We start from the raw sequence: 243,793 nt of genomic DNA, 5'->3' as shown, positions 1-243,793 counted from the left end.
CAACTAGGAGGAAAGAGAAACGCATACGGACACTCAGAGGAGGCGCAGTGCTGAAGTCAAATTCTGAGGTGCGGAGTGCGCGAGCGGGCTGGCGGCGGCGGAGGGCGCGGTTGGCGTTTTCAATCGGGAGGGAGTCGCAGACTCTGAGCTCCAGATCCGGGCGAGTCTCTAGGGACCCAGACTCAAACGGGAGAAGCGGGACTGTCTGGCTTCGGTCAGAGCGAGTGCAGCTTTCTCTCTGAGCTTTGCAGCGGGTGCTGGGACTCAGAGAGGCAGAGCCCCTGGGGACAGGACTGAGAGCCGCCATAACTGCTCTCTCTGGCCCACCCTGTTGATCCTGTGCGACCCGCCCCGCCCAAGCCCTGCACACAGGCATTTGCTGGATAGCCTCAGGCAAACGCCAGATTAGCACCTCCCTAGAGGACAGAAGTTCTCTCACTGCTGACACAGCTGATTCTCATAGCCACTTGGCCTAGAGGTCAAACCCTCCCTGGAATTAGCTACAACAATCAAGATTTAACTATAAGACTGCGAACAAAGACCACTAGGGGGTGCACCAAGGAAGCATAACAAAATGCGGAGACAAAGAAACAGGACAAAATTGTCAATGGAAGATATAGAGTTCAGAACCACACTTTTAAGGTCTCTCAAGAACTGTTTAGAAGCCGCCGATAAACTTAATGAGATCTACAAGAAAACTAATAAGACCCTCGATCTTATATTGGGGAACCAACTAGAAATTAAGCATACACGGACTGAAATAACGAATATTATACAGACTCCCGACAGCAGACCAGAGGAGCGCAAGAATCAAGTCAATGATTTGAAATGCGAGGAAGCAAAAAACACCCAACCGGAAAAGCAAAATGAAAAAAGAATCCAAAAATGCGAGGATAGTGTAGGGAGCCTCTGGGACAGCTTCAAGCGTACCAACATCAGAATTATAGGGGTGCCAGAAGATGAGAGAGAGCAAGATATTGAAAACCTATTTGAAGAAATAATGACAGAAAACTTCCCCCACCTGGTGAAAGAAATGGACTTACAGGTCCAAGAAGCGCGGAGAACCCCAAACAAAAGGAATCCAAAGAGGACCACACCAAGACACATCATCATTAAAATGCCAAGAGCAAAAGATAAAGAGAAAATCTTAAAAACAGCAAGAGAAAGAAACTCAGTTACCTACAAGGGAATACCCATACGACTGTCAGCTGATTTCTCAACAGAAACTTTGCAGGCCAGAAGGGAGTGGCAAGAAATATTCAAAGTGATGAATGCCAAGAACCTACAACCAAGATTACTTTATCCAGCAAAGCTATCATTCAGAATTGAAGGTCAGATAAAGAGCTTCACAGATAAGGAAAAGCTAAAGGAGTTCATCACCACCAAACCAGGATTATATGAAATGCTGAAAGGTATCCTTTAAGAAGAGGAAGAGGAAGAAAAAGGTAAAGATACAACTTATGAACAACAAATATGCATCTATCAACAAGTGAATCTAAGAATCAAGTGAATAAATAATCTGATGAACAGAATGAACTGGTGATTATAATAGAATCAGGGACATAGAAAGGGAATGGACTGACTATTCCTGGGGGGGAAAGGGGTGTGGGAGATGCGGGAAGAGACTGGACAAAAATCGTGCACCTATGGATGAGGACAGTGGGTGGGGAGTGAGGGCGGAGGGTGGGGTGGGAACTGGGAGGAGGGGAGTTATGGGGGAAAAAAAAAGAGGAACAAATGTAATAATCTGAACAATAAAGATTTAATTAAAGATTCAAAAAAAAAACAAAAAAAAAAAATAAAATAAAATAAAATAAAATAAAATTGTACAGCTCAAATTCTAAAGAGCACTGCACCATCTATCATCTATGCAGTTACATACCCTTTATCCCCCACATTTGAACATAATTTATTTGGAAACACTAAGCCATATAAAAATTAGAAAGTCAACCATGTACATATATGTAACTAATTTTTTCTTTTTTTTAAACAGGTGAAAGTGCCATGCTATAAACCTGAAGAATATATTAGACTGCATAGCTAAACATAGTCATGGATAACTACTAACTACCCTGTTCTTGCCTAATAACCAGTTTCTTTTCATCCCGTCCACTAACACCTTAGTTTTGTATTCACCGACTTTACACAAAGATAACACATCAAGACTATCTATAAAAATTTATTACCTGTTTACAGAAAAGCATGCATATCAAACAAAACAAATAAAATGCTTTTTTGCACAATGTAACACATATTTGTTATTTTTAAAAGCCATATCATAAAAATAAGACACAAAAGGCATTGATAAGTGTCTTGTTGAGAATCTTTTAAAAGAGCTAAACACTCATCATTCGAGGTGCAATACTCATAGACATAAGCTCTTGAAACAACAGTTTGCACGCATAAGGCATTCGCACCAAAGAAATCTGAAAGAAAGAAAAAGAAAGTAATTAGCAAAGTTATACTGAAATGAGCCTACTTCCCTAGCCCAGAAAAAGGTAAAGACTTGGTGCTGAAGGCAAACAAAAGGATAGGCTGATACAACTCATTCTACTAACTTGGCCCAAGGTGATTCTGTCTCCTAATAGGCTTTGGTATTTGACCCTTTCTGCCAGACATTAGCACCCTCCTGAAGCAAAAGGCTTTTTAAAAACCCACTTTTAAAAATTTCTTGTACAAGGCCTTTTTGAAAAAAATGAACAGCCTAGTGATATTAGCACAATAAAGTTTAAACTGATTTTTAGAGAAAAATCAAATTTTGTTTTTCTCATTTAAAACTAGGAATCTTACAGAGGCATGCTATTCAAAATTGTGAAAATGCCAATCTGTTCCATCACACTAAATCTGCCTGGGTAATTAGCCCAACATGGTTATATCCTAAACACTTATCAACTAGCCAGAAAATCTATACACACCTGGGTTTTATTCCGACAGCCCCTGCATTCATATGTATGGGTCCTGGTGTTAGCAATCGCCATTATTCCACAAAGATTGCAAACATGAACCTGATATGGATCTGATGCCTCAAACAGTCTTTCCCTTAAAAACTGGGCTGCCCCATGGGCAATCTGACAGTCTCGTTCCATTTCACCAAAACGCAGGCCACCATCCCTGTTAAGACAAAAATAGATTATTTTGTATTATTTTCTACTAGAGGCCTGGTGCACAAAATTCTTGCACAGGTAGGGTACCTAGGCCTGGCCAGCGATCATGGCCAATCTGGTTCCCCGCCTCCCTGCCTCCTCTTTCCCTAGCTACCCGCGCACCTCCACCACACAGTTCCCCCAGCCTCCCCACCGCCTCCTTCCCTCACTCCCTCAGCATCCTGCAGCCACCACTGGTCAACCGCCATGTTCTGCACCACCCCCTGGTGGTCAGCAAACATCATAGCAAGCGATCAAGCTCCCATTCTCCCAGTGAAACTCCCAAAGGGACACTTTGCATATCAGCCTTTTATATATATAGATATCAACAGCACCTTGACTAATGGCATAGGTAAAGAATAACATTAGTAAAGGAGAACTAGACTCTAATTTGTATATCCTAGCATCTTCTCTACATGGGGGGAAGGGGAGAAGTCTATCAACTACTTAATGTGCATTAGAAGGTCCCCACATAGAGTAAACACATTAGATTCACACATATAGCATACTAGTGGCCCAGGGCACGAATTCATGCACATTGAAATTAATTAGAAGAAATATTTTAACATCACTATCCGCCCTCTCTCTGTAATAGAATTGTCAACCAAATTCATGATCGACAATGACAGATCGAAACACACACGTGACTGGCATGAGAGCTTTATAAGTATCACGTATGCGCAAGTCAACTTAGCCTTTTATATATATACTAGAGGCCCAGTGCACGAAATTCGTGCATGGGAGGGGGTGTCCCTAAGCCCGGCCTACACCCTCTCCAATCTAGGATCCCTCTCACAATCCAAAACCACTGGCTCCTAACCACCTCTGCCTGATGCCCCTAACTGCGCCCTTGCCAGCCTGATCCCCCTAACTGCTCTCCTCTGCTGGCCTGTTCCCCCTAACTGCTCTCCCCTGCCAGCCTGATCCCCCTAACTGCCTAACTGCTCTTCCCTTGTGGCCTGATCCCCTAACTGCCAACTTTTTCCTTCTCCTGCAGCGCCGGCCTTCTCCCTTCTGCCTTCTCCTGCGGCACCTTCTCCCACAGCCTCTGCAAAAGGGACCACAGTGCTAGACCGGCCCTCACAACCACGGCTGCAGGCCCTCAGCCCTTGTAGCTGCTGTGGCTTTGTCTGGAAAGCACGTCCAGAAGACATCAGTCTAATTAGCATATTACTCTTTTCTTAGTATAGATATAGAATAAACTTGCTTAATTAGACCTTCTTTATGATGTAGCTAAACTTTTTCCAGTCCAGTGAAGGACCCCAACTTCTCTTACAGGTAATTGGCAGCAACACAGCAGTAAATATCAACACAACGCAGATTATTATTGTAGATCATGCAGGGAGAACAAAGGGTAAAATATTTAACTGCAGCAGTGTTTGACTATATTCTGCACAGTGAGAAAACCTGAAGTCATTTTCAAGATCCACCATTTTTTACTTTTCAGTTGGGTCAAGTTTCTAAGCTTTCTAAATCTCCGTTTTCTGGCTAATGAGAAGAAAATAGGATTCTACTGAGTCTCCTATCTGCCTACTCCAGGACTTCTGTGAGGATCAAATGAGATGAGGCACGGGAAAATGCTTCACAGACATTTGGTTAAAGTGTAAAATGCTTGCACCTGGCTATAAAGCGAGTCATCTTCCTGGGCTGAAGAAACTCTGAGGCTAGTCATTAGGGAGAGAAAGCCAGGCGTTGCTACGTGACATCATTACCTGGCGCCCACAGCCACCGTTTCAGGGCTGGGCTGGGGGCCACATTTTGTGCCACGGGGTCTCGGCAGTGTCAGCAGCGATTTGGTGGGCTGTCACTCTGGGGTGACAGCAGGGCCTGTGTCCCACTTGAGGGAAGCCAAGTGTTGCTTTATGGACACCAGGTCCGTGGTGCTGTTTCCCTGTAAATGGCCAGTGCGCGTCACAGCAGCTCCTGCAATAAGCGTCTGCCCCCTGGTGATCAGTGTGCGTCATAGTGACCAGTCAGACACTTAGCATATTAGCCTTTTATATATATAATTTTCCTCATAAAATACAGTGAAGTACAGAGTCAAGTCTCATCATGCTATTATTTAACTTACTGGAATTCAACTCTGTACTCAAAAATGAATACCAAATTTGATCTCAATAAAGTAGCTTTTCCATGAATGAGTTTCCTGGGCAATCAAGCCTGAAATGATAAACTGCTGCTGGCAAAGGTAGTGGAAAGCATGAGTGAATGAGAGGTTTTCCCAGCATGGGGGTAAAGTAAAATGCATTGTTCAGATCACCACACAGGTGGATGGTGATGGCTTCCTTAGTACTCTTAATATACAAAAACATGAAATCAGTTGAGTTTCTAATGTTATTACTGAAAAACAAATCACTGGTCAACTTTGAAGGATGCTAGATAACCAACTCATTAACTGGTTAATAAAGGGAAAGAAACAAACATTTATCTTGCCTTTACTATGTGAATTATGTCACTGACAATGATGCAGCTCTCTTACCGGGATCTACCCTCCATGGGCTGTCTGTTGAGGATCTGAATAGGCCCCCTAGCACGAGAATGAATCTTGTCATCCACCATATGCTTCAAACGCTGGTAATAAGTGGGGCCGATGAAAATTTGTGATGTGATTTTTCTACCAGTGAATCCATTATACAAGACCTGAAACAGAGTTTGAAGCACAGACTTAAAAATATTAAATAAGTTCAAAGAATATATGTACATATACTGTCTGATTCCATCTATAAAAAAATCAAAACACAAGAACCAAGATGGTGGCATAAGGTATAGACCTGTGCGTGTTGCCTCCCACAACCACATTGAAACTACCAACTGTAAGACAAAACAGCTATCATCCAGAACCATGGGAAAGCTGGCCCAGTGGAAGTTCTACAACTGGAAGAAAGAAAGAAGCGCATTGAGACTGAGTAGGAGGTGCAGAGGCGCCAAGAACAGAGGTATGGAGTTGCGCCCCAGGCAGGCTGCAACTGGATGCGCGTTTTTTTTCAATCAGAAGGGGATACAAGCTCTCAAATCCACTGAGCTTGTTTGGGGCGGGATTCTGAGGTCCCAGACTCTTATGGGGAGAGGTGGGACTGCCTTGCAGCGGGTCCCGGGAGAGCGAGGGTGGCTTTCTCGCGGAGCTGCTCACCGGCACTCAGGGACGCAGAGACGGGGAGTCGCGGAGACGCTGACGACAACCATTGCTGTTTGCTCCACCTGGTGATTCTCTGAGAACCCGCCTTACTCAGTTTACATCCCCATCCAAGCTGTGCCAGTGGCACAAAAGGAACCACCTGAACTTTTGCAGCCTAACCCACCAAACTGCAGATTTCAACTCCTCGCATCCATAAGGGACACACTCAAGAAGCAGAATCAGGTTCGGAGGAAGCCGGAGCCAGACCCGCCTGGGCCGGTGAGATGGAGCCGCTGTACCAGCAAACGCACAAGCAGGTCCACCAGATCCAGTCTCACATGAGACGCTGGGAGACAGCAGGCAAGCAGTCTGTGCACTTAGTAGAAAACAAAATCCAAGCAAGCATACCAGATATTCAGCCAGCTAGAATGCCTGGAGATTTTGTCCAGCAAGGAGCCTCCCAACAAAAGACAGAATGCCAAACTTCGTGTTGACCAGTTAAAGTATGATGTCCAGCACCTGCAGACTGCTCTCAGAAACTTACAGCATCAGCGATACGCAAGGGAGCAGCAGGAGAGACAGCGAGAGGAGCTTCTGTCTCGCACCTTCACCCCCAACGTGGGATGCGGTGCCCCCTGTGAGGCTGCGTGAGGCTGCGACGGCCCCTGCGAGGCTGTGACGGCCCCTGCGAGGCTGCGACGGCCCCTGTGAGGCTGCGTGAGGCTGTGACGGCCCCTGTGAGGCTGCGACTGCCCCTGTGAGGCTGCGTGAGGCTGTGACGGCCCCTGCAAGGCTGCGACAGCCCCTGGGAAGCCGGCGGAACCGCGCGAGCCGCCCAGATGGCTTCATCGACGGCCCGCGAACCAGCTCGCAGCCCCACACACAACTATCACCTGAAGGGCAAGAGGGGCAAGAGCAGCTGTAGTGTCGCTTTTTCCTCACTTTTGGTAGTGAAATCCTCATTTTAAACATAAGAGGACACATTATTTTAAAAAGTCGTTACGTGGCTCCGTACCCTTTCCGAGTAGAGCGTGAACAAGTCGTGAGAGACCTTTCTGAACACAGGGACACATTGCGGATGGAAATAGCTACATTTTCCATGTGTATGACTTTTGACCCGGCAAAAAGACCTTTCTGAACACAGGGACACATTGCGGATGGAAATAGCTACATTTTCCATGTGTATGACTTTTCACCCGACAAAAAGCGAACACATATGGATGAGGACAGTGGGGGGGTAAGGGCAGAGGGTGGGGTGGGAACTGGGTGGAGGAGAGCTATGGGGGGAAAAAGGGGAACAACTATAATAATCTGAACAATAAAGATTTATTTTAAAAAATTCAAAACAGACAAAATAATCTATACTGTTAGATGTCAATAGAGTGGAGCAGGGGAGGTAGTTACTGGAGGGAGACACAAGAGGGGGCATCTATGCATAAAAGACTTCTGGCAATTTAATTTTCAGGATGTGGAGGCCAGTCACATGGGTATGTTCACTTTGTGAAAATTCACCAAGCTATACATTTATATTTTGTAACATATTTAAAGTATATACTTCAATAAAAGGTTTAAATTCTTTAAGAATGAAACTACATTGATATAGCCATTCAATGGAATAAAATGTAAGCATAGAAAAGAATAAGGGCCTGACCAGTGTGGCTCACTGGTTGAGTGTCGACCTATGAACCCGGAGGTCAGGATTTTATGCCAGGGTTACAGGCCTGATCCCCAGTAAGGTGAGTGCAGGAGGCAGTCGATCAATGATGTTTCATCACTGATGTTTCTATCTCTCTCTCTCTCCTCTCCCTTCCTCTCTGAAATCAATAAAAATATGATTTAAAAAAAAGAAAAAGAAAAAAAAGAATGAAACTACACACATATAAAAAAATACATAAGCGCAAACATACCTCATTTCCTCTGAGATGGTAGCCATAATCAGACAAAAGGTTAGAAATCTTCTGCACATTAACAGCATCATTAAATGGAGTGGCATCACCAATTTCACCCTTGTTAGCTGAAACCTTTATCAAAAAAAGTAATCTTTAAAAGACTGCTTCCTTTTATTTCTCCTTAGAAATCTGTAAAAATCCTTTCTAGAAAATAAAGGATTCTGAACTTTAAAAAATCTGTTATGGAAAGCTATAATATCATAGGTTCATTTTATTAACATAGTATTTATAACTAATTTACCTAAAAAATAAAAACTCAATTATAACTCTTCAAATAGGAAGCTATCCATGAGAACAGTTACAAAAAGAGAGACTCCCAAACACTTCCTATGGCTCAAGGAAAATACATTTTAAAGCCCTAAAACCAAGTCCTCTACTTGTTAGGCTGCAGCCATTCTACTCTAACAAGATACTTAAAAACAGAAAAACCTCCACCGAAAGACACACACACAGCTAATAATATAGCTATAAATTTAAGTTCTCGATGAACTAACCACCAATGAATTAACTCTTATCTATAGAAAAGAACCAATAAAAAAGGTAACCAACATACATATGTGTGTGTGTGTGTGTGTGTGTGTGTACTGCTTTGATACAGTAAATTTTATAAAAATTCCGACTTAGCCATAACTGCAAATTTTTGCAAAAAGAAAAAAGGCATAATTAATCATAAACAATTTGTGACTGGTTATGATTATGCCACATTAGCTTCTTCCAAAGTACCCTGAGTCAAATATAAGAGAAATCACCTATCATCATTTTGGAAAGAACAACAGTTTGGAACTCATATTGTTAAAGAAAACCTCTTACCTTCCCTTGAAGACATTCAATCAAGTGACCAATTGTCATACGAGAGGGGATGGCATGGGGATTTATGATGATATCAGGGGTGATTCCTTCGCAGGTGAAAGGCATATCCTATAAATGAATTTTTAAAAAGAATCTTAAACTTAAATCTCTCAGCTATGGAACAAGAACTGATTCCTCTCATCTGAACTTTTCTGTGTCCTAAATTCTCTTTAATACAGTATGTTCATATACTTAGTCAACACTAAAATTAAAAGTCAAGCCTTTACCACCTTTGGGCTCTTAAGTTAAGTCATTTGATTTAATAAAATGTTCAACAAAACTCTGGGTTAGGAGTGAGGCAGATAAAAAATACCTACCTCTTGTCTATACTGAATACCACAAGTACCCTTTTGACCATGTCGACTGGCAAATTTGTCTCCAATCTGTGGAATTCTAACGGAGCGTACCTGAATTCATATAAAAATAGGTTAGTTAAGTCCATCTGGTTTACTTTCCATAAAAAGCAATATGACAAAGCTATACTCACCCTTATTTTACAAAATTTATATCCTTCCTGGTTGAGAGTTACCATAACCTGGTCCACAATGCCTGTCTCACTAGTCCTGAGAAAAGTGCTACAGTCTCTCTTGGTATAGCGTCTATTAGTGCTCTCCAGCTCATCTTCATTTTCAGGCAGGGTGACTGTTTTGCCTATAATAACATCATCTCCCGATACACGGACCCCAGGAGCTATCAGGCCATCATCATCCAGCTTGTCATATATGGCATGCCTCATACCTACAAAGAAACAGATATGGCATTTCTAGAATGGTACTGCCACATAGAAAAGTATTTAAAATGTCACATAATCCTCTCCACAAAGATTAAGAACCAAATACATAAATCAATTCTAAGTCTGAGAAGTTCACAGGAATCTCTAACACACCATGACCATCCTATATAATAAAACGCTAATATGCAAAAAGACTAAACAGCGGAACAACCAATTGCTATGATGTGTGCTGACTACCAGGGGGCGTGCACAGGACATGGCAAGAGTTGGCAGCAGGAAGCAGAGCGCAGAACATGGTGGGCATAGGCCGCAGCGGGATGGTGGAGGCAAACAGGGTCACCAGACCAAGGCAGGGCACCAGTTGCTGTCATTGGGGCGAGCCTCTGGTGGTTACTGAAAATTCTATGCTCCCACATGCCACGGTCCCACCTGGCACTCACACCTCCTGGCCCCAACTGCCTCTCAGGGCTTCTTCATCCCTCCAATCCCCGATTCTAAGGGGCTATTGGAGCCAGCAGCCACCTCTCACACCCGCTGATAGCACCGGAGCTGCCACTGGCCCCCCCTGCTGGCACCCGGCCCATCCTCAATCACTTGGTGCTGGCAGAGGGTGAGAGTGGCAGCTCTAGCACCGGCAGTGGGTGCAAGCGGCGGCTGCTGGCCCTGATAGTCCCTGAGAGCTTCTCCACGTCCCCCTACTTCTAAGGGGCGATCAGGGCAGCAGCCACCACTCACACCCATGATGGTGCCGGCCCCACTCGTACCCGCTGCTGGCACCGGCCCCAATTGCTCTGTGCCATCAGCAAGCGTGAGTGAGGCCAGTGCCATCATCGTGTGGGAGCAGCCGCGGCAGGAGTGGGGCTGCCAGTAGACAGGGTACCGAGGGCTGTGGAGGGAGGGGCCAGGTGAGGTGCAAGTGTTGGGCCAAGACTCACCTGTGCCCACTGCAGCCTCATGGCCCACAGTTCCTTTCAAGGTGCACAAATTCGTGCACTGGGCCCCTAGACTAATACTCTTACCCTATATAATAAAAGGCTAATATGCTAAGTGTCCAGTTGTCCGTTCAATCAAAGCATAATATTCTAATGATATGCTAAGGCCACTCAACCACTTGCCATGACGTGCACTGACCACCAGGGGGCAGACTGTCGACTAGCTGAACAGTCGCTATGACATGCACTGACCACCAGGGGGCAGCTGCTCCAACCAGTAGGTTAGCTTGCTGCTGGGGTCTGGCCAATTGGGACTGAGCAAGACAGGCCAGACATGCTCTGGAGCCCTCCCGCGGTCCCTCCCTGGCTGGCCAACCTCCTGCGTCCATCCCTGGCTCCAATTGTGCACCAGTGGGGTCCCTTGGCCTGGCCTGCGCCCTCTCGCAATCCAGGAACCCTCGGGGGACGTCGGAGAGCTGGTTTCGGCCCGATCCCGCAGGCCAGGCACCAGGCCCTCTAGTTCCAAATATTACAAACTATTCTGAACTTTAAAAAGCACTAGAATGAGCACTGAGAAATTAAATTCTCCATCCACTGGGTGACTTTGGATAAGTGTGTGGCCGTCTTCTGACCTCTATATTACATGAGAAAATATCAAAGGCCTCTACACACATCCTCCCACAGAAATTCTGAATGTTATCTTATGTAAATCGGGACACCAATTCACTGTTATATAGAACCATCCCAGGGAATGGAGTAATAGGAAGATGCCTAGGGAAACAAAACCCACTTTACTTCATGCAATACTATTAGAAGTCAAAATTGAAGCAAGATACCCCATTTCCCTAGACCTTCTATCCATAATACCGTATACATATTTTTTAGGTGTCGTGAAAATAGTGACAACTACAAAAAAGAAGTTTGAGTTTTTAGGAAAAAAAAAAAGCTAGGTATCCTCTCATTTATTTGGTAAATGTATACAAATACTGTGACTAGACAAATATGGTCACACCACAATGTGAAGAGAGGAGGGAGTTCCCATGCCAATACATAAAATGAGGGACAGGACATACACAGTACCAGTGAAAATGAAGCTGAGGTGTGTCCCATGATATCACACAACCTCTGATTTCCAAATACCCTCCTCAAAGCAGGATCTACCAGGACAGAAGAACTTGTACCAAGCCCACTCTAGGTTCAAAATATTTTGGCAAACACACTTATTCTCTTAAATATGAGTTCTAAGAATGACATAAAAATATACTCCCATGCGGCAAAAAATTAAGAGGGGGGACAAACCCCGGAAAAAGTAATTAGGAAAACCATGCTAAGTTAACTTTGAATTCCATAATTTAAATGCCAGTATCACTTACCCTGGCATGTTTCACGTGTAGGCTTCTCAAAAACTTCTTCTTGGTCAAATCCTTTTTGAGACTCCTGTTCTTTGTATGAGCGATAGAAAACAGACCTAAAAAACAAATAGTTCTGAAGGTAACTTCTATTTTCCTCTAATAATAGGACTAAGAATATACCAATAATTTTCACTTAATTGATAGTATTTGGGAAATGGTCTAAATCATGAAAAGAGGGTGAGAGTTATTTAACTATATTAAGGGTCAAAGTTAAGTCCTAAATGCTATCACATGGGTCATACATGTAGTACTTGACCCATAACGTGATCACAGCCGGAATTATATGTGAGAACAGGAAGGTCCTAATGTCACTGAGCCCAACCTCCTACCCAAAATAAGAATCCTTCCATAGGACCTCAAGAGATGGTCACCCAGGATTTGTTCCAGTAGTGCAAATGAGAAGTTTGTGATATATTAAGCTATAATTTCCACTCTCTGGTCCTAGTGCTATCTCTGAAACCACACACACACACACACATCCATCCTCTTCTAAATTCCCAGTTTTTTAACCAATCTTCATATGCCGTGGATTTGAAATTGCTTGTTAATAAAATAACAGCATAACAGAAAAGAAGATTGAAAAGAAAATAGATAGTAATTTTAAGTTATTTATGGTCCTAAGATTATAGGTTTATTTTTACTTCTTAGATGTTCCTATATTATCTAAATGCAAACATGTGATTTGCTTACAAAAGGGGTGGGGGTGGGGTCAAAATATTAGCATCTGAAAATCCTGAGCTACAGGAAGCAGTGTCTTCAGTTGTTCATGACCATCAACCAGGCCTTCTGCTTTCTGGAGTAAGGCACTGCTTTCACCACACAAAACTCTATACGGGCATCCACACAACAGCATGTGCCTGCCAGACTGCCACTAAGCTTCATGAATTGAGGCAAAAGGTTAGCTATCTTAACAGAAAAATTTATCTGCTGTCAGATCAAAATTTCTTCCAGCCTGACCTTCAAAATCACAAAAAAGTTTGAACATATAAAAGTCAAACCTATTTTTAGAGAAGTTTTTTTATTAAAATATTAGTACTTCCACTGTATATGTGTTTGACAACTTTTATAAATAGCTGACCTGAAAAAGCCTCGGTCTACAGCTGAACGATTCATGATAACAGAGTCTTCTTGATTATACCCAGTGTATGATGCAATGGCCACAATTGAGTTGATACCTGTGGTGCATTAAAGAACAAACATTAAAGCATCATCTAGGAAACAAAGAAAAATTGCATCAATTTTATTTCACCATATTTGCCACAGATGTTTTCACCATGGTACAGTGGGGCCTTGACTTACGAGTTTAATTCGTTCCGTGAAGGACCTCCTAACTCAAATTACTCGTATGTCAAATCACTGTGACATTCGCTGCGCTAACTAGTGGTGGGGTATCTAAAGCTGGCTCGTAACCCGAATTTTTTTGAGCTTGCAACTCAAAGCAAAAAATCGGCCTCGAGACGGCTCGTATCTCAAAAAAAACTCGTTAGTTGGGACACTCGTAAGTCAAGGCCCCACTGTAATTGTCAAAGTTCACTCCTCATGGAATAGCAATCTGTGAGCAACCACTCTGATGGCTTAACATTTAATACAAGCAAATCCTAAGAGCATTCATTCCCAATGTATCCTTTCTGATAATTAGTGATTATACATACAAGTTACCTCAGGATTTATAAAGTATCTCCCCAAATCAAGTTACATGATTCTCACAGTAACCCTGTGCCATAAATAAGGTCTTGTTGTTATTCTCATTATCAGAAAGTACAAATTAAGTAATTTATGGGTGATCCAAGTTATAAAGCAATAAGCTGATTTCTGGTTTTCGGTCTAACCTGGTACTACCTCTTTCCAGTGTTACACTGCTCCTAGATCCTCTCCCTGTACCACCAAAAAAGTGGTATTGGATCTTAGCCACCACAATCTTACTCTTAGTTGCTTTTGCCAAAACTACTTTTGATGAGACTGTAAAAAACAAGTATTCAAGAAGGAAAAAAGTTGAAAACACACTAGATTACAATATAAGGAATGATTATTCAATGTGAGTGGGGTTTCAATTAACATAATCCACATATTTGTGAATCATCAGATTTTCCAAAAATGAAAAGCTATAGTGAACATAATATCGTGACTTAAACATTTCAAATATGGAATAGAAACTATGACCACAGAATATAAAAAACCCCAAATCTGGATGACCGGATGTTCTGCTTATCTGAATTCTGAATAATAAATCTTTTATATTTGCTTCCTTAAAGCTAAATTCAATTTTCAAACAACCCACCCTTCATAGAATGACATACCATTCATTTACTCCTTTATGTGTACAGCAGGAATGTTAAGTTTAAACAAGTGGAGTGCAGGTGAGGGGTGGCAGTGCTGCTGGTCTGGGTCTGGGACTTTAGACACTCCTCCAAGTCTACTTCCCAACCCAAACTAGAAACGGATTTAGAGAAAGAGATGTATGCCAAGGGCACGTCCTCCTCCCTGGAAACTACAGTTGCTCCTCAAGAGCTCTGGCTGCTATGCCATAGAAAGCTTTCCACCGGCTGTTTTACACACTGGCCCAAGGTAGCTGATTCCAGTTTGTTTTTAACCTGAATTCCTTCATAACATTTTAAAAAGTAGATTCACACAAAAGCTGATTTCTTGAAAGATCAGATCTGATCGGATCACTGGGTCTGCACATACACAGTACAACCACAGCTAAAACTTAATAGGGCTAAACCCAATAGAAAGGCAAACCTCTCTCCACTCACCCACTACTCACCAATCTGGCCTAACCTGTTACAAATTTGAGATTGCAAACCCATTTAACAGATAACACTAAATACTTGTGCTAAATATAATCTTGTCTGCTCTCCAAGGAAAAGGGATCATAGAAACAAGAGCACATTTGTTATTCTGAGCGCCTCAATAGCTTGGTGTATTTACACTGGGAGCAGAAAAATATAGACTCCTCTGCTGAAGGAGGAAGGAGGCACTGAAATTCTCCAATGGAAGGGTAGTGTCAGGGAAGCTGAGCCTTTCCTGGGAAAGGCCAGAGATAAAGCTCCCAGTAGCAGGCAGTCAAGAAAAGATCAGAAAAGTCAAATAGTCACTTCTCAGGTATGCAGTAAAAACTCCTCTTGAAATCTAAGTTATTTCCTCCTCTAAGAACTATTTAGTAACATCCACGTTAGTCGTCATCCTTTTGTACGCATTCTTTGGGAGAACTAGAATAATTTTAAGTTTCACACCGTCAAGCAGCATGATGTAGGATTCTGGAGGCAAGGGTTCCTGAAAAGAACTGAGACTTTTCAGGAATCTCAGGGTCTGGGTAGAAATGATGTGATCCTATGAGACATGTGACACCTGTGAAACGTGGCGTGAGAAGACTTCCCCAGCAAGTCCCCACGTTACCATGGAGCAATGCTATGGCCACTCTTCTCCAGGTGTGCAGCCTGTGGTGCTCACTGTCTTGGCCCTTGGGAGGCTTTTCTGCCTCTTGTGTGACAATCCCTGGATTGCCTGCACAGGCTACATCTACTACAGGCCAGGAGGCAACATCCTCCATCCTACAACCTTTATCCACGGTATTTAGGCAGGTATGAGATCAGCTAAATTTAGCTAAAAAACAGTGAGCTTCTGAATTATGTATCAAATAATTTTTCTTCACTCAAAAGTCCAAAATCAAGAAGCAATGTAGTGAAGAGAAAAGAGCGTAAGAAAGGGAGATGGCAGGGGTGGGGGTTTCAAGTCAAGGCCACATTTGGTCAAAAATGAAAAAAATAAGCCAGAGTTTAAATTCTGGATTTATATATTTAAGTGATGTAATTTTAGGCAAATAACCTTTCTGATCCTGTCTCCACATTTGTAAAACAGAGATGACATAACCACTACTATTACTGATCAACTAACATTTATTGCTCCCTCACTGCTAGGCACTAAGCTACGAGTTTCAAGTGGATTTAACTATTAAGTCATCCCCAAAGCTTTATAATGTAGGTACTATTATCATTTTCATTTTGCAGGTGAAGAAACACCACAAAGCTTTTATGATGCTTAGAAATAACATGTGTAAAAGCACCCTGGATGGTGTTTCACACAAACTGAATGCTCAATAAATATTAATAACTTTGTTAAAAATATCTGTCAGCTCAAAGACTATATACATTTGAAATCTGGGATTGCAACCCACCTGCCAACCAAGTTCAAACACTTCCTGCCACGTTGTTCTCACCCACTTCAAGCCTTAGCTCTGAATCCCAACCCACTTTAAGTCAAGGTGAACTTTTGTCACAAGGATCTCTGCTCCCAGAAGGTATATTAGTAAATCAGGATAACAGTACTCTACAGGAATAGGAATGATACTAATCAAAAAGACATTGCTGCCCTAGCCGGTTTGGCTCAGTGGATAGAGCATCGGCCTGTGGGTTCGATCCCCAGTAGGGGGCATGCAGGTGACAACCAATCAATGATTCATTGTTGATGTTTCTATCTCTCTCTCCCTCTGAAATCAATAAAAATATGTATTTTTTTAAAAAGACATTCCTTATGATAAACAGATTAGCCTATTCCCATTGGTCAAGGCTCAGAATTTAGACACTGCCAGCTGGTGTGTTAGGCAAGGGCCAGATCCAATAATTCAGCCAGGATGGTCAGGAGATTGGATCCATCAGTACATTGAGCACAAAAGTAAATACACTGAGGACAATAGGAGCCAGGCTTTTCACTGTCGGAGAATGCAGTCTAAAATAAACACTATGGTGTTGGATTGAGATGGGAGATACTAGTGTGAACTCACGACTCTTTGATATATCTTCCTATCTAATAATAGACAAACATGGTAATTAACCGTAACTTCGCTACCCTTCCCATTGGCTAATCAGGGCGATATGCAAATTAACTGCCAACAAAGATGGCGGTTAATTTGCATACTCGCAATGATGGGAGGCAAAAAGGGAAGGATGGAAGACAGTGATCAGAAACCCAGGCGCAGGGAAGAGCCAGGGAGCAGGGCAAAGGTCGGCCCTGGAGGCCACCTTTGCCCTGCCACCAGTGGGTGATCGGAGAAGCCTGGGGGGTGGGGCAGGGAAGCAGACACAGACAGCAATGGAGACTGCAGAAGCCGGGTGCAGGGGCGATCACAGAAGCCGGGTGCAGGTCAGGGAAGCAGCCTCCACCAGTGACCCGGCCGTGGCTTCCCTGCCCCCCACCTGGCTTCTGCAATTGGTGACCGCAGAAGCCGGGTGCGGGGGTGATCGCAGAAGCCAGGTGCGTTTGCAGGGAAGCAGCCTCCGCCAGCGCCCCGACCGCGGCTTCCCTGCCCCGCACCCGGCTTCTGCGATTGGTGATGCCTATTTTTGCATGACACTTAACTGACTACCCTCCCTGGAAACACAGAAGAAGAAGAAGAAGCCCCCAGAAGAAGAAGCCGCCCACCTTTGGTCCAAGCGCCAGCGCCTGGGGCTGGCTGCAGCCCAGGAGATGGACAAGCTACAGGCCAGAGGTCCCAGGCTGCAGCCACCTGGAGAAGCTGCCAACCCTGTGGTCCAGGGCGCCAGCGCCTGTGGCCAGGAAAACAGGTTCCCTCTCCTCCTACTGTAGTCATTACTTCAATATTCCCCTTCTGAATTTCTCTCCTGTGCTGCAACCCAACTCCACTTTTCATCGAAAGGATACAGAACAGATAGAGCAATGTTAAAAGCTTACATTTTTAAGCCGGTAAGGTTGGTACTTAAACATATAAATGGAAAACTAGAGTCCTTAAGGTAACAAAGGCTACAAAGGACAGGGACAGCGCATGACCTATTATATCCAGCAATCCATATGGGGACTGAAAACTTTGTAATGATGACAATTACTGAAGATATGAATCAACTAAAATAGTTGACAGGGACAATTCTTCCATCTTTGAAAATATCTACATCAAATCTGTTTAAGAAGGAACCAAGATGGCGGCATAGGTAAACACCGGAGATTGCTGCCTCGCACAACCACTTCAAAAATACAACTAAAAGACGGAACAGACATCACCCAGAACCACAGGAAGGCTGTCTGAGGGGAAATTCTACAACTATTAGGAAAGAGAAAAGCATACCGAGACTCAGAGGAGGCACAGTACGGAAGTAAAATACTAAGGTGCGGAGGTGCACGCGGAGCGGGCTGGCGGCTGAGGGCGCGGTTGTCATTTCCAATCGGGAGGGAGTCTCAGGCTCTGAGCTCCAGATCCGGGCGAGTCTCTAGGGACCCAGACTCAAACGGGAGAAGCGGGACTGTCTGGCATCGGTCGGAACTCGGGGGCAGCTTTCTCTTCAAGGTTTGCAGCAGTTGCTGGGACTCTGAGAGGCAGAGCCCCTGGGGACGGGACTGAGAGCAGCCATAACTGCTCGCTCCACCCACCCTGCTGATCCCCTGGGACCCGCCCCGCCCAAGCCCTGCACAGAGGCATTTGCCGGATAGTCTCAGGCAAAGGCTAGATTAGCACCTCCCCAGAGGGCAGAAGTTCTCCCACTGCAGACACAGCTGATTCTCACAGCCACTTGGCCTGTAGGTCAAATCCCCCCTAGTATTACCTACAACAATCAAGGCTTAACTACAACAAGACTGTGCACAAAGACCACTAGGGGGTGCACCAAGAAAGCATAAAAAATGCGGAGACAAAGAAACAGGACACAAATGTCAGAAATGGAGGATAGAGAGCTCAAAACCACACTTTTAAGGTCTTTCAGTAATTTTCTAGAAACTGCCGATAAACTTAATGAGATCTACAAGAAATCTAATGAGACCCTCGATGTTGTGATAACCAACTAGAAATTAAGCATACACTGACTGAAATAAAGAATATTATACAGACTCCCAACAGCAGACCAGAGGAGCGCAAGAATCAAGTCAAAGATTTGAAATGCGAAGAAGCAAAAAACACCCAACCGGAAAAGCAAAATGAAAAAAGAATCCGAAAATACGAAGATAGTGTAAGGAGCCTCTGGGACAGCTTCAAGTGTACCAACATCAGAATTATAGGGGTGCCAGAAGATGAGAGAGAGCAAGATCTTGAAAACCTATTTGAAGAAATAATGACAGAAAACTTCCCCTACCTGGTGAAAGAAAGAGACTTACAGGTCCAGGAAGTGCAGAGAACCCCAAACAAAAGGAATCCAAAGAGGACCACACCAAGACACATCATAATTAAAATGCCAAGAGCAAAAGACAAAGAGAGAATCTTAAAAGCAGCAAGAGAAAGAAACTCAGTTACCTACAAGGGAGTACCCATAGGACTGTCAGCGGATTTCTCAACAGAAACTTTGCAGGCCAGAAGGGAGTGGCAAGAAATATTCAAAGTGATGAATGCCAAGAACCTACAACCAAGATTACTTTATCCAGCAAAGCTATCATTCAGAATTGAAGGTCAGATAAAGAGCTTCACAGATAAGGAAAAGCTAAAGGAGTTCATCACCACCAAACCAGGATTATATGAAATGCTGAAAGGTATCCTTTAAGAAGAGGAAGAAGAAGAAAAAGGTAAAGATACAAATTATGAACAACAAATATGCATCTATCAACAAGTGAATCTAAGAATCAAGTGAATAAATAACCTGATGAACAGAATGAACTGGTGATTATAACAGAATCAGGGACATAGAAAGAGAATGGACTGACTATTCTTGGGGGGGGAAAGGGTGTGGGAGATGCGGGAAGAGACTGGACAAAAATCGTGCACCTATGGATGAGGACAATGGGTGGGGAGTGAGGGCGGAGGGTGGGGTGGGAACTGGGAGGAGGGGAGTTATGAGGGGAAAAAAGAGAAACAAATGTAGTAATCTGAACAAAAAAGATTTAATTTTAAAAAAGAAATCTGTTTAAATAGATTTTCATCTGCATAATATAACACATTCTGACAAGACCACCACCACCACCAATGTGGTCAGTGTTGTGCCAATAAATGTTTAATAACTGAGGGACCACCCCACCAAGTGCACAAATTTTGTGCACTGGGCTACTAGTATATAATAAAAGGGTAACATGCAAATAAACCAAACTGCAGAACAACCAGTTGCTATGACACACACTGACCACCAGGGGGCAGATGCTCAATGCAGGAGCTGCTCCCTGGTGGTCAGTGAGCTCCCATAGGGGGCGCGCCACTTAGCCAGAAGCCGGGCTCACAGCTGGCAAGTGCAGCAGTGGTGGTGGGACCCTCTCCTGCCTCTGCAGCAGCATTCAAGATGTCCGACCAACAGCTCCCAGAAAGAAAATGGCGCAGGCTGGGCTAAGGGACCCCCCACACCCCTCTCTGCCTGCCCCCTGGGCACAAATGTTGTGCCCCAGGCCTCTAGTAAAGTTAAAAAATGAGAGAAGGCCCAGCCAGCATGGCTCAGTGGTTGAGCATTGACCTATGAACCAGGAGGTCACGGTTCAATTCCCAGCGAGTTCAATTCCCAGTCAGGACACATGCCAGTGTTGCAGGCTTGATCCCCAGTAGGGGGTGTATAGGAGGCAGCCGATGGATGATTCTCTCTCATCATTAATGTTTCTATCCCTCTTTCTCCCCTCCCTTCCTTTCTCTGAAATCAATAAAAACATTTTTTTAAAAAATACAAAACAGGGTGTGTATGGGCATATGCATCTATATTTTTTCCTAGTTCTTTCAGCTGAGAGAACCTAGATGACATTCTAATAACATGGAGCATACCTCACACCCAAATTCTGGTTTCTACATACTATCCTTACTAAAAGGAGAAATAGCTGTGTCCATATTTAGGGAAAGGAAAGCACAAGCTGAGGCAAAATGTAAGGAAGTAAGTACTTAGAGAATAATGAGAAAAAGAATAATGAGGGAGTCATCTTGAAGATGCTCCCACTGGAAAGTCTGGAACAATTTCAGCCTCCAAATGGGAGAAATGATGGAATTAGAAAATCGCCATTTGGTAGCAATCATGGTAAGCTAACAGCTGAAAGTTGGACAAGGAACAGGATATTTACATTGCCTCAAAGTATATCCTCACAAAAGACTTATTACATACTAAAAATATAAAATACTTTATTTAACAAAAAGTGGAGAAACCTGACAGATACCATCTTGACCACATGATAAAAGTTAAAATCACTATGGGGCCTTCTGATATGATGCACTAAGAATACAGCATCGCTCCCATGCTAATTCTGCCAAAAATTCATAACCTGAATATAATTATGAGGGCAAAAAACAGTCAAACCCAATTTGAGAGAGAATGTACAAAGTAACTTGCCTCAACTCTTCAAAAACATCAAGGTCATGAGACAAGGAAAGACTAAGAAACTGTTCCAGATTAAGCAGACAGAAGAGACATGCAACTATTGCAACGCACAGTCCTAAATGAGATCCTAGACCCAAACAGGACATTAAGAGCACAATTGGCAACATTTGCATTAGGGACTGCTGACTAGATGGGTATCGTTGTTAACCACCTGATTTTGAAGACTGCATTATGGAGTCGTCCTTGTTTTAAGAAACATACACTGAAGAGTTAAAGAGTGATGTGGCTTCATGTCTACAACTCATCTTCAAATGGTTCAGAAGGAGAGGGAAGGGGAAGAACACGGCAAATGTGGTAAATGTGAACTCGGACATCTGGATGAAGAGTATGTAGGGGCTATTTGTACTAGTCTTACAACTTTTCTTTAAGTTTGAAATTATCTCAAAATAAAGGCTTTTAAAATAGATAACATGATTAAAGCATGAAATAATAACAGAACTGAAAGGCATATAGTTCCTACCAGCCATGCCCTCAACACTTCATCTCAGTACCAAAGGAACATTTTATTTCAAATCCAACCCTTTAGTTATATTTCTTTTCTTCTCTAGTTATAGAGAAACTAGTTATCTAAATGTTGAAGAAAACACAGCACTGTAAGCCCAACGATATGAGTGTACTGTAGGAAACCTATCATTTTGTTTTTCTAGACAAGAGTAACCCCTTGTGGAGGACTTTAAAAATAAATCATTCTCCAACTTGTGAGAATCTGTTATCAAAATGTTAGATCCTTTATTGTAGTTAATCATTTAAAGTCACTACTTACAAGGCACACTTTATTAAATGAATGTTACCCCCAAAGACAAAATTCTGTTCATAATACTAACAAGACAACTGTGCCAAAGAACTACGTATGCTGTCTCCTTTGATGTTCAGCACTCTCATAGCCCTAAGCTTCTCTGCACACTTTTGCCTGTTGTCCAGTCTCCTTGAGAATCTCCTCCGGCAAACTCCTGATTCTCCTCTTTATCAGCTACATCTCAAGCCTCTCTCCCCATTTCCTTTCCTGGTGCCTAACGTTCTGTCTGTCTCTGGCTGTATTCTAACTCTGAATTTAACCTCAGCAATTTCATAGTAATCTGTAGTTACCATTAATAGATCAAAAACTTAACAGCTCTAGATTTGACTTTCTTTAAAACCATATTTGCAACTCACTACTGGAAGATCATTTCTTAGATACTCTGGTAGCAACTCAAAATCAACATGTCAAAAACTGAATTTATATTACCTCTACAACTTCTTCCTTCTTCTACTGTGCTCCAATTTTATTAATAGTACCTCTCTCTCCTTGCTCACCCAAGCCAGGAACCACCTCTTCATTGTTCCATATCCACCCAGTCAACAAGTCCTATCAAGTGTATTCTAACATGTATCACCCCTTAGTCTTTTTCATTTCTTTAGGACCTTACCATTTCTCACTTAGACCGAGGCAAACACCTCTAAATTACCTCTGTGCTAATACTGTATCTGATTCTGATCTACTCTCAGACGAGTGCCACATGATATTCCTAATATAAAATTCTAATTGTATTACTTCCTTGCTCAAAAAGGTCTTCATTCTCCAAATGAAATTCAACCTGCTCTCCTGCACACTGTGAGACCAAGCTTTACTCACATGCACTTACACTTCAGTCATATTAAAAGGACACGACTACTGACTGTCCCCAGATCTCATGTGTTCCTGGATCTAGGCCCTGCTGAAACCTTCTCTCAAATTCAAATATCCTTTCATCAACTTTAGTCTAAAATGCTACCGTCCCCATGAAATTGGCTCTAGACCAGGGGTGGGCAAACTTTTTGACTCGAGGGCCACAATGGGATCTTAAACTGGACCGGAGGGCCGGAACAAAAGCATGGATGGAGTGTTTTTGTGAACTAATATAAATTCAAAGTAAACATCATTACAGAAAAGGGTACGGTCTTTTTTTTTTTTAGTTTTATTCATTTCAAACGGGCCCAGCCCGTGGGCCGTAGTTTGCCCACGGCTACTCTAGACTTTCAACAAGAATACACCATTTGCTTCCTCTGTGCTACCAAAGGACCCTATACTTCCGTCATAACACTTCTGACATGTTTACATTTTTATTTAATTGTGTTCATGTTTCCCACCACATTATAAATTCTATGAAAAAGAGACTGTGTCATATGTATTTTATTAACCTTCCCAAGCACCTTAAGCATGACAGTACCTTAAAAGATGTAGAAAAGAACCGAACATACCTGCTGGCAGCTCTCTAAATCGCAGATATTCCATAGACCGTGTAGTCACAAGCGGTTTTTGAGGATAATAGAGAACATGGGCCAATGTATCCATACGGACGTGAAAGTTGGTGATATAAACTCCCATGGCCTGCTTACCCATAGCTGACTGGTAGGTGTTTCTAGGAGACTAAAGGTAGAAATGACAACAGAATCAATAAAAATGTAATTACTCCTAAAGGAATAGACTCTACAGGTTATGACATAAATCAGAAGGATTGGTAAAGTTTCTGGTGGTGGGGGGGAGGGGTTCTGAAAGATAAGTGATGACCCTTTGGAATAGTTAATTATGGCTTCTAACAGTGAAACACAAGAATAAGCAAATTAAGTGCTGATTCTATAGGAGTTCACAGCCTCTCATTAAAAGGCTTTTCTTTAAGAACTACAGACTAATCTCTAACTTTTATTCTACTTCCCCCAATTCCTCACAAATAAGAAGTTAAAAATGGCTACCAACCTGGTTATGATCAGGAAATGGAATAATAGATGCACAGACACCAAGAATCATTGATGGGTGAATTTCACAGTGTGTATATGTGGAACAGTAAGCTACTTCTTTCTCTTGTAAATCATCTGGAGTCATTGCCAGCATCACTGTTTCTTCCTCTAGAGTATCAATATATTCCACTACCCCACTGGCCACAAGATCCTGCCAACTAAAAAAGAATTCTCTTAATTTTCTTAATTCCTGAACTCTTTTAACTAACTAGGCATTCTACCTAATAATGAGTATTCCAAAAGCATAGAACAGGCTGTGGTTTCATATTTTACGCTTGTTGTGCTTTGTTCTAAAGAAATTATTTGTGGGGGTTAGGGATTTAGTATATAAATACACTGATTAAGGTCCAGAGGAATATACACCCAATTGTTAACAAGTACAGGAGAGTATCAAGTGGGGCTTTTATTGCACATAGTTTGAATTTTTTTATAATAAAAATGTATCAGTCACCCAGCTGGCTTGGCTCAGTGGTTGAGTGTTGGTCTATGAACCAGGAGGTCAGGATTCAATTCCTGGTCAGGGGACATGCCCGGGTTTCAGGCTCAATCCCCAGTGTGGGGCACGCAGGAGGCAGCCAATCAATGATTCACTCTCATCATTGATATTTCTCTCTCTCTCTCCCTCTCCCTTCCTCTCTGAAAAAAAAAATATGTATTTTTTTTATTATTAAATAAAAGGTGAGTGATATATTTTTATTATTAAATATCACTGCTAATGAATAGTTTCTTTTTGGGTCAATGAAAATATTCTGGAATTAGATAGTGGTGATGGTTGCACAATCTTGTGAATATACTAAAAACCACTGAACTATATACTTGAAAATCATTAATTTTATGGTATGTGAATTATATCTCAACTTTTTTCTCACTGAATGTACTTACCTGTAGTTGTTATATTCTCTCTCTTTCAATTGATCAATATGTCTCTTCTTCAACAGAAGCTTTTGTTTTTCCACAATCAGAAGTGGTCTACAAATACGACCTGCATCTGTATAGATCCGAATCTCCCTCTCTCGAATATCTCTGATCATAGAAACCTAGATGTAAAAAAACAAAAATCGCACGGACTATTATTTTCTCTATTAAGCCTTAGCTAAAAATGCAATAAAGCTCCTAATGTGCTGAAACCGGTTTGGCTCAGTGGATAGAGCGTCGGCCTGCGGACTGAAAGGTCCCAGGTTCGATTCCGGTCAAGGGCATGTGCCTGGGTTGCGGGCACATCTCCAGTGGGAGATTTGCAGGAGGCAGCTGATCGATGTTTCTCTCTCATCGATGTTTCTGGCTCTCTATCTCTCTCCCTTCCTCTCTGTAAAAAATCAATAAAATATATTTAAAAAAAAAAAAAAAAAAAAAAAAAAAGCTCCTAATGAATTCCTGGAGTACCCATTGTCCAAAATAGGACAAATCTTAATAGATTACCATTGTTTAATACATTAAACGTCTAGCTATAACATAAAAGTTTATAAAGGATAAATATCTAACCTTGGCAATTATAGACCTGAACAACATCTGGTAATAATGTCATGCAAGATAAAGTAAAATAAAAAACTGTTTCAGGTATCACAAACACTAGTAAATGACAAGTTTTATTTTGCCTCTTTGATAATCACATATACTTCGCTCTGTAACCTTTCAATAACCAGCCTCATATCACTTTGCCTTGACAATACTTTCCCAGGAATAAGCTTGACCCCTCCAGTCACCTATTAGACAAATTTTGGCTTACAATCTAGCCGTCCAATGCAGGAGTCAATTGCGAGCCACATGTCACTACTGAGCTCCTGAAATGTGACCAGTGGGGAATGAGATATGCTATAAGAATAAACCACACACTGGATTTCAAAGGCAGTACCAGAAAAAAAATGTAAAAACTTCTATTAATAATGTTCATTTTCAATATATGTTGAAATTTTAATGTCTTAGATGTATCGGGTCAAATAATATTCTATTTAAATTATTTTCACTTGTTTTTTACTTTTATAATATGGCAACTAAAAACGTTGTAAATGAATATGTAGCTCACATTATATTTCTACTGGATAGTGCTAAAAATATATTCCTAAACAATATCAAAAATTTTCAATAAAGAACATAATAATTATTAAAAGCAATGCAGAACTTGAAGTACACATACATATATTAAAAAATAAGTCAAAAGATTTAAGTGAATTGCCTAAATCAAATATATAATCTTGTAAGTCAACTATGAAATAAATTGCCAATGAATTTAAAAATAGAAAAATAGATTGCTATTTCTCCATAAAAGTACTTTTAAAAAGTGAAATCACATCTGGATACTTTTATTAAAGAAAAGATTGGGTCTATTTAAGAAAGGAAAAGATCTGGATTACTCAGTTTAAAAACAATAGTAAAAATAATAAAAGCTTTATCAAAAACATCAAGTTCCTCAAAACTAGAGTCAAAGCCAATAAAGAGAAAATGTTCCAAGCTCTTAGCCCACTTCCTGTCCTTAGAAAACAATCTGAGGAGAAACATTGTGTCTATGAGCAAAACATCATGAGTGGCATTCTCAAGTCCCAGAGAAAACCTTGCTTTCAATGCACTGCCTTGAATCCTTAGAGAATTCCTAGAATATAGCTCTATTAGCTTACCAGGAGGACATAAATTGAGCGTGTCCTCCCAAAGGCCAAGCAGTAGCTTACATTCCAAAGGAAACAGGTGTTCTTTAGTAGTATACAGAGGACTACTGACAGGAAAGCCCAACAAGCCCAATAGATGATTCAAGTTAGAAATGGGTAAAATGAGAACTTCTGGTTATCAGAAAATATGAAGGAAAAGAAAAAGTACCAGACAACTTCTAAAGTGCCTACTCCAAGGACACAGGTCCATTTATAATGTTCAACAAACTTTCAAGGTCTACTATATGCCCTAGCTGGTTTGGCTCAGTGGACAGAGTGTCAGCCTGCAGACTGAAGGGTCCCGGGTTTGATTCCAGTCAAGGGCACGTGCCTGGGTTTCGGGCTCGATCCCCAGTAGGGGGTGTGCGGGAGGCAACCAATCAATGATTCTCTCTCACCATTGATATTTCTATCTCTCTTTCCCTCTCCCTTCATCTCTGAAATAAAAACTAAAAAAAAAGATCTACTATTATGTCAGACCCCATGCTCGGAGCGGAAAATAACAGTCACAGTAAGACATGTTTCCTGTCTCTGAGGAGTTAATAGTGTATTGAGTGAGTCAGACATCTTAATGTTGGGGTCAGGAAACAGCCTACAGGCCAAATCTGCCCTCACCTGCCATCTGTTTTTGTAAATAAAGTTTTATTCGTTCCCATTTTATCTGTGGCTGCTTTGTACTACAACAGCGGGGTTGAATACACAACAGACACTGTACGGTAAACAAAGCCTGAAATATTTAATATCTGGCCCTTTATAGAAAATGTCTGTCTTGATCTATGTCAAACTGGGAAGTCAGGTAAGGTATCCTGAAAGAGATGAGTGTTAATATATGATTTGAAGAATAAGTGAGATTTACCTGAAAAAAATAATAAGCAACCCTCCTCCCTTCAGCCTGTTTTTGAGGAGCCATTGGGAGAAAGGGAGCAGAAATACTCTAGGTTGAAGGAATGGGCCCACTGAAAATAAGAAGGCCTAAAACAGCATGAAGAATTTAATTTTACCTCAGAGAATACAGAAAGTAATGGAGGCCCTCCCCCCCCCCCCAGAAAAATATGGCATTAACAAAATTCTCAATCATAAAAATACAACCAATTTTGGTTCCTAGGTTTTCTCTTAGCCCTGCCTGCCCTCAAATGAAACATGCTCTTCCTGTCTTCAAGCTGTGAAATGCCTGGGTCAAAACCTAGAGCAGTGATGGCGAACCTATGACACGAGTGTCAGAGGGGACACATGAACTCATTTTTTTGGTTGATTTTTCTTTGTGAAATGGCATTTAAATATATAAAATACATATCAAAAATATAAGTTTTTGTTTTACTATGGTTGCAAATATCAAAAAATTTCTATATGTGACACGGCACCAGAGTTAAGTTAGGGTTTTTCAAAATGCTGGCACGCCGAACTCAAAAGGTTCGCCATCACTGACTGACCTAGGGTGTCTGCTTTCTAGAGGAAAGTCTGGAGCAACCAAACTCCCTTTGCTTTGCTAGTTAGAAAGATGGCCAGCTATTGCCTTAAGTTTATTATAGTTTCCCTTCAAATCCACTTTCACCTAGACCAGTGGTCGGCAAACTGCAGCCCCTTGAGAATGGCTCTTCCACAAAATACCACGTGCGGGCGTGCACGTACAGTGCGATTGAAACTTCGTGGTCACACTCAAGGGGCCAAAGAGCCGCATGTGGCTCGCGAGCTGCGGTTTGCCAACCACGGACCTAGACAGAGCCCAAGGGTAGATTTGGGAGATTCAAATGACTGAGCCATATCCCTAATACAGTACACTAAAATCAAAAGTCCTATTTTGGAGAGTAATAAAGTACACATACTATATTTTAATGATTTTTTTTTTAAATCCATCCTTATCCCAAAACATTTCAATACCCACCTAAATATGAGAATCTATTAGAGGTGTATCACTCTTTATGAATGAATTTCTGGATTCAAAGAATCAGATGTGATTATCCTTTTAAAAGCATTGTTGTCGGCCTTACAAAAAGATCCTCAAAAAAAAGTCATTTACTTTAAAATATAATTTGAGTTCTAAAATATAATTTAATAACTTAAATTTACACGTCAAATTTTTAGAAGCATATATCTAAAGCCTGAGAGCAAGCAATACCTGCTACCTATTGAGTTAAGATCAAAACGTTACCTACACTTTTGACAATGTAGTTTACAATGCAAGAGAAACCAGTTAAAGAAAGATGCCAACACAAAAATAATTTCTGTCTAGCCTTATGCCCTGTTTAGAAATCCCACAGACCCAGGCCTCTTAATTAAAGACCCTTACTTCAGACACAATGATGTCCATCTGACGCCGCAATTTCCTTAGAGTGTTCATAAGTTGTTCAGGATCTTTATGTATTCCAACCCAGCAGCCATTAACAAAAATCTTGGTTGCACTGAAATACAAAACCAAAAGCGTTTTGCGTTTAGTCACTCTATATTAAGATATAACCAAAGATTAATAATAGCTTTTTTAAAAATTACATCTATACATACTCAGCAATAGCTGCAGGAGAAATTTCTTCTAAATTTTCCATACTCCATTCTTCTAAAAATTCCAGAATTGGAGAAGGTTGAGATCCAACTGAAATATAAGCCATCAGGGCTAAATTCTTCACAAGTCCTACAGCATGGCCCTTAAAATGACAAACGAAGTATGAGTCACACTGCTTTAGCGTAAGTACCAAAATTATTTTCCATAGACACTTTTCCTTCAATTTGATTTCAGGATTTACTCCTACTTTCGAAGAACAAAATTATCTTAGTTCTAAGCCACACTACATGATACATAAAAACTCACTCTGAAAGTAATTACATCCTACATAATTATTGGCAGACTCTTTGTTCTGAACACAAATTTTAATCCATTACCTCTGGAGTCTCAGCAGGACACACCATTCCCCACAACGTATTATGCAACTGTCTTGGTTTTGCCAGCTTGCCATCTCTACCGATTGGAGAATTTAAACGACGCAGGTGAGAAAGAGTAGATGCAAACGTCAGGCGGTTTAACACCTACAACACAATGGCAAATCTTTAAAGTTGGGGCATTTCTGTAAAACTATCACATTTTTGGCAAATACTGGAATGAGGAAAAGTCATATTTTTACAGATAATCCACTGAGCGGCAAACTGACCCCATCCCTCCTTTCTCCACCTTTCCCTGGATAATCTTGTTTACCCCATAACTTTCGTAACTTAAACAGGAATGGTAAATATTTAATATACAGTTCAACATACCACCATACCACATAAATGTTTTCTTTATGGTCTGTCTCCAACCACTAGGTCATTAGTTCCACAAGGGTAGGGATTTTTTGTTTTATTCTCTGTTGCATCCCAATACCTAAAACAGTACTTGGCATACATCATGCACTCAGTAAGTGTTAAATGCTATCAACTCACATTCCTTTGACCATAGCAGATATCCCTAATCCAACCTGAGACCCCCAAATCCAATACGGAGATTCAAAATTTACACGATATTAAGCAAGGTAATGCTTAGCAGTGATGGCGAACCTTTTGAGGTCGGCATGCCAGCATTTTGAAAATCCCTAACTTAACTCTGGTGCTGTGTTACATATAGAAATTTTTTGATATTTGCAACCATAGTAAAACAAAGATTTATATTTTTGATATTTCTCTTATATACTTAAATGCCATTTAAGAAAGAAAAATCAACCAAAAAAATGAGTTTGCGTGTCACCTCTGACACACGTGTCATAGGTTCGCCATCACTATTATAAGGTAACATTTAGATGCATACAGAGTAAGTAATAGAAGCTCAATATACCCAATAACAAATCACCATCTTCCCTAGCCCTACAACAACCCAAACCTCCTTCTTCTTCCTAAGTCTCCCCTCATGGTTGATGGCATCATCCTTCCCTTAATCTTCCAATCCAGAAATCTCAAAATAGTCTTCCCTCTGACTTCCTGGCATCACACACCAATAAACATATCCTGACAATTCTATTTTCAAATTTTCTCAGAAACCAAATCCCTCCAGTCCCAATGTCTCAGAAACACACTGGCCCCTTACCTCTTACCTATACTACTGCCAACACCTCACAAGTCCCTGCAATGTCCCCTCCGAACTATCCTCCTCAGTTACAGATTAAAACACAGACATGTTCACATCTCTCACCCATTTACACAATTTTAAAACAGCTCCCCACCTACTAGAGAGGAGCATAACATTAAAGTTCTTCTCAACAAAGTTCCAAACGACCTTCTCCTACCAGTCTCCCAAACTCCTAAACTCATCAATATTGCCAAAAACCCTCTTACGTCCACACCTTTGTCCATGCTATTGCCACAGAATGAAATGCACTTCCCCATTCTACTGTGCTGGCTGAAATGTTACCACCTCTACAAAAGCCACCTGACCCATTTCCAGGAAGAACTGTTCTCTTTTCTGTACTTTATGGACTTCTCTTTTTTCAATATATTTGTTATTGATTTCAGAGAGGAAGAGAGACTGAAACATCAATGATAAGAGAGAATCACTGACCAGTCACCCCCTACACTGGGGACCGACCTGCAACCCTGGCACACACCCTGACCTGGAACTGAACCATGACCCCCTGGTTCATAGGTTGACATCCAACCACCAAGCCACACTTAGCTAATCAATCACAAATCTTACAAAATGCACTTCCTAAACATTTCTCACATTTGTCTCCATCTACAAGATAGTCTAGTCAAGGCCCTAGTTATTTCTCACTAAGCCTGTTGCAACAATCTTCCTGCCACCAAGGGTAACCTTCTCAAATCTTTTCTCCACACTGCCAATTACTGGGACTCTACCTAAAAATCAAAAATTAAACATATCAACTATCCCTTCAATGAGCTATTCCCAGCTCCCCTCTCCAACACCATCTTCCTAATTCTCCCACTTTGAGTTGAAAGTCTTAGACTGCTCTAGCTCCTCCTACATACACTCTTTCCTTTCTCCATCCCTTTCTTCAGGGTATCAAGAAATTTTCTCCCAGTTTCTTGTGAGCCACTGGTTCTCCACTCCTCCCAGGCTTGGACTATTTCCCAATTACCCTCCAAGATTCAGCTGGGTGTTACTTGCCAGAGAAAGACTTTTCACCCTCTCAAGCTGCATTAAGTGCTTTTCTGCAGCATTCCCAGAGTGGTTGTGCACATCCTTCATTAAAATACTTACTGTACCATGTTGTAACTATCTGTTTACATCTATCTATGAGTACAGATGGTAAATTGCTGCAGATCAGAAATCATGTTTTACTCATCTGTGCAACTTCCGTGTGTTGCACAGTGCCTGGCTCATCAACAGTTCCAATAACCATCCACTGAACTGAACTGCAACTCACTAGTGCAGCCCCCAGCCTAGTGAGCTGTGTACAGATGACTCTGTCTCCTCTGATAGATGGTGAGCTCCTTGAGAGCTAGAATAGCATCTCATTCATGGTTGTGAATCCAGCATCACAAACACCAAGTATACTCAATAAATCCTCACTAAATTAAAAGGAACTAGAAATTTAACGTTGCTATTGGAAAGCTTCCCAGAATTTCTCAGAGCCTCTGGGTTTCTAGGAATCAAGCACTTGAAGTTGGTGTTTGAATGCCAAATTAACCAGGTGATACAGGCTAGTTAAAAAAAAAAAAAAAAAAAAAAAAAAAAAAAAAAAAAAAAGGCAGAGGCCAAGATCCAAAAGAAAAAGTTCCATAAAGCTAGACATATATAGATTTTCAATCTTCTATGAAAAATAAATAGAAAAAAATTAAAGTGCCTTGTGAAACATTCCCCCATAATTCCATCTAAGAGTAGCTATTGCAGTCCCTGTACATATGACCCGCCAACAAAGAAATCAGTGTTAGAAATCAGTGTTATATTTTCCTCAACTTCTAATATGAAACTTTTAAGACATAAAAATTTCACTAACATAGACTATCTCACCTTCCAACTGGCTACTCTAATTAACTATTTTGATGCATGCCAAAACTTTAAGTCTCTATTAGTAATAGTAGAAGCTAATTTAAGAAAAATTTCTGGGGGAATAAAGGTGGGCTAGAAGGGGTCAATGGGAAAAAGGGGGACATATGTAATACTTTTAACAATAAAGGCTTAAAGAAAAAGAAAAATTTCATTTTCATAATTCAAGTTTCCAATGCTCTTACATCTGACCAAGTGTGGGGGAAAAAGCAAAATAATTTATATTCAATGAATAAAAGACTCTGCTAGTCCCATAACATTTTGCAATCAGACCTGTAATCATAGTCGACATCTTTACCTGAGATACTCCAGCTCTGGCTTGATGAGCTTTCTTTTGGTCACCCCAGTTTCCAGTAGCTAAAGAGTATTTTAGGCCATCAGATATAATCCTTGTTTTAATTGCCAACTCCAAGTTAAAATCCTTTCCTCGATCAATAAACTTCTGTGCATAGATCCGTACTTCTTTAAGCAAATTCTTAAACATGCTGCCAAATAAAATGGTACTGTTTTAAACATGTGAAGGTCTACAGCATACATTCTCAACAGGGACAATATTGCCCATAAGGAGACAAAAAGTGGTTGGTCTAGAGCAGTGGTTCTCAACCTTCCTAATGCAGCGACCTTTTAATACAGTTCCTCATGTTGAGGTGACCCCCAATTTCATTGTTACAAATTGAACATAATTAAAGCATAGTGATTAATCACAAAAACAATATGTAATTATATGTGTTTTCCGATGATCTTAGGCGACCCCTATAAAAGGGTCGTTCGACCCAAAAAGGGGTCGCAACCCACAGGTTGAGAACCGCTGATCTAGAAAGAGAGAGAGAGAGAGAGAGAGAGGTTATTACTCTTTTTATGTATAAACCAGAGGCCTGCTGCATGAAGATTCGTGCAATAGGCCTTCTTTCTCCTGGCTGCCAGCACCAGTTTTCCTCTTGCACCCGGGACCCAGACCTTCACTCTGGCCACTGCCTTCCATCTTCACTCTGGACACAGTCTTCGCTGCGGCTGGAGACTTCAGTCTTTGCTCCTTGCTACTGCGGGAGTCTTCAGTCTCCAGCCAGAGCTGCTCCTATAGCTCCTTCCTCCCCCTCATAGCTTGATCGCTGCTTCGCCTGCAGACCTTACCGGCCCGCTCCTGGGTTCCAGGGGGCCACCTTGCTTGCGGCCGACTTTCCAATCACAATCACGATCACGGGCCGCAGGCAAGGCGGCTCCTGGGTCCCGGGATGCCGGGACCCTGCAAATGCCTTGCAAAACTACCAGAGGAATAGAGAAAATGTAATAAGCGAGGACTATAATAAATTGTCCTCACAAACTTAAAATTCTTAGCCACAGTCAGGACGGCTCCTGGGTCCCGGGGTGCCACCTTGCCTGTGGCCTGGCTTTCCAATCACGGCCACAGTGTCCTGCCGCCGGGGCCGCACACAGGGGTCCCCACTGGGGGCGGGGCTTAGGCGGCACAGGGGAGCCCGGATGGCGGCTCACGCTGGCCCGCCCTGCCTGCAATATGCAAATTAGCCATCTTTGTTGGCAGTTAATTTGCATATCGCGCTGATTAGCCAATGGACGGCATACCGAAGGTGTGGTCAATTACCATGTTTCTCTATTATTAGATAGGATCATAGGTGTACATACAGAACATAAGCATATATGGGGAGAGCCATTGGGGGGGCAGAGTGTCAAGAGGTTCTTTAGTGGGATGATAACAAATACTAATCTGCAACACACTAAATAACAGAACATATATAAAACATTGCTAACATCTTATTTTTATTAAATTGTCTACATATTTTATTTTTAAAATAACTTGTTTCTAATTATAGAAGGAGGCTTTCAATCTGTAACAGACTGTGTACAGTTGTTTGTGATAACTCACTACATTCGGACCAGTTCTAATTATAAAAATGTATGTTCATTATGGCAAGTATAAAAACATTTACAATAAAATAGAAATCACATATGACCCCAATACTGTGAGACAACCACTGCTAATTATTTTGATAGAGTTCCCTGTAGCCTTTGTGTTTTTATAAAATACAAAACAGGAATAACAAAAGTTCTAATATCAGCCTTCAAAAATTGAAAGCAGTAATTAAGCTTTTTCAAATGCCTTGCAAAACTATCAGAGGAACAGAGAAAATGTAATAAGCGAGGACTATAATAAATTGTCCTCACAAACTTAAAATTCTTAGACATGAAGAAAAACTAAATCTGGGCAAGGGGCAAAGAGAACATACTTAACTTCACATGCACCCAATATGAATGATAGTTTAGCACTTCCACGTACAATGCCAATCTCAAGTGAAATCTCTCTACTTTTAATAATGTCATCTTATAATTCCTTACCCTCTAAATAAGAATGCAAGTAGTGGTCCAGCAAGATCCAATCTTTTGTTTCCATAGTGATCTCTGTCATCTAATTCTCTTCTACCCAAAGCTGCTAGAAGTAACCTATGCACCATATACCTTTAAGAAAACAAAATAAAACAAAAATAAAAGTGAGAAAAAGAAAACACATGGTTTTGGGATTTTTAAAAAATTTATTTATTAAAAACATCATGTTTGACATTTTGGGCTTTAGGGAAAGCTTCATCTCAAATACATATTTTGCAAAGAACTTAAAACAATGAAATTTAACATACCCCAAGAAATAAGCTTTTTTGGTCTCACAAAAATCACTGACACCAACGTGAGGGAGCATTTCTTTCTGTAAGACTTCTTTTGCATATTTAATTCTTTTCTCTTTAGTGACACCAGGCTTTGCCCCTCTTGAGCCAATGAAATTTAGTGCAACATTCTGTTCTTGGATGACAAAAGCTTCATCGAGAGAAGGTTTAACCTATCAGATAATTTAAATAAGTTACTTTAAAATTCACACTTTCACCTCAAAAATAAGTTATCTGTCAATTTATAAGATGTTAACTATCCCGATGAACCTAATTGATTATGCAAATATTTTTAGAAAATCAAGGAATAAAAAAATCTTAGACCTTGAAGACACTTTAGATATCTAGATCTCTAACAAAATCCATTAATCAGCACTTTCCAGAAAAATACAAATAATTCCATTATAAAAATAGTGTTTATTTTTAATATTTTAATAAGTAATGGCAAAACAAGCCCCTTCCAAATATCTAAAATTAATTTAGAGTAGTTTAATAGTCAAATCAAAATTTACTACCCTAAAAATAAATGGGCCAGATTGGTTTTAAACCTTGGTTTATAAGGGCCCAGCCAGTATGTTTCAGACGTTGAGTACAGACCCATAAACCAAGAGGAAACCAATTTGATTCCTGGTCAGGGCACATGCCTGGGCTGGGGGCTCAGTCCCCAGTAGGGGGCATGCAGGCAGAGTCAATTGAAGATGTTTCTCTTTCATCAATGTTTCTCTCTCTCTATCCCCCTCCCTATCTCTCTGAAATCAATAAAAATATGTTTAAAAACAAAACAAAAAAATTGGTTTAAGAGGTCTTTATCCTACAAATAAAACCACTCAGTTTTTTGTAAAAGATAATAAAGACACATTCTTAGGGAGACCTACATTCCACACCTCTGGTATCTGAGCAGCCAAGTAATAAGTTTCCTCATCTACAAAGAGACTAGATAAAATAACATCTAAATTTCACTCTAGTTCTAACATTCTTAAGTTCCAATTTTACACAACAATGAGCATGAGAAATGAGGGGTAACATTTCATAACTTTGACCCCTGTAAATACATTTTAAATCCTATCACATATACTGACAAGTCTTTCCCACCTTTGACTCCCTATGTCTAATTATCACTGATTCACAAATTTAAGCATCCAAATTCCAATTACAGAATCAAAGAACAGAAAAAAGGTCAGGTAAACCAGTCAAAGTGAGGCCACAGTATGATAAACGAAAATAACCTTTTTAAAGTAAATTGTTGTTCTTATGAAACTGTTTTCTTAAGGTTAATATGGATTTGGAAAAAGGTATTAATGATAATAATGTGTTTTCAGAAGAAAAAATTAAACACTTTGGCACAGTGCATGCTTGACTCACAGACTTGTAAAATTTGACTTATACTTCATAGGAGCTATAGGAACAAACAGTTTTTTCAAAACGACAATATACATAAAGCAAATCAGGTCTCTCACTTTACTAAGAAAATTCCAGTTTGAATACTGTCTTAATCCAATTTGAATCATTTGGGATGCCTTTTGGATAAAAGATAACATGTAATATCTTTTCTTTTAAACACTTAAATACTTATAAGTTAAGTATTTAAATTTTTAAAAAGCAGCCCTGGCCAGTGTTTCTCAGTGGTTAGAATGTGGGTTGCAGGTTCTATCTTGGCCTAGTAGGGGTGCATGCAATTGATGTCTCTCCCTCCCACCCTCCGTCTTCCCTTCCCTTCCTTTCACGCTCTTGGAAAAAAAAAAAACACAAAAAAAAACCCGAAAAAATATCCTCAAATAAAGATTAACGTAATAAACAAATAAATAATAAAATAAAATTTAAAGCATACTACTGGTGAAAGCTTAAAGTCAAATCTAACCAGAACTCATTTTTCTCATGTAACTTATCAATAAATAAATACTCTAGTAATTACAATGTAATCCTACTCCACTTTCTAACTTTGTGACCAATGCTTAGTCTGTATTTTACCTTATTTCTCTGTGTCTTAAAGTCTCTGAAAAATTCAGGACAATTTTAAGACCATCAACTACTATTTATTAAGACAAAGATCATTAATGAAAGAGAAAAAAACTGAGGGAAATTCTACAAAATAAATGGCCTACCATCTCCAAAAATTTCAATGTTATGAAACACTGAGAAAAAGATGAGAAGAGACATAAAAACATGGATTACATGATCCTATACTGAATTCAGAACCAGAAAAATAAAATGCCATTAAGAACATTATCAGAACAGCCCTGATCAGTTTGGCTCAGTGGATAGAACGTCGGCCTGCGGACTCAAGGGTCCCGGGTTCGATTCCGGTCAGGGGCATGTGCCTTGGTTGCGGGCGCATCCCCAGTGGGGAGTGTGCAGGAGGCAGGTGATCGATGTTTCTCTCACATCGATGTTTCTAACTCTCTATCCCTCTCCCTTCCTCTCTGTAAAAATAAAAGATATTTAAAAAAAAAAAAAAAAAAGAACATTATCAGAACAACTGGCAAACACCTGAAGAAGGTCTGTGGGTTACTAGAACTGTGCCTATGTTAAATTCCTGATTTAATAATCGTACTTTGATCATGTAAGTGAATGTCTTGGTTCTTAGGACATATACACTGAAGCATTAAGAGTAAAAGAGCATGATCCATGAAATAAGTCTAGTATGTTTTAGAAAAAAATAATATGTATAAAAAGAGAATGCTAAAGCAAATATGCCAAAGGTAACAACTGGTGAATCTGTGGGTTAAGAGAATATAGGAGTTATTTGTAACTTTCTGTAAGTTTGAAATTACTTCAAAATAAAAAGTTAAAATTTAACAGTAAATAGCATGAGATCTGTGACAAGTAAACTGCTCTTCAGAGTGGCTTTCTGCTTGTTTTAAGATTAGCAACAGCCCTGGCCAATGTGGCTCAGTTGGCTGGAGAGTCATCCTGTACATCAAAAGGTCTCGGGTTCCATCCCTGGTCGGGGTGCGTGCAGGAGACAACCAATCAACGTTTCACTGTCACAAGGGTGTTTCTCACTCTCTGTCCTCTCTCTTGGGTGAGGATTAAAAAAAAAGATTAGCAACAGTCAGTAACTTTAAACCTCTTATAAAACACTATGAATATATTTTGCTTATACATTACCATTTCCATCATCTCTGGATCTTCAAAATCATAAATAATATGCTCTAAAATATCTCTGTCAGACACAAAACCTAATGCTCTGAACACAATAATAATGGGAACTTCTTGCTTGATATATGGTAGAGTTGCCACAATGCGCTGACCAATAGCACTCTTTTTTGCACCCTAGAAAAAATAACATTAGAGAATGAGTATACAGAGATCACAGCCATAGAAAAGTATCTGTGAGAACCATTTTACATATATGCTCATCACTGTATGTATTTCAAAAGAAGCATGCTTCTTATACTCTGAGGAATGGCACCTTTTCAAAGACACTGAAACAGATTCACTAATTTTATGGACAGGTTGGTCATTTAGACCTGAAAAAACTTCCATTCTCTGCTATCGGCCTGCCAAGATTTCCTCAGAATTACCCAATACTGTGTCTGGAAATGACTTTTGGCTGCAAAAGAACATGAACCTTGACCCCTCACCCTCTCCATCCACCAAGAAAACAAATAAAAACAAAACGTATCTGGAAGAAACAAAGAAGGGCTCAAAGAGAGAGAATATGGCCCTGACCGGTTTGGTTAAGTGGACAGAGCATCTGCCTGTGGACTGAAAGGTCCCAGGTTCGATTCCAGTCAAGGGCATGTACCTTGGTTGCGGGCACATCCCCAGTAGGGGATGTGCAAGAGGCAGCTGATCGATATTTCCCTCTCATCGATGTTTCTAACTCTCTTTACCTCCCCTTCCTCTCTTTAAAAAATCAATAAAATATATTTTTTAAAAAAGAGAGAGAATATGAAAAAAAGAGAGGGAGAGAGAGAGAAGATGGACAGGCAAATTTTGAAAAAGCTAAGCACAGAATGAAAAATAAGTATTAGCTCAGAGCTGGTCTGTGTGGTATTATCTTGTTTGAATAAATAAACAGCCTCTTTCACAAGCTTTATTTTTCCCCATTTCTTTCTCACTTTAATTGCACACACACACAGTAATGAAATAAAAGTTACTGGCCTACACTGGTATACAATCATGTGGCTTCTCAATTTTAATCATATTTCCTTCCTTCAGTATCAAATTCAGCCCTCCCTTGGCCTCAAAACCCTATATTATCATATCCCTCTAATGACAGTTTCTATTGTCTTCCTCCTACTTCAGGCCTCCTTCCTTAGAAACCTTATCCCTTCTCATGGGTGTCCAGTAACAATTTTTCATAAATGATACCCAAATCTTCATCTTGATCTTTTTCCTGTACCCTCAGTCCTCATATCTACAACTAACATTTGGCTATTTCTATCAATTATTAACATTTAGTCCATTATTTGTTTCATCATAGATTTTTTTCAAAACAAGCAAAACATTAAGAAATAATGCCTACATCATGCACCCCAACCCCCAAAAATATTCTGTCTAAAAATGAACTCAATAAGGTCTCTCTAAAGATCAATTCTTGAAAGTTATTCTATTCAGAACCTCAGGATAGAAATCGCAGAATCTTAAGTAATCTATCCTCATTCTATAGCAAACCTGTCACTAAATCCAGGTGATTTTCCTTTCTCTGCCTCTAATTAATTCATTGTGCCCATAGCTAACATGATAACCTCCCTAATATGTTGAATTTATCTTTGCCCTCCATAACCAAGGCCAGTGCTTCTCAAAAATAAATGCACATCACAACCACCTGGGGATCTTTTTTGGGCCCCATTCCACCACCATTTAATCAAAACCTTTTTCATTAACACATTCTATTTAACTTCAGGCAGTTAAAACTCTCTAATCTTCAAGTTTTTAATCTTTGTAAGACTTACAAAAAGTGAAATTAGACTCAGCAAAACTATTTGTAAGAGCACAGGGCTGGACACCTAAATGTCTACCATAAGATAGTTTTAAAATTTGCATATGGAATATCACAGCTCAAAAAGAATGATCAAGCACTGATCTAAACATGTTTTTTTCAAAGGATAACAGCAAAGTGTATGTGGTACGCTCCCACTCGTATTTTTTGCATTAAGACTGTTGCTGAACTGACTCATAAAAAATCATCAAAAGCAGCTACCTCTGAGGAAGAGATCTGGGGGGTCAAAGATTTCTTTTATAGTATATCCTTTCTTGTGCTTCTGGAACTATTTGAACATGCATGTATGACTTATTCAAAAAAACTTTAATAAAAAATGCTCATTGCATATTAGCATAACCAATAGACACAGACACTGGGGCTGTGGGGGCTTACCCAAGGTGGGAATGGCTGGGGTCAACTGGGGAAAAAGGAGACATATGTAAAACTTTAGACAAAAAATAAAATAAATTTTTTTAAATGCACATGAGCCCCAGACAGCTTGGCTCATTGAATAGGGCGTCCGCCTGCGGACCGAAGGGTCCCAGGTTCGATTTCAGTAAAGGGCGCATGCCCAGTTTGCAGTCTCATCCCCAATAGGGGGCGTGCAGGACGCAGCCGATCAATGATTCTCTCTCATCACGGATGTTCTCTCTCTCTCTCCCTCTCCCTTCCTCTCTGAAATCAATAAAAATATATATTTTTAAATGTACATGAAATTAAATAGAGGTAATTACAACTACTTTCCAAGATAGTCGTAAAGATTAAATCAAGCAATCTGGAAAACATAATTGACACAGCAAATATTCAAGAAATGCTAGCTATTATTAGATTACATTATTTTAAGTAACATGCCTATGATAGGCAGCTTCTAAGATAGTGCCTGACGATCCCTGCCCACTACTAGTATTGCCTGTGCAATTCCCTCCCATTCAGTATGAGGCTGAGGGTACTGACTTGCATCCAACACAACGAGGATATTGCTTCCAAGATTATTTTATAAAAGACTGTGATTTTCCCCTTGTTTGTACACTCTATGGCTCTTCTCAATTACTCTCTCTGATGAAACAAGCTGCCATGCTGTCAGCTGCTGCATAGAGAGCACCCATGTGGCAAGAAACTGAGACAGGCTTCCAACCAAAAGCCAGCAAGGACTGAGACTCTCAGTTCAAAAGCCCATGGTGAACTGAATGCTGTCACCAACCACGTGACTGAACCTTAAGATGACTGCAGTCCAGGAAAACACAATGATTGCAGCCTTGTGAGAGATGTTCAACTAGAGGACCCAGCTAAGCCACACCAAGTCTGGACTTATAGAAACTATGAAATGATATATGTTGCTATTGGAGTAATCTTACAGAGCAACCTACACTAATAAAATAGAAACATGCAAATTGGTGTCACTCTGCTACGCCCACCAGCCAATCAGGATGAGTATGCAAATTAATCCAACAAAGATGGTGGTTAATTTGCACATGCAGACGCAGAGGGAAGACTGAAGACGACTGAGGACTGAAGCGGCTTGGATTCTCTGCTGCAGCTGGAGCGGAAAAGCCAAGCCTCGCTGCTGCAGCCCGAGCAGAGAAGCCTTGGCTTATCTGCTGCGGTCGGACCAAAGGCCTGGGTCCGGGTGCCAGAGGAAAACCAGTGCCGGCAGCCAGAGGAAGGTAGGTGCCGGAAGCCGGTCCATCCTTGCTGCTTGACACAGTCGCTGCAGGAAAGAAACATCTGCACAGCATATGTTTCAAGGGACCTGGCGTATATAGCATACTGTTCTTAATATGTTTGCTCCCCTTAGCGCTGTGTGTTTTAACCAAGGTCACCTCTCCGAGAAAGGTTGTTTCCCCAGGTAGGAATTTTTCCCTGAAGTCAGGGAGGGGATGCCTCTCCTAGAAAGGTTGTTTCCCCAGGTAGGAATTTTTCCCTGAAGTCAGGGAGGGGATGAAACTCCTTAACTAAGTGCCAGGCGGGTAGTTAATCACTACAAACAATCATGCTTAAGCTACATAATCTTTACTCCCTGGAATGGAGATAAGAAACGCCCTAACCTTTGTAATAGAAATTGACAGGATTAAAATCAACTGGTATAAATACGGATGTAACAAGACAATAAACAGCAGAACTTCGCTGGAGATCCAGACCAGAACTTGGCTGGAGATCCTGGCTGGAGATCCTGGCTAGGCTGCTGATCAACTGAACACTGTCTCCCTGTCCTTCCTTCTTCGCCGACTCCGTCTACACCTTTGGGGACCCCTGGACCCGCTGGGGTTGGACCCCGGCATCTGGCGCCCGAACAGGGTTCCCTTAGGTAAGTCCCCCCGTACTTGGGACCGATAGGACTGCACCGTAGGGTGCTGCAGACCCCCCCCCCCCCCATAGAGAATAAGTAGGGTAAGCGGGTAGTTAGTACAGAACTTAGATTGACAAGATGGGTCATACTGAGTCTAAAGAAAAAAGACTCTGTATTAATCTTTTAACGCATATGCTTACTAGCAGAATTGGAGTTGAGGTTTTTCCCAGTGAAACAGAAAGTTTTATAGAAGAAGTATGTCAATGGCTTCCAGAGGATGGAACTGTTAATTTAAAAACTTGGGTTGAAGTAGGAAAGCAATTAAAGAAACACCATGAATCTGAGAAGGTCCTGCCATGTTTCTTTTCCCTCTGGGATTCAATCTGTGACACCTTGGCACCAGAGGCAAAAACGGTTGAACTTTCTCAAAATTTAAATAGTCCCTCGGCTCCACCCAGAGAGGACACATCATCATTGTCTTCAGCTCAATCTAAAAGCAATTTAGCTATGCCTACTGATCGGGAGGAGAATAAATATCATAAACATGACCATTGTTCCTTTCCAGTCAGTAGAGAGGAGAATGGCCCTCCCATTCAAAACAGGCTCCCCAAATTAGAAAGGAAGCCTAAACCAGGTCCTGTGGCTCCTATGAGCTCCATGTCTAAATTTCAAAGGGCAATAAGAGAAGCTGAAGCTAATGGAGATCTTGAATTCTCACTCTGCTTCCCAGTTACATATGAGAATGAGTCTGGTGGGAATAGAAACCCCACCTTGGAGCCTATACCTTACAAAGTACTTAAAGAATTAAAATTGGCCTGCTCTGAATATGGACCTCTAGCTCCTTACACACAAACCTTGGTAGAAACCCTAGCCAGTAAATGGATGACTCCTTATGATTGGTCACAGGTTTGTAAATCCTGTCTCTCAGGAGGCGATTACTTATTATGGAAAACTGAATATGAAGATCTTGCTAAGAAAGCTGTAGCCACTAGCGAAAAAACCAGAAAAGGAATAACCCTAGACATGATATTAGGAGAAGGTGATTTTAACACGGCTGAGGAGCAAATGAATATGCCCACAGAGGCACTCACCAAAGTAACCAGTTGTGCAGTAAGTGCCTGGAAATCATTACCTTATACAGCAGGAAAAACAACCACTCTTACAGAGGTTAAACAGAAGGTCGAGGAACCATATCAGGATTTCCTTTCTCGCCTCATGCAGGCAGTCAAGAGAGTAATCAATAACAAAGAGGCAGCCGATATCCTAATCAAACAACTGGCTTTTGAAAATGCTAATAATACCCGTCAGGCTTTATTAAGGCCGATTCGCAGAACAGGAACTATAAATGATTTTATAAAACAGTGTGCTGATGTAAGTCCAGCATTTATACAGGGTGTAGCTATAGCTGCAGCTCTCAAAGGGGAGACATACCCTCAATATGTACAGGCTATAGGACAAGCCAGCAATACTACAGGTAATAAAAGAAATATGAACTGCTACTCTTGTGGCTTATCTGGGCACTTTAGCAGAGAATGCCCAAATAAAAATAATAATACTCAGGCCAGATGGCAAGCTCCTCGACAGCCTGGAAATACATTAGGGAATAATATTAATCCTCCAAAAACCGTTTGTCCCCGATGTCAGAAAGGATTCCATTGGGCAAAGGAATGTAGATCAAAATACCATAAAAATGGTCGGCCTTTAAACTCTACAAATAGCTCCCAAGGAGGTTATATCCCATCACCTCAATCGGGAAACTTGAGAAGGGGCCAGCCCCAGGCCCCTGCAATAATAGGGGCATCAACCTTCAACCCCTTTGCAAATTTCGATCAGTCAGTGACCTCTTCAGGGCAACCCCAGGCAGTGCAGGATTGGACCTCCACTCAACCACCCATGCAGTACTAACCCCAGACTCGCCAGTAGCAGCCATTCCTACAGGAGTGTCTGGGCCACTGCCTGAGGGAACTGTAGGTTTAATATTAGGACGGAGCTCCACCTCGTTACAGGGGATCTTAGTCATCCCAGGAGTTGTTGATGCAGACTACACAGGAGAAATACAGATTTTACTTTCCCCACCCACCACAACTATACAGATTCAGCCCAACCAGAGAATTGCCCAATTAATCCTGTTACCAATACATAAAATAGGGACAGCTGTTACCCAGGAAGCTAGAGGGGCCGGAGGCTTTGGATCTAGTGATGCAGCATTTTGGATACAAGAAATCCATGCTACTAGACCTACAAAAATTTTACAAATTCAGGGAAAACCAATTGAAGGTCTATTGGATACAGGAGCAGATGTTTCCTGCATAGCAGAGAAGGATTGGCCCTCTTCATGGCCCACGCACACCACCTCCACTTCCCTAGTAGGACTAGGCAAGGCATCTAATGTAAAAAAGAGTTCTCAGATTCTAACTTGGACTGATGAAGATCAACATTCAGGAACATTCTGTCCCTATGTAATTACGACTATCCCCTTTACATTATGGGGAAGAGATATCTTGTCTCAAATGGGAGTTGTATTATATAGCCCCAGTGATAGAGTAACATCACAGATGCTAGACATGAGATTTAATCCAGGAAAGGGATTAGGAAAGGAAAGTAATACCTCACACTCCTCGACAGGATCTGTAATTGGGGCCATTGCCCTTAGGACTGCTGATCCCATAGTCTGGAAATCGTCACAACCAGTATGGGTTGAGCAATGGCCCTTAACATCTGAGAAAATATCAGCAGCCCGACAATTAATTGATCAGCAATTAGCAGAGGGACATATAGAGCCATCAAATAGTCCCTGGAACACACCCATATTTGTAATAAGAAAGAAATCAGGCAAGTGGAGACTTTTGCAAGATCTAAGAGCCATAAATGCCACCATGGAAGATATGGGCTCCTTACAACCTGGATTGCCCTCCCCTGTGGCAATTCCACAGGAGTATTGTGTTGTTGTTATTGACTTACAGGATTGTTTTTTCACTATACCTCTTCACCCAGCTGATTGTCAAAGATTCGCATTCAGCATACCATCAGAAAACTTTAAACAGCCTTATCAGAGATACCAATGGAAGGTTCTCCCACAAGGGATGAAAAATAGTCCTACATTATGTCAAAAGTTTGTAGATCAGGCATTGCAAGTTATTAGAAAGAAATTTTCAGATCTATATCTTATTCATTATATGGATGATATTTTACTAGCTCATAAAGATCGGGCTACTTTACAGGAAATTCTTACTCAGACCATCCTTGCTTTAGAAGAACATGGTCTAAAAATAGCCCCAGAAAAGATTCAGACTGAACCTTCTTTTTCATACTTAGGCAGAATATTACATACCTCTACTATCACCCATCAGCCTCTACAATTAAGAAAAGATCATTTAAACACATTGAATGATTATCAGAAACTATTAGGTGATATCAACTGGGTCAGGCCATATCTAAAAATAACCACTCTTGACTTAAAACCTCTATTTGACATTTTAAAGGGAGATTCTAACCCTAAGTCTCCCCGACAATTAACTGTAGAAGGAGAAAAGGCTATAGCAAAAATAGAACAGGCCATCAATAAACAGCAACTACAGTATCTAGATTATTCCAAATCTTGGGCCTTAATTATTCTAGCCACTAAATATACTCCTACAGGATGCTTGTGGCAGGAAGGACCATTAGAATGGATACATTTACCTGTCACTCCTAGGAAGATTGTACCACCCTATCCCTCCCTAGTGGCCACTCTCATTATCAAAGGTAGACGACGCAGTATCGAACTCTTTGGAAGAGAAGTTACTGAGATAATAATACCTTATAAAAGAGAACAATTAGACACACTATTACAATTTGAAGAAGAGTGGCAAATAGCTATAGGTAACTTCCCAGGACAAATTTTACATCATTTGCCAAGATCACCTATATTGCAATTTCTCTCCCTACATCCGTTTATATTTCCTATTAAATGTTCAAAAGAACCATTATCACCTCCTGCCTCCTTAGTATTCACAGATGGTTCCTCTAATGGTAGGGCAGTAACAATCATTGACTCAATAACCCATGTTCAACAAACCCTAGAGACGTCAGCCCAGAGAACAGAGCTTTTGGCAGTCATTTATGCTTTTGAACAATTGCAACAGGTTCCCTTTAACTTGTACACTGACTCTCAATATATAGTTAAATTATTTCCTCATATTGAGACCGCCTCTCTCCCACAAGGAAGAACAGCCATTTTCTCTTTGTTAACTCAGCTACAAACTTGCATTCACAAACGAGAAAAGGCTTTCTATATTGGACATATTAGAGCTCATTCCTGCCTACCAGGACCCTTAAGCGAAGGAAATTATCAGGCGGATTTACTAACTCGCCCAGTAGTTTGTACAGCTCTAGAAGAAGCCCGGCGGTCTCATGCCATTCACCATCAAAATGCTTCTGCTCTCCGTCTATATTATCGCATATCTAGAGAAGCTGCTCGAAGTATTGTGCGTGACTGCGGCCATTGTCCTACTCATTTTCCTAGCCCTGCTACTGGAGTTAATCCAAGAGGACTTAGACCCTGTGACTTATGGCAGATGGATATTACTCATGTCCCATCTTTTGGCAAACTTTGCTATGTGCATGTTTGTATTGATACCTTTTCTCATGTTATCCTTGCTTCTGCACGTACAGGAGAAGCCTTTAAAGATGTAAGTCAACATCTATTCCAATGCTTTTCCTACCTAGGAATACCAAGGGCACTTAAAACAGACAATGGGCCTGCCTATTCCTCTAGAGCTTTTAAAAACTTATGCTCTACATTCGGCATCGCACATACTACAGGAATACCCTACAATCCTCAAGGCCAAGCAATAGTAGAAAGGGCTCACCAAACTTTAAAAACACAAATTAAAAAATTACAAGAAAATGAGTTTAAATATTCCTCTCCTCATCATGTTCTACAACATACTCTATTTGTAATTAATATACTAAATGTAGATTCTGAGGGAAATTCCCCGATGTACAGGCATTGGAACCCTGATCTAACTAAACCTAAAGCCCTCGTCAAATGGAGAGACTTGCTTACAGGAGCCTGGAAGGGACCTGATGTACTTTTAACCCAGGGGAGAGGATATGCTTGTATATTTCCACAGGATGCAGACTCACCTGTGTGGATTCCAGACCGTCTAGGCCGACCTTATGTCTCACCGCCCGCCATCTCTGCCTCATCATAGCACACCTGACCAGTGCCCATCTGCAGCAGATGTGCAGACCTGAGCTGGAACAATCTGTCCATTGGGAGGATCACATGTGCCTCCGTTTTGTCTTTCCACATGTCCCAGCTTTGCCCCATATCTCCTTTCCTTTTTCCTTTTTTTAAAATCTAACTACTTGTTTGCTGGTTCTTTGGCCTTTCTCCTTCTTTCCTGAACACAGCCTTTTCTAGAATCTCCCTACCCTACTGTTCCAGGAAGGGCATCTCCCTTTTATGCCGTGACTAGGGGTGTTTGGTATATGCCCCATACATGGAGTTGTCTTGGGCCAAGAGCCTGACATCCTGGGCTGAGAAAGCCCTGTTCCAGGACTCTCCTTTGTCCTGTATTGGCCCCTCTTACCCTTGTGTCAAGAGGGACCCTCTTCTTACAATCCAATTGCCCATAGCTGTTGCCTGAGCTCTCTGTTCATGCTGAGGTTGAAGCCGCATGGTGGCTGGTACCATGGATCTGTCTCTGGCCCAATGGCGTAAGCTGGGCCCTCTCTAGAGAAGAAACCTGAGTTCCCTATGATCAATGCCAGAGCCCCGCCAGCAGGCAAGGGGATCCCAAGGCAGTTGCTGGGCATGGAGGCCAGAGGGACATAGGCTATCAAGGAGACAAAACTGAACCTCACATCACCCTACTTGGCCCAGAGATGGCTGGTAGTCAACGACGGGTAAGACTCCACAGGGTGGGGCAACCTAAGACAGGCACAGTCGGGGGCCAGTAGGAGAAAACTTGGGGTGCAACAAAGGTGGGGCACAGACCCCCCTCCCCAATGGTGCAGGGGCTTGAACACTCGGCCCTTCTGAGGAAGGTCTCCTGTCCCCATGGCTGCTTCCTGCTTCCCATGCCCAGCTCAGATCGGGACCCAGGTAAAGACAGAGACTGGCTGACAGCAGCTGCCCTCTCACTGCAACAGGACTTGTTTCCCATTTCTACCTTGGACCACAGGGAAAGGGGCAGCTGAAGGAAAGGGCTGTGTCAGGATGCTGCATTCTTCCCTTTCTTCTCCCTCTTTTTTCTAAACACTTCCATGCCTTGTAGTTCTTTTGCTTTCTCTTCTTTTTCTACTACCCTCCATTTTCCATATCAGCTGGATCCAGAGGGCACAGCTTACTCCTCCTTGGACATCGACACCACCATCAACCACGGCCCTGATGGACCCTTTGATGCAGCCCTTCAACTTGCTGACGCTTCGGGAAGCCCGTTGCCAGTGATGCCGTCCGCTAGCCAGACCAACAAAGACAATCAAACCAACAACTTGAGGACAGCTGAAATCCCTTGACTGAAGAGGCTGGCAACCTTCTACAGGAATGGGGCTCCTTCTGCGCTCCATCCACTATGTTTATAGCTATGCTCACTATCATTGCTTGCCACTCTTCTTCCGAGACTTAAATGGCCCAATCTGAGAGGTGGCCACTGATTTGCATGCGCTATCATTTAAAAAATAAAAAAGGGGGAATTTGCCGGAAGCCGGTCCATCCTTGCTGCTTGACACAGTCGCTGCAGGAAAGAAACATCTGCACAGCATATGTTTCAAGGGACCTGGCGTATATAGCATACTGTTCTTAATATGTTTGCTCCCCTTAGCGCTGTGTGTTTTAACCAAGGTCACCTCTCCGAGAAAGGTTGTTTCCCCAGGTAGGAATTTTTCCCTGAAGTCAGGGAGGGGATGCCTCTCCTAGAAAGGTTGTTTCCCCAGGTAGGAATTTTTCCCTGAAGTCAGGGAGGGGATGAAACTCCTTAACTAAGTGCCAGGCGGGTAGTTAATCACTACAAACAATCATGCTTAAGCTACATAATCTTTACTCCCTGGAATGGAGATAAGAAACGCCCTAACCTTTGTAATAGAAATTGACAGGATTAAAATCAACTGGTATAAATACGGATGTAACAAGACAATAAACAGCAGAACTTCGCTGGAGATCCAGACCAGAACTTGGCTGGAGATCCTGGCTGGAGATCCTGGCTAGGCTGCTGATCAACTGAACACTGTCTCCCTGTCCTTCCTTCTTCGCCGACTCCGTCTACACCTTTGGGGACCCCTGGACCCGCTGGGGTTGGACCCCGGCAGGTAGGCCTTTTGTGCAAATCTTTGTGCAACAGGCCTCAAGTAAGTAAATAAAACAATGCCTATCATGTAACACTTATAATATGTTCAGGAAAAACTTTCTGACTAAGAATGCAGTCTGATAAAACTACAAAAAGGAATTAACTCAAACATCATATCCCAGTTCATACCTGTCCTCCTCTTGCCAGCATGCTAACCCAAATAGTACTGGTGGGTCGGGAAGAATTCTCCAAACATGATCTGCACTCTCCTGTGTAGGCATATTTAGAATCCTTTTTGGCAAAAACATAGACTGTGTTCGTTGCCATTTTTTCTTGCGCAATTAGAACCTATATAGACAATAAAAAAAGTTACAGCCATAAAACGCACAAGGTCCTTGAAAAAGAATGAAGAGTGAAATCAGTATATTAATTTAATTTGATAATATAGGCTCACTGAAACATCAATTCTTAAACTTTACAAATTCCATTTTGTATAAATGCTTCATAGAAACCTGCAAGCCCAAACAACAGACCATATAGGACATGTTATGTAATACAGCTAAATAAAATTTTGCTTCGCCCAGTCGGTGTGTCTCAGTGGTTGAGCGTCAGCCCATGAACTAGGAGGTCAGGGTTCGATTCCCGGTCAGGGTACATGCCCAGTTTGTGGGCTCAATTGCCAGTAGGGAGTGTGCAGGAGAGCACTAATCAATGATTCTCTCTCATCATTGATGTTTCTGTCTCCCCCTCTCTCTTCCTCTCTCTCTGAAATTAATAAAAAAATATATATTTTAAATAAAGTAAATGTTTGGTTTACATAAGTTTAACTGTCACCCACCCTAAATATTTCAACTACCACTTCCAAATTATTCTGTATAAAAGTTTACTTTTTAATTCCAACTTTCAAATTTTAATCATCGTTTTATAAATTTTTTTAAAATAATGTGACTAGCCCTGGCTGGATAGTTCAATTGGTTGGAGCATCATTCCAATACGCCAAGGTTGCGGATTCAATCCTGCTCAGTCAGGGGATATACAAGAATCAATCAATGAATTTGTTGGAACAACAAATCGGTGTTTCTCTCTCCTTCCCTCCCTCCCTCACTGCCTCTCTCTCTCTCTCTCAAATCAATTTTTAAAAAAATAATGCCACAATACCTTTTCTGATCCATTAATAATGAAATAGCCACCAGGATCCAAGGGGCATTCATTTAACTCACAAAGATCACGATCTGTTAAGCCATTCAATAGGCAATAAGTTGAACGCAACATAATTGGAATTTTTCCTATAAAAGTTTTCTGATGCTGAGTCTGCTGTTGTTCTTCACCTTCTTTAATGACTGTTTTTGTTATATCAACATAAAGTGGAGCAGAATACCTTTAAAAATAAAAGGAGAACACAATTTAGTAATAGTGGGTATTTGCTAAAACTCTCAACTAGTTAAAATTACATTTTCTGAATTGTATTTCACTACCAGTTGCTGGAAAAAAATCTTACGTGAGATTTCTTAATCTGGCCTCATTTGGCATCATTGGTGAAGGAGCACCATCTCTTTCCCAGTGAGTAGGCTTGGACAGATAGATTTGTTCAAACTTCAGCAAATACCTTGGCTGAAATAAAACCAAAGAAACCACATAGAGGATAATCTTTTTCCATAAAAGTTTTAATGATTCTTTTTCCATTGACGTTAACATTTTGAGTAGAAAAGGCTCCAGAAACTGGCAAAATTAACCCACTGTACTAATAATTAGTACTAATATTGTACTAATACAGGGACTCTCTAAAGTCAACATCCATATTCCAAAGATGTCACATTTTATATTTAACCACTTTCTTAAGGCAGAAAACAAAATGAGCCTTAATATATCATAAGTAAATAAAGACTATGGACATATCATGTGCTCTTAAGTTTATATCAAACAACGAAAATGTATTTGTATTAAAGATACATATAGTCTCATGTGCCCTGTCCTTAGGGTCAGAAGTACAAAGTTACCAGAAAACAAAGAAAAGGTAAATTCATACAGTTAGAGCTGTCCTCCAATCAACTGAACACCAGAAAAAAGAATGCACCTAATTTAATTCTTAAACTTCCAAAAAATTCTAATTATTCTATGTGAAGGACCAGAACTAACTCTAGTTGACTGTAGCTCATTCTACAGCAGAAAAAAAAAAAAAAAAGCTTTTCAATTAATTATATCCTTGCTCCCCAATAAAACAAGATCCATAAGAACTTCCAGAGATAAATGGATAATAAATTTCTCTCTCAATCAAATCTCAGAGGAGAAGATGGGACTAAAGAAACTACTTAAGGTAAATTATTGACATTCAAGTTTCCTAAAATGGAGTAGGTAAAGGGCAAAGAGAAACAGTGATGATAATGAACCAAAGGGAAGCCATCCATCTACTCCTTATTTCCACCATTACCCTAATATAGGACATTATTATTTTAAACCTAGGATATTCCAAGATTTTTACCTGCCTCCAACCTCTTCTTACCATTTCCAAAGTAATCTTTCTAAAATAATGCTATATTCACTTTACTTGACAATATTTCAACAATTCCCCATGACACCCAAAGACATCCAAAGCCTGGGACCACCTGGTTCCATCTTATTTTCCACTAATACCTATCAAAAAACAGATCAAACAAGAAAAACCATACACTGACTGTGGTGGTCCCCATGCCATACCCAAGCCAAATACATCAAGCATTTTCTTGCTGAAATGCCTAAGTATCTTTTCTCTAGTAAAATAAATTCTACCCTGCCCTTCATGGTCAGCTTAAGTCTCTCCATCTTTTCCACCAAGTTCTGATACCCCAGCTGCCGGGAGCCGGTCCATCCTTGCTGTTTCCAGGGACCTGGCATATATGGCATGCTGTTCTTAATATGTTTGCTCACCTTCTTGGCACTATGTGTTTTAACCAAGGTCACCTCTCTGAGAAAGGTTGTTTCCCCAGGTAGGGATTTTCCCCTGAAGTTAGGGAGGGAATAAAACCCCTTAACTAAGTGCCAGGCGGGTAATTAATCACTTTAACTATGAACAATCATGCTTAAGCTACATAATCTTTACTCCCTGGAATGGAGATAAGAAACGCCCTAACCTTTGTAATAGAGATTGATAGAATTGAATCAACTGGTATAAATACAGATGTAATAAGACAGCAAGACACAGAACTTAGAATACAGAACCAAGAGAGACAGAACCTAGGCACAGAACCTACACAGAACGTTCTCTAGAGACAGAAGAACTTCCCTGGAGAGAACATGGCAAAAGATCCTGGACTGAACCTGACTAGAACCTGTGACTGAACCTGGCTGGAGAACCTGGGCAGAACCTGGCTGGAGAACCTAGCGAGGGAACATGGCTACAGAACCTGGCTGGAGAACCTGGAGAACCTAGCAAGAGAACATGGACACAGACCTTGGCAGGAGATCCTAAGCAGAACTTCGCTGGAGATCCAGACCAGAACTTGGCTGGAGATCCTGGCTAGAGATCCTGGCTAGGCTGCTGATCAACTGAACGCTGTCTCTATGTCATTCCTTCTTCGCCGACTCCATCCACACCTTTGGGGACCCCTGGACCTGCTGGGGTTGGACTCCGGCACTCTCCCTCCCTCAGTGTACCTCTGTATCTGAGGCTCTCCCTGTCTCACTTTGTTTCTCAGTTTTACCTGTATCTCGAGAGGTCTTTCACACTGCCTCTCTACCACTGAAAAAGTACAGACAGTCATTATTTTACATTATATACTTCCTTACAATCATTCATGTAAAACCAGAGTATTAAAATTATACCCTTGCTATGATTTTAACAATGCTAAAAATATGCAGGTATCAACAAAGACTAAGGAACTTAGAAAAAATAAAATAGCTAATATGTTTAAGTGATTTTCCTTTATTATTTCTTATATTCCTATAATGTATTTCATTCAACAAATAATCAAGAGAAAAAGTCCTTCAAATACATTTTTCTTTAATGATTCCTTATACTGTGAAAGAAAAAAGTGGGTTTTTCTAAGAAATATGACTATTTCTGGCTTCATCTTATTTCTGAATTCCCTTTTGCCAAATATCAAATACCTACTATTTGATAAAGATTGGGGTTTTGGATTCTAGTTGACCCTTGAACACCCACACCCCAACTCCATGCCGTTAAAAATACAGTTATAACTTCTGACTCCCCGAAAGTTAACTACTAATAGACTACTGTTGACTGGAAGCATTACCAATAACACAATATTCTTACAATAAAGCTAGGAAAAAGAAAATGTTAAGGAAGAGAAAATACACTTAGAGTACTGCACTGTACTTACCAATACTGTAAGTTTACATTGTTTGTGTAGAAGAATGAAAGAAACCCATGTATTTCATCAATCCATGCAGTTCAAATCCGTGTTGTTCAAGGGTCAACTATACTTGCAAAAATGCATCTCTCCACTTATAAGAATAAATCAGGAACTGATTGAAGATGCTATAAGTACTCTGCTAAAAACACCAACTAACTTTTTGGTAACCTTCAAGGCAGGTGAGAGAACTGAAATTTCAAATCAATAGTCCTCCTTTACTTATGTTACTTTATTAGAATAACTATCTTACCGGTTCTTCAACTTCTCCACTAGCATGCTGAGCTTCAGCTTGTAGGTCTATAGGTGGAGCATCTTCAACAATTCTTTGAACAGACATCTGAATAAACTCATCAAAAGAATCCAGCTGTTGTCTGACCAAGCCTTTCTCGTCAAAATAGGAACTAGGAAAATATTTGAGTCCATAATTAGTCACAACACAGTGAGTGATGTTTTCTAGTATATTTCCCCATTTTCATTACAATTAAATTCAACAAACAATTACTAAATACCAACCATTATATGCCCATCACTACAAAAGATACTATGAAGTATCAAAAAAAGGGGTGAGACTATGAAAACTGTCTTTGAGAACTTGTTAAGTTTGTGTGAACAAGACTTATACTTATGAGTAAAATAATTAAAGCACAACATAAGGGGATGATGGGAGAGGGTTGGGAGAAGTTAATGGGGGAAAAAGGAACATCTATGTAATACTTTCAACAATAAAGATTAAAAGAAAGAAAAAAAGGCACAACATAAGAATTATAATGGAATAAAGAACTACTCTCATCGTTGTTTCTAACCCTCTCCCTTCTTCTCTCTATAAAAATCACTATAAACATATTTTAAAAAAATAAAAATAAAGAACTATAAGAGAGCACTAATTTACAAATGTCCTTTGTAGGTAAATTTCATCCAAACTCTTGGAAACATTTCTTGAAAAAAATGTCAGGACAAAAACTAAAAAAAAAAAAAAAAAAAAAAAATCCAGTCAAAGATAAAAATAAGAGCTCTAATTTGAATAAGAGAAAAGATATCAATGACTAAAATATGGGATGTATTAAGCATTTCAATTTCAGGTTAAAGATTATTAGTTCTATTTTGAATATATTAAAGGTGAGATGACAGTAAGTCATTCAAGTGAAAATACTCAGCAAATGAATGAAGATTAAAAGATGGAGCATGGGTAAGAGATCAGTGCTAGTAGTGTAGATACAGAAATCACACAGTCAAGCCCTAAAGGATGGAGAACCTACAAGAGCAGACATTGTTTATAATCAATAGACACTTGTTCATGTGAGGGATGGGGAAAGAGATATATAAAAAGAACAAGTAGATACAAGTGCAAGCGGAATCTCACTCCTCACCATCACCTAAGAACAGCTGCATGGTGAGACTGTAGTGAGACTACAAGAGCTCTGAGATCCAACACAATCCTAAGGATTGGAGGATTCCATCACCCCATAGCAACAGGAGCTGCCGCACCAGCACACCGCCACATCTCAACTCCTGTACCTTGTGACTTCTGCATCTTATATCTGTGATACCTCCTTACTTCTGCTCCTCTCTCCCTAGTACCTAATGACTCACCAATACTCACATCAATTTTCTGATACAATATGAATAACCCAACTAAACACCAGTCACTCATTTGGTGTCATCAGGTTACCTCACAGATCACTGGCATGCCTAGAGATTGGCATTGGGCCAAGGTCCCACCCTTATTCAATCAACTACAGCCAGCAATATTAGAAATTTGACCCTCTGGTAGATAACACAGTACATACACAATGCTTACACAAGGTACAGCGTTAAGAATGGCTACAGGAGCCGTGGCTGGTGTTGCTCAGTGTTACAGCATCAGCCCTCGCACAGAAGGGTGAAAATTTGATTCCTGGTCAAGGGTACATGCCCTGATTTCAGGCTCGATCCCCAATAGGGGACATGCAGGAGGTAGCCTATTGATTTTGTGTTCTCACATCGATGTTTCTCTCCCCCTCTCTAAAAGTCAATAAACTATTACCCAAGCTGGTTTGGCTCAGTGAATAGAATGTCAGCCTGCGGACCAGAGTCCCAGGTTCGATTCCAGTCAAGGGCATGTACCTAGGTTGCAGGCTCCTCCCCGGCCTGGGCCCTGGTCAGGGCTCATGCAGGAGGCAACCAATGTATTTCTCTCACATGAATGTTTCTGTTTTTCCCTCTCGTACTATCTCTAAATTTCAACAGAAAAATATCCTCAGGTGAGGATTTAAAAAATAAATAAATAAAAATAAACTCTTCTTTAAAAAATGTAAAAATCAAATCATTTATTTCACAACAAATATTAAATGCAGTGACTATTCACAATAGTGTTTTATCCTTGAGCAATCTACTACATATGTTGAAAACAATTCTTTTTCACCTAAAACCAAAATATTCTTTCAATATAGGCATATGCCACAGAACGCCTACCTGGTTTTTGTTTCCTAGTAGAACAGACTCTTGGTGTTTAATATCCAAATATTATAGAAAATCCTAATGTCTCAATACAAATTATTTATAGCCTCGGTTTAATATATACTGACATTTCAAAAACTCAAAAATTTTTAACAGTGTTGAAAAAAGGTTCAGTTATATTCCAAATACAACTGGCAAAAATGTCAGAAGCCTGTGTTCTTTGAAAAGGGAGAAAGTGTCAACCAAAAGATGTGCATCGTGGAGCAGATGGGGATCAAAGAGACATCATCATGTTACTCATACAAAGCAACTGTCAGTCTGATGACAGCAGAGTTGTAGCATTTTACATCCTAACAGAGCAGGATGTTACCTTATTACTTAGGATTTTGTTTTCTTATCTGGACAGTGTGGCTCAATGGTTGAGCATCTCAAGTGAACCAGGTCACTGGTTCGATTCCAGATCAGAGCATATGCCCGAGTTGTGGGCTTAATCCCCAGTGTGGTGTGCAGGAGGCAGCCAATCAATGATTCTCTCTCATCATTGATGTTTCTCTCTCTCTCTCCCCCTCTCCCTTCCTTTCTGAAATCAACGAAGAGATATCTATATCTATATCTATCTATATATATACTAGAGGCCCGGTGCACAAAAATTTGTGCACTTGGGGGGGGGGGGTCCCTCAGCCGACCTATGCACTCTTACAGTCTGGGACCCCTTGGAGGATGTCCACCTGCTGGCTTAGGTCCGATCCCCCAGGGAGCTGGCAGTCAGACATCCTCTGGCAGCCCGGCAGTCCTCGGGGAATGTCCACTTGCCAGCGGGGAGCAAGCCTAAGCTGCAGTTGGACATCCTTAGCGCTGCTGAGGAGACAGGAGAGGCTCTCACCACCAATGCTGTACTGGCAGCCATCAGCCTGGCTTGTGGCTGAGCAGAGTTCCCCCCTGTGAAAGTGCACTGACCACCAGAGGGCAGCTCCTGCATTGAGCGTCTGCCCCCTCGTGGTCAGTGTGTGTCATAGTGACCAGTCATTCCCAGTCGCTCTGGTGTTAGGATCAGTTTGCATATTACCCTTTTACTATATAGGATAGAGGCCTGGTGCACGGGTGGGGGCTGGCTGGTTTGCCCTGAAGGGTGTCCTGGATCAGGGTGGGGATCCGCTGGGGTGCCTGGCCAGCCTCGGTGAGGGGCTTATGGGTGTTTGCAGGCTGGTCAAACCTCCTTCAGGGTGGTGGTCCCCACTGGGGTGCCTGGCCAGCCTGGGTGAGGGGCTGATGGCTGTTTGCAGGCTGGTCAAGCCCCCCCCCCCCCCCCCCAGTCGGGACCCTCACACCATGGAGGTTTGGCCAGGCTGGATGAGGGGCTGATGGCTGTTTTCAGGCTGGCCACACCCTCTTTAGGGTGGGCAGCCCCCACTGGGGTACTTGGCCAGTCTGGGTGAGGGGCTGGGGGCCGTTTTCAGGCTGGCCAAGTCCCCCGGCGACGGAAGTTCCCAGCCTCTCCTTTTTTTTTTCATTTTTTCTTCTGGGACTTATTTACCTTCTATAATTGAAACTTTGTTGCTTTAAGTGGAGCTCAGAGCTGGGCGGCGGCAGGTGGGAAGCTTGGCTTCCTCCATCACTGGAGCAAGCAAGCCTCCAATTCGCTCCAGCTCCGTGGCTGTCAGCCGCCATCTTGGTTGGGTTAATTTGCATATAGTCGCTCTAATTGGCTGGTGAGAGTATCTTAAGGCGTAGCGAAGGTAGGGTCAATTTGCATGTTTATCTTTTATCAGTGTAGATATCTAATCTAACAATACACAAACAGAATAATTGACCATACCTTCGCTACGCTCCCATTGGCTAATCAGCACAATATGCAAATTAACCAACAAAGATGGTGGCTAATTTTCATACAGTAGGAGGGGCCAGCGGCCACCCATGCAACCTGCGGGACCCAGCCCCGGCCCCGGACACGGCAAGGCGGGGCCGGCGACAGCACGTGAGCTATGCTGCCTGTGGGCCCTGGCCCCAGCCCCCTAACCGGGCGAGGCAGCCTGGCCCCGGGGAAGACCCAGAAGCCGGGCAATATGAGCTCAGCATCTGGCTTGGCTGTGTGGAGGGAGGGAAGGGGAGGGGCCTCGGGCCGGATTCCGCAGCAAGGGACCCTGGGCTCGCAGTGACATGAGCCTAGCGTCCGCATGGAAGGAGGGGAGGGGAAGGGCCTCGGGCCAGAGTCCACGCCCTGGCTGGGCAGAGGGAAAAGGAAGGGCCTCGGGCTGGAGTACACAGTGAGGAACTCTGGGCTTGCAGCGACACGAGCCCACCATCTGCTCACCCAACATCTGCTCACCGGCCGGGCGGAGGAAATGGAGGGCAAGAGTCTTGGGCCGGAGTCCGCAAGGAGCAAAGCTGGGCTCGCGGAGTCCGCCTCCAGGGATGTCCAGCGTCTATGCCTCAGCTGGGTGGAGGGAGGGGTGGGGAGGGGCCTGGGGCTGGAATCTGTGGCAAGGGACACTGGGCTCCCAGAGTCGGCCTCCAGGGATGTTCAGGGTCTGTGCACCGGCTGGGTGGAGGGAGGGGAGGGGAGGGGCCTTGGGCTGGAGTCTGCGGCAAGTAACGCTGGGCTTATACTGATGCCAGCCCAGTGTTTGCACTCTGGCTGGGAGGAGGGAGGGAGGGCAGGGGCTTTGGGCCAGAGTCCACGGCGATGAACGTGGTACTCACTGTGACGCAAGGCAGAGTCCACACCGAAGGAAGGGAGGGGAGGATCCTCGGGCCGGAGTCCCTGGTGAGGGATGCTGACATCATTGCAGGCCCGGCAATGGGCCCGCCCCCTCCCCGCCCGTATTTCGTGCATCGAGCCTCTAGTCCTATCTAATAAGAGACAAACATGGTAATTAACCGTACCTCTGACACACTTCCCATTGGTTAATCAGGGTGATATGCAAATTAACTGCCAACCAAGATGGCGGCCGGCAGCCAGGCAGCTGAAGCGAACAGGAAGCTTGCTTGCTCCAGTGATGGAGGAAGCCAAGGTTCCCCTCCTGCCGCCGCCCAGCTCTGAACTGCACTCTAAGCAACTATGTTGCAATTATAGAAGCTAAACAATCCCCAGAAACCTGCTTTCAGCCAGCCACGCCTCAGACCAGGAGCCGAGCCTCAGAGCTAAAGCCGGCTCTCAATTCCAGTGACAGCTATAGAAGGTAAATAAATCCCAGAATAAAAAAAAAAGAAAAAAAGGAGAGGTTGGGAGCTTCAGTCACCCGCCAGCCTGAACAGCCCTCAGCCCCTCACGCAGACTGGCCAGGTGCCCCAGTGGGGACCCCCACCCTGAAGGGGGTGTGACCAGCTGAAAACAGCCATCATCCCCTCATCCAGGTTGGCCAGGCACCCAGGCGGGATCCCCACCCTCATCCGGGACACCCTTCAGGGCAAACCAGCCGGCCCCCACCCGTGCACCAGGCCTCTATCCTATATAGTAAAAGCGTAATATGCAAACTGACCCTAACAGCAGAACCACTGGGAATGACTGGTCACTATGACACACACTGACCACCAGGGGGCAGACGCTCAATGCAGGAGCTGCCCTCTAGTGGTCAGGGCGCTCTCACATGGGAGTAGCTCTGCTCAGCCACAAGCCAGGCTGATGGCTGCCAGCACAGTGGTGGTGGTGGGAGCCTCTCCTGTCTCCTCAGCAGCGCTAAGGATGTCCGACTGCAGTTTAGGCCTGTTTAGGCTGGCAAGTGGACATCCCCTGAGGGCTTCCGGGCTGCCAGAGGGATGTATGATTGTCATCTTAGGCCCAATCGCCCCAGGGAGCGAGCCTAAGCCAGCAGGTGGTCATCCCCTGAGGGGTCCCAGACTACGAGAGGGCACAGACCAGACTGAGGGATGCCCCCCCCCCGAGTGCACAAATTTTGTGCACTGGGCCTCTAGTATATATATAAAAAACCCTAAGTGACCATTCTACCGGTAGCTATGACATGCACTGACCACCAGGGGGCATATGCTCTGACTGGTAGGTTAGCTTGCTGCTGGGGTCTGGCCAATCTGGAGTGGGTCAGACTGGTCAGACACGCCCTGGAGCCCTCCCGCAGTCCCTCTCCAGCCCTGATCGTGCCCTGGTGGGATCCCTCGGCCTGACCTGTGCCCTCTCTCAATCCAGGACCTCTTGGGGAATGTCCACAGGCCAGGATGAGGGACCCCACTGGTGCACGAATTCGTGCACTGAGCCTCTAGTGTGTGTGTTGTGTGTGCGTGCGTGTGTGCGTGCGTGCGTGTGTGTATATAAAAGTTAGTTTTCTTATCTATATGTAAGGTCTCTTCCCGAGTTTCATTACATTTTAATTACACTTAAGTTAGGGGAATTTGGGTTGAAACACAACCTATTGTAACTTTATCCATTTAAAATAAAGAAAAAAGAAATTGCTATCACCAATAATTAAACAAATAGGCATCATGTGCCTCCTAATATAGTACTTCCAGAGCAGAGCATCACTACTACCAAAAGTAATCACCTAATTATAAGGAACTATCACACAAATCTCAAACTAAGGGGCATTCTAAAAAGTAACTGGCCAGGCCCAGCCAGTGTGGTTCAGTGGTTGAGTGTCAACCCATGAACCAGGAGGTCACAGTTCAATTCCTGGTCAGGGCACATGCCCTGGTTGCAAGCTCAATGCCCAGTGGGGGGGTGTACAGGAGGCAGTTGATCAATGATTCTCTCTCATCATTGATGTTTCTATCTCTCTCTATCTCTCCCTTCCTCTAAAATAAATCAATAAAAACATATTTAAATGAATGAATGAATGAATGAATGGGAAATAATAACTGTCCTATATTTCTCAAAAATGTCAAGGTCAAAAAAAAATGAGACTGTTTCAGATTATAGGAGAGAAAAGAATAAGTCATGAAAAACAAACACAATATGTTATCCTAGGTTATAGCCAGAATCAGAAAAATAATTATTTTGCTATAAACAACATTAGTTAGACAAATGGCAAAATTTGGGTAAAGTCTGCAGATTAAATAAGATTATTATATTAATACTAATTTCCTGATTTTGATGATTTATGTAAAAGAATGTTCCTATGTCTGCAACTTACTATGAAATGTTTCAGAAAAAAATATGGAGACAAAAAAAGGCAAAGAAAATATAGTATAGGGTTAACATTTAGGTGACGTATATACATGAATTCATTGTGTACCCTTTTTGTAAGTCCAAAATACTTAAAGTTAAATATAAATAAATAAAATAAGAAACTGGCTCTCATATAGCACAATAATACAGAACAGCTAATTTTCAAGAACCGAGTAAGTAGAAAATCCCTTTATTGGTTATAGTGCCTTTTAGAGCTTATTCAGGTTAGCCTTAAAAGTTACCTGATTACAATCCAGCATGCTTCTTGCCACAAATCTGGGGTGATTTCATCATCATCCTCATCATATTGCATATCTGCAAGAAACAAAAATATTGTACTCATCTGGAATAAAAATGCTAATTAACATCTTGCTGCAAAGATGTTATCTGCTAAATAAAAAGTAATACTTTTGTCCAGCCAGTGTTGCTCAGTGGTTGAGTGTCGACCTATGAACCAGGAGGTTACAGTTTGATTCCCAGTCAGGGCACATGCCCTGATTGCGGGCTCAATCCCCAGTGGGGGGCACACAGGAGGCAACCAATCAATGACTCTCTCTCATCACTGATGTTTCTATCTCTCGCCCTTCCTCTCTGACATCAATAAAAAACTTATTTTTTAAAAAGCAATCCTTCTACCTCACTATTCTAAAATTTCAATTACATTACATAAATTGTAATGAATAACACACATGGGCAAACATCTATGTACACATAGGTGTACATCACACAGGTATTCACCCAATATACAAAGAGGCCTCATTACAAAGGTTCAGCATAAGTGTGTGAATCTGTAAGTTTCCCATCTTCCCATTCTATTCATTAATAGAATCTATGCAGGTAACTAGGAGCAAGCTCATAGTCCTCAGAGACTGGGGTCAAAGATGAAGGTGCAGAGACAGAAAAGGGTTCCAGTAGTTGAACAATAGCTTAAGGTGGGGTGGTCCATCACAGAAACATTTCACACATGTACAGGTATGACAAACTGTATTTTCCAAAGGCGGCCACAACCATATCTTCCATTTCACAAGCTTTTTTACAGGATATAGGGGTCTATATTTCCTTCCCTTTATATATATGTTTGTTTGTTTTTATTGATTTCAGAGAGGAAGGGAGAGGAAGGGAAAGATAGTAACATCAATGATGTGAGAGAATCACTGATCAGCCACCTCATGCACATCCCCTACTGGGTATGGAGCCCACCATAAGGGTATGTGCCCCGATCAGGAATCGAAGTGACCTCCTAGTTCATAGGTCAACACTCAACCACCAACCACACCAGCTATGTTTCCTTCCTTTGAATCTGGGCAGGTTCTTTACTCTCCCAAAACTAAGACAGTGCAGCTAAAGCGACGTTATGTGACTTTAGAAACTAGGTCAGAAAGACAGTGTTGTTCCGCCTTGTTTGCTGAAACACTTTCTTCTGGAGCCCTAACTGCCATTAAGTCCTAGTACTCTAAAACTGTATACTGTGAGTAAGCCCAAATCATGTGGAGAGGCTACTTGATTTGGGCATCATTACGGATGCTCCAGTCAGCACTTCAAGTCCTTCAGTCCTTCTAAACCAGTCATGGCGAACCTTTTGAGCTTGGTGTGCCAGCATTTTGAAAAACCCTAACTTAACTCTGGTGCAGTGTCACTTATAGACATTTTTTGATATTTGCAACCATAGTAAAACAAAGATTTATATTTTTAATATTTATTTTATATATTTAAGTGCCATTTAACAAAGAAAAATCAACCAAAAAATGAGTTCGCGTGTCACCTCTGACACGAGTGTCATAGGTTCGCCATCACTGTTAAGCTAAGTGCCAGACACGTGAGTAAACACTCCAAATCATCCAGCTGTCAACACCCAGCCTTTGAATCTTCCCAGGTGAACTACTGACATGGAGCAGACAAGTCATTCCTACTATGCTCTACCCAAATTCCTGACCACTTAACTCCATAAACATATTAATTTTTAGGCAGCCAAATGTTGGGGTAATTATACAGCAATTATAATTTGAACAGGGCACTTGAAAAATCAGTGTGCACTGATCCTCTAACATAACTCTCATCTTCTTATGTTTAAGAGTAAGTGTACTGTATTTTCTTTTATATTCTGAGTTCTGGATTCAGAATTGAATACATATCTAAAATAAAGTTATTTAATAAATTCTTAAATAAACTAATATTACTGATCCCTACGGTACACAAGGAGAGGGGGGTAAGAAAAAGGTATCTAGACCTAGCCAGTTTATAGGCTCAGTGGATAGTGTCGGCCTGCGTACTGAAGGGTCCTGGGTTTGATTCTGGTCAAGGGCACATGCTGGTTTGCGGGCTCAATCCCCGTTAGGGAGTGTGCGGGAAGTAGTCAGTGGTTTTCTCTCATCATTGGTATTTCTATCTCTGTCTCCCTCCCTTCCTCTCTGAAATCAATAAAAATATATCTTAAAACATAAAAAATAATCGAGGGACAGTGGCTACCTGCTGTGAGGGGGGTTCACACTGGAAGGTGGTGGACCCTTTTTTATATTTTCTGGCTTGTGAGACACAAGAATATATTACCTACTCAAAAAATAAAGCTAAAAAATCTTTTCTGGATTTCTTTTCCACTGAGATAGAAGTTAAGAAAGGAGACTGTCATAATGATAATAAATTTCTAGACTCAGATATAAATGAGACAGAAGTTGAATCAGTAGAATTTAAGCTTTTGTCTGTTTTCTCCATGAAGTAGCGGAGGGAATAAGAAGAAATGTGAGTGCCCTGACCGGTTTGGCTCAGTGGATAGAGCTCGGCCTGCAGACTCAAGGGTCCCGAGTTCGAACCCGGTCAGGGGCATGTACCTTGGTTGCGGGCACATCCCCAGTGGGGGGGTGTGCAGGAGGCGGCTGGTCGATGTTTCTCTCTCATCGATGTTTCTAACTCTCTATCTCTCCCCCTTCCTCTCTGTAAAAAAATAATCAATAACATAAATATATACATACATACATATATATATGTATGTATTATATATATATATAAAGAAGAAATGTGAGGAGTGGCCACAGCATTGGGAGGCAGAAGAAAACAAAGTTTGAAATAGTAGCTGTGGAGAATGGAAGAGGGAGTATTAGAAATTCCCATGAAAACACACTAGACATGACAAATATATGTGAAAAGAAAAAACAAAGACAGATGGCCCAGTTAGCTGTGTCATTTTTGTGGGAAGAGGAAATTTAAAGGCCATCTTTTAAGACAGATTACTTAGACATATGACAGCATGAAGGAATGCCAAACTAGACCCCCCTCCTCCCACTCCCACCCCCACCCTCCACACACACTATGCACCCCCACCCCCCAGAGCACAGGTTGTCTGGAACAGGTTGATGCTCAAGAAGTCAACTACTGTATTCAATTAACCCATTAACTCTGGCCTTAAGTGAAATTTTTAAAAGAGCCCTTTACTGCAAACAAAGTCAAAACGGATTTTGACTTTATGGTTCTGCTCGCTATTTCAATACGAGAAAGTAGCATGTGTGATTCATCAAGAAGCAAGCAGTGAAAAAAACAAGAGTCGCCCTGACCGGGTACATTAACGCTACATTCCCTGCACCCTCTGCCTCTGGCAATCCCGGCTTCGTTCCCGACCCGACCCGGGGTAAGAGGGAAACAAGACCGGGGACACCTGTGTGGCCGGCTTGGGGGGGACTCTGCAAATCCTCAATTCGCCCAGCTCCCCAGGTTTCCCCCCTGAGATGGGTCTCCGCGGTCACCTACCCTCGTCTGCGTCATACATCGTGGCAAATGGTCCCCGAACTCCTAACGCTGGAAATCACAGACAAAAATGCCCGCAGCAACCGCCGGCACCTGGAGCGTGAGACAAAGTGATTTCCGCATCCGGCGTTCCCAGAACACCCTGCGTCTGCCGCCGAAGGCCACCTACAAAGCCAACGTAAGGTTCGCGCATGCGCAATTGGTAGGTTAGCGCGGTGAGGGTTAGAAATGCGCAGGCGCAGATTGTGGGCCAACGCCTCCTATGGCTGATTGTGGGGACCGCAAATAGAGTCTAAGGATCGGATCCAGCCAATGAAGGTTTTGTTTGGTTTTCAATGTTGTTACACAAATAATGACACCTGAAAAAAAAGAAATCCAATATTTAATAAACAGTTTAAATTTCGCTGTAAATCCGCGGCATTTAATGCTCTAGTTTTTGCACTTTTAAAGCCAAAAATCAATGCTTTTTAAAACGTGACTATTGGCGGGTTGTGCCAGCGGTGGCGCGTTGAGGAAGCCTGAAAGTGACAAAACCTTTACTAGCCTCTTTAATCCGGCTAGCACAATCTAGATCCTGGAACCTTTGTCGCAGCTTTAAGCGGGCTCTCAAGCCTCGGAGCCTTGATGGCGAGAATTAACGGGATTAGGAGCAGGAGGAGGAGTGAAGTGTGGCGGCTGACTAATGACAGCGTGTGGTAGTCCCGGGCTTTAGTCAGCATTCACGCCCGCGCCTCTTGGGTTCAGTGCGCGTGCGCGCACTTGGCTCCGCCCCTTGGTTCGGGGGCCACGTTCCCCATGCTGCCTGCAGGCCTCACCCGCGGACTGCTCTGGCATTTACTTCGGGGATTAGCTTCCACGGCAGCGCGCCATGGCCTCCGGGAGCCGCTCCTCGAGAGGAGATGCGCGGCCGCCACCTCCACCCAGCACGCATCGGGCCTGCGACTTGGGCTTCCTCGTGGCCCGACGGCGACTGCGGGTTCCGAAGGAAGGGATGACATGGAGGAGCATTTTCTGTTCCCCGAATACGTCCCGGAGCCGGAGCCCACTCCGACCGTGGAAAGGCAGCTGCGGCAGCTGCATCAGCGTCAGGAAGAGGAAGAACGACAGAAGCTACAGCGGCGGGAGGAGCGGCGGCAGCAGAAGCTACGCGCCAGCCTCCGGGTGCACCGGGTCGTAGGGCACCCGGACCCGACCGTGCCGTCCAGCGGCCTGAACTGCTCCGGCTGCGGGGCGGAGCTGCACTGCCAGGACCCCGGCTTGCCTGGCTACCTGCCCAGCGAGAAGTTCCTGAGCGCGAGGGCGCAGGCCGACGGGCTGGCGCGGACCGTGTGCCAGCGCTGCTGGCTGCTGGTGCACCACCGGCGCGCCCTGCGCCTGCAGGTGAGCCGCGAGCAGTACCTGCAGTTGGTGAGCACCGCGCTGCGGCGGCCCGGGCCCGCCCTGGTGCTCTACATGGTGGACTTGCTCGATCTGCCCGACGCCCTGCTGCCCGACCTGCCCGCGCTGGTAGGCGCCAAGCAGCTGATCGTGCTGGGGAACAAGGTGGACCTGCTGCCCCAGGACGCCCCCGGCTACCTGCAGCGGCTCCGGGAGCGTCTGTGGGACGACTGTGTCCGCGCCGGGCTCCAGCGGGCCCCCGGCCGGGGCGGGCCACCTGGTGGGGAAGAGAATTCGAGTCCTTCGGCCAAGTCCGGTACTGTCCTCCGGGACGTGCGGCTGATCAGCGCCAAGACCGGGTACGGAGTGGAAGAGCTCATCTCCGCCCTGCAGCGCTCCTGGCGCTACCGCGGCGACGTCTACCTGGTGGGCGCCACCAACGCCGGCAAGTCTACTCTCTTCAACACCCTCCTGGAGTCGGATTACTGCATCGCCAAGGGTGCCGAGGCAATTGACCGAGCCACCATCTCCTCTTGGCCTGGTGAGCTTTAGGGGGTCCGCCCCCTACGTTTTCTGAGTTGCTTAATGTCCACCAGGAGCTGTCTGTAGCCTTCCCGTTAATAATTCTCTCCCTATTTTAATAACTCCTCTCTTATGTGTCAGCGTAGTGCTTGGAAATGTAGTAGTTGCAGTCATTTTCTAATAGAAATGTCTATGGAGCTCTTCTATGTTCCAGGCACTAGAGATAAACCAGGCGGCAAAGTCCCTGCTCTCCTTGAGGTTTCCCCTGGAGCTTTACTTTGGATGTGTACATGGCAGTCCTTGGACTTTCTAAACCTACCTCCACTATCTTGAGTTTATTCGTGTGATCAGTATACTCTACACATTTAACCTTTGAATAATTCACTAATGCAGTATGACGTGTGGTTTTGTTGAAAGAAATGTCCATTTTGTGGTGTGTTCGTTTTGTTAATCCTCGCCCGAGGATATTTTTCCATTGATTTTTAGAGAGAGTGGAAGGGAGTGGGGAGAGAGAGAGAAACATCACTGTGAGAGAAACATTGATTGGTTGCCTCCTGCATGAGCCCAGACCTGGGACTGGGGATTGAGCCTGCAACCTGAGGTACACGCCCTTGATCAGAATTGAACCTGAGACCCTTCAGTCCATGGACCAATACTCCATCCACTGACCCAAACTGGATAGGGCTTGATTTTATGGTTTTAACAAACTTCTGTAATGACAAAATGGGTCCTTTTATGACCCTGTTTGTATTTAACATTTGACAAAACTGCCTCATTTGTTCCTTCGAAATCAGTGTTTAACTTACCTGTTGTGGACTTGGGCTGAACTCTTCACAGAAGTGCTTTTATGTAAGATGGTAGTATGTGAAAATGAAAAAAAATCAGATCTGCAGATTTGGGATTCACATCCTGGTTGAGCCTGCAAGCCAGTCTCTGAACCTATTTCCTCATCTATAAAGTAAGAATAATTTTGTCATGAAGTTCAGCGAAATAAATCACAGTACCCAATTCAGTGTGTAGCTCCTCAGAAATGTTACTTTTCTGCCCCATATTCCCTTGTGCAGTTTTATTAAAATATATTTTTTGGTATTTCAGGCACTACACTAAACCTTCTGAAGTTTCCTATTTGCAACCCAACTCCGTACAGAATGTTTGAAAGGGGGAAAAGGCTGAAAAAATATGCAGCTGAAGCTGAAGAAGATCTTAGTCAGCTAGAAAAAAAACAACTTAATCTCTTAAAAAAGCATGGTTATGTAGTAGGTAAGCATCTTCTACAAGAAACTCTTATGTGGTCTATGCTACAATTCTTTGTTGAGCAACCTGAAATACAGCAGTAAAAGCATTTCCACTAAGATACGGCCCCTCCGTGCAGAACAGTACAATTTTGACTCCATGCAGCAGCTGTAAATTAGATGCTCCCTTTCCTTGGTATCTCTTTTCAACCTTCATTTACTAAAAACAGTTTGATTTACAGTAATTTCCCTCAAATGCGATGTACACAGCCAGGCACACACTTGATCAATGCAAGAGTGTGACTCCTGCTGTTGTTGTTGTTGTTAATCCTCACCCGAGGATATTTTTCCATTGACTTTTAGGGAGAGTAGAAGAGAGAGGGAAAGACTGAGAGAAACATTGATGTGAAAGAAACACATCAATTGATTGCCTCCTGCATGAGCTCTGACTAGGGTCCGGGCTAGGGAGGAGCCTGCCGGAATCAAGCCTGGGACCCTTTGGTCCCCAGGCCAAAGCTCTATCCAGTGAGCCAAACTGGCTAGGGCCTGATGATTTTTTTTTTTAAATTCTTTATTGTTTAGTATTACATATATCTCCTTTTCCCCCCATTGACCTCTCCCCAGCCATTCCCAGCCCCCACACAAGCCCTCACCTCCCTACTGTCTGTGTCCATGGGTTATGCTTATATGCATGCATACAAGTCCTTTGGTTGATCTCTTAACTCCCCTCCCCCACCCCCCACCCCCGTCCCGTTGGACAGTGTTCGATGCTTCCATGTCTCTACCTCCCACACTCCCACTGCCTTTTTAAAAAAATCAAAGCTATATATCATTGTAGTCTCACTTTTATAGCTCATAGTTCTAGTAACTTGTTTGATGCAAACATAAGAATTATCTGTCTGGAATCAAAGGCTTTAAAGGAGTAACTAATTATTCCAATATAACTTACTCTAGGAAGAGTTGGAAGAACATTCTTGTATTCAGAAGAACAAAAGAATGAAGCTGCCTTTGAGTTTGATGCTGATTCACTTGCCTATGACATGGGAAATGAACCTGTTATGGTTACAGATAAATCCACCAAAAAAGTAGAACTGACCCCAGAAGATGTGAAAGATGCCCACTGGTTTTATGACACCCCTGGAATTACAAAGGAAAATTGTGTATGTATTTGATGTGTTTTAAAAACATTAATTTTCTTTTCTTTCTCTTGTTGATTGTTACAGATGTCCCCCATTTTCTCCACCCTTTTCCTCCCTCTACCCTGCCCCACCCCCCTTCCCAGTAGGCCTTCACCACATTATTGTGTGTGCCCATGGGTTATGCATATATGCATATATATTCTTTGGTTGCTCTCTTCCCATCCTCCCCTCTGAGATCTGTCAGACTATTCTTTTTAATTATGCCTCTCGTTCTATATTGTTCTTTTGATTCTACATATAAGTGAGATTAGGTGATATTTGTCCTTCTCTAAATGGCTTATTTCACTTAGCATAATAATCTCCAGGTCTAACCATGCTGTCACAAAGGGTAAGAGTTCCTTCTTTCTTACAACCACGTAGTATGCCATGGTGTAAATGTACCACAGCATTTTTATCCACTCATCAACTATTGGGCACTTGGACTATAGGAACGTTAACTTTCAATTCCATGAGTACTGTCTTAATTGGTAGAACACAAAAAAGGAGATATACTTTCATGATAGACTCAATTCTGATTCATTCATAGAAATGGTTCAGGGATGAAACTATATGCCATCAAGTTCTATATTTAATTTGTTGGGCTTCACTGCTGACACCCTACTTGTGTTATTGTGCTTGTTACCTTAGTTAGGGAGACATGTATAGAATCTTAGATTTTGAGGTTGGACAAAATTATAAATATTACTACAGTCCAGCCACCTATTCCATGCTTGAAGTACCTCTATAACATCCATCAGAGGGCACCCAGCTTGAACTGAAGTGAGGAGTGACTCCTCATCAGCTGAGGCAATGTCACCTTGCCGCCCAGGGTAACCTGTGTGATTTTGACCTGCTCTTTGTATTGAGCTGAACAGTCTTCCTATAACTTGTACCCATTGCTCCTCAAAGCTTTGAAATATGTTAAAATATAATGTCCTATCTCTTCCTCTATTCTTTCATTAGTTCATCCAACAAACATTGAATATTTTCTATGCTGACATAATCCAGATTATTTGTCCTTATTTTCTACATATGTTCTCTCTGAGAGATAAGCTATTCATCAACCAGGCCCCTTTCGGAATGTTTTCTAATTTGTTTTTGTTGTTAAGATTATGACACTAAGAATGAAATTTCTCTTGCCCTGGCCAGGTGGCTCAGTTGGTTGGAGCCTCGTCCCATACACCAAAAAGGTTGCAAGTTCTATCCCTGGTCAGGTTGTGTATGGGAGGCAACCCATCAATATTTTCTCTCTCTCTGCCCCCGTTCCTCTCTCAAGTCAATAAACATCTCAGGTGAAGATTTAAAAAATAAAAAGAATGGAATTTCTTGTATGAGTGCCCTCATTTCAGCATAATTTAGAACAGGATTAACATTACCTGTCTTGCCCTTGTACATTTTTTTCCTCATTGATTTATTTTTTATTTTTTATTTTTTTAGAGGGAGTGGAAAAGAAAGAGAAAGACAGAGAGCTGTGGATGTGAGAGAAACACATCTATTGGTTGCCTCCTGCACATGCCCAACCAGGGTCCGGGCCAGGGAGGAGCCTGCAACCAGGGTACTTTCCCTTGACTGTAATCAAACCTGGGACCCTTTGGTCTGCAGGCTGCCGGGGTCCAACCCCAGCAGGTCCAGGGGTTCCCAAAGGTGTAGACGGAGTCGGCGAAGAAGGAAGGACACGGAGACAGCGTTCAGTTGATCAGCAGCCTAGCCAGGATCTCTAACCAGGATCTCCAGCCAAGTTCTGGTCTGGATCTCCAGCGAAGTTCTGCTGTTTATTGTCTTGTTACATCCGTATTTATACCAGTTGATTTTAATCCTGTCAATTTCTATTACAAAGGTTAGGGCATTTCTTATCTCCATTCCAGGGAGTAAAGATTATGTAGCTTAAGCATGATTGTTTGTAGTGATTAACTACCCGCCTGGCACTTAGTTAAGGAGTTTCATCCCCTCCCTGACTTCAGGGAAAAATTCCTACCTGGGGAAACAACCTTTCTAGGAGAGGCATCCCCTCCCTGACTTCAGGGAAAAATTCCTACCTGGGGAAACAACCTTTCTTGGAGAGGTGACCTTGGTTAAAACACACAGCGCTAAGGGGAGCAAACATATTAAGAACAGTATGCTATATACGCCAGGTCCCTTGAAACATATGCTGTGCAGATGTTTCTTTCCTGCAGCGACTGTGTCAAGCAGCAAGGATGGACCGGCTTCCGGCAGCAGGCCAATGCTCTATCCACTGAGGCAAACTGGCTAGGGCCCCTTGTACATCTTTTTAATTCAACCTTGGTATCTCCTGAGCAGCTTTGATCCTATCTCATTAAATTCAACCTATATCCTACATACTTTTTAAGTCTCACAACTTTTTATTTATTTGCAGTTTTGATCCTCATCATGAATGATCATCATTCATTCATTGACTCAAGTGTACAGCCAGGATACAGCCTTACTGCAGATCTATTTGAATCTGGTTACTGACCAGTATCTAATTCACCTAATTATCTCTGTATCTCCCTGTGAAACAACATTGGTTTCTTAGGTACTTTTCCTTCCTTTGCCTTATCAGGGTTACTTAAGAGTTTCATTCTCAGAATGGTATTATCACAATAACTTCACCTCATGTTTCCCTTTTAGAATCAGGTCAAGGATAGCAGTTACTTTAGTCATACACACTTCTTGTCAAATAGTCAGAAAGGCAAGAATTTGCTAAATATTCTAGCCCAGCAGAATCCCACCCTCAAGTGTTGAGATATAAAGGGTCTTTAAGGTGTTTAAGGTACTTTGCTTCTAGTGTCAGTTGATTGATTAATTTATTTGATGCCTTAAAACAGTTTCCCAAAGCAAACCAAGAAATTCTGTTGTGAAATGAAGGTCTTATGGAAATCTTAGGGTCTAAAAAGTGTTTAAAGGTTTCTTTACTACAGATGGCTTTTTTTTTTTTTTTTTTTTTTTTAGTTGCGAGAGAGAGGAAAGGAGAGGGAGATAGAAACATCAATGATGACAGAGAATCATTGATCAGAAGCCTCCTGCATACCCCATACTGGGCCTGGAGCCCACAACCCAGATATGTGCCCTGACTGAAAAATGAACCATGACCTCCTGGTTCAAAGGTCAGTGCTCAACCACTGAGCCACCTAGCCAGGACGGTATCACATAATTTCTATTTCTTTAAGCAAGTTCACAAAAGTTTTCTTTTATACCATTTTTTTACCTTCCCTATTCTTTTTCTTGTTAAATCAAATTTTGGTTCCTTAAATCTTACTAGGATATTGTACTTCCTGGCTTTCCTTTTCTGTTTTCTCTAGTCTATTAAGGAACTCTTCATTCTTAGGAGCCACTTTTTGCTGAGTATTTGGGGTAAATTAGGAAACTAAAGACCAGAATTTAGGAAGAGTTTGTTCAAGCTCTTTACCTGTTCCTAAAATGCTGTAACCATTTTGCATTTAATTCGCACATACTAGCCACTAGGACATAAGATAACTTATTACCTTACCTTTAGCTGAAAACTGTTGCATCCCTATAAGCCTTGATGGTGAGAACATTTATGCTCTTTTGGAATTGAATCATCACTGTTTTCAGTTCATGCCAATTTTGACATTAGGGGGATTCTACTGACATAAGAAAGAAAATTTCACACTCATAAATTTATTTTGTCATTACTCAAGATTCAGTTGTGAAACGAGAGTAGAGCCATTAGTAAATTAATTCATTTTGATGGAAAGAATGAATAAATTTTATGTGCAGCAAATTATGACATACTTTGGTTTATTGTGAAGTCTGGAATATTTTTTTCATCACTGTTTATCTCTTAGGTAAATCATGTATTTTCCATAAAAGTAATTCTTTCAAAATATCTACCCTTTACTTCACAGATTTTAAAACTTCTAACAGAAAAAGAAGTGAATATTGTCTTGCCAACACACTCCATTATTCCAAGAACTTTTGTGCTTAAACCTGGAATGGTTCTATTTTTGGGTGCCTTAGGACGCATAGATTTTCTGCAGGTAAGGGAAGTCTGTATCATTAAAAAGTTACTTAGTCCCCAGTTGGTGTGGCTCAGTGGTTGAGCATCAACCTTTGAACCTGGCAGTCATGGTTTGATTCCCGGTCAGGGCACATGCCTGGGTTGCAGGCTTGGTCCCCAGTGTGGGCATGCATGAGGCAGCCAATCAATGATTCTCCCTCATCATTGATGTTTCTATCTCTTTCTCCCTCTCCCTCTTTGAAATCAATTTAAAAAAAAGTGACAGTTTTCAGATTTATTTCAAGGAAGCAGATTTATGAACAAGACTGACAAAATGCTGATCATGACTATGTGGGCATTGATAAACTATTCTATTTTTTTAAAATGCTCATTCTAAAAACTTGGTAAAATTAATAGGGGGTGGGGGGAATATGGTAGTTGGGCTTAGAACTATATCTTCAATAGGATGCTCAGGCCCCATACAGCTTAGCATTAAGAAAAGATACTGCCCCATCTGTGGTATTGTTTCACAGGGAAATCATTGGTCAAACCTTTAAGTAAGTACAGGCTTAATATGCATTAAATAAATTCCACACTTCTTTATGTCCCATGTTATGTATGCTTTTATATATGGTTTTGTTTGGGTTTTCATAGTATCATTCTGGGGATTTTAGAGTATTTATAGAAGTGCTCCCCGAACAAGGAAAGTGAAACATGGATATGTTCAACAACACATTTTGCAACTTGCAGGCCATTGCTTTAGTACATTTCTTGGGTTTGGTGTTTGTTCATAATTTGTTGGAAATTTATCTTTACACACTTAAAACCCGTATATATTTCTTTGAAGCTCACAGAAAGATAATTTTTTAAACAGGGACAGATGAAGCAGACAGTATTTCCCTTTGTTTTTAATAAAATTACCATTTATTTAAACAATTATCAATGAACCTGTGAGAAGGAATTGGTTTTACATCAGTTGTTGAAATGCACAGCTTCTGCCACATTGTACCCTTATTCTTAGGCATTAATATAGTTTTATTACCAGTACTTATAAGGGAGCTGTGTTGTTGTTTTTTAATTGTGCCTTTTGCTGTTTTTGCAAGTTTTTCATTGTGTAAAATAACTTCTTTCTTTCTTAAGGGAAGTCAGTCAGCTTGGTTTACAGTAGTGGCTTCCAACTTCCTTCCTGTGCACATTACCTCCTTGGAGAAGGCAGATACTATATATCAGAAGCACGCAGGTGATATATTACTCAAGGTGAGGCGACACACTCTGATGATTGCATGGTTAGGTTAGCATACACCTTGATAGTCCCACAGCTCTGCTAAGAAAGCCTTTGTTAGAATCATCTTTGTTATACCATCAGCTAACTCTCCCCTCACCTTGTTCTCCTTGAGGATTTGGCTATGAAGTGAAGTGCGCCCTGTAAGGAAAGGGATGTTGGACTGATCCTAGAATAGCTCCTGAGCTGTGTTTTCCCTAGACTACACTGTCCAATATGGTAGCCACATGTGGCTCTTAAATTTAAATTAATTAAATAAAATGTAAAATTTAGTTCTTCGGTTGCACTAGCCACTTTTCAACTGCTCAGTAGTCACATCATTGCAGAAAGTTGCATTGGATAATGCTGAGTGAAGAGAAGTTACAGATTTTCTCACAACCGGGGGGGTGCTACTGGCATCAAGTGGTTAGAGGCCAAGGATGATGCTAAACATTCTGCAGTGCACAGGACAGCCCCTCACAACACAGAATTACCTGGTCCAAAATGGCAGTACTGCCTCCACAACCAGAATACATAATATATGCCTCTCACGACATTTCTTACCTTGCACTTGGATTACTTGTTATTTCCACCTTCTGATTTCCTTGGGGGATGGGACTATACTGTTACATCTATCTTTATCTCCCTAGTGCTAAACATAGAGACATCTGTTAATAAACTAGAGGCCCGGTACACGGATTCGTGCACCAGTGGGGTCCCTCGGCCTGGCCTGAACCCTCTTGCAATCCGGGACCTATCAGGGGATGTCAGAGAGCCGGTTTCAACTCTATCCCCGCAGGCCAGACCGAGGGACCCACCGGGCCTCTAGTATGCACATAAGATCTCCCCTCTCCCCTCCCCTCTTCCCTCTGTGATTCATCAGTCTGTTCCATGTTTCCATGCCTGTGGTTTCCACTCCTGCGTTGAGCTTCTGCCCCCTGGTGGTCAGTGCGCGTCATAGCTACTGGACAGTCAGCAGGTTGGCTGGTCACTTAGGCTTTTATATATATAGACTAGAGGCCCAGTGCACAAAAATTTGTGAACTGCGGGAGGGGGGGGTCCCTCAGCCCAGACTGTGCCCTCTCGCAGTCTGGGGCCCCTCAGGGGATGACCACCTGCTGACTTAGGCCCGCTCCCGGGGGATTGGGCCTAAGATGGCAATCAGACACTCGTCTGGCAGCCCAGCAGCCTTCGGGGGATGTCCACTTGCCAGCGGGAGCAGGCCTAAACTGCAGTTGGACATCCTTAGTGCTGCTGAGGAGGCGGGAGAGGTTTCCACCACCACCGCTGTACTGGCAGCCATCAGCCTGGCTTGTGGCTGAGCAGAGCTCCTCCCATGTGAGAGCGCCCTGACCACCAGAGGGCAGCTCCTGCGTTGAGCGTCTGCCCCCTGGTGGTCAGTGTGTGTCATAGTAACCAGTCATTCCCAGTCCTGCTCTTAGGATCAGTTTGCATATTACCCTGTTACTATATAGGATAGAGGCCTGGTGCACGGGTGGGGGCCGGCTGGTTTGCCCTGAAGGGTGTCCCAGATCAGGGTGGGGGTCCTGCTGGGGTGCCTGGCCAGCCTGGATGAGGGGATGATGGCTGTTTTCAGCTGGTCACACCCCCTTCAGGGTGGGGGTCCCCACTGGGGTGCCTGGCCAGCCTGGGTGAGGGGCTGAGGGCTGTTTTCAGGCTGGCGGGTGACTGAAGCTCCCAACCTCTCTCTTTTTCTTTTTTTTTATTCTGGGATTTATTTACCTTCTATGGCTGTCACTGGAACTGAGAGCCGGCTTTAGCTCTGAGGCTCGGCTCCAGCTCTGAGGCCTAGGCTGCTGAAAGCAAGTATCTGGGTTAGTTTGGCTTCTATAATTGAAACACTGTTGCAGCTCCAGCTTTTAGGTCTGGCTGGCTGAAAGCAGGTTTCTGGGGTTTGTTTAGCTTGTATAATTGCAACATTGTTTCTTAGAGTGCAGCTCAGAGGCCGGCAGCGGCAAGCGGGGAACCTTGGCTTCCTCCATCACTGGAGCAAGCAAGCCTCCTGTTTGCTTCAGCTACCTGGCTGCCGGCCGCCATCTTGGTTGGCAGTTAGTTTGCATATCGCCCTGATTAGCCAATGGTAAGTGTGTTGGAGGTACGGTCAATTACCATGTTTGTCTATTATTAGATAGGATTACTATCCAGTCACTTCCAATTCATGAAAACATCTATAAACATAGACGCTGAATCTTATATGTGTACCCTTGACTTGTCATGAGGCAGGGATTAATCTTTGTGGGTAGCCAGGCCTCTAAGAGCTAAAGTATTTGGAAAGATGTTGCCTTAATTGCCCATCATTACTCTTTGTAGAGCTGTATAGAGGGCTGTAAAAATAGGGTAAACTAATAAAGTAGATCCTGCTATCAGGAGTTACCATCCACATGTGACCTTTGGCACTGGGAACTATAGGTTTCCTGTGCTCTTCATTTGACTAGAAGTGATTTGGGTCTTTTTCAACCATTAATGTTTAAAGGATTTTATTCTTGATCATGTACAGAATTACCTTATCAGTGCTTTACTTTATATTAGAGTTATAGGGTATTTAATTTGTACTTATAAACATCTTCATTTTATCTCAACGAAAGGTTCCAATGGGTGGAAAAGAGCGAATGGCAGAATTTCCTCTTCTTGTTGCTGAAGACATTACATTAGAAGAAGGACTTGGGAAACCTGAAGCAGTGGCTGACATCAAGTTTTCCTCTGCAGGTAATTTCATACCAGGAACTTTTTTTTTAAATATATTTTATTGATTTTAGAGAGAGAGAGAGGAAGGGAGAAGGAGAAAGAGAAAGAAACATTAATGTGGATCAGCTGCTTCCTGCATGCCCCCTACTGGGGATCTGCCCAAAACCCAGGCATGTGCCCTGACCTAGAATCAAACTGGCAACCTTTTGGTGCACAGGATGATGCCTAACCAACTAAGCCAAACTGGACAGGGCACCAAGCACTTTTTAAAAAGATGAATAAAGTAGCCTTTTTTATTAGAAATGTATCTTAACTAACATAAGGTGACTGTTCTACTGGAACATGCTAGATAATGCAACCTTCTCCAAAAATAAATTTGTACCTTTTCACAAATGCATGGTATGCGTTTTTAAAATACAGCGTGAAAGAACAGTAGCCTCCTCCATGCTCAATTTGAAGCTTTAGTTTAGTGTTTTCAATAAGGTAGTTGTTAATATACCTGGCAGGGGAGATACCATGATCACAAAGGTGGTCTTCCTAGGGCGAGGCTTATCCATTGCACTCTAGATGTGCTGACCCCTACAATTTCCCCAAATGTGGGAAACCCAACTGCATAGTTGTGATAGTGGGGCGGGGGGGGGGGGGGGGGCGGGGAGGCGGCAGTGGAGGCGCGGGGCCAAGGGGAAGGATAGTTGCTGACACCATTCTGTGTTCTGCTGCATGCCTGCATAGGTTGGGTTGCAGTAACACCTCAGTTTAAAGACAGACTACATCTCCGAGGCTATACACCTCAAGGAACAGTGCTGACGGTCCGGCCACCTCTCTTGCCACATATCGTTAACATCAAAGGAGAGCGCATCAAAGGAACTGTGGCCTATAAAACCAAGAAGCTTCCTTCCCTTGTGTGCAATCTGCAGAAGAAGAAAAACGGGTGAAAATATGGAGTTGGCCTTGCTCACGCTGGTATTAACTATGGAGCTATAATCAAGCTCCCCTGTGCCCACCCTTTTAACTACTCAGAACTGTGCCTATTTGTATTGAGTTTGTAACTATAAGTTGTTTTTTGAAGGGTGTGTGTATGCATGTGTGACCCAAATATGCCTAAAAAGGAGTTCTGCTACATTCAAGTTTCTCTCACTACTGTTTTTTATTGAGACCAGATGTCATTCCTTATTTGGAGTCTGAATGAGAGTTCCACTTAGCAATTGGCATAGGCAAAAGTGACAGAAAATCAGTTTCTCCAAAGTAAGATAGAAGTGAGCAGGTGGCTCTGCACCTTGTAGTCATCCAAGGATCCAACTGGTGGAATACTCCGTGGCTTCCATCTGTAGGTCTCTGGTGTTTGTTCAAGTGCCATCCTTTTCCAGTGAGAGGGAAGAGGGACAGAGATGAAGAGCCGGCAGCTTCCCTGCTTAAAACAGGCGGGCAAGACCTGGAAGTTGCATCCATCATTTCACACAGTCCATTGGTGGGTCAACAGTCACATTGCCATACCCATCCACAAGAGAGCTGGGAGATGTAGAGGGAAATAGGGACCATTTCAGATTTTTATTACTGAAGGGGAGAATGGACACTGGAGAAGAAGCGGAAGTTTACCTGACATGAATTAAAAGTGTCTGAAAAATCTTAGGTACAGAAGGATTCAAGTTATATCTTTCTAGCAACCATAGTCTATTCTACAACGGTCAGAGAATATAACCATTTTAACATTTGTGTATACTGTATAACATTACATTAATCAGAAGTTTATACCTTTCATTATTCCTAGCTAAATACAATGAACAATTGGCAAGTCAAGTCCCAGATCCCGAAGTTGAGTAAATGCTAGTGGGATACATTGGCCTGAATTGCAGTCAGATCCATGAATTTTCTCTTGACTCAGATTTAGCATAATGTTCTCTGTCAATGTGTATCCTCTAGCCCCCTTCTCTCTAAGGCCTCTTAGAATAAGATGCAACTTGTAAAACTTTGTAGCCCTCACTCCCATTGTGTTTCAAAGTGAGTACTATAATGTTCCAAGGTGCTTTGTTAGGAGTTTCAAACATTACAGTTTACTAAGTAAGTTTGTGTCCCTAGTTATTTTCTCACCTATAAAGTGAGGAAAGAGCAGATTTTTCTCAGTCTGAACCTTTTATGATTCTCAGTAAAAAGGCAGGAAATGGGTGGTTCTGAAACCTCACACAAAAAGATCCATGCCTAGACAGTCAAGGACTTCTGCTAGGATCTGGTATTAATTTACTTCATATTCTGCCAACCTAATGCAGCCCAGATCACGGCTGCCTATTCAGCTGTTCCACAGTGGATTGTGCTTTAAGAAAATTCTGTTACTATATTGGTTTCTCAGCTTTAGTCAGTTTACTGATACTTCTTAATCCATTAGTCAGAGTATAAAGACTTCCCTTGAATCAGTAATCATTGAAGCTAAGTCAGGACAGCCCCCTCACTTCCACAGAACAGGTTGTTTTGAGTGACTAGGAAGCAAGTTTATATTAGGTCATTTACTTGGCTCTGCAGGCCTGTGGTGGTCAGTATGTCACTTCTTTGTATTTGTGACACCTAAAAGGACAAAGTATGTGCCACTAAAGGGCTTTATAACTTCAATGTAATATTAAACTCAGAAGTTTTTTTGTTTTAATATATTTTTATTGATTTCAGAGGGTAAGGGAAAGGGAGAGAAATAGAAAGATCAACTGATGGGCTGCCTCCTGCACGCCCCACACTGAAGAATGAGCCCGCAACCCCGTCATATGCCCTGACCGGGAATCGAACCGTGACCTCCTGGTTCTGGTTCATAGGTCTACGCTCAACCACAGAGACACACTGGCATGGCTCAAGTCAAAGCTTTATTTTTAAAAGTTACACCTCCTTTTTCCCCCTTTAAACAGCACCATTTTTTCCAGTTACTGAGACAAAATTAAGTTTAACACATTTTGTATTTTTAGTCACCATAAATGGCAAGCCATATGGATCTTTAGAGCTTTACCATGTAGTTCCCCAAAGTCTAAATTTGTTTGATACTTGCGACACTCACTTCCCATGGCCACCGAGAAGAAGTGGAGTGCAGATGCACACTTATGCGCTTGTGTTTTTTGATCATTCAGACACTTCTTCAAAATGGAGATCAAGACTAGTTTTCTGCAGATGACTAACTAGGAGCTTCAGCTGTGCCAGCCATGGCAGAGTTGTTATGGCCTCACTGAGTAGGCGCCCAGTGCTGGGAGAGCTGTTTCGTAGACAGCCTCTGATCATTTACCCTGGCTTCCCTCCCACTTGGCTCTGCCTCATGGAGCAATAGAATCATTTCCATTCTTTCTCAGACTGTTCCATTTTGTCTTGGCGCCTTTCCTCCTCCCTTGGGGATTGCTTTCTCTCAGCTGTCAAAGAGTAATGCTTAAACATTAAAAACAAGACTTCAGGCTCATGTGACTCAAATAGAGAGCACCTCTGCCTGCTCTCTGTCTCTCCGTTGTGTCTGCCCCACTGATGCCCTGTAGTGGGAAGGACATGGTTCAAGTCTAATACTTTAACATCATTTAGGAATGATGCCTCATGGTTTCTCTTCATGTCAAAGAGCATCCTTATTGTCTCTTTGAAAATATATTTAGTAAAGGAGTTTCATGATCCGAATATTTCTGAGTTTGTCTAGATCAGTGGTCAGCAAACTCATTAGTCAACAGGGCCAAATATCAACAGTACAACGATTGAAATTTCTTTTGAGAGCCAAATTTTTTAAACTTAAACTATATAGGTAGGTACATTGTTATTAACTTAATTAGGGTCTTCCTAAGGCTTAGGAAGAGCCACACTCAAGGGGCCAAAGAACCACATGTGACTCGCGAGCCGCAGTTTGCCGGCCATGGGTCTAGATCATCCTTAAAACAACCTTTGCTTGAACCCCCTGGATTCCTGTTTTTCAAAAGCTTCCTTTTACTTCCCAAATAATTCTCAGAATCAACCTAGTGGAAGAATGTATTGGGTCTTATTATTTCATTGGTAGATGCAATAGGTATGATACTTAATCACAGACATTGTCAGTACCTTTGGCCAGTAGCTGAAGTAAATTTGAGAAAACTGAGGCCACACAAAAAAGACACACACATACTAAAGAACACCATCAATGAAAGCCTGCCAAGATAATTTCTTACTTTTCAATAAGTCCCTGGAAAATGGGCATTCAATGAATGCATGAATGAATGAATTAGGAGAATGAGGGGATTTTTTTTTGTTTGGTTAGTTTATATCTTCCTTGGACAATAGCAACAGAACAGATTTAAATTTGCTTAGTAGCATTTACACTTTTCTAGGGTTTCTTCCTTTCTTGCATAAAGGTAGTAGTACTTCATGTTAGTTATATTTCAGACTACTCATAGTTTCAATAATCATGATAACCCACATATCGTATTATTCTTTTATATAATAACCAGAGGCCTGGCACACAAAATTTGTGCATGGGTACAGTCCCTAGGTCTGACCTGCAATCAGGGCCATCTTCCCCAGCTGCCTGCAGCCAGCCCTGCCCCCTGCCACCACCCACCCCGGGTTCCCTGTTCACCATCAGGTGATAGGTGCCTGACAGCCAGAGGAAGGGACCAAGAGTTCGGCTGTTCCTGCTGGCTCGCCGGCCCTGCCCCTGCAGTGGGTGGCCATCAGGCGATCAGAGCCTGCCAGCCGGGCAAAGGGACCAAGAAGTGGTCAGTGTGCCTCATAATGACTGGTCCAGTGGTTGTTCTGCTGTTAGGGTGAATTTGCATAGTACCCTTTTATTATATAGGAAGGCCCAGTGCATGAATTCATGTACCAGTGCAGTCCCTCGGCCTGACCTTTGGGATCGGGCTGAAACCAGCTCTCCAACATCCCCTGAGGGGTCCTAGGTTGCAAGAGGGTGCAGGCCAGGCCACGAGACCCCACTAGTGCACTATCAGGACCAGGGAGAGATGCAGGAGGTTGGCCAGCCAGGGAGGGACAGCGGGAGGGCTCCAGGGCGTGTCTTGCCTGTCTCACTCAGTCCCAATCTGCGGACCCCAGCAGCAAGCTAACTTACTGGGTCAGAGCACCTGCCCCCTGGTGGTCACTGCATGTCATAGCGAGCAGTTGAGCAGCCTTAGCATATCATTAGCATATGCTTTGATTGGTTGAACGGCCAACCGGTCGACCAGACACTTAGCATATTAGGCTTTTATTATATAGGACTAGAGGCCTGGTGCAAAAAATTTGTGCATGGGGGGCTGGGGGAGGGTCCCACAGCCCGGCCTGAAACAATGCTAGCATCTCACGCCCTGGTCTCTGGCCAGAGGCCCCTCCCTCTGCACAGCCGGGGCTCAGGATGCTGGGCCCCCCTGACCCCTCTCTCCGCACAGCCAGGGCACGGGATACTGGGCTCGTGTCACCAGGGCGACGCCGCCAGCATCCTCCCCCTGCCCTCCACCACTATGGGCGCCACCATCTTTGTCACAGCGTGACAGTTAATTTGCATATTCCTTTATTAGATAGGATAGTAGTTAGCTCTTGTATTGAGCCAAGCACTATTTGAAGTGCTTTACACATATTAACTGAATCCTTACAATCCCATGCAGGAAGTATTACCTGCATTTACAGATGGGAAAGTGAGGCACAAATAAGCCTAGGGTTACACAACTAATAAGTGATTGATTCAAACCAGCACCCATGTGGGTTTTTTAAATTATACAGTAAAACTGGCTTGTTTTCCTTTTGATATATAGTTCTATGGGTTTTAAATATCTGTATAGGTTCATTTAATGACCACCATAATCAGAATACAGAACAAGCCCTTCAACACCCACCCATGTTTTTAACCACTAGACAGTACTTCCTCTCTGAACCCATCACAAGTCTAAAGGCCAGAACTTTTCAATCTCAGGAGGGAAGCATGTTATCTCAAAAAAGAAAGGTAGCTCACTTTGAAGACCTTCAAAAGTAATGAGCCCAGCCAGCATGGCTCAGTGTTTGAGCATTGACCTATGAACTAGGAGGTCATGGTTCAATTCCCAGTCAGGGCACACGCCCAGGTTGTGAGCTGATCCCCAGTGTGGGGCATGCAGGAGGCAGCCAATCAATGATTCTCATCATTCTCTCTCCCTCTCCCACTCCCTTCCTCTGAAATCAATAAAAAAATATTTTTAAAAAAGTAATGACAAAATTTTCTTGTTAACTGTAACTGCCACTTAATTCTTTTTAGCTTCCTTTGAACCCTACCATATACAATTCTACCCTAAAAATTACCTCAGACCTGGGAAGGTGTGTGTGTTTTGCTATATCCTTGCAGTCTTACTTTACCGGTGCCACCCAAACCTAAACAAATGTCTCAGTGTGATTTCCATGCTGCCTTACCATCTCAGATAGTTTTATATTGACTGTACTTTCATGGCTGTCTGGGAATCTTTTCACATTTGCTAGTGAGTTTTGCCAAGTACCACGGACAGATCACAGCATGAGTGGAAATCCTGACCTACAATTCTGATTAAGAAAATTGTAGCCCTGCCCTAGTTGGTTTGGCTCAGTGGATAGAGCATCAGCCTGTGACTGAAGGGTCCCAGGTTCAATTCCTGTCAAGGGCACGTTCCTGGGTTGTGGGCTCAATCCCTAGTAGGGGGCGTGCAGGCACTCAATGATTCATCATTGATGTTTCTATCTCTCCCTCTCTGAAATCAATGAAAACATAGTTTTAAAAAAAGGAAATCACTGAACATGTACTAAATGTGAGATAAGCTTCCCACATTATCCCATTTAATCATTACAGTACCTCTGTGACATAAATATTGACTTTAAAAAAAAAGGTTCGATTCCAGTCAAGGGCATGTACCTTGGTTTTGGGCAACATCTCCAGTAGGGGGTGTGCAGGAGGCAGCTGATCCATGTTTCTCTCTCATCGATGTTTCTAACTCTCTATCCCTCTCCCTTCCTCTCTGTAAAAAAATCAATAAAATATATTTTTTAAAAAATGAAAAAGAAAATTGTAGCCCTAGCTGTTTTGGCTCAGTGGATGGAGCGTCGGCCCTGCGGACTAAAGGGTCCCAGGTTCAATTCCGGTCAAGGACACATGCCTGGGTTGTGGGCTCAGTCCCCGGTGGGGGGCCCATGCAGGAAGCAACCAATCAATGATTCCCTCTCATCATTGTTTCTCTTCCTCTCCCTTCCTCTCTGAAACCAATGAAAATATTTTTAAAAACAAGGGAAAAGATTTACTCCCCTCCCTTTAAAAAAAATTGTGAGATACAGGAAATTTGGAATGGAAACATCTAGAACAGTGGTTCTCAACCTGTGGGTCCCGACCCCTTTGGAGGTCGAAAGACCCTTTCACAGGGGTCGCCTAAGACCATCAGAAAACACATATATAATCACATATTGTTTTTGTGATTAATCACTATGCTTTAATTATGTTCAATTTGTAACAATGAAAATACATCCTGCATATCAGATATTTACATTACGATTTATAACAGTAACAAAATTACAGATATGAAGTAGCAACGAAAATAATTTTATGGTTTGGGGTCACCACAGCATGAGGAACTGTATTAAAGGGTTGTGGCATTAGGAAGGTTGAGAACCACTAATCTAGAGTATTATACCATTAAACTATCAGAGAAAAGAAACTGATTTTTAATCCTGTCCCTACTGGTGACATAGAATTAGAAGAACTGGTGGTCCCCATGTACTGGCAAATTAAATAGCTTCAAAAACAAAACTAATTTGGCCCTGACCTTGTTTAAATGGCCTTGTCTTTTCTACTTGTGTAGCACTCCTGTTTCCTGTTCCTTGTAACATCAGAGTTTTACTAAAAGAGGATCTTGGTTGCCCAAGAAAAGCTTTCTATTATCTTCAGTTTTTCTCAGCATTTAACATCTGGCCTAAAAAGACTTTTTTTTTTTTCCTGTCTTTGACTTTAAACTCTATGGTTAAATACTCAATGAGATGAAAATCAGACAAATGGGGACTACTCTCCTTTAAAATGCCAGATAAAAGATTATTTTATTATTTTATTGAAACACTAAAGAAAATGTCTTTTTTCACAGAATAAAACTATTATATAAAGCTAATTCTGAGAAATGTGCTGAAAATTTTTAGCATAGGAACTTGGATGAAACTGTTCAACAAAAGAAAATAATGCTTAACAGTCCCATTTACCCATTAACTCCTTTTGGCATGGGGAGGTCACTTCTAGGTACAGTTGCTGGTTTAATTGGAAATGCTCTTTATTAACTAGATTGAGGGCATACTTAAGCTTGCATCCATATCTATTGCTGAGTAACAATCCACTCCAAAACTTGGTGACTTTAAGCAAGCATTTATTTGTGCCCATTCTTTAGTTTGGCAGTGTAATCTGGGCTTAGCTCGGTGGTTCTGCTCTATGAAGACATGCATTTGCAGACCGCACTCCATGTCAGGAGTTTTAGCTGGGATGGCTATAATAGCTGGGCTTCTTTCCATTACTCTATCTAGGGCAGTGGTTCTCAACCTGTGGGTCGCGACCCCTTTGGGGGTCGAACGACCCTTTCACAGGGGTCGTCTAAGACCATCAGAAAACACATATATAATCACATATTGTTTTTGTGATTAATCACTATGCTTTAATTATGTTCAATTTGTAACAATGAAAATACATCCTGCATATCAGATATTTACATTACGATTCATAACAGTAGCAAAATTACAGTTATGAAGTAGCAACAAAAATAATTTTATGGTTGGGGGTCACCACAACATGAGGAACTGTATTAAAGGGTCACGGCATTAGGAAGGTTGAGAACCATTGATCTAGGGTCTCATCCTCAAGTAGGCTAATTCAGGCTTGTTCACAAGTTGACTGTTCAAAAAGATAAGTAGCCCTAGCTGGTTTGGCTCAGTGGATAGAGTGTCGGTTGTGGACTGAAGGGTCCCAGGTTCGATTCCAGTCAAGGGCACAAGACTGGGTTGCAGGCTCAATCCCCAATAGGGGGTGTGCAGGAGGCAGCCGATCAATGATCTCTCTCATCATTGATGTTTCTATGTCTCTCTCCCTCTCCCTCTCCCTTCCTCGCTGAAATCAATAAAAATATATTTTAAAAAAAGATAAGTAAGAGAGAGTAGAAGCTGCAAGACCTCTGGAAGCCAAAGCTCAGAAGTCAAACAATGTCACTTTGCCACATTCTATCAGCCAAAGCAAGTCCGAATAACAGCACAGATTCAAGCTGGTTGGAAGGGCTGCAAAGAATTCATGGCCACTTTTATCCAACAAAAGGTTTCAGCATGTTGATTACCTTGAGGAAAATGCAGTATGTTACATGTTCTAATGACTTTATAGGAAGAGAGTCCATTGTAAATCTATCAAATAAGAAATATGATGTGCCCTAGATGGTTTGGCTCAGTGGATAGAGCATCAGCCTGCGGACTGAAGGGTCCCAGGTTTGAATCCGGTCAAGGGCACATGCCTGGGTTGGGGGCTCAATCCCCAGTAGGGGGGTGTGCAGTAGGCAGTGGATCAGTGATTCTCTCTCATCATTGATGTTTCTATCTCTCCCTCTCCTTTCCTCTCTGAAATCAATAAAAATATATTAAAAAATAAAAAAGAAATATGATGCTAATTTAAATTTACCTCAGGAGTCAGATGCATATAGAGCAGCTATGAGACTGAGGAAAGGAGGAAGAGGCTGCAAAATTCTTACTTTGGTAAATTTAAAAGAGAAGAAAAAAAAAAAAAGTGCCTGGCCAGGTAGCGAAGTTGGTTAAGATCATTATCTGGATATGCCAATGTTGCGGGTTTGATCCCCCATCAGAGCATATACAAGAATCAACTAATGAATAAATAAGTGGAACAACAAAATCGATTTCTCTCTCTCTCTCTCTCTCGCTCTAAAATCAATAAATTTAATTTAAAAAGTTTACTCTATAAGAACAAAGGATGGGGGTTTGAGGAAGAATCCAAGCTGAGAATGCTGAGGCCCTAGAAATGTTTTTTTTCTAGCTCTACAGCCAGGGAGAGGGACGGTGACATGGATTGGAAATGAAAAACAAAAAAGATTGAAACCCAGAAAGAAACTGAACTATCCCCACCACTTAATGTGAAATCAAAATGGGAGGAGGGAAGAAAAAAAAATTAGGTAAAAAGTTGTAACATGAAAGATTTTTAAATATTTATGAACTTCATATTTTTATAGAGTGGTTAACTTTGTAAAGACTACTTAGTTGACATTTAGTGAAAGTGATCCGATGTTCTTGCAGGATTTGGGATCTGGGATATACTCTGATTTTCCAGGCTCTACTGTAAAGCACATTTCCATTTATATGAGCAAATCCAGGAGATCTACCTCCACAAGGGGTCCTTCTGGCTTTCACCAAAGTCCTGACTTAAGTCTGTATCCTCTGCCTCTATCTGCATGGGGTGAGCTGACCTGGGGCTGCTTGCCAATAAGCCATCTGCTTATCAGCCAGAACTCCAGCCAGTGTTAGTGCAGTTTACAGGAGGGTGTGTATGTGTGCGTGTGTGGGAGTGGGGGAAGAGGGTCAGTCTGTCTGGAGGATTCCAAGCAGAAACACAACCATGTCAAGGCTGGTTGTTGCTCTCACCTATGCTGCTGTCTAGAATGGATATCCTGTTTAGTTAGGTATGTCTCCACCACTACCTATCAATTCTAGGAGACAGACACATAAACCTCTTGTAAGTGTCTGCAACTCAAGTGATATTCTAATAAATTGATCAGAAGAGACAATGCTAAGACCTACAATACAGCAGACTCAGAACCAAGAACACTTTCAAGTAAATCTAGTTCTTAACATTTTCAAATAGTTACTACATAATGAATATAGCTTGTTATCTAAAAACGCCAGCTTATATTCAGTTGTAGGCATTAACAGAATCAAGGCACAACTGTTTGATCCTAGTTTACTTTTATCTGAAAATGGTGTAATCTTACTGCCGGTAAGCTTCTTAAGGTCTTTAGTAAATAAACACTGGTTAGATGTTATGATAGAGGGAAGCCTAATTTTTTTTAATCCTCACCTGAGGATATTTTTTCCATTGATTTTTAGAGAGAGTGGAAAGGAGAGAGAGAGGCAGAGAGAAACACCAATGTGAGAGAGACACATCAATTGGTTGCCTCCTGTGTGCCCCCAACCAGAGCCGTGAGCCTGAACTAAGGTATGTGCCCTAAAACATAATGGAACCTGGGACCCTTCAGTTCTCAGGCTGATGCTCTATCCACTGACCCAAACCAGCTAGGGCAAGGGAAGACTATAGAGGGAAGGTTATTTAAAGAGAGCCTTCTATATCATATTAACATAATCAACCTTGTTAATTAAAAACACTCAGATTAGGCTGAAATCCCTTTGACCAACCATCCTATTCTTCCTTTTATTTTAGCATCCATTTCCCACATTACACTCTCCACTTAATCTGACAGTGACAGCAGACCTGCCACTTAATACTTGTGTGACATCAAGCAACTCATCTTCAGGAAGCAAGGTGGGAGTAATAAACTATTTTTCAGGATGTTAAGGGGTCTAAATTAAGATAATGTAGTTAGAACAATGCTTGGTTCTAGTTACTCGTAACGCTAATGCAGGCTCTCCAGTCACATGCAAAATGTTCCCCAATACTGGGAATCCCCAGATGACTCACCTGACTCATGACTAAGGTCTGCCTACTCTTCATGAAACAAACCACTTTCTTCCTCCCAAATAGCTCCCTTTAATGGAATTTCCCACTTGTGTGCACAGGGCACAGAGCAGCCACATGCAAAGTCGCCTCCCATATCTGCTGTCATTACTGACCGAGGGAATTATCATGTTCACTAGTGTCCCTACAGAAGAGGTTCTGTCGGTGCTTCTAACACTGCTTATGACCATTACGGCCCTTGCCTCTCAGGATTCTAGGTACTGCAGTCACCATAGTTACCCTGGCTACTTCTAACTCCAAGGACCCATGCTTGCTACTGAGTAAACTTGCCTTATTCTCAATATTTTAAGGTAAGCTGTATCTTGTCAGAAAATCTTTGTTCTTAAATGCAAATAAGACTCCTGCTGGATTCCCCACACTGGTCCACGTGATATGGCTGAATTCCAGCTAAGGTTGTAGCTTATGCTCATGTAGGAACCTCTACTTCATCAAATTGTTATCTAATATACCATTTATGAGGGTTTAGCCATTGTGGCTCAGTGGTTGAGTATCAATCAACCCATGAACCAGGAGATCACAGCTTGATTCCTAGTCAGGGTAGGTGCCTGGGTTGTGGGCTCCATCCCCAGTAGGGGGCGTGCAAGAGGCAGCCATAGGATGTTTCTCATCATTGATATCTTCTATCTCTCCATCTCCCTTCCTCTGAAAATAAAAAATAGTGTGTGTGTGTGTGTGTGTATAATTCATTCAACCCAGTAATGTTAAGTGCCGAGGTGCTATTCCCCTACTATACCTATGCTGAACATTAGATGTTGGACATGTTATTCACTGTTATTTTAAACAACACTAAATTAAATATTCCAAATACATACATCTTCTGTGTGAAAACAAGAAAAGAGTGTAAGACTTGACTACTACTTGCAAATCTGAAAGTTCTATCTTAATAACACAAGCATAAACTTAACTTGTAAGGTTTAAGAAATTATGGGTCCTCTGAACCACTCCACAAATACTTCCAGACTGTCAACAAATTTTGGCAATAAGGACGTCAGAAAAAGACATTAAAGCGATTAAACCATAATATATATCCATAAACTATAGAACATTATGCAGTAGTTATAAAGAATGACCTTCAAATTAAAGTTTTGCAAATTGCAGGATATCAATAGCCTTATGTAAAAAGCATAAAAATCATGCATTTCAACATGCATACACATGGAGGTAAACAGTTACCAGTAAACCATCAACAATAGTTAACTCTAAAGAAGCTAGTGAGCCCTGATCGGTTTGGCTCAGTGGATGGAGCGTCGGCCTGCGGACTGAAAGGTCCCAGGTTCAATTCCAGTCAAGGGCATGTGCCTTGATTGCGGGCACATCCCCAGTGGGAGGTGTGCAGCAGGCAGCTGGTTGATGTTTCTCTCTCATCGATGTTTCTAACTCTCTATCCCTCTCCTGTCCTCTCTGTAAAAAATCAATAAAATATATTTTAAAAAAAAAAAGAAGAAGAAGCTCATGAGAGTAAGAGGTGAAAAACTGAGAGGAAGAGGAAGAAAGCTAGTCAAGATGGATTTTGTTTAAATTTTATGAAAACGTAGTTCTGTACGCATTATGTGATTTTCAAAATAATTAGAGCACACAGAAAAAGAAATAAAAGGTGTGATATTTCAAAATCAATAAAAGCATTAGGTTTGTGTTCTCTAGAATTTCCCCTTCTGGTGGGGAAATCTTGACTACTAATAAATTTCCATTTGCAATGTAAAAAATGTTATAGTACTGTTATGACTTAAGCAGAGAGAAATTTAATGTGCCAGCATTCCAAAGTATTTGGTCATAAGTAAGAATCCTTTAGTATATTAACAGACTGTAAGAAGTCTCATTTAGGGAGCTGGAAAGGGCACACCACCACCACCACCACCCCTCGCCCTCCCCCCCCCCCCACACACACACTGGCTAAATTGGGGTAAATGAAATGATTATCAGGGTACACATGAAAAGAATGTGAGTCTCTAGGGATAAGGGATCAATCAATCAGAAGATTATCAACTTATACGGAAGGTACAAGAGCCAGCCAAAAATCACTGGGTTTGCCCTGGTCCATCTGGCTCAGTGGTCAGAGCTTAGACCTGTGCACCAAAGGGTCGAGGGTTTGATTCCCAGTCAAAGGAACATATCCAGGTTGCAAATTTGATTCCCAGTCCTGGTAGGGGCACATGTGGGAGGGAACCAATCTCTCTCTCCCTCCCTCCCCCTCTCCCTTGCCCTCTCTAAAAATCAATGGAAACAATATCATCCAGTGAGGATTAATAAAAAATTTTTAAGATTATTTGCTTTGTTGAGGAATAAGAGTTTCAATATATTCTTTCACAGAATATTAATTATAAAGGGAAAAAATAACTTCACAATGCAGAAATCTGGTGGACAACACCTTAAAACAGGGGTCCTCAAACTTTTTAAACAGGGGGCCAGTTCACTGTCCCTCAGACCATTGGAGGACCAGACTATAGTTTAAAAAAAAAACTATGAACAAATTCCTATGCACATTGCACAGATCTTATTTTGAAGTAAAAAACCAAAATGGGAACAAATACAATATTTGTATTTGCATGTGGCCCGCGGGCCATAGTTTGAGGACCCCTGCCTTAAACAAATAATATAAATGAATGCAACCAACAATGGGATAAAATGACATCATGTGCCTTCCTATGTAATTAATGCCCAAGGTTAATATTTGTGACAAAATGCATAACTAAAACCATGCGGGAACAATCAGAATAATCCAAATTAAGGAACATTTTTTAAACAGCAGGCATGTACTAGTACTCTTCAAACTCCTGTCATTAAGGAAAAAAAGGAATTGTTCCAAATTAAAGGAAACTGGAAAGATGTGATAACTGAATGCAATGGGTGATTAGGAACAGGGGGATTGTTTAGTACTAAGACATTTGGCACAACTCAAATAGACTGTGTATTAAATGATACCCCAATCTTAAAAGTCCTGAATTTGATTTAGTATGGTTGTGCAAGAAAATGCCCCTATCTTTAGGAAATACAAACTGACATAAATATTCATAGAGGAAGGAGTATGCTTGCAATAATTTCTAATGGTTCAGTAATACATATAGAAAGTAAATGAGAATGGTGAATCCAAGTGAGGGGTACACAAGACTTGAAGGGGAACATTTTTGCAGCTTCTCTGTAAGCTTGAACCCGCCTCAAAATAAAGTTTCTTAAAGTCTCTTTTTAAAAAAATATTTATTTTATTGATTTTTTACAGAGAGGAAGGGAGAGGGATAGAGGGTTAGAAACATCGATGAGAAAGAAACATTCTCATCTATCAGCTGCCTCCTGCGCACCTCCTACTGGGGATGTGCCCACAACCAAGGTACATGCCCTTGACCGGAATCAAACCTGGAATCTTTCAGTCCTCAGGTTGATGCTGTATCCACTGAGCCAAACCAGTTAGGGCTTAAAGTCTCTTTCTTAACATTTTTGCTATTTTCTGCTACTTGGGTTGACCCTCCTTGCCTTGTTAATGTTAAGAGATCCAGAAAAAATACCCTAATCTGTCTATGAACCAAGAGATATCTACATTATCAGAATTTTAAAAATACAGTAAAATTACCATTGTACTATATTCATTCATTGAAAACAAGGATATACATCTTACACAGAATTCTTGGCCTAATTAACAAGCATTTGCCCTACTAAGGACCAGATACTGTTTTAGGTGCTTGGAAGAAACAAACAAGTGCACATACTGACTCTAAAGGATATTATAACAGACACAAAAGCCCACATACTACCTTAACATTAAAAGCCCACTCTTGCAAAACATGCAGGACAACCAGATGAATTATACAACTTGATCATACTCAAATAGTGGAGGCATTTTATATACTTAAGGATACTCAGTTTATCTAGAAGAAATCTTACAATTGTATGCCAAGCACTAGGCTAAGTGTTCAATAAGCATTTAAAACTCAAAGCCACAAAAAAAGAAAAAGGAAACTCAAAGCCACTGTATAGATGTCCCTGTTTTATAGATGAAGAAACAGGGTTATTAAAGCTGAAATAATTCCTTCCAATTTCAGTGGTAAGGAAGGAAGCCCTATTGTGAACCCAGCTCTAACTCTAGGCCTTGCAGAGCACTTGATACAATGAACAACAAAATCCTTTGAAAAGACAATTTAACATTGAAATTTTCCCTGTTAGCAAACATTAGCACACTGTTCTTAGAACCTTCACTAATCTGCCTTCATGGAGCTGAAGATGAGAGCGATAAAGAAGAGCTCATACTACTGGGTCAAGCCCTGAGACATTAGGGGGAAAATATGCGAATGTATGAGTATGTCACATGTAAAAATCGTATCAGGGGCAAGCCTCTAGGAAAGTAGCAGCAAGGGATTAAAATCATTGTTTCTTTGAAGACAACAAACCAAATCAGTTATCAATAGTATTTCTATATTCAGATAAATTCCCCATATATCCTTGATCAGGCAGAAACTTCCAAGCTCCTGGTCACTGATTCTACTATCCCAATAAATGTCTAGAAACTCGTTTTGCTTTGTTGCTTATTAAAGAATCTTACAGGAGGGGGAAGAGAGTGAATAACTCTCATCAATCTATACTAATAAAAGGGTAATACGCTCATTAGGGCAGACGTCTTCCAGATGTCCATCCGGACATCCATCTGGACAAAGCCATAGCGGCTGCAAGGGCCTAGGGCCGGCGCCACTCGGGAGAGGTGGGTAGGTCCAGTGCTCGCACGGGAGGGGTGGGCCGGTCCGGTGCCACCAGTCCAGAGCTGTGGCTCCTTTTGCAGAGGCGGTGCCACACCCCCTCCTGCAAAGGTGGTGTGGGACAGGCCGTCGTGTGGCCAGGTCCCAGTGCCGCCCCTTCCACAGAGGCAGCAGTGTGGGCTCAGTCCAGGTGCCATGCCTCTGCAGAGGCTGGACTGGGTGCAACCTGCTGTGACTCAACCTCCTACAGCCCCTCCCCGAGCTGGCCTGGCCCCAGATCGCCCCCCACCCACCAGTGGGTGGGGCCAGCACTAAGAAGCCAGGGCAGAGGGCCAGCAGCTGCAGCAGCAGGCAGTGGCAGTAGCAGCGGGGTGATGGGAGCAGTGCCTTCTCCTGATCAGCCCTGTCACCTCCCACAGAGGACATCTCTAGAGGGCTCCTGGACTGTGAGAGGGGGAAGGACGGGTTGAGTGACCCCACTCCAGTGCATGAATTTTCATGCACCGGACCTCTAGTTCAAATATAAAATGCTGTAAGACTCAGAGGATATTCCAGGTCTCTGCATCAGGACAGAATGCAAATCCAGTTACTTTGATGCTTTGCATAGCCAGAGAGGTTCTTCAACTCCTCCCTTTTCTCTCAACTTCACAAAACCATAAGCTCAATTGTTTTCCCATTAACAAAAGAAGCAAAATCCTCCTAATAAAATGGTCTATCACTTTCCCTTGAGTTTCATTTTCTTCTCAGAGTTCCATTAAATACAGCAAAAATCCTTAAAGTGTCATGGCACTCAGAACACAACATATCTCAATTACCTTCCCTTCAATGCATCTTTCTCTGTAAGTCAAAATTTACTAATACCAGGCCTGTCACTGAGAAGAGGCAGTGACCTGTGGTTGGGAAGGAATCTATATATACAAAATGCTAAGTGTCTGTCTGGTAGCTATGATGTGCACTGACCACCAGGGGGAAGATGCTCGGCCTAGGAGCTGCCATGATGCGCATTGGCCATCCTATCTAATAAAAGAGAAACATGGTAATTAGCGTACAACCGCTACCCTTCCCATTGGCTAATCAGGGCGATACGCAAATTAACTGCCAGCCAAGATGGCCGCCGGCAGCCAGGCAGCTGGAAGTGAACATGAGGCTTGCTTGCTTGCTTCAGTGACAGAGGACTCCAACGTTCCCTGCCTGCCTTGCCGGCCTCTGAGCTTGCAGTTTGAAACATTGTAACAAATATAGAAACTAAACAAAACCCCAGAAACCAGCTTTCAGCCGGCCGGGATCTCAGAGCTGGAGTTGATACAGTGTTTCGATTATAGAACGCAAACAAACCAGATACCTGCTTTCAGCAGCAGAGGCCTCAGAGCTGGAGTCAGAGCTAAAGCTGGCACAGAATAAAAAAGAAGAAGAAAAAAAGGAGCAGTTGGGAGCTTCAGTCACCCGCCAGCCTGAAAACAGCCATCATCCCCTCACCCAGGCTGGCCAGGCACACCAGTGGGGACCCCCACCCTGAAGGGTGTGTGACCAGCTGCAAACAGCCATCATCCCCTCACCCAGGCTGGCCAGGCACCCCAGTGGGGACCCCCACCCTGATCCAGGACACCCTTCAGGGCAAACCAGCCGGCCCCCACCCATGCACCAGGCCTCTATCCTATATAGTAAAAGGGTAATATGCCTCCCAGCACCGGGATCAGCATGACAGGGGGCAGTGCCCAAACCCCCTGATCGCCCTGCGGCTCTGTGTGTGACAGGGGGCGGGGCCACAACCTCCCTATCTGCCCTGCTCTGTTCGTGACAGGGGAGGGCACCCCAACCCCCTGATCAGCCCTGCTCTGTGCCTGATAGGGGGGAGCTCCCCAACCCCCTGATCGCCCTGCGGCTCTGTGTGTGACAGGGTGCGGTGCCCCAACCCCCTGATCGGCCCTGCTCTGTGTGTGACAGGGTTCGGCGCCCCAACCACCCCCCCCCCCCCCGGGCCCTGCTCTGTGTGTGACGGGGTAGAGCCATAACCTCCCCACCGGCCCTGCCCCGAGTGTGACAGGGGGCAGCGCCCCAACCCCATGATCCGCCCTGCTCTGTGTGTGACAGGGGGCGGTGCCCCAACTCCCCTATCGGCCCTACTCTCTGAGTGACGGGGGGAGCTCCTCAACCCCCTGATGGGCCCTGCTGTGTGTGTGACAGGGGGGAGCTCCCCAACCCCCTTGATGGGCCCTGCTCTGTGCGTGACAGGGGACGGAGCCCCAACCCCCTTGATGGGCCCTGCTCTGTGCGTGACAGGGGGCAGTGCCCCAAACCCGATTGGCCCTGCTCTGTGCGTGACAGGGGGTGGTGCCGCAACCTCCCCATTGACCCTGCCTTGAGTGTGACAGGGGGCAGTCCCCCAACCCCCCAATCAGCCCTACCCTGAGCGTGACTGAGGGTTTCATCGCAACCTCCCGATCAGCCCTGCTTTGTGCATGACAGGGGGCGGCACCCCAACTCCCCAATCGGCCCTGCTCTGAGCCTGACCAGGGGCTGCACCTAGGGATTGGGCCTGCCCTCTGCCACCTGGGAGCAGGCCTAAGTCAGCAGGTCGTTATCTCCCGAGGGGGTCCCAGACTGTGAGAGGGCACAGGCTGGGCTGAGTGCACAAATTTTTGTGCACTGGGCCTCTAGTTTAAAAATAAACGGCACCACGGACCTGGCACCAACAAACCAACATTCGGCTTTCCCCAAGTGGGACATAGGCTGCGCCCTCACCCCGGAGCGACAGCCCAGCAAATTGCAGCCAATGCTGCCAAGACCCCATCACGCAAAATGCAGCCCACAGCCCAGCCCAGAAACAGTTGCTGTGGGCACGGGGTAATGTCACGGAGCAACACCTGGCTTCCTCTCCGTAGCAACTAGCATCCTGCGAGTTTCTTCAGCTCAGGAACTTGACTTGCTTTATAGCCAGGTGCAAACATTTTACAGTTTAACCAAATGTCTGTGAAGCGTTTTCCCATGCCTCATCTCATTTGATCCTCAAAGAAGTCCTAGAGTAGGTAGATACGAGACTCGGTAGAATCTTATTTTCATTAGCAAGATGCGAATAGCAATATTAAAATATTTCTTCTAATTTCCTTTCAGTGTGCACGAATCTGTGCACCAGGACACTAGTTACTACATAAAACCTCCTATGAATTGTCCTGTCATTGTTTCTCCCAACCTCCACCTTCCAGAAAGCAAAGAACAGGAAGATATGCTTTGAACTACCACCCACTAGATCAGCGGTTCTCAACCTGTGAGTCGCAACCCCATTGGGGGTCGAACAAACCTTTCACAGGGGTCACCTAAGACCATCGGAAAACACATATTGAATATATAATTACATATTGTTTTTGTGATTAATCACTATGCTTTAATTATGTTCAATTTGTAACAATGAAAATACATCCTGCATATCAGATATTTACATTACGATTTATAACAGTAACAAAATTACAGATATGAAGTAGCAACGAAAATAATTTTATGGTTTGGGGTCACCACAACATGAGGAACTGTATTAAAGGGTCACGGCATTAGGAAGGTTGAGAACCACTGCACTAGATTGTTACCCCAAGCAATAAAGATTGCTATGACCTTTTTAGACACTATGGGTTGTCTGGAGAAAAATAATTTAGAATATTATTAATACATTTGCAATTTCAGCAAAATAAATCTGGATTCCTTGATACCTGATGTGCCAATAATAAACAAAGGCATAATATGCTTTTAAAAACTTTATTTCAACATAACTATGCTTACAGAAATACACTCATATTGGTTAATAGAATGCAATTTAAGTTTAACTTATTTTACATGATTTGGACCAAAAACTTGGTACATGGTTTAAACATTAAAAAGAAAAAGAAAGAAGATTTGCAATGTTTTATTTTTCATCTATTACAAATGTATATAAAAGATCCTCCAAAGGCTGCTAAAGCAGGCAGCAAGAACCTTGAGAAATTAACCTTTGGTTTGTCTCTGAAAAATAACACGTATTGCACTGTAAGTTTATAAAATTGGTACAACAAAACAGTGTTGCAATGTTTCAATGCCAGTTTACAAAGTTCAATAACTAACTAACTAATGGATGCTGAAAAGAGTGGGGAAAGCCTATGTATACATGTGAAACTGAAAAGCTATTTTTTTTAGTCAATATTGCATGTAGATTGCAAATCTACACAAAGCAGGATTCAGATAACTTCCTGAATCTGAATTAACACTATCAGCTCAGTTTATCTGCTGAGGTCAAGAAGGAAACTCCACACACTAGCTATTTTTCTGATTTATGCAAAAAAGAAAATTATATTCCTTCCCCAGCTTTTCAGTCCAGTACTGATATACTACAGGCAAGGTAGTCCCTTCCATTGTCAACATTCATAGGGTGACATGTAATGAGGTCTACTTGGGTTTAAATATTTATTAGCACTCATATAAAAAATAGTCCCTAAGTTAAAGACCACAGGACTTTAGAAGTGACTCTAAAAAATAAAATGACCCTTCTTGGAAGACTAGTGAAAACATCCAGCCATAGTTATAAGAAACCTTGTAAAAAAAAAAAAAAATGTTGCCCCTTGTAAATTACACTTCAATAAAATAAAAAAAAGCGCCTGAAAGAAGCAGCTCTGAAGAGAAAATATATAACTTAAAATATATTGAAAACAATAGATTCAAAAGATAGTTAAGAGATACATTTTCATAAGACTACCTAGGATTAGACTTATAATGTATTCTAGTATTTCAAGTTTTTCTCTAGTCACTAAACATCAATTTACAAATAACATGTTCACTTTTTTTTCTTTATCAAAAGGGAAGTCTAGCTTAAATTCTATCCAGTGGAGGGGAAACTGAGAAAACACAAAGATTCAGTTTCATGCAAATATCACATTTTTCAAATGGAAGAACTCCCAACTAGACCAGAAGTTCATATTATTAATATGCTTTTTACTGAAACAATTTTTAATAAGTACAAATACATGGCATTAAGGTTCAGAACCTAATATAGGCCTGACAATCAAGTCTTTGTTTTCTGGAAGAAAGGCCTCAAAAGCCCTACCCAATTTCTAATTATGTTTTCATGGATCAATTTAACAATAAGGAGTTTTACTTTCCTTCATATTTTTATTTAGCATTCTCGTCTTTAAAACTAGATAAGAAAATAAGTCAATTCCCAAGAAGTCAAATGTTTTTCTTTAGTATGAAAGAATCTACAAAAGCCTCTCCCCCAAACTGATTCCCAATCTCCAATCTGTACTTAATATGAATTTTTTCATAATGTAAAAGGTAATTTACATAAATGTACCCATGAACATCAAAACTAGTTGTTAGAAATATTTAACTAGCTTTATAATTTAAGTTTTAAAACATAAATATTTGCAGCTTGATCTTCTGTTGACAATGATTGTCGGAGCCAAGAATTCACCTAGAATTCAACATCATTTACAAATTTCCATTCATGCACACAAAACACACTATTAACACACAATTCACTCCTCATGTCTTGAGAGTATCATCTTCTTTGAATCTTTGGTCTCCCAGTCAATTCAAAGTTCAAATGTCTTTTAACTCAAACTTCACTCCTAAATTTTTAACAAGTTTTCCACCCATACTTCAACGCTTTTCCTAATCTTTTTTCATGTTGTACTATCAAATTCTGCAACCTACACCTCAAAGAGATCACCAGAGAGAAGAAAATAAATGAAATATGAAATGGTTATTTCAGAATAGAAAATGGAAGATCAGAATTGTTTAAGATTCCTTATTGGGATCATAGTTTATTTTTACTGCAATGAATAACTACTATAAACAAGAAAAATCCTGTTGGATTCTTTCATATTCTTTGGCGACTGGCCAAAGAACCTACCAAAACAAAGTAAGTTTGGGAATATACATTTTTTCCTACAAAGTATAGGAACACCAAGATAGCTGCATTTCATTTGAGGCCTCACCTGTACAAAGAGGCTGTCACAGTGACAGCCAGGAAACCCACTCGTTTGTGGAGATCCCTGAGAAAGTGTGATTTTTAAATCTGGACTGTAATTAAGGTTCACCAGCCTTTTTCATTGTATTCATAGGAAGTAGTGGCTGGTCTACCAGCACTCATACTACCTTCTTCTCATCCTAGGTTTTTTTGTATAATTGTTATGGCTTTGGAATCTCACAATTGATATTTTGTATAATTTGAATGTGTTATCTGTCTCTTAATTCCAGGTTTGCAATTTCCAAATGTCAAAATTGTTTACTCAGCTGAGTAGCCATATGGACACCAACCATCTATGAAAAAAGGTTTTCCTCAAAGATATGACTTAACACTGTACATTTAAGTAGTTGTGTACTAAAACAGGCCAATAAATTTTACTTATGGTTGGTATTTGACAGAAAAACCCATCAATATAGTCTAGTGGTTCATTTATTGCAAAGTTCAAGCTGAGAGCTGTGAATTTACTACATCCATTTAAAATAAATAACTTATATGAAATACAGTTATAGATATAAGATGTGAAAATCAAAATTAATGACTTGAACCTGTATGTTTCATTTGCTCACCAACTTGCACACACTAATATTCTGCAAAAAAGACAACTGCAGCAAAAGAAAAACTGCCCTTTTGCAAACAAGACTAAAAGCATTCCTCCAAAAAGGACAAAATAAACATGCATATATATGTGTAAAGTGTTACTGTTCAACACAAATGATATTTCTAGGAAAAAATTTAACTGCATAGGTTAAAAAAAAAATGTGCAATATCTTAAGCCATTAAAGCACCAAAAAAAAAAAAAAAGAAAGAAAAGAAACACCAAAAATCATTGTTTTTATGACGATTAACATACACAAATAAGAAATATTGATCAAAACTCAGGAGTAAATACCTGGACTGAAACAATGTCCATTGCTTGGAGAATTTTTCTTCAATTTAAATGTCTCTTCTCATCTCTAAAAAAATTTTAAAGTGCTAACTGTATATAAAGCAGGCAAATTCTTCAAGTAATTTGCTATTTAAGCATGCCAATTTTTATAGAGCTACATAAGAAACTAAGAATAAACTAAACTGAAACAGGAAGACAGACATTAGGGGTAAACTGACAAGTTATAGCTAAACAAAGCAATAAAATGCTATGCTACCTTGGCCTTCTAGTTTCAATTAAATGTGTAAGCTAACAGATTTAGGTGTCTGCTGGTTTAGTACACTAACTCCCTTGGATTTGCTAAAATGTATACAATAGGTAGAGAGAATTGTAAGAAAGAGAGTGTAGAAAAGAGTGTCACTTAAAAATCAACATTGGACACTAATTAAAGCAATTTTAAAATTAAATGGTTGTCTACTAGTATAAAGGAATATAAAATGTAATAGGACCTCACAAACTAAGAATTGAAGCCGTTTCCAAAGTTTAATTACTCCTGTCCTTTAGCTGCTTTTTCAAGGAAGTATACATTAACCAAATGGCGATTGAGGTGCTTGCTGTAATCTTTTTCTTTTCTAAAAGAACGATCACAGAAGATACAAACAAAATCTCCCTCAGCCACCTTGACTGCCGAGGCTTCCTTTGCATTTTTCCTACTAGCTTCTTGTGGAACTGGCCGGGCCCCATTTAATCCAGAATCATCACTACCCTCCGACATGTTGTCACTTAGGTCACTTCCATCATGACTATGGATACCTTCATCTTCATCCATTTCCTGAGACTCATTTACTGCCATGGTAACAGGAGGTGATGCTACAGCAGTTTTGGACACTGCTTCTTGTTTTTCTGTTGGTAGAGGAAGAAGAGGTGGTGAAACTGATTCTTCAACTGCCGAGTCTTTTCCAGGGAGATTCTCTGTTTTGTTCTCATCTGTATCCATATCCATTTCACAAAGCCTAGTGTCAGTCTGATGTTTACCATCTGAAGTTTCACCCTCTAGCATATTCAAGTTTTGTTCAGAGGATGAAATACTGGCAGATTCCTTGACAACAGCTAGACTCTTATCTGCCTCTTCTGCTTCTACTTTTTGAAGTGGGGCTTCTTTACTTCCTTCACATTCAGTGAGTAATTTTTGGTCTTTTGACTCCTCTTCTTTTAAGTTTTCCTTTGGCAATGGTGGTAAGAAATCCTGTGCACTTGCACTTTCCTTTAGAAGTTGGCTTTCTTTAACAGGCACCAAGCCAACTTCAATAAGGACTTGCTCTTTCCTTGCCATTTCACTCTGCATGTTAGACTTTTCCTTTTTATTATCTTTTCGAGGAGACTTTTTGGGAATTGGAGGCTCGGTAAGGGGAGGAGGCTCCGTAAGAGGAGGCTCCATGGCAGGAGGCTCCTCCATCTGAACAGGCCCCTTCTGAACAATCTCCATCGGAGCAGGCTCTATGGGAGGAGGCGGCTCTGTCTGAACAGGCCCCACCTGAGGAGGCTCCATGGGTGGCAGCGGCTCTGTCTGAGCAGGCCCTCTCTGAACAGTCTCCTTCTGAGCAGGCTTGCTGCTTTTTCTACTTGATTTATTTTTCAGAGTTTTCTTCTTTGTACTTTTTTTCACACAAGTATTTTGCTTTTTATTGTCCTCCACTTTCTTCTCACACTTTGGTACTTCCTGACTATTTTTGGGTTTGCTTTCTGTCTTCTTTTTCTTTTTTGTCACAGGTTGCTCATCATTAATAGGATCTTGTATGGAATGGGCTTCAGCTTCCATCTTCCTTTTGCTTTTCTTGGTTTTACAGTTTTTTTCTGCATTGGTTCTTGAATGCACATCCATCTCTCTAGTTTCCATTGCTGATTTCCGAGTTCTGGTAGTCACCTGGATTGAAGCATTACTACAAGGCTTTTTCTCTTTCGAAGCATTATCTTTTTTCTCCACTTTTACAGACTTCTCACTTTTCTTTCCAGCTACATCCCCCTTTATTTTTGTCTGCTCTGTTTCTGTTTTTTCATTGGTATTATTGTTATCAGGCAAGTCAGCCTCTCGCTTTTTGGTTTTCTTTAGTTTCACTTTTGAAACATCCATTGTTTTATTAGGACAAGTGGGATGCTTGGATTTGAAATGATACTGCAGATTACACTTCTTGGAAGCTGCATAATCGCATACAGGACAATTGAATTGCCGTGGATTAACATGGAGCTCCACGTGTTTTTTGAAGTTACTTCTATCTGCTGTTTTATAATCACAGTGTGGGCAGTTAAGAGGTTTAGGCCCATTGTGAACCTGTCTTGCATGGCGAGTTACTTCATGTTGATTGGAGGCCACATAACTACACTGATCACATTTAAATGGCTTCTCACCTAAAAGTAAATGAGACGTCAAAGACATATTAAAAAATGAATGCAAGATCATTAAAATATAAGGAATTGGATTATGCTAACAAAAAACCCACAAAAACTATATATTGAAGACAATTTCATGCACTTTACATTTACCATATTTACTTGTATATCTTTTCTCCATCCCTTGACATTGATTGTGAAACTAAACGAAGAAATAAGTATCTCACAGCCATCATCATCTAAAAATTTCATCATCGTTAAGGCTCTCAAGAACTATTAAAGTGCAGACATTTGTTAATACACAACAATTACTGGCCAAGTTCAGCTCTGGATGGTAATTTTGGAGTGAGGACCCTCAAAGAAAATAACTTCAAATGTTTTATGTTTAGTTAAAAAAAGTATAATGGAGTGGAATATAAAATTCAGATATTTTAAAGATAAGTCTTGAGACTTTAAAGAAATAACTTATACTCTAAGCTATACTCCCAGACCTCCCACACAAGTTTTAAAACACTGTGTTAGCCTCAGGGAGCAAAGGGCCTTTTTTCCCCCTTTAAATTTAACCCTTTTATCCATCAAGGCAAAAGCTGTCAAACGTCATTCAGCAAATTTTCCCAATGCCAAAGATGCTATTTTAAAGCAAAAATATAGCCTAGTCAGAAATCTCTCCTTGATTTTTACCCACCTTCTTTTTAAAAACGGCCAAAGAAACTAGGTAAATTTGAAGGGACATACAAATAGATATGGTATGTAAAATAAGCAAACAAAGTAATAATCACAGGTACATTACAGAACCAGAACAACCCCCACCCCCAAATTAAAGGCATAAGAGTAACACATTCTACCTGAATACATACCCCTCTAGATCACACACTAGTAAATATTACCAAATGGTATCCATACCCCACTGGTCCAATGGAATGCATAGTAGAAAAATGGAAATTGACATTTATGAAAATTCATCTCTCAAACATTCTCAAATTCATATCACATCTTAATATTTTCATAAAGCAAAGCTACTCAGACATTAAGTAAAACCATGTAGATGTAGATGGTATGCTTTACATGATTAGAAAATGTCTGATGATAAAACACTTGATCACAGAAACAAATACATATCCAAGTGCATCAGATTGGACATGTAGCTAAGTGGACAACTCTTTTCCATGTTAGTTCATTAACAAGTTTGTAAATAAGTTTCTACAACATGCTACATTACTCCATAGTGCTTGGCCGTATCTTGTCCTCTCTCCAGTGAATCACCTCAATGGAGACAAGCATTTGTTTTATATATACAGACAAGAATAGGCAAAGATAGGTGGCATAATAGTTAAGAACTGTTTTGGAGTAAGAATATCTGGATGATCAAATATGGGATTCTGCAATTTACTGTGAGATCTTGAGCAAGGTACTGAAAACTCTCTAAAGGCTCATTTCCTCACCTATAAAATATTCTTTTCTTTTAAAAATTTTAATTTTATTTTTTTAATTTTTTTTAATATATTTTTTATTGATTAAGATATTACATATGTGTCCTTGTCCCCACGTTACCCTCTACCCCCCCCCCCCCCCCGCTAAAAATTTTAATTTTAATTTACTGGAGTGACTTCATGGTTAATAAAATTATATGGGTTTCAGGTATATACTTAATCTAATATTTAGATTATTTAGCCATATAAACATTTAGCATGGGCAGTTAGCCAGGCACCCTCTATGCATTACCTGTAGGAACAAACTGGTTAATTTTTAGTACTGGGGGGAAGGGAGGAGTCATTATATCCTGCCTATCCACATAAACCCTACCTCTGAACAAACATTTGTGATAATTAAAGAATTATAAGGAAAATAGCACCATTTTAAAAACCCTAGTAAATGAGGATATTTACATAGCAAGCATTAGTCAAGGAATGGGAAGATGTAGAAATCTGTTTAAAATTTGATGGCAGCATAATTTACTTGCTCCAATTTTCCTTCTATTGCCATAAAATCCTGTTTGTATTAGAAAAACCTCAAAAATCAATAAAAACATATTTAAAAAAATAAAGTATGGTATAGTTTTTTGTTTGTTTTAAAGAATAGTTCAAAAAGAATAGCAAGGAAGCCTGGCCAGTGTGGGTCAGTGGTTGAGCATAAACCTATGAACCAGGAGGTCAAGGTTCAATTCCCACTCAGGGCATATGCCCAGGTTGTGGGCTCAATCTCCAGTAGAGGGCATGCAGGAGGCAGCCAATAAATGATTCTCTCTCATCATTGATGTTTCTATCTCTCTTTCCCTCTCCCTCTCCAAAATCAATAAAAAATATATTTTTAAAATCTTTAAAAAATAATAATTCAAAAGAAAACATATAGCAAAGAAAACCCAAAAACAACAGCACACTCAAAATTGTTCAGGCAAAGATTATTAAAACACCATAGATAAATACTTATACAATGACAAAAGTATTTCAATGAAGATACAAGTACTTTGTCATTCTAATAGTACAGGTCAACCAGATATGACTTTAAATCATGAAGTATCAAGCATTTAGATTTAATTTCCGGCATATAAGTAATACAAGACACAGGGACAGAGAAAAAACTAAATGACACCAAGAAAAAGCAAGTAAGGACAAATCCAGAAGGAGGGCATTCTACAAGAAAAATGGTCACATTTCCTCAATGCCTTAGTTTCCACATTTGTGAAATGGTACTAGAACTTATATATCACTAGAGGCACAGTGCACGAAATTCGTGCACTGTGTGTGTGTCTGTGTGTGAGTCTCTCGGCCCAGCCTGTGCCCTCTCACAGTCTGGAACCCCTCAGGGGATGTCCACGGGGGGGATCAGACCTAAGCCAGCAGACATCCCTCTTGCAGTCCGGGACCCCTCGCTCCTTAACTGTCTGCTGCGCTTTCCAGCCGTGAGCCTGGCTTCTGGCTGAGCAGAGCTCCCTCTGTGGGAGCACACTGACCACCAGGGGGCAGCTCCTGCATCGAGCATCTGCCCCCTGGTGGTCAGTTCACGTCATAGCAACCCGTTGTCCTGTGGTTTGGTCAATTTGCATATTAGGGTTTTGTTATATAGGATAGGATAATTAAATGAATTAACTCGTGTAAAGCTTTTAAATGTTTTATTTAAGGGCTAGGGCATACTATCTACCAACAGGACATATGTCTACTAGACTCAGCAAAGCTTTAGATATCATCCAAGTTACCCTCAGAAAATGAAACCAGGAAACACTGAAAGGTAACATAGCCAGGTTCTGGTTAAGTGATCCAACTCAATAGCTTTGGAGATTTAGAAGGTACACTCAAAGTATATATTAACATGACAGGCATGTAGGGTCAAGAAAGGCTAGCAAGCATACTATGTGACCCCTTCATAAATCAGAATCTGTACTATAACCAGTCTTATCACTGACATAAGACAGCTATATTCAATAACGATAAAATGCAAGCAAGCCCAACCAGCACGGCTCAGTGGTTGAGTGACAACCTATGAACCAGGAGGTTATGGTTCAATTCCCAGTCAGGGCACATGCCCAAGTTGCAGCTTGATCCCCAGTGTGGGGCTTGCAAGAGGGTAGAAGATCAATGATTCTCTCTCATAATTGATGTTTCTCTCTCTCTCCCTTCCTCTCTGAAATCAATTAAAACATATATTTTTTTTAAAAAATGCAAGCAACATATTTAATTTTAAATTTTCCAGTAGTCACATTACAAACGTAAAATGGATTTACTATTTGGCCTAATATATTCAATATTATGTCAACATGTAATTAATATTTTAAAAATAGAGTATTTGGATTTTCTTCATACTGTTTGAATTTTAGTATTTATACAACTCAATTCCAATCAACCACATTTCACAAGCTCAATAACCACATGCAGCTAGTGGCTACCCAATTGGACACACAGATTTACAGTAACCGTTAACTTAAGGGAGGTAGGTCTACATCAAGCATGTCAAACTCGTGGCCCACGGGCCACATGCAGCCCACAATGAATATTTTTGTGGCCCAGCCAATATAACGGTATATAAGATACATTTTAATAAAAATTTCGTAACTTAATTTTTACAATATCCTGTTATACATAATTATTAATAATGAACTACAACGTTTGCTAATGACTGATTACTGTAATTGTGTTGCATTCGTTTCCCTTATGCGCCTTACAGGCAGGTGCCCCATTTCTCTCCACTAATACTAGCAGCGAATATTTCAGCATCTGATTGCCACGTCATTAATATTGGACTGACTTGTTTGGTGTGTGCAACAGAAAATATTTCGCTTTTGGAGAACAAGAAAATAGGTTTATTTGCATTACGCTTATTAATTTGTGCAGTTATTCAGTGTCTGGTAAGTTAATGTGCAAGGAAAAAAAACAGTGATTTTTATTAAAATGTTCTATTATTTCTGTTAACAATTATTCATTTATTTCAGCCCTTAGTATTCAGTATGTCTGTATAGAAAAAAACCTATGTTTCTATAAAAATTGAAGCTTTTGTTTTTTTGCAGCCCACATAAACTTAAACCTTGTTTATGTGGCCCAGGTTAGCCTTTGAGTTTGACGTGCTTGGTCTACATAGATGTTTGTAAACAACAAGACTGTATTTAGCACAGTTTGCCCACAGGGGTACATATCGTATATTCTAAATCTGAAAGGAGACATGGAGTTCACCAAGGGTCAATCATGGCCAAAATGAAATAATTATCAATCACAAGACCACCTAGACTGATATTTTTAACTTGGCCAGCTTGATACTGGGGTCCAATTCTGGTTGGTGATCCTGATCTTTCACTGTAGTACATGAATCTCCTACTTGTTACTGTCTGAATTCTATTATAGGCTAGTAAGTTAATATCTCAAATTATGTATAATTCTTTAAAGGTAGGCTTTTGTATATCAGTCCTCAGAGAAGCCCTATCAACTTTCAAAATAGAACAAATCCAAATTTCAAGACCTGAGAAGCTCAGAAGGAATCCCTAGAGCAGTGATGGCGAACCTATGACACACGTGTCAAAGGTGACACGTGAACTCATTTTTTTGGTTGATTTTTCTTTGTTAAATGGCATTTAAATATATAAAATAAATATCAAAAATATAAGTCTCTGTTTTACTATGGTTGCAAATATCAAAAAATTTCTATATGTGACACAGCACCAGAGTTAAGTTAGGGTTTTTCAAAATGCTGACACGCCGAGCTCAAAAGGTTCGCCATCACTGCCATAGAGCCTGGCAACCACACACTATGAAATTTGGTGTCATACTGTGTTGAAGGAGTCTGAGAAAGTAGGAGTTGTTCAAAAAGCATTAACCAGCCTTGGTCTATGTGTCACTGAATTTATTGAAGAGCTAATGAAAATTAAGAACCCTCCTCCCAGAAAAGTACACATTTACATTTACAAAAGTTCTCCCTATGGACTCATTAAGAATCCCCCCCTTTAAATAGAACTCCATAGTAATAGAATACTGATTTTTAACTAGTTTCTAAATTATATTTAAAAATGTAATCATAAATAATTACCCAGTTCCAGGTCTAGAACTTCCTTATAATGGTAGTTTACTATAAATGATAGAAAAGTTCCCATTTCTTACCAACCTGAATGAGTACGCATGTGTCTTGTTAGATGAGTCTTCTGAGAACTTGAGTAAGGGCAAAGTTCACATTTATATGGGCGTTCTCCTGAAAAAATATAATTGGTGCTTAAATATGATAAAATAAGGCAAACATAATTATTTAATATTATATACAATTATCAGTACTGTGTATTATTTTCATATTCCTGGCACATAGTCAACTTATGTAAATGTATTAGAAATATAAGTTATTTCATATAGGGTTTAACTACATCATTTCAACTTTGCTGACACTATCACTGGCTTTCTGAATTCTATAGCACTTTTAATTTTCACAGAAATACTACATATTATTACATTAAACTTGTTGATTTTTTAGAGAGAGGAAGAGAGAGAGAGAGAGAGAGAGAGAGAGAGAGAGAGAGAGAGAGAGACGGCAATTTGTTGCCCCATTTATTTATGCATTCATTGGTTGATTCTTTTATGTGCCCTAACAGGCCAGGTAACCAACTGAAGCTACCTAGCCAGACTATATTAAATGTTAACTACTGAGAAAGTAATCTTGATAAGGCATCAAGGAGCATTTTATTTTTAAATTTAGAATTATCCTTAAAGAAAAATCTACCCAAATTTTTTGATGCTATGCCTTGGGTAACTTTTTTTCTTTCTGTTTTGGCTTTTTTTTTTTCCATTTTTTTTTATAGATTTCAGAGAGGAAGGGATTGGGAGAGACAGAAACACCAATGATGAGAGAGAAGAATCATTGATCAGCTGCCCCCTCCATGCCCACTACTGGGAATCGAGTCCACAACCCGGGCATGCACCCCTGACAGGAATCGAACCCAGGACCTTTCAGTCCACAGGCTGACGCTCTATCCACTGAGCCAAACCAGCTAGGGCTTAGCTAACTTTTAAAAAATCCTTGTAAAAATGATAAATCTAGCCCGGCCAGTGTGGCTCAGTGTTTGAGCGTCAACCTATGAACCAGGAGGTCAAGGTTCAATTCCCAGTCAGGGCATATGCCCAGGTTGTGGGCTCGATCCCAGCTCAGGGGGCAGCCGATCAATGATTCTCTCATCATTGCTGCTTTTCTCTCTCTTTTTCTCTCTCTCCCCCCTCCCTCTCTGAAATCAATTAAAAAAAAAACACTTAAAAAAAAAAGGATAAATCTACCATTTGAAATTGTTAGTTTAAAGCAAGAATGCTTTTGAGCAGGGATTTTGCTGTGTTTAGCTAAAAATTTCCAGTGGTAGATACAGCTGTTATGAAATGTCAGTGTTAAAACAAATTTTATTCATAAAACCATAGACAGAGCAATTGAAGATGAGAGGCCAGTGATTTAGTACTGAAGAATTTAAGACACAAAGACAGGAAATGTGTCTGTTTTTGAGTGTGGGTTGTCAACCACAAACTTTTTTTAAGTTTGAAAATTTGTTTCATCTAGTCTTTGGCCATAGATAATAATTACAACCTTGAGCAAGTTTCTGCATCTAGAAAAGTAACAGTACCTTAACTTTTTAGAATTGTGAGAATTTAATACATGCAGTGTACTTAACACTGTGTCTTGGCACATATAAAGCCCTCAATAAATATCAATTATTATTTTTTGTCTACATAGTAAGATATAGCAACACATGTGTCTAATAAAATTAAACAAGGAAGAGAATAAAGAAAGAATGTGGTGATGAGTGAGAAATGTAAATGTAACTGCTCAATTGTAATTGGCTGGTAGCTATAGATTAGCTGTAAATAACTCATAGCATAGAATGACTACATTTACCTGGAAGAATTTTAAGATAGTTTTTAAAATATTAAAAGTAGTTCTTGAAAGAAGTTGTTGCAGAGGAAACCAAGATGGCGGCATAGGTAAACACAGGAAATTGCTGCCTCGCACAACCACTTCAAAAATACAACTAAAAGACAAAACGGACATCATCCAGAACCACAGGAAGGCTAAGTGGAAATTCTACAACTAGAAGGAAAGAGAAAAGCACACTGAGACTCAGAGGAGGTGCAGAAGTGCAGAGGTACAGGGGCGCATGTGGAAAGGGCTGGCAACTGAGGACACAGTTGTCTTTTTCAATCGGGAGGGAGTCTCAAGCTCCCGACTGCTCTGAACTCCAGTTCCAGGCGAGTCTCTGGGGATCCAGACTCATACGGGGAGAAACTGGACTGTCTGGCATCGGTTGGAACTCGAGGGCGGCTTTCTCTCAGAGGTGCTTGCAATGATTATCGGGACACTGAGACTTGGGGCCTCTTAGGATAGGGCTGAGGATCAGCCATAGCTATTTGCTCCGCCCTGTTGATTCCCTGAGACCCCACCCCACCCAAGCTGTGCACAGAGGCTTTTGCATATGAAAGGCCTGGCCCTTTGCAATCTGATAAACTAACAATCTGCAGCTGGGTCAGAGAGACCCAGAACTTCCAAAAGGCCCAAGGCCCCACAGCAGCTTGCATTGCTTCACAGCTGGGCCTCATCTAGGCAGCTCCAAACCCCAAAGAAGAGGAATCTGCAGATCTCTCCATAGCTCCTGCTGGGTAGCCTCAGGCAGGGGCTAAATTAGCACCTCCTTAGAGATCCAAGAGCCAGTGTACCCAGTGGTCAGAGTGGGACCATCCAGATTACAACTCCTCAGATCCATAAGGGACACACTCAGGGGGCAGACTCAGTGAGCACCAAAACCCCACTGAAGCAAGTCTTGCCCCAGAAGGGTGTCTCCAGCACAGAAGTTCTCTCACTGCAGACACAGCTTATTCTCACAGCCAATTGGCCTGGAGGTCAATTCCTCCCAGTGATACATACAACAATCAAGGCTTAACTACAACAAGACTGTGCACAAAGCCCACAAAGGGGTGCACCAAGAGTGTCCACCTCAGGTAATTGGAGAGGCTGAGTCACTGGGCCCTATAGGACTCCTAGCACAGAAAGCCACTCTATCAACACAGGGAAACAAAAAATGCAGAGACAAAGAAACAGGTCAGAAATGACAGAAATGGAGGAAAGAAAACTACAGGATATAGAGTTCAAAACCATACTTATAAGGTTTTTCAAGAATTTTCTAGAAACCACCGATAAACTTAGTGAGACCCTCAAGAAATCTAGTGAGACCCTCGAGGATATGAACAAGGACGAACTAGAAATTAAGCATACACTGACTGAAATAAAGAATATTATACAGAGTTCCAACAGCAGACTAGAGGATTGCAAGAATAAAGTCAAAGATTTGAAATACAAAGAAGCAAAAAACACCCAACTGGAAAAGCAAAAAGAAAAAAGAATCCAAAAATATGAAGATAGTGTAAGGAGCCTCTGGGACAACTTCAAGCGTACCAACATCCGAATTATGGGGGTGCCAGAAGAAGAGAGAGAGCAAGATATTGAAAACCAACTTGAAAAAATAATGACAGAAAACTTCCCCTACCTGGTGAAAGAAATAGACTTACAAGTCCAGGAAGCACAAAGAACCCCAAACAAAAACAAAAGGAATGGAATCCAAAGAGGACCATACCAAGACACATCATAATTAAAATGCCAAGAGCAAAAGACAAAGAGTCAATCTTAAAGGCAGCAAGAGAAAAAAAGTCAGTTACCTACAAGGGAGTACCCATACGACTGTCAGCTGATTTCTCAACAGAAACTATGCAGGCCAGAAGGGAGTGGCAAGAAATATTCAAAGTGATGAATAGCAAGAACCTACAACCATGATTACTTTACCCAGCAAAGCTATCATTCAGAATTGAAGGTCAGATAAAGAGTTTCACAGATAAGAAAAAGCTAAAGGAGTTCATCACCACTAAACCAGTATTATATGAAATGCTGAAAGGTATCCTTTAAGAAGAGGAAGAAGAAAAAGGTAAAGATACAAATTATGAACAACAAATACACATCTATCAACAAGCGAATCTAAAAATCAAGTGAATAAAAAATCTGATGAACAGAATAAACTGGTGAATATAATAGAATCAGGGGCATAGATAGGGAGTGGACTGACTATTCTCAGGGGGGAAAGAGGTGTGGGGGTGTGGGAAGAGACTGGACAAAAATCGTACACCTATGGATGAGGACAGTGAGGGGGAGGGCAGAGGGTGGAGTGGGAACCAGGTGGAGGGGAGCTATGGGGGGAAAAAGAGGAACAACTGTAATAATCTGAACAATAAAGATTTAATTTAACAAAAAAAGTAGTTCTTTACAGAATATCCACAAATGGCCAATAAGAAAATGGAAAAATGCACAATATCATTAGCCACGAGGGAAATGCAAATCAAAATAAGATGAAGACTTCATACCCACTTGGTTGCCTACAATCAAAGTGGCAGATATTAACAAATATTGGCTAGGATGTGGAGAAATTGAAACCCTTATACATTACTGGGATTGTAAAATTAATGCAGCCACTTCAGAAAATAATTGGCAGTTCCTCATATGATTAAACATGGTTAGTTACCTATTCGGCACAGCAATTCCATATAGATAGATAGGTTAAAAAAAACTTCTGTCCACACAAAAACTTGTTCAAGAAATGTTCATAATAGCATCTTTCATAATAGCCAGAAAGTGTAAACAAACCAAACACCCATTAACTGATGAATGGATAAACAAAATGTTGTACACCTAAGGAGACATATGTAATAAATAATAAATAATTTAAATGTAAAAAGAAATGTTTTGCCCTAACTGTTTTGGCTCAGTGGATGGAGCATCAGCCTGCGGACTCAAGGGTCCCGGGTTCGATTCTGGTCAAGGGCATGTACCTTGGTTGCGGGCACATCCTGGGGAGTGTGCAGGAGGCAGCTGATCGATGTTTCTCTCTCATTGATGTTTTTAACTCTCTATCCCTCTCCCTTCCTCTCTGTAAAAAAAATCAATAAAATATATTTTAAAAAAATAAATAAAAAGAAATGATGTGTGCCCATAAAAAATTATATGGCAATTAAAGGAAAATAAGTATTGTACATACAATATGAATGAACTTGGAAAGCATTTTGCTAAGGGGGGAAAAGGTAATCCCACAGGACCACATATTGAATGATTCCATATACAGGGTGTCCCCCCAAAAATGTATACACACTTTAACAGCTCATAGCTCAATTTTGAAAATGAAATATATTTAAATAAACACTGTCTTTATAATTACTCAGTGTGTATACATTTTTTGAGGATACCTTATATATGAAATGTCCAGAACAGGCCTATCCATAGTGAATTGTATGGCATGTAAATTCTATTAAGCTGTTATTTTAAAAGTTAATGAAATAAAATTAAATACTAGTGTAGATTAACATGAAGAATCAATAAAGAATAATTTACTTTTAAATTCTTTATAACAAAATAGATTGATTCTATCTGTGCAATTCTACACTATAGGCACAATCTACAAAACAGTGATTTTTCAGTCACACATACAGGCAAAAATGTCATCTTTTAAAGAAGAATTTGTGACCCTGACCAGGTAACTCAGTAGGTTAGAATGTTGTCCAGCTATATCAAGGTTGCTGGCTCGATCCCAGGCAGGGCACAATGAATGCAAAGATGGGTCAAACAAATCAATCTCAATCTCAGTCTCTCTCTCTTCCTTCCTTTCAATCTAAAAAAATCAATATAAAATAAAAAATAAAGTACAATTTGTGAACTGGTTAAATATCTAAGCCACAAAATTAAAAATCTTTTTATTTAAGACTAATGAAAACAATCCTCATCCCCACCATACTAATTACCTATAAAGAGATTCAGATTTCAAATCTCTTGCATGTGACCTTGGGCCCAGCACTTCAAGCTTTTAAACCAGAAGTTTTCCTCTCAGTAAGTAATCAAAGGCTAATGCCTGGCAAACCTGTTTCATTAATGGGTTGTTCTAAGATTAGCATAGAATAGAATAAAGTACCTAGCATTGATTACTCAATAAAAGAAGAAACTCATTTACTCTGAAAACTAGACTACCTAATGAGAAATAAGTGATTCTGCTGCCATTTCTTATCTCTACTGTTCAGCACTAGATTAATTTATTTTCAGAAATACAATATTTAGAGCCATGGGTTTAATAGCAGAGATACTCTCAGAATTTACATAATCAAATTATCCTTCCATTTATATACCACCAAATTGTGGGTTTTTTTAATCAAAAGGTAAGAAGCATTGGAGATCTTGCTTCCCAGTAATTGTCATCAGTTTGGGCTCAAATAAAAATTCTCAAAAAAATAAAATAAAAATCACAAGGTAATAGGATGGAAAAATCTTTTTAGAAAGCATAAAGACCAAATCGGTTTGACAATAAAATGTGAAATCCATACAACCAGTGTTAGCTATATAATATATAATCTTATTGTGAAAATATCAACCTCAAATTAATGTGGAGAAAATGTTAAGTAATGGATGGTATAACTACGTAAAATATAGCCACCTATTCCCGAGGTCGGCAAACTGCGCCACATGCGACTCTTTGGCCCCTTGAGTGTGGCTCTTCCCAAGCCTTAGGAGTACCCTAATTAAGGTACCTACATATATAGTTTAAGTTTAAAAAATCTGGCTCTCAAAAGAAATTTCAATTGTTGTACTGTTGATATTTGGCTCTGTTGACTAATGAGTTTGCCAACCACTGACCTATACTATGACTAGATTAAAATAACCACTACAATAAAAATTAAGAAATGGCAAAAAGTAGAGTTCCTGTTTTTAAAATAACTCTTTACACAAAAAACTGGAAATATACAAAAACTGAAATCTTTTCAACTGTCTTTATTTTCTTTTTTCTTCTAAAAATGTTAAATCAACCATTTAGATTATTGTTGAAAACATTTTAAATTTTTTTTAACCAGTGTCATCCCAATAAATTCAATAAAAAATAATAAAAAAGAAAACAGTTATAGCTCTGGGGGACACTTTTAAACAGTTCAGTGACCCAACAGTTCTGAAATTATCAAACTGAAACTGCCCTCCACCACCCCCAAAATTTAATACGACAAAGGCACTGGGGTGCTGGTAATAGTCTCTGTTGACTTGCATGGTGGTTATGAATATATATATTCATAAAACTTCATCAAGGTGTACACATAAAAGTCATGCACTTCAGTTATAGTATTTTTGTAATGTTTGAACTTCTTTAGTTTTGAAATAAAATGCTTTGGCATGGAGACATTCATTTATAGGTTACAACAAATTCCAAAGGACTACAAATTCTTTTACTTGACTAGATTTTTAATATTTTTTTAATTGATTTCAGAGAGGGAGAGATAGAAACATCAATGATTCGAGAGAATCACTGATCAGCTGCCTCCTGCACCTCCCCTCCCACCCCCACCGGGGAGATCGAGCTAGCAACCCAAGCATGTGCCTTGACCGGGAATCGGACCATGACCTCCTGGTTCATAGGTCAATGCTCAACCACTGAGCAATGCCGCTGGCTAGGCTACTTGACTAGATTTTAAAACTTTAAATGCAGAAGCCATCTGCTAGGGCTTAGAAATGTTGCTGCAGCCCTAACCGGTTTGGCTCAGTAGATGGAGTGTTGGCCTGTGGACTGAAAGGTCCCAGGTTCGATTCCGGCTAAGGACATGTACCTTGGTTGTGGGCACATCCCCAGTAGGGGGTGTGCCGGAGGCAGCCAATCAATGATTCTCTCTCATCGATGTTTCCAACTCTCTAACCGCTCTGCCTTCCTCTCTGTGAAAAATCAATAAAATATATTTTTTTTTTAAAAAAGAAATCTTGCTGCAGGCTTCTTTCCTTCAATGGAATTTCACCTCCAAGTTTAAAATCTATCACTCACACAAAGCAATATCAATTTACCTCCCCAGTATCTCACTTTCACCTGTGGGATTCAGTTCTACAGAGACACAACTCCTACAACCAAACAGCATCCCAATAGTCCCTTTTCACTTGTGACCCAAGAGTACAGTACTAGATTGTTCAGACCAGTAATCAGACCTGAAAAGTACCAACCCTTACCAGGAAAATGTAATGTAAATTAAAATAACTACCAGCCTGGCCACTGTGGCTCAATGGTTAAGCATCAACCTATGAACCAGTAGGTCAGGGTTCACTTCTCGTCAGGGCACAAGCCAAGTTGCAGGGTCAATCCCAGTAGGGGGCGTGCAGGAGGCAGCCGATCAATGATTCTCATTAACGTTTCCTTCTCCCTTCCTCTATGAAATCAATAAAAATGTTTTTAAAAAGTAACTACCTATAGTTACAAACATTTATTTGAAAAAATGAGATCCCTAATTACAAAAATTTTAAAGTAAATTTAAAAGCCAACAATTAAGAGGTACTGAGGAGAAATGGGAAGTGACTACTGACAGTTTCTTTTTGGGTGAAGATGTCCTAAAATTGATAGTGGTAATGGCTGCGAATTACCACTGTGAATATACATTTTTAATTGAATTTATTGGGGTAGCATTGGCTAATAAAATTATATAGGTTCCAGGTGTACAATTCTTTTAATACATCAACTGTAAAATGTATTATGTTCACCACCCTAAGTCTCCTTTCACCACCATTTATCCCCACATACCTTCTTCTACTCCCCCCCCCCCCCGCCCCTCCCACTATCCTTCCCCTCTGGTAATTACCATGGTGTCTGTTTTCTATTTGTGTTTATTTTGTTCATTAGATTCCACATATTAAGTGAAATGATATGGTACTTGCCTTTCTCTGACTGGCTTATTTCACCTAGCATAATTCTCTCCAGCACTGTGAATATATTAAAACCACTGAACTGTAACTTTAAATAGATGAATTGTGTGGTAGTAGAGTATATCTCAATAAAGCTGTTATTTTTTAAAATGAATTGCAAAACGTGACAAGATATTTCTAACTGTTGGGTATATGTTGGTGCAGTGTAGCATTCTCTTTACTTTTGAGATGTTTGCAATTGTTCCTATTTTTAAGATTGTTCCATTTTTTTGAAAGAAGGCACTTACTTATAAATTAGAAAGGTCCTCTTACCTGTATGAGTTCAAATATGTTGAACATTACTTTTTGTTTGAAAAATAGTTGCATTTTCCACATGTGGTTGCTTTCTTAGGAAAATAATTTGAGTGACAATGCCACCAATACTTTAAAAAATCCTCACATTTCTGTGTTTTGGGGACAAGTTGTTCCATTTAGGAGCTCAATATCCCAAGTCAAATGTTTTAAATAGTTTGAGGCTCTGTTAAATGTGGTTATGCAAGGGTTAGTTTTTTTCTTTTTTATCAAAGTTCTAAATTCCTTCGGGAAACTAGTGTATGCATCTAGATGTATTTATTCACTGCCAACTAAATACATCTTCTAACAAAAACAGTAGTCTAAGCTGGCTAAATGGTCTATCCCAAGTTGTTAAAGTATGTATTTTAGAAAGAACATTGGTAAGATTTCTCTTGAATATTCTTCCATATAACAGTCAGTACTTGATTTGTGTTCCTCACTAGATCCTTTAGCCCTTTGCGGTCGTTTGTCTACTCTCAGCCACCAAAGCTTTTTTACCGTTCCGGTCGTATGTCTGCTCTCAGCCACCACAGCAAGGAACCGTACGAATCCTAACTCTATTCATTCATGTATCAGTTCATAATTTCTCTGAAAGCTCTTAAGTGTCTAAGTGACCTTGTCACGAACCAAAACATTGCCCTGACAAATCGGAGATAACGAAACAATATAAACAAACGCGGTCATTCCACACTCGCCATGCAAAACACCGCAGCGAGTCCGTCGCCTTTTGAGAGTGAAGAAATCGACAAGCTTTGGAGACACTTCGCAGAATTTCAAATAAAGCTTTACAAATTACGTTTAACTGTAATTAGGCATTCTCGCTTGTTAAGATATTTCAAAATAATACTCCAAAATGACAAAAAGAAAGTTACCGAAAGAAGTGTACTGCGAATCTGAAAGTAACGATGAAGAGTTTTATTTTGGCACCTTGAATACTGACTCTGATGTAGAAAGTGATAACGTTTGTAGTGATTCTACTAGTAGACACGTAGTTCCAAAAAAGAATTAATAAATCTTGTTTATCCTTCATAATCTTGCATGTTATGTATCACTGCTCTTTCAATGGAAATTAAATCCGACCAGTACGACACCCATGTCCAAATTTAATATGACCGCAAAGGGTTAATTCTATAGTATAGTTACCTCCATGGAGAAACTGAGGCACAGAGAATAAATAACATGTTCAAAGACAGCAAATAATCGAATCAGGGTTTGAACCCAGTCCCTCCCCCCCTTTTTTTAGCATTATTGTTAACTACCCACTCAATTAACTATCAGATGTGAGTTGAAGTTATGGACTGCAAAGGTCCTCTTACCTGTATGAGTTCGAACATGTTGAACATAATTGTTTTTTCTGTCTGAAAAATAGTTGCATTTTCCACATGTGTATACTTTCCTTGGAAAATGGTTTCTTAAGTGTTTTCTCCAGTGATATTCGCTTACTGTGGTATATGTGCAAATGATGCACTTGTAGACTCGCTCATTATCACCAGCTCTAGTATGGTGTTTCAAGTGAGCAGTATAGTGATCGTATCGATTGGTATTGTAGCCACAGCGGTCACAGCGAATGGGGCCTTTGGAGAAATCTCCCTCTTCAGCAGTGGAAGAGCCAGATTCCCTGGCTTTTGCTTGCTTCTCTGCACTTTCTTCCACAAAAAACTTCTTGGCACTATGAACTCTGATGTGATGCACAAACTGTTCTTCAGATTCTGCTTCATATTGGCATGGCTTGCAACGAAAGGGTTTGGTCTTCAAGGTCTTGGATTTGTCCTCTGCTCCAGGTGTCTCAGGAGGAAGCTCTTTATTTGAGCTGTAAATTTCTGGGGCAGCTGATACCTCGAACACAGGCTGTGGTTCTGCAACACTGAGTTCCAAACTTTCCAGTTCCATGTTTTCCAGGCCACTGGGTTCACCTTTTATTTCAGGAGACTCCTCAAGTCCTTCTCCATCACTATCTGAAAAGTTGTTATCCCCAACAGGCATCAATTCTGCCATCTGCCTTTCTTCGCCAACTAGGTAATCACAGCAGCTGCCATTTACTTCCCCAGTTAAGGCCACATTTGCCAACATGATGAGCTGAGGAGCAGCCAATTCAGCTTTGGAGAGGTCATGCAAGTCATACATATCGTTAGGCAAGGCCATGCCAATGTTGCCACTGCCGTTGAACAGCCCTCCTCCTCCAGAAGACTGCCCCATTACCTGGGTGGCCATAACTGTATTCTGAATTCAAAACAAAACAAAACACAAAAGCACCAGTTTAAACACAATTTTTACTGGTCTAAAACCAAAACACTACCGTAATTCTTCATATCTTTCAAAAAACACATTTCCAATATAATCTCTAAGCTCAATGAACTTCATTAACTACTAAAAAGAAGCCTTTAAAATCTTTTTGTAATTTCAAATTCTTTACTGCATAACCAAAAAAAAAAAAAAGTCTATTACCCCTCCCCCTCCGAAAAACTTTATCAAGTTTTTGACATAATTAGGTCCACCAAGTAGGTCTACCACTGGCAAGCACTTTTAACTTTTCTGATGCAAAAAAACAAACAAAACAGAAGCTTTCATTTTTAATGTTAATTAAATTACTTTTAAAATTCAATATGTGAATAGTAAACAGCTAGCCTCCCAAATCCTCCAACATTTACTGGTCTAAATCAGAAAAGGGAGAAATCCAAAAGCCAGACAAACATGTCTAGAAAGTAGAAGCCTGTAATAAATTGGTCAACTGAACTTGAATTCACATTACCTCAACTAACTCCAGAGGAGAAAACTACTGTGAAAAAGTACCACTTTGTTTCTTATTTTTTGCTGATCTGACCTGTTTAAGGGGGGAAAAAATTACGGACCCTTTTTCCTGCGAAAAAGTAAGTTTGGTGTACTCAAAACTGAAAATAATCTTTCAAACCACCTACTAAAAGTAATCATACAATTCAACTCGACAATCAGCAACTTTCTTGCATTGTGCTTGACTTGGCCTACTTGCCTAGTGGAAGCCATTACAAGATCACCTTCTTGAAAACATGTAGGGCTTTTTAAACCGTCTTAACCAGGCTCCATCCCAAAGGTGCTATTCTCAAAGGAGGTGTTCTCTTGCAAATTAGAAAAGTCAAAATAAGTGGCAAGAAAACTAAAAAAGTTTAACCCAAAATACAAAAAAAAAAAAAAAAAAGTAATCCGTTTCACCGAAGCGTATGAACGCCAACCGGTTGAGTTATACGTACCCGCAAAAAGTTGGAATCAAATGCCATCACAGAAAACAAACCGAGGGCAAAAGCTGTCCCAAGGCTGATCGTCCGGGCTCCTCGGTTATTTACCCAAACATCGACTTTCCTAATGGTCCCCCCAACCCTCACGACCACCCCTCAAGAAATCTCAACGTGTGTCCGGCAGACCGTCCGAGCAAAGCTCCGAACCCCAACGTGCTGCACGGATTCCTACGCGCCGCTGCCCCCGGCGCCTGCCTCGGCGGCGGCATTCCTGGCTGAAATAGGCATTCGGCCATTTTCTCAAAATACCAAACACAAAGCAGCTCTTTGCAAACTCGGGCGCTCTCGCTTCCTCTCGGCTCGCCCCGCTCGCGGCACACATTTACACACCAGTTCGCGGGAGCTGCCCCAACCCTCACCCTGAGGCCTTCCCTGGGCTCCCCAACACCAAAAAAGGCCAGGAGGGCCAACTCGGGGCGCCGCCTGGCCAGACAGCGTCTCCCCCGGGGCAGCAGCCCCCGCTCCGGCCCTCGGACCCGCGCCGGGGAAGAGGAAAGTTACCGCGTCGCCGGCGTCCCTGCACCTCTCCCGGCTCCCGGGCGAGCCCTCCGCGCAGGGCCGACAGGCTCCGCGGCGCCCCCCCGAGGCGCCCGCCCCGAGCGCCAGAGGGGGCCCCCCACGCGCGCCGGCCGCCCCCCGGAAGTTTGCGCGCTCACTCCCCCACGGCGCCCCGCGGGACGCGCGCCCTCGGCCTGCCGCCCCGGGAGGCGAGGCGGCCGGACGCGGGACGCCGCGGCGGGGAAGCGGCCCGAGCGCAGAAATCGCTGTCCAGCCCCATTGGCGGAACCGCCCGGGCCCCAGGCTGACTCAACCCGCCCGGCCGCACTCAACGGCGCCTTCCGGCGAAAGGGAGAGGCCGCGAAGGGAGGGGGACGTGGGCCGCGGGCCGCGAGGGGCTGCGGCGGGACCTGCGAGCAGCGGGAGGGCGAGGAGGAAGTTTCAGGACTCGGGCCCCACGCAGCTCCGCGCCGCGGCCTCGGCGCCCGACTCCGAGAGGCGCCGGGCCCGCGCGGAGGCAGAGGCCGGCCTCGACCGGGGAGGGGGTCCCCGCGCCGCTCCCCACGGACGCCCCCGGCCCAGCCCCCCGGGGCCGCGCCGGTGTAACCCGATCCCGTCCCGCCGCCCGCCCCCGTCCGGCGCGGCCGCCGCCGCCGCCGGAGCCACAGTATCTGCAAATCAGCCCTGGACAGCGCCTCGCTCCGCGTCCTTCCGCGCCCTCCCCCTCCCGCGGGCGCCGCCGCCGCCGCCGCCGCCGCCCGGCCGGCCCTCCCCCACCCGCCCCGAGCCCCCGGCCCCGCGCCGCGCTTACCGGCCTTCCTCGGCCAGGAGGGGCTGGGGACCTGGCGTCGCCGCTCCTTCTCCGACTACTTTTCTTTGTTGCAGGAGTTTCGGGGGAGGGGAGAGGGAGGGTGGAAAAGTTGGGCGCTGGGGCCGTCGAGGCCCGCGAAGGCCCGGGAGTGGGACTACGCGGTGCTCAGGCCGCGGGCTCTCGCCCTGCTGTCCCGGCCGCCGCCGAGGTCTGGGGCCCGGGGCCTCGGCGGCGCTCGCTCTGCTGCTGCGCCGCAAGCTCGCGGGAGCCGCACATTCCAGCACAGGAGGCTGCGCCGCGCACCCGGCCCGCGCCGCCGCCGCCGCCCGCGGGACACGCCCCCTCCGCCGCCCGCGCGCGCCCGCGGGACACGCCCACTTCGCCGCCCGCGCGCGCCCGCGGGGTGCGCCCCGCCCCTTGGCCGAGGTGGGGAGCGCTGGGCCCGAGCGGGGCTGGGGACGGGTGCGCCTAGGGGCAGCCTCACCTAATCGGCTGGGCCCCTTACTGCTGCCCTTAGGTCAGAAGAAGAAAAAGAAGAAAAAAAGGCAAGCCCAGCGCTCCTTGGTTTCTTATTCCATAAGCAACAGGGAAGTTAGCCCCCAGCCCAGGCGTGCACGCTTGAGAGTAGAGCTGTTCAAAGAAAAATCTGCAGGCTGAGACCAGACTCTTGAGAACTATTGTCGCCCGCCTTTCAAGTCTAAAGCGCTCGAAAATACCCTTCCTAATCTCTTCAAGGCTCCACCCATAGCCACTTGACTAATTAAACTCCGCTTTTAAGTTTCAACAGTAAAAATGCATTCTAAATTGTAAACAGTCAACGAGAAAAACGCAGTCGGTTCTTGAGTTGTGAGAAGAAAACGTTTCGGGAAGATCGCGGACGCAAAACAGAATGAGTAATGAGCGGACAAATCCGTAGTCGCAGTAGGTCATTGCTGAGCCTTCAAAGCAGGACTTCAGTGGAGAAATTACCCTCGGATTACAGGGGGTAGAGAAGGGCGATGAGGACATGGAGGCTGCCTGGTGACCACGTGTCGGAAAGGAGCCTGGCTTCCCACGTTTTATGGAGTAACCATGCCTAATGCCTGGCGCACAGTAACATGGCAGAGAGATTTATGCACCCCTTTCCTTCAGTTTACACCAGAACTGCCTTCTTAGTCTGTCTTTGATACTTTAAATCATGCCAGTGCTCAGAAGCTTAATGGCTCCCATAAACCTCCTCGTGTGGCATTCAAGGCCCTGAGTAATCTTATCTAGATAAATTGGACTGTCACTAGTATCATCATAGAGGTAGCAGCAAGTGCTAAATAGGGGTTCAGAGTAGGGAGATGGTTCCTAACTAAAAGGGTCTAGAAACTTCTTAGAATAGATAGTTTTCTAATCTGGCCTTGGAGAATTTCAACAAGTGGAAAGTAGGTGAAGGAACATTCTACACAAAGAAAACAGCAAGCTCGAAAACCCACCTATTAAGACTTTCCTAACTCCTACCCGGGTTCCCCCAGTTCCTTTTCTTTTTAAGTTCCTTCACTTGTTTCTCTGACGAAAGAGCTTCCAGCCTCCTGAGTTTCCTGGTCTACTTCTCAGTAGGACCTTTGTTTTCCTGTATCTGACAATATATTATTAATGAATTCTGCGTCAGATGCAAGATGGAATGTGGGCCTTAAGGTGTGTAACACCCAAAGGTTTTGATTACTACTTACTATGAAATGCAAGCTCTCCCCATGAATCAAACTTGAGAAGTATTAATTTTCATTGATCAAAGAGAGAAGAAAGGAAACACAGAAAGTACAAAAGGAAAAAAGAGAGAAAAAATAATAATTTAGGCCTGGTGCTAACTTTTCTACATTTATTCTCTTTTTAAATTTCTGTTTTTTCTCTCTCTCTCTTTCTCTCTCAAACTAAAATCTAATTTGAGGTTGCATGTCCTCTATCAAAGCCCTCAAAGACATAACTGTTTTCTTTCCCCTTTTTATGTCCAAAAAGACAAAAATGAAACATCTCCTTTTAAACTTATTAGAAATGTCCTTCATTTCCTCTATCTGACTACTTACTGGAAATGTCTTATTAATTGTGAATTCATTCCCACATACGGTGGTACAAATAGAAGAATGCAAATTGGCAGCTGGGTTCATTTAAAATTAGCAGAGGCCCTTGTTCAAGAGATGGCATATTCAGAGTGACCCAAATTATCATGACATGAACACCAAGGGCAAATTCAAGCCCAGGTTACAAATCAATACAAAATTCCTTGGGAGAACTTGAATTCTTAATTGTTTTACAAGAGGCTGTATTTTACTCTGCTGCATCCAAAATTTAAGGTCTTCTGTAAGATAAATACTTTAAAATATGAATGATTTTTTTTTTTAGTTTTAGAATATGGATTCTTTCCTACATATTTAATTCATCACTTTTTAAATTTTAATTATATATGTTCTTAATATTATTCTCAAGAGATTTATTTTTATTTATTTTTTTAAAAAATATATTTTATTGATTTTTTTACGGAGAGGAAGGGAAAGAGGTAGAGAGTTAGAAACATCGATGAGAGAGCGAAACATTGATCAGCTGCCTCCTGCACACCTACTGGGGATGTGCCCGCAACCAAGGTACCTGCCCTTGACTGGAATCGAACCTGGGACCTTTCAGTCCACAGGCCGATGCTCTATCCACTGAGTCAAACCGGTTAGGGCAAGAGATTAATTTTAAAGTTTGGTAAAATGTAGCTTTTTAGTTTCATGTGCTTCTTATTCCTAACCATTTTTAAAATTTTTATGTTGAAAAGAGCTTATTTTCTGTAGACCTACATCATTGGAAACACACCATAGAGTAAATATTTTGTTTCCTTTATTCACAGACCTATTTGTTAGATCTGTGGGAAGAAAAAAGACTGCTGCTAAAACTATGAAAAGCTAATAGTCAAATTTTTTTCATCTTAGATATTGGCATATCCCAAAGATCTGTACTATTCTAGAGTGTGATAGTTTAGGAATGAACTTATTGATATTTAGAGGGTGTCTGAAATTGGAAACCAGGCAGCTCCATCTACTCTGACCCTAACTCTGGCCCTAAACTAAATTCCTAGAAGAAGCTTAGTCCCAATGATTATAGGTGGGGAATTGTTTTTAAATATATTTTTTATTGATTGCAGAGAGGAAGGGAGAGGGAGAGAGTTAGAAACAGCTACACTAATAAAAGAGAAAGATTCAAATTGACTGTACCTTTGTGACGCCCACCAGCCAATCAGGAGTGAGTATGCAAATTAGCCCAACAGAGATGGTGGGTTAATTTGCATATGCAGGTGCCCAGCGGCCCAGGGCGGGGCGGGATGCTTGCGTCATCACCATGGTGACAACGCAGGCATTCCACACTACCCCAGCCACTCCGGGCCTCTGGGCAGCATGGGAATACGGAAAGGTGGCTCCAGGCTGGAACAAAGGTGGTGCTGGCAGCCAGGGGAAGGAAGGCCCATTCTTGCACGAATCTTTGTGCATTGGGCCTCTAGTCCTATATAATAAAGGCTAATATGCAAATTGACCGAACAGCGGAACGACCAGTCACTATGATGAGCACTGACCACCAGGGGGCAGATGCTCAATGCAGGAGCTGCCCCATGGTGGTCAGGGCGCTCCCACAGGGAGAGCTCTGCTCATCCAGAAGATGGGCTCAAAGCTGACCAGTGCAGCGGAGGTGATGGGAGCATGTCCGACTGCTGGCTTAGGCCTGCTCCCTGTCAGTCAGACATCCCCTATGGGCTCAAGCTGGGCTGAGGGACCCCCCCTCGCCCCCCCACCCCGAGTGCACAAATTGTGTGCACTGAGCCTCTAGTCAATGATAAGAGGGAATCATTGATCGGCTGCCTCCTGCACGCCCCCCACTGGAGATCAAGCCCACAACCTGGACATATGCCTTTGATCAGAATCAAACCTGGGAACATTCAGTCTGCAAGCCAATGCTCTACCCACTGAGCCAAACCAGCTAGGGCTAGGTGGGGAATTTTTGAAGTATGTCCATATTCAAGTGGAGATCAAAGAAGCCCAACTAAAAGAACTATGGACTGACTGACATGACAACTGTTGGTTGAGTGAAAATTATTTTTAAAAGAGATTAAGACTCAAACTCAGGAGGAACTAAGGCAGTGGAAGGAATTACAATATGTAAAATTCCTTAAATAAAAATTTATTAACTTAAAATAATTGTGCCTGTGCTACACATAATTTTAAAACGTTACACTTTAAAAAAAAGAAAGAAAAGAGCTTAATCTGACTGAACTACATTAATGTTACATTGAAGTTCAATTATCTGTGCTAAATGTGATATCTGAAAGGTTTATGCAGATTAAAAATTAAGGTACAACATCTTCATCCTTTTTTTTTATATATGTATATTTTATTGATTTTTTACAGAGAGGAAGGGAGAGGGATAGAGAGCCAGAAACATCGATGAGAGAGAAACATCGATCAGCTGCCTCCTGCACGCCCCGCACTGGGGATGTGCCCGCAACCAAGGTACATGCCTTTGACCGGAATCGAACCCGGGACCCTTGAGTCCACAGGCCGATGCTCTATCCACTGAGCCAAACCGGTTCTGGCAACATCTTCATCCTGATGTTGAAAGATTTCAGTTCCACTCCTGCTGTCACCAGCCAATGAGAGACATTGGCCTGTCAAAGACCAATGTACGGGGCCTGTCTCCCATGCTCTCTACATTTCCAGTAGAACCTGTCACTGCTCACACCTCCAGGAATTTCCTGCCAATGTAACTGATCCTGCAGGGAGAGAACGGTGCTCCGAAATTTTGCTCAGCATGATTTCTATTTCTCATTTAGTCAACAGTGAACTTAAAATAGTTTCACTTTCTCTGTAACCTTATTTTGAAGCTTACCGTGAGGGTAAAAAAGGTTGTGATAGAACAGAAAATGCACTGGCCATGTAAGCTAGAGACCTCTTTCTCCTTCCTTGTGTTGCTTTGAGAAATCACTTCTCTTGAGTTTTCTCTGTAGGATGCAGAGCTTGGACTAGTGATGGCTAAAATTCTCAGGAGCTTAGAAATCTAGGGTGCTTTTTATTCCACTTGAAATTTCAAATCATGTGCAGTTATTTCCTAGTACAATCATATATATTAAAAGTTCACTATACCTGGCCTCTCTAGTTTCTTTTCTATAGCTCCCTCCTTCTTCTTCTTCTTCTCCTCCCCCTTCTTCTCCTCCTCCTCCCCTCCTCCTCCTCCTCCTCCTCCTCCTCCTCCTCCTCCTCCTCCTCCTCCTCCTCCTCCTCCTCCTCTTCCTCTTCCTCTTCCTCTTCCTCTTCCTCCTTCTCCTCCTTCTCCTTCATAGCTCTCTTTGCCCTCTCTGGAGATCCATCAGTAGGCCTTGAGCCACACTGGCTTCAAGATAGATAGTGTCTGAAGACAGAGGGATTTAAGGCCTAGTCTAGGTCTATTTAATGCAGCAGCATCTACCCTTGGGGCCAGTTGGCCCCTGACCTTTTGTTCTGGGTTCTGATACCTGGAATACTGTGTCTTATTCAGCCATGAAGGTAGTCCCTAAATGCTGAGATGAGGGAGGTGAACAAGGAGCTTCAGAATGAGCTGGGCTCCTTTCTGCCTTCTCCCAAAGCCCAGGTCATATTTTGAACTACTCTCCTCTTATTCTTATTCTTTTCAGCACTAAGGGCCTCCTTGAACCCTGACTACTCTCCCAACTCAGGTGTCTTGTGCTTGCTGTTCCATTTCTAAGACTATCCAGTACCTCTCTGAATGCTTCTCATTCCCTCCCTTCCTCTATTCAGGTATCATCTTCTCAGAGGCCACACTATTTAGAATACACACACACACACACACACACACACACACACACACACACACACCCCTTTATATCCAATCCTTCCCTGCTTTGTTTTTCTTATTAGCATTTATCACTAATAAGTTATGTGTTTTATTTACCTTATCTAATATTTATCTTCCCTTACTAGAACTCAAGCTCCAGAAGGGCAGAGAAATCGATCTTTACCTCCAGTGCCTATAACTTGGTAGTTGATAAACAAGTGTTTATTAAATTGTACAGGATCCTAGCTTGGTATCGCAGTCTCTCAAAGAGGAGACACCATCCCCAGGTCGATACTTCCAGCTCAGTTCCCATCACAGACCCCTCATGCTAAATGTTAGCCTGCCTCCTTGAATTTTTCCTAAAATACCCCACTGTTGTTGAACGAACAAATAAACGCTCCTGAATCCTCAATTCCTCAGCTTTTTGTAGAAAATCTCCCTGCTTGCTAACATACCCCTAGTTTCTCATACCAATCTCTTCTACTTTCCTTGGTGGCTTTTAACAGTCTGTTTGGGCCTTAGGCAACTGCCTCTCCATCTCCCGGTGTTTTGATACAATCCACACCCCTCTATCAGCACAGCCAGCACCTGCATTGCCCTGCCCCAGCTCTGCATTCTATCTCTTTGCTCTAGCCTTTGCCATTGTCCTTCTTCCCAAAATTTTCCCCTCATATGGTGTACAGACCATAAAAGGTCACAAATGAAAAAGATCTCGGGGTCCAAGCTTTTATTTTAGAGATGAAAGGAGAGAGGTCGGCAAGCAGCTGGCTTGTCCAGGTTTGTACAACTAGTTAGGGCACAGCTGGAACTAGAATCCAGAGGCTCAGGTTTCCAAACAGTCTGGTGCTCATTCCACATCTCTCAGACTCTCCAGTCTTCCCTCTGTTTTTCCCTGGCCCCAGAAGCCCCACTTCCTGAAAATGTATTTCAACAAGAAAAATTTAATTTTAAAATAAAATAAAATACTGAAGACCTAGCACTGACATAATCTACAAAGCTCAACCAAGGGAAAAGGGGACTTGACTTAAAAGAGAGCTTCTAGAAGCCTTTCTCTTCCTCCCGGGAAAAGGCAAAATGCTTCCAGTCTGCTCCCAAAGTGCCATGAGAAGTATACTCTCTCCCATGTCTTTCTCACTTGACTGTAAGGACCTGGAGATAAGGAATTGTGTCGCATGTTATCAACATGATCGTATTTCTGACAGTCACAAAATCAAACATCTGACAAAGTGTATTAACCTAGCCAAAGCTAAAACCAGGCACTGGTTATATCAATAAATGTTTCTTAGATGAGTGAGCATGTACATTTTTCTTATTTGTCTTCAAATTATCACTTCACATACTGGAATGGCTAAAAATAAAACAGTTGACAATATAAAGTGCTGATAAGGATGCTGAGCTGGCCAGCGTGGCTCAGTGGTTGAGCGTTGACCTATGGACTAGGAGGTCACGGTTCAATTCCCAGTCAGGCCATATGCCCAGGTTGCAGGCTCAGTCTCCAGGGTGGGACGTGTAGGAGGCAGCTGATCAATGATTCTCTCTCATCATTGATATTTCTTCTCTCTTCCTCTCCCTCCTCTCTGAAATCCATAACAATATATTCTAAAAAAAGATGCTGAGCAACTGGAACTCACAAATTACTGACAAACATGCAAACTGGTGCAACCACTTTGGAAAACGGTCTTGCAATTCATTTCTCTCTCTCTCTCTCTCTCTCTCTCTCTCTAATTAGCTTCATTTTCTTTCTTTTTTTAAAAAAATTTTCACCCATTAATTTCAGAGAAGAAGGGAGAGAGAGAGAAACATCATTGATCTGTTTTTCCACCCATTCATGCACTCATTGGTTGCTGCTTGTATGTGTCCTGACCAGGGATCGAACCCACAACCCCAGCCCATCCAGATGATGTTCCAACCAACTGAGCCACCCCACCTGGGGTCTTGCAGTTTCTTATAGAGACACTTAGCATATACTCTAGGTATCCCATTCCTAGATATTAACCTAAGAGAATTGAAACTATATGACACACAAAGACCCTGCAGGGAAGTGTTCAAAAACTAGGAACAACCCAAAAGTCCAACTGGTTGAATGAATAAACAAATTTTAATATGTCCATACAATAGAATAACAGTGTCAGGGAATTGAAACTTTCCCTGAACTCTCTTAGTTTAAGTGATTGGGGTCCTGGTGAAAGGGCGAGGACTACGCCCTCCACCTTGCCCCAGGATAAGGGCTACGCCCTCCACCTTGCCCCAGGGTAAGGGCTATGCCCTCCATCTTAACTTGGCCATGTGCTCAGCAAGCTTCTTCCCGGAAGATAGTCAAGGGAAGTGCACGCCATCACTATGACCACATCCTGTGTAATGAGACACCGACTCGCGCCTGGCCAATAGGCAGGGCCCACAGTCTTTTCTCCTCCCCTTACCCCAACCCCCTATAAAAGCTCTCTCCACACAGTTTTCTCTCTCTCGGCCACTGGAGCTTACCGTTGCATCGGTGAGTGTGGCAGGGGAGCCAAACCTAGGTTTGAAATGAATGACTCTTTGCTTTTGCATCGGACTCGCTGGCTCCCTGTGGGTTCTTGGGAATCATGAAATCTGGGCACAACATTTGGGGGCTCGTCCGGGATTCCCAAGACCATCGAGGGACCCCCGATCCGAAGAGTCTGACTGACCGCGGTATGTGTGTGTCGTTGTATGTTCTGTTCAGTGTGAGCTCGTTTCTGGAATCTGTAATTGCCTGAGGGGTCTAGGCGGACGCGCCGTGAACGACCACAGGCGGGGGAGAGTTGGAAGACGTTCCGCTCCCCAGGAGGGATGGATATGCCCCTCACCCCAGGAGGGATGGATATGCCCCTCACGAGGGATGGATATGCCCCTCGCGGATTTGAGACGAGGCAGGTCGCTCCTGCCGGTTTGGCGTAAGGCCAACGTCTAGTTGCTTCCATGGATTTGGAAGCCTGTATTTTCGGGCCCTGTTTAGTGTTCTGTGTTTGTACTGGACGGATGTTATGGGATGGACTCAGACTGCACCTTTGGGTATTGTGATTGATCATTTCAAGGAGATTGGGGGAGGCTTTAGAGCTCCCTGAGGAGTTGGGAAGTTGTTAGGAATTGAATGGATTGTTTAAAGTCTGAATGAATGTCTGGTGAAAGTGTGGGAGTGTGGAGGGAGGGGGATTGCCCTCCCCCCTCCTTTGTGTGGCGGTCGGGCGGCCGCCTGAGTGAGGGCCTGTGGAAACAGGTCACCCCCTCCCCAAGTAAACGCATCTGGGATTTCTGTGCACGTGTTAGGAGAAAAGCTGGCTTAAAACTAATGTGCGCACCGTCTGTTTTCGGATAGGGTTTTGGGCTAGTGTATTTAATTTGCTACCTAAGATTTTAAAAAGTTCTGCAATATAATGTTGGCCATCTATCTTTTAGGGGTTTTGGTTTGCTCTTCCCTTGTTTATTGTGAGAATGAGGAAATCATCCTTTCTGTCAGAGAACAGTTTAGACCGCCACAATGTTGAGCTGCCTGACTTGGCAGCCGCCATGTTGGCCGCATGGCATGCCGTGCCCCTGGGGGCCGCCATCTTGGAACAGCAGGCCCCTCCCTCTGACTTAGTCAATCACAAAAGGAATGTCTGCTCACTGAGGCAGGATGGGATTTCAGGGGTGGAGTTTTAAGGCAGAGTTTTACTAAGGAAATGCAGATGGGACAGAAAGTGTGCCTGCCTCCCAGATTTATTTAATACTAAATTAGCAATCATGGTCTTAATATAATTTTAGTGGTATGATAGACCAATGTTTTGAGCAGTTGGCTTTATAAGGGCCGACAATAGAGCTTGTATTTCTTAAAGGGCTTGTAGATAGAGAATTGAAAAGCTTTTACAAATTCATAAATGCATCCAGGATTTCTGTGCACATGTAAAGGAAAAGGCCAGTTTAAAAACGAGTGCGCATAGTTTTGAGCTGAACTTGACCTTTTGCTGTGTACAGAATGAAAACCCGAGACTGTTTTGGCCTTAATAGTTATGGGTTTGCTTCTTGAATTCCCCAGCAGGAAAATTGTGACCATTTTGAAATTTAGCAGCTATGCCAGGATAGCAGTAACCCAATTTCTAAAGTAAAGTACAATTATTTCAGGTAGAAACTGTGGTTTAAAAGTTCTAGCTACCTGGAAAGCATGGCCTTGGTATGATAGGAGGAAAAAGAAATATTAAATAAATGGTAAACCAGTGAACTGGGACTTGTCACTGATGGTGGATTGTGAAAAGGGCTGGACGTGGCCTAACTTCTCCTTCCTTGGTACCCCTGAAACGTCTGAGGGTACTTCTGGCCTTGGTTTTCCAATGTGTTAAATCTGTCGATTTTGTTGTTTCGCCGAAATCCTCTTGAAGGACATTGAATGGTTCTTTCCTTCCTCTTTAACTTTTGGGGGATTGTGTGAATGGATTACTGATGTAGATTATCAAGAATCTCTAAGGTACTTGTCCTGTATCTGGAGGAATGGCTTCTAGATGGTATTCACCGTCTCTGGGACTTCTGGAGGGAAGTCAAAGCTCGGACTGGCTAAGGGTTCGGATCTGGCCTATCTTTTAAAAAGGTAGAAAAGAAGCATTCCTAGGCAGTTTTCTACTGCCTCTGTTCAGGGACTTGTTCTGTATCTCGACACAACTGAAACTGATTTGTTGGTATTTTGTGGTATAAATGTGGCATGCACCTCGAAGTTCTTAATGGGGAATGTATCTAGTTATTGTGTCTATTTAGTCTTGATTTCCTTGTTCAATATGAGTACCGTTTCTATCTGGATGAGACATAGGTCAAAAGTCCTGTCCTGGGATATGGGAAAGGGAGGCCTCCACATCTGTTCCTGTCTGCTCACTGAAAGGGTGTAAGTTGGATGTTTATTTGATGTTTGTATGTCTACTTGGGTATAATTATTTGTTCATGTAAGTGTGGAAGTCTGTGGGAAAAAAAGGCACACGCTTGCCCCAAGAGCGCTTGCTCTCTGTCAGAGGTGGAATCTGCCCGCCTAACTAGTAAACATCTCTGTCTGTTTGTTTGCTGGGAACTTTGATTTGCTATGTGATATTCGGTGCTGGGTTGGGATTTTGGAATTCTGGGGTAGATTTAAAAAGTATTTGTGGCTTTTCTAGTCTGATTGGGACATTTAAGGGTGGGGCTCACAGTTCCTCAGGGCAGAGATTTCATGGGCCCTTCCCCCTGCCTGTGCTGAATTAAATAATACAGGCCAGTGTCATTTGGCTTGCTGGTTAAAGGAAGACAATGGGCCTTAGAATCTGTAAATGTGAGCGGGAATGAAGCTGGTCAAATGTACTGAAAGGGTTTGGTACCTGTTGCTGCTGTAACTGATAAACAGGGTTACCTAGAAGCCATCAGGACTTTGAAGTTCTCCAAGAGAGGAGGAATCTGTCTGACTCGGAGACTGGCGAGGACTGGGTGGCTTTTCTTTAACAATCTCTTTCCTTGAGAGGGCTCCAGAGGGTGCACGAGGACATTTGGCCTCGCCTCCGCGCCATCTACGAGACCAGCCCAACCCCAACTCCTCATCAGCACAGACCAGGAGATTGGGTCCACGTCAGAAGGCACCACCAGGAGATCCTAGAGCCACGTTGGAAGGGTCCCTACACTGTGGTGCTGACGACCCCCACCGCTCTCAAGGTAGACGGCGTCGCGACCTGGGTCCATCCGGAAAGACTTCATCACCAAATGGAGCATCGATCGAGATCAACGCAACCCACTCAAGCTCAAGCTACGGCGTGCTTGACCTCCCTGATGCCGGTAACATGACTTGGGATCACTCCTGTCACCAGGAGCCCCCACAATACTGTTTAATAATGCCTGCATCTTCATGGACATGGATCCAAAGAGACAAGGACAATTTATAGGATCACATGTTTAGTAGCAGAAGATTTGGCTGCCTGAAGCGGCCATGAGGCCAATATTATGTTTCATTGTATTGATATGTTATATTAACCTTTGATTCTTTTGCAGGTTTGAATGTATGTTGGCTGTCCTGGAAGGGAGCTGTGTGGGGTGACCCCCAAAAGTAAAGGGTGCCTAGCTGCCAAGAGGGCAGGTGCCCAGCTGGGCAGGGAAGGGTGCCCATCAGGTTTTGGTCTCTGTTGAGAGACAGCTAACAGTCTTGCAGACCTGAGTGACCATGCCCATGTCAGGGTTAGTAAAGCTGGAAAAAGCCTGTTTAGAATAGAAGGTCTGAGGCATAGTTATGCATAGAAAGAAGGTTTTATACCAACAGTTACTGTTTTGTTTTAAATCCATGAAAAGGAATTAGCAAGGAAAGTCAGAAAATCTTAGAGTAGATCAGTATGTTTTTCTCCTTATGTAATTCCTCCGAAATCTGGCAATGCTAAATAAGTCATGGCAAACATCAGGCTTTGCATAGATACAATAAGACTGATTCCTAATAGTGGTTTTATTAACGGAAAACTTTGACTGGAGTATCATGTTTTAAAGAGCCCTGTCTGAACTCTAAAGACTTGAAGCCACTAAGAATGCCACGAAGAAAGCCTGGTATCCTGCTTGGGAGCCCTGAAGATGGCTGGCGCTGGAGCGTCAGGCCCATGCCCTACCATCACTGGCGGTTGGTAAGAGTAGAAGGGGAGCAGTAAAGATGCCTCTGCATCCCTGCGGAACCCCCACACACTCTGGGCCGCAACAAGTAGGAGGGCTACTGAGATGGGCCTTAAAGCCTGGAGCGTGGGCTCAGGTGGAGTTGCTACAGGTGAGGGATTCACCTAACTCAGCAGATACTGCAGGCAGGCCTGATGGCAGCTGGATGGCTTGGCTTCCTGGCCCTACGGGGCACATTAAGGTTCAACCATGAAATTCCAGCAAAGGTAGTCAGTTACCATTCTTGTTGTGTTTATGCAAACATCAGGAATCTTGATTTGGCTTTTTGATAGTCATGGAGGAATTTTAAGAAGAAAAATCCTGTTTCAATAGAAGTTGTTCTTTCCCTTCCACCGGGCCATTTGTTAAGCTTATAGGGATAGTTCAGTTGATAGTTCTGTGTGCCCAGTATGGGCCTCTAGCAACGGTGGAATAGAAATGCAGTCCGTCTCATGATTGAGCCGGAAGTTCCAAGACAAGGGGGGAATGAAAGGGCGAGGACTACGCCCTCCACCTTGCCCCAGGATAAGGGCTACGCCCTCCACCTTGCCCCAGGGTAAGGGCTATGCCCTCCATCTTAACTTGGCCATGTGCTCAGCAAGCTTCTTCCCGGAAGATAGTCAAGGGAAGTGCACGCCATCACTATGACCACATCCTGTGTAATGAGACACCGACTCGCGCCTGGCCAATAGGCAGGGCCCACAGTCTTTTCTCCTCCCCTTACCCCAACCCCCTATAAAAGCTCTCTCCACACAGTTTTCTCTCTCTCGGCCACTGGAGCTTACCGTTGCATCGGTGAGTGTGGCAGGGGAGCCAAACCTAGGTTTGAAATGAATGACTCTTTGCTTTTGCATCGGACTCGCTGGCTCCCTGTGGGTTCTTGGGAATCATGAAATCTGGGCACAACACTGGGAATCAAGATGACAAAAGACAGATTAGCAAAAGATAAAATTTAGGCACCATATTTTTGTTAAGGTATATAGATCACACACACACACACACACACACACACACACACAATGTGACTCAAAGGGGAAGTTAGAATTTGGGATCTTATACCAACTTAATAAGGTCAGTGGAGAAGGGCACATGTTAAAACAAAAAACTATTTTTTTATCAGTTTTGTGTTTGTTTTTAATATATTTTTGTTGATTTCAGAGAGGATGGGAGAGGGAGAGAAAGATAGAAACATCAATGATGAGAGAGAACCATTGATTGGCTGCCTCCTACATACCCCCTACTGGGGCTCGAGCCCACAACTGGACAGGTGCCCTTGACTGGAATCGAACCTGGGACCCTTCAGTCCGCAGGCTGACACTCTATCCACTGAGCCAAACCAGCTAAGGCAAACAAAGAACTTCTTCTAAGTGAAGGGAAAAGGAGAAAGGACATTTATGGAAAAATAATGACTGGAAAGATAACTGTGCCTCAGGAGAATAGATAGGAGATATAATAGTTTTGTGACAATGTCTGGTTAGATGTAGTGTGAAGACTTCTCATCTTGTGATAAGAGTGAATCATCCCTGCTTGGAAAAGGGATTTATGACAATTGGTTTCCTTTTAGTTCTTTTGGGAGGTCCTGCTTTTAGGAAGATAAGAGCTTTCAGGAACTCAAATGCCTTCTACTGAAAAATAAAAAGAGGTATTCTGGACCCTTCCAATTACAATAAAAAGGAACTAGCTACTAATACATGCAATTATAATGCAACTTTTCATTCTGCTATCAGTGGTTCTCAACCTTCTGGCGCTTTAAATACAGTTCCTCATGTTGTGACCCAACCACAAAATTATTTTCGTTGCTACTTCATAACTGTAATGTTGCTACTGTTATGAATCACAATGTAAATATCTGATATGCAGGATGGTCTTAGGCGACCCCTGTGAAAGGGTCATTTGGCCGCCAAAGGGGTTGTGACCCACAGGTTGAGAACCACTGTGCTAAGTGAAAGAAGTCAGATACAAAAGGTCACTTACCTTATAATTCCATGTATGTAACATTTTGGGAAAGGCAAGTTATAGAAACACAAAGCAGATCATCAGTTGCCAGGTGCTGGCAGTGAGGGAAGGAATTTGACTATAAAAGGACACAAGGGAATTTGGGGGTGATGTCAGTGAGCTATAACTTGGCTATAGTATGGCTATTCAACTCTATAAAGTTCTCAACATTCATAGAAATAAACAATTTAGCCCTAGCTGGTTTGGCTCAGTGGATAGAGTGTCGGCCTGCAGACTGAAGGGTCCCGGGTTTGATTCCAGTCAAGGGCACATGCCTCTGTTGCAGGTTCCTCCACCCTGGTCAAGGTATGAGCAGGAGGCAACCAATCGTTGTGTCTCTCTCACATTGATCATTGATGTTTATCTCTGTCTCTTCCTCTCCTCCCACTCCCTAAAAATCAATGGGAAAATTTCCTTGGTTGAGGATTAACATAAAGAAAAGAAGAAATAAACAACTTAAAAGGGCAAATTTTATTGAATCAGAGGTATACCTCAATAAGCCTGACTTTAAAATTATAGCTGTAAACAACAGAAAGGTGTGTGTGTGTGTGTGTGTGTGTGTGTGTGTGTGTGTGTGTTGGGGGGGGGGGGGGGCGGCGGGGAAGGGAAGGGGGGTTATTTGCATAATTTTGGTAAGTCTTCAAAATCTAAAATGTTATATCTGAGCATGATGATTCTTCTCTTGATAGAGTCTCTACCAATTTATGCTAACAAGTCATTTTCTATCCTTAAAGCTGTTTTATTTAGCAGATATTTACTAAGCACCTTCTCTGTTTAAGGCACAAGGTTGTGAGGGGTGGGAGACAGGTAAAGAAGTATAAAATAGGTTTTGACCTTCAATAGTTTGTAATCTAGCTTGGGGGAGCGGGGAGTGGGCGGGGGGAATACCCTGCTTAATAAAAGCACAGGCAGTGCTTTTTGGAGTTTGGAGGAAAAACTGCTTCCAGCTAGGCAAAGCTTCAAGGCGGAGGTGGAGTATGACTTCCAGGAAACTAAGCAGCACATGCACGCAATTTACAAGGAAAGATTTCAAAGTCTAGACAGACATCAGTTACCTTAGCAGGGTCCTCAAACTTTTTAAACAGGGGGCCAGTTCACTGTCCCTCAGACTGTTGGAGGGCCGGACTATAGTTTTAAAAAAAACTATGAACAAATTCCTATGCACACTGCACATATCTTATTTTGAAGTAAAAAACCAAAATGGGAACAAATACAATATTTGTATTTGCATGTGGCCCTCGGGCCGTAGTTTGAGGACCCCTGTCTTAAGGTTATTCCTAGTGTGTCGTTCAGGAAGGGAGACTCATCCTTAGCTGAAAGATAAAGAGGCAGGAGGAGGGATGCAGGAAAGAAAGTCAGATAAGCCAGAAAGGAGTTGGAGCAGATCGGGACTGAAGATGAAGTGCATGGCACAGTCCAGGACAGACGCCCTTAAGGAATGGGCTTGGTTAGCTCTAAGAGACCTTACATAAACAGTGATGAGTTCTCCCAGAAACAAAACCAGAGCACTGCAATCTCTTCACAATTGTGGTTGTCACACAATCTAACTTTAACCAAGTCAAGCTTATTGAATTGGATGAAGATAAAATCAAATTCCTATATTGTGCTCAGAAGAACGTATGTGTTCCATAAGAAGCTAGTCCGCATGTAACCTAGAAACAAGGAAAATGAAGGGGGTGGAGGAGTGTCTGCCCAGAGGATTGAAACACTGAATCTGATAGACAGAAATGCATACTCTAGGTCTCAGACAAGGATAGTTTATTCAGATTTTCCATGGCTTAGAATAGATGTCAGAATTATTTCATCTCTCCTGACTGTGGACGTAAGAGCGTCCAAACCTGTAGAGAATTCTTATGAGTTTATTTGAGCCAAAACTGACAGTAACTGCTGGGAAGTAAGATCGCAAATGCTTCCAAGAATAATAGTTTTGCAGTTTATTTTATGCATTTGAAATGAAGGAGGTTAAGGGAGGTTACCTGGAGGTGAGAGAAAGTAAGGCAGGGATTGGATTACAGGGTAGTTATCAAAATTATGTACTCTCTTGAGGATGGTCACGCCTTAGCCTTGGAGAGGTATTACTTCTGGCATTTCAAAGGTGTGTTAACCTAGATGCACAAGAACAATGAACAGGGCTTGCTTAAAAACCTTTTACTAAAGAAGTTATAGGCCTGAGGCATGGCTACACCCCATGACCTGTCCAGGTATTTATGATTTATTGCAGCAACTTTTTTGGCCACATGACATTAAGTCCATGCTTACAAAGCAACTTAATAGTTAATAATATACACTGCTTCCCCACGCTTTGATCTCAAGCCACAATTAAGTAATTTGACCCTAGTCAGTTTGGTTCAGTGGATAGAACGTTGGCCTGAGGACCAAAGGGTCCCGGGTTCGATTCTGGTCAAGGGCACATAGTACCTCGGTTGCAGGCTCAATCCCCCGCCCTGGTCAGAGCATGTGCAGGAAGCAACCAATCAATGTGTCTCTCTCCACACCGATGTTTCTCTTTCTCTGCCTCTCCTTTCCACTCTCTCTAAAATTCAATGGAAAAACATCTTCGGGTGAGGATTAACAACAACAACAACAACAAAAAGTAATTTATCAACTGGTATTTTAACTTTCATCTCCTACTATTTTCCCCCCACATCTCCTACAATATCTCCTCCTTCTCTCACCCTCACTCACAGGGCTCCAGCCACACATGCCAGGTATAGTTTCATCAAAAGGATTTTGTTGATGTAATTACATTAAGGATCTTGAAATTAGATTATCCTGGTGTGTCCCAAGTGTATTCATGAGATTCACAGAGGACAAGTTAAGGTGAAGACTAAGGTAGAGATTGGAGTGATGTGGCCACAAGCCAAAGAAGCTGGCAACAATTGGAAGCTGGAAGAGAGAGACATGGAATGGCTCTTTCCCTAGAGTAGTGATGGCGAACTTTTGAGCTCGGCGTGTCAGCATTTTGAAAAACCCTAACTTAACTCTGGTGCTGTGTCACATATAGAAATTTTTTGATCTTTGCAACCATAGTAAAACAAAGACATATTTTTGATATTTATTTTATATATTTAAATGCCATTTAACAAAGAAAAATCAACCAAAAAAATGAGTTTGCGCGTCACCTCTGACACGCATATCATAGGTTCGCCATCACTGCCCTAGAGGTTAGTCAGAGGAAGACTGGCCCTGCTGACACCTGATTTTAGACTCCTAGGCTCCAGAACTGTGAGATAATAAATTTATGTTGTTTTAAACTACCCAGTTTGTGGTAATTGGTTAAGCAGCCTTAGGAAACTAATATACTGCACAATTACATCTGCGTATCATCTCAAACAGACATAATTGTAGATATAAAGAATAGATTAGATGGGGTCAAGTTGTTAAGAATGAGATATAGTGACCCACAGATTTCACATCTGGGAATGTATCTGAATTAACCCGAAATTTGAATTCAAAAGAATATATGCACTCCTGAGTTCATTGCAGCATTATTTACAATAGCCAATATTGGGAAGCAGCCCAAGCGTTCATCAGTAGATGAGTGGATAAAAACGCCGTGGTACATTTACACAATGGAATACTACTAGGCCATAAAACAAGAAGGAAATCTTACCTTTTGCAACAGCATAGATGGATCTAAAGAGTATTATGTTAAGTGAAATGAGCCAGTCAGAGAAAGACAAATACCGAATGATTTTGCTTAAATGTGGAATCTAATGAACAAAATAAACTAACAAACAAAATAGAAACAGACTCATAGGTACAGAGAACAGACTGACAGCGATAAGCTATGGGAGGAAAGACACCCTGAGGACTAGGTCCGACCCTACAATTGTCCTTTGCTAGACACCCAGAGCTTTCCGCTCTGGTGACCTTCTTCTGTACTTGGCCCATCATCCTTGCTCTGTCTAACTAAGGGGATTGGAGGGCAGGCTGAAAAAAATGAAGGGATTAAGCAAAGCAAAACAAACAAACAAAAAACTTCACAGACAACAGTATGGTAATTACCAGAGGGAAAGGTTGTGGGGAGGTAGAAGAGGGTCAAGGTGGGTAAATAGTGATAGACAAAGGCTTAACTTGGGGTGGTGAACACACAATACAATATACAGATAATGTATTATAGAATTGTACACCTGAAACCTATATAATTTTATTACCCAATGTCATCCCAATAAATTCAATAACAAAAAAAGAATGAGCTGGGCTGGTGTGGCTCAGTGGTTGAGTGTTGACCCAGAACCACAAGATCCAGTTGGATTCCCAGTCAGGGCACATGCCCGGGTTGCAGGCTCAGTTGCTAGGAGGAAGCATGCAGGAGGCAGCCAATCGATGATTCTTTCTCATCATTGATGTTTCTCTCTATTATTCTCCCTTCTTCTCTCTCTAAAAATCATTAAAAACATATTAAAAAAAAGAAAGAATGAGATGTGGGGTGGTGGCTTGTGAGTACAATGGGGTACCACAAAGGAGATCTTTCTTATGATGGAACATTTTTGTATTTATGTAAATCTAATGAAATCAGAATAAGGTTTGTGGATTATATCAATGTCAATTTCCTTATTTCGACATTATAATTATATAAGATATTCTTATTGGAAAAATGTGGAAAGGGGAACACGGAATACCCTTGTACTATTTTTGCAACTTCCTGTGAATCTAAAAATACTTTCAATAGAAAAGTTTAAAGAACTAATTTCACTTGTTTCTTTTTACTATGTTCAGTTGCAGCTGCTAGAAAATTTTAGACTACATATGTGGCTTGCAGTATATTTCCATTTGATCCTTACTGCTTCAGGATGTTATTTTTCCCTGTGAGGTTCTATATAAACAGACTCCTACCCTGAAACCTCAGCCTCACCTTCTATAATTGCAGTAAAAACAATATAAGTCTGAGAAGTAAAGTGATAACAGGGGAGAAAGTATAAGCTGAATCAGACAGGCCCGGGTGGAATCCTGGCTTTGCCACTTAGAGTGAGACCTCAGGCAAATTCTTTAACCTCTCTCAGCCTGCCTTTCTCAGTCTGGTGATTCAGAATAATAATGCCATTTTAACAGGGCTAATGTGGGGACAGAATGAGATCACAGGTGGAGAACACCTAGAAGAGTACCTGGCACATACTGAATGCTCAGGGAATGCCAGTTCTTTACTTTTCTAAGTTCCTGTGTGTGTGTGTTTTAAATTGATTTTCTAGAGAGAGAAGAAAGGAGAGGAGGAGAGAGAAGCATCAGTGTGAGAGAGAAACAGATTGGTTTCCCCCATCTTCTCCTCTCATACGCACACTGACCAGTGATCAAACCCAAAACCTGGGTACAGGCTCTGACCTGGAATTGAGCTGGTGATCCCTCCTCGGTGCACGGATGATGCTCAACCAACTGAGCCACACCAGCCGGGGCTCTCTTCTAAGTTTCTTATTCCACACTAGGTCTTGATGTTTCAAGAAAAGGGAAGAGGAGGGAAGTGATCATTGTGGGCTATCTTAGAAGCTGCCTGACATGCACTGCAAAGAACATTATTGTTTAGACTTTCAGATACAGTAGACTCTTGGTTCTTGAAGTTAATTTGTCCTAGAAGGCTGTTTGAGAAGCTATTTGTTTGAAACCCAAATAATTTTTTTCCCCATTAGAAAAAATGTAAATTGAATTAATCCGTTCCAGACCCCCAAATGATTCTCTGTCTTAACCTTTCTTATTGTCTAACTAGAGGCCCGGTGCACAAAAATTAGTGCACTGGGTGGGGGGTGGGGGGTCCCTCAGCTGGGACTGTGCCCTCTTGCAGTCTGGGAGCCCTCAAAGAATGTCCATCTGACAGTGTAGGCCCAGTCCCATGGGAAGTGGGCCTAAGCCACAGTCTGACCTCCCTCTGTAGGAGGCGACCGGAGGGCCAATTGGGGGCCCGGCATGGGCCAGCAAGTGGCTGCCCCCGCCCAATCACTGTCCCCTCCCTCTGCACCTGCCTTGGCTGGCCTGGTGCCCCCCGCTCGCCAGCCCTGCCCCCTGCTGACCGGTAGTTCCGCCGTTTGGTCAATTTGCATTATTAGGTTTTTATTATATAGGATGTACTGTTTAATCTATAAAGAAACACTTTAAAAACAGAAAGGACATGAAATGTAAATTAAATTTTAACCAAAAAAATGAAATTTACAGTAAAAAATGAAAATTTACATATACACTAGACCTTACCTTTAATGTTGAGAGCTGTAGATGACTGAACATGGAGAGGAGGGTGAAGAGATGTTACTATTTGGAGGGGAGTCAGGTTCCGGGGTTCTTTCTCTCTTTTGTCTCTTTGCTCCACTAGAACTTGCTTCGGGCTCATTGGGCCTCCGTCTCACTAAAAACCTTCCAATGCTGTTTGGTTTTGCTTGTGTTTTAACACTTGCCTGAAGTGAAACACTGCATTGTCACTGAACGAGTTTAATTTGTCAGGGTGATATTTTTCAATAAAACTTGCATTTCTCCCCATTTCCCAAGCATTTCCTTGATTAGTGAAGTAGGGATATTTTCTCTTCCCTCCTCCTCCTCTGAAGAGAGCTCCTTAGCCGCTGCTTTCTCTGATGGTCTTGGAGTTCCTTGGTGGTCACCTCAGCGTTGTGGTCCTCTATCAACTCCTCCACATCATCATCATCCACCTCCAACCCTATGGACTTGCCAAGAGACGCAATATCCTCCACAACAGATACATTATCCTTGAAGCCCTCAAAGTCTCTTTCAGCAATAGACTCAGGCCACAGTTTCTTCCAGGCTGATTGCATGGTCCTGAAAGATACTCCGCCTCTCCACCCATGCTTTGTCTCTGAGCCTCAAGCAAGTGAGGATATTAAAATGTTCCTTCCAGAACTCCCTGAGGGTTAAATTAGTTTCAGAGGTCACCTCAGAACACCTCTGAAACAGTGCCTTTGTGTCAAGTTTCTTAAACTTAGAAATGACCTGCTGGCCCATGGGCCGGATAAGAGGAGTTGTGTTAGATGGCCAGAACCTGACAGTGATGGAGCTGTACTCCTGCACCAACTCGGCCTTCAAGCCTGGAGGGTGGGCAGGAGCCTTGTCCATTCCAAGCAGTACCCTGAGTGGCAATTGGTTTTCCTCCAGGAATTTATTCACACGTCATGACTCCACTCAATAAAATATTGCCTGGTTCCCAAAGCTTTACCATTAGCCCGCCACATAACATTCAACTTGTTTTTCATGACATTATGTTTCTTGAAAATTCACAAGTTTTCAGAATGGTAGACAAGTAGAGGCTTTAATATAAATTCCCCACTCTCATTCCCACACAACAGTAACATCAGCCTTTCCTTCATTGGCTTGTGTCCTAGCAATTATTTCTCCTCTTGTGTGCTGTGGGTCCTCTTTGGCATTTTCTTCCAGAAGAGGCCTGTCTCATCACAACTGAACACTTGTTGGGGATCAAATCCCTCAGCCTCTATGTACTATTCTTGAAATTCTGTCATGAAATTATCAGCAAGTACTTTGCTAGAATTGGCAGCCTCCCCATGCCTGAGTATAGCATGAATGCCACGTCTTTTCTTAAATTTATCAAACCATCCCTTACTAGCCTTAACTAAATCACTTCCAGCACTAGTTTCAGGGGTATCTTTAAGGAGGTCAGTATGCAGCGTCTTCATTTTTTCACATATCATTGCCTCCGAAATGCTGTCACCGGCTAACTGCTTTTCATTTGTTCAAATCAACACAATTTTTTTACTTCTTCAATTACCTGTGATCCTTATTTCATGAGCACTTTCACATCCTTAGCAGCACTCTTTTTTTTTTTAAATATATTTTATTGATTTTTTACAGAGAGGAAGGGAGAGAGATAGAGAGTTAGAAACATCGATGAGAGAGAAACATAGACCAGCTGCCTCCTGCACATCTCCTACTAGGGATGTGCCCGCAACCCAGGTACATGCCCTTGACCGGAATCGAACCTGGGACCTTTCAGTCTGCAGGCCGACCTTAGCAGCACTCTTGATGGCCTCTTTACATTTTAAAATTGTGCTTATCATTGATTCCCCCATGCCATACTCAGCAGCCAGATGAGACACATGAATACCTCTATATACTTTGCAATTCTTTGTTTTCTTTTCTTTTTACTTCTTCTTTTTTTTTAATATATTTTTTATTGATTAAGATACTACATATGTGTACTTATCCCCACATTACCCCCTACCCCCCTACCCCCCCGCTCACCCCCTCACCCCCTCCACCCCCCCCCCCCCCCATTGTCCGTGTCCATTGGTTAGGCCTATATGCTTGCATATAAGTCCTTTGGTTGATCTTTCCCCCTTACCTCCACCCTCCCCTACCTTCCCTCCACGGCCCGACAGTCCAATCAATGCCTCTCCGTCTCTGGATCAGTCCTTGTTCATCAGTTTATGTTGTTCATTATATTCCACAAATGAGTGAGATCATGTGGTATTTATCCTTCTCTGACTGGCTTGTTTCACTTAGCATAATGCTCCCCAGTTCCATCCATGCTGTGGCAAATGGTAAGAGTTCCTTTTTCTTCTTCCTCTTCGTAAGCATTTCATATAATGCTGGTTTGGTGAGGATGAACTCCTTTAGCTTTTTCTTATCTGTGAAGCTCTTTATCTGACCTTCAATTCTGAATGATAGCTTTACTGGATAAAGTAATCTTGGTTGTAGGTTCTTGGTATTCATCACTTTGAATATTTCTTGCCACTCCCTTCTGGCTTGCATGGTTTCTGTTGAGAAATCAGCTGACAGTCGTATGGATATTCCCTTGTAGGTAACTGAGTTTCTTTCTCTTGCTGCTTTTAAGATTCTCTTTGTCTTTTGCTCTTAGCATTTTAATTATGATGTGTCTTGGTGTGGTCCTCTTTAGATTCCTTTTGTTTGGGGTTCTCTGTGCTTCCTGGACTTGTAAGTCTATTTGTTTCACCAGGTAGGGGAAGTTTTCTGTCATTATTTCTTCACATAGGTTTTCAATATCTTACCCTCTCTCTTCTTCTGGCACCCCTATAATTCTGATGTTGGTATGCTTGATGTTGTCCCAGAGGCTCCTTACACTATCTTCGTATTTTTGGATTCTTTTTTCTTTTTGCTTCTTCGGTTGGGTATTTTTTGTTTCTTCGCATTTCAAATCTTTGACTTGATTCTTGGGATCCTCTTGTCTGCTGTTGGATCTCTGTATATTATTCTTTATTTCAGTCAGTGTATGCTTAATTTCTAGTTGGTCCTTTTTCATATCCTCCAGGGTCTCACTAAATTTATCGGCGGTTTCCATAAAATTCTTGAAAAACCTTATAAACGTGGCCTTGAACTCTATATCCAGTCGTTTGCTTTCCTCCATTTCTGTCATTTGTGACCTGTTTCTTTGTCTCTGCATTTTTTTATGCTTCCCTGTGTTGGTAGAGTGGTTTTGTGTGCTAGGTGTCCTATAGGGCCCAGTGGCTCAGCCTCCCCAGTTACCTGAGGTGGACACTCTTGGTGCACCCCTTTGTGGGCTTTGTGCACAGTCTTGTTGTAGTTATGCCTTGATTGTTGTAGGTATCACTGGGAGGAATTGACCTCCAGGCCAACTGGCTGTGAGAATCAGCTGTGTCTGCAGTGGGAGAACTTCTGTGCTGGAGACACCCTTCTGGGGCAAGACTTGCTTCAGTGGGGTTTTGGTGCTCACTGAGTCTGCCCCCCGAGTGTGTCCCTTATGGATCTGAGGAGTTGTAATATGGATGGTCCCACTCTGACCACTGGGTACACTGGCTCTTGGATCTAAGGAGGTGCTAATTTAGTCTCTTCCTGAGGTTACCCAGCAGGAGCTATGAAAAGATCTACAGATTCCCCTTCCTTTTTTGGAGTTTGGAGGTGCCCATATGAGGCCCAGCTGTGAAGCAATGCAAGCTGCTGTGGGGCCTTGGGCCTTCTCTTGGAAGTTCTGGGTCTGTCTGGCCCAGGTGTAATTTGTTAGGTAATTTTCAGGTTGCAAAGGGCCAGGGCATTCATATGCAAAAGCCTCAGCCGAAGCCTGGGTGGGGCGGGGTCTCAAGGAATCAACAGGGCGGAGCAAGGAGCTATGGAAGATCCTCAGCCCTGCCCTAAGGGGCTGCGCGTCTCAATGTCCCGGTAATTTAATTGCTGCAAGCACTCTGAGGGAAAGCTGCCCTCGAGTTTCGAGTTCTGCCAGCTGCCAGACAGTCCAGTTTCTCCTCGTATGAGTCCTGGGTCCCCAGAGACTTCCCGGAACTGGAGTTCAGAGCAGTCGGGAGCTTGTGACTCCCTCCCGATTCAAAAAGACAGCCGCGTCCTCAGGTACCAGCCCCTTTCTGCGCATGCTCGCGTCTCCGTACATTTGCACTTTACTTCTGCAGCTCCTGACCCTCAATGTGCTTTTCTCTTTCCTTCTAGTTGTAGAATTTCCACTCAGCCAGCCTTCCTGTAGTTCTGGATAATGTCCGTTTTGTCTTTTTGTTGTATTTTTGAAGTTGTTGTGGGAGACAGCAGTTTCGGTGTTTACCTATGCCACCATCTTGGTTTCTCCTTCTTTTTACTTCTTACAAATTTTTATTTTATTTTATTTAAATTCTTTATTGTTTGAAGTATTACATAAGTCTCCTTTTCTCCCTATTGATCTCTCCCAGTCGCTCCCATCTCCCAGCACATGCCCTCACCCCGGAATTATTTCTTTTTTAAGGTCTATCATTGTTTTCACAACTTTCCTTTTCTCTTTGCTTCTATCACTAACCTTCTTAGGACCCATGGTGATTTACTGTACATATGTAAATAGGAATACTAAGCAGCAGCAAAAGCATGGTTCACAGCACAAACGAAAAGATTCACAGCACAATTTTCTGGGATGCTAACAACGCGAGGTTTAGTGGCAAACTAACTCATTCTCACACATTCTCTCCCGAGAAATGCGTGACTGGTAATATAGGTACCAGCATGAAAGAGTTGTCTGGTCTAAAACATTTGCCACAGGCAACTTGGTGGAGAACTGAATTGTTCGAGATGGGCAACATTCAAGAAAAGTCTGTTCTTCACCAGCTCCTATTTCGAACAACTTGGTTCTCTACCAAGTTTTTCGTGGAAAAATGTCTCTGTTGTTGAAGAAAACTTTGGTTCTCGACCCACAACCCCGCTCATGCTGATACTTGTATAGGAGGCAACCAATGTTACTCTTTCACATGAATTCCTGCCCCCCTCCCCCCCAAAATCAATAAAAACATATCCTTGGGTGATGATTAAAAGAATAATAAAAAATAAAATATGAAAGCCCTAGTCAGTCTGGCTTAGTGGATAGAGCATCAGCCCACAGATGGGAGGGTCCCGGGTTCAAATCCAGTTAAGGGCACATACCACAGTTGCAGGTTCAATCCTGGTTGGGGCATGGGTGGGAGGCAACCAATCCAATGTGTCTCTCTCACATTGATGACTCCCTTTTTCTGTCTCTTCCTTTCCCTCCCACTCTTTCTAAAAATCAATGGGAAAATATCCTCAGGGAGGATTGAAAGAAAGAAAGAAAGAAAGAAAGAAAGAAAGAAAGAAAGAAAGTAAATACAGAATACAAAATTGTAAAAAATAGAAAGTAACAATCTGAGAGACCAAAAGCTCCAAGTTCTTATGAGTAAGTACTAAATGTATTTCTGTGCTTCCGTGCAGCAAAAGAAAAACAGGAAACCATGATAGGTCATACATTCCTGTTCTGTGATTAAACTAATTACTGTACTTGATTTCATTCACTGCTTGTGATAATCCTAGGATGTAGATTATTGTTGCCAATCATTAATCTCCAAAGACCCCCAGGAAAACTTATTGATCAAGCAAAGCTGCCTATTAGAATACTGCAGAAACAGCACTTGACAGAATCTTAGTGCTCAGAGGAGGATATTTATAGGGTTTTAGGCCCAAGTTGGATAACTTAATCAGGTCTGGCAAGGCAGGGACTGTTTGGGAATGATCAGGGTTTATAATATAACTAGAAGCCCGTTGCACGAAGATTCGTGCAATAGGCCTTCTTTCCCCTGGCTGCCAGCACCAGTTTTCCTCTGGCACCCAGGACACAGACCTTCACTCTGGCCACCGCCTTCCACCTTCACTCTGGACACAGTCTTCACTGCGGCTGGAGCCTTCAGTCTTTGCTCCTTGCTCCGGCCAGAGTCTTCAGTATCCAGCCAGAGCTACTCCTATAGCTCCTTCCTCCCCCACCCTCTCCCTCATAGCTTGATCGCTGCTTCGCCTGCAGACCTCTCCGATGAGCTCCTGAGTCCCAGGGAGCTGCCTTGCCTGTGGCCCGGCTTTCTGATCACGATCACGGGAGGCAGGCAAGGCGGCTCCTTGGCCCTGGGAGGCCGCCTTGCCTTCGGCCTGGCTTTCAGGCTGCTCCTGGGGTTGCACACGGGGGCCTGGATGGCGGCTCCTGGTGTCCCGCCCTGCCTGCAGTATGCAAATTAGCCGCCATCTTTGTTGGCAGTTAATTTGCATATTACGCTGATCAGCCAATGACGATGGTAGCGAAGGTACGGTTAATTACCATGTTTGTCTATTATTAGATAGGATAGTGTTAGATTAATGAGCACAGCAAGGTGAAAATTTTTGAAACAAGTATAAATAAACAAGTTATTCATTTTGATAATAAATTATTTTAGTTGATTCATAGTGGTATCTCCTAGGGGCAAGAATTTCATAGAGCAAATAGCTGTTACTTTTATCTGATCCAGAATTGTTTAGCCCAGGGACAAGAAAGTAAGTTAGTTTTAGCTCTTGAGGCAAATAACTTTAAAATACAAATACACATTAAAGGACCAGATTAATGATTCATGCTACATCAACATGAAAAGATACTCTAGTTATTACATATGATAATTATTAAAAGTACTAGAAATATATTTATCTTATATGTTTAGGCTAAAAAGTGTTAAATGACAGAAACAGAAGACAAAAATATTAGCATAGCTGTGACGATGTAAAAATATGTGATCCATAAAAAAACTACTAGGACTGATAAATAAATTCAGGACACAAAATAAATACCGAGAAATCAGTTGCATATTTATACACCCAATAATGGACTATCAGAAAGGGAAACTAAGAAAATAATCCCATTTACAATTGCATCAAAAACAACAACAACAACAACAACAACAACAACAACAAACACTGAGGCCTGGCCGATGTGGCTCAGTGGTTGAGCATCAACCTATGAACCAGGAGGTCATGGTTCAATTCCTGATCAGGGCACATGCCCAGGTTGCAGGCTTCATCCTCAATAGGGGGCGTGCAGGAGGCAGCTGATCAATGATTCTCTCTCATCATTGATGTTTCTATCTCCTTTTCCCTTTCTCTCTGAAAGCAATAAAAATATATTTAAAACAAAAACAAACCACCTAGGAATATATTTAACCAAGAATGTAAAAGACCTATACTCAGAAAATTTTAAGACACTGAAGAAAGAAATTGAATTTTTTATAATGGGCCCTTCTTTGTGGGCCTCTCATAGTGAACCCATGCCACAGAATATTGCATCATTGAACCATTGCCCAACCTCCTTACCTGTGGGCTGTGAGCACTGAAGGGGGTTGTATAGTATAAAAAAGGAAGAAAGAAGAAAGAAAGGAAGAAAGAAGAAAGAAAGAAAGAAAGAAAGAGAGAGAGAGAGAGAGAGAAAAAGAAAGAAGGGAGGGAGGGAGGGAGAGAGAGAGGGAGGGGAATTGGAGAAGTTACAAATAAGTGGAAATGTATATCATGTTAATGGATAGGAAGAATTAATATCATAAAACTACCCAAAGCAATCTATAGATTCAATGAAATTTCTATCAAGATACCAATGGTGTATTTCACAAAACTAGAACAAATATTCCAAAAAATATATGGAACCACAAAAGATCTCAAATAGCTATAGCAATCTGAGAAAGAAGAGCAAAGTTGGAGAAATCATGCTACCTGATATTAAACTATACTACAAGGCCATAGTCATCAAAACAGCATGGTACTGGCATAAAATAGACATATAGATCTATGGAACAGAAAAGAGGGCTCAGAAACAAACCCATGCCTTATGGTCAATTAATATTTGACAAAGAAGGCAAGAACATACAAGGGGGTAAAGATAATCAATTCACTAAATGGTGTTGAGAAAATTGGACAAATATTGGTGCAAAAAAAAAAAAAAAGAAACTAGACCATATTATTACACCACACACAAGAATAAACTCTAAATAGATTAAAGTCTTAAAGTTAGACTCAAAACCATAAACATCCTAGAAGAAAACACAGGCAATAAAATCTTGAACATTTCTTGTAGCAATAAATATATATATGTATACATATATATATACATATACATATATATATATGTATACATATATATATGTATGTATATGTATATATATGTATGTATGTATATATGTATGTATATATGTATATATATGTATGTATATATGTATGTATGTATATATATGTATGTATGTATATATGTATATATATATACATATATATATGTATATATATATATATTTATATCTTGCCTCAAGCAAGGGAAACAAAAGAAATAAAAAACACATGGGACTATATTAAACTAAAAAGTTTGTGCACAGCAAAGGAAACCATCAATCAAATGAATAGATAATCCACTGAATGAGAGAACATATTTGCTAATGATACATTTGATAAGGGGTTAATATCCAAAACTTACAAAGAACTTGTAAGAGTCAACAGTAGCCCTAGCCATTTTGGCTTAGTGTATATATAGAGTGTCAGTCTGTGGACTGAAGGGTCCTGGGTTCGATTCCAGTCAAGGGCACATGCCCAGGTTGTGGACTCGATCCCCAGTAGGAGTAGTGTAGGAGGCAGCCAACTGATGATTCTCTCTCATCATTGATGTTTCTATCTCCCTCTCCCTTCCTCTCGGAAATAAATAAAAATATATTAAAAAAAAAAACTTCAACACCAAAAAGACAAACAATCCAATTAAAAAAACAGGCAAAGGACCTGAATAGACACTTCTCCAAAGAGGACATACAGATAGCCAATAGGCATGTGAAAAGATGCTCAACTTCACTAATCATTAGATAAATGCAAATTAAAACCATAATGAGTATCACCTCACACCTGTCAGAATTGCTATCATCAATATATCAACAAACAACAAGTGTTGGCAAGGATGTGGTGAAAAAAGAACCCTTGTGCATTGTTTGTGGAAATGCAGATTGATGCAGCCACTGTGGAAAGTAGCATGGTGGTACCTTAAAAAATTAAATGACCCAGTGATTCCACTTCTGGGGATATATCTGAAAAAACCTGAAACACTAATTCAAATATCCAAGATTTGGAAACAGCCCATGTGTCCATCAGTAGATGAGTAGATAAAAACTGTGGTACATTTACACAATGGAATACTACTCAGCTGTAAAAAAAGAAGAAAATCTTACTCTTTGTAATATCACGGATGGACCTAGAGAACATTATTCTAAGTGAAATAAGCCAGTCAGAGAAAGACAAGTACCATGTGATTTTACTCATATGTAGAATCTAATGAACAAAATAAACTAACAACAAAAAATTTTGTGAGCATGTGGGAGAAAATACGCTAAGAAAATAATTCTAGGATGGCCCTGGCCAGGTAGCTCAATTGGTTAGAGTGTCCTCCCAATACGCCAAGGTTTCAGGTTGGATTCCCGGTCAGGGCACATACAAGAATCAAACAATAAATGCATAAATAAGTGGAACAACAAATTAATCTCTCCTTTTTCTTCCTAAAAATCAATTAAAAATAGTGTTCATTGATCAGGGAACATGGGACAGGCAGGTACTTCTGCATACATGAGTTCATTTTGGTTTCACAACATCCCCCATATAATAAGTAATGATAAAGGTAATTTATATATTGAGACCCATAGAATGGAGACTGCCCCAGAGGCCTGGCCCATGTCATAAGTCTAAATTGAAGTCAGCCTGCACTTACAGGAAATAGCTTACTGTTGAGGAAACCTAACATACACCAATCATAAACCTCCAACTCAGCTTTAGCCTGCTTACCTTATCCTAGAAAACAGGACCTGCTGGTCTTATAGAGACCCTGACCTCCTAGCCAATCCTCTTTCCCATTTGCCTCTTCTGATTCTCTATAACAGTGGTTTTCAACCTTCCTAATGCCACGACCCTTTAATACAGTTCCTCATGTTGTGGTGACCCCCAACCATAAAATTATTTTTGTTGCTACTTCATAACTGTAATTTTGCTACTGTTATGAACCATAATGTAAATATCTGATATGCAGGATGTATTTTCATTGTTACAAATTGAACATAATTAAAGCATAGTGATTAATCACAAAAACAATATGTAATTATATATGTGTTTTCCGATGGTCTTAGGTGACACCTGTGAAAGGATCATTCGACCCCCAAAAGGGGTCGCCACCCACAGGTTGAGAACTGCTACTCTGTAAGACTCATTCTTGCCCAAATCCTTTGGGAAGAGTGCTTCCCTGCTTGTTTAGGCACTTTACTCCCCCAATCCATGGAGTCTACCCTCTTGAATAAAGGACATCAAATTCATCACTAAATTGCATTATTATTTTTGGCATTACAGCATGGACTCCGATTTTACAGAAGAGCCAAAGAGAGGTTATGTGTCTTGCCTCATGCAAGTACCGTGGAGATCAGCAATCTGGAATTATCTGTGACTATGGCAATCCCTCCAAATGCCACCCAGCTGGGTCTAGCAGGCTGGGAACCAAAGGGTGCTGTGTAAGTCTGGGAGTCTCAGGAAGCTATGGACCAGTTTCTTTTGTCAAATTTTCAAATGCCTTGCATTTGTACCTACACTCCAACAGTGTTAAATCATTGCTTCTTATAAAACTTTATCTACATTTTCAAACATAATCAAAGTAGAGAATAATGCAATGAACGCTATATGTCTATTATTTTGTAAAGCATTGCATGTGTGTGTGTTATTTTAGAGAGAGAGAAAAGGAGAGGGAGAGAGAGAAACATCTACGTGAAGGAGAAACATAGATTGGCTGCCTCCTGCATGCCCCTACTAGGGATAGAGCCCGAAACCTGAGCATGTACCTGACAGTGAATCAAACTGACAACTTTTTGCTACACAGGAAGACTCTCAATCAACTGAGCCACATTGGCAAGGGGTAAAGCATGCTTTTTTAAAAGTTAAAAAACCTGCCTCACATAAAGTGGTCAATGTGAAATGATGGGAAGAGACAGAAGGCGCAACTGGTTTGTAGTCCTAGCCTTGCTATGATTAAGCTATTAGCATTGAATAATTTATAGCACCACCTGGGACTCAATTTCCTTGTTAACTGAGATATAAAACCTAGATGGAATTTCTGGGGACTTCCAGGTCTTATATTCTATACTTTGAGTCTAAAGTTTAGTCACTCAGTCAACTTCCACTCAACAAGATCCCATTATCTCCTGTTTTAATCTCCTTTTGTCCTTTCCTGTTCCTCTACATTCCATTCTTCATCCAGTGGCCTTACAAATTCAACTTTCAGGGCAGTGTTCAAGCTGCTTCATAGGAGGAGGCACCTGACCTGGCTGAGGCCCTTCTTTCACCAACTGCACCAAACTGGCCATTTCCAGTCTCAGGCTCCCCCTGTGTGTTGTTCCAACTCAGCACCCACCCCCTTCCCAACACAGACTTACTCTGCTTGGCAACTTGTTCTCATTCTTCAGGAATCCACTTAAACGTCACATCCTCCAGGAGGCCTTCACTAGATCAAGTCCTGCAAAGCCTGTATGCGCTCTGTTGGCACCTGGTGCTTGGATGTCATGGCCCTAAACACTATTTGAATGAATTCATGACTTGTATATTTATTCAACAACTGATCTCCCTTACCAGACTATAAATTCCATAACATCTGCTTTGGTCATCATTGTAATTCCAGCATCTAGCACAGTGCCTGGCACAAAACAGGCATTCAAATAAATATTTGTGGACAAGCAACGAGTTCCCTGCTAGGCCTTAAGGATAAAAAAAAAAAAAAAAAATAGCTCACAGTTTAGTGGGGAGAATGATAGATCCTCCCTTCCCCCAACTGGTGGGCAGAGTATGATGTAACCTGCAGCCCGGAAATACCTGAGTGACTAACCATGTACCTTATGTGGACTATACATTGGACCACCAATCCACACCTGCCAAATACCCTAAGCCCTTGTCCTATATGGACAATGCAGTAAGCCACCAATCAGTGTGCGCCGAGTACACTAAGCCCCCACCCCTTCCCATTCCACCCCTCCAAAGGCGTGCCCATCCCTGCACGTGCTGCTGTCCTCCCCTTGAGAGACAGCCCGGCAGGTCCTTCTCCTCTAAGAAAGCCTGTAGTCCTGGTTTTCGGCCTCTGTCTGATTTTTCAGAAAACAGACTGAAAAGTAAGAGAAAGAAGACAATGCATTTCTAGAAATGCTAGGGTGGGAGAACAGATGCATGACAGCCGATGGGGTCCACTAAAGGGCACCTAAGCTGGTCTGGACCAAGAGAGGTCTAGCGGAGGGGAGAGTGGCTTTGTGGAGGAAATCCATCCAACAAGCCTCTGATAGAGCTGTGTCTGCGGAGAGGGGTGCAATAAGGAGCTGCCTCAGTGACCTTATAGGAATGTTCAGATGCTGACATTCCCACTTGTTTTGCCCCAGACTAACTTGACCTGTAGTCTCTAATGTTTTCCCACTCACAGAATGGTTGTAAGCAGAGCAGCTGTTAGTTGGTCCTAAGGTGGGTTAGTAAATGGGTATGAACTGGGCAAGCTTTTTATTTTTCAAAGAGGGGAGTGGAAATTATAATTAAGAAGGTAAACTTTCCCTTTATTTAAACTGTGAAATGGCAACATAACTGTTTTTCCAATTATAGTTAACATTCAATAAAAACTTTTTTTTTAGAATACCCACTTTTTAAAAAATACATTTATTTGCTTACAGTTTTTGTTTGTTTTTAATTCTCACCCAAAGATATTTTTCCCATTGATTTTTAGAGAGAGTGGAAGGGAGAGGGAGAGACAGAGAGAAACACTGATGTGAGAGAAACACATCGATTGGTTGCCTCCCTCATGTGGCGCCTGAAACCGAGGTATGTGCCCTTGACTGGAATAAAACCCAGGACCCTTCAGTCCAAAGGCCAATGTTCTGTCCACTGAGCCAAACCAGCTAGGGTTAGAATACTCACTTTTAATGTCAGCAAGTATAAAGTCATCTTGAACTAAAAGTCAAAATGAAATGGGTCATTCACAGCTAAAGAGAAGTTTTAGTCCTATCATTGACATTATTTTCGATAGTCCTACAATTTACTTCTATTTTGTTAGTTTCTATAAATATGAATTTAAATACTGAATACTTATATATTTTATAAAATTAGAATTTGTGATTTTTTTTGTTTGTGTGGTTTACAACTAATCAGAAAGAAAGTTGTAAGAAGATAGCAAACAGCCCTGACTGGATGCTCAGTTGATTAGTGTCATCCCAATATGCCAAAGTTCCAGGTTCAATCCCCAACCAGGGCACATACAAAAATCGACCAATGAATGCATAAATAAGTGAAACAACGAATTAATGTCTCTCTAAAAAAATTTTTTTTAAATCAATAAATGAAAGAAGCCAATTTATTAAAAAAGAAAATAGCAGCCGTTACAGAAATATACAATCTCAAAACTAAAATCTTACAGAATATTAACCAAATGACATACATTTACTTATCATTTTTACTGTGTTGTGTCTCCTAAAAATATTATAGCAAAATTTGCTCAAGCATAAACCTGGCCAAACCTTGATATATGTATATATTAAACAAGTCAGTATGGAAGATAAAAAGATGTTTCACAAACCTGTATATTTGGTGTACTGTGGTATGCAACTTCAGGAATGTCAGGAATACTTTTAAAGATTCTTCTTTTTTTTCCATTTAAAGGAGGGCTGTCACTAAATGGATTTCAGAGATTAGTAGTATAGATAAGCTAAAGAACATTGGGCTGCATATGCAGATCACTTCAGAGTGACCTTGAAGATGCCTGGTTTAATCTGGAGAGGAATTCTTTTTATTCTCACTTTAACACTGTAGAAATCTGTTTGAAAAACAAGTCAGATATATTTTCTTTCCAAGTTGACATATTTTGCGAAAATTTCTTTAGTGCTTAATTTACTTTAAGTGTGTTAGGTGTTTGGATTTCCATTGCTGTGCAAGGAGAAACAATGGAAGGTTTATGGTTGAATGACCAGTTCTGAGATTATGTTTGCAAAGCTCACTTTGGCTGATGTGGAGGAATAGATTATAGCCTAAGTGAGGTTTTAGAAATAATGCAGAAGATCAAGCCATTCCTTGCCTCAAAACCTCTATTGCAGAGTAAGGCCCTTCAGGGCTCAATCCCCCCACCCCCTCCATCTTCTCTCAACACCCTTCTGCCCTTTCCAGCCATCGTGGGCTTCCTGAGGGCAGGGGTTTCATTGCTGTGTTCATTGTCATAGGACCAGTGCTTAGCAGAGCTTCCCCTAATATACTAGTAGCTGATAATATTATTATTGAATGAATGGTTCTCCTTTGGCTTTAGAAAAAAACTTAAACATCCTTAACTTGGTATGGGTATCCAAGGCTTATCTGAGGCAATCACAGAATCATTTTATCTTTTTTGCCTAAAGCTCTTGTAGCCACACAGAACTTGTTTTTAATTTTCTCACAGTCTTAGAATTCCCTGTGACCTTTGCCTAGAAGGATCTTGACTTTCTCTTTTCTTGGCCAACTCCTTTTCAAGTTTTAAGTTTCAGCTTTAGTCTGATTTCTCCAGGAAAGCCTTTTCTTGGGAGTTTTATAGACTCTAACGACAAACATCCCGTTTTTTGCTTTCTTAGTGTTGATCACAAATAATTTTTGTCTTTATTTACAGTGAGCACATTTAAAATTGTTTCTAGACTTTATTTTTTTTAGAACATTTTTAGATTTACAGAAAAATGGAGCAGATAGGACAGAATTCCCATAGACCTCTTCCCCAAACACATAGTTTCCTCTATTATTAACATTTTATATTAAAATGCACATTTGTTACAGTTAATGAACCAATATGGGTTCATTAATTGTAATACATCCTTATGAATTGAAGTCCATAGTTAATAAGTCCACTGAGATTTCTTTAGTTTTTACATATTGTCCTTTTTCTGTTCCAGAATCCTAACCCCATTACATTTAGCCATCGTGTCTCCTTAGGCTATGACAGCTTCTCAGATTTTCCTTGCTTTTGATGATTTGACAGTTTTGAGGTGTATTGGTTAGGTATATTTTGGATGTTATTTTAAGTAAATTTTTTAAGTTTAATTTTATAGTAGTAATTTAATACTCTTTTTGCAATTAGTATCCATCTTTCCCAGAACACTATAATCTCCATGAAGGCTAGGGCCATGTCTGACTTACTCATAGCTGTATCCCCAGTGATTACAAATAGCATACACTCAATAGAGATTGCTGAATAAATAAGTGATTTGCCCATGAAACACCTCCTCCAGCAGGTATCACTGATAATTCCCTCTCTTAGGAAATCTCTTTGGGGATAAGTATAGCCTTCTTATTATTGCAGTATAAATCCTATGCCTTCTTCTAGTCAAATTTCAGGTTCCTTCTTTCCATCAATTTTTCCATATTATTTTACTTAACAATATGCCTCTTTTATCTCAACTTCGTTAGCATTCATTTTGTCACATACATGCGGCCTCATTACTCAGTAACCCTTACTGAGCATTGTAGAGCATATCCAAGGAGCTATAAGAAAGAAAATCTCCTTATGAAAGGCTTATGATCTACTTGTGGAGACTGGAATATACGTACAGATAAATAACACTAAACAAAACATTGGGTGAACTGCACATGAATGGTATAAACTTGAAGTACTTGTTAGGTTTCTGGGAACAGAAAATTCAATGGGACTAACAGAGTAGGCTTTGAGGAAATCTAACAAGAAGGCTCAACCTTTGGCCTTCTAAGAGCACTTGATTCTGGTAATGGATATTCAGTTGTCAGCCCTAGAGCCTGAAAATCGCTTTAGCAGCCCTCCTAAATTAAAGATATTATGTATTGCCTGGCTCAGTGGTTGAACATTGACCCATGAACCAGAAGGTCACAATTCAAACCCTTGTCAGGACACATGCCCGGGTTGTGGGCTTGATCCCCAGTAGGGAGCATGCAGGAGACAGCCAATCAATGATTCTGATCATTGATGTTTCTTTCCCTCTCCCTTCTACTCTCTGAAATCAATTAAAAATATTTTTTAAAAATATATTATCTATTGATGAAGTATGGTATAAGGAATATGAGCTTGGAGTAAAAAAAAAACAAAACCCAGCTCTACCTTAGCCTGTTGGTTCAGTGGATAGAGCATTGGCCTGTGGACTGAAGGGTCCCAGGTTCGATTCTGGTCAAGGGCACAAGCCCAGGTTGTGGGCTTGATCCCCAGTAGAGGGCATGCAGGAGGCAGCCGATCAATGATTCTCTCTCACCATTGATGTTTCTCTCTCTCTCCACCTCTCCCTTCCTCAATAAATCAATAAAAATATATTTAAACAAACAAAAAAAACAACCCAGCTCTGTGCTCAAGAAAAAAGTGCATAAAGATTCTGATACTTGTTAAGAAAAATCATCCAAAACATGGAAATAAGGCAAAAAAAAAGTTGTGCAACTTTTCAATATTGTAGTTGAGTTCTCTCTTACACCCAAGGATGATTTAAATTCTCAAAAAAAAAAAAAAATGACCACTCTTGCTATGCTACTCACTATTGATTACACCCAGAATCTTTGAAGTTACATGTTAACTTGTAGATTTTTGTCTGATAGAAATGCAAATTATTTCTCTCCAGCAGAATAGATACTTTTAAATGGTTACAGCCTTACTGCCCTGTAGGACATTAACTAGTTTTGTCTCTCACCTAGTAAATTTATTTCAGCATGTCTTTCCAGGCAGCATTTATAAATCTCTATTACACACACACACACACACACACACACACACACACACACACACACACACAATTTGTCTAGGGGCCATAGTTTAACTTTGGGCAAGTTACTAATAAATATCATTTTACTTACCCCTTCATAGTCAATGTCATGTGAAAAAACACTTTTTTTGGGGGGGGGCAAGAGGTTTGCCCAGTCTCCACACCTTGTGGGGCTTATTTTTTCTGCTTTTACCTTACAGTCAAGTTTAGTTTTGAACCTGTGAGATTTAAGATGCCCATGAAACATGCCAGTGGAGAGATCAAGGAAGTCCTGAGCGTAGAGTTCAGGGAAGAGGCCTGGGCTGACAATATAAATTGGGAATCATTAGCATCATCACGAAAGTATTTAGAGTTATAGGACAAAGAGGCAGGTTGAAGGAGTGGGGAAAAGAATGACAGAAGAAATAAAGACAGACAACTTTACATAATATCAAATTGGAACTCCAGTATTTAGAGATCCATGGAGGATGAAGGGGTAAAAAAGAGACTGGAAAGGGAACAGAGACATCAGAGAGGAAAAACAACATAGTGTAAAAGAAACCAGAAGGCTAATCTGGGTCCGGTGTGCCGAGACAAGTAGAACACTTATACCACAGATGTATCTGACACTTCTGGAAGAGATTTCGACTCTACAACAGCCGTGGGCAAACTACGGCCCGCGGGCTGGATCCGGCCAGTTTGAAATGAATAAAACTAAAAAAAAAAAAAGACCGTACCCTTTTATGTAATGATGTTTACTTTGAATTTATATTAGTTCACACAAACACTCCATCCATGCTTTTGTTCCGGCCCTCCGGTCCAGTTTAAGAACCCATTGTGGCCCTCGAGTCAAAAAGTTTGCCCACCCCTGCCCTACAAGCATTTATTACATTCCTAGCAGGTTCCTGATGATTTCACCAATGAGAAATCCAACATGATTGGGTGCCTTCTACACACCACACTGTGTTGTGTTATAGAATTATTGAGAGGAATACTGGAGAAGGCTTCCCCTCACGTGGAATGTGGGTTCTAGAGCTGACTGCCTGGGCTCAAATCCCAGTCATTTCACTCAATGAATTTAGGCAATTACTACAATTCTGAGTCTCAGTTTCTTCATCTGTAAAATGGTTATAGCACCTAGTTCATAGACTACTGTAGAGATAAAAAGTCTGTAGAATATTCCTGGCACAGAGCAAGTGCCCACTAAATGTTACCTTTATTATTATCTTTTCCAAGGAGCTAGTTTAAGTAAGAAAATTATTGCCCTGGCCAGGTAGCTTAGTTGGTTAGAGCATCATCCCGATATATCAAGGTTGCAGATACATTCCCCAGTCAGGGCAACTACAAGAATCAACCAATCAATGCATAAGTAAGTGGAACAACAAACTGAGGTCTCTCTCTCTCTCTAAAATCAATAAATAAAAATTTTAAAAAGAAAATTATTAAAGGGACTTTTAAATACAAGGTATTAAGTGTCATGATCGAAGCATGAATATAGATTATGGGAACCCAGAGGAGTTGCTTGGCCGAGTAAAGGCCCAGGAAAAATCCCTATTGAGGTGACTCTTGACCTATGTCTAAATTCTATGATTTTTTTTCTCATGATGGCCTGTGAGGATATACTATATTTTACAAAGAAATCAAAGTTCAGAAAGAATCAGAGAATAGATGTTGCATTTTGTTACAGAAGCCAGAAAGAGTCCTTAAAGAATTTTTCTTGAATTCTGCAAAACTGTAAAGGCCTGGGAGTGTGCAGCTTTGAGATCATATATATCTTGAGCAAAAACTGTAACTCCTATCTTCTTCTGCTAGATGGAATTCCTTGATGTTAACTTGCACTTAAGGGCAGCAAGGGCGGGAGGGAGATGGAGAGATCAGGACTTGTCCAGGCTTTGTTGTTCTGTTATCTGGCTACTTTCTCCAGTGGTGGCTTGTGTGTTGTTCATATCCACTCTGGGACTAAAGTTTAGTGCTTACTTAGCAAGAAAGGAATGATAATAAGGCAATTTGACTAAATCCCTTTTTATTTAAAAAAAAAAAAAGCCCCCAAAAAGTCCGGTTTTATGGTAGTTTCTATTGCTATCTCTTTCATTCTTAAATGTCCTCTTATGAAAAGTCTTCCTTTATCAACCCATTTGGTTCCTGCTTTTGAGACCTGGTCCCAGTGCTTTTTCAGAATTCTGTGGCCTAAAGTCTTGCTTTATGGCCCAGGTGGCATGGCTCAGTAGGATCCAAGAGGTCAGAGTTTGATTCCCTGACAGGGCACATGCCTGAGTTGTGGGTTCAATCCCTGGTGTGGGGCATGCAGGAGGCAGCTGATTAATGATTCTCTCTCATCATTGCTGTTTCTATCTCTCTCTCTCCCTCTCTGTTCCTCTCTGAAATCAATAAAAATATATTTTTAAAAAAATGTTAAAAAAACAAAGTCTTGCTTTATGTAGTCCATGAACCAGCACATTGTCATCACCTGAAAGGTTGTGAAAAATATAGAATCTGAGGCCCAACCCAGATCTACTGAGTCCAAAGTTGCATTTTGACAAGCTGTCCATGCACATTAAAATTTAAGAAGCATTGAAAGGAGCTTAGAGAGACTTCAGGGATCCAAGGGATTTTTGCACAGAAGTAGGACATATTAAAACTAAATCTACCATGCAAATAAATGGTTTCCAAAAGCAGATTTACAAGTTCAAAATAAAATTTGTGACATTAATTATACCTATTTAGGTGACTTGCTACAAAGTTTCAGCTCCATTTAAAAAAATATTTAGTTTTTATTTTTATTTCTTTATTTTTATTGATTTCAGAGAGGAAGGGAGAGGGAGAGAGAGATATAAACATCAATGATGAGAGAGAATAATTGATCCGCTGCTTCCTGCATGCCCCCTACTGAGGATCTAGCCCACAACCTGGGCACATGCCCTTGACTGAAATTGAACCCAGGGCCCTTCAGTCTCCAGGCCAATACTCTATCCACTGAGCCAAACCAGCTAGGGTTCAGCTCCTTTGTAATACAGCTGGAATCTCATGTGATAAGTTTGACTTAAATAAAGACAATGGAAAGGAAAAAGTCATGTCCAATGACATAGGTCCAATAGAAGAAGAGGTTAAATGACTTCTCTTGCCAGATATTTTTTTTCCTTCCAGAATCAATTGTAGCCACTTTTCAAAATGTTTTTTTTTTCTATTTCTAAAGAACTCATCTTACATTGTAGACAATTTAGTATTCTCTATGACAATATGTTCTTCCACTAGCCCACATAAAAATTTGATCTTTTTTTTTTTTAAATAAGAAACTACCTCTTACTCTCTGTGAACTGCTTGGCTTCACAGAAATTTTAAAACCACTTCAACCTGCAACTCTATTTGTCAAAATAGACATTTTGCAAGGACATTTGAACTGAATATCATTTGTAGGAAACAATTTGTTGATTTTATTTATTGATTGATTTTAGAAAGAGATAGAAAAACGTTGATTTCTTGTTTTACTTACTAATTCATTCACTGGTTGGTTCTTGTATGTGCCCTGACTGGGGATTGAACCCAAAAGCTTGGGGTATCAAGAAGACGTTCTAACCAACTGAGCTACTCAACCAGGGCCAACAACTTGTCAATTTAAATAATGTTAAGATTGGGCTCAGAAAGTCATTGAGTTCATGATGATGGGCATAACTTTCACTGTTTTGTCGTATTTGAAATGTGATAATTCCGGAAGGCAGTGGAAACCCGAAGTATGGCTTTATCCAGTGTGGCCGGCATCTTTAATTTACCTTTCTGGGAATGGCCAATAGTGAAAACCTGGAGAGCGCGGGTCTGAAAAAGGAGCCTCTGGTCCTTGAGAGTTGTCGAGGCGTGAGGGGCTGGGAATCAGGACACCTGTTAAACGGTTAAAAGTTCGTAATGAGGTACTGCTAATGGTCTTCAAATTTCAGTTATTTCCCCCAATCAGGATGCATTAGATGTGAGCATTTTCCTCCAACTTAAATAAACTAATATGTTGGATTAGATTATTTTAGCCCCATCCCTATGAAGCATAGTCCCGATGCCACTTACTGAGTTTACTGCCCCAAACAAGCCAGTAATCTTGAGTCCCATTCCCCCTCCCTCAAAGCTCCTTGAGTCAAGAGGTCAGAGTTTAGACCCCAAGGAAGCCTCATTTTTTTACCAGTAAAATGGGACTGATAATACCTCTTAAAGGTGGTAGGATTAAAATGGATCTGTACAAGCCATAATCGTTACTTAATAAATGTTAGTTCTTTTCCCTGGCACTGCCTAACATATCCTAATCCAGTGGTTCTCAATCTTCCTAACGCCGCGACCCTTTAATACAGTTCCTCATGTTGTGGTGACGCCCAACCATAAAATTATTTTCGTTGCTACTTCATAACTGTAATTTTGCTACTGTTATGAATGATAATATAAATATCTGATATGCAGGATGTATTTTCTTGGTTACAAATTGAACATAATTAAAGCATAGTGATTAATCACAAAAACAATATGTAATTATATATGTGTTTTCCGATGGTCTTAGGGGACCCCTGTGAAAGGGTCGTTCGACCCCCATAAGGGGTCGAGACCTACAGGTTGAGAAGCGCTGTCCTAATCCTTCAAGAAAAGGTTCTAGGTGTGGAAGGAAGAAATGGTTTGTTGCCGCTCTGGGGCAGTGCCATCATCACAGCCAGGATCTCCTCCTCTTTCCACCTGTCTTCCGAGTTCGCCAGCTGCAACCTTGCACTATTAAGAATCAATTTGGCCCAGCAGGCGTGGCTCAGTGGTTGAGCGTAGACCTATGAACCAAGAGGTCACAGTTCAATTTCCGGTTGGGGCATATGCCTGGTTTGCAGGCTCAATTGCCCGTGTAGTATGTGCAGGAGGCAGCTGATCAATGATTCTCTCTCATCATTGTTGTTTCTATCTTTCTCTCCCTCTCCCTTCCTCTTTGAAATCAATAAAAAACATATTTAAAGGGAAAAAAAAGAATCTATTTGCCCACAGTAGAGGCAGCTTGGGATCCAGTGTAGCTCTGAGAGGAACTGCTGCTCAAAACCATGTGACGGGGGGCATACCCAGTAGAAAGGAAAATCATCTATTTTCCTTGCGCAAAGTGTGCGCAAACCCTTGGAAGTTGGCTTGGCTCTCTGCGTAGGCTTCAGCAGTACTGCTGATACAGCTGTTACTGAGGCAATAGTCTCCATTGTGTGGGTAGCCTCCCAGGGTAATTGACAACGACAGAGGTTAGGAGAGGAAGAAAGGCCACAGAACAGACATCAAAGGCAATTATCGCAAAACCCAGCTTGCTGTGAATGGAGGCAGTGACTCGGAATGTCATTTTAGAAATAAATTCCCGAGACAGATTAGAACATTTAAAAAGTCACCAAAGTAAAAATGAGACCCCAGAGCTTTCTATGAAAAAGATGTTTTGACCAACAGCAGACCAGCATCTGCTTCCTGGGGTTGGGTGTTTCCTGGTTTGCAAACACGCGCCTTCCCAGTACCTCAAAAGCTGTTTGATTACATTTCCAAAGTAGTCACATCTGTTTTCCATTTCACAGTAAGTTCTTACATTCCTTCCTGCCAGCTCGAAGTAGTTATGTAGCATCTACTACGTGCAAAGCATTGCTTCAGGTAATGTGAAATTTTGACCACAGAGGTAGACAGGGGAGCACATTAAAGCAAACCAGAGATCCCGCATTAATTATCACCCTGTCAATTATGTTTGTCAGTATTGGCTCCAGGCCATCAGGAAAAATTCCTCTCCAGTTGGCCATAAAATCTGATAGAGATGATGTTTTGATGGTCTCAGAGAATTAAGCTGACACCCCGCCCCCCTTTTCTACTCTTAATATTGGAAAATAGATCCCAAAATCAAATGGTCTCATTTTGTTTTAGTGTATATACATTTCTCAACTCTCTTTTTTTGGTAATACACCTACATATCCCTAAAATTGAGGTTCCTATACCTTATAGTTTTGCAACTCCCATTTTTCATTTAATAATGTACTCCAAAGATCTTTTCCTATCAATAAATATCCAGGCTAGCCTTCCTTTCTCCACACACACTCAGGGCACTTTCACTGAAGATTCACTTACAAAGGAATGTTTCACTAAAAAAAATAAAGCCTTGCCCTAGCCAGCTTGGCTCAGTGGATAGAGCATAGGCCTGGGGACTGCAGGGTCATGGGTTCGATTCCGGTCAAGGGCATATGCCTGGGTTGCGGGCTCCATCCCCAGTAGGGGGCATGTAGGAGGCAGCTGATCAATGATTCTCTCTCATCATTGATGTTTCTATCTCTCTCTCCCTCTCCCTTCCGCTCTGAAATCAATAAAAATATATTTTTTAAAAATTAAAGGGGTCCATGGAAAAAGCGCAGGCTATCGAGCTGCAAAAAGTTACATTTCCATAAGACAAGGGAGTTGGGGGAGCCAGACGCCACATTTCCATAAGATAAGGGAGCTGGAAGTAGCAAAAGATACATTTACAAAATAAAGGGAAGGAAGCCCCTCATTCAAAGAAGGAGAATTAGGTAAACAATAAGGGAGGAGGGCCTCACATGCCCCACCTGAGGTTTGACCTTTTGAGCTCAGGAGTTGCTATGGTGATCAAATCAAAGGGGAATAATGGCCAATCAGAGGGGATATCGAGGCACAAAAACTGCAGCCCTTATAAATTTGGGAAAAAGGAACTCGGTTGGACTCTTTCCCTCTCTCCACGTGGGAATCTGTGCTTATTCTTCAATAAATTTCCGCCTTTTCTATACCATTTTCTGTCCGTGGTTTCATTCTTTGACTCCGACAAAGAGTCCAGGGAAGCCATCCTGCCCAGGGGAACAGCACGTGTTCCAGTCCGAAAGTCCCATATCATTAATTAGAACAACCTGAAATCTAATATGTTCCTTTTAAGAAGTCATGCTAATCTCCCCCTGACAGAAATTCAAGGAACATTGAACATCTGAAATGCGCAGAATATCACTGGCTGAACTAGGGGCAGAAGACAAAATATTAAATATTATAGTTATATACTCCATTATATATTCAGTTGCGCCTACTGACTGCTTGCCTGAAAACATGAATTTCTTCTTTATGCTTGGCTTACAGTCCTTCTCTGAGTACAGATATTGTTGAAACATGGGACTTACAGGCTGCAAGAGGCAGAAGTTGTTGCTTCTTGAGAATGTGTTTCTAGATCTCTCTAAAGGAAAAACAAAGAACGTTATTCTTCTTGTGTTCCTTGCATGGAACAAAGGGAGCTCAGAGTAGCATGCAAAAATCAGAGAGAAAATGAGGCTCAACTATAATAATAAGAATTCTGGATTATTCTGTGTTTGTTGATCATCATTAAAGATATCTGTGCAGCCGAAACTGGTTTGGCTCAGTGGATAGAGCATCAGCCTGCGGACTGGGGGGTCCCAGGTTCGATTCCAGTCAGGGGCATGTACCTGGGTTGCGAGCACATCCCCAGTAGGAGATGTGCGGGAAGCAGCTGATCGATGTTTCTCTCTCATCGATGTTTCTGGCTCTCTATCTCTCTCCCTTCCTCTCTGTAAGAAACCAATAAAATATATTAAAAAAAAAAAAAAAAAAGATATCTGTGCATAACTTCAAAACAAAAAAGAAAAGAGCCCTTCAGAGATAAGAAACTTTCTCTTCATTTTAACAAATGTTTACTATTAAATGTGGGCATTCTCAAGGACCTTGGGGAAATCCAAGATGATCATGACAGGATCATGCCATGGGCCCCTGTCTTTATAATCGTGTGGAAGATAAATCTGAAAACCAGTCCCAGGATAAATTAAAATGTGAAGTTCTTTGCTAAATATGTTTTAAGAATTTCAAGACAGCCCTAACTAGTTTGGCTCAGTGGATAGAGCATCAGCCTGTGAACTGAAGGGTTCTGGGTTCAAGTCCCATCAAGGGCACATTCCCAGGTTGCAGGCTTGATGGGGCGGGGGGGGGGGGGGGGGACGGGGATGTAGGAGGCAGCCGATCAATTATTCTCTCTCATCATTGATGTTTCTATCTCTCTCTCCCTCTCCCTTCTTCTTGGAAATCCATAAAAATATATTTTAAAAAATAATATCAAGACAGGGACAACAGAGCATTAAATCAGTCAAAGGCTCCTAATTTCAGGGCCCCATGTGACTGCACAGGTTGCATACACATGAAGCTGTCCCTGAAGAAAACAGCAAACCATGAATATAAAATAGAATGAAATAAATGCTAGAGAAATGCACAAGGTGCTGAAGAAATGATAAAGAAAGCAGCCATTCGGCACTCATGCTACAGAGAAGGAGCTAAAAGATTGTACACAAAAATGTCAATACGTCCTCCAAGGACAGTTGATGTGGGTCAGGGGTGTAGGGAGTTGATGCAAGGGAACTTTCTTGTTTGATCTCTGTACATCTCTATTGTTTGACTCTTTTACAGTGAGTTTGTATTTATTTATGTATTTGTTATTCAAAAAAATGACTTACCAAAAAACCTAGGCTATAGTCCATTATATATATATTTCAGAGAGGAAGGGAGAGGGAGAGAGAGGTAGAAACATAAATGGTGAGAGAGAATCACTGGTAGGCTGCCTCCTGCATGCCCCAGACTGGGGATTGAGCCTGCAACCTGGGCATGTACCCTGACCAGAAATCAAATTGTGACCTCCTGGTTCATAGGTTGACACTCAACCACTGAGCCATGCCAGCCAGGTGGTTTCTTAATGTTTATCTCAGGAGTCAGGAGGAAGATAAATCTTTGGTATTACTTTTCTATTTCTGCAGTAAGTCAAGACGGAGTGGCTTAAAGCAATAATAAACACTAGCTAGCTGAAACAATTTCAGGAACTTGGGAGCACCTTAGCTAGGTGCTTCTGGCTTGGGGGTCTCATGAAGTTGCAGTCAAGATGTCAACTGGGGCTGCAGTCTCATCTGAAGGCTTAATGTGGCTAAAGGATCCACTTATGAGACAGGCTGGTAAGCCAGGACAAGTGGAATAGGGAAACTGAGACAGATAGCTGAACAAACTGTCTGAGATTTTTACAGCCAGATACAGAGGTCACCTCCCTACAGATAACATCTAAGTCTCAGTTGTATTTCAGCTTCAGCCCCAGAAAAGCAGCAAAACCTGGTGGATGACACCAGGACCATCTGCAATGACTAATGGCCCCCTGCCCTAGTGCTGAACAATCTGTAGAGACCACATCCCTGAAAGAGCACACCTGGAAAACGGATGAGTATTCTGCTGAAACCCTCCTGGAGTCTAGCTGACACACACTTCCCCTCTTAGGGGCCCTCTAACATTTCTATCATTACACTTGCCATTTCATATTGTAACTATGCATCTATGGGTCTGCTTTCCCCACTACAACACTGAAGCGCTTAAAGGCCTTCGTTGCACACCATTCTGTCTTTAGGCCTCAGTGCTGGTATAGTGGCAGCTATAAGCATAATAGTAGCAAGAGTTCAGTAATGTTTTTGGACTGAATGCATGTAAACTGGGAGTGGCAGGAAAGTTTGACTTCACTGGGTAGGGAGTGTTTGAACAGATCCTGAAAGAGGGATTAGATTTGATTAAGAAGTGAAAACAAGGTAACAGAAGAGAAGACAGAGAAATAGAAGAAAGAAAAACCATTACACAGAAGCAGTGGTACAACTGTTGATTATTTGCCTGATGCATTATCATAGTCTACTCTTCTTAAAAACCTGTGCACTAGTCAGGATCCTTTTGGCTGCAGATTACAGAAGGCCAACTGGAAGGGTAGAGGTGCAGACTATAATGCCACAGGAATCCCTTTCTCCATATTTCTCCAGGCTACATGGCCTCCAGTAGCCCTCAGGAAAGGAGGGCTTTTTTTCTCTCTCTCTAATGTTGAGTAGAAAAATTCTAGGAAAGGATTCTGATTGGTTTGTTTGAGTCACAGGTCGGTTCCTGTGATGATTATTGAACACTAGAGGCCCAGTGCACAAAACTTGTGCACTCAGGGGGGTGGTCCTTAGCCCAGCCTGTGCCCTCTTGCAGTCTGGGAGCCCTAGGGGGATGTCCCACTGCTGGCATAGGCCCGCTCCCAAGCTGTCAGTTGGACATCCTTAGTGCTGCTGCACTTGCTAGCCATGAGTCCAGCTTCTGGCTGAGTGACACTCCCTCTGTGGGAGCACACTGACCACCAGGGGTCAGCTCCTGCGTTGAGCATCTGCCCCCTGGTGGTCAGTGCGCATCATAGCGAACAATCATTCCACAGTTCGGTCGATTTGCATATTAGCCCTTTATTATATAGCATTGGCAGAGGATAGGGTACTTAAATTGGAAGTACCCACAAGAACCTCTGACTTGAGTTGGAGGAGTGTTACATTTTCCAAAAGAAGCAGAATGCTGTCACTAATGGAAGAGAGTACTGCATGGACAAAAATAATAGCAACTCTACCAGTGGATTGACGTCCAACAAGAAAAGGCATTTTATCATTAGGACGCACTACATAGAACGTATAGTACGTTGGGTTCCCTGGGAAGAGAATTGCATGCTGCTTGGTTATCGGGGAGTGCTCTAGGATAAGCACCTGTGAAAGAACAAGGGACGCAGGATCGAGCAGAAGTTGAACTGTGATGCTCTTGCAACCTAAGTGAAGCTTCAATTGATTCCACAGAGAGTTCTAAAGTTGGCTCTTCAGTGCCATCCTAAATTGTGGTAAGAGTAGGCTGACCGGCCCTTCCTGTTCGTCCAGTAGAGAACAGGCACTTCACAAAAGAAGATACTCAAATAGCCAATACACATATGAAAAGGTTCTCAATGAAAAAAAAAGCAGGAAAAAAAAGCATCTACTCAAATAAAAAAAATAAAAAAAATAAAGGTTCTCAACTTCAATAGTCATCAGGAAAATGCAATATGTAAACCATAATGCAATACCACTGTATACCTAGCCAAATGGCTAAAATGAGAAAAACTAATGCCAATTGTTAGTAAGGATATGGAGAAAATGGAACTTCCACACATTTTTAACAGGATTATAAATTGGCACCAACTAAAACAATTTGGCATTGCCTACTGAAGCTTTGAATACATATACACTTTGACACAACAATTGCACTCCAAGGTACATACCCAACATAGATGTACATATGGTCACAATAAATGTCCAAGAATGGTCATAGCAGTTGGGCAGATTGTGTTTTTCAACACACGATCTCTCTTTTCTGCAACAATCTCTTTTCTTTTCTTTTTTAAAAAATATATCTTATTGATTTTTTTACAAAGAAGGGAGAGGGATAGTCAGAAACATCGATGAGAGAAACATCGATCAGCTGCCTCCTGCACACCCACCACTGGGGATGTGCCTGCAACCAAGGTACATTCCCTTAACTGGAATCGAACCTGGGACCCTTCAGTCTGCAAGCTGATGCTCTATCCACTGAGCCAAACTGGTTAAGGCCGTGGTCGGCAAACTGCTTCTCACGAGCCACATGCGGCTCTTTGGCCCCTTGAGTGTGGCTCTTCCTAAGTCTTAGGAATACCCTAATTAAGTTAATAACAGTGTATCTATCTATATAGTTTAAGTTTAAAAACTTTGGCTCTCAAAAGAAATTTCAATTGTTGTACTGTTGATATTTGGCTCTGTTGACTAATGAGTTTGCCGACCACTGCATAATGTAACGTAGGGATTCTTCACTAGGAGAGGGAGGATGTGTGTGTCCCCCCTTTGAACCCAGGCAAGCTTGTGACTCACTTGTACCAAATAAAACGCTGTGGAAGTGATGCTGTGTGACTTACAAAGTCAAGCCAATGGAGGGTAGCAGAATATACCACCCCAAAGTAAGCCACTTTGGTATTAAGATTCTTTTGAGCTGAAGGCATTTGAGAAAAAGGAAGATAAAATAAAAGCTCTCCATCTTCTCTCTACTTGGCTAACTGCAGGACATAAATTTGTAAAGGTGTCTTGTCTCCTTTCTACCAAGAAGAAGGGCAGTAAATCACTAGAGCAACTCCAGGCCTTACCAACCTGGAGATGGCACCATAACAAACCTTGGTAAAACTGACCCTTATATCCCATTAGTTCTCCCATCTTTTACCTTCCCACAATTTGCCTTCCTAACACTTGAAGTTCTTTTTATTTGTCTTGTCACTTCTCTAAAAATTTATAGTTCTTTTGTTAAGATGTTATATAAGCCCAAGTTCTAATAACCCCTTGAGTTACTCATCATAGAGTGTCCCCATGTGTATGTGCTAATAAACTTCTGTTTGCTTTTCTCTTTTTAAATTTTATTTTATTAAAGTATAGTTAGAATACAATATCATGTTAGTTTTAGGTGTACAACATAGTGATTCTATATTTATATACCCTACAATGTGATTATCATGATAAGTCTAGTAATCATCTGTCACCGTAAAAGTTACTATATTATTGGCTATATTCCCTGTGCTGTATATTACATTCCCATGATTTCTTTATTTTATAACAACTGGAATTTTGTACTTCTTATTCCCCTTCACTTTTTTCACCCATCTACCCATCCCCCTCCCCTCTGGCTATCATCAGTTTGTTTTCTGTATCTATGAGTCTGTTTCTATTTTGTTCTTTTTTTTTTTTTTTAAGATTCCACATATAAGTGAAATCATAAAGTATTTGTCTTTCTCTGTCTGACCTATTTCACTTAGCATAATACCCACTAGGTCCATCAATGTTGTCACAAATGGCAAGATTTCAGTCTTTTTTTTAATCAATGAATAATATTCCATTCAGTCTAATATATATATATATATATATATATATATATATATATATTCCATATTTCACATATCTTCTTGATCTTTTCATCTATCAATAGATACCTAGGTTGATTCCATATCTTGGCTATTGTAAATAATGCTGCATGTATTTCTCTTGTTAATCTGTGTGTGGGTTTTTGGTCAGCCTAATTTGCAGACCCCAACCAATGAACCTAAAGTGGGTAGAGGGAAAATATATTTTTTTCTCCCCTACATCAGAAAAAGCCATGTAACTTCTACCTCATTTTGGGGGACAGTCATGCTTGCAGCTTTGAGCCACCACGTAAGAAGGCAACTGTCTTGCGGCCACCATGTGGGAAGAAGCCAAACTCCGAGATGGTCCACATATAGGTGGCCCAGTTGGCAGTATTTAGTGTTAGCATGCTCTCAGCTCAGGTGCCAGATATGTGCTGGCATCACAGTCAATTAACTCCCCCACCCTTCACCCATCATTGAGTCTTTTCAGCCAGGGCCAGGGCCCCAGGGTCTCAGACCTCATTTGAATATAGATAAGCCATCTCCACAGTACCTTTTCCAAAATCCTGACTCATAAAATCTGTGAGCATGAGGAAATGGCTGTCCTTTTAGACCACTCTCTGTAATGGCCCAAACCTGAAAACCACAAAATGTTCACTAATAGTACAATAGATAAATAGCAGCCTAGTCATCCAGTGGAATATTCAATGGCCATGAGAACTACTGATACACACAGCAACACGATGAACTTCACAAATATAATGCTGAGCAAAAGAGGCACACCATATGATTTTATTTAAATAAATTCTCAAAGGACAAAACTTATCTCTAGTGCTAGAAATCAGGCTTGTGGTTTGCTTTGTTGGGAGGTAGTGACTGGGAGGGCACCTGAGAATGTTAGCAATGTTCTGTTTCTTTCTGGTTCCATGGGCGTGTTCAGTCTGTAAAAATTTATTGAGCTGTACATTTTTGATGTGTGCACTTTTCTGCTTTTAGATTGTACTTCAATAAAAAATTTTAAAAAGATGCTGGCCATGACCCACAGGTTGATTTCCAAATCCACAAAGGGACTGTGACTCACAATTCTGTGTGAATGGTGCCCTGTGGAGTGGTATAGGGTATAGCTCGTGGTGATCCTGCCCCAGGCAGCCAGGTCAGCTGTTCATGAATGAGGATCCCTCACACAAAGCATATTGCCTCCCAGAGCCAACTGCCCTGCATACAAAGTTATGGGAAGACTATACTTGCCCTTCAAATCAGTCTTGAATTGGAGTGTGATCCTAAAGAAGCAGGAATACCTTGATTTTATTAAGAACATAGACTTGGTTGGCTATCTGATAGACTTGGGCTCTGAATGGTGTGCAGGTTAATTTCACCTGAATGAAATGTATCTTTAGCACCTACTCTATACCAGCACTTTATGTGTATAATCTCGTGTATCATCCAAACAAACCTATGCAGTAACTTAGTTCCTAGAACTGTCTCCAATTTAGAGACGTGGAAATTAAGGACAGGAGAGGTTAAATAACTTGCTGGAGTTCCCACAGTTAGGTTCATTTAGATAGTGTTTTTAAGTGTCTAAGGATAGAACCTGACATATTACTATAGTGACTGAGTTGTCTGAATGCATGGGAAAACTTCAAATCGAAGGACTGAGAAGTATGGAACTAGTCAGCCAAAAGTGGAAGAGCTTACTGATGATGCTAAGGATATCTGACCAAGAGCAGTCAGGTTAGGAATACATACATCTGGTTTGAGTTTCATCTCTCTCTTTCACTCATCTTTGACTCAGTTGAGTCATTTCAGTTTTTCTCTTTGTACTGTTGTTAGGTTTGTTTTCCTTCTACAGATCTCTGCTTTTAGAGAAATGATTGTTAAGAGATCTTTGACTCTCCAGATCTTCGTTATGATTAACTTCTTTCTATCATTCAGATATCTGGTTAAAGGCCACCTCCCCAGAAAGCCCTTTTCTAATCATCCTGTCTAAAAGATCCTCCTTGTCACTCTCTGACTCCTTTTTTCTTTTTTAGTTTTCTTCTAAGTAATTATCAGTGCTTGAAACCATACTGTTTCCCTGTCTATTGACTGTTGCCCCCACAGATTTGTCTGTTTTGTTCACCCAATACCCACAGTGCTTACAGTATGCCTAGAAGGAAAGTATTATTGTTAGTATTGGAGAAGGAAGGAGGGAGGGAAGGAAAGGAGGGAGTTAGAGAGAGAGGGACAGAGGAAAGGAGAGAGGAAGGAAGGAAGGAAGGAAGGAAGGAAAGAAGGAAGGAAGAAGGGAAGGAAGGAAGGAAGGAAGGAAGGGAAAGAGGAAGAGGAAGAAGGGGAATTGTATAAAGATACTTGAGGACTTTGAGATGGCATTTTGTGTTTAAGACTGTATTGGTAATACTAACTGCTATAAGAAATAAACCACCCCAAATCTTAGTGCCTTAATAAAAAAAAAAAAAAAAAAAAAAAAAAAAAAAAAAGCTTACTTCACTCTCAAAACAGCCTAATGTCGATGTTCCTGGTTGGGCAATTCTCCATCAAGAAGTTGGGAGATCCAGGCTCCTTCCATATAAAAATGTGGCTCCCAAGGCTGCTCTGGGAGTCATCTTCCTTCCTATCAGCTGGGAGAGTTCAAGGGCACTTAGGGGGATGAATGGGAGTTTTAATAGGCCAGGCCTGGAAATGGTACATATCACTTTTTAAAAAATATATATTTTATTGATTTTTTACAGAGAGGAAGGGAGAGAGATAGAGTTAGAAACATCGATGAGAGAGAAACATCGATCAGCCGCCTCCTGCACACCCTCCCCACTGGGGATGTGCCCCCAACCAAGGTACATGCCCTTGACCAGAATCAAACCTGGGACCCTTCAGTTTGCAGGCCAACGCTCTATCCACTGAGCCAAACTGGCTACGGCGGTACATATCACTTTTGACCACATTCCACTTGGCAGGTTGGGAAATATAGTCTAGTTGTATGCCTAGGAGGTGGAGAAAAGAGGTTTGATGAAAGGCTAGCCAATCTCTGCCATTGTGGTTAAATAATTTGGTCCCTGTCAGATACCTATAAATAAAGAGTTTAGAGTAAAATAATTTACTACTGTATATTTATAAAATCTGGAAACGCCAAAACCGGTTTGGCTCAGTGAATAGAGCGTCGGCTTGTGGACTGGGGGGTCCCAGGTTCGATTCCGGTCAAGGGCATGTACCTGGGTTGCGGGCACATCCCCAGTAGGAGATGTGCAGGAGGCAGTTGATCGATGTTTCTCTCTCATCGATGTTTCTGGCTCTCTGTCTCTCTCCCTTCCTCTCTGTAAAAAATCAATAAAATATATTTTAAAAAAAAACCCTGGAAACCATTAAGTTTCAGAGAATTTCCAAAGTCTATCTTTACAGTAGGTCCTTGGGTTACGTCAGAGATCCGTTCCTAAGGTGCTGACGTATCGCGATTTTCACTGTAAGTCAGAACCCACCTACATAAGCACCTACGTCACTCACATGGAGCACATACACAGCAGTAATGAAGTGGAACAGTAAAAAAAATTGAAAAGAAAAATAACAATTCCTGACCTTTACTTGTGGTAAATAAACAATAAAAAACATAAAGCACATATGTACATACATCAAAATGACAGAACTTTTTCTTTTTTAATAAATAAATGGGAGATGGCGACGTAACCACAAAATGACATACGTCAAATCTGACGTAATCCGAGGACTGCCTGTATAATAAAAGCCTAAGCAACCATTATGGTGGAATGACCAGAACAACTGGTCACTACCATGCGCACTGACCATCAGGGGTTCAGATGCTTAATGCAGGAGCTGCCCCCTGGTGGTCCATGCACTCCCACAGGGGGAGCACCACTCAGCCAGAAGCTGGGCTCACACTGTCGAGTGCAGCAGCAGTAGCGGGAGCCTCTCCTGCCTCTGTGGCAGTGCTAAGGAGTAGCAAGCAGGCGGGCAGTAAGGAGCAAGGGATCCCGGAGTGCAAGAGGGATGTCTGGCTGCCGGCTTAGGCCTGCTCCCCACAGGGACATCCCCCAAGGGGTCCCGGACTACAAGAGGGCACAGGCTGGGCTAAGGGACCCCCCCACACACACACACACACACACTCCCCAGTGCATGAATTTCGTGCTCTAGGCCTCTAGTCCAGTGATGGTGAACCTTTTGAGCTCAGCGTGTCAGCATTTTGAAAAACCCTAACTTAACTCTGGTGCTGTGTCACATATAGACATTTTTTGATATTTGCAACCATAGTAAAACAAAGATTTATATTTTTGATATTTATTTTATATATTTAAATGCCATTTAACAAAGAAAAATCAACCAAAAAAATGAGTTTGCGTGTCACCTCTGACACGAGTGTCATAGGTTCGCCATCACTGCTCTAGTCTACAATAAAACCATTCCTTACTCTTTTTTTTCTATTTTCAGTTTATTTTATTAGAAGTGACTTGCCAGTCAGATGATATGTTAAAATTATCCAGGATTCAAAAAAAAAGAATGAGCACTTTCACGAAAATCATCTTTGTTCATTTTAAGTACTTCCCTGAGGAATTATACACAAAATTAATATTCTCACTGACTTTAGCAATAGGTCAGAGATGTAGACCTTTGAGGAAGAAGAGAACTACCAAGAAGGTCTCCTGGTGGCTAACTGGGATCAAATTTAAACACATTGCCTAGAACAGTGATCGGCAAACTGTGGCTCGCGAGCCACATGCGGCTCTTTGGCCCCTTGAGTGTGGCTCTTCCACAAAATACCGACTTCTGCACATGGGCCACGAAGTTTCAATTGCACTGTACATGCACGCCCACACATGGTATTTTGTGGAAGAGCCACACTCAAGGGGCCAAAGAGCTGCATGTGGCTCGCGAGCCGCAGTTTGCCGACCACTGGACTAGAACAATGCTTCTTGATGCTCATGGAAGGTTCTGGAAGTTTGGGAGCATCTGAGCTGGCACACAGGACCTGCTGAGCAGACTGTGGTACCTTTAGAAGCTGGGTGGATCCAAAGACAGACAGATGGCTGAAAATGCAGTCTCGATGTGGCTTCTACTAGTATATATCCTTATGATACCATTGTAATAATCTGGTTATTATTTAATAGGAAAGGAATAAAGAGAAGACCAGATAAATATAGGCATGCTTTTTACAGCTTTGCTAGTTTAACACTCTCCAAGTCTGTTTCCCCCTATTGCTGATTGGGAAGGGACTGGACAAAGGCAGTTTGGGCGCATGCTCAGCAAGGTCTGAATGATGTGGTAAGGTGCTTACCTGTCTGTCAATCACACCTGGGAACAGATAATTGGCCAGAATAAGTGTGGCCACTGCAAAGGCACGAAACCTGAATATTTAAACTTCTGAACAAAGGAAGTTCTCTCCCTTGTCTCTTGACCCTCTTGGGACGCCTGTTGCAGGGGACATGCTCCCTTGCATTTTCCCATGTGGCTCACAGCCATGCAGACTCCACACAACGGGCTAATGGACTTTAATTAACCTGTTGCTGGACTGGACCTGGCTGCATGGAATGGAAGCTCTGGCCATTGGCTTTGCTTTTGGCTCTACTGGAACCCCTGCTGCACCTTTTTCAGGACTGGGTTAAGGGGCATGGGACTTTGCAATCTGGAAAGTAAAGTCTTTTACCACATCTCATTCTCCCAGGGGGCTTCTGAAAATGCTTATTTCAGCAGTACCCCAAGGTGGAGAAATCTGACCCCCTAATTTCTCTGGTAACACTTAGTTGTAAGACTTCTGTTTAGCTAGATTTCAGGCGGTTTTGAATGATGGTTGTTGTGTAGTTTAGTTGTAATTTTTTCTAAAACCATTTCCTATTCTTCTTTTTTTAAAATCCCCAGTGAGGATATATTTTCCATCGCTTTTTAGAGAGAGTGAAGGGGAGAGAAAAGAGAGAAACATTGCTGTGAGAGAGATGCATCTATTGGTTACCTACCACTTGCACCCCGACCAGGGCCCAGGATCGAGCCTGCAATAGAGGTACATGCCCTTGACTGGGAATCAAAAGGGAGATTCTTTGGTTCACAGGCTGACGCTCTAACCACTGAGAGAAACCAGCCAAGAAACCATTTCCTGTTCTTGAGAGATGCCTTTTACAAGCCCTGGGGAGAGGAAAGAAAGGAGGTACTTCTATTTGATTGTTGTGAAAACTCCATTTGTATCTAAATTGCTTTCTAAGTTTGTGTAATATTTCAATATGAGCTATAGTTTTGCCTTGATTACACCTGCCAGAGTTACCCCCAAAGGTGTGGATTTTCTTCTAATAATTGACTGTCAACACTGCCAAATATATTTCTGAGAATTTGAAATCTTACCACCTAGAAAGGAGTGGATATTTTTTAAATTTATGAATTCTAATTTAGACTAAGTCTGGTGTTTCCACTGAGATTGCCTTACTATAAGTGATTTTTTTTTTCTAATTTAATACTGGTCAAGACGATAAGCTCTAGAAGAATGAGTTTTAGGCATTGATCAGATGGGTAGAAAAAGGATAATAGGAAAGTAACTAACATTTACTGAGGCTTATTTGTCAAGACTGTGTTAGGCACTATGCCCATACACTTGACTTCCTTTAATCCTCACATTAACACCACAAAGAAGGTAGAGTGCTTGTTTGTTTTGACCTACAGTTTTATTGGTGAGGACCCTTTGTCTTTCAGAGGCTAACTTAAACATATATATGTTTATTGATTTTTAGAAAGAGAAGAAGGGGAGAGAGAGAGAGAGAAAGAGAGAGAGATGCTGATTTGTTGTTCCACTTATTTATGCATTCATTGGTTGATTCTTGTATGTACTCTGACCAGGGATGGAACCTACAGCCTTGGCCTATGGGGAATGCTCTAACCAACTGAGTGACCTGGTCAGGGCAACTTAAAAAAATTTTTTTTGGATGACATTGGTTAGTAAAATTATATAGGTTTCAGGTGTACACATCTCTAATGTATCAACTGTATATTGTATTGTGTGTTCACCACCCTAATCTGGGAGGTTAATTTATCTGCCATCCAAAGCCAGCAAGGGACAAAGCCTGGGGATGAACTGAAGTGCTCCAAAGCCAATACAGTATTCATGACTAGACCAGACTGGAAAAGAGAGTGAAAAAGCAGAGACCAACACTAAGGAGTTTGGTTCCTTGGAATTTGATTCTTGTTCCTAAGAAATCCCTGGAGATAATTAATTCCTTTGTGTCTCTGTTAGCCAATAGCACTGTACAAAGACTGAAGTCACACTTACACTTAGACTTTCCGATCCCAGTATCAACTCTCTGATGTTTCTAGTCCCTTATTGAAATCGCCTTGCAAGGGGTTTTCCCAAACCAGCTGTCTGTGGGAGCAATCAAGTTCCAACCCCAATTCCAACTGGGAAGGTTTGGTCGTCTCTATCACGCCTCCATGGGAAAAATGAAACCGACAGATTAAGGGAACAATTCCAAGAATAATTTTGGCACTCGATTTAAGACTGGAAAATAATTTTCCTTCTTATTTGGACAAGAAAAATGCCTTAAGAACAGTAAAAACCTGCAGGAGAGGCCAGCCGAGAGCCCCTTTTCCTCTTCCCCTCTGCCCGGGCTTATGTCTGTACAACAGCTGGGCTATTTGCTACCTTCCTGAGTTTGTACTCCGTTGGAAATATGTGCATCATTAAAGTAAAAAATGAAGCCAAATAGCACAACTTCAGAATGGGAGAAACAACAGTTTTTGCAAGTACAAGAATTAAACTAAAATTTCAGCCTTATCATAAGGTAAGTTTTTTAAATCCTAAGAATTATATTTTTCAATATTAAATGTACCATTTTTGGAAAAGCCTCTCCTTTAGAATCTTCTTGGTTACTATTTTCAAATTTCCTTTCTCACGGCCATTGCATATAGTACAAAGGAGATAAGGGACATTTGTGCTAAAATGCATTCCTGGTAAATCAGTACAATCTCTCTGGAACTTTGATGAGGACAACATTTATCAAAATTATAGCACAAAATCACAACCTTTTGACTCAGAAATGTCACATCCAGGAATTTATATGATATACATACTTACATATGCACTGATATATGAAATGGTTATTCTGCACCATAGTTTACAAAAAAGCAAAAAGAATGGAAACAACCTAAATGTCAATAAATGTCTAGTTGAATAAATCACAGTACATGTGTGCAATGGAATACTATTCAGTCAACAGAATGAATAAGGGAGCTAATATTTTAATGCATTGATATTTAATGATCTCTACGATATATTGATAAACCAAAAAGCCAAGTGCAGAACAGTGTGGAAAGTATAGACAAAAGTCTACTTGTATGGGGGTGGGGGTTGGGATGTATATCTTTTTGCTTTATTGTATGAAAACTATCTCTAGAAGAACACAGAGAAACTTGTAAATTTGATTACTTTAGAGAACTGAGTAGCTGGTAAGATGGAGACCTCACTGTATGCTGTTTGTATCAATTGTGTGTTGAACTACATAAAAAATTTCAAATGATAAATTTTAATGGAAAAGATTGAGAATTAAGCCATAACAAAATAAGCATAATCCATAACAAAACAATAGGTTTTTAAAAAATAATAGGATTTGTTTTTCCTTTAATGAAATAATAAATAACAAGAATTGTGGAGTTATATGTTGTACCCTAACACCTGGACATTTTAAAGCTCTCTTTACAATAACATTGAATCAAAGAAAAATCCAGGAGAAGATTCAAGACCAAACTGCAAATTGTACAGGAGATAAACATTACGAAATTTCTAGATAGTTTTATGGCCTCAAAGTGTCTCTCCACAGATTGCTTATTAGTTACAAGGAGCAAAAGAGTATACATAGAAGAAACCAGAAGACACCTTGAGGGGATGATCAAAATCAACATCACCAATCAGAGGTAGACAGACATCTTGTGGTACCCTGAAAAGGACACAAATCTCTTACAGGAACGTAAACCAGATTCTAATCAAGGAGAAACCCGAATTCTAATAACTGGCCTGTATTCTTTAAAAAATGTCAATGTTATGAAAGGCTGACTGTTCCCCATTACAAGAGACTAAACAGACATAACATCTACATTCAGTATGTCTTCCTGGACTGGGCTTTGCACTAATGGGAAAATTAGTATTACAAAGGATATTATTGGGACAATTCACAAAATTGAATTATGGTTTATAGATTAGATAGAAGTAATGTACCAATGGCTCTATATGAAATATTGTTCTTCAGAAGTGCATATAATTGTAGTAAGAGTAAAGGAATGTGTATGCAACTTACTTTCAAATGGTTGACAAAAAATAATCATGCATAATTATACATGCATATATATGTATACATATAGATAGTGAATTATAAAACAAATGTGGCAAAATGTCAACATTTGATGAATTCATTGTGAATGTACTATTGACACTAAATTGTTCACTTTAAAAATGGTTAATTTTATATAATGTGAATTTCACCTCAATGAAAAAGAAAGGATGGACTTAAGGGGTATAAAAGGTATCCACAATTTTTCTGTACTATTCTTAGAAGTTTAAAATCATTTCAAAATAAAAAGTTAAAGAATTTCTATATATCAGTTAGGGTCCAGGAAAATAGAAACCGTAGTAGGTAATTCTATAGAGAGAATTTAATTTGGAAATTAAATTAGTGCTTCCGACAGTAAAGCAAAGAGACAAGGTGGTGACTCTGAGGTAATGCCTGCAGGTAGCAGCTACCTTACTCCAGGAGAGGCACTATGGCAGCGCAGAGACCCAATGGGAGTGGCTTAGGGAGCGGCTTAGGGAGTGAGGGAAAAGAGGCTGGAGGCTATGACCATCTGCTGTTGGCCCTGCCAGGGCAAAGAGGCATTGCTGGCCAAAGTTCCAGCTTCCTCCTTCTGCCTTCAAGTCTCCCTCTAGTGTCTCCTATTGGCAGAACCTAACTGCAGCCAGCTGACAAAGAAGCAATGTAGTTTGTAGAGTTCTAGGCCTACTTCACAAAGCTCAGCACGGAGGTTTCACAAATACTGGCATATAGGACTCAAGGTACTTGGAAAGTAATTCTTTCTGGGCTTGGAGGTGACAGATTATATAGGTTAACAACAGACATACTCTAAGTATCAGAATTCTGAGATCTTATTTAATGCTAGAGGCCCAATGCACGAAATTTGTGCAAGAGTTGGCCTTCCTTCCCCCAGCTGCCGGCACCGGCTTCCCTCTGGCACCTGGGACCCAGGCTTCATTCGGAAAGTCGTCCGGAAAGGATGTCTGGTCTAATTAGCATATTACGCTTTTATTATTATAGACTAGAGTCCCGATGCATGAAATTTGTGCAAGGGGCTCGGCCCTCGCAGCCCGCCTGCCTCAGCCCTCGCAGCCCCGGCTTCATCCGTAAGGTCATCCGGAAGGACATCCGGAAGGTCGTTTGGCTGTCCAGTCTAATTAGCATATTATGCTTTTATTATTGTAGAAGATATATTGTGGATTGATTAACATTGAATTTATGTCCAACAATGCTCAATGAAGCTCATCTAGCACATGTATTTTCTCCTTGAGATTCATCACAGCCTTCTTTCATGTAGGAACAATAGGCAATACTTAGCACTTAATGTGTATGTGTGTTGGGGGAGGGGGAGGCAGAAACAGAAAAATCACCAGCAAAAAACACAAAAATGTGGACAATGTGCCACCAAATAGATATTGGAAAGGGCATTTATTTATCATATGAGAGCTAAAATAAGAAGGCAGATTGTCCCTTATTCAGTGTCAGCTGGGAACAATAGGCACATCAGCCAACTCAACTTTTTGCCATTCTGTGCAAGGCTGAATGACTGCTAGAATGTCTGAGGACCACTGTTTATAAGTGTGGCGGACAATTCGCACATGGATCCTAGTGATCCCTGCTTCCTGGTATTTACACCCTTGGGCAATCTTTTCCCCTTAATGATTCACTTCTAATGAATAGAATATGGCAACAGTGATGGATTGAAACTTCTCTCATGAGGCTACTGTAGGAGAGGAAAAAAAACCCTTTTGTTTCTAAATTCTCAGCAGGAGCCTCTGTAATATAGGCACAATTTAACAAAAGAAAAACAAACTGAGTTATTCATGTGAATATCTCATATGTACATGGGAAAGACTCAGGAAAAGAGTTAGTCAAAGACATGGCTTAGGGCCTGGCTAATGTGGTTCAGTTGGTTGGGTGTTGTCCCGAGCACCAAAAGGCTGCCGGTTCAATTCCCAGTCAAGGGCAACTACATGCCTGGGTTGTAGGCTTGATCCCTGGTAGTGGAATAGGAATTTTGAGGGGTGAAAAAGACAGGTTTTAGGAAATTTTACAATTTTTGGAAATTAAGGGGACCATGGAGGAAGCACAGGGCTGCAGAAGGTATATTTCCATAGAATAGGAAAGCTGAAAAGCTGCAGAAGGAACATTTCCATAGAATGAAGGAGCTAGGGACAGCAAAAGGTGTATATTTACAAAATAAAGAGAAGAAAGCCCAAAGGGAATAGGAAAATAATTAGAAAGGAGGAGTGCTGGGGGGGGGGGGGGCGGTGGGATAGGGGAGGGAGTACTTCACATGTCTCATGTGAGGTTCGACCTTTGAGCCTAGGAGTTACTATAGTAACCAGTCTAAGGGAATAGTGACCAATCAGAGCGGATATCAAGGCACCAGGATCTGCAGCCCTTATAAGCCGTAGGAAAAAGAAACTCAGTGGGACCCTCTCCTCCTCCCCACGTGGGAGTTCGTTCTGTGGGACTCTTCCCCCTCCCTACGTGTGAGTCTGTACTTGTTCTTTAATAAATTTCCACCTTTGCTATACCATCTTCTGTCTGTGGATTCATTCTTCGATTCCGGCGGACGAAGAATCTGGGTTCCAGTCCAAAAATTTTGTTTCAGCAGGGGGTGTGCAGGGGGCAGCCAATTGATGTTAGCTCTCACATCGATGTTTCTTTCTCTCCCTCTCCCTGCCTCTCCCTCTAAAAACCAATAAACTATTTTTTTTAAAAAAAGGGTGGCTTAAAACTCTGGTCTATATAGTACCTTCCAGGAAGAGCTATAAATTTATAGAGGAATGATAGGACAAAGAAAAGTCATTTTAGTCTTCCAAGGATGGGAAGGTAAATGTATAGGAAACTAATGGGAGCGAAAGACTAGTTAGTAAAGTTTCGTATGTAGGAGCCATCTCCAGGCTGATACAAGTATGAACTGATACACTTTTGTCCTTCCTGATAGAGAGAAAAAGAGGGACACCTTTGAATATTTATGTCCTACTTTTAGGCAAATACAGGGAGGGCAGGGGGATTTTCTAGTATTTGTTTCAATTACCTTCAGTTCAAAATAACTTTTATATCAAAGCGCCATATTTTGGGGGGGGCATATTTTGGTTTCCTTCTGTGACTTTCATCTTACTGGTACTTTTTGTCTGTGGCTCTTCTGTCGTGCCTGCTCTGATGGAGAAGGCTGTTTGTCAAGGAACTGACAGCAAACCTCGGACCAACAGCCAACAAGGAACTGAATCCTACCAACCCCACTGAGTGAGTTTGAAGGTGGTTCTATCCCAATTGAACCGGGAGTCTTTGGCCAACACCTTGATTGACACCTTGTGATAGTTCCTGAAATAGAGAGGCCATACAGAAACTGTGAGATAATAAATGTATGTTTGTTTTTTAATTGATTTTGAGAGAGAGAGAGAGAGAGAGAGAGAGAGAGAGAGAGAGAGAGAGAGAGAGAAACATTGACTTGTTCCATTTACTTATGCAGTCATTGGTTGATTCTTGTATGTGCCTTGACCCTGGATTGAACCCACAATCTTGGTGTTTTGGGACGATGCTAACCAACTGAGCTACCTGGCCAGGGCTAAATGTATGTTGCTTTAAGTCACCAAGTTTTAGGGTAATTTATTAGCAACAATTAGCAATAGACCGCTAATGCGATAAGAAAAATTAAAGTATGTAAATTAAACACTGAATTTAAAAAATTTAAAAGAGAAACAAAATAAATCTAAGGAAAGCAAAATAGAGATCAATTACAAAATTAACAAATTTGAGCTTTGAAAATAGTAGAACTTGTAAGTAAATCTAAGAACTGATTATTTGAAAAGCAATAAACTAGTAACTAACCTAAGGGAAAAAAAAAAAAGAGGAAAGCATGAAATCATAAGATAAGAAACGAGATTGGGGAAATAGCACAGATATAGAAGAGAAACTTAAGTACTTGGTTCAACTTTATGCATTATTCAGATCTTTAAAAGAAAACATTAATTTTACATCCCATTCCCTTCCTTTTCCCTAGGGGGAGGTCAGCTGATGTAAATTTGAGCTTTCTGGTTTTATTCTAACTATTCTCTAATTAAGGGTGAAACAGGGTAAAAGTCTTGCAGAACAGTGGTGATTTTTTTTTTTAAGGGCACAGAGCACATTTATTTGGTGAACACTGATGGCAGCCTCAGGCTACTACACAGTCTCATGCAGGAGCAGGCACAGGGCTCTGGGCACACTGGGCATGTCTTCAGCCATTCGGCACCGTACGAATGAGCTCTTCATTGTTGATACAACCATGGCTACCCTCGTGCCCTGCCATCGGCATCTCTACATCTTCCTCTGTCATCTTCTCACCAGAACATGTTGGATCTCAGCACCCATGATAGTGCTGTTCCCCTCCTTGTCAAACACTCTAAGGCCTTCAACATAGTCCTCAAAGGTATCCTGGTCCTTGTTCTTGGCCACAGTCTGCAGCATGGGCAGGAAGTGCACAAAGCCCAACACCTTCGCATCCATCTCATCACTCTTGAGGTTCCCCAGGACTTTGAGCACCCCTGCATTGTGGCGTTCTGGCTCAGGGCCCTCATCACGTCCCCTCACTGGCTGTGCAGAATCTTGCCACTCCCTGTTGCGTCAAAAAGCTGGAAGGCCTCCTTGAACGCTGCGGTCTTGTCCTTGGCGAAGTCACGCATCTTGACTATTTGCTTTGCCGGAACACTTCCTACAGCAATGGCTCCAGAACAGTACTTTTAAACCTGTATGTCATACCTGTTAATGGTTCATGAAATCTGTGTAGTGGATCTTGACCAGAATTTTAAAATGACATATAATCCTATATAATAAGAGAGGGGTATGCTAATTAGCCCAGATATGCTAATTAGTCATGACCAGTATGCAAATTGACCGTCACTCCATACACACAAGATGGCCACACCCATGTGGCCACAAGATGGCCGGCAGGGAGGGCAGTTGGGAGGGACCAGGCCTGCAGGGGAGGGCTGTTGGGGGTGACTGGGCCTGCAGGGGCGGGCAGTTAGGGGTGATTGGGCTGGTAGGGGAGGGCAGTTAGGGGTGACCAGGCCAGCAGGAGAGGGCCATTGTAGGGGGCCAGGTCTGCAGGGGTGGGCAGTTAGGGGTGACTGGGCCATCAGGGGTGGGCAGTTGGGGGCAACCGGGCCTGCAGGGGAGGGCAGTTGTGGTGGACCAGGTCTGCAGGGGAGGGCAGTTGGGGGTGACCAGGCCTACAGAGGAGGGCAGTTGGGGGCAACCAAGCCAGCAGGGGAGGGCTGTTGTGGGGGGCCAGCCCTGCAGGGGAGGGCTGTTGGGGGCGATGGGGCCGGCAGAGGAACGATTAGGCCTCCATCAGGCTGGCAAGGGAGCAGTTATGGGGTGATCAGGTTGGCAGGCAGAAGCGGTTAGGGCAGGGGTGGGCAAACTTTTTGACTCGAGGGCCACAATGGGTTCTTAAACTGTACCGGAGGGCTGGAACAAAAGCATGGATGGAGTGTTTGTGTGAACTAATATAAATTCAAAGTAAACATCATTACATAAAAGGGTACGGTTTTTTTTTTTTTTTTAGTTTTATTCATTTCAAATGGGCTGGATCCGGCCCGCAGGCCATAGTTTGCCCACGGCTGGGTTAGGGGCAATCAGGTAGGCAGGCAGGCGAGTGGTTGGGAGCCAGCAGTCCAGGATTGTGAGAGGGATGTCCGACTGCCTGTTTAGGCCCATTCCCACAAGGCTGTCGGACATCCCTCAAGGGGTCCCAGATTAGAGAGGGTGCAGGCTGGCTGAGGGACACCCCCCTCTCCCCAGTGCATGAATTTTGTGCACCGGACCTCTAGTAGAATATAAAAGTGTGAGTGCATAGCACATAAGAATAAAAAAAATTTTTTTTAAATCCTCATTGGAGGAGTGAGGATATTTTTTCCCATTGGTTTTTAGAGAGAATGGAAAGGAGTGGAGAGGGGGGAGAAAGAGAGAAACATGGATGTACATATCGATTTGGTTGCCTCTACAAGCGCCCCAATGGGGCAGGGATCAAACCTGCAAACCAGGTATGTGCTCTAGACCAGGAATCAAACCTGCAACCCTCTGGTGCACAGGCCTACACTCTAACCACTGAGCCACGCCAGCCAAGGATGAGTGTTGTTTTCATAAAACACGTACTTTTGTGTTTGAGTGTGTGCACATTAGCTGCAGTGTAAAATGTATTTCTTACTCTTTGTCTAGGTCAAAAGTGTTTGAAAACTGCTAGTGCACAGCTCTCAGGGTATGTGGAAAGTAATTCTGTACACACAGATAGTTCCCCAAAACATTTTTCCCCCCAAAAAACATTTTTAATTGTGAGCCGTGACTCGGAAACAGGAAGGTATGACATTTCTCCATTGAAATGTATGCCACAACCTTATAGGCTTCAAACTCTGACTCATCTTTTCCAGAGGTTAACTCTCCTTTTCTACCTGCATAATATCATTGACGATTTCCATCTGTTCCAATGATCTTGCATTTCATGGCAACTCTTAGACTTCTTAGGTTTTATTTGTTTTAAAATTACACTTGCATGTTTTTCATATTGAGAATTTGTTCATTTCTTGCTACATGGTGGATTCCTGAACTTTGAGTATTTTTCCTTTAGTTTTAAGTTGTAATTTATTTCCATATGGAATCTATCTGCCTACCATATGGAAAAACAAAAGAAAAACAATGATGTTCAAGTCATTTCACCAGTCCTTTGGGTTGCCCTTGCCTCCTACTTTAATGCCTTCTTTCTGTTCTTTTCTACTCTCTTCCTAAGTATTGCATTAAGGATGCATTTACTGTTCTCCTCCTCCTTCACCTTCTCTTCCTTCTTCTTTTTCTCCCTCACCCTCACCCCCACCCCCACCTCCTGCCACTCTGGGGGAAGCCAGCTCCATGGTTTAAGTAGCCCTATGGAGAGACCTATGTGGCAAGGAAATGATTACTCTGGCCACATGTAAACACCTGAGGCCTGACAACAGTCACATGAGTAAATTGGGAAGTGGATCCTCACCTAGCTGAGCCTTGAGATGCCTATACTGACTGACGACATAATTGCTTCTCCATGAGAGACCTTGAGCCAAAGGACCCAGCCAAACTGTAACCAGATTCCTGATCCACAGAAACTATAAGATAATGTTTATTGTTTTAAGTCACTATGATTGGGATAACTTGTTACACAGCAATGAAAACTAATACAGGGATAAGTCACCTATTGTTTGCACTTTGGTTGAAGGTGAAAGGAATTTTAAAGACAAAATAGGCAGGTCTAGGGAATAAAGAGGGTCCATGGGGGAGGAATGCGTATGTGAAGGACAGAGGTGTCTCTGGCCTGAGCAATTAGAGCAAGTATAAGATAGACCAAAAGCAGCCCTGACCTGAGCAGATTGGAGACGCCAAAATGCTTATCTTACTTGTACAAATGATAGAGAAATGCTGCAGGGTAAGAGGGGAAGAGGACATACATTCACAGAGGATAAAGAAAAGTCACAGGATGATGGGAAAAAGGAAACATATTTTCACAGAGAATAGAGGAATGTTTCAAGATAAGGGGAAAAAAGAGGGGTCACCACATGGGCTTTGGCTTTTGAAATGGATACTGTGTAACAAAATAACCAACAAGGAGAGCACGGGGTCCTAAATTAATGAAAAGTCCAATTAGAAAGGGTCAAGTTCAAACAAAGAACTGCAGCATACATAAACGGGAGACAAGGGACACGAGGCAGGGTTTTTTTTTTTTTTCCCATTAGAGAGAGAAAGCAGGCTCTTCCCATTTGGGGGCCCCTCCCCAGGGACATCTCTGCCCAGATGGAGTTTGTATATGCTTCCAATAAACTTATACACTTTAATCAAAGAAATCTGTTAGTCCACATATTTATTCTTCATCTTTGTCACACAAGAACCCATGAGAAGTCTGGACCCCAAACCTCACATTTCAAAGGTATGGCTCAGCCTCCATCATGGGTGTTGAAAAGGGCCAGATTAAGGTCTCTCAATTCTTGATGAATGTGGGCACATGTGAGCACATAACCTAGGCTCAGCCTATCCAGGAATGGCCTGGGATTTAGTGATGAAAATGTTTAAGTGTTGGGGTCCAGCCCCAGCAGGTCCCGGCGTTCCCAAAGGTGTGGACAGAGTTGGTGAAGAAGGAATGACATGGAGGCAGCATTCAGTTGACTAGCATGATTGGGTTCTCTCGCCTGGTTCTATCCAGGATCTCCAGCCAAGTTCTGTCCAGGTTCTCTTGCCATGTTCTCTCGCTCGGTTCTCCAGCCAGGTTCTGTGTTTTATTGTCTTGTTACATCTGTATTTATACCAGTTGATTTTAATTCTATCAATTTCTATTCCAAAGGTTAGGGCGTTTCTTATCTCCATTCCAGGGAGTGAAGATTATGTAGCTTAAGCGTGATTGTTCATTGTTAAAGTGATTAACTACCCGTCTGGCACTTAGTTAAGGGGTTTTATTCCCTCCCTAACTTCAGGGAAAAATCCCTACCTGGGGAAACAACCTTTCTCGGAGAGGTGACCTTGGTTAAAACACATAGCGTTAAGAGGGTGAGCAAACATATTAAGAACAGTATGCCATATATGCCAGGTCCCTTGAAACATATGCTGTGCAGATGTTTCTTCCCTGCAGCAACTGTGTCAAGCAGCAAGGACGGACCGGCCTCCAGTATGTAAGTATGATTGAGAAACAATTCTTTGCAGTGTCTGCCCTGAGTGTCCCACAGCAGAGGTGCGGATGGCAGCTTCCTAGCCAGACTACTGCTGCAGTGAATCTTGGTCTCTGATCCTCAATTTTCCTACCTGTAAAATGGAGATAATAACAGTTCCTATAATTTAGGGTTGTTGTAAGGATTATATGGATTCAAAAATGGAAAATGTGCCAAAACCGGTTTGACTCAGTGGATAGTGCGTCGGCTTGCGGACTGAAAGGTCCCAGGTTCCATTCCGGTCAAGGACATGTACCTGGGTTGGGGGCACATCCCAGTAGGAGATGTGCAGGAGGCAGCTGATCGATGTTTTTCTCTCATCGATGTTTCTAACTCTCTATCTCTCTCCCTTCCTCTCTGTAAAAAAATCAATAAAATATTTTTTTTAAAAAAAGGAAAATGCTTAGGTTAGCACCCGGCAAACAATAAGTGTTACTTTAGTGTTGACTTAAAAAAATTATTTTATACACAAGGAAACTAAGTCTCAGAGAAGTAATTTGCCAGGATTAGAAAATTCTTACTACAAACTGAGAAGGGAACTATGAAAAGGGGGGCTCCTTTCCCCCTTTGCTCTTAGGGAACTTGTAGAAAGATTAAAGTTGGGAAATGTAGGTACTGAAGACAGAAACTTAATGGAAGAGTGTGTGTAGCAGTGTAGAAACCTGCTTCCCCACTCCCAAGTCATTGCCTCCTCTACCTAATGCACCCCTGAGAATTCCAACATCCCACACTGTGGCTGTGCTGAGAGTCCAGCCTGCAGGCTGGGACCTCAGGGCCTCACTTCCCACAGGGTAAGGCCCTGGGGCCTTGGTTTACTAACCTTGCCTTCTGCCTGCCCCACCCTGGGATGGAGCCTGCAACCTGGGCATGTGCCCCGACTGGGAATGGGACTGTGACCTCTTGGTTCATAGGTTGCCGTTCAACCACTAAGCCAAGCCTGCTCAGTCAGAATAATTTTCTTAAATGGTCTGTCTGCTTGAGAAATCAAGGACAAATCCCTTAACAAGGCTCAAAAGATCCTTCATGCTCTGGCCTCTGCTCTCCCTCCAGCTTCATCCCACCTTTCTGTGCCCTGCCTGACCTTGCCCTCCAGCCCAGCTGACTCACTGGTGTTCCTTACCTAGGCTAGGACCTCTCTCTACACCTTTGCTTGTACACTCACCTGCCTGAAATGTCCTTCCCAATCCTCTTCCAGAAAGCCTTTCCAGAACCCCCAAATCTGGGTCAATTTTTGTGGTACTTGGGGCCATCCTGAGCATAGGACCTACCATATAGTAATGTGTTTACATGTTGTCTTCCCTCACTGAACTGCGAGTTCCTTGGGAATAGGACTGTCCACTTTATCCTTCCTGGAATTGTTGGTGTACCTTACAAAATCTTCCGGCATGCACGCAATAAGCCTTCATAAATACACTCTGAATGACGATGTGAATGAGGACATTTTACAAATTTTACCATAGAAGTGAAGAGAAAGAAGTCATTCGTGAGGGCTAGGCCTGTCTTTTGGAGAATGTGACATCTCAGACCTGCTTCTTGTAAGGGCCCAGGCTTGGCAGGGGCTGTGCATGCTGGCAAGCAGGCTTCTGGAGGTGAAGGTGAGCTTGGGAGGCTGAGGCGGAGGTTGAGGGGAGGAAGCTTACCCAGACTGAGGAGTGGCTGCAGGCAGGAAAGTTTCAAGAAAGCACAAAAGTTTTAAATCACCTTGCCGAGGTGCATGGACCTTAATTATTAAAGTGTCAGAAAACTGTTGAAGGAAGGTACATAGTTGGGCTTCTCATGTGGATTGGACCATTCGAAGGCCATTCTCCAGAAGAGCCACTTCTGAGTGTGTTGTGGGCAGCGGGAATGGCACCAGGTGTGTGATCTATGCAGTCAGACCAAACCTGGGTTCAGCAACCTTGGTACTTGGGTTCTGGCTAGGAAAGAATTCTAAGTCCAGATCCAAACTGTAAGAGAAGATGTACTGGGTAAATTTTAGAGATAGAAAAAGTAATTCCTAGAAGAAATGGGCTTAGGAAACAAGTTCTAGAGGTAAAGGAAGGGCCTTTGGAGCTTGGGAGCGAGGAAACTACTGGTAACATGTCTGGGGAAGGGGAAGGGGAAGGAAAAGGGAAATGAAGAGGGAAGGGAAAGGCACGGGCATATTCCCTGAAGGGAGAGCGCACAGGGTTCTCCATCCTAAGGGTTTTAGGGATGGAGATTTTAGGAAAGGTCCCAGGAAAAGATCTTTTTAAATATATATATATATATATATATATATATATATATATATATATAGATTGATTTCAGAGAGGAAGGGAAAGGGAGAGAGAGATAGAAACATCAATGATGAGAGAATCATTGATTGGCTGCCTCCTGCACACCCCAAATGAGATGGAGCTGCAACCTGGGCATGGAAACGAACCGTGGCCTCCTGGTTCATAGGTTGAAGCTCAACTACTGAGCCATGCCAGCCAGGCCCAGAGAAAGATCTCAATAATATATTCAGTAGCCTTCCAGGTGTGTCTTTTCAGAGTGGTGGTCTCCACAGACTGATTGGCTGGCACCAGAGCAAGGGGTCACTATTCAATGCAGCATGGCTGGTTTTGTTGCTTATCTGGGCCTGGACCTGAAATACAACCGAGGCCTAGATGTTATCTCTAGGGAGGAAAGGTCCTAGGGGTCCAAACTGCATGACCAGCAGTATGCTAGGGGAGGCCAGGTCACCCTGGGGGCAAGGTCCCACCCTACAATTACTAGGCACCTGGGGCTTTCCAATCCAGTGACCTATATCTGGCCCATCTTTGTCTTTGCTCTGCTCTTGTCTAACTGCCTACAGCAAATGAACCATCTGTGCCTGTGTAAACACTCATCCTTGTAGGAAGCAAGTAGAATGGTTCTTCCTCCATTTGGGCCAGGCTGCTTTAAGATGACTCAGACTGTCCCAGGGAGGAAGAAGGACCCTGAGAACAGAGGAGGCACGGGCCCAGGGGTAGGTGGGGTGAGCTCCCGGAAAGCCAAGTGGCTGGAGACACCCCTGAATCTTCTAAGAGCTCTAGAATTCTGCATCTTGTAGGCCCTTTTAAAGCTGCAAGGGGAGTGAGCATCTTCATTGCTTGTCTTAAACTTATTTATTCACCAGGGCTAGTTCTTTGATCGCTGTGCTTCAGAATATTTGAATGAGACACAAGGGGGATAATAGTTACCTTTCAGGACAAGAGTTGGATAAGGATTGACCTTTAACTCTTCCAGAAATCTCCACAGCAACTTAATGTGCTGCAGAGTTCATTCAGAGGATGGGCTGGGTGGGGCTCAAGTCTTTTATTCTCTATCAACTGGTTTTAGGCTGAGAGGAGATAGGGGAGGATGAAATTTCTCTTTTGCATAAGCATCCCTGTCCCCTTCATTCCTGCCCTGCACTCTGTCACTTCACTCCTCAGTGGCCCTGTGCCTAGAGTGTCGTCCCTACACACCAAGGTTGTGCATTTGATTCCTGGCAAGGGCACATACAAGAATCAACCAATGAGTGCATGAATGGGTGGAACAACAAGTTGACATTCTCTCTCTCTCTCTCTCTCTCTCTCTCTCTCTCTCTCTCTCTCCTTCCCTTTCTCCTTTCCTCCCTTTCTCTCTCTCTCAAATAAATAAATAAATTAAAAATGAAAAAGAATGCTTAAACATAATTGCAAAGAAAACTGGGGACAACATACATGTCTTTCCCAAATTGAGCCTCATGGAAAAAAGATTACTCATCACTAATCTATGCTCAGTTTACTACCTTCTCAAGGTTTCAGGGGAGAGCCACACAGGTCCCTTAGTACTCAAGACTGTGAGATCCTTGAAGTTGGAGACTGTGTCATATTTATCCCTGGAGTGGCCACACAGTTGATGTTCAGTACACATGTTTGTATATTTAGAAGAGAAGTTTCCCCTCACACCCTTCCCTTTCTGCAAAAATCATAGACTTGGGTCCCGCCCATGCCAAACCAAACCAAACAAGTGTCACATAATCTGTCCTCTTCCTTGCCTCACTTTCTCTCACTTCCCCCTGCCATCGGCCTTAGCTACTGTTTTTTTTCTCTGTCTTTCTAGAAAAAGAGGAATAGCTAGTTCCACTCTATTCCCCCACATAATGAAATCTGCCTTCAGTTTCCATTACTCACAGAAACTGTACTCATCACATTCATCAGTAGCTTCTTCATTGAGAAACCAGCTGGGCCTTGTTTAGTCTCTTAGCATGGGTTGTTATTGATTTTTTCACCTTGACATGTTTCCATCATGGCTTCAACAACACAGATAAAGACAAATACCGTATGAATTCACTTAAATGTGGAATCTGAATAAAATCAAACTCATAGGAACAGAGAATAGAAAGGTGTCTACCAGTGGCTGAGGGTGGAGGTTTGTGTGGGTAGGGGAAATGGGGCGATGTTGGTCAAAGGGTACAAACTTCCAGTTATAAGATGGACAAATTCTGGGGATCTAATGGACAACATGGCAACTATAATTACCAATATAAGAGTTTTTATGAGGATTAAATTATTTATAATACTGTAAAGGGCTTAGGAAAATGCCTGGCATATAATCACACTGCTTTGCGATAGTGAAGATGATAATGAAGACGGATAAAATGATGATGATGATGATTTATATTAGTGATGTGTGCCTGGGTTTGAAACCTTATGTTCCTGCTTATAAGCTGTTTGAACGTGTTTATAAGAGTTTGAATATGCCAAAACCGGTTTGGCTCAGTGGCTAGAGCGTCGGCCTGCGGACTGAAAGGTCCCAGGTTCGATTCCGGTCAAGGGCATGTACCTGGGTTGCGGGCACATCTCCAGTGGGGGATGTGCAGGAGGCGGCTGATCGATATTTCTCTCTCATCGATGTTTCTGACTCTCTATCTCTCTCCTTTCCTCTTTGTAAAAAAAAAAAAAATCAATAAAATATATTTAAAAAAAAAAAAAAAAGAGTTTGAATATGTTTCTTCAATTCTCTTAGCCTTCTCTCCCTCGTCTGTAAATGTAATAACCGCACAGGCAATACATATGTATCACATAAGATTGTTATGGGGAATAAATACGATCATGTATAGTGCCTGGATAATAGTAAGCTCAGTGATACGAAGTTTTTCTTAAAAATCAAAACAAACTGGAATAACAATGTCTATTTAGAGCACTTTGAGAACTACCATATAAATGAAGCACTTGTTATAATGTCAACTCATTTCCACTAGATGGGAGTAGACACCACTAAATGTAGTTTAGCGCCTGGTCTCACTTCTGTAACTATACTGAAGTGTGGTGGGCGTGCATATGTTATTTCAAATGAGTGAACCATCTGCTTGCGGTTTTATTTGAAATAAACATGAGGGTTGTTTTTTTCAGTTATTTTTCAAACAACACTGAAAGCTTAGGATTATTTTCTTGTAGTTGTTGTTCATCTTCATCTGAGGATATTTTTCCATTGATTTTTAGAGAGAGTGGAAGGGAGAGGGAGAGACAGAGAGACAGAGAGACAAACATCAATGTGAGATAGACACATCAATTGGTTGCCTCCCTGTGCACCCTGACTGGGGCTGGGGATCGAGCCTGCACCTGGGGTACAGAATTGAATCCAAGAACCTTCAGTTCACAGGCCAACACTGAGCCCAACCGGGTAGAGTTAGAATGTAAACTTCTTGAGGCCAGGGAGTTTTAGTATGTTTGTTCACTGCTAAACCTAGTTCCTAGGACAGTGCATATATCGCATTTTATAATTATTTGTGGAATGGATGAATGAATACAATTTATAGGCTCATATATTTTTCTGGATAGTAGGGATGGTTTATTAAAAAATAATGACATCGCCCGGCCATATTGCTCAGTGATTGAGCATCAACCTGTGAACCAAGAGGTCACCGGTCCAACTCCTGGTCAGGGCATATGCCCGGGTATGGGCTCGATCCCCAATAGGGGGCATGCAGGAGACAGCCAATCAATGGTTCTCTCTGCATAAACCATGCTTCTATTTATCTCTCCCTCTCTCTTCCTCTCTGAAAGCAATAAAAATATATTTTTAGCTGAAACCAGTTTGGCTCAGTGGATAGAGCGTCGTCCTGCGGACTGAAAGGTCCCAGGTTCGATTCCGGTCAAGGGCATGTACCTGGGTTGTGGGCACATCCCCAGTAGGAGGTGTGCAGGAGGCAGCTGATCGATGTTTCTCTCTCATTGATGTTTCTAACTCTCTATCTCCCTCCCTTCCTCTCTGTAAAAAATCAATAAAATATACTTAAAAAAATATATATATATTTTTAAAAAACACTAAAAACCTATTCCTAGTTATTTATAAGAAATGACATTTTTCTGTGAGTTTTTTGTTAACTTCTACTATTATTATTACTATTATTTTAAATGTTTTTATTGATTTCAGAATGAGGAAGGGAGAGGGAGAGGGAGAGAGACAGAAACATCAATGATGAGAGAGAATCATCAATTGCTGCCTTCTGCACTCCCCCACTGGGAATTGAACTGTGACCTCCTGGTTCATGGGTCGATGCTCAACCTCTGAGCCACCCCATCCAGGCATATTATTATTTTTTAATTCTCACCTGAGGATATTTTTTCCATTGATTTTTAGACAGAGTGGAAGGGAGGGAGGAGGGCAAGAGAGAGCGAGCGTGAGAACGAGAAACATCAACGTGAGAGAGACCCATTAATTGGTTGCCTCCCACTCACACCCCAACAGGGGCCGGAGATCAAGCCTGCAACAGAGGTATGTGCCCTTGACTAGGAATTGAACCTAAGACCCTTTGGTTCTCGGGCTGACACTAAAACCACTGAACCAAACTGGCCAGGGCTCTGTAAACTTCTAAATGTGACCCCTACCAATATTTCAAAAAGGGCTCTGTTGGGAAGGAAAAAATTTTCCTCTACTATTTCAGGTTCTTTTGGCTCATCTAGTAATTAAATCGACATAAGACAGATTAACAGGAGAAAAACAAATTTTTTTCTTTTTTAAAAAAATATATTTTTTTATTTTCAGAGAGGAAGGGAGAGGGAGAGACAGAAACATCCAAGATCAGAGAGGATCATTGATTGTCTGCCTCCTGCACGCTCCCTACTGGGGACTGAGCTCACAACCTGAGCATGTGCCCCTGTCTGAAATTGAACCTGGGACTCTCCGGTCTACAGGCGACGCTCTATCCACTGAACCAAACCAGCTAGGGTGAAAAGCAAATTAAGTTACATACATACAGGAGCCCCATTTAAAAAATATGAGACCCAAGAGCAAGTTGGTCAGGTTAGGCTTATATGCCATCGTACGAAGTGGGACAGGGGCATGGGGCTTCCAAGGGGAGGAGGGAAATTTATAGGACAACAGGAAAAACAGATGTTTGGTAATTAGATGTTTGCTCTGTCACACAGATAACAGCTATCTCTGGTAATTTTAAGACTCGCTGGCACCTTTATTCAAGGGCATACCAGCAGCAAGTGACAGAAAACTGAAGTTAAAAGATCTCTATGGGCACAATCAGTAAGATAATTCAGCAGAAAAGAACAATGATTTTTTTCTTTAGAACAATGATTTTGAATGAAGTGACCAGATAATAGGGCTGAAAAAACTTTATATTGCCTAGATGCCGTATGAAATTTTCATTCGTTTTGAGCTGTGGAGACCCAAGGCAGCAGTGTGCGCCTAAAAAAGGGCCGAACACCCACGCACAGGACCAACAGCAGGACATATCTCCCAGCGCGCTCTCGGTGTTCCCTTCACAAGCAAGCCCATCATCAGCACTGGACATTGTGTTTGGCATGTTTGGCCAGGGGTCAGCCAACCATGGCCCATAGTCTAAATGTGGCCCCGCCTGCTTTGTAGAGTTGTCCTGGCGCACAGCCGTGCCCGTTCATAGACTGGAGGTCCACGCTGCTTTTGCACAACAGGGACAGAGTTGACAAGTTGTGACAGACTGTATGACTTGCAAGGTCCAAAGGTTTGACTCTTTGGCTCTTTACAGAAAACATTTGTTAACCCTTGTTCTACATGGCTACGGGGAAAGCACCATAGTACAAAGCATTTCTAAGGTGTAGTATCAATTGTTTGGAACAAAGTAACATAAGGGTAGCAACATATATCCACATACATATATAGCAAATCTATCTTGGGGAGTGAATGTCTTTCTTTTTTTAAGATTTTTTTTTTTTTTTTTTTTTATTGATTTTTTACAGAGAGGAAGGGAGAGAGACAGAGAGCTAGAAACATCGATGAGAGAGAAACATCGATCAGCTGCCTCCTGCACATCTCCCACTGGGGACGTGCCCGCAACCCAGGTACATGCCCTTGACCGGAATCGAACCCGGGACCCCTCAGTCCGCAAGCCGACGCTCTATCCACTGAGCCAAACCGGTTTTGGCAAGATTTTTTTTTTTTTTTTTTTTTGAGAGAGAGAGAGAGAAAGGGAGAGGGAGAAAGAAACATCAATGTGATAGTGAAACATTAATTGACTGCCTCAAACCCACAACCTGGGTATGAAATCGGACCTGGGACTCTCCAGTCCACAGGTCGATGCTCTATCCGGGAATTGAACTGGCAACCTTTCAATGTACAGGACGACGCTCAACTACCTAAGCCACACTGGCCAGGGCAGAAATGGCTTTCTTTTTGAAGCTGAAATTCCTATGAAGCCCACTCTAAGCATTATTCCCCAGTCTGTCAGATTTCAGTTTGTGTCCTGATGCATCAGAGGTTTACAAGCAACTGTGTACGGTATATTATTCAGTAACAGAAATCCAACAAAGTTGAGCAAATATTATGTATATCCATCCATCCTTGATGAAAGTCCTCAGCTTAAAAGCAGCCATGTCTCCTTTATGACCTTTGTTCAAGGAACCTAGAGTACGTGACTCAGAAAAGTATTAACACTAATTCCAAATTTACCCTTTGGCCTCAAACAGGACACTAGCCAGCACTCAGCTGCGAGTGGTGCCAGCTGGAATTTAAAACAGCATTCTGCATGCTGTCTTCTTGCCCCAGTTTTGAGGCTGCTGAAGTCAAGGGGTGGGGTGTGCAGCTGCGCCAGTCACTAGGTTACTGTATGTCAGCTCTAAAGCCACCCTTCCATCCTCGGTGACCTGGAACTCATTTCTATTCTGCCAGCTGGCTTTCCGAAGGCTCTGCCAATAGGATGTATTCAGCGGGCCCTGCAAGGCAGGAACGTGGAGGAGGGACCCGCTCCTGGACGCTTGCTGTTCCTCTCAGCTGTGCCCCGGCAATCTCTCCACCTGGCAGTGCCAGTCTCCGCTCTGTCTCACATTCTCAGAACTGCCTCATTGTGCTCCTCAGAACCACGAGCACCAGCCGGGCAGCATCCCCGCTCAGAGGTTTGAGCCCCAGCTTTCCAGGGTGCCTCCTCGGAATTTCTAGGTTCTGACAATGCTGGTCTTTTGTTCCCTCTGACCTGGGGGTGATACCTACATCCTGAAGTTGCCATCTCTGTGTGTTACCTCATTGCTCCCTTTCTGCTTGTTTTCAGTTCTCCAATACTGGTTTGGTCAATGTCTTACATTAAATTTTCTTTGGTGCAATGCCTGGTGAGTCTTGTGTTTCCCAGGCTAGACCCTGACTGATACAGGGAGTATGTCACAGAATCAACATTGACACGTCGGCATAAGAGGCGGGGAGAAAGTGGAACTGCCAATGCACTAACTTGCTGTGCCTCTGTGGCGCAATTGTTTCTCTTCTCTAAACCTCTCATTAAGGTTTGCTGAATAACTACCAAAACTTGTATTCCAAGTTAATAACTAAGTCAAAGGGAACTTCTTAAGAAAAAAATCTCAATAAATAAATATTCTCAAACACTATATGAGGTGTTGGAGAGCACTGATGTTATGTGTCTCAGAATAACTTTTGTTAAATTTCTCTCTCTCTCTTTTTAAAAAATATATTTTTATTGATTTCAGAAAGGAAGGGAGAGGGAGAGAGAGATAGAAACATCAGTGATGAGGGAGAATCATGGATGGGCTGACTCCTTCATGCCCCCTACTGGGGATCAAACCCACAACCTGGGCATGTGTCCTTGACTGGAATCAAACCCCGGAATCTTCAGTCTGCAGGCCAATGCTCTATCCACTGAGCAACACCGGCTAAGGCATTTGTTAAATTTCTTAAAATTTAATTTTTAATAAAAGTAATACATACATATAACCTTAATTTTTAAAAATCACTTGTACGTGCTGTATTAGCTTTTTAGACTGCTGTAGCAAAATACCACAGACCAGCTGGCTTAAGCAACAGAAATGTATTTTCTCACTGTTCTGGAGGATAGAAGTCCAAGATCGATGTGTCAGCTGTTTTTTTCTCATTGTTTTCCTGAGGCCGCTCTCCTTGGGTTGCAGATGGCCATTTTTCTCTCTGACTCCATTTTAACTTAATTCCCTCTTTAAAGGCCCTATCTCAAAATACACATTCTGGGCTACTGGGGATTAGGACTTCAACATAAATTTGGCTTAAGACACAATTCAGCCCCAACACATGAAAAGTTTTTAAGAAGAAAAGCAGTGGGCTGTTCCTACTGTCCCTCTCCTGCCTCATTCCCTAACTTCCAGAAGAAACCAATTTGCACTGTTTTGATTACTTGGATATTTATCTTCACATTTCTAATATGAATAAATGCCTCTTCTTGGTTGTTCAGGTTAGATTTTCATCCCTTGGTTTTCACTAAGAAATATTCAACTCGTTCTCACTTCCCTTCCCTCCCACTACCCTTATGTACATTTCCTCTCCCATTCTTCTTAAATAATTAATCATAATTTTGATTAAATCAGTTATTGATATTTATATTACTGAACTTTGTTTTTCCGGAAGCCAATAACTATCCTTTTAATTTTTCTTAGTTTCCTTTTTCCCCTTAATATCATTCAATGTTTGCAATACATTAAAGACTGGTGATATGGGAAACTTTTTAAAAAAAACAACACAAATACTGTGTTTGTAAAGGGTTTTTCTCTATGAAGCACAGTACCATTCCTTAACTTTTCCATCCCTCCCTCCCCCCCCATACAGCATTGCTGGGATAATTACATAGATCTCCTTCACAGTCAATACTTAGCACCCCTGACACGACATTTTTGAGTGGCAAGAGTTATTATCCTTGCCTTCTATAATCAGTTAAAAAAGTTACTTGGTAAGAATTTAGGTTTAAGAAATAGTTTAAAGAAATAGACTAGTTTAAAGAAATAGACTAGTTTAAAGAAAAAGAATTTCTTAAAAACTTGAGCCTACTACAAGTTATTATTTTCGAGCGAAGCATCGGGCACAAACTTAATATGGTCTCTTTTCCTTTTCTGTGTCCCCCGCCCCCCAATTAGTAGTTCAAAGAAAAGATGGAGTAATTGTGTTTTAAAATGCTGCCAGGTTTTCTATGGTAACTATTTTAGATGAACAATGTAGGGTCCTACTGAAGTATTCAAATCTCATGCAAAACTCTAATGAATGCCTCATTACATTAGGGCCCAGTGGTTCTCAGCCTTCCTAATGCCGCGACCCTTTAATACAGTTCCTCATGTTGTGGTGACCCTCAACCATAAAATTATTTTCGTTGCTACTTCATAACTGTAATTTTGCTACTGTTATGAGTCATAATGTAAATATCTGATATGCAGGATGTATTTTCATTGTTCGCGACCCACAGGTTGAGAACCGCTGCTAGGCAATTCTGTCATTTTCTGTACTTAAAGATTTTCACATTAAAGTGGCAGTGGCTACTCTTCATTACTTTAGCATCTGACCTCAGGGACTTAGACATAAAATCTCCCTTCAAGTCTGAGTTTTTGCAACATAGTAGTGCCAGGTATTTCTGAATAAGCAATTTTTAAATGTTTTTAGCAATTTGAAATGTATCACCAACACACTATTTGGTGTTAGCTCAACAGTCACTCTGCGTTGAGAATTAAAGGACCCTAAACTCTATAAATGTCTTACCATACAGTCTAATTTTAATGGAAGGATCTACTATATGTCTAATAGAAAAAAAATTACACAGCAACTTTTATCAAACAGTAACTACTACATACAAAAGGAATGAGAGAGCCTTGGCCAGGTAGCTCATTGGTTAGAGCATCGTCCATTTTGCCAAGGTTGGGTGTTCCGTATCTCAGTTGGGCATATACAAAACCAGCCGATAAATGCATAAATGAGTGGAACAACAAATTGACGTGTTTCTCTTTCAAATTAATAAGCAAAAGGAATGTTTAAAAAATGACTTCATAAAAAACATTAAAAAATTTGACAATTTCACACAGGCACCACCAAAGTTTTAGTGTTTAATATTTAATAGCACAACTGCCCAACATCCAGGATGTGAAGTTACCATGCTCAGAAAACTGGGGGGGAAAAATCACTCTATAAACGAACTATACAGTAAGTGATAAGAAGAATGCACACTTTATAAAATAAAATATGTCTGTACATAGTAGTTAGTTGCAAAGGCCATTTGATCTTCTTTTGGCTTGTAAAAACAATGTTCCAGATTTCAGTGTAAATGAACAACCTTCAACTCTTCTGTGTAGCAGGTATCTTGGTTTCACTTTCCAGTTGTTCCACCCAACCTGGGTCATGAGATCTGCAATGTTTTCCTCTCTACATCATCAATGTGAATACTCACATCATCAGTTTTTCCAATGACCTGGTTAGACATGGTCTGAAATTTATCTTGCATCCATTGCAGGCATGTCTGCATCACTGAGGTGAGACCCTGCCTGGTCTTTTGGCCAGTCTCTGCCATTTCCCTGGTTTCCAGCTTGGCAGGGAAGTCTCAGACCATCACCTACACTCCCATTTGTCAGTGCAGACACCCTAGCCTACTTGGTTTTCTTTGAATTTGTTACTAATCAATTTCTCATCTCAGTTACTGTAAGACACATTTCATAGTCCAGCTATGTCATCCTCTAGAAACTATCTCTCGGAGCCTCTTGCTTGTTCCACTATGGACCAGCTGAACTCTAGGGCTGTTGTACTGCTGCCTACTAATTCCCTTTGCTTCTCCCTTGAGTTGGAATTCCTACTCTCTGGATACGATGTCTTCCTCTTTTTGGTCTATTTTCTTAGTGTGATGTCAGTTTAACATTTTAAGGATTCACTTATTCAGCCAACATTTTCTGAGCTTGTGTCAGGCACAGTGCTAGGCACTAGGGACACAAAAGTCAGAGAAATAGACCATGTCACTTGCTAGAACAGGCTGGAGATGTTCGGCTCTGTGACAACACAATAGCTAATGTGACCTGAGTTAGGGGCAAGTGCCTAGTTGCTTAGGAACAGAATAAGTGCCTTCTTTACATATGCCCTCATCTCTTGCCTGGATCACTGCAAAAGCCACCTAATTTATCTCCCTAACACAGTGGTTCTCAACCTTCCCAATGCCGCAACCTTTTAATACAGTTTCTCATGTTGTGGTGACCCCCAATTTCATTGTTACAAATTGAACATAATTAAAGCATAGTGATTAATCATAAAAACAATATGTAATTATATATGTGTTTTCCGATGGTCTTAGGCGACAGCTGTGAAAGGGTCTTTCGACCCCCAAAGGGGTCGCGATCCACAGGTTGAGAACCGCTGCCCTAACACATGTCCTATCTCCTGTCTATTCTTCATCCAATCTATTAAAAAAGAAGTCAGATCAGGGCATCCCCTTGATTAAAGTCCTCCACTGATTTGTCGCTTCAACTAGAAAAAATCCAAAGCCCTTATCATGGCCTACCCAGCCACACATGACCTTGGCTTTGCAGTCTGGTCTCCTGCCCCCTCTCCCCCTCCATTCAGGGCTCCAGTTGAAACACTGAGCTGGCTCCTGCCTCCGGTTCTCTGCACTTGCTTTTCTTTGGGCCTGCACTTCTTGTCCCAAGGTCTTCACCAAGCTTCCTTCTTCTCATGCATCAGCTTTCAGCTCAGATGTCACCTCTGATACTGTGCAGCTGTGAAAAAGAAGGATCTCTTACCCTCTGAGACAGCATGGAGGGACCTGGAGAGTATCATGCTAAGCAAAATAAGCCAGCCAGAGAAAGACAAGCATCACATGATCTCACTTATATGTGGAATCTAATGAACAAAATAAGCTGTTGAGCAAAATAAATCCAGAGACATAGAAGCATGGAACAGACCATGGAATCTCAGAGGGAAAGCAGGAAGGGCTGGGGAGGGGGGTTGGGGGGTTGAGGGGGGGTAGAAGGGTGAGAAGGTGGGGTGGTGAGAGGGAAGAAATCAACTAAAGAACTTGTATGCATATATGCATAATGCGTGGACACAGACAACAATGTGGTGAAGGCCGGGGAAGGTCTAGAAGGGGGTAATTGCGGGGGGGGGGGGCATGGAGGGAGATATCTATATATAAAAGGCTAATATGCAAGTGTCCCCTTGGGAGTTCGACCAGGAAGCCAGGAGTTCCATCACTCGCTATGATGTGCACTGACCACCAGGGGGCGGTGCGGAATGAAGGAAGGCCCGGGTTGGCAGCCGGAAGGCCCCAATTGGCCCTGATCACCGGCCAGGCCTAGGGACTCTACCCATGCATGAATTTCGTGCACCGGGCCTCTAGTATGTAATACTTTCAACAATAAAGATTTTTAAAAATGTCGCCTCTGAAAGGCCTTTCCTGACTTCCCAATGGAAAGTCTCCCCGTTTCCCCACCATTTTCTAACGCTTTAGAAACTACTGTATTGATTCTGTTGTTTTGGAGTTCCCTGTGTCACCCCATCCCCAACACCTACAGGAGAAAGCTGCTTGAGAGCAGGGATTCTTTTGCTGAGTTCAGCCTCCAAAACACCCTGGGACAGAGGAGATGCCAAAGAAATAGAGGTTGACTGACAGCCCTCAAGGTTGTGCCCCAGGGCTCTGACAAGGGTCTTGTTTGTTGCAGGGAGAAGTCCTCCCCTTAATCATTTACTCCCGCCCTCCGAGGGGAGGGGGAGGGAAAGGGGGGGCGATAGGGGGCTAGCCTAGCAGCATCCTTTACTTCCCCTCCCCCATTCTTCCCAGGCTCCCCGCTACCCATCCTTTCCTGACGCTCCCTCCCCTCCTCCCTTCCACGTTCTTCCTCCTCTTCCTGTCCTCCCCTCCCGCCCCTCCCTCACCCCACACCCTCGCAGGTCCGACCTGTGCACGTCCTACGTGTCTCGCGCGCAGCACCCGACCGCAGGCGGAGGAGGAAGGATGGCGCTGCTGGCGATGAGCTTGGGGCTGGTGCTGCTGGCCACGCACCTGGCAGGTAACCCTCGCCAGCCAGCGTGGTCGTACCCGGCTCGTGGAGGAGTAATGAGAGGGAGTCTCGCTGGCGACTGCCTGGATCCCGGCGTCCCTGGCGTCCCTCCAAGCACCCGTTACTGGCGGTTCCTGGGCCCGCTGCGGTCCTTGAGGAATGTGGGGGTGAGGGGGTGGCTGAGGACCAGGGACCCCCTTGCTCGGGCTTCATTCCCAGCTCCTTCTGGTGACACCCTGCTGTCTGCCTTTTCTCCCTTAAAGCAGATTTCTGGAGCCCAAGACAAGGAGCTGGGTTTTGGCGTACACAGTGGCCCTGCTGAGCCCCAGCAGGAGATTATGGGAATTAGGGATGGTGATCGCCAAGTGCATCGGGGTGCCTGTGGCTTATGAGAAAGGGGCTTCAGTCCAGCCAGACTTGAAGCCTTTTTTACAACGGAGTTAAAATGGTCCACCTAATGCTAAGTTTTGCGCTCATTACCCTGAGCGGCAGAGGGAAAGAATATTGTGAATTATTAGGAGCCACTTCTCTGACTTTTATTCCATAGCTCCGCAGTCCTTTCTCAAGCAAACCTATTAGGGCGGTCAGTTATGGAACCCGCACCAAAAGTTCTTTGTGTGCCTGCTAAGAGAGGTGCTAGAAAACAAGGGAATATCCTTTGGAGGTGGGTGTGGGGTCAGAGGGGGTGGTTCAAGGAAGTTAAGTACTGGAGGGAAAGGAAGGTGTGCCCTGGATAAATCACAAGCTGGATTTTAAAATCCCCTTACATCCCTAACTGGTTTGGCTCAGTGGATAGAGCGTGCGCCTGCGGACTGAAGGGTCCCAGGTTTGATTCCTTGGTTGCAGGCACATCCCCAGTAGGGGGTGTGCAGGAGGCAGCTGATCGATGTTTCTAACTCTCTATCCCTCTCCCTTCCGGAATTGCAAGAATTGACCTTAATCACGTACTTTTAAATGTCTGTTTTCTTCTTTCAGCCTCTCTGAACAATCAATTTGGTCATCCTTCAGGATATAGAACAGTAAGTAGGAAACCACTTATACTGTTTCTAATACAGTGAAGCCCACAACAGTTTGGGTTGGGGGCTAGCTTTCAGTTCTGACCTAATACTTTTGAAACTATTGACTGCTTTAGAAATCAGAGGCTTTGTAATACAGATAAAAAATGTAAATTTTTTTGTTGAAAATAGCTCAGGTCTTGAAGGCCTCAGGCCTTTGTTTCCTTCACTACTTCCTCTAATGATTCAGAAAGTCCTTGACTTAATAGTTATGCCTTGCAGTCGACTTTTTGTACAGTACATTATCAAATTAAATTCAGTGGAAGCAAACAAAGATCAACCGAATGAGAATAAAGAAAAACTATTTATTCAGAACTTGCTGTAACAGGGGAGTCAACCATGCCACTTGTATTTGGCAGACACTCAACTAAGGTGGAGGTGTGGGAAAGCTTACTAGTGGGAGAAAGGAAGGCTTCAGGTGTGCCCTGATTCGAGGCTGTTGGCATGGGGAAGTTGGAGTGCATGGGTTGGACATGTAATTGGTTAGGAGTGCATATTTGGCTTTCTCTGATTGGTTCTAAAAGCAAATAGTGCATGGATGGACATGTGGTTGGTTAGGAGTGCATATTTGATTTTCTCTGATTGGTCCTAAGTTGGAAGTGGGGACAAAAATTAGGGAGGTTGTCAGTTATTAATCAAGTCCTGTCCATTTGGGGCCAAAAGTTACAAAGGTTATTCTTTAGCTTCTTGGACAGTCACTATAGGCAGCCATCTGACTTCTTCCAAGTCTGACTTAGAGCAGGCTGGCTTCCTGGTCTGGTTATTCTACATAATGAGTTGGTTTCCTGGGCAGGTTGCTGCAGGTTGTGGGTCATATTTCTATTTTAATATCTGGTATGGCATTGTACATTTGTATATTCAGTCAATTCTCACAATGACCTTGTAAGATAGATAGATATTACTATTTTGCATATGGGATATTGACCTGGGCTAGGCAGCTTTGAGTGTTCAATTCAGATTAGACCTATTCTAGGAAGCCTTCCCACCCTATTTTCTTTCTCCAAAGTGTATATAAATGCACTTTCTTCATGTTTCCATTCAACCTAGACTGCAATGTCATCATTATGATAGTGTAGGGCAGGAAAAATAAATATCTCCTCTACCCTTCTAAGTTCTCAGCTCGGGTCCCTATGACAAAAGACAAATTAACAAGAGAAAAGCAAACACGTTTATTAACATGTACATTGCACATATACATAGGAGCATGTAGAGAGAGTAACTCAAAGAGATGGCTTAGAACTCTATCTTTAGCAAAGAGTAGTAAATTTGTAGCACAAATGGCTTAAGCTTCCAAGGGTGCAAACAATGGGGTAGTAAATGTATGGGAGGAAACTAATGGGGTAAGGTTTTTTTGAAGATCCCTCTGATGACATGTCTGGGCTGATAAGAGTAGAATCTATCCAATCAAGGAGAATTTATATCCTGCCTTTAGGCAGAAACGGGGGGAGGGTAGAGGGAGCTTCTTCTGGATTGCTGCTTTTAAAACTGCCTTTTGGTCAAAATAATTTTTATGTCAAAGAGCCATATTTTGGAGGGAACATATTCTGGTTTCCTTCAACAGGAAATGCTAAAATACCACTTACCATGTGCCAAGCACTGTTCTAAGTGTTTTATATGTAGTAACTCAATCTTTTAAAACGCTATGAAGTAAGTAGGTATCATTGTTATCCCCTTGGCCACGGTCACATGGAAATGGTGGAACTATGGTTGCAACCCAAGCAGTTTGACTGCAGATCCAGTGCTCTTCATTACCCCATCACAGCTTTGAATTGTAATTGCCTGGCTTCCCTCCGGTGAACTGTACTCTCTACTCCTGTGGTCAAAGGTAATATCTTATTTGTTATTTAGTGCCCAATTGTCAGCACTTGGTGGGTGCCCATTAATACTTCTTGATGAGATGACTCAATTTTCTTGGGTTTGATTTTCTTTCAGAAAAATGAGGACAATCCCACCTCTATCTCAGGGCTGGGATTAGGGTAAGGTAGGTCAGGTAGCTGGAGTGCAAAATTAAGGAGGCACTCACTCTCAGGAGGCAAATACCACAGGACCCTTCTCTCTTTGTACAGGATTATTAAGAGGATGAGCCATGCAAGAGACCTTTGTTTTTTCTTCCCTGTTTGCATTGCCACTGCTCCAGTTTATGGCCCTTATTATCTCTTACCCAGGCTAGCATAATAGCCCTCCAGGCGATTTTCTTCAATCTTGAGTATCTCTACTTTCCTGCTCCTGCTACACACTGCTGCTGCAATGACTCTTCAGAATCCTTCCTCTGAGTACAGCATGTCTCTGCAAAATCTAGTGACTTCCCAGTTCCCATAGAGAATGTTTTATTTCCTTACTGCAGCCTCCCTTTCTACCTGTACCTTTCTACTCTTTCCCATAGCTTATGCCCTTCTATTCTTATGCTAGTGCCACACTGTTTTAATAAAGGTAGCTTCATAGTAAGTTTTGAAATGGTGACGTGTGAATCCTCCAACTTTTTCTTCACGCTTGTTTCAGCTCTTCTGGGCCTCTTGCATTTCTATATAAATTTTAAGATCAGTTTGCCAATTTCTCCTGAAAAAAAAAAAAAAAAAAAAGGCATTTGAGATCTTAGGGATTGTATTGAACCTGGAGATCAATTTGGGGATTATTGCTGTCTTAAGACAGTTAAGTCTTTTGATCCACGAATATCATGAATATGGGATGTCTTTTCATATACTTAGGTCTTTAATTTCTTTCAATAACATTTTGTAGTTTTCAGTGTATAATTCTTAACTTTTATTATTATTCTTTTTTGGTTAATTCTCACCTGAAGATATTCTTCCATTGATGTTTAGAGAGAGTGGAGGGAAGGAGGAGAGACAGAGAGGGGGAAATATCAATGTGAGAGAGACTCATCGATTGGTTGTCTCCCCTATGTGCCCCAACCAGGGCCAGGGATCAAGCATGCAACTGAGGTATGTGCCCTTGACTGGAATTGAACATTGGACCCTTTGGTCCACGGGCCGACATTCTATCCAGTGAGCCACACCAGCTAGGGCAATTCTTAACTTCTCTTGTTAAAATTTATTCCTAAATATTTTATTATTTTTGATAGTATTATAAATTGAATTATTTTCTTAATTTCATTTTCAGATTGTTCATTGCAAGGGTATAGAAATACAATTGATTTTTATATATTGATCTTGTATTCTCTAATCTTGTTGAATTTGTTTGTCAGTTCTAGTAGGTTTTTTTAAAATGTGGATTCCTTAGAACTTCCTACATAAAAAGATTTTGCCATCTTTGATTAGAGAAAATTTTATTTCTTCCTTTCCAATCTGGTGGCTTTTATTTATTTTGCTTGCCTAATTATGTTGGCTAGAACCTTCCATACAATGTTGAATAGAACAGATGAAAGTGGAAATTCTTGCTTGTCCCTGACTTTAGGGCAAAAGCATTCAGTCTTTCACCATGTCAGCTGTGGGGGTTTTTAGGGGTCCTTTATCAGGTTGAAGAAATTCTCTTCTGTTTCTAGTTTGTTGGATGTTTTTGTTGTGAATGGGTGTTGAATGCTCCTTTAAATAAAACTGCTTTGCTCTCAGGTCAGACACTTCCTTCACCATTGTGCCTTTGCTCAATCTGTACTATTTCCTTGAGGTAGACAGTCTCTCAAACCTCTCTAAATTCTACCCATCCTGTAAGACCACCATGTGTATGTCTTGATTCCTTTACTGGAGGCTAAACCTCTTACAGGCAAGACTCAGTTTGTCTTTGTATTTCTTATAACACCTATCTTAAAATCTTAGAGTATTCATTTATTGAATGAATAAATATGGGAATATATTTGTTAAAGTATATAAGGACCTTTCTGAGGAAAAGCTTCAGAGTGTAAAGCTCAGAGAATTACTTAAAAGCATATCACATCCTTCTATAAAAATGAAAAAGGATTCTGAGGAATAAGTAAGTTTGCCAGGTGGCCTTCCTCCAGACAGAGAGACTTCTGAAGCTCTGAGGAACTGTCTGCCAGGGGCGACTTCCTACAGTTGGCTTCTTGTGGGGTATAATTTTGAGCCTCCCTAGATGATAAACCTAGTCTGAGCCCCCCCCCCCCCCGTTTGGCACAAATTTTGGTAAATGAATAAAAGTAAGGGTTTATTGGGAATACTTGATTAATGAAATTATTTGACCTCATTGATAAGGGTGAAAAGGGATTGCTCATACAGCCTTAGACCTCAGATCAGAGAAAATCCAGGAAGTGAGTAACCCAAATGTCATAAAGTTACATGGTAGGTATCCAACCATAGCTTTGAAGTCAGGAGACTCAGACAGACCTGAAACAGACTGGAACCCAACATTGCCTTCCAGCTGGGCAGGTTCCTCAAAGATCTGAAGGACATCAAAAGTCATATATTAGTCATTCTTTGAGATGAAAGCATTTGAAAACTCTTCTCAAATATAACAAAAACCTAAGAGTTTTAGGCATAGATTAATTTCGATTCGCTAGCTGTTTACCTGGTCATCTCTGAGAGAGTGGGACATAGCAAGATATGTCTTAATTATAAAGGGGAGGCAGGAAAGGTTAGCGCAAGGAGTTCCCTGAAACTGTGAGTGGAATTGTGTGTCTTTGTGCATTTTCCTTAGCGTTCATCAAGTAGAGGGGACTGAATGTCAAGATGACTGGGAGCAGCGGTTCCTAAACCCAGTCCTAGCTGAAGCAGAATTCAGGGACCTCTAGACACACAGATTCTACCCCTGGAGATTCAGATTGAGTAGGTTTGGGGTGAGGCCCCAAATCTGTATTTTTAACAAGCTTCCAAGGTGACATGCACATACAGCCCTCTGTGGATCCACCTCAGGCTACTTGTCAACAGTTAAAAACTCATTCAAATACCCTCCACCTAATTACCTCACAAACAAATGCCCCTCTCCTTTCTCTCTGAACAATTCCCACAGCATATCGACCACTCTGGTTGCCAGTAGACTACTCTAGTAATAAAGTAGATTTATTTCCTACAGTGGAATTGTAGTACCAAGACTCAAATGTGTGTGTTCACGAGCCTGTTAGGCCAGTCGCCAGTTTTATTTTACTTAAAAATGTACAGAAAACATTAACATGAATGTAAAGAAACAAAGTTGTCGTCCATATGAGAACTGTGTTGAATGCTTTTGAAAGACTTGCTAAAAGACAAATTGTTAAAAAAAAAAAAATTGCTGTTGAATTAGGTGTAGATAAAACAACAGTAAAAATTTTTTAAAAAAATTGTATAGTATGTTGTTTTTACAAGTGTCTTTAAATTCTCACTATATTTTAAAACAGTAGTTCTCCACTGGGAATAGTTTTGCCTCCAGAAGACACTTAGACTGTCATTTGACTGGTGGAGAGAGAACAGGGATGCTACTAAACATCCTACAAGACCAAAGACAGCCTCCCACAGGAAAGAATTATCTGGTCTTAAATGTGAATAGGGGTTGAGAAGTCCTGTTTTAAAGAAACCAAAGCAGGAAATTCTAGGTGATTTATTTATGAGTTTTACAGTGATAATCCACAGAATTCAACTTAGTTGAAACATTGGAAGGAAAGGTCTTATCTCTTGTATTAAGATTAGATCTAACTATACCTAACAAGGACTTAAAATAACAGTGCCCAGTGCTGTCCTCCTGAAATGTGGCCTTTGTCCTCCTGGCCCAAAGTGAGTGCTACGTGTGCCCAGCAGCAGGATGGAGGAACAGACAAAGAAGAATCCAAATTGTGGGGGGAAGCAGGAAACAGGTGACAGCTTTTTAAAAATACTAAGGCTCCCAGAAGCTACTGCACAATAATTCCACAAATTATTGGCCTGACCTTAATCATATGATCATACTTAGCATTATAGATGACCAAATACATTACTTATTCATTATCTTACATGAAAAGATGGGCAATTTTATGGAAATTACAGAGAAAAGAAACAAATGGGACTACACCAAAATAAAAAGCTTTTGCACAGCAAAAGAAACTATCAACAAAACAACAAGAGAGCCCACTGCATGGGAGAACATATTTGCCAATGTTATATCTGATAAGGGTTTAAACTCCAACATTTACAGGGAACTCATACAACTTAACAGAAGGAAGATAAATAACCCAATCAAAAAATGGGCAAAGGACCTAAACAGACACTTTGCGAAAGTGGACATACAGAAGGCCAACAGACATATGAAAAAATGCTCAAAGTCACTAATCAGCCGAGAGATGCAAATCAAAACAACCTGTCAGAATGGCTATCATCAACAAATCAACAAACGATAAGTGCTGGCAAGGATGTATACAAAAAGGAACCCTCTTGCACTGCTAGTGGGAATGCAGACTGGTGCAGCCACTGTGGAAAATAGTATGGTATTTCCTCAAAAAGTTAAACATGGAACTCCCATTTGACCCAGTAATCCCGCTTCTAGGAATATATCCCAAGAAACCAGAAACACCAATCAGAAAGGATATATGCACCCCTATGTTCATAGCAGCACAATTTACAATAGCTAAGATTTTGAAATAGCCTAAGTGCCCATCAACAGATGAGTGGATTAAAAAATTATGGTAGATCTACACAATGGAATACTATGCTGCTGTAAAAAAGAAATAACACTTACCATTTGCAACAGCATGGATGGACCTGGAGAGCATTATGCTAAGTGAAATAAGCCAGCTGGAGAAAGATAAATATCACATGATCTCATTTGTGGAATATAGTGAACAACATAAACTGATGAACAAAAATAGATCCAGAGACACAGAAGCATCGAAAAGACTGTGAAACCTCAGAGGGAAGGCAGGGGAGGTTGGAAGTGGGGGTAAGAGATCATATATGCATGCATATAAGCATAACCAATGGACACAGACAGTAGGGGGGTGAGGGCATGTGCTTGGGGTTGGGAGTGGCCAGGGAGAGGTCAATCAGGGAAAAAGGAGACATTTGTAATACTGTAAACATTAAAAAAAAAGATGGGCAGTTTTATTTCCACTTATGTTTTAGGATAAAATGTTTAGAGTATGTATTATTTTTTTAATCATTGTTTCCTTGTTTTAATTTACTTTTTCAATTAAATGATCAACTACCACTTTTCTCCATCTCATTGGATAAGAGGGCATCTCCTGTGCCTGTGAGAGCAGCCCTAGATGGCCTCATCTTAGTGAGCCTAGTGCGGCAAGAACACATCGTGCTCCTAGGTGAAGCGTGGCGTGCTGAGCAGAGGATGGCAAGGGCCAACAAGACCTCCTTTCCTTCAGAGTTTGGCCCATGGCCAGCCCTCTTAGGTCTTTATAAATCCAGATAATATCAATAGAAAGATGCATTTCATTTATTCAGAATGTTAAAACCGGTGGCTTCTTTTATTCTGCATGCGAGGTTTGTGCCCTTAACCCCCTTGCATTGTTCAAGGGTTCTCTCTCTCTCTCTCTTTCTCTCTCTCTCTCTCTCTCTCTCTCTCTCTCTCTCTATATATATATATATATATATATATATATATATATATATATATACAGAAACACAGCAGGCCATATATTTAACCTTTTGTTAAAGTGGGACTCTGCGCACCATAATCTTATCACGGTGACTAGTTCCAGTCCTGGCCTTGCTGGACACTAGTGGCTAAGAGCAAGATATAGTACATTTCTGGCCTCAGTTCCATCAAATCAGACGTATGAGTTCCATGACCCCATATCAGTTTCTTCAGGCTGCTGTGATAACGTACTATGAACTGGGGTGGTTTAAACAACAGAAATTGATTGTCTCATAGTTCTGGAGGCTAGAAGTCCATAATCAAGGTGTTGGCAGGGTTGGTTGGAGTGGGAATCTGTTCCACGCCTCTCTCCTAGTACCTGGTAGCCTTAGCCATTTCTTTGCTTGTAAATGGTATTCTCTCAGTCTTCATGTGATGTTCCCTTAGCAGCGGTTCTCAACCTGTGGGTCGCGACCCCTTTGGCAGTCAAACGACCCTTTCACAGGGGTCGCCGAAGACCATCCTGTGTATCAGATATTTACATTACGATTCATAACAGTAGCAACATTACAGTTATGAAGTAGCAACAAAAATAATTTTATGATTGGGTCACAACATGAGGAACTGTATTTAAAGGGCCAGAAGGTTGAGAACCACTGCCTTAGTGTGTGACTCTCTCCAAATTTTCCCTTTTTATAAGGGCATCGGTCATATTGAATCGGGACACACTGTAATAGCCTTGTTTTAAAATGATTATTGTATAAAGGCCCTATTTCCAAAAAAGATCACATTCTGAGATCCTGGAGGTTAGGATTTTAGCATATCTTGTTGGGGAGGCCACAATTCAATCCATAACAACCCTTAAGGTCTCATTCTGAACCTGTTGCTTTCTTTCTTTTTTTTTTGAATAGTTTATTGATTTTTTTTTTTTTTTTTTTTTTTAGTTTATTGATTTTTTAGAGAGATAGGAAGGGAGAAGAGAGAAGCATTGATGTGAGAGCATAACATCAATCAGGCTGCCTCCTGTAGGCCTCCCATTGGGGATCGAGACCTCAACCCGGGCATGCGCTATAATCAGGAATCAAATCAGCCACCTCTCAGGGGATGATGCCCAACTAACTGAACCACACAGGCCAGGGCATGCTGCTTTCTTCAGTGCTGGTTGTTAAATGCCAGTATCTTAAAAAGTCCAGACTAAAAGATTAGCTTCCTGAGTGTGTCTCAGCATTATGCCAAGGGATTAAGGTGCCTGTAATAGAATATTCACACGGAAATAGTAGTGAAGTACTAATTATGAGGCTAGAGGATAATAAAGTAGGCATGGTGGCATGCCTTGGACTTCCATTTAAAAATCAGCCAGCCTAACCTTTTCTTATTTACATTGGTATTGAACCAATTTTTTAACATTGCATCTGATTTTTGCATTAGAAAAATCATTTTTGTGTGTGTGTGTGTAAAATAGATTTTTCTAGGGTGTTTCTAGGAAATCTAGGTGTTTCAAGTGGCTCTCTAATTTCTGTTCTCCTTTCTCTTTTCTAGCCAAACTGTAATCAATATAGATTACCAGGATGTCCCAGAGACTTTAACCCTGTATGTGGAAGCGACATGTCCACTTATGCCAACGAGTGTACTCTGTGCATGAAAATCAGGTAACATATTTTTACAGTGTAGAATGGCCACATTTTCTTTTGTCCTTGAATTTTGATTACTTACGAAGTAGTGGCTCCTTTCTTGGATATAAGAATCGCCTGCAACATAAGTAGTTCTATTTTCACACTGACATTTAAAAATATACCAGAATCCTTCAGTGCATTGTTTAGATTGAAGTTGGAGAATGACACGTGCAACTGTAGACCGGATAATCGAGTTATGTTACTATCCATGGATGGGGGATTTTCCAAAATTAAGAGTATATTTAATAGTTAAACTCTGTGGAATATTAAATGTTCTTTTGAATTCAGAGGGCATGTGCTGGTGACCTGTGTAACCTGCAGCATTAGTTGGGCAATAGATGCTAATAACTTTACCTAGAGAATGCTAAATCATAAATGTATTATGCCTGGCTGAGGGGCTGTGACTCTTCTCAGGTATGCTGCTTTGTATTTAAGGGGTCCATTCTCTGACCTCAGTCTTCAGTGAGCTTCCTAGGCAGTGATGGCGAACCTATGACACGCATGTCAGAGGTGACCTGCGAACTCATTTTTTTGGTTGATTTTTTTTGTTAAATGGCATTTAAATATATAAAATAAATATCAAAAATATAAGTCTTTGTTTTACTATGGTTGCAAATATCAAATAATTTCTATATGTGACACGGCACCAGAGTTAAGTTAGGATTTTTCAAAATGCTGACACGCCAAGCTCTAAAGGTTCGCCATCACTGTTCCTAGGTCTTCTCAGAGTGATTCTTTGGGGTTAGTGCCTTGTACCCTACAGGTAGAGAAGAAAATGACAGAGTTGGGGCTTTCACCCTCATTGTTTTTTTCATTTAGCTTTAAAAATGATTACATAAATATTGCCCAAGAAGGACTGTAATATACAAAGTCATAGGACTTTTTTTAAAGATATGTTTTTACTGGAGGCCAGGTGCATGAAAATCGTGCACTGGAGGGGGGAGGTCTTAGCCCGGCCTGCGCCCTCTCACAGTCCGGCAGACCTCAGGGGATGTCCAACTGATGGCTTAGGCCCACTCCCCACTTAAGCCATCAGTCAAGCATCCTTAGTGCTGCCGTGGAGGTGGGAGAGGCTCCGCCACCATGCTGTGCTCGCCAGCCATGAGCCTGGCTCAGGGCTTCTGTCTGAGCAGGGTTCCCCCGTGGGAGCACACTGACCACCAGGGGGCAGCTCCTGTGTTGAGCATCTGCCCCCGGTGGTCAGTGCACATCATAGCGACTGGTCATTCTGCTGTTTGGTCGATTTGCATATTAGCCTTTTATTATATAGGATTGATTTTTAGAGAGAGAGTAAGGGAGGGGATAGAGAGATAGAAACATTGATGAGAGAGAAACATCATCTATCAGCTGCCTCCTGCACACCCCCTATTAAGAATCGAGCCCACAACCCAGCATCATGACCCGGAATCGAACCAGTGACCTCTTGGTTCCTGAGTCGATGTCCAACTGCTGAGCCATACTGAACAGGCTGACATGGGTCTTTTTAATATAAGGACCAGGACAGTGTCAGTATGCTAGGTAATAAATGTGTTTTTATGGTTGTTCAATTTGCAGGGAAGATGGTCATGATATAAAAATAATCCGAAGTGGACCGTGCTGATGGGGCATTTTACAGAAGAGAAATTGGAGAAACCACCTTCAACTACACACTAGATGAACTGCATTTTCTCTTTTCCTATGTTTCTTTGCATGAGATTTGTTAACTCACGTTTTCCGAGAGGAGATGTGGAAGACAACCATGTGCAGTAACTGATGATTAAAGCAAAAAACAAAACAAAACAAAATCGTTGTTTCTTGGCTTTTGCCCCTTGAGTCAAGCTTATTGCTCAGGTGGCTTGTGCATTGCTTTATTTAGTTGGAATAAAGTCAGCATTGTTCAATTATTGCTGTTCTCTGTTGACTATCCATTCTCACTCAGCAGCAGCCTCTGGGTGGCTCATTTCCTCCCAAGAAAAGGTGAATTTCACGATGGGAGAAGTGGAGTCATTGTTGAGAGGCAAGATTAATTTTAGTTCACCATCTCCCTGCATCTTGGGTAGGAGGGATATGTAACTAGCACCGTGTTCTGCACATGGCAAATAACTGAAATACATGGAGCTGACTGTAACCTGAGTTGGTAAAGTCAAAGAATTATGCAAGTAAAAATATGTATGCCCTGGTGGGTTTGGCTCAGTGGATAGAGCATTGACCCAAGGACTGAAGGGTCCTGGGTTGAAATCCAGTCAAGGGCATGTCCCTGGGTTGCAGGCTCAATCCCTGGTCCCAGTTGGGCTGCTTGCGGGAGACAACCAATTGATGTGTCTCTCTCACATCGATGTTTCTCTCTCTGTCTCTCTCCCTCCCTCCCACTCTCTCTAAAAAATCAATGGGAAAATATCCTTAGGTGAGGATAAAAAATAAAATTTAAAAATATTTACTAGATTCAATAACTCCTTTAAAAATATATATTAATCTTAGAGAGGAAGGGAGAGGGAGAGAGAGAGAAACATCAATGATGAGAGAATCATTGAATGGCTGCCTCCTGCAGGCCTCCTACTGGGGATCAAGCCTGTAACCCCAGCATGTGCCCTGATGGGGAACTGAACCATGACCTCCTGGTTCATAGATCAATGCTCAACCACTGAGCCATGCCAGCCAGGCTCAATAACTCCTTTCAAAACAGTTTTCCTTCCTTGTTAATGCAGGTGTTTGGCTTGTCTTCCTTTTAGAGCAGCGCGTAACCCCAGGGTGACTTGTCCCCAGCAGACATTTGGCAGTATGTGTAGAGGCATTTTTGGTGTCACATCTGGAGGGTGGATGCTACTGGCAGGTAGTGGGGAGAGGCATCGATGCTGCCAAACATCCTACAATGCACAGGACTACTCCAAACAACAAACTTTTCTAAAATGTTGAAGTTGAGACACCCTGTTTTAGAGCTTGATGCAACATAAAGAATAAACAAAAAAATAATAAAAGTGACCAGGGATTAATTTAGAATAATAATGTGGTCCAGGTAGAGGGTTTTGAATCAAGTCCTGGGTTTAAGTGTATGATTATAGTACCAGGAAACCATGAGGCAGGAGGTAAGAGGTGTCTGGGAGAGTGTGCAGTGGAAACAGTATGGCTTCCTGGGGTCACCTAAACCTGAGTTCAAATTCTGACTCCAACACTTACTTGTACTTCAGTTTTCTTCTCTGGAAACTGGGGATAATGCTCAATTTATGGAGCTGCTGTGAGGAAACTGCTTTGCACAGTGCTTGGCACATAGAAACCACTGTAATAGTAGTTACTGTGGTTTCAAGCACCCTTCTTAGAAAGAAGCTGACCAACTTGCCCAAGGTTATAGAACACATTTGAAGTAGCCTGGTCTAGAAGCCTGGGTCTCCAGGCTCCCAGACCTCTGTTCTCACATGGAATAGAGGCAATGAAGCAGGAAGTTGTACAACATAAGTGTGCCAAATTAATGTCCTATAATTTTTTTATTTTTCAATTAAATTATAGTTTTCTTTCAATATTATTTTGTATTGGTTTTAGGTTCCTATAGTTATGTTTGGTCTAAATGTTTTATAAAAGTAGGATAAGCTTTTTGGAAAATTAAAAAATACATAGAAATATAAAAATAAAAAGTGAAACTCTTGCCTATCCTAGCCTCCAGAGGTAAGCAATATTAACCTTTTTGCTCTCCCTAAGATATGTGTTTATATAAAATATCTCTCTCTCCTTCTCTCTCTCTCTCTCTCTCTCTCTCTCTCTCTCTCTCTCTCTCTCTCTCTCTCTCTAACACACACACACACTCACACACACACACACACACACACACACACACCTGCCTTGTAAACTTGCTTTTCTCCCTCTATTTGGGTTTTCACATCAATGGATGTACTTTCTTCTCTTTAAAAACAACTTATTATTATTACTAGAGGCCCGGTACATGAAATTCATGCACTGGGGGGAGGTGTCCCTCAGCCCAGCCTGAACCCTCTCCAATCTGGGACCCCTCTCAGGGGATGTCCCACAGGGATCAGGCCTAAACCGGCAGTCAGACATCCCTCGCACAATCCGGGACTGCTGGCTCCCACCTGCCCTCCCCTGCCGACCCAGTCATCCCTAACTGCCCTCCCCTGCAGGCCTGACCACCCCCAACTGCCCTCCCCTGCAGTCCCGGTTGCCCCCAACTGCCCTCTCCTGCCAGCCTGGTCACCCACAACTGCCCTCCCCTGCCAGCCATCTTGTGACCACATGGGGGAGGCCATCTTGTACAAGGGCATGGTGGTCAATTTGCATATTACCTCTTTATTATATAGGATGCCATAAGTTACCCAGTCTCTGTTATCTATATTTGGATTGTTAGGATTTTCTTGGTTGAAAGTAGGAGAATCCCAAGTCAAATTAGTCTAAGCTAAAGGGAGAGTCAGTTGTTTCTTGGATATAACAGAGTAACTAAGCACATGTCCCAAAGGCACATATATGCATTAACTGAGCAAGTAATGATCTGACTCAGTTTCCTCATCTGTAAAGTGAGGATGATGATAGTACCTATTTCATAGGGATCTTGTGAGGAGTAACTGAAATAACAGGTGTAAGGTGCTTAGAACACTTGAAATGTAGGCTTTATTATAGAAAACACTACCTTAAAAAAATAACTTGCCTTTTTTACTTATCCCTGACCCTACACAAATATATCATGGATAGTTTTCCATGTCAGTGCATACAGATCTATTTTATTTGAAAAGTGACTGCATTGTATTCTATTATATAAACATCACATAATTTATTTATGCAATTTCTTAGTCATGGACATTTAGGTTATTTCTCATTTTTCACTATCACAAATAATGTTGCAATAACATCTTTGTACACATATTCTTTATTTGTGCAAACATTCTGTAGTATAAATTCATAAGTTGGAAGTACTTGGTTAGAAAAGAAACATATCTAAAGTGTTGAAAAGGACTACAAAACATTTCTTCCTGAAAATTTATGTGCTCTCCATTTATGTACTCTCCGTGGTAAATGAGTGCCTGGTCTTTTCACCACCATTGCTGTGTAGTACAGACAGAACTGACCTGAATTTTCTCAGAGTTGTATGGCAAATTCAGATTTGTATCCATCCTTTATTGAAGAATTCCATTTTTCCTCCTCTCTCCAAAATATTCTCATTATAAAAGTGATATGTAGTAATTATAATCACCCAAAGTAAACGGTGAAAAGAATATTCCAATGCTCTATGGAGATTTCTAGAACAGAAGCTCCCAGAGGATAGAGATCTTGCCAGTCTTGCTCATCATGGCATCTCCCATGCCTGGGACCAGCATATTTGTTGTTCGTAGGAATGCCCAGAAAGCCTCATAAGATAATGACAATAAAACCACTAACTTCCCTGTCTTTCCTCCCTACCCCAAAACAGGCAAGCTAACTAAGACACAGCCCACACACCACAAGGGAAATAAGGTTTTGACTCTTGCCCAACAGTGAATTCCATTTTTTTTCTTTGTTACTCTGAAAAAGAGAACAACACCGAATGGCTAGGTGATCTTAAACAACCCTAGGAGCATACCTTATACTGGGTTTAGATTTTTTATTAAGTATCCACTCAGCTCCTCTTATAATATCATTCTAAGCTTTTGTTTCTATATTTTCCATATTTTTGGGGGTGGGGGCAGCATATCTACACAACAGTTAGAGATAGGACTAATTACATTTGAGAACAGTTGCCAATAACTGCAATGTTTAGACTACCCAATTTCCTAACTCCCACATCTTTAGGGCGGGAAGCTTTATTTTTCTGTCTTGAAAATGAGATGTTCAATTTAATGTGTCGAATAGTTGCATTCATTACAGAATTCTTAGTCCACAGGTTTGAAATTACAGCCAAATTTTATGAGGTTCTATGCTCTTAAGTACTATCCTTTATGTTTTATATTGTTTCCGAGAAAAAGACAACTTTGTTTCTTAGTTCTCTAGCAAATTCAAACTTAATTTCCCTGTTGTGGAGAAGAGATCATGTTTACATGACATTTATGATAAAATTAGATTTCATAGTTCTTGTGGCTTTTTTTTTTCTTCTGACTCCCAGGAAAACTAGGTTTCCTTATATGGAGAGAGAGAAAAATTAGGGAGGAAATACATCAAGACACTAACAAAATTAAATAATTGTACACAAATTTTCCTTCAAGAACTATACATTATTTTGATAATTATAATGAACTATGCCTTTATAGAAATCCGTGGGAAGAAAAGTTATCATTCAAAAAGCCATGAGATGAAAGGAAATCTTACTTGCACCAATAAATCTAAGAGCCAGAAATAGCTCACCAGCGTTCTTCCGGGTCATGGACTAATTCATAGCCAGCTCTGAGACACAAGGGGGCAGTGGCTCCCCGGGAACTTGGGCTGCCAGCTGCTCAAACAGCTCAGTCTGAAGCCAGCTAAGTGATGTGTCTCTAATTTGTCTAATAAGAATCCCATTTCATTTGCAAACTGCTTCTTAAATAAAGGCGCCTATGCTTTGATTCTTGGAAGACATCATTTCTATGAACGCAGCAGAATGAATGGTCCAGCTGGAGTTCATGTGGGGTAAAGGATCTAGGCCAGTCAGTGATCGGCAAACTCACTAGTCAACAGAGCCAACTATCAACAGTACAACGATTGAAATTTTTTTTGAGAGCCAAATGTTTTAAACTTAAACTATATAGGTAGGTACATTGTTATTAACTTAATTAGGGTACTCCTAAGGCTTAGGAAGAGCCACACTCAAGGGGCCAAAGAGCCACATGTGGCTCGCGAGCCGCAGTTTGCCGACCACTGATCTAGGTGAAAAGATGGGAAATGAAGAAATAGAAACAGTTTGACCCTGTGCAGTGGAGTTGGTAAACGCTCTTTGGTTGTGGGTGGAAAAGGGGGAGTTTGAAAAGCTGCCAGAGGAGGAGGGTTCCAGCTTTGCTGACCTGAGCACACAGCTCTGATGCAGGGACCAGCAGCCACAGGAGAGAACGCTTCTCTGTAGCGGGCAAGTTTATGAGGAAGCTTCCAACTTTCCGTCTCTAGATTCTCTGCCTCACACTTCCCCTCTGTTTCGTTGTCTTTCACCCTAAAACTTCTGCACTTGTGAATATATGCATTACTTCAGACAATGTATGGTATCCAATATTTGCTTGGCTACTTGCAGTTTAAAAAGTTCTTTTATACTTTACAAAGCACTTTCATCTATATTTTTTATCCATAACTTTAAATACTTTGACCCCCACTTTAATGACCGTTATTACTGAAAATAAGAATTTCACCATAGAGACCAATGGAACCAAGTGCCAAAGACATGGCATTGGCCTGGCAACATGGACCAAGCAGCTGGTTAAAGGTCCTGACGTGGGCAGAATGGAAGTTTTAGAATCTCAGTTATCCAGCTCAGCAATGAATTCCTTTCTGAAATGGAAAAGCAAGGTGTCACTGGAGTAGCATTATCCCTTGAAGACTTTCAGAGGCATCCATGCACGTGAAATCGGCCATGAATATGTGTGAGACAGATGACTCTAATTTTCAATGTGGCATGTTAGTCTTTGGAGGAGTGAAGAAACCCTTTGTTAGCCAGAGGGCGATTTATCAGGGAAAGTTGTCCTCATCAGCCATATATTCTGATTAGTTGCAACCAGGCTAAGCCAGGCAGAAAAATCTCTCAAAAGGAGCATTTGCTACACTGTTTTTAGGGTTGTGTGATTTTACCTACATAATGCTTTTAAATATATTTGGAATTTGTTTGGTTCTACTTTTTTGTGATCAGTGTTATAATTTTTGTACCACTGAATTTTCAGAATAGCATTGTGCTTATACAATGGGTTCAATTCATGATGGCCTCTCTTCTGACTGTCAACCAGAAAATGGTTTGGTTGTGAGGTGGGCAGCCAATACAGGCTGATCAAAGTTGGCACAGGAGCCTTGTCTCGGTAGCTCACTTGGTTAGAGCATCGTCCTGAAATGCCAAGGTTTCGGGTTCGATGCCCGGTCAGGGCACATACAAGAACCAACCAGTGAATGCATGAATAAGTGGGACAACAAATGATATTTCTCTCTCTCTCTCGCTCTCTCTCTCTCTCTCTCTCAAATCTAAAATACTATTTTAATGGCAGAAATAAAAAATCAGGGTGGCTGATCTATAAAATACTACTTTTAGGAGCATTTCCTTTGTAATAGTGGAATATTTTCTGACCTCTCTAAATGGGTAACTATCCACCTCCAAATAGCTCATTCATTACATCTTGCATACAGATATTATCCTATTTCTAAGCCAAGGGGAGCCCACACATAATGTGTTTGAAACTGTTAATGGAAAATGTTGAGCAGCTACTGCCAAGTGGGGTTTGATAGTGTCACCCAGAAAATAACTATTATGTCAGTGTCTCCTGCACATTGGGGGAGACTATCCAGGTTCTTTGGTGTTTGAAGAACTACCTAGAATTGTTATCTTCTTCTTTTTTTAAATATATTTTTATTGATTTCAGAGAGGAAGAGGGAAAGATAGATAGAAACATTAATGATGAGAAAGAATCACTGACTGGCTACCTCCCGCACACCCTCCACTGGGGTTGGAGCCCGCAACCCAGGCATGTGCCCTTGACCAGAATCGAACCCAGGACCCTTCAGTCCACAGGCTGACACTCTATCCACTGAGCCAAACCGGCTAGGGCAAGAATTGTTATCTTCTTAAATAAAAATCAGTTGACATGGTCCCCTCCCCCCACAATATAAAAGCAGAATAAAAATCACACGCAAAGAGAGGTTATTTTATAGACATTCCTTTTGCTTCACATATGGTCCAGAAGCCCTGTGGGAAAGCAGTGGAACCCAGTTTAGAGTTGCAGTGTAGACATGTAGAAATTGGATTTGTGGACTGTGACCCTTAAATAAAGGATTGAAAGCAGAGACAATAATATCTCCTAGTAGAGCCAGCTGAATTTGAGATTGTCCCAAGGGAGCCGTGTTTTAGGGACAGCTGGTCTTGGTGACCTTAGCCTCCAGGCCCTTGAGAAACAGCATGTGTGCCTGGGGAAAGGAGAGCCAGAGCATAAAGGAAAGAAAAGAAAGGCCCATGCCACCAAGAGACACTAGCTCTGTCTTGGAAACCCTTTTCCCCTTGGTGGGATGGCATGAAGTAACAGGGCCCATTGAAACAGATGGAAAGCTTTGCTGCAGGCTGGGATCAAATGTGAGATTAACACCCCCTAGACCAGTGATGGCGAACCTTTTGAACTCGGCGTATCAGCATTTTGAAAAACCCTAACTTAACTCTGGTGCCGTGTCACATATAGAAATTTTTTTGATATTTGCAACCATAGTAAAACAAAGACTTATATTTTTGATATTTATTTTATATATTTAAATGCCATTTAACAAAGAAAAATCAACCAAAAAAATGAGTTCGCGTGTCACAGGTTCGCCATCACTGCCCTAGACCTTAATGGGACTTCTGAAAGTTGGGTGATGCTTGTCCCATATGAGTGTGTGTTTATGTTTGTTTAAGTTACTAATTCAACAATCCCGTTTAGTTCGTTTCACAGAATCAGTTCACTTATTCTCAAATCTTTTTTTTTTTAAAGAATAAAGTTAAAAACAAACCAAACTTAGTTATTGTAGATCTGTGATTCTTAACCCTAACCTGCATCAGAATCACCCGGGGGCTTCTAAAAACACAGGTTGCTGGGCCCCACCCCCAGAGTTGCTGATTCAGTAGGTCTAGGGTGGGCTCAACATTTTTATTTCTAATAAGTTCCTTGGTGATGCTGCTGCTGCTGCTTAGGGACTATCCTTTGAGAATCACTGTATAATTTTCTCAACCTCGGAGTCCTTAGCTAAAACTATTCTGGAAACCAGCTTGTCACATGAGATAGCAGCTCCTTTCATAAGATAGTTTCTTAACAGGGTACATTTCTTGCCGGAAGCTGGTCCATCCTTGCTGCTTGACACAGTCGCTGCAGGGAAGAAACATCTGCACAGCATATGGTTCAAGGGACCTGGCGTATATGGCAGACTGTTCTTAATATGTTTGCTCCCCTTCTTGGCACTATGTGTTTTAACCAAGGTCACCTCTCCAAGAAAGGTTGTTTCCCCAGGTAGGGATTTTTCCCTGGAGTTAGGGAGGGAATAAAACCCCTTAACTAAGTGCCAGGCGGGTAGTTAATCACTTTAACTACGAACAATCACGCTTAAGCTACATAATCTTTACTCCCTGGAATGGAGATAAGAAACGCCCTAAATCAACTGGTATAAATACAGATGTAACAAGACAATAAATACAGAACTTGGCTGGAGATCCTGGACAGAACTTGGCTGGAGATCCTGGCTAGAGATCCTGGCTAGGCTGCTGATCAACTGAACGCTGTCTCCGTGTCATTCCTTCTTCGCCGACTCCGTCCACACCTTTGGGAACCCCTGGACCTGCTGGGGTTGGATCCCAACAATTTCTGACGAGGCAACCTTTCTAATATTTTCCAAAAATGTTTACATTTAATAATAACAAGTCTAAAAAGACTCCTTCTTATGCCCTCCCTCAAATCCTATATTTGACTCAAACCCTTACAAAACCATATATAAAGGATATTTTCATGACTGTTCCAGCTTCAAACTTGATCACATTATATAAGAACCAAGAACACTTGATATGTTCCCAATGTCTGGTATTTGAAGCCCAGTATCAGGGTACCCATTCCTGGCATCAAGATTTATTGGACTAAGAATGACCAATTTGGAGGTGACTTGTTGAAAATAGAATCAGAGTAAATGGATAATTTATGGGAACTGTGCCACAGTTTCTGACTTCCAAATGTAGATGCATCATGTGGTGCATGGTTAAATACATGTTTTAAAAACATAACAGTATGTTTTAAATTAGAACTCTCCAAGAATGCCCTGGACATACAATTGTTTTACATATGGGAGTCATTCATTTATTCATTCTTTAATACATTTTTTTATGGAGACCCAGGGATGGGTCTAGGTGTTGTGGCTACAACAATAAATAAAGATTAGGAAGGATGTATAGTAGTTGAAACACATTCTAGAACCAGATTGCTTGGAAGCAAATTCCAACTCTGTCAATTACTAGCTTGATAATTTACTGAACCATTTTGTGCGTAAGTTTCCTAACCTGTAAAATGGGAATAATAATTGCACCTATTTGATATGAGTGATATGAGAATTAAATGAGTTAACAGTTGTAAAAAGGAGAGAACACAACCTGCCACAGCATATGTGTTTTGTAAACATTGTCATGTAAATACACCAGTCCTTGTTTTTTAGAAGCTCAGCTCACAGAACTGAAAGGTAAAGTGCGACACGCAGAGAAAGCAAATTTCAATAAATTGTAATACATGCTATCATGAAGGTATTAGTGATGCGCTGGGCTTTCTTTGCTACATGATGGAATACAGGGAATATAGTAAATTCTTGGGGGCCAGATGACATGTCATTGACACACATAGCTTCCCTCTGGAGAACCACTCTGGAGCACATCCAGCAGGTTTTTATCCTTGCTTTTATGGCTCCTACTGTGAAAACAACCTCCTGGATGCTAACATATAATTACCATAATGGGCTTTCAAAGGCCTTCCTATCAAATTTAAAGGATAGCGAAACTCATTTAGGAGACCACCTGCTGAACTTTATAGGGCGCAGGAACAATTTATGTGAAAATAAGATTGAGCAACTGCTCTTCAGTTTCTACAGTTAAAGCTCTGGGTGGGGCACCAACTGAATTAGATGAGGCAAGAACCCATAGAAGGAGTGTGGCCAATGCATTTCAGTTTGTATGAGACTTTCCCAGTTTTAAAAATGAGGCTTCCACTTCACAGATATCCCCTCTTGCATAAAAGTTTAAAATCATTACAACTATTTTGTTAGGATAAGGAAGCTTTAAAAAGAAAATATAAAACAAATATAATATTATATGCCAATTATATCTCAGAAAAATTTTAAATGCATGCTGCAAATGCACTATTTCAGGCTTCATAAAAAAAAAAAAAGGAAATATAGCTATTGGGTCCCTTGGGTTGGAGATTACTGGAAAGTATAGAAGAAATCAACAACATTTACTGACTTTCTGTTGAGGGGACACACATGTGTTCTTGTCCTTAAGTGACAATCAGATTCGGGGAATAAGCAATAAACAACTAGAAACTTATATCAAAATACATTTACTATCAGTTTAAGACAAGAAGAGAAATGATGTTGCAAAATGACTAGGGGCCAAATCAACGCTCCACTCTACAATTGCTCTGGGAATGGAGTTCAGAGGAAAGGAAGAGCCCTTACGGGGGCTGGAGTATTCAGGGGAAACTTTACAAAGACATTCTGTTTTACAGTGGTTCGGAAGAAGCAGTGGATTTTGATACACAGATGAAGGGAGGAGCCATTACAGATGGGTGGTACAGCCACAAAAATAGGAAAAGCATAACAAATCCAGGGGCCAGGGAGGAGGTGGAGGGAGAGAATGGGACATACAGTGAGATCAAGTCAGCCTGCACACGAAGTTCTGTGGTGGCGCACATCCTCTTAAGCATGGGTTGGAGGATTGTCTGTCCAAAGATCACTCTCTTCCCCTTTTACCTCTCTGCCTAAATCTTTCGATTTCCAAACCCTAAAACAATGCAGTATAGCAGCTCTTTGTTTTGGTTATTCGTGTTGGATGACAAACCACCCTACTTCCTGTGGCCTTCCTCAGGGTGGTCGGCCTCCCTACCTGGCAGCTGCTTCCTGTGGTGAGGAGTGCAAAAGCAGAAGTCTCCAGCCTTTCTAACCCCCAGGCCCCAAACTGGCCCACCATCACTTCTGCCTCATTCTGTTGGTTAAAGGAAGTCACAGAGCCATGGAGTCAAGACAAGGAGACTACACAAAGGTGTGAATGCCAGGAGGCATGGCTCTGGGGGTGTACCAAGGAGACATCCTCCCACACTCTTCCTTAGGCTACTATTGCAAGGCTCTTCCATAATAAAAAACCTCGTTTATGCCAGGCTGGTGTTGCTCAGTGGTTGAGCATTGATCCATGAACCAAGAGGTCACCAGTTTGATTCCTGGTCAGGGCACATGCCCAGGTTGCTGGCTTGATCCCTAGTAGGGGGTGTGCAGGAGGCAGCCAATGGATGTTTCTCATCTCATTGATGTTTCTATCTTTCTATCCCTCTTCCTTCCTCTCTCTCTAAAATCAATAAAACCATATTTCAAAGAGACTTAAAAAAAACACACACACACCTCTTTCATGACACAGAGATTTTGCTTAACATTTAATGTTATGCACCTCTGTTTAGAGGAAGAATACAGCAATCTCCCCACAGGGAGAACAGAACCTAAACAGGAAGTTAGGTCTATTGAGTTCTAAAAGAGACAGCTGTGCAAAGACTGACCCAAGCCCTGAAGCTGGGTGGGGGCCAAGCCCAGGACAGAGTATTGGAAAGGGAATCCAGTGTTTGGATTTGAGATATAAGGGCTGGCCAGCAGCCTGCGTCCTTCCTGCAGGAACGCCCAGAGTTCTTGCTCACACCTGCAGGGAAAGGTAGTGGAAGCAGAGAATTCTTTTTAGGCATCCACGGAGGACTGGCTGCTGTACCACGGAACATTTGAGAACTCCCAGGAGTAAAGTCAGATTCTGGCAAGATTGGGAAGATTTGAGGCTAGGAGAGTTGTCAATGGTTTCCTGAGTTAGTTGATGCCAGATGAATTTTTTCCATGTGTTATACTGCAAAGTTTCATAGGATTATTGACAATACCTTTTTGCACTGGCTTTTCTTTGTCTTCCTCCTCTGCCTCACTCCCTCCTTTTTTCAAGACACCAGGTGCAGAGTTGAGCTTTAAACAAGCACCTATCCAGAATGCATTCTCAGCAACCTGTGCAAGGCCCTTCTCTTTTTAAAAATGTGCTTTTCCCATCCACCCATTCCCATCACCTGCCTCGGGCAGCATCCCACTGTTAGGCTCTTATAAATAGCTATATTCTTGTCACATCTGCAGTGTTGTTGTATAGTTGTGCTTGATACACATAAGCAAGAAAAGGGAAGGGGAAAGTATGAAGGGGCCTTCCAGGTGAGCGGTTTCATTTCCCCTCTGGAGGAGCTTTGCAGATATCCTACTCAACAACTTCTGCTTCTGTCTCATCAGCCAAAACTTTGCCACTTACCCACCCTTCCCCACCTGGGAGGCCGGGAAAAGTAATTGACCATAAATACTGAACTGAACATATTGACATTTGCAATAAAATAAAGGTTTATTAGTGAGGAAGAAGGGGGAAATGACTGTGGGTATGTATCTAGCTACCTTGGGCACCTTAAGAATGAAGAAGGGACTGGCAGAGAATTCCTGGTCTCTGGGGTCCCTGTGCAAGGACAGAGGCAAGGACATAGGAAGGCTGGAGAGAAGGCTGGCTGGGCTCCATCCCATCTGCATCCACTTCCTTCGGAGCGGAGATCAGAAAAAGTGACCACAGGGGACATTCACTATAAATATGTTTTTCACTCTAGAGGGAACATGGCCAGATGATCTCAGGATAATTTTAGAAGCAAGGGAAGAACAGAGATGGATAACTTGTGAACATGGACTACACGTGAAGAGGAGGTAGGGATCTACCCTTCACATCCATTCTACCTTCCTTCCAAGTAAAACTTGCCTTCACTTGAAAAATATCCTCAGCATGCTGTTTAAGTGAAAATGGTTATAAATTAAAGCCAAATGTAAAGATAATAAAGGATTTTTTAAATGAGTACTTTCTAAAACTCACCACATAAACTCAAGCAAAGGAGAAAACAGCTAAACATTTCAAGGTGCTGATCTAAAAAAAATGAAGGGAAAACTCTCACTTGTGTGACATGGTTTAAGATCATGACTGTGATGGTTAATTTCATGTGTCCACTTGACTGGCCTTGGGTTTCTGAGATTAAACATTATGTCTGGCTGTGTCTGTGAGGGTGTTTCTGGATGAGATTTACTGGGTGGACTCAGTAAAGTAGATTGTCCTCTCCAATGTGGGCTAGCAGTATCCAACCCACGGAGGGCTACAATAGGACAAATGGTGGAGGAAGGAGAAATTGACCATGTTTTTCTTTTTTCTTTTCTTTTTCTGCCTCACTGTTGAGCTGGGACATCTCATTGCTTCTTCCCCTGCCCATGGACAGTTGGCTTCCCTTGTTCTCAGTCCTTTAGACTCACACAGAATTACGCCACTGGCTTCTCTGCATCTCCAGCTTGCAGATAGCAAATCATGGGCTTTCTCAGCCTCCAAAATCATGTTAAGCCAATTCCGCATGAGAAATCACCACAAATTTATATCTATGTCTCTATATGTATATCTAGATCTATATATGTATATCTATACCTTTATATTTATCTTTTTTGTTTTGTTTATTTGCAGAACCCTGGCTAAATACAGTGATGTTTGAAAGATCCTGATGATATTTTCATTATCCCGATTCTAAGACATCAATCCCAGCATTGCAAAAGACTTGATTTCTTTTCAGTGTTTTTTCAGTCTAGACATTAGTGTTGATTTATTTTTACACACCTACTTATTCTTGTGCCTGCAGTTGTCTCTTGGGCAGAGTGAAGGGACATTTCACCCCAGTCCAGTTTCTCCCCCTGGAAACCCTGGGGCCCACTTACTCACTGCATTTCAAGCTCTAGCACTAAAATTCCACTCATCCTCTATTGAGATGAACTGGTGATTGAGTTGTTTTCCTGATGTAGAATCAGGACAGAGCTTGGCAAGAGCTTACTTCACCATGCAACCCAGGGACTGGGAAGTTGACAGAGCCATTGGCAGAAAGGGTAAAGATCAAAGAGGAAGTAGAAGTAGGAGCTAAGTCACTTTAATCTTCCTGACTCCATTTCATTTTGAGGTGATGTTTCCAAAGACACCTAAGTTACAATCAATGATGTACATTTGTTTCTAGGCCACACCATAACTTGGGGGTCCATAGCTTGTTCAATAACTGAGACTGAAGCACAGCTGACTTGAACTTAGAGATTGGGATCTTCATTCCATTCGAGGAGGCATGATTAGATGAGAACAATGAGCTTCTCTGGCAGTCAATCTTTTCAGAAAATTCTTGGACACACTTTCAGATCCTGGCTGTCACAGCCTTGCCAGAGCCACCGCTATTTCTTGGCTTTGGAGAGTAAGAGCTACTTCCTGCAGTAATTAGATTTAGTTCGGTAGTATCTTTCCACCAGGAAACACAAGCCTCCAAGTGGCTTGCCTTCACACCATTTGCTTCCAACAAATCTGTCTTTTCTCATTGCTCTTGGCAATTGGGTGTATGTGTCTAATTTCTTCAAGCCAATTTATATGTAGTACAGCGTCATAATTGCATAGTTCTCTGCATCACAAGCTCAGGAAACAATTTGGGGAGTTGGCACATGCTCCAGGGTTTCCTTCTACTGTAGTACATCTCATCTGTCTTCTTCCTTAAAAAAACACCAACTAATCCAGGACAGAAAACCACTGCCAAGCAGTCCAGGACAATTCCCTTAGCTCCAATGACTATTTCGAGGAATGGTGAGGGGGAGGGGAGGGCATCTCTGTTCTTTTTCCTCAGCCTTCCCAGATGCAGACCAGATTTGCATAGGAACTATGGTAGGAACTAGGTAGAACTGCAAAGTCCACAAAGAATTTGCACCCTAGGCTTCTCCATTCTCCTAACTCTACAGAGGGACCCCTCCCCCACCATCTCCAGTTACTTGTTATTCTCTCCCCTTCCACCTTACCACCTCTTTTTTTTTTTTTTTTAATATATTTTATTGTTTACAGAGAGGAAGATAGAGGGATAGAGAGCTAGAAACATCGATGAGAGAGAAGCATTGATCAGCTGCCTCCTGCACACCTCCTACTGGGGATGTGCCTGCAACAAAGGTACATGCCCTTGACCGGAATTGAACCTGGGACCCTTCAGTCCCCAGCCCGACGCTCTATCCACTGAGCCAAACCAGCCAGGGCCCACCTTACCACCTCTTATTGTAAAAATTTCTCAGCTCTTTTGATCACCCAAGCATTAATAACAACTTAAAATATTATTTCTCTCAAGTGTGCCTCCATTTTAGCAAAGTTCAAAATCTCAGGTTAAAGGAGTGGGGTATTGACAGTGGAATGTCAGGCATCACCCAGCAGGAGCAAATGAGGATTTTCAGGGAGCTACACAATGGAGGCAAAGGTATAATTCACCTGCCCCCAAACCAGACTTATCTGAAGTCTTTGGGGCAAAAATGTCTGACTTTGTTTTGGCTTAGATCCTACACAGCCCTCAAAGGAGTTCTCTGTGACCTTGTAATGTTATGATTTCTAGTGACTAATAAACAAAGGTCTGCTGAGCTTTTCCACAGGTTACCTTCCCCATATCCCCATTATCTCTTCTTCTCTGTCCCAAACACACATGAAACCCTAACTAAAGGATTGGGCTCATGGAGTAATATACCCCACCCAGGTTTTGTGATCATTTAATATGAATCTCAGATAGGTATCAAAAGGAAGAATCCATTGGACATATATTGAGACCTTCTGTATTTCAGGCTCTATGATAAGTGCTGGGGAGTTCGAGATAAAAAGACATGGCCCTTACCACAAGGAATGTGTAGTCTAGTGGGGAGACAGACATGTGAACAGGTAAAAGCTATTGTAGATTATGATGGCTAATTTTATGTGTCAATTTGACTAGGCCATGGGGTACCCAGATGTCTGCTTAAACATTATTTCTGTGTCTGGAAAGGTGTTTCTGGACAAAATTAGCATTGGGATCTATAGACGAGTGTTCTCAACCTTCCTAATGCCATGACCCTTTAATACAGTTCCTCATGTTATGGTGACCCCCAATTTCATTGTTACAAATTGAACATAATTAAAGCATAGTGATTAATCACAAAAACAATATGTACTTATATGTGTTTTCTGATGGTCTTAGGCGACCCCTGTGAAAGGGTCGTTCAATCCACAGGTTGAGAACCGCTGCCGTAGACTGAAAAAACACACACAAAAACCCCCCAGATTGCTCTCTCAAGGTGGTTGATCCCCAACTAACCCACTGAAGTCCTGACTAGAATAAAAGGCTGACAAAGGGAGAATTTGCTCTCTCTCTGCCTGGCCTTCTTCAAGCTGGAATATAGGTCTTTTCTTGCTCTTTGACTTGGACTTGAACTTGAATTACACCATTGGCTTTTCTGGGTTTCTAACTTGCCGACTGCAGATCTTGTATTTCTCAACCTCTGTAATCACACTAGTCAATTCCTCATTGGTTCTGTTTCTCTGGAGAACCTGGACTAATATATAGCCCAAACTAATTTCAGTACACATTCCTGGGTATGTAAGAAGAGCCTCCATTCTATCTGGTGGTAGAAAAGTAATTTTAATCAATTAAACTTTATCAGCCAATCAGGTTTTTGTCTCTGTCCTCTTCACTCTAGGCTTACATCTCTATTCTGGGTGCTATGTCAGGACATTCTGATGAGGAGGGGAAAGACTAGTTGGTGTCTGGGACTCAATGGCCATATTCTACCTGTTTCTTGGTTGTCCTTCATTTTTCTCAGTAGAATCCCCTGAGGTGGTTTTCTTTTCTTTCTTTCTTTCTTTTCTTTTTTTTTTGCTTTGTCAACATTAATTTATTTAGTGTATAAATGAAAATTGTCAAATTATCAAGTATTATCCATTGTTTTTTTTGTTTGTTTTTTTTTTTGGTTTCACAGCTTTATCTCTTTTCTTTTAAAATATTTTTTCCCTTTATTGAATAAGATATTACAAATGTGTCTTTATCCCCCCAATGTCCCCTCATCCCCCTAATCCTGCCCTCACCTTCACCCCCTGTTGTCCACATCCATCACTTATGCTTATATGCATGCATACAAGTCCTTTGTTTGATCTTTCTCCCTTACCCCCACCCTCCCCTGCCTTCCCTCTGAGTTTTGAGCATCTGATCGATACTTCCCTGTCTCTACATCTGTTTTTGTTCATGGGTTTATGTTGTTCATTATAATCCACAAATGAGTGAGAACATGTGATATTTATCTTTCTCTGACTGACTTATAACACTTAGCATAATGTTCTCCAGCTCCATCCATGCTGTTGCAAATGGCAGGAGTTCCTTCCTTTTTACAACTGCATAGTATTCCATTGTGTAGATGTGCCAAAATTTTTTAATCCATTCATCTGCTGATGTGCACTTAGGCTGATTCCAAATCTTAGCTATTGTAAATTGTGCTGCTATGAACATAGGGGTGCATATATCCTTTCTGATTGGTGTTTCTGGTCTCTTGGGATATATTCCTAGAAGTGGGATCACTGGGTCAAATGGAAGTTCCATTTTTAGTTTTTTGGTTTTTTTAAAATATATTTTATTGATTTTTCACAGAGAGGAAGGGAGAGAGATAGAAAGTTAGAAACATCGATGAGAGAGAAACATCGATCAGCTGCCTCCTGCACATCTCCCACTGGGGATGTGCCCGCAACCCAGGTACATGCCCTTGACCAGAATCGAACCCGGGACCCTTCAGTCCGCAGGCCGATGCTCTATCCACTGAGCCAAACCGGTTTCGGCCATTTTTAGTTTTTTGAGGAAACTCCATACTGTCTTCCATAGTGGCTGCATCAGTTTGCATTCCAACCAGCAGTGAACGAGGGTTCCTTTTTCTCTGCATCCTCGCCATTTGTCATTTGTTGATTTGTTGGTGATAGCCATTCTGACAGGTGTGAGATGGTACCTCATTGTCGTTTTGATTTGCATCTCTCGGATGATTAGTGACTCTGAGCATGTTTTCATATGTCTCTCAGCCTTATGTATGTCCTCTTTCAAAAAAATGTCTATTTCGGTCCGTTGCCCATTTTTTTTATTGGGTTTTTTTTAATCTTCCTTTTGTTAAGTTGTATGAGTTCCCTATAAATGTTGGAGAGAGATTAAACCTTTATTGGAGATATCATTGGCAAATATGTTCTCCCATGCAGTGGGTTTTCTTGTTGTTTTGTTGATGGTTTCTTTCGCTGTGCAGAAGCTTTTTATTTTGATATAGTCCCATTTGTTTATTTTCTCTTTAGTTTCCATTGCCCTAGGAGCTGTGTCAGTGAAGAAATTCCTCCAGCATATATCTGAGATTTTGCCACCTGTGGATTCCTCTAATAATCTTATGGTTTCCCATCTTATGTTTAAGTCCTTTATCCATTTTGAGTTTATTTTTGTGTATGGCGTAAGTTGGTGGTCTAGTTTCATTTTTTTGCATGTGTCTGACCAAATTTCCCAGCACCATTTATTGAAGAGACTGTCTTGACTCCATTGTATGTTCTTGTCTCCTTTGTCAAATATTAATTGAGCATAGTGGTTTGGGTGGATTTCTGGGTTCTCTATTCTATTCCATTGATCTATATGTCTGTTCTTGTGCCAGTACCAGGCAGTTTTGAGAACAATGGCTTTGTAATACAGCTTGATATCTGGTATTGAGATCCCTCCTACTTTGTTCTTTCTCAGGATTGCAGCAGCAATTCAGGGTTGTTGTTTTTTTTATTCCAGATGAATTTTTGGAGAGTTCTTTCTAGATCTGTGAAATATGCTGTTGGTATTTTAATGGGGAGTGCATTGAATCTATAGATTGCTTTGGGTAGTATGGACATTTTGATGATGTTGATTCTACCAATCCATGAACACGGTATGTTCTTCCATCTGTTTATGTCTTCCTCTATCTCTTTTTTCAATGTCCTGTAGTTTTCTGGGTAGAGATCTTTTACCTCCTTGGTTAAGTTTATTCGTAGGTATCTTAATTTTTTAGGTGCAATGGTAAATGGGATTGTTTTTTTAATTTCTCTTTCTGTAAGTTCACTATTGGCGTATAAAAATGCTATAGATTTCTTGGTGTTAATTTTGTATCCTGCTACATTGCCAAATTCATTTACTATGTCTAATAGTTTTTTGATGGAGTCTTTAGGGTTTTCTAAGTACAGTATCATGTCATCTGTGAATAATGACAATTTTATTTCTTCTTTTCCAATTTGGATGTCTTTTATTTCTTCTTCTTGTCTGATTGCTTTGGCTAGCACTTCCAGTCCTATATCGAACAGGAGTAGTGAAAGTGGGCATCCCTGTCCTGTTCTTAAGGGAAATGGTTTTAGTTTTTGCCCATTGAGTATGATATTGGCTATAGGTTTGTCATATAAGGCTTTATTATGTTGAGGTATGATCCCTCTATTCCCACTTTGCTGAGAGTTTTTATCAGGAAAGGGTGTTGGACTTTGTCAAATGCCTTTTCTGCATCAATCAATATGATTATGTGATTTTTGTCTCTCAACTTGTTTATGTGATGTATCACATTTATTGATTTGCGGATATTGTACCAGCCTTGCATTCCTGGAATAAATCCCACTTGGTCATGGTGTATGATCTTTCTAATGTAATGCTGGATCCGGTTTGCTAGAATTTTGTTGAGGATTTTAGCATCTATGTTCATCAGGGATATTGGCCTGTAATTCTCTTTCTTTGTGGTGTCTTTGTCTGGTTTTGGGATTAGGGTAATGCTGGCTTCATAGAAAGAGCTTGGAAGTATGCCTTCCTCTTGAATTTTTTGGAATAGTCTGAGAAGGATTGGCTTTAGTTCTTCTTTGAATGTTCGGTAAAACTCCCCTGTGAAGCCATCTGGTCCAGGGCTTTTGTTTGCTGGAAGCTTTTTGATTACTGTTTCAATATCATCAGTAGTTATTGGCCTATTCAGGTTTTTTGATTCTTCCTGATTGAGTTTTGGGAGCTTGTATTTTTCTAGGAATGTGTCCATTTCGTCGAGGTGGTCCAGTTTGTTGGAGTAGAGTTGTTCGTAGTATTTTTTGACAATCCTTTGTATATCAGTAGGATCAGTTGTTACTTCACCTCTTTCATTTCTGATTTTGTTTATTTGGGTCCTCTCTCTTTGTTTCTTGGTGAGCTTGGCGAGAGGTTCATCAATCTTGTTAGTCCTTTCAAAGAACCAGCTCTTGGTTTTGTTGATCTTTTGTATTGTTTTTTGGTCTCTATGTTGTTTATTTCTGCTCTGATCTTTATTATTTCCTTCCTTCTGGATACTGTGGGTTCTTCTTGTTGCTCTCTTTCTGACTCTTTGAGTTGTAGGGTTAGATAATTTATTGCCAGTTTTTCTTGTTTTTTGAGGTAGGCCTGTAGAGCTATGAACTTCCCTCTCAGGACTGCTTTCATTGTGTCCCATAGATTTTGGATTGTTGTGTTTTCATTGTCATTTGTTTCCAGGATGCTTTTTATTTCTTCTTTGATCTCCCTGGTAACCCAGTCATTGTTTAATAGCATGCTATTTAGCCTCCAAGTGTTTGATTTTTTTCAATGTTTTTATTGTAGTTGATTTCTAATTTTATGCCATTGTTATCTGAGAAGATACTTGTTATGATTTCTATTCTCTTGAATTTGAAGAGACTTTGCCTGTGTCCTAATATATGGTCTATCTTTAAAAATGTCCCATGTGCACTGAAGAAGAATGTATATTCTGTAGCTTTGGGGTGAAATATTCTGAAGATGTCAATTAAGTCCATCTGATCTAGTGAGTCATTTAGGATTGCTGTTTCTTTGCTGATTTTTTGTTTAGAGGATTTATCCAGTGGTGTCAGTGGGGTATTGAAGCCCCCTACTATGACTGTATTGCTATCAATCTCTCCCTTGATATCTTCCAGAAGTTGTTTTATGTATTTGGGTGCTCCTGTATTGGGTGTATATATGTTTACCAGAGTTATATCTTCTTGTTGGATTGTATCCTTTAGTACTATGTAATGGCCTTCCTTATCTCTTGTTATGGCCTTTACTTTGAGGTCTATTTTGTCAGATATAAGTATTGCAACACCAGCTTTTTTCTCATTTCCATTTGCCTGAAAATTTTTTTTCCATCCCTTCACTCTCAGTCTGTGTGAATCCTTTGTTCTGAGGTGGGTCTCTTGCAAGCAGCAAATATATGGGTCATGTTTTCTTATCCATTCAGCTACCTGTGTCTTTTGATTGGAGCATTTAATCCATTTACATTTAATGTTATTATTGAAAAGTATTTGTTTGTGGTCATTTTTATTCTTAATATTTGTGTTTCTTCTTGTCTTTCTGTTTCTTCTTTTTACAGCAGACCCTTTAGCATTTCTTGCATTGCTGGTTTGGTGGTAATAAAGTCTCTTAGTCCTTTTTTGTCCATGAAGCTCCTGATTCCACCTTCAATATTGAATGATAGCCTTGCTAGGTATAGTATTCTTGGATTCATTCCCTTGCTTTGCATCACTTTGCATATTTCATTCCATTCCCTTCTTGCCTGGTGTGTTTCTGTTGAGAAGTCAGCTGATATTCTAATAGGAGATCCCTTATAGGTAACTTTCTGTCTCTCTCTGTCAGCCTTTAAGATTCTTACTTTGTCGTTGGTGTTTGCCAATTTAATTATGATGTGTCTTGGTGTTGGTCTTTTGGGGTTCATCTTGTTTAACACTTTATGTGCTTCTTGGACTTGTGTAGTTTTTTTCTTGCCAGTATCAGGGAAGTTTTCTGTCATTATTTCTTCAAACAGGTTTTCTATTCCTTTCTTCTCCTCCTCTCCCTCTGGTACCCCTATTAAGCGAATATTGTTTTGTTTTGCGTTGTCCCAAAGCTCTCTTCTTGCTTTTTAAGTATTTTTCCCAGTTGTTCCTGTGTTTGTGTGTTTTTTCCTACCTTGTCTTCTAATTCGCTGATGCGGTCCTCAGCCTCTTCTAGTCTGCTGTTTAAGCCTTCCATTGTGTTCTTTATTGCAGCTATGTTGTTCTTCATTTCCTCTTGGTTCCTTTTCATGTTGGTGACGTTCTCATTCAGCTCCTTATAATTCTCATTGAGTTGTGTGTATTTGTCATCCAGCCATTTGAGCATCCTTATAACCATTACTCTGAATTCTTTCTCTGATAAGTTAGTAGCCTCAGTTTCATTTAACTCCCTTTCTGGTGATTTCTCTTTTTCTTTCCTTTGTGGATTGCTTTTTAGTCTTCCCATGTTTTGCTGTAATGTTTTAATTGTAGTTCTGATAGCTTTGCTACACATTTTCTTTAGGGTATGGTGCTACTGGTGTGACCTCTCAGGTCTCCTGGGCTTGGTAGGCTAGTGTAGCTCCCTCCTTGAGCTATTTGGGTTCTCTTGATGTAGTCCTGCGATCTGGAAAGGCACGACTGAGGTGTCTAGAAGTCAGCAGCCATGGAGGGGGTGTTCCAATTTTTGCTGTCTTATGCTCTTGGTTGAAATCAAGCGTGCCCCTCAGGGACTCACAGTGGCACCCAGGAACCGTCTATTGTGGTGGTGGGGCTCAGGAAGCCTGCGTTCTGGCAAAGCGCAACTGTGGTGTCCAGAGTTCTGTAGTTGTGGGGTGGGCAGACTCCGCTTTTGCTGCTGCCTCCGTGGTTGGATACACGCGATCCCAGTGGCAGCTCACGAGGCACCTGTGATGTGTTTGCCAGCAGGGTGTACTGACACACTCTAAAGGGCCCTGGCACTGAAGCCACTGGATTGCAGTGTCTGTGGGCAGGTATCCCAGAAGAGGGAATTCAGCGTTTCTACAGCTCAGCAGTGCACCCCTGTTTGTTTAAGTGCGTGACCAGCACTCGCAGCGGGGCCCCAGGGCTGCCTGTGGAGCGGTGATCTTGGGAGACCTGCACGCTGGAAAAGCATGCAACTGTAGTGTCCAGAGTTCTGCAGCTGTGGGGTGTGGAAACTCAGTTTTTGCTGATGCCCCTGTGGTGGATAAGCTTGCGTTCCCAGTGGCGGCACCCAGGAGCACCGCAGTGAGTTTGCTAGCGCAGGCGCACTGAAGCACTCTGAAGGGCCCTGGCACGCTTAATTGCTTAATCGAGGCGTCTTTGGGCCGGTATCCAGGATGGGTAAACTCAGAATTTCTACTGCCCAGGGGAGTGCGTCCATATTAGCCCAAGATCGGGCCCAGCAGAGGCTCACTGCGGCTTCCCAAAGTGCCCTGTGGATAGATGGGCTCAGGGGGAGTGAGTAACTGTGGCGGTGCAGTTCACCGGGCCTGCGCTGAGCTCTGACGCACTCTGAGGGGCCCTGGTGCTGAAGGGCCCTGGCCCTGAAATTGTGCAGCTGGGTGTGTGTGGGCAGTTATTCAGGCAGAAGGAATTCAGAATTTCTACTGGGGGGCAGTGCGCCTGTGTCTGTACAAAACCACACCCAGCTGGGGCTTACAGTGACTCCTAAGAGAAGTCTATGGAGTGGTGTGCCTCGGACACCTGTGCCTGGAGACGTGCGAATGCGTGTGGGAGGTCTGCTGCTGGGGAGGAGGAGGCTGCGCTTACTGCTGCGGGCTGCGGGCAGGCGCGGTGCTCCTTTGGCGGTGGAGATCCCAGGGTCTACGAGTCTGCGGGCGTGGCTGCAGTGGCTGCCGGGTCGGGCGGGCAGTATCCCAGGCCTGTCAGGGTGGTGGTGCTGATGAGTTCCTAGAAGAGGCCGCTCTCCCCTTTAAGATGGCGTGGGCTCCCTGCCCGAGTCCCACAGTCCAGGGAGTGCCGCAGGGGTGGTAGTCTCTCCCGGCCCGGATTTAACTGTCCCGCCCTCACCCACACGCACAACACACACATCCACTCACTCTCCTTTCATCCCCTCACTCACTCACTTCCTATCCCTCACCTCCGTCCTGCCAGCCGCCATCTTCTCGATCCCGATTTTACTTTCTTGTCATACTGTTGGTCAGGAGGGTTAAGCAGTTATCTGCTGTGACCTATGTTTCTTCGTTCTAATCATAAGACTTGCTCTGTCTCATTTGCTCTCTCAATTACCTTCACATCTCTCCCAGGAAATGGGAAATGCTTGTTCAGCTGACTTTAAGGCTCTGGGAAAGTCAGAGGGGCTGTCTCAGGTGCACTTGGCTTTGACACACCTTCAAGCCATTTATGCTTTGTGCCCATTTCATACGGGGTGCAGACAGATCCTGTGATATTGGTGTTCAGGAATAGGTTCCCTCTATACTGGGACCCTCAACCAACTTGGAGGTTCTATCATTTCCCCAGACTGCATCCTCAGATTTGATCTGAAGCAGGACACTCATCAGAATTGCTCTTGCTCCTCACCTCACCCAGAGGGTCTTTATCTCCTCTAAAGTAGGAAAACTCCGTCTTACATGAACATGCATTCTTCCAAATGTATTGGTGATAGAAATGCCTTACTGCCCTAAATTCCTTTGGATTTTAGATACTGATACTCAAAATCCAGATATTGATGCTTAGAGCAAAACATTAAACATTTTCTCTCAAGCTGTTGCCTCTGGCATGAGTTTCAGTCTATTTTTAAATAAAAAAAACTAGGAGTTGATTCTGTTCTCTCTTGCCTTCATTTCTCGTTATCAACCCCAAGGGCAGTGAGTGCAGAGTATTCTCACTACTGCCCAAATGGGAGAAGGGTAGAGGTGGCAGGAGATCCTGGGAATAGAAAACACCAGATAACCACAGTGAGATCTACTTATACCACCACTAGAAAAGGTAAAATTAAAAAGACTGACAATGATGAGCTGCTGAGGTTGTGGCTCAACTGTAGCCATCAGATAGATAAATAGATAGATGGATAAATATGGAGATATATCTTTCATATTTATTTATTTATCTCTGTCTATCTATCTATCTTGACTTTTGAAGTATAAATTGAAAAATGGCTTATTATTTGTTACTAAAACTAAGCGAAAGCATTTTCATGAACCAGCAATTCCACTTGTGGTTCTATGTCAATTGAGTCTTTAGATGCACCAAAAGATAGGTGCAACAATTTTCTAACAATATTATTTATAATAGTAAAACAAAACAAAACAAAAAAAGCCCCAAATCCCCGGAAAAGACCTAATGCTCACCAGCAGTAGAATTAATAAATTGCGGTAATCACACAATGGAATATTACTCAGCAATTTAAGAGAAAACTACATCCACATGTAACAACATAGATAAAGCATAAAGACAATGTTGAAAAAATAGAGCCAGACATAAAAATGATTTTATATGCTTCCATTTATATGAAGTTCAAACACAGGCAAAATTAATCTATGGTAATAAAGGATTAGTGGTTATCTTTAGGGGTTGATCCAGTAGCTGGACAGTGGTGCTACAATAATGCACGTATAAATATTCATCGAGCTGCATACTTTAGCTGTCTGTATGTTATGCCTTGCTATCAAAGAAAGAAATATATAATTTGACATATCAAAATATAATCCTGCCTTAAAATCTGTGTTGTCAACGTTCTAACAGTAGTGTGTGGATGGTGCCATGGGCATGGAGGGAAAAGGGCAAAACCTGTCTGGGAGAATCAGGGAAGGCTTTCCCAGAGAAGGGAATGCTTGAATTTGAAGGTCTGATAAGCATTTCCAACTAGACACCGGGGTAAGGCAAAGGCAAAGATAATACAGCATGCAAAAGCAGGGAGACCTAGCATATTTGGGGGGTTACAAAGAGTTTGGTATTTCTGGAGTATAAAATGCAACAAGGGTTTATGAAAGTATGGCACTGGTGTAAGATAAGGCAGTTTAGGTAGAGACAATCACATATTGTCTGGATGGGGGTCCATTGAAGGTTGAAGGAGGATTGATGTACACAGCTGCTTTGGGGGCATTATGGTGAATAGGTGGTTAGGGGCTATCTGAAGTTAGGGAGACCAGTAAAGAAGCCTGGTGTTTTGTTTATGAGAGAAGTGATGAAAACCTAAAGAATAAGAGTAAGAATAAGAATAAGAATAAGAATAAGAATAAGAATAAGAATAAGAATAAGAAGGAGGAGGAAGAGGAGGAGGAGGAGGAGGAGGAGGAGGAGGAGGAGGATGAGGAGGAGAAGGAGAAGGAGGAGGAGAGGAGGAGGAGGAGGAAGGAGACAGCAACAACAGGTAGATCTGAGGAAGATTTCAGAGGCTGATGATCAGGA

At 41.9% G+C, this 243,793-nt stretch overlaps 4 protein-coding genes, 1 non-coding gene and 3 pseudogenes across 10 annotated transcripts; 4 read left to right on the top strand and 4 right to left on the bottom strand.

Annotated features, from left to right (window-relative positions):
* Nucleotides 1–2,163: 2,163 nt before the first annotated feature.
* Nucleotides 2,164–65,901, bottom strand: POLR2B (RNA polymerase II subunit B). Its single transcript, XM_036334994.1, has 25 exons — nucleotides 65,563–65,901; nucleotides 62,067–62,139; nucleotides 54,523–54,673; nucleotides 51,422–51,534; nucleotides 51,082–51,301; nucleotides 50,113–50,271; nucleotides 38,544–38,708; nucleotides 35,412–35,608; nucleotides 35,116–35,235; nucleotides 33,062–33,248; nucleotides 29,673–29,816; nucleotides 29,298–29,437; nucleotides 29,086–29,197; nucleotides 25,042–25,196; nucleotides 24,119–24,317; nucleotides 23,623–23,791; nucleotides 13,212–13,308; nucleotides 12,095–12,189; nucleotides 9,544–9,794; nucleotides 9,374–9,463; nucleotides 9,018–9,125; nucleotides 8,166–8,279; nucleotides 5,623–5,783; nucleotides 2,916–3,111; nucleotides 2,164–2,426 (listed from the first exon to the last, which is right to left on the bottom strand). Exons 1-25 carry the CDS (start codon nucleotides 65,579–65,581, stop codon nucleotides 2,337–2,339), a joined length of 3,525 nt encoding a protein of 1,174 aa, XP_036190887.1. The 5' UTR covers nucleotides 65,582–65,901; the 3' UTR covers nucleotides 2,164–2,336.
* Nucleotides 65,902–66,322: 421 nt separating this feature from the next.
* Nucleotides 66,323–81,104, top strand: NOA1 (nitric oxide associated 1). 3 transcript variants are annotated; one of them, XM_036335044.1, is made up of 7 exons: nucleotides 66,324–67,477; nucleotides 68,554–68,718; nucleotides 69,645–69,850; nucleotides 73,735–73,866; nucleotides 74,967–75,083; nucleotides 77,694–77,814; nucleotides 78,526–81,104. In XM_036335044.1, the coding sequence occupies exons 1-7, from the start codon at nucleotides 66,355–66,357 to the stop codon at nucleotides 78,726–78,728; spliced, it is 2,067 nt and encodes a 688-aa protein (XP_036190937.1). In that variant the 5' UTR covers nucleotides 66,324–66,354; the 3' UTR covers nucleotides 78,729–81,104. The 3 variants fall into 3 exon arrangements, with proteins under 3 accessions (XP_036190956.1, XP_036190937.1, XP_036190946.1); XM_036335053.1 differs by lacking the exon at nucleotides 74,967–75,083; XM_036335063.1 differs by lacking the exons at nucleotides 73,735–73,866; nucleotides 74,967–75,083 and having other exon boundaries at nucleotides 66,323–67,477.
* LOC118662466 lies at nucleotides 78,285–78,426 on the top strand (annotated as a pseudogene).
* Nucleotides 81,105–97,876: 16,772 nt separating the features above from the next.
* On the bottom strand, nucleotides 97,877–122,815 carry REST (RE1 silencing transcription factor). Of its 4 annotated transcripts, none has more exons than XM_036335014.1 (4): nucleotides 122,487–122,815; nucleotides 119,225–120,128; nucleotides 108,969–109,052; nucleotides 97,877–103,403 (listed from the first exon to the last, which is right to left on the bottom strand). In XM_036335014.1, exons 2-4 carry the CDS (start codon nucleotides 120,117–120,119, stop codon nucleotides 101,545–101,547), a joined length of 2,838 nt encoding a protein of 945 aa, XP_036190907.1. In that variant the 5' UTR covers nucleotides 120,120–120,128; nucleotides 122,487–122,815; the 3' UTR covers nucleotides 97,877–101,544. The 4 variants fall into 4 exon arrangements, with proteins under 4 accessions (XP_036190907.1, XP_036190916.1, XP_036190898.1 ...); XM_036335023.1 differs by lacking the exon at nucleotides 122,487–122,815 and adding an exon at nucleotides 121,679–121,983; XM_036335005.1 differs by lacking the exon at nucleotides 122,487–122,815 and adding an exon at nucleotides 121,133–121,607.
* A 27,534-nt stretch (nucleotides 122,816–150,349) lies between these two features.
* On the top strand, nucleotides 150,350–150,479 carry LOC118661903. Its single transcript, XR_004969524.1, has one exon. It is a non-coding gene; the product is annotated as a small nucleolar RNA SNORA42/SNORA80 family (small nucleolar RNA).
* A 35,583-nt stretch (nucleotides 150,480–186,062) lies between these two features.
* LOC118652462 lies at nucleotides 186,063–186,507 on the bottom strand (annotated as a pseudogene).
* Nucleotides 186,508–202,982: 16,475 nt separating this feature from the next.
* LOC118652345 lies at nucleotides 202,983–203,945 on the bottom strand (annotated as a pseudogene).
* Nucleotides 203,946–205,616: 1,671 nt separating this feature from the next.
* On the top strand, nucleotides 205,617–217,785 carry SPINK2 (serine peptidase inhibitor Kazal type 2). The gene is made up of 4 exons (XM_036302167.1): nucleotides 205,617–205,763; nucleotides 206,730–206,773; nucleotides 215,789–215,898; nucleotides 217,477–217,785. Exons 1-4 carry the CDS (start codon nucleotides 205,709–205,711, stop codon nucleotides 217,520–217,522), a joined length of 255 nt encoding a protein of 84 aa, XP_036158060.1. The 5' UTR covers nucleotides 205,617–205,708; the 3' UTR covers nucleotides 217,523–217,785.
* The last annotated feature ends 26,008 nt before the right edge of the window (nucleotides 217,786–243,793 follow it).

The sequence above is a fragment of the Myotis myotis genome, unplaced genomic scaffold (genome assembly GCF_014108235.1).
Source record: "Myotis myotis isolate mMyoMyo1 unplaced genomic scaffold, mMyoMyo1.p scaffold_m19_p_1, whole genome shotgun sequence".
In the NCBI taxonomy this organism is placed as follows: domain Eukaryota; kingdom Metazoa; phylum Chordata; class Mammalia; order Chiroptera; family Vespertilionidae; genus Myotis; species Myotis myotis.
The sequence above is the reverse complement of the archived record's forward strand: the minus strand, read 5'-3'. Positions and strand labels throughout refer to the sequence as shown.

Bases quoted from the DNA above. Each gene is read 5' to 3' on its own strand.
- REST (XM_036335005.1), bottom strand. From the start codon at position 121,159: ATGGCATTTGATTCCAACTTTTTGCGG. The intron at 109,053-119,224 runs GTAAGAGGACCT...ATATTTTTTCAG, and splicing joins ACATGTTCGAACTCATACAG to GAGAACGCCCATATAAATGT. The intron at 103,404-108,968 runs GTTGGTAAGAAA...ATTTACTTTTAG, and splicing joins ACACATGCGTACTCATTCAG to GTGAGAAGCCATTTAAATGT.
- SPINK2 (XM_036302167.1), top strand. From the start codon at position 205,709: ATGGCGCTGCTGGCGATGAGCTTGGGGCTGGTGCTGCTGGCCACGCAC. The intron at 206,774-215,788 runs GTAAGTAGGAAA...TCTCTTTTCTAG, and splicing joins ATCCTTCAGGATATAGAACA to CCAAACTGTAATCAATATAG. The intron at 215,899-217,476 runs GTAACATATTTT...TTCAATTTGCAG, and splicing joins ACTCTGTGCATGAAAATCAG to GGAAGATGGTCATGATATAA.
- NOA1 (XM_036335044.1), top strand. From the start codon at position 66,355: ATGCTGCCTGCAGGCCTCACCCGCGGACTGCTCTGGCATTTACTTCGG. The intron at 75,084-77,693 runs GTGAGGCGACAC...TCTCAACGAAAG, and splicing joins CAGGTGATATATTACTCAAG to GTTCCAATGGGTGGAAAAGA. The intron at 77,815-78,525 runs GTAATTTCATAC...ATGCCTGCATAG, and splicing joins CATCAAGTTTTCCTCTGCAG to GTTGGGTTGCAGTAACACCT.
- POLR2B (XM_036334994.1), bottom strand. The intron at 35,236-35,411 runs GTATGTTAAATT...GTTTTCTTAAAG, and splicing joins AAAAAAGCTTATTTCTTGGG to GTATATGGTGCATAGGTTAC. The intron at 25,197-29,085 runs GTAAGGGTCTTT...TTTTACATCTAG, and splicing joins TGGACATCATTGTGTCTGAA to GTTTCTATGATCAGAGATAT.